This window comes from Platalea leucorodia (assembly GCF_965183815.1).
Source record: "Platalea leucorodia genome assembly, chromosome: 2".
In the NCBI taxonomy this organism is placed as follows: domain Eukaryota; kingdom Metazoa; phylum Chordata; class Aves; order Pelecaniformes; family Threskiornithidae; genus Platalea; species Platalea leucorodia.
This window is the reverse complement of record NC_138824.1, coordinates 124,183,860-124,428,087: the sequence shown is the minus strand read 5'-3', so window position 1 is coordinate 124,428,087 and position 244,228 is coordinate 124,183,860. Positions and strand designations below refer to the sequence as shown.

The window sequence follows — 244,228 nt, the reverse complement described above, 5'->3', positions numbered from 1 at the left end:
AAAAAAACCAAAAACAACAATAACAACAACAACAAAAAAAAAACCAAACACAAAGAGGAGCTGTAAAAAAGAATCACAGAACTGAAAGTTTCTAGAAGAAAATGGGAGGTCCCATAGCTCAGTTTTAGAAAACAAGTGCTTATTGCATCAGTGTATTAAGGTCAGCTGCCTAACATTCTTTGCCTAAAGCCAAAGCAGAGGAAAAGTATACCAGATGTCTAACAGCCACCACCTGTAGACAAAAAGGGAAACACCTTTGGGGTGTTTTCTTTCAGGTGTTCATTTCAACTTTTCTGTAATCTTGTTTTTCATGTAAAGTCTTTAAATGAAAGCCCTTTTAACTGACATTACAAATCATGGAAACCAAATGTTCTGTGCTGAGCAGGAGGAGGAGACAGTTAACTTACAAAAGAGAATGCAACACCTGATCCAAATTGCCTTTTTTTTTTTTTTTTTTCCCTCTCCAGAATTCAAAGTTAATTTGTGCAAGTACCAAACCCAGCCTAGGCATTCTGTGGGAGTTGCATTAAAAAGACAACTCCAAACAAGTTGTCCACTTATGAGGGAGGTTGGAATGGGCTCTTCACCAAAACTACACGTTCAAATATTCATAGAATTTGAGGAAGACTCAGTATTATTCTACATTCTGGTGCCGATTCCTGCCTTCATTACAAACTGGCTCAAAATTACCAGAAAATTTTAGCAATTATTTAAAATCCTGATTTTGCAACCTCCCTCTCCCTACGGAAAACTAAAAGCAAAGCCTGAAGGAGCACAAAGCCAAGAAATCCTTTCAACAACAACATATAGTTATCTTGAAGACTATAAGCATTTGGGAGCTAAAATACTCCAAATTAAGACTTCATTTTGCAAAACACAAATCAAATCCACAGCACTGAATCTGTCCCTGCAGCATCACTCTGAGGACAGACTTATTGAGATTAAGGTCCTATTTCTACAGCCCTTAGTGGGAAGATTCCACATGATACAGAAAAACTTTTTTCTTATACATATCTATGGGATTTGATTCAGCTCCAAGATGGCTGTTTTCATCCAGAGGCTGTCTTTCAAGGACCATGGCTCAGTTGCTACATTCATAAAGTTGCTGAAATTAACCAAAATAGATATTGCTTTAACTGGCTTGTTATAAACAAGAGAAACCTGAACACATCTCTCTTCCTGGGAGGTTTTGTGAACTGTTACCTCAAACGTGGAGGGAGGAACATAGCATCCTCAGCAGCAATTAAGTTCAAATGTTTGGGAATCTGGGTTCTAAATCACAGCTTAGAAAGAGCTCTCTACCCAATGTATTCATTAAAGACCATGTGCCAAACTAACGCTGTTCTCCAAAAATCTCCTCATAAATTTCCCTTTTGTCATTTGAGAAGAAAAATAGCAAGCTTTCCAACATGGAGCAGGCCAACAACCATACAGTGGAAAAACTTAATCAAGTGGGATTCACATGATCTATTTGAAACGTGTAACTCTCTAGGATAGCTCACCCTTGCTAACCAGGGCTGCTCTCCAGCTGACAATCGTTTACAGTCACTTCCTCTAACACATCTCATGTACACACTGAATTCAACTATTGCCATGGATAGTACAGCTGCACAGAATTGCATGGTTATACTTTCCGGTTACTTTACACACTTTTTTATTGCTAAGTTGATGCAAATCCTCACCCATTTTTAGACAGCAGTTAACATTCCTGTTGCTGCAAAGGGGATATACAAGTCTCCTCCATTATTAAAAGAAACCTGCCTGGCCAATCCAACAGAATCTCTCTGAGACGTCCAACCTGAGGAAAACAGAAAGATTTCTACATGTTAGACAGGACCAACGCTACAACACAAGTAAATGCTTGGATCAGTGGTTACGTACTTGACATCTTCGTGCAATCTAAGACTTTGGCGAATAAGTCAAGCATGATAGCGTTGGTGAAATTTATAGAGGGGAAAAATCATTAAGTGGGATAAGAGTTGAAAGCAGGAACTAAGTGCACTTTATAAAATTTGCAGATCAGTCATTTCCATATCTTATTTCTCTTAAGGCAGATATTTCAGGCAGGAAGGTCAAACATATGGTTTCTAAGACATTCATCTCTGGTTTGATGCTCTGTCATTAGAGGCATGGGGCTGATTTCTGTGTTCTGACTTAACACAAGGCAAAGCTCTCTGGAAAAGTTCATGTAAAAAGCTACTGCTCATGTAAATGCAAAGCAATCTAAAGCTAACAGTACTTTCACTCTTCTTGGAAATACCTGCTAAAGTTGGTAGCTACGGTCGAAAAAGACAACGAACTCAGGCAGGTATATATTGCAAAGCTGTATGTAACGGAAGAAAATGAAAATGTCTTATTGCAACTAAGTCTTATCAGTTGGAGTTTTTTTTTTTGCATTGAAGTCTCATTTCCCAAAACAGGACATCATAAACCAATGAAAACCATGTTTCTGGAATTTACATTGAAATATGCTTTCTTATTCACTCTATACAGATGCAAACAAGTAGGATTCCTTTTGTTGAAATGGCCTACTATAGAAGCACAATGAGACCAGCTGTAAAAAATCTTTCAACCACAACAGTAATTTCACTTTATACAGTTAATATATGCTAGAAGAAGTTACTCCTGGAAAAAAAAAAGAAATGAGAACAATAATTTTAGATTCACAGTTTATAACTTGATAGTCATTGGCTATCATTGATAATCATTGGCTATGGTCATATGGAAAGAGGCTGGCCCTCTTGATGGATCAATGACAGGAGGTATGTTAATTAATATAGCTATGAGCCATCAATACAGTATGCATTAAGTAAGCTGTTACACACAGAGCCTGGAAACAGGATGGCAGAGGGGAACAAAGGCAGGACTGTCTTCAGTCCACAGAGAAATGCATCACTGATTACTATACACTGTGGCATGAAGCTTTGACACTGAACTCATTGCTTATCTTCTTAAGAATTCTTTTGACAGTATCTTTCAACTATGAAAGACGCATTCTTGACGGGAGGAAATTATAAACCAACATCTTTTCCACTGTTCTGAGCGAAGAGGCTTTAGGAACATACCAAGAATCTCTTATCTGCATCCCTATTCCCTTCCCCCTTTTAAAATTCTCTGAATTATTTGGAACCTATTTTTCATCTCACTCAAAATACAACCCAGCAGACACCTCAACAGGGATTCTGAGATCACTATGCCTGGCACTCTGCAGAACGATTTCTCTGTCTACAAAACGAATGCAAGACCTTATCAGTCTGACAGGGTGGAGCAACACCAGACGATACTACCACCTGCACCCTCTCGCTCAATGCTCCAGCCGTTGAAGGGCATCACTGTAGCTGCACAATATTTCTTTTCAGACAGTGGCCTCAGTGCAAACTCAGCCTCTACACATAGCCTTTCTAAACGCAAAAAAAGACCCTATGATGCATTCATACGTTATAACACACTTTTGTTTTATTCAAGCACTTTCAAATTAGGCCACATAAGTTGCACATAAAATTCACTATCTGCTACAAAGGCATTCCAGATTTCCATTTCCCAGACACTGGGAGACAGGCACACAACAGTCCCACACTGAAAATGTGAGAACTCGTGGCTGAAGTCAGTGAAATCTATTCTGCTCTCAGTCACATCAGAGAAAATCAGAAAGAAAGGACTCCACAGGAGTCAGTACAGAGTTGCACTGATGTAAAAACAGGAATGAAAACAGAATTAAGACCATTCAAACTCAAATCACATGCTAGAGATCTGCCTGTTTGAAGGATCGACATATCCTTAACCCAAATTATTTGATTTATTGTACATTTTCAAGTGAAGGTTTGATGAGGTTGGTTCAGAGGGACTCTTTTACTCAGCGAGGGATATGTCAAGCTGAATTGCCAAAATACAATAAAACAGTCAATATGCCTCATTATTTATGAGATTATTAATAACATCTTAAGTCCTGAAAAGAAAACTTGCTGGAGCATTTGTACATTGGAAGATGCAACAAAAACATTAATCAACGCTCATATCACTTCCGCAAGGCGGAGAACAGTTTTATCTCTGCTTTGCTAACCAAGGAATTCATACAGGAAGTTGCAGTGACTCAGGACAGTCAACCAAAGCAGTGAAAGACATACGGTTAGAGTCCAGGACTGCCTTCCACAATGCAGCACATGTCACCCAGACCACTGAGTCCAGCGTCCAAGCCTCCTCTTGTTTGCATCAGCTATAAATTTTGTTTCTTTCAGCAGATTTTGAACTCCTGATTTACATGGATAGGAAGAGGGAATACAGCTCTCCATATACATGGCTTGAATGTTTTCCTTATCCACCTCTGACATCCAGCCCCAAACCAGTCTCAATCGCTCTGCAAGTGGGGAAAAATGACCCTTCTCTATGTTAATAAAACATTAACATTCTCTCACTATGAGTAATAGCACTCCTCTGAGCCAGCCTCACGCTAGAGGGAATCTTCATCTGTATCAATGTCACTGCTTGGTTTGTTCAATCTCTCAAATTCTTCTCCATCCTACAGGAACCAGAAACAAAAGAGAACAATGTGAGGAAAAGTTATCTTGCTATTAATTAAGAAAAAAAAAAAGTAAAGTTTATTTTGAAGGCATCACATAAAATCAAGACCCTGTAAATCTCTTACCAGTGTGTTATAATCTCGCTCTAGGATATACATGCTCATAAAAAAACATCCCCCATATCTTTAACACTTTTTAGTGACTCACTTCCTAAAACAGCTTGTAGCCCATTCCTTCATCAGGAAGCCTGCTCACATAGCGCTGTTTGTTTTTACCACAGCTGCTCAATTGTAAGTGCAAAAATAGGTAACACCTGGTATACCAAAAAAATATGACTTTGTGTTATTTACTGCTTGTTAAACAACAACCTAAGGAGGCACCATGTGGAATTTCTGGAAAACATCTCTCCCAAGTTTAATGTTTCTTAGCATTAAATGGAGACAGCACTCTCTGCTGGTTGCAACGTGTATTACAGAACACATCTGTACAGGCAGACTAAAAGTACACAGACTTTAACTCTTCCCCCTTCGATGGACTGCTCAGCTCAATCGCACGACGTACCTAAGAGCAAGCCCTCCCTGCCATGTTCTAGTTAAGCAGATTAATACTATTCGCATTAGGACAAAAAACACTAACAGGCCTGGAGGAAACGTTTCGTAAGAAAAAAACGTGTTAAAACTCTATATTTGAACATTACCTTTTTATCTTCAGGTACCTTTGACTGTCAAGGTAGAAAGAATCTTAACGTCAAATATAATAACTGCTTCATGATGTGGGCTCAGCTACGCAGATTTATCAGTTCTACTTAAGTACAATTATTTCCCAGGCATCAATTCCAATTTCTGGATGCCCAGGGCCAGTAAAATACTTCGGTTACAAAGGTTTCAAGAGTGGATTTGTACAAAGCTAAAGTTGCTCACAGGACTGTCTATAGTCACAGCAGGAAAGCAATGCTTACCTAGGCTTCATGAATTGAAAAAGTGGAATATGCAAAGCAACGCCCAATCAGTTGAAAAGATTTTAAGAGATGCTGAGGAGTTGTGGTGTTTGAGTTGAGGGATGAGTCCGGTCACATGCAAAATGAATCTTCCAAACATTCCATAGCATAAAGGGAGGTAAAACAAAAGAGAAACCAGAGGAGACAAGTACTGAAAAGCCTTACCCCACTTGACCTCTCCCATGCATCTCCTTTGCCCCTTTCCCGCAGAGTGGCGTATTCCAGGCCTCTTGGTTTACTGGCATTATAGATGAATATGGAGAGAAGCACTACAGGAGCTTCCAAAAAGAACTCTACAGAAGGCCTGAAGTCAAAGATGACGAAAGAGACAGCGGTGATGATGACAGTGGTGATCTGAGCAGTCATAACATGGAACATATTGTCCCGGAACTTCAAGATGAAGGCTACAGACAGCCCCAGAAAAGCTGTGACAAATATGAGAGCGACCGAGAAGACATTGTGCCCATAAAAGAAGCCACAATTCCCTATTTGCCTCCGGTCCTTAGCCCGCAGCCCCAGCATAAGCCCATTGAACAGCACCCCAAAGGCATAGAGTTTGCTGTTCTGCATGAAAATACTTTCAGCAAGCTGATCCCCATCTTTCAAGATCTTTTCATTGTAGATGTTAGCCAGGGCAGAAATGAAACACTGTACTAGAATAAGCAGATGGCCCAGGCTGAGGCGGAGAGGTTTCAGTGCTCCTGCCATGGTACTGGTGACATTCCACTGGAAGCTGGGAAGGAAACTTGGTGCTACGCAGTTGCCCTTTTCCAGGCATGCTTCCTCCGGTCCGGCATAGAGAAGGCAGTGGTTAGACGGACTAAAAAACATATTGTGATGGAATCCGTGTGCAGCCAAGCTTTGCTGGTGGCCTCCAGTTCCTAGAGTCAGGGCAACGATGGACAGGAATAAAATCACCAGAGATGCCCATTGTACCCAAGAGAGCTTTCGCCTAGGAGTAGACAAAAAAAGCCACCAACTTTAGAAACACAGTGGCACAAATTAAATGACAGGAGAACAAGCTCTATAAAACACATAAAAGACATCATGCCACAAAGAAGGAGACAGGTGCAAAGAAAAATCTTGGCTTTTCAGAATTGACAGTAAAATGCCAAAATGCAGCATGCTTTTCTGTGGCAAGGGGGCCCAGCCTGGCAATCACAGAAATACAAAATGGAGTATTCTGAAGAGGTAAGTTAAGGGAAGCCTTTCAAGATCATGTTAGTTCTAGATACTGACTGCCTGACAACTTAAAAGCAACTGTTGTCTCCATGGGAACACAGGTTTGATGGATAAAAAGAAATGACAGACATTCAAATAATTCCCCTCTTTCTTTGGTAAACTTTCACTACATTTCACTTTTCCCCCATGATTTTGTGCCCTTTTCTAGTATTTTATGATGGTAAATCATATAAATCTAGGAACGTAATTTATAAGACTGTTAGAACTATTTGTACTATTTTTTCACTCAAGCAAAGCCTGTTTATCTTGGGGAAAATCAGAAACTTGGAAGATTAAGTGTGACATCACAAGAGACATAAAACTAAACAACTGAGAAAAAGCATTTCAAGTCAGACTATCAGACACTGTTTTGGTATATTAACACCTGTAGAAAAGACATCTTTGCTCCACATTCAACGTAAGTGACTTTTTGAGTAGAGTGTAAAGTTAATATCCATTTCCCTGTCAGTCTTTTCTGAATCTAAATCACACCATAAAGAGCCCATACCAGGTGAAGTGGAACACATAGGACAGAGAGCCTAGCTTTTGTCACATGAATAATGAAGAAGGGACATATAATTACTTTTTAAAACATACTGTGAAGTTGACCTCAAACACATCAGGGCTGGCACAATATTACCAAAGACACCTCTATCTATCACTCTTACATATCTCATCCCCTCTTGTTACATTACATTTACATTCAATTTAGAATTACAGCAGACTGGAAAGAAGTATTGCTAATCATGAAATATGAGATTTAATGTAGAAATGAAAGTACACAAACCTTAGTTCTGACCATCCAACAACTATATAATCATGATTTCAGTTGTTTTCTGTTACAGTTGACCAAATGTGCAGAGATATGTAGGGACCCCTAATAAGCTATTATTTCCTACACCTTCAGATGTAGGAAACAAAGCCATCTCTCCTAGTTGGTACAGCCACAAGAAAACAGAATTACTGTTCCCATCAGACAAGGAGAAAGAATGTAGCTTAACTTCTTCATCAAGGCTAGGAAGATACAAAATTTCATTTACTTTAGTAAATACTACTTACTTTAGCACTATCCTGAAGAGGAGAGCTGTTGTTATAATGACAAAATTTGAGAAGAGTACAGCCATTGCCTAGAAAGAGAAGAAGGGGAGCAAAGTTATTCTCCAGACATAGTGTGGACATCAAAAGCCCACCAACTTCAAGTGCTCATCTTTCTGCAAGGTGCCAGAGTGAAAAGCATCATCCTGGCACTGAACTTTCTTCTTTACCCAAGTGGTATAATAACATACCCCTAAAATGACATTCAAGTCCCAAGCAAACCACAGAGACTAAGTTCCACTGTAGTGGGGAAAGCTGTACTGAAAGAAAGATGGGAAGAAACGAATCCAGTGGAAAACTTACTTAAAAAAGAAAATGGTTTAGTTTTCTGTCAGATCAGTTCCCCAATCAAGCTGACCAGCCAGCTGCAAAAGCAGCTGTGTCAGCACAAAGAAAAAGTTGCTCCAAAATGAAAATCAGAAAAGAACAGGGGAAGGCAAGGCTGCTTCTGGCTGCAGTGCCAGCTTGCAGCGTTCGTGACATCCCAGACTTGGACAAGGCACTTGCAGAAAATAAACTGCTTGCATGTCAAGTGCATTTGCTCTATTATTTAGTAAAGGTAAGGAGGTGCTTGGCTTGAATTTTCAAAACTGCAACTGTACTAAAAAGATTACCTATTTCAAAGTACAACTGAAGGCAACTCTAAAGCTCCTGTCTAATTTGGGAATAGCTGTATAATAATGACAGTGCCCAAATCCATGGCCATGATCCCAAGCTGCAAACTCCTTGTGGCAAGGATTGCCTTTTTGGTCTCTGTATTAGATGCTCCATACTGGGATGCTGGACCAAGGAGGAGCTCTTTTAGGCACTGCAGTTACCATTAAAGATCAGAATTTACCAGCACCAGTGGGGGGAAAAAAGGTTCTTTTGAGGGGTGGGGGTGTTTTGTTCAAGACTGCCTTGTGTAGTCAGTAAATGTACAAAAATCTAGGCATCTGAACTCTTTCCTCCAATTCAGCCTTAGAGTGAGATCACTTTTTTAGACAATTTTACACAAAAACATATATGGATTCAGAAGTGCAAAACACAGACTTTATATTGAACTTTCTCATCTGCATTTCCACATTCCTAATTCTGCAATAGCAGAGTCGTCTTCATTTACCAGAGGAAAAGCACAAGCCCTTTTCCCATTACCTTAGTTCCACTCTATTCCAACATACTATCTGCTGAATAATAAATCTCATGAAAGAGCACAACACAGGGTCTCAAGTAAGCTGAAGACTGACACATGAGACAGCTCTGCCTAAGAAACCACAGCTTAATTTTCCGCTTTGTAAGATTACAACTCAATAAATATTCATGTTAGGTGAACACCATGGAAGGAGAAAAATATTGAATAAACAAGTGAATCTGGAACTAGCAGAAACTGCTCCAGAAAAAAGAGACTTGATGCAAAATGTACAAGCGTTCCATGTATACTCTGGTTTTGCTTCACATCAAAGCCCCCCATCCAGCATCTCTGGTAACATAATATGATCAAAATCTATAGCAGAATAGTTAAAAGGAATTAATTTGCAGTTGCTTTGTTCTCTGAGGCCTCAAGGCACCTCCGCCCTAGATGAGAAAGAATAAGAAAAAAAATTTACCAAAGATCACCATGCCACTAACTTATATGTCACAAACAAAGTCTCTAAAAAATAAGTCTTATCGCTAGGAAATGTTAGCCACTAAAGAGTACCCATAGTTATAGCTGAAGCTTCAAGCAAAAAAAAAATCTCACCAAAGCAACTCTATACCGCAGGCAATGGCTCACCCAGGTACTACTTAGTCCCAAACCTACTTAGTTTTTTAAAGTCACGTGAAACCAAGTTCAGTCAGGCATGGCCACCTTTTTTCAAGCATCTTGCCTCCACCTTTTCACTTTCACAGTCTTGTACGCTGTCAAGGTATTTTATCTTACAGGTATTTAGTCATACCTTTTAATACTGGTTTACCATGATAATGTTATAATTTCAGCTAACCCTCATAAAATATATCCAGTTAAAAGGTATAAGGCACTAAGATTTCTAAAAAAGAGGACTCTTAGAGCACATTTTCTGTGGGGAGAAAGACACAGGGCGGGGTATAAAATATAAAAGCTGTGCATTTTACAGAAGATGACCTTAACTGAGCCAAATCAAATTGCTTAAGAAAGCAACAGTGTTTATGCAACCTTCTAAACATCAGGCTTTGCTACTGCAAACATTATAGCTGAATTTCCTTCCTGAAACAAAAAGAAAAAACCCACACAACAATGAAAAAAACCCCACACAACAAACCACAGAACCAAACACCTGTGCATGTTATTTTAAGATATCCGACTCTTGATTTTAATTAGATTTTTCTAGCCAGGTCCTATTCTAGACTCTGATCTGTCCCTGACAGAAATGTACACCTAAAAGGACAATATTTTAAAGGGAAAGTCTGAACGAGAAGGAACAGAAACATTTATACTTATTTTTAATGTCAAACAGGCAGCCACAGTATTTTATAGCAAGCACTAACCATCTGTTTCCATCTAACTTCAAACATAGATTCTGAACCAAAAAGCATCCTAGAATGAAAATAAAAGAAAGCACAAAACCTGTACGGTTTCCTAAGCATACATAGATTCATCCAAAAGGCTGAATATAGCTAGAAGAAAGTACCAATTAAATTTTGTGCTTAAACGTAAAGAATAAACAAATGCAAAAATTAAGAGTCAAACAGTTTTCTTCCTTGTCTCCTCAGTTCCTATTACACTTACTCCCTTTGTGTACACACACTCCCTTGTGTGACTACATTTACTCACTTTTCTTTGGAGTCAGTGAGGAAAGAAAAGAAGTCATCACATGAAGTCACATACATAAAGTGGTAGAAGCTGCACAGAAAAATGCGGCTCAAATACTAGCAAGATGAGCAAATGCATTGAAAGAGAAATACAGAATTGAAGAAACCAAAGGAGGGAAAGCACTGAAAACCTGCCTAGTACTTAAGCAATTCAGCCTACTTCTAAATCACTTCGGATGGAGAAAATACACAGAGAGTCTCCTCTGCTGAGAGCTGTACAACACTGACCAGTGAGCAAGAGAATGGGAAGGTCTGGCTGGCCAGGTAACGGATCAGTCTTTTACCTGCAAATCCTGCCTTGCCAGTGTTACAACTGTAGATGGCCTAAGGACAATGTTACCTATCACCAACACATTGGAAGATATGTTATTCAGTGTATGTATACTTACTGGCTGGAGGTAGGACAGTACGTAGAAGACAATCAAGTTATCCAAAAAGTAAAGAAAGGCAGGAATGGACCATTTCATGGAATTACAAAAATTCTTCCAGGAAAGACATTCAAAAGGATAATCCAAACAACCCTCTGAAAGGAAAAGATATCAGTAAGAAGGATATCTTATTATCAAAAGCCCATTCCCTTTCAACAGAATAGGTGCCACCGTTCTGTTTTCAGGAACACCGTTGGACTGAAAAAACTAAGGTACCACAGCCCTCTGGCAACATAGAGGACAGATCCAGGGCAGAAACCACAGCTAGAGCAGCAATCTCGTGTCAATGGGCGTTCATCTGCTTGCTTCAGCACAGAAAACATCAAGGAACCTTTTACCCACATCAGAGTTTTTGTTCACTGGGAGCAAAAATTCAATTATCAACCATTCTTTGAGGGCCAAAAAGCACCCCGAAGTCTCCACACAACAGCGACATCATTACTGGGTATGATTTTCAGATGATTATCAATTAAATCTAGAAATGAAACAATGACACAGACAGTGGATCTGTTCATACAGCACCCAAAGGGCAGCCAGTAATGTCAGAAACACAAAATAAACCAGAATTCAGTATCTGTAGCACACAGCACGTGATCTGGGTAAAAAGAGAACATATAGGAAGAAGGAAGAAAGAAAGGACAAGGCACAAAGAATGACATTTACTTAGGTATTCGGAACACACACTTTAGGAGGAAGACTCTGATAAACCTTAGACTGCTCTAGAGCTGGTGACAGAAGCACTTGGTTAGCACAGATTTAAGACTACACAATGTTATCTAATCCTCTTCTGAAGCACCGACACATTGTGTTCAGCAAAACTCAGACATCTGGAAGAAAAAGAAAAAAAGACAGAAAGAAAGAAAGAAAGAAAACCAAAAAAATGCATAATCAGCAGTAGCCAAAGATGGCAAATATTGACTGAATATATTTACTTTCTTAGGTATATCTGTACGAAATGGTGGAGGTAAAAATTTCATCAGCTTGCCAGAGCATGACTGTCACGTGAAGTGGACAAAACCAGCAGTTCAACTTAACATGAGTCTCCAGTGCCTGACACCCTCTTCCAATTTAAATGTCTGTTCTCTGCCATTTTGAAATGCTACGAAGTTAACCTCTCATCCATTTTACATCAGGACAGAAAAAGCCAAGGAAGAAAACTAGTCTGCAATGCAAAACCAGTAGGTAGTGAAGCCTGACACCGCTTTTTCTGAACAGCAGCCCCAAGATTTGTCTTCACAAAAAAGCTACCTTGAATTATAACACTGATATGTTGCTTTGGACTCAAAAACCACTACATGCACACAAAGCCTCTTCAGTGAAAAGTGGTGGTGCTTTTAAACAGAAGTGGTCAAAACAACAGAACACAAAGGCCAGTCCTTGAGTTAGTGCAATTTATAAGCTTCTGTTCAGTCATGACTTCGGAGTGAGGTGACTCCTGTTATCCCAGCACGATGCTGTGTTAAAATTCTGAAAACATTAGACCGTGTCTTCATTACACTTTCTCATTCAACTTACCTGTCCCCACTTCAGCTACCATACACACAACTCAAGAACACCTGAATTGACAGCACGAAGTAGACTTAAAAAAGTAAAGCTTAGTTATAATTGTGCATGGAAGACACAATTCCAGTGGATTTTACTAGCGGGACCTATTCCATACTATTACATGTGAATCTACCATTAAAAAAAAAAAAAAAAAAAACAAAACACCACACCGAAACAACAACAAAAAAGGGATTTGAAGTACAGCAATTCTTAGAAAGTCAACACATTTTATTTATTTTAAACATAGGTACTTACCTTTTTTCTTAACCCATAGTGCCAATACCACGCACAGGACCAGTTTTACTACTTCAGAACATATGTTCACTGTTGTAGGGAGGTAATCATACTTGTTATCTGTGGGATTCAGCAAATCATAGAGAGAACACAGTCAAATTCTGTCTCCTGCTTTCATAATTATAGCAAGAAACTATTTTAACCCCTCCAGTCAGAATTTTAGCCACTTTCCATAAACGCAGAAGGCTATGTCAGTACTTTCATTATAAATATTCCAATTTTTATGATATACAACTTCCTGAACAGCCTCCTTTCTGGGTTGAAATCTTTCCTCATTTGGTCCCAGCGTACAGTAGAACTTTTTGGAAGAACTCAATAACATCGTTTTAAAAAAAATTAAAAATGGGCATGTTTTCCCCGAACAACAATATGCTATTTTTTCCTCTCATAAAAAAATGGCTTCCAGGGTGACACAACCTTCCTCTAGGACTTTATCTTTTCTTTGTTAGCGTATTTTGCTAAGACTTGGCAAAAGGAGAAGCAGTAATACTAGCCAGTTATAGCACGCCCACTATGATACCACTTTTCTCCTAAACCTGTTGCAAGACAAATATTTCAGTCAAGACACGTACCATTGATAGTGCTTACAGAACAAATTAGTCTTTGAAAATCAGATATAAAATAATTCACCGCCTCATCTTTTAAGGGTGAATCTCCACATGGATCATAAACCTTGCAACCCAAGTTATCACTTTATGTTAGGCCAGTGACTACACAAAGATTTTCTAGTACAGAAATACATGTCACTATTTAGAAAATAGAATGTTTACACTAAGAACTCTGCAGCTGGAGAACTAGGCTTTTGGGTACCTGTTTTACCCCAAACATTAACTCTTTCTTATTTGAGGTACATTTTTTTTATTGCCCAACAGCACCTTCATTGGCAGAATACTTCATCAGGAGGATTCGACTTGAGCCCAACGCAATAAACACTCCTCCAAGCAGAAAGGTATAGACGGTTGTCTTGGAGCAGAACACAAATCGACTACAGCACCTGGTCTTCATTCTGCTGTCTTGCTGTCAATGCCCTTTGGACGACAAAATGAAAATACACTCTAAAGAGTACTTCCAGGTTAAACAAGGTGAAATGCGTGTACTTTACTGCTTTGTGTTATTTCATACAAAGACCGTGACATCACAAGCCACGATCTCATTCCACAGTTAGCTTTTTTTTTATTAAAAAAAAAATTTAGAGAAAAAAATAAGGAGAAGGATATGCTATGAAGACCAGCAAACAGGGACAAACAACGTATATACAGTGATTCAGAAGGTGGCACAAAGAGGCCAGTTTGTCAGAAGAGCGCATCTATGCAAGAGCGATTAGCTAAAGCAACTAAATAAATTACACGCTTATTTTTCTTTAATATTTTTAAAAGTGTTCTTGCTCCTAATTCCAGCAAGGAAAAGTTTTAGAGCTGTGGAGCGAGAGCAACATCGCAGAGGTGACCTGGGGCTTGCTCAGCACCGGTTTGTGCCCAGGAGGCAGGGGAGGAAGGCGGGCTGCGGCAGGCAGCGCCTCAGCTGCACCCCTGCTCTCCGTCCCCAGCGCTGCCGTTACTCGGCCAACCCGTTAACGGGGCCCCAGGTCTGAAAAACCGGCTAGCAGGCGGCCAGCACCGGCCCCTGCGCCGGGGGAGGAGGGGGAGCCCCTTCAGGCCGGCTGCGGGCGGGACAGCCGTTAACGGCCGCCGCGGCTCGCGCCGTTCCGCCTCAGCGGGGCCGGCCGGAGCGCGGCGCCCCGAACGGGCCCGGGGCGGCCGGGAGAGCGGCTTCGAACCGGGCCCCGAGTACCGGCTCCGCGGGCCCCGGGGCGAGCACCCACCTCGCAGCGGTGGCGGCAGCGCGGCCGGCAAGGGCCACCGAGCGCTCCCCCGCACTGAAGCGACGCTCGCCCGGCTCCGCTGACCGCCGCCTGCCACGTCGCTACCTCAGGTCGACCCGCGGCTGCGGCCAGGAACGGAGCCGCGGCCGCGCGGGGTGAGCGGGACACCGAGGCGGCCGGTGCTCAGGCGCCGCGGCCGAGCGCACCGGGCAGACGAGCTCCTGTCAGGCCGCGGCACCGCGCTCCCCCTCACCCCCGCTGCACGCCGCCAGCGCCCATCGCCAGGCTCCCCGGCCTCCCCCCTCAGCGACACGCACAAACCTCCCCGCTCCCGGGGGCGCTGCCCGGCTCCCGCCCCGCCACATCCCGCCTCACCTGGCGGGGCGGGGCCCTCCCGCCCGGCAGCGCGCGCGCCCCCTGGCTGCCCGCCCCGCGCCGCCGCGCGCACCCTCATGCTCTGTGCCAACCGGCCCCGCCCCTCCCGGCCGCTCCGGCCACGTGACCGCGGGTAACCGGGCTCCACCTCAGCTCTCGCCCGCCCCCGCTCCCGCCCCTTCCCCTGGGCGGCGGAGCGCGCATGCGCCCCCAGAGCCACCGGCTTCCCGCCCCGCCCTTCCGCTCCCTCAGCTGGGCGCCGGTCGCCGGTGTGTCGTCACGTGTGCGCGACGCGGGGTGGGCGGGAAAGCTCGGGGAACGGGGGGGAGGCCGTCACGTGACCGGCGGGGAGAGGCGGTGCTGGCGGGGCGGCCGCCGCCGCGGAGCTCGTTGGCCGAGGGAGGCGGCTGTCCTCCCGGCGGGGCCCGCCGGCGGCATGCAGAACGTCATCAACACGGTGAAGGGGAAGGCCCTGGAGGTGGCCGAGTACCTCACCCCCGTCCTCAAGGTGCCGGGGCGGGGCGGGGCGGGCTGAAGTGAGGGGAGACGCGCGCTCCCGGTGGCAGTTGGAGCCGTTAAGGGTTGGGGGGGAGGGGGACGCCCCCGGCCTCTTGCGGCGGGGCGGCCGCGGAGCCGTGAGCCCCCGGGGTGGCGATGGAGCGGCCCCGGCTTTTCCCCCTCTCCCCCATGGTGTCGCCCGCAGTGCGGCCGCTGCCGCCTCCTTATGGCCGCTGCCGCCTGCGCGGGCATTTCCCTGCCGCCGCCCCGGTGGGGTGTGAGGGGCGCCCGGCCGCCCCGGGAGCCGCTCCGCCTTCTCGGAAGCCGCTCGGCGGCTGCGGCGTCGCCCGGGCCCGAGGGACTCTGGCGTTGCGGCGGCTTTACGCAACCGGCGGAGGGTCTCGGAGGGCGCCGTGTTCCCTCACGCCGCGGGGGGAGGTTGCGCTGGGGCAGCCTTGCGGCGGCAAAGGCCTCCGCCCTCATCCCGCACCGCGGCGTAGGGGTGGAGGGAAGCCGAGTTGGAGCTCACGTCCTCTTCGGGGTGGGAGCGTTCCCCTGGGAGGTGCAGGCCTTCGAAGATCAGGTGTTACTGGTCCTGCTGCTCGAGCAATAACTTATTTGTTGCTGTTTTCTATTAAAGTGGCTAAGCTTTAACTGATTGTGTGACCAGGAATGGAAATCCGAAGGTGCTCGTGTACTGATAGGTTTAAGCCTGGTTTCAGGTAATGCATTGCAATGGTTATTTTGGGTAAGAGTGCAACTTCTTCAGCTGACATAAAATAAAGCCTAGTCACGTCTTCATTATGTGAGCAGGTATAAACTTTTGTAGCATGGCTGATTTCTGTGTCAGCATTACCACATTAATACAAGCCTTTGCGCGCTAAAGTAACTGCAAATAGTAGGAATGGGCTGTTTGGTTCTTGAGAGTGAGTTGTAACAGTCTGCTTGTAAAGGTGGGCAGCACATCTGTTATAATTCCTGTTATTGCTTATTTAGGGAGAAACAAATTGTAAGTGTTTTTCTGCAGTTGTTAGACTACATCCCGTCTTCTGTCTCCTATTTACAAATACTTTTTTATGTAAAACCCAACTTTGTGTGTGAATGCTTAACTTGTCAGCAGTTCTCTCCCTACTGATTTTCGCATTTTTCCTTGTTTTTGAAAAAACACTTCTACTGTCGTTGTTTATGACAGCAACCTCTCTGCCTGTGTTTTTGTGGTGTGACCTTCTATATGCCTTGTACTCTGCAGCTTAGATCTTTGGGCAGAAGGCAGTGATACTTAATTATTAATTGAACTTGTCCCTCTGTGGTATATAGTATGCTCTTGCCTGGACAGTAGACCTTTCTAGAGTTGCCCACCAATGTGACATATATGGGCTGCGGTGAAGTGCCTTGCTTACCATAGTACAGTTGCTGTTGCACAAGTGGTGTAATAGTGGAGGAGTTCTTGTGCCCAGATGTACTATAGGGAGGAGGCAGGAGCAGAACCTCCCACAAATGGGAGGTGATAATATTGTGTGTATATGTTCCCTTTACAAGGGGTTGAAATAAATACTCCAACTTGGTAACTTTGGAAAGAAACTAGACCTGTGTCTCTCACTAACTTACATACCACAGAACATACAGAGATGAAAAGGTGAACTCTTTACCCTCAGGGAACAGAGGATGGATATTTTACGTGTTTTCCTTGCATAATTCCATAAACACAAGTTCATGCATGTTGCCTACTGCTTCTAGTTCATTTTGAGGTTAAATAGGAAGTCGTCTCCACTGTGGTGTAGAATAATGTGTTATCGAAAATTCTCAGTTTTACAGCAATCCAAATTGCTAAATTAGGGTTCTTTGAGTTTCTTTGATTTCTGTTAACTAGAATGTAGTGATGTTATTGTGTTTGTACAACTGCTGTTTTGCTTATCTTAATCTTGTTCTTAAATGTCCCCTCTTTAGAAATGAGGGAGAAAGGAAGCAATCAGTATTGTATGAAGCAGGTGTGCTCATTGCCTTTTACACAGCACAGGTGATAGCATGCACCAGGGTGAAGCATCAAGAATAGCCAAGTTAAGCAGTGGCTGGTTTTCTTTAATGATTTCCTAATGATTTAATAAAGTGAAGTTGTAGCCAAAAGGGAGGTACTTTCCAGTTCCTGCTTTTAGTCTTGATAGAAAAAAAATCATGAGTTCTTTAGGGCAGGAAGTTATTCAGTAATTGATGATGCAAAAACTTGAAAAGTGAGCTGTGCTGTGGTTGAAATTGTATTGTTTTTCAAAACCCAATTTATAGGTACCTCTAATGCTGGGGAATAGTAGGTTTCCTTGGTGCTTGAGGCTTTTCTGAAGAAAAAAACAGAAACAGAAGTCTGAAACAAAATACACTTACTCTAGGTTTGAGTACACTAAAAGTGTTGTATCCTTAAACTTCATAGATGTCATCTTTAATGCAAAAGTACTGCATTTCTCCATGCAGAACTAAATCATGTTGCTGCTTGCCATCTATTCTCTCCTCCATAAAAAAAAAAAGTGACAATTTGAGAAAATCAAAACCATTTCCATGGGGCGCATAATGAAGGCACAGAAATGGGTACAAAAAAAAGTTAATAACTAAGTCGTTCTACATAACTTTTCCTACCACAGAGAAAAGTTGCTTTGGTGATTCATTTCATGACCTTTCATAACTGCAAAGCCTCATACTGATGCATTGCACTGCTGTTCAGTGCCTAGAACAGTCCCGAAGTCCTGACTGTGAGAATCACTGATTCCAACTGGTTTTCTGTCTCTTACTGGCAAATGTAATCCTGGGTGCCGGGGATCTTTTCTTCGTTATTGATATAACTGGCTGTAGCAAACCAATTACTTTGTGTATGTGACCTTTTTTCATAAAACCCCATATTCTGCCACAAGTAATTTTGTTGGGCCTTACGTTATAGGATATGGAAGTAAGCTGCATATCAGCCCTGGCAGAGGTTGCCTCCAAGCTGATTCACAGATCTCTGCAGACAGAGCTAGTTCCGAGACAAAAGCAGAGCAGATAACTTTCTTTACCAGTAAAGTGGGGTACTTTGATTTGTCAGCAGAGCTCAAAATTTCTAAACTTTCTTTATTGCAGGAGTCCAAGTTTAAAGAAACTGGAGTAATTACACCTGAAGAAGTAAGTATTTAGAAATATCGAAATATATTTTGAAAGTGATGATAGATTTTACTCAAAATGACTATGTTCATCTCAAACAGTTCATGTCTTTGCCAACTAATTATTGCTTCTTGAAACTATTTTCACAAAGTGGAAGTTCTAAATGGCCTTTTTACTCCACAGATGAAGTAGATGAACAGCAGAATTCCTCTTGACGCTTGACATCTGAATGTGGGATGCTTTTTTCCTGTATCATGTCATGAAAGGCTTGTGAGGAGGCTCACGCTGGGTCAACAGCTCTGTCCTGGGAGTTAAGGACTAAAGCAGGAATATATTGATTTCAGTAGTCTTTCCCGTAAGCAACTCAAAGGGAAACTTGTATCTTGGGAACAGTCCTTGCTTTCTTCACTTGTAGTTCCTTCCAAGGCTCTGGCTAAATCGTTACACATGCTTGTCCACACCAAGTATCCAATGATTTCTGCTCCCCCCCCCCAGCTTCTCTGTAGGCCGCTCCAGGCTGGTTTTATTTCGGATTGCTGCCAAGCAGTTGTCGTTTTTTAAGGAGTCTGCTGCAAAGAGAAACAAGCAGGATTTTTTTCTAGAATAGTAAAAACACTGATGACGCAGTGCTACCTTGACTTCCCCGTTCTGCTTTTTCTCATATTAAAGTGCTGCTGTTCTGAAAATACATTGTCTTTTCAGAAGTATAAGAAAACAATGTTAAGACTCTTAGGTACAATGAAAGAAAAATGAGACAGAATGCACAAATGTGAAGATGAGATGGAAAAAGATAGAACGAATTGTGACTGATGCAGGTAGATAATGTGGACGGAAGTATTTTTCCTGGCGTTAGTACCTAGCATTTTTCTGCTATGTTGCATGGCAAGCAAGCACTTGTGCTTTCAGTGATCCAGAAGATTACTGCTCAGAAAAACAGGCTTAGCAACATGGTGTTCTGCTGTTCTGATAACTATACATATGTGTGTGTATATATAAATGTTTATATATTATATATTACATAATAATATCTTTATAATCTGTCTTATATATAAAATAAATAACTGTTTACAGAGAATGTCTAGACAAATGTTCTACTAATGCTTAAACCCTTCTTGATCTATGGGAGAAAACTTTGCAGTAGTACTGAAAGCAAAGATACTTTCTATAGAACGTAGCAAGAACCAGACTATGTTATGTGAAACGGTTTGCAACATTTAAACACCAGTAAGAGAATGCCAATGGTACGTATTCTCTGTATAAAGTCAGATGCCGATAGGATGAATAAATTGGATCCTTCAAAGCAGTAGTCAAGGGAAGCAGTTATACAGCAAGATTAATTTTTTGTTAAATTTAGATGAGACTGGAGCATAGATCTGCTGATTGCCCCTTTGACAGTCTTTCCTTTTCCCTGATGATTTTGGTCTTTATATAGTAATGATTGCTAAAGAAGAATTGAAGTCATCTATAATGATGCTAAGATGTTATCTTTGAATAAGTTTGGATTTCCTGGGTAACGAGTCTCAATTTAACTGTATTTTAGTCTGAGACATGGACTATTTTATAGACTTTGTGGACAAATTCCTGTGGCTTGCCTCTGAAGATGAATCAGTTAGTGATAAGGCTAAAGATGATTCATTAATCAAACTCAATACCTACTCCCTCTTTTCGTACATCTGTGTACTTGATTTAATTTCAACAAATTCTTGCCTGTCATGAGTTCTTACTACTCAATACTCCAGAAAGAGAACACCTGTTTTAATTGTATATATAAGCACAGGCAAATCTTAAAAATCATTCTTTCCAGATGTAGAAATAAGATTTTGTCCTGAAATTGATCTCTTGCCACCTTTGCAATATTGATTCAGGTATGAGATAGCATTAGTGCTTGAGAAATAGAAAGTGAAACCAGCTAGGTCGTTTTGCTCCTTGAGCTGAAGAAAATGGAAGTGAAATTTCAAGTATTGTTTTAGGTTTTTGCATCTTTTAGACCCACAAAGAACGCTTTAATTTCTTTTTCATCTTTAATAGCATATTTTAACATTGGTGCCACAAACAGCGTTCCAGTTCCTTGAACAGAAAATTTTAAATAATTTTGGAGTTTCATGTGTTGTTTATTATTATGTAAAGGCTAATGAGTTTTAAAAGTTTCATGTGTATTGGGAGGGATTGTTGTTTTCTTTAAAGTGAAGATTTCATTTTTGCTAGAGACTTTTGTTGGAAAATGGGTGAAACAAAGCACTTCTGCAGAGATTAAATCTGTTAATCCATATGCAGTGCGTGTTGCGGTGTTTTCCACTACACTGATATGCCTCGCTTTGGAGGACGTGGTGAGAAAATGGCTGACACACTGCAAGGCTGTTGTGTCACTCTACAACAGCTTCTGGTCACCTCGGAAGCATGCTGTTATAAACTGGCATTTTAAGGCAAGAAAGCAACTGTAGCAATAGGTGTGCACCTCATTTTCGAAAGTACCTGGTGCAAAGACCACGCAAGTCACTGTTCTTAAGTGCAGGCTTGCCTTCCTCAATTTATGTGTACACAAAATAAGCCCGGTGCGTTAGACTTTGCTGGGTGAATTTTGAGTTCGTACACAAGTCTAGCATGAGTTTTCCAATATCGCTTTGAAATAGTGATTTTTATAAAAGCCTTTATCTGTGATACTAAAAACAAGTAGAGTGAAGACTTTTAAAAGGTATTTTTTCAGAACAAGTTATACGTAAGTTTTTTTTATTGTACTAAGTATTTGGTTATCCGTGTTTAGTTAACATCAGTGGTGAACTATCATAGTGATTGTCATTACTTAAAATGTATACTGTTTATTCCTCTGTTGCAGTTCTCTCACTGGTTCAATGAACTGATGTCAGTCTCACTTTTCTTCTTGCTGCAAAATTGTTTTGAACATGGAAAGAGAATTTTTTTTTTTTTTTTTTTTTTACATTAAGCTCTTCATGGTCTTTGTGAAACTTTGAGGAGCGGCAAATAAAACCAGTTTCTTTTTCTCACAAAGTAAACAATGTTACTGGGTCTAGGAAACTTTTTTTTGCTTGTTACAAGTCTGGTAGGTAATACCACAGCTTTTGAAGCTTTATCGGAATTTGCTATTATGCTTAGTATTCATTTTCTTCAGGTGAAGTCAATTTAGTCTTTGAGTTTTCATGGTTAGCTGAGAAATGGAATTAAAGTATTAAACTGCTATAAACAGTAATTAGTTAAATAGTTAATCTATCAAAGGAATGTGCAACTGAAATATTAATATTGACAAAAATTTGAGATTGTTTTCTTATGCTATATTTAACTTTAATTTTTTTCCTGCCTTAACAGTTTGTCGCAGCTGGAGATCACTTAGTTCACCACTGCCCTACTTGGCAATGGTAAGTAAAAATCAAAAGAATTCTAGAAAGCTAGCATCCCTATCTGTGCTTTGATGTGTTTTCATTGGATGCAACTACGCAGTTGTTTCATTTCAGAATAGTACATGGACTTTTGCAGTAGAACTTCTGCTGGTTTTATGATGAAGCAATCTTTAAGTCAGGTGGGACTCACTGTTCTGTGTAGCAGTAGTTGAGGATTTGGTTTAGGATTATGTTGTTTTGTTTTCTTAAGGCTGTAGAGGAAATAAGCTGGTACATACTGTGAATGCTTTCAGTGCTTAGCTACAGTAGCAGTTTGTCTCCCTGAGCTTGTCTTAGTATTGGTAATTGAAAAAGCAAAGGCCATGTCCAACTGGAATTGCTAAAAAGTGGTTGTAATCAGGGTATTTTAGACAAGCATTGGTTAATTACATTTGTTCAAGTTGGCCCACATCAGATCGCTTTGTGCAGTGCTTGCCCTTGGAAATCCCTTCCCTTTCATGTACAATAAGGCTGCAAATAATGTGCTCCCTTGTGTTTTACTGGCATCTAGCATTATAAAGCTAATCAGTTAGTGTTTAGATGGGCAGTTTCTGTGCAGTTGGTATCATCAAGATTCTTGGCTCTATACTGGGCCCTGAAGAGCTGAAGGAGGAATTATTATGCTTGAATCATTGTTTCTTGCCTTTTTACTGTCTTCTTCAGAGAAAACAAGATGTTGAGTCTGGTCTGTGTGCCAGCAGTTTGAAACAGGCTATTTAGAATGTTAGACTCTTACTCCAAACCAAAAACCACTGAAGGTGAAAGCAAATGCTTGAATAATGTGAGCTTGGCAAAGATTACTTGAGCTCTGGTGACTATGGGCAGTTTTTGCATATCTAGAGGTCTATTTCTTGCTTTTTCTGAAGTTGCTTTCTAGAAACATTTGGGACTGTGTTGCTGCCAATCCTAGAAAATTTCATATAGACTAGATAGTTCTGTCAACCCAACTTTGCTTGGCCATCTCAAAGTGAAAGTAGTTTTTGAAGCAGGAAATAGTTTTTATCTATAGTTTAGATATACCTCCATAGTTTAGGGGTGGTCAATCTTTTTGACCCCATACCTATATCAAAGTCTTTGTATAGGCAAAAGTAAAGTCATAGGAAACAAATTCTGCGAATAGGTCAAGAGGAGAGTATAAAATGTTCCTGATCTAAATTGAAAATAGAAGGGTTCTTTTGTTTGCGGATCATCAAATTCTCAACCTTTTATGGTGCACTTCATTTTACAGGGCTTCAGGAGAAGAACTAAAAGTCAAGGCTTATCTGCCAACAGACAAACAGTTTTTGGTAACTAAAAATGGTAAGGCTGATGTTTAAATATAAGTATTCTTAGGATTGATAGCATGGTTGACTGTGCTATCAACTCTACTCATTGTCTGGATTGACAGGGGAAGGAAATATCTTGCACTTTGGATGCTTTGGCTTTGCAATATTAAAAAAGGTTTTCCTGCGCATCTAAAATATTTTCCTTTGACCAGTCTTTAGTAGAGCTTTATACTAGTAATGCAGCTTGCCTTGCTGAAGTAGAAATGAAGCTTAAACATTATAAACCTCCTTTTCTGCCTTTACTTTCTCCTGTCCTTCAGCTCATATTCAGTGTCTAAAAGGAAAACATGTTTATTTTCCTCTTTCTTTTGGAAAACTTGGGCTACTGGAGTGTTCGCAAAGTGTCTTTCATGGTGACACTGATGCTTCTAGTTTGGATATGTGATTCATGTCACTATCTGTTTCAATAACTATATTATACAAGACAATTTTAAATCAAATTTTGGTCAGGTTCACAGTTGTGTATATATAATACTTGTGACTACCTTTTTAATGGATAAGAAAGCTAACATCTTGGAACAACCATGGGGAAATAACTTTCTCAAGAGATCTTTTATGAAAATGTGTCAAACATAATGTCATTAGACAGTGCTAAGAACAGCCTGAGGAGATTTTTACCTGCACTGGGTTGTATTTTGTGCTTTGATTTCACTTGCTGGCTTTTGGAGTCTTGCAGTGCACCATCCTGGAAAAATACTTATGGTAGTGTTGGACAGACTTTCCTAAGATGGTTTTGATGGCCACATGATCTACTTTGTTTCTCTTTCCCCCCCCACTTCCAGGATCCCACATTGCTCTGACCCTTCTAGATGGCATTTCAAGATAATGTGTTTCCTGCCGATGGTGACACATTGGCCTACCCACCTGAGTAAAAGTTGTGGGCTATGGGTGAGGCCAGGAGCCATCCTACAGACCTCATTTTGGAAGTCTTTGGAGGACTTCTCTTCACTGTGACTTTCACGCCCCTCTTCTCCCGTTCTGAAATGTCTAAGAGCAATTGACAGATTCTGCACTTCATGCAGCAGTTTTTTTCTCCACGCTAGTAGAAAAGGAGCATTTGTTACGTAGTCCTTGTTTATGGTATTAGAAAATGTCTGTTTGGCCTTAATCAGATCTGCATTCTTTCTTTGACTATTTTCTGAAAACTTTGTATAAATCTGTCCTTGAATGGCTCTGTAATGCACATGACTGAAGTTATTCTAAACAACGCATTAGTTCTAACCTCTTCTAAACTTCTAGATGTTAATTGATAATTAAACATACCTAATATGTCGCATAAATAGCTAATGCAAACTTTTAGCAGAATTCTAAAGACAAATAAGTCCAGTAAACTGGTGCTAATCCAGGCAAAGTTGTACTTAGACTAAAAGTTGTTAGCATTGTGAAGAAAACTAATAGGTTGTCTCCAGTTGTTAGCAAATGGATAGGCAGCCTGGGACATGAGAAGTTAATTATTTTCTAATCCTTAAGAGTTTGTGTGAAAATGCTCTAATGAGTAACAGAAGGATGAACTTTTAAGGCCACTGCAAGTGTTGTGCTGTAAATGAAATAAAATATCTGGTACAGCACATCAACTTTTTTTAAGTTCATGCTTTTACATTTGAAATTTAGCTCTAGGATTCCTTAAATAAGGATATATGAGAGGCTACCACATTTCAGAAGGCCTTGTAGGATAATTTTTTGCTACAGTCTGGTTTTGTATAGGAATGGCTGCATTCATTTTGTTTTGCAATTTTTTGCAGTGCCGTGCTACAAAAGATGTAAGCAGATGGAGTACTCAGATGAGCAGGAAGCAATTATAGAAGAAGATGATGGTGATGGGGGATGGGTAGACACCTTTCACAATGCAGGTATTCAAAGTCTTGCTTCAGACTTTGCGTTTGGTAATCTAAAAGATTTTAAGCTTCCACTCTTAAAAAGCAAAATCTTTCTTATGTATAGATGGCTGTGTACTAGTATCTAATCTGGAAGGAATAAGTTACGTTGCCAGCTACCCACTTGATTGGTATATGACTGCTCAGGTGTTTAACTGTATGTTATATGCCTGAAACAGGCTACTTTTTAGAAGTGTTGGCAATAAATTATTTCGGTATTCTCTTCTTAAAGTTCTAGGAAGTTATTTGAAAAAATGAGCTGCATAGTGACTCATTCCTTAGTAAGGAGATCCTGTGAAGAGAATGCTGGTTTAAATTATTTGTTAGAAGAATATGCGTATTTCTTTTTTTTTTTTTTTTTCAGTAAAATTGCATGTGAAGCATGTTGACATCTTTATCTTAATTATGACCTCATCTAACTTAATTATTTCAGTGTTTTCCATTCTGTTGAATTGTTGGATTGAGCTAAAAGGGGGAATCATTAGAAACTATTATCTTGGTATCTGAGGTCACTGCAGGGAAGGGGGAGGGGGCACTAAAAAGAAAGAAAATATTGTTATATTGTATATATTTTTAGAGATGAGTGTGGGAGATGATCCTTTTTTATACTAAGTCCTTAGATGAGCTTGTGTTTATAAAGAAGTCTAAAAATTATTGCTCACACAAATCTATTTCATTAGGTTTCCTAGCACAGCCTCTTATAAATCCTTTTGTTCTTTTTCTAAGAATTGGCAGTTTTATAAGTTTTAGTCTGTTTCTTCATGCTCTACCATGAGTTAATAAAATTCTGTCTTTCAGTGACATTTTCTCTACCATTTCCAAACCTAGAAAGTACTTCACTCAGTTTTTACTTTCCTTGGTATAAATTTTTTGCTGTAATTTGGAAGAAGTTCTCTAAATAATTCAGCCAGGCTGGGGAGAAAAAGGGTGGGAGAAGATGCCTTTTGTTTCTGTAGATGTACGTTTTTAATCACTGGCAATTCTTAAATGTATTGCAGTTCATAATTGAACACCCCACACCAAAGAAATAGTTTGACATAGCTTTGTCATATCCTTGAATTAAGGATGCATTCTCCATCACTGTTGTGGATAGACTCCTCTGCCAAGTTTTTCTTTTTAGGATTGATTGGTTTGGGCCACGTGCTGTGGTAGCACAACTGTAAGACTCTGACTAGGCCTGGCCAGGTCTCCAAACACCGTCAAAGGAGATAAAAAAAATCTGTTTCCACCCATCCGTATAGATGTCCTGTATAACACCACTTTTTATGGTAGGGGGAAAAAAATATGTAAGTGATCACACAGCCACTAGAAACGCATTGTTTCCAAGCAGCATTCAACTAGCATTCCTTTTCTTTAAACAGTTCTTTCTGCTGAACAGTTACTTGATTCCAGGTGCATTCTCCATTATGATGTCACTTACTTTCAGCTGAAGAGTTAATTAGATAAATTTACTGTGTCAAAGCAGAATCTTGTCACGTATCCCAAAGAGTACTGAGTGAGCTGCAGTAACACTAGAAAGCTAATGAGGAGGAACATTAAGAGTTGGTACTACTAAGATTTGGGATGTTTTTTACCCTTACTTTCTTTCAGCTAAAAGCATTGTGTTCTGCTACATTATTGCTTTGTCAAGAACACCTGGCTTTCAAGATACTCAGAAATATTCATAAATGCATGCCTTGCTCATGAAGTTGAGTTCCATTATTGTGATGTGAATGCCTATCCTGAACTCACTTTTATGCAAAAATTCCTTAAACTATGAATCCAAATTACTTTGCAGTGTTCCATCAACAAAACTTGTATGACGTGCAAGAGCTGTGCTGTTGTGCTCCATGTTACTGGTATGGTTTGTTTATGGATGTCCAGCACCAAGCATGCTACCAATACCAAATAAACAGCCCTTCACGTATCGAAACTGTTGAGACATAACTTGGAAAGATCATATGCTGTTTTCGGAAATCTTTGCAACCTCTTTCTATACTATTCTGTAACAAAGAAACAAGCTTTTTTAACGCAAACTTTGTGTTCAATTAACAGGTATAGTGGGTGCAACAGAAGCAGTTAAGGAGATCACACTAGACAGTAAGGTACTTGTTTCTAAATTTTCCTCTTGCTTTATTACAGGACCTAAAGGTAATAGAAGTCTTACCTGCGGCAATGTAGTACTGCCTGTGAAAGATTATAATATACTTTGTCACTAGGTGTGTTGCAGATGTACCTTCAGAGCCCGTGATATTAGCCTAAGCATGTGCATCTCCTTATTACTGTGCATTTACTGAGGCAGTGTTCTTTTTGGAATGTCTTTAGCCAGTGCTCTTGTGCCAGGCTGCTACAAACTGAAAATGAAATTCTGTTAACAGTGATACCACACCTTTGTGTCTCAAGAAACTAATGGTTGGAGAGCCAGTGTAAAGAAATTTTTGTATGGAAAAATAATGTAGGGATGTAAAGTATTTGTTCGTAATCTTTAGCTAGTGCAAGCTGAGTTTTAACAGATTTGGTCCTGTTTGACAGGCTTGTGCTCTCAGGTTTAGAAGTACTAAAACTGTTTAAATGTATACGTCTTACAAAGTCATCAGTTCTGCACGTTTCCAAAAAGTCACTCTGCAGCAGGAGCCAAATCTGAAACTTAAGTCCTCAGGAAACTGAGAACAGTTGGAAGTACTTGAAATGGAAATGTATTAGTTAACATGTTTAAGAAATGTGGAGAATGTCAGAGACACAAAATATTTTTAAAGATTAGTTGATTGTTAAAGTGGAGTTCTATCTGTGTGCTATGAGTTTGTTAAACCAACCAAGCACAAAGCTTTGGATTCTAGAAATTAGGGGGAAAGAGAATGGGCTGCCGTGTGCTACTGCATAATTGTAAACAGCTCAAAATGCTGTTGATATGATGAACTGTGAAATACATGTATTTCAAGTGAGACTGTGGTGAACATAGTAAAAATACTGCTTTTTCACCAGTCAGTAACATAAGGGTGGAGGAAACACTCTAAGGAATACCTAGAGGTGATCGCTATTTCTGTGAAACACAATACTCGCAGAATGTTGTTGTGATTCATAACTGCTGTTGTGTGTTATGAATTTGATTTCACTTCTAATATGTTGTATGTAGAAAAACCTCACTTGTTGTACAGTACTTAATTTCTTGGATCACGGGTCCAGTTCAGAATGACAACTCTTTTTCTGCTAATGTTCTGTTTGCCAAAGCACTTTACAACTTGAGTTTCTTTCTGGTTTTGGTGTTTTGTTGTGGTTTGGTTTTTTTTAATGAGGAAACCAGCCACCTGATGCTTACAATTAGAGCAGCTTCTAATTGTAATCATTATTTGGAGAGTTCTCCTAAAGTCTTCATGAAACCTGCATCAATAGAGACCTCTCTCTCCTGAATTTCACTGGGGATGCCTGTTGGGTTCAAATGCTATGCGTAGGCTCGCAATGCTCAAAAGAAAAAGTTGGCTGAGGGCTTGTGCTATGTTCATTTCTGTTGGACTGTGCTTCCTCAGACAATGATATCAAAATGTGATATCTTTTGAGACTCTCTTGTGTTTTAAAAACAATTATGGAACTGGACGATGCTCTTAGTCATATGATTTAGTTTTGGGTGGTCCTGCGAGGAGCAGGGAGTTGGACTTGATCATCCTCATGGGTCCCTTCCAGCTTACTCTATGATAACTGCTGCACAGTTGGCTGTGGGTTAGGATGTAAAAAATCTTAACCTACGTGTTCAGTCATAGCTGTTTAGTCATTGCCTTTCATTTGAGATAGGTGGGTTTTTAAAAAGAAATTATGGGCTGTTTAACACCATGTTTATTCTTCTTTGTTTAGGAATTAAATCCTTCCAGATTACAAAGTCAAAGGGGAACTTTTTGGTGGATTTTTAATGTCATACTAGGACTTCTGAAACTAAGTTAGGTTAATAAGCAAATATTTGAGTTCAGTATAGTCCTTCTCAATGTTGCAGAAATTATTTTTCTGGTTTGCTGGATGTATTGACTGGACTTATACCTTAAAGTTGCTGGGGCTGTTAGGCTGTGTAGATGCATCAGTCTTTAAAGCAGTGTTTTCAACTTAACTTCTAAAGGATAATATAAAAATACCAGAACGTTCAGCATCTTGTGAAGATGATGATGAGGAAGATGAAGGAGAAGCTGCAGACATGGAAGGTATTTCCTTAAATTGGGTTGGACATCCTTTATTTCAGGCCTTTAACTAAAGCAATACACTCTAAGAAAACACTACTCTTTCTTTTCATGGAATGCATGCTGAAAAATTCAGCAGGCATATGCTCTTTATCGTCTTCTGTATGTTCTTATTGATGCATGTTTACTCTAACTTGTGTGCTGAAACCTGCATAAAGGTTAGTGACTGGGAAATTAATTTGAGGAGCAGAACAGACCCGAGCAAGTATAAATTAGGGATTTAGCACAGCTTCCTTCCTGCTTCATACCTACACTTAAACTCAATCTGCGTACTTAAAACCACTTAAGGATTGCTCGTCATGTGTGCTTGCTGTAGTTGTGGTCAAATTTGTATTAAAAAAGGTATAGTCTGGTTTGGGGATTGGAAAGTCTACCTGAATAAAACATCTTTAGATACATGTAGATTGTTTTAAAGAAGTTGTTTATGAATGAGAAATATGATGACTAGCTAAAAGCTGAACACAGAATTTTATGGGTCTTCTTTTCAGAGTATGAAGAAAGTGGGCTATTGGAGACAGATGATGTGAGTGAACAGTTCTCTGTCTTGTCTGTTACAATGCTTATCACCAATATGAGCACAAGCAAAGTAAAAGTAACGATAACAAATGGCTGAGATAACAAGCTTGTTATGATCAGTGGGATTACTGAGCCTGGTTTCCTATGGATTTGTCTCCTGCCAACCTACTGCAGTAACCTTAACTCTTAGGTCCTCGAAGATTTTGATCACAGTAATTTTGCTTTTTTTGCTGATCCTTTTCGCTCTGCTTGCACATAGTGCTGTATTCACAAGAGATAAAAAAATGCAGTGGTTGTTCTCAGGGCTTACATGTGGAGGATGAGCGGTTCAATAGATTACACCGATGCACCAGACTGTCCTGAGAGAAAACAGAAGGCGCCGTTATTCGTGGTACTCTGCTAAGGTCTTCATGAACCTGCATAAACTGAGACCTCTGCCTTCTGAATTTCTTTGGAATTGTCTATTGGGTTCAAAAGTTACTGGTGAAAGAAGTGGGGGGAATGTGACAATGTAGTTGCGTGCTTCCTTAAGAAATCGGACCTTTTTTAAAAAATAAAAACCCCACCAAAAATAAAACCAAAACCACTTGGTGGGAGAGAAACTGATACTCCTAACTTAAAAACAAAACCCAAAAGCCTACGTTTTTTTAATGCTCACTTAAGAACAGTAATTTCAGTTTTACGGCTTTATGTAACTACTTAGGATGGGAGAGGAGGGAACCCAAACAAGACTATACTAATGTTGTCATTTTTACCTTGAACCAGGCAACGCTTGACACAAGACAGATTGTAGAAGCTAACAAAGCTAAAGTTGATGTTGGAGGGGAAGATGCTATTCTACAGACTAGAACTTATGACCTCTACATCACTTATGACAAATATTACCAAACTCCAAGGCTCTGGCTATTTGGATACGATGAGGTATAGCTATGTTGGTTTTGTTTCCCACTTCTGTGAAATCAGACTCACAGTGCCAAATAGCAAGGCTGTTTTGTTGTTTATTCACAGTAGAAATTTAAAGGAAAAAATGGTGAGAAAACCATTATACAGTCAGGGTTGCAGACAGGATTTATGGTACTTGCAGGAGGTAGGAACAATTTCACTGAAAATTGTACTTTGTAACAAAGCATATTTGGAGGGAAGGAAATCGGGCTCTGTCATTTGAGTTTCTGTTAGCTCTGTAGAGCTAGTAATAACTCCAGTAAACTTAGTCAAGTAAGCAGGTATGTGTTTTCATGATCTTCAGAGGGAGAGGATTAGATAAATCACTCTTCCCTTTAATGACTAAGTTTCTTGAGTTAAAGTTGGTTAGGGCTTATGGCTCAAATACCTAGATAGGAATCTAGGTGGTTCTCAAATATATTGGCTTTACCATTCACCTGGTATATTAAAAAGAAAAAATTGTGCAGTACTATTTCTACACCATACGGATTTTAACACACTGTTCTTTCAGTGTACCTTCAAAACTGTTGTATATTAGATGCTTATAATTTATGGTGAATACCTGTTAATGATAATAGAATTGCTGAGAAGGAGCAAAACATTTTGTTAGTAATGCTTTTGTTCTTGTGTTCTTCTTTCCCCATATAGCAACGGCAGCCTTTAACAGTAGAGCATATGTATGAAGATATTAGTCAAGATCACGTCAAGAAAACAGTGACCATTGAAAACCATCCTCATCTTCCTCCACCTCCCATGTGCTCAGTTCATCCATGCAGGTAAGTCTTTTTTTTCCTGGTCTGATTCAGCATGCAGGCACAAGGCACTTCACTAATCTTGTTAAGGATTTGGTTCAGGTTCTCTGGACGCATTTCCACAGTTGGCTGCAACAGTGGTCTGTCAGCTTCTGAGGCAGTATGAAAGGAAGACACCAGCGATCCTGAAGTCATTCCAGTGCTCACTGCCACAAGTGTATTCTGCAATTAGAGCTGTCTTTTCTCTGCTCAACTTGCTTTTCCTCCACTTTCCTATGGACTCCAGAAGATGGCAGACTACTAGAACTCTATAAAAGAAAGTTCTCCTATACTTTCATTTGCTGCTTTTTTTGGCAGGGTAAAAGTATAATGTATACTTTGGGAGCAGAAAAAGCTATTTGAACATGAAATAACTCTTTCTTATTTTGTAATACCTACCTTCCACTCCCCCAGAAGTCCTTGAAATTCTACACTGATAAATAGAGGTCCTCTAATTGCCACATAGAAATATTTGTTGAATACAAGTGCAAAACACACCTGCATTTTTAGGGTCTTTTCTGTTGCATTTTCCACATTTCTCACCCAAGACATAGGGAGTCTGTAGTTTGACTAGCTGCACAGATATTTTGTCTAGATCTTTGAAATGTGCCTTTCGTCTTAGATGTAGGCCCTAATACCCTTTTAGGTGTCTTAGTGATACAGAGCCAATATCTTAAACAGTGTAACTCCTCAGCTTCTTGATAGTAAGAAGGTCTTAGAGATATGAGTTTGGGCTTTTATCTCATTTTAAAAGAGAGACACCCTTTGTAGTCTTGCATATGTGTTTTTTTTAAAAAAAAAGGTCCGGATTGCCTCTTTGAGTCTTGTAATTTCTTTTGACTTAAAGAAACACTTGTGGGATCCATGTCACTAGCTGAGGTGTCGAATAATCAGTTAGTTGTTGACAAACTTGTGGTAGTTTTTACAGAGTCAAAACATTCATGTTTCTGGTTTAGGAATTATTTGATTGTAAGATTAGTCTTGGGAAGGGTATATACACCATTCTTCAGAGAGAGCAAGAGAGCTTTGCACCAAGCAGTTTATGGCTGCTTTTGATCCTCTTATGACAATGTATATTCACGGGGTTTGTAAATCTTTATCTCGTGTTTCTTCTAGTTCATAGTTCTTTAACTACTGCTTTACAACAGCCTTTGCTTTCACCAAGCTGTCAGGCTTATATGTGGACAATATTGAGCAGAGAAGCCATTGTACAACTGGGAAATAGCTTTTTCCCTGGTTTAGCTGTCTTGTAGACAATTTTAAAGTGGTAAAGTTTATTGTTGGTCTTTAAATCCTCAGATGTAGGTTTACACTAAAACAGTAGAGCTGAGAAAACATCAGTCTCGGTGCTCAAGAGTAGTACAGGAAGCAGAACTTAGAAAACTGTTAGGAAAAGAATAGAACTGTGCACGTTTTCACTTCTTCCTCTGAAGCCAGTGAAGTGCCAGGCCCTTTGTTATGTAATCCACATCTACACTCAAAGAAATGGTTTGCATCATGGCACTTGTTCCAATTAGTCTTTTAAGCATGAAAGAGATGATTGATACCACAGTGAGACAGGTTGGTTGGTAGTCTTAAATGTGGAGGAAACTGTCTAGTCCTTCTCAAAAAGCAATCTGGTTGACCAGCAACTGCTTAACATCAGAAAGGTTTGAAAAGATCATCTTGAGGCTAACAGAAAGAAGAAAGTGAAGAAACAGGCTAACAGTGTATCTAAAATGGAGGTTTTAAGTATGTTCTCTTACTTTCCGAGGTGAGCTATTCTATTTTCTTAAATTGGTAGGGTTAACAGCTAACAAGGTCTGGGCTTCTGAGGTGAAAAATAATAGCTGAAAATGTTGTTTTGTTCTTAATTCAGCTAGGATGTACCAGTGTTTAGCTAGTTCTGCTGCTGTTGCTTCCTTGCACGTTACAGGAATCGTGTAATGTAGGGTATTTGCTGGTCCTAAACTTATTTGGCTGTTTCTTCTGATGTATATATGCCTATGTTATGCGTCAGAGAAAGGAAAGAAATGGCAGTCGGGTGCCGCTGTCAGCTGCTTGAGATTGCTTCTATTTTGAGTAGTTAGTTGAAACTGTTCATCTTGCAGCTCTGCTGTAAGTTGTACTTCTTGTCAGCATTTTTATGGTACTGGGAGGAACATAGTCAACTTCCTCGTTAATTGCTGCAAACTGGTTTAATCACAATTCTCAACTTTTTAATGTGGGTGTTATGAAGGGACTATCAAACTAGTTAACTACTAAACACATTTACAATTAGATCAGAATTACTTGCACTAATTCCAAGGGCTTATTTTTCTCTATTTCAGAATAAATGGTGACAGGCTTCTGAACTCTTTTTCCTTCTTATGTACTCTAAATATCTGCAGGGAAGTGACTAGAGGCAACTGCAAGGATTAGTGAATTGCAGACCTTAAGGTTAACTGACTATTGCGAATTCTGAATGTTTCTTCTAATGATGACATTTGTGGATTTTTCCACACCTGTCTCATTGTGTGTGAGCAGTTACAGACAGTGAATCAAAATCATGGGTGATTTTTTTTTTTTTTTTTTTTTTTCCTTGAAAGTATACTGTCCTAAAGTCTTGCATTTTACCCTCTGTTATGGAAGCTTATAGTTGTTGTCCACTACACTGAAAGCCCTGTGGATGGCCTTTTATCTCTATGAACTGCAAGGGGCAGGGGGGAATGAATAATTTCTGGTGTTGGGCTTTTTTACCCCCATATGTCGGGGGGGGAATTTTTTACTTGTACATTCTGATGATGTGTATTTCCGTTCCAGCTGACACTCAGACAATGTCAGTATGTCAGCTGTGGTGAATTCGAATGTGAAGTTAATAAAAAGTATTTTGCCTGACATCTTTGGTCAACTGCAAAGCAGGAAAGGGATTCTTCAGCTGGAAAGTGACATTCCTGATGAGAGCATAAAGGGTCATCTAATCAATCTAAGAAATCAGCTTCTTTTAACTTATTTTTAACCCTTTAATGTATGGCCTTAACTCTGTGTATCTCAATTTATTTTCAATAGGAACAGCAGTATTTCTGACTTGGAATATGAATAGGAACTCATTTGTATTACTTGAACCACCTCAAGAGTTGGTTGATATACCAGAAAGTAAATTAGGTGATTTTAGTAGCTGTTCTAAATGTCTGATCTATTTCATAGCTCAGGTGATCTACAAACAGATCCCAGAACAAGCACTGGTGAGCATGTAGTGTATTTAGTCGTCTTGAATTAAGAGTTACTTCTTCGGGACTTTTATTCAGAAGTAAAAAAAAAAAAAAATAATTGAGATTTCTAGATAGCAGGGTGTTTTAGATGACATTTCTCCCAAAGTTATCTTATTTCTTTCCATTGAGGGGGTATACATACTTCATATTTATACCTGAAAATTTTCTTATAGGAAGAAACTGAAAACAGGAAACAAACTTTTGAAAGTTTATAAAGCACCTGCAAAGCTTTTCATGAGTAACTGTATGACAGTAAGCATGACCATTACTATGGCCATTATGGTATTCCAGATATCTAACTAGTCCTTAGAAAACAGAAAAGAACAAATGTTATTAAGATGGATGAAGTTGAGCCAGTATCCTGTTAAAGACTTCTAATAGCTGTAGGGTGACCTGTATTCTGTGCCATAGTCCGCCGTTATGGATGAGGTCAAAGCTTAAGTTTTGACAGCAGCCAGGTTCCTATATAGAAGCAACTGGCCTTGGCACTTGATACGGCATGTGTTCTGCGGGGGCATCAGGAGGATCCAGAATTGGAATCAGCTGTGAGGGTTAGCTGATTTGCAAAGACCAACACCACAGCAAATGACAAATGCTGACCTTTAGTATTTCCCCAGACTTGCATGTTCCTGTTCACAGTGTGTCTTGGTGACTTTGCAACAGCTTCCTTCCTAGTGTTTGCAGTCACTGGCAGTATGATTAACCTTGGAGGTAACTACTGAATTACTACTAAAGAGAGATCTGGACAGGCTGGATTGATGGGCTGAGGCCAACTGTCTGAGGTTTAATAAGGCAAAGTGCCGGGTCCTGCACTTGGTTTACAACAACCCCATGCAATGCTACAGGCTTGGGGAAGAGTGTCTGGAGAGCTGCCCAGCAGAAAAGAGCCTGGGGCTGTTGGTCAACAGCCAGCTGAATAAGAGCCAGCAGGGTGCCCAGGTGGCCAAGAAGGCCAAGAACATCCTGGCCTGTATCAGAAATAGTGTGGCCAGCAGGACTGGGAAGTGATCGTCCCTCTGTACTTGGCACTGGTGAGGCCCCACCTCGAGTACTGTGTTCAGTTTTGGGCCCCTCACTACAAGAAGGACTTTGAGATGCTGGAGCGTGTCCAAAGGAGGGCAGCGAAGCTGGTGAAGGGTCTAGAGCACAAGTCTTATGAGGAGTGGCCAAGGGAACTGGCGTTTAGTCTGGAGAAAAGGCGGCTGAGGGGAGACCTTATCATTCTCTACAGCTACCTGAAAGGAGGTTGTAGCAAGGTGGGGGTCGGTCTCTTCTCCCAAGTAACAAGTGATAGGACAAGAGGAAATGGCCTCAAGCTGCACCGGGAGAGGTTTAGGTTAGATATTAGGAAAAATTTCTTTACCAAAATGGTTGTCAGGCCCTGGCACAGGCTGCCCAGGGAAGTGGTTGAGTCCCCATCCCTGGAGGTATTTAAAAGCTGTTGTAGATGTGGTGCTTAGGGACATGGTTTAGTGGCGGACTTGGCAGTGCTGGGTTAATGGTTGGACTTGATGATCTTAAAGGTCTTTTCCAACCTAAATGGTTCTATGATTCTAAATGCCAGTTACTGGCCAGCTATTTAGATTTGCATAATGGTATCAAAGCATGGTCAGAAAGTTATGCAAACTCTGCTTACCACTGTTCCTTATTCTCAGTAGGCATATAGGTTGTTTCAGGACAAGTATTTTAAACTACTGTTAACTAGCTTGCAGTGTTGTGTAGGTGGTTGTCCATAGCCCTATGTGACCTCACCGATAAAGATCGCATGCAGAATCATGAATTTAAAACAAAGGTGAAGTACAGATAAAAGTAAGATGAGTTATACAACCTGGGAGTTTGTGTTAAAAATATATAAATAAAACATATATTAACCATACAGTAGTTCTCCCCTCTGATTTTGTATGTTCTTCATCCCCAGGTTGATGGGGTATAAGAACTATCCTGAACACAAGACCATTACTTCTGAATTTTAACTGGTCATGAAAAGATTTGAAGTCTTCATCACTGGAGATATTCAAAACCAGACCAGACGAGGTCCTGAGCAGTCTGTTCTGGTTTACTGCTCCTTGAGCAAGGAGGGTTGGACTAGATGATGACCAGTTTCTTCCAACCTTAGCTATTCTGTGATTCCATGTTCTATTCCCAGGATTACCTTTGTACGCAAATGTTTGTGTGGTTCATAGTAGGTCTGGTATGTCACTGATGACTTAATGTCAAAACACAGTGACCTGAAGAAATGTTTGTCCTCCCCTGTAGTGCTTTACAATAACAGAGTCACGAGAGAGAAGCAGGTAGCTTAGAAACTGTTGATCTGCCACAGAACCCAAGTTACTGCTGTAGCCAGAGGAAGGTTCCATATCCTAAGTCAGTCTGAGAGCAAGTTTTGAATTTCTGCAGGGCTGGTTTAGCTTGCCTTTCCTAGGAAACTATGAATTGTGTAAGTGTTTGATACCTCGTAAGCTCTACAAATTTAGGAGCGCAGCAGAGGCAGCTAAAAAAGTTGCAGCAATTTTTAGGCATCTTTTTCAGGGGTTGTCTGGGAACTTCTGGTGTCTTGCTGCCGGTGAGGATTACCTTCTGGTGGCTTCTGTGGCATTTAGTAATTAACAATTACACTAGTGACACACAATATGTATTGACTCTCATTATAGCACTCAGTCTACACTGTAGCACAGAACATCTTTCTCTTTCCTTGTGAATGTAGGGAGCTGGCAAATAATATTACATTCATCACTTAATATTAATTTTCTGTTATTGTTGAGATTTTTTTCCGTAGCAAACTGAAAGCTTCCTCTTGCTGCTTCTGAAGCTAACGGTCCAAAACTATTTAATTTGCACAAAACCTAATATTATTGAGATGAAGGAGTTATTTTTTCCTTAAAATATTTTCACTGTTTCTGATCTGTTTTTCAGGCATGCAGAAGTGATGAAGAAAATAATCGAGACTGTTGCAGAAGGTGGGGGAGAACTTGGAGTTCACATGTATCCTTTTTTCATTACTACGTGGTATTCTTACAGATTTCTTGCAGCGTAAGGAGCTCTTACCTCAAGGTTCCTAAACTGGAATGCAGTTGTGTGTGAAAGCAGTAAATAACTGTGGTAGCGCTTACTAGAGTTCTGGGATGAGCTCCTTTGTGCAAACAAACTCTGTTCGTCAGTTGTTGGGGGGGTGGGGAGGGTGGCAGGAGCAATGGGGAAAGTAGGTAGGATTGAAGGGACGGGATTGAGCCTTTGTTTGTAGGTGTGTGAAGGAGGTAGCTGTGAGTATGAAACGGAGATCCCAGTGTATGAGGATGAGGCTGGAGGTTCATAGACTCTGGCTGGAGTGTAGTCACTCCTCTTGTTACAGCAGTTTCTGTATTAGATCTGAATCTAAGATTCATTTCTGAAAGGTGTAGAGGTCCCATTATTCTCTACTCTGCATGTGACCAGTATCTTGGTAAAACATTCAGCTGACAAAAAAGCAATGAAAAGTACTGAAACAGTTCTGAACATCAATATCAAATGCCTCACAATTAGAATCTTCTTTTAGCAAGGTAACTGATCTTACTTATGCTTTGTCATAATTCATGCTGTGCTTTCTGACTGAAGTAACCTCCATGTTAGAAGCAAGTGTATCCTTTCAAAATAGTGTTCTAACTGCTTTTGCTGCTGTAAGGCAAGCAAGGGGGGATTACTGAGCAGCTATAGGTCCTGAATCAGTCACATTCTCGTTCACTGTATGAGTTGACTTGCTCAGTTTGTGCAGCAAGCAACTGAAACTGAACTGGAAAATAACTTTTCTGGCAAGGTAGTTCAAGTCTTCTACTCTTCAATAGTTAGCTATCGCTAAACAAATTGAGGGGTTCCCTCATTATCATATAGGTTGTGTTTGTCAAGAAATGGTCCATGAGCGTGACATGCCAAAACAGTAGGTTTTACTTATATCCACTACCAATGTAACTTAATTATCAGTTGAAAGTAGTGATTTATTTTAATTTCTCAGATTGCTGTCTGCCTCAGTCCCAGGTGGACAGACACTTTAGTTTATAATTATCCAATATACTCCAGGCTGCAGATTCAGGCCCAACGTGCATTTGAAGTTGATATACACAAGGGAGACAAGGAGGGTCTTCTCTACAAAGGCAGACTTCTTAGCTTAGCAAAGCTAATCTCTCTACTTTCCCTCATCAACAGGAAGGAGCTCTTTCAAAGGATCATTCAGAACATTTCTTTTTCTGAGCCACTGAAACGCTGAGGGAGGAACCTACTTTCCCTGCAACTACAGGAAGGTAGCTAGGGATTAGCCTTGCTAGGTCCAATTCACTTTGGCATTTGTTAATAACAAATATTAAATATGTAAATGGGATTGTAAATGTTTATGTGGTGCTCATAATATTTATTGAAAATAACTCCTGGTTCCCTGTTTTAGCTTAAAACAGGAAGGTCTGTATGTTTGGGCAAGCATCAGATGTCATTACCAGAGTTCTGCTGTATTAATTTCCCAGTCTCTAACTGGATAATTACTAGGTGTTATTTTCCTATTAGCAAGAAATGCTGTCGAGCAGACCATTGAATGTGACTTCTGCTTTGTTTTACAGGATTTCTAGCTATTGTGTGTTTTCCTTAACAAGAAACTCAGGTACCTTCTTATTTTCTTGAAATTTGTACAGGCGGTCATTCCAACGATAGAATATGACTACACAAGGCACTTTACAATGTAACTAAAATAAGAGATGTCCTCCTCTAATTATCAAATCTTTTTTTAAATAACCCATCCACGTGACTTATACAACATCATACACAATTTCTGTAACTAACCTTTTATCAGGTTGATGCATTAAAATAAAATGTTCCATTACCAGCCTTTTTAATAAAAATCTTTGTGTGTAATATAAATAAATCACTTTCATTCCTATACAGACGCTGCACTAAGAGGTGGGATTTTTTTCTCCGTAATTACTTCAATTTCCTTTCAACAGAAGACTGTTTTTGTCTATATTGGAAGCTAAAATCTGCTTTCCTACTAGAAGCCTAATGCTTTTGGCTTCATTGCTGATTCCTGAAAATGTAATTTTCCCCACCCCACCCCCCGCCATTTAAATTCACTTGAAAGCTATGTGGTTTTTTCCTAGTTATGAATGGTTGTATTTCCTCTAGCTGGAGGAGGATTTTGAAAGCTGAAAGAAAATAAGTGATCATCTTGTTAGGAAAGTTTGACTGCATCTTAAACTATCATAGCTGTAACTAACCAATCTTTGAAAGGTGATTTAGGTTTAGACTTGAGCAAGACTAGTGTTTTGAGATGGAATTTTTTGGGAGACAAAGGAGGAGTATTAGTGTGTAGTCTGCTCATCTTGTAATAAAGGCAAGAACAGTCTTATTGACAAAATTCCAGCTTTGGGGTAAAGGGAGAAGATTGCTACGGTAGAGGAAGGTTCAATCTTGATTACTTGTCTCCCTCAGCTACACTAACTGGTAGTGTAATAGCACGGTTTCCTTTTGGGGCTAAATATACATGGGGTTGTTTATGAATTCAAATATTGCAGACACATCCAGGCTTTAGCAGCCACTTTCTGCCCTGTAAAATGTTAAGTTTTTCCTTAATGAAAATGGGAGGAAAGGACCATCATATATAAATGTATTTTTATATATGTGTGTGTGTATATATATATATATATAAAAAAAATACATATATTAGGTTCACTTAAACTCTGTTTAGCTTTCGGAACAGCATCTTTGTCTCCCAAACATCCAGTGTGTATTCTGCAAAGTAATCTGAAATCGGGCATCTGCAACGGACTGAATTTACTGTTGGGTAGAAAGGTTGGTCCCTGTCTTGGCCCAACTGGTCCCAGTCTTGGCTGTCCTCTGTACCGTGCTGTTACTTACATAAGAGCCTGTAATCAAGTTCTGTGTACTATGCTTAAATTGGCTTTCCTCTTTTGATATCCATCTTCACTTCCTCTTTCTTGGACAATATGTTAAGCAATGTCTGCATAAGTGAAGAGTAATGCTAGCCAAAACCTGTTAAAACTTAACCACACCCACTGAGTCATGCCATGGGATTTTCCCTATCAGAATAATTTCAAAGATGTTTTGGGTTTTTTGGTAACAAAGGAAGTAGCTGTCCTCCACCCAACAAATTAGGGGGTTTTGGAGGGGTGCAAAGAGGGAGTATGACTTAAAACCACCAGTGATGTATATTTTTTTCCTTTGCTCTGTCAGAATCTTTCGAAACATCTTTCTCCCTAGAAGGTGTCTATTCTCCTCCTTTAGGAAGGTGAATTAGTCTTTCACTGGTTTCCAGTGTGTTGAGTTAACAAATAACACATTCTTCTTTGTCAGACTGTTGACAGAACTAAGTGGCATGATTTTTTTTTTTTTTAGTATAAACTGATGAAGGCCTTTTTCTCTGACCATAGCAGAAAAACAGAGGAGCAGCAGAACTGAAGAGAACTCGCCAATGGCTTCCATCAGCACCATGATATTTAATGTCTTGGGGCATTCATAGCACAGAAATCCCTAGTATCACAAACCCTGGTGCTTGGTGACTAATATGTCACCATATGTCACTGCTTGGCTGGATATCAAAGTGGCTGTACCTGAGCAAACAAATTTGATCTGGGTACACTTGCAGCAGCTGTACGTTAATCCTTTTCTTCTATTTGGGACCAGTATTAAAAATTCCTGTTAGAAGTTGAGACTGCTGCTGTAGGAACTGCTATAAACATACGCAAACATAGTAGCCTCAGTTATAGCTTCTGGCAAATCCTATAAGGTCGCTAGTTGTCTGAATTTTCCTTCTACATCAGAATAGCTCCTGAGAAGTTCTGCTCTGCCAGAGTCCCTTTCCTGCAGCACATCTTACAGTTTTTGTGGCTCTTTACTTGCCTTCCACATCTATCTCTTGATCTTGGACTTTGAGTACATTCTAGTTTGCAGGTGCTGCATGCAATGAAGATGTGGGTGATATTTCGATTCCACTGAATCTGAACCAAAGTTAGGCACAGGCATTGGGTTATGATGCAGAGGGAATAACCTTACGGAGATTTAAAATAATGACCATCGTAAGCTCTGTTGTCAAACTTAAGACACCTAGTCCTCAATTTACATGAAATACTTTTAAAGTACAAAAAAGACTTGCTTCCAAAAAAAAAATAAGCATAGAAGAAAAAATCAAAACAGTAACTTCCAAGCAATACATGGGAAGTGCACTTCTGTATTTAGTCTTCTAAAAGTCTAATCAAAGTCTAAAATATAAATAACGAAGGGTGGAAATAGTGTTAAAGAATGAGGACAATTTCAGCTTTGTCCTTCTGTGGCTGCATTTTTAGGTGTGGGAAGGTGGAGCTTGTTTAACCAGCTTGCTAACAAACAGCCTGATCGATTGCTAGAGAACGAGAATGCCTTGAATTTGTCTGGGTGTTGCAAAGCCCATAGGGACAGAAGTAATCTGGTGTCGTCTTATGCTAAAAGCTTACTGATTTCATGTTTCTTCCTAAAACATATCTATCTGCTTTCCTAGTGGAAAATAACCTTCTCTGCTAGTAACTTGTGAGAATTGTTCTAAGTCTACTTTTTTTTTTTAAATACCTGGATGTAGAAAATGCAACCATATAAAAGAAGAAATAGTTAATTCATTCAAAGTGTCATACCTGTTGTTGGAAGTAGGTATGTATACAACTTGATAAGAGGCTCTCTTTTTTTGTAATCCACTTTCAGTTCCAACAAGGATTTATGATAAAAAGATGCAACCTAGTTGCAAACCCTTGCAATCTTATACCACCTGGTGAACATCACGTTGTGGCCACTGCTATACTTAGTACTTCTTCACAGAAAGAAAGCCAAGTTGAATATGCTGCTAGACTGCCTTAGCATGAGGGCAACTGGTCTGATTCAGCATCAGTTGTAACCCTGGGCAAATAAAGAAATCTCTTGGTAAAGAAGACAAGCTAGAACATGCTCTAAACAAACATGGTTTAGAGTAGGAGCCAAATTCTTTGTGGAGCCAAACTGAAAATTTTCTGGCAAAAATTAAACGCACGGGGGGGGGGGGGGGGGGAAAGGCTTCTTTTGGGTCAGTCCAAAATTTCGAGTTGGACGTTATTAATGTAGTTTTTGAAGAGAGGAAGCTAGTGTGTAGTGCTTTCTTTTTGTTCCTTAAAATGAATTTTTTTCAGACCAAAAGCCAGTGGTCTTAGACAAAGTTGTTAAAGCACTGAAATTAGATTTTACAATATTTAGAAAATTCACATATTTGTTTTTCTCTGAAACTGTTTGTTGAATTCAGCATTTCTGTGCAAATAGTTTTGCGTCCTGCTAAATAATTGGTTTTGGCAAACCTATTGACTGGAGAGAAACACACAATTCTAATCAAGGACACTTGCTTTTCTCCTAAGGAGAAACACAGGTTTAGAACGTATTTAGGTTTAAATCAATATGATTATGTATCTTCTCAAGCCTCTAGCACCAGACCAGTCTGAAATGCTGTTCTACATTCTTACTGCCTTGTATTGTGTGTATGACCACACAAGTTACATGGCCTGTTTTCCTTTAACAGTTACGCAGAATGTGCTCTTATATGAGCTGCCATCAAATGCAAAATGCATATACGTATTCCTTTTGAATAAGCTGTTGTCTGAAAGAAAGCCTAAGTTTCTCTGCCATCTTTTCTTTTTGCCCGCTTATGTGGTTTTCGACATAGTACATCTACTTTAAACTTCTAAAATCAGCTGTTTCACAGATTAACCTTTCTTGGCTTTAGTGCCTTCTTCCAGAAGTGAAGATATTTATCTGATGGCTTCTGTTCCGAGTTGTGCCTGGCAGATTTGGTAAGTGCCCTTTCTTTTTACCTACATTCAGAACCATGGGTTCACTGCTGATCAATAATTAACTCCTTGTTTGCCCATGAAATCCTTTCACCCTCCACTAAACAAAGTATGCTTGCTGGACCGTTGTGCATTGATTTGTGTGTTTGAATGAGAGAGAGAGAGAGAGGGAGGGATCTATGTTAGGACATTATTAGCAAGCAATTCAATAATTGTTTTACAACTTTTTCTTCTCTATACTAGCTCCCTCTTGGTCACTATAATACAATTGTTAAAACTGATGGCAGCCGCCAGGATATGGCCACCTGCTAGCATGTAGGATAGCATTTGTGAGATGTAGAACCAAGTTGATGGTGGGTCCTAATCTATAATTTGCAGGAAGTTGCAAATCACCACTTTACAGCTCTTTTAAAGAGTTATCTGTTCTTGATTGCTCAGACTCAGCCTAGGCTATTCTGGGTGAAAAACTGGCAATCCTAGCTAGTTTTAAAGGTCAGCCTTAGAGCAGTACTGTGAGTATACTCTTTTAGTATGTTTTCATATGTAGCATAACAAGATTCAGGACCATAATTACTGGGCATCAGAACAGACAATAATCTTCCCCAGTTAGAAGATGCAGACCTGCTTTTAGTGTTAAAAAGTATTTCTTATGCTTCTCTTCCCATGCTTTCTTTTCATTTGGCATTTCACTATCCGTACATCCCAAAGGTACTGCTTAGTTTGGGGAATAACGTTGTTCCTTGTGCTGCAGAGATTGTTTTGCCAGTGTGGACTAGACATGTGCTCCTCTGTGCTTGGCTTTTGCCCACGAGATCTTTTGATGTTGCTGGTGACCAAATGTAAATTACATTTGAGCATGTGGGTAAGCAATGAGGATAAAATAGGAGGTTTGCTGTGTGTGCAGTGTTGCGAAGTGGAAGAAGTTAAGATTATGGCTATATATATGAATAAACAATAAATTGCATTGTCTTGGAAAACTTCAGCCTGAAGAATGTATTCTGTAGTTACTTGTCGTGTGACCAATAGTAATAGCTTGCAGGCAACCAATGCTAACTAAAAAAATTATATGTATGTATTAGACTTTCACCATGTCAGACACAGGATATAATTGCAGATATTAGAAATTAATGCTCAGGTGAAAGGGAACAAGGACTTTGAGTTATTAATAATGATTTTCAGAACACTGTGAAACTTCCCAAAGCCTAGAGGAGACAATGTGATACAATAGCTTAAAGAAAAGAAAAAAAAAAAACAAACAGGCTGACCTGGATAATTTCAGGCGGCTCAATCTTACATTGATCCTAAGAGGTGCAGGAAGAGGAGAAAATAAGGGGGTAGTCAATATTCGACTTTTTGTTCTTAAAGGATTAAAGAAGGGTAATACGTGCAAATCAGTGTAGCTTCATGGAAAGTATATCTGGTCTAATTTGATACTCTTCTTTAAAACTATCAGTATTATCAGCCACCCTTGTAAAAGTAATTTCACTAATGTAATGCATTTTTAATACCTTTTACCATGTGATTGGTACAGCACGATGCATTGGCTAATAAATTTAAAAAACACAACCCCCAAATTCATCAAAATGGATAAAAAAGAAGTAGCTAATTGATGTCCACTTTTATTCCCAGCTCGCAGTCACAAAGTAAGGGATTTTAAGTAGGTATTCTGAGTACTAATTTTTAGCCTGCAATATTTTAGCTTTTATTACAGGGAAGAATTAAGTATTAGAAACCTGTAATGGAAAATTCAAATTCAAACACTTAGTTCATTAAACAGAATTACAGGAGGACTTGTTTAAAGTGTATTTCAGTTTCATCTCCTCAGCCAGTCCCATAAGAATACAAGGTCTTCAAAGCCCTGTATGGGAAGCAGCTTTAGGAACAGCGTTGTAAAGCCCAATGGGTGGAGACTGGACCCAAATATGAATCAGTTTCTGTTCTGATAAAGATACATGATATTTTCTGTGTGCTTCTGTATGAATGTTGAAGACCTGGAGATGAGACAAGCTAACTTAAAAGTGAAGATGTTTTAGCTTTAACAGAATGTGCCAGCTGCTTCCCATCAGTTCCGGATCGAAGGAAGGAATTGTCCATCTGCCCAGAGATTTCTTTCATAAAATCTAAATTATAGGCATTTTCACACCAACTATCAAACTCTTAAGCACCAGCATTGAAATAGATGCTGAGCCAGAGATGATTGGGACCCTAGTAGAAATAAGACAAATATTATAACTTAAAAATTATTGAAGTAGTTTACCAAGGATTATGGTCAGTTCTTTAATCAAAACAATAATTAATTAGTAATGAAATACTATTGAACTGTGTTTAGCTAAGATTTTCTCTTCAATATCAGTGCATGCATTCTAGTCCAATGTAATTGTTGCTGGATTCTGGGTTTTGAATCCTGTTCATACATAATGTATGTGTCAAAGCGGCTCATGGGAAGAAGTGATTAACTCCATGCAGATGCAGTAGGAGGTAATTTAAGTTCAGTTTGCTGCCTTGAAACTGTTCCACGATGTCTGTAGTCTTACGCTGTCCAAGTGATCACGATTGTTTTCAGGTTTAGGCACCAAACTATCCTGAAGTTTGGTAGGGAGCATTTAGCTATTGATCTTCATCAGTTTTTTTCCAGCCGTCTTCCCTATCTCCTCTAAGGCCATATGGTACCATATAGTTTGGATAGAATTAAGCAAGCTGCCAGTTAGACCATTCTGCTGTTGAACAACATATCAAACCTAGAATTGATCAGGTTTTCTTTTGGAGTAGTCTGAGGAAATGTCCTTATTTTTGTCTGGATCTGGGATGGAATTATTTTGATTTGGGATTTTAAGTAATTTTTTCATTAAAACATTAGCAAAACATTATTGAAAAAGCTGTTGTGATCTTCTGTCCATGAAAAAAATAAGTACAGATTTGTCTTTTTCCAGTAATCCCAGCGTACAGGAAACACACTCAACAATTTTCTTGTTGTTCTGACAAACTTCTCAGCACTGGCAAAAGCAGGGAAACATTTTTGGTGATATAGTTGTCACTGATAATTAGCTTATCAAAAGGTATTTTCCTAATCATTTCTCTTTAGATAAATGTCAACAGATCTGAATCAAGACTAGATTAGAAGGATTCTGACTACGGACGAATCTTCAGGCTGACCTGTTAGCTGCCACTGAGAAGCCTGTTTGTTATCCAGTACCTGAGATACTCGAGAGTGTAATGGGAACCAAACTGAAGCTGACAACGTGTTTGGAAAGGTTATTAACTTACTATTATGAATATGCAGCATATGGTGATCTGAACTAGATTTGAACTAGATTTAGCTCTGCATCCACTTCTAGTCCCCACACCTAATCCCTCAGCATTTTGCTTTCTAATGGAGAATGATTTCTTGGGAGATGTAGCATCTAACTGGGAAGTTTCCATCAGTGCCAGCCATGTGCTGGGTTTCTGTTTTCTGGGAAGATCAAAAATATGCCCCCCTTTTTCCTAACCATGCAAGTCAAACATCCTGTAATTGTAAGTAATCTAAGTAATTGTTTTCTGCCTTTGATATCCTGCTGCTTCGGTAGACAATGACCCACCGACAGCCTGTAGTGGGGCTGAAGCTGCGTCTCCTTGGTGCTTGTCTCTTGCTGAAGATGGTGTGGAGGAGGGGGAGGAAGGTAGTTTAAACAGTTTTTTATCTCTATTGGATCCCTGTCAGTAAGGGGAGGAGGAGGTGAAGAGCAATGACCTGAGCATAGCAAATGCTGTTGCCCTCTTGCATCACAATTATTTCATTTCTGAGGGGAAGTTAGAAGCAGCAGCAGCAATAAAAGCAGCAGTTTGTGCCTCGTCTTGCAGAGCAGCATCAGCAGGCATCTGTACCATGACACTCCACTGCATGCGTCTTTTTCTCTTGCTTCTGCTTGGTTCATGGTGGCCAGACTCGGAGAAGCATGTGGTGGGAGCTGTGAAGGTCAGGGAGCACTATATAGCTGCTCAGATCACTAGCTGGACCTACAAACCGGAATCTGAGGAAAAGTCCAGGTAACAAAGTACAGGATAAGAAGGATGAAACTAGTCCTCTCTTGTGACTGAAAGTGTTTTATGTCTCCTGTGGAATTTTAGAGCCCAGGAGGACTTTAGAGCCTGATCTGTTGACTTCGGAGGAACTTGTGTGACTTTAAACAGCCTGATCTGAGCTGGAGCCACGGAAGTATTAAAAGCTCCTTTTTATTTACTTCGTTAGTGGATAGAATTATTTTTATGTTTTCAGAGGACTTTTGTTAAATATGTTCCAGGGCTTGCTTTTGTCATCTTCTGTGAGGGTTGATGGTTGTTGTTTGTTTGTTTGAATGCAATTATTTTAGGTATATGGATTTTGAGCAATGTTAAGTTGAGCCATGGTTTGGTAAGATTTCAAAAACTTCCAGACTTTAGACTTTGCTGAGGGAATAAATGTGTTCCAATTTGGATACTATCACTTTCGCTTAAATCAGAGCCTGGTGAACTTTGGAACTAGCTATGTTGTTTCTGAGTTGTTCAGTAGTTTTTGTGAAATGTCCATCCTGAGTTCTGCTGTGTAAAGGTTGTAGGATCAAGCATTGCTATACTTTATTAAGTGAAAATACTAATTTCCATTTTTTTTCAGATAGCATTGCAGAATGGCCAGCCTACACGCATACACCAATCAAGCATATAAAATATCTTCTTTGTATTACCACTGTTATCCTTAGGATTGTAAACACTGCAAGTGCAATGCTACAGATGACAAAACTTGGATGTAATTTAGAATTCTTATGCTATGTTCGCTATAGTCACCGTACACAGCTTTTATTTGGTCATGAAATGGTACAAACTACTCCTACGTTCAAGGGTATATTTGGATACTACTGCATTTTTTTTATATTGGTGGATCGCTTGTTTTCTTTATTTTTCTTTAGCTTGTGATTATTTTTTTTTTTTTTATGGGTATTGCATTTCTGGATCCTATGGAAAGGACATTTCCAGTTAAGATTTAGATTTTTTAACTATTCTTTTTTTTAAGACTAATTAAAGCAAAGTTTCTATGATTTCTAAAACTCCCCTTGGAAGTTTAATAGAACTGGTATAAGCATAATGTCAAACTGGCAAGACAGAAGAAAGGATTTAAATGTAGGAATATGAAGCCAAATGCAATTTAAGTATTGATCCAGGCATGTGAATTTAGTAGTTAGAATTTCATTCTCATCTGCACTGGATGCATCAATATAAGCATAAACTGCTGTTTCATTAAATGTCCCATTGTTGGTAGATGGTTTTCATGCAGTAGGGACCCACAGGCTGCCTCAAACCTCCGCTGAAATACTCTGTGATTAGCCAGGAGTTTTTCATACACAGTGTCTCTTGAGTATTTAGAGCAAGTCACATCCTGAATGGGTCTGGTTAACTTTGTAGAGCTTGTAGAAATTTAACTCAAAAAAAAAAAAAAAAAATCAAAATAAACCCCAAACAAACAAAACCCCAACAGCCACAAAGATACTCACTAAGGAAGAGCTAATGGCTTGGATCCAAAAGGAGTTTGGGTATGTAACTTGCTGTGTCTAATATGTCTAAGTACAGTGTAAGAATCTGATACTTTTCTGCTTTTGGTTCTCAAAAACTGAAGAGAGGCTGAAAAGAAAATGGGTTCTTCCTGAACTATTTCCTTAATTTTCCAATCATACAGGCTAGAAAAGGACACTTCTCTGAGTGTCAGTCATCTCATCATTGCAGAGATTTATTTGTTGCCATGTGCAAGTGATGTTTACAAGACACTTCAGAGCAAAGTGGAAATCTCTTATCTGTGTGCGCAGCCTTGCCGCTGCCATTCCTGACAGTTATCTAACTAGACCTGCTTGTGTAGTCTGAGATTTCTGAAGGCTTCGTGAGCTACGGATTTTGTTCCTTCTAGCTATACAAGTGGTGCTGATAAATTTCCTCTTCCACCGCGTAGTCTGATGTGCGTATTCTGTTGAACGTTGCCACGTTGAACATTCTGTTGAACATTGCCACGTTAGGGCAGCGCTTGTCGATGAAGGTTATGGAGCGGGCCCTTCTCCTTTAAAGAGTGAAACAAAATTTTATCAGTGACTTTGAAGCAAGGAGAGTGAATTGAAACATGAACTGCTTCTGCCTGCCTCTTCTGTTGCGAGTGTGTGTCGCAGAGGGATTTACAAAAGATCTCTACAAAAAGACATCTCCCCCTTATGGGCCCTGGATGTCACTGAAGCGAGCTCACTGTTATCTCTGCCCAGCCTCTCTGGGCTTGAGCAGCCCATCAGCTGCCCGCTATCAAATGTGCCTGAAAGGGCATTACAAAAAAAGCAAGTGGAATTACTGTTGGATCCAGTCATCATACATACTGTAAGAAATCAACCAATAAATGTGAAACTAAATACAGGCTATTATCCCTCCAGCCCTCTTCTCATCATTATTTCCAATCCAGAAGTGTTATGTGCTGGTTTCCTTCTGCTTGCCCGAATATTTTCTAAGAAAACATTGTGTGGTCTGCTGGATGCCTGATTCATTTACATAACAAGACTAAGGGCACTTGCAGTGTTTCTCAGACAGCAATTTTGTGACTTGCTGCGAGATCCTTTGTTGTCAGGGAACAGTTTTGTGCTTGCCTCCAAGGTCATTGCTGCTACAGGAGCTTGCTGTTAATGCTGTTGTAGAATCATTGTGGTGAGTCTTAAAGTTCAAGCATGGGGCTGAGTAAAGAGAAATTCAGGTTTCTTTCACTGTGTTTTGTCAGACGCTTTCTAGGTTAAGCATGGTCAAGACATCTTCATCTGTGTCCTAAATGGACAAAACAAAGACATCTTCATTGCAGAATCAAAAGGACCTATAGAAATCACCAGCAAAATCAAGGGTAAACTGTGCTAGGTACTGTAATTGAATGTCTAATATGAAATGGCCTAGCTCAGGAACATCGTAGATTCACTAGAGTAAGAGCGAGAGGGGAAGGCACTACAAAGAGTTGGACTCTGTGCCTTGCCTTCAGCAAAATGTGCAAGGGATGAATTGTAATTCCAGGATTCGTTTTCTGAGATATCTGTTAAACAGCAATGGCATCTCTGGGAATCTTTGTCCTTTTAACTTTTTTTGTAACTCTTTTGGTTTCAGATTGGAACGTTCAGATCCTGTGTTTAAGAAAATCTCTTACAGAGAATATGAAGTGGATTTTAAAAAAGAAAAGACAGCAAATATATTTGCAGGTAAGCAGGAAAGAAATGTTCTGCTTGTTTTTGTTTGTTGCTTGATAAAGCCAGTAACAAGCTAAGCAAGCCTGTATTTTTGTGTCGATTTTTTTGCACATAAACCAAATAGGCACAGGGGATGAGGTCTCTGCAGTGCGCTAGGCTTTCAAAGGCCATAGAGAGGTTGGATTTTCAGAGGCTGGGGCTCAGTGCTATCTGCAAATTAATTGCACGGTACAAAGTAGTTGCCTTTGTTTTCAGCATCTGATGAGACTTCCCATGCACATTTAGACTTGTACGGCACAGTCACGGTGGTGACACTATAAATTCACATGGAAGGAGCCTAAGGCCTGAGGCTAAATATGTTTCTGATAGATCAGTGGAAAGGAAAAGAAAAACTGAGATTGGGTGTGAAAGATGTCCCCTTGCCTTTGCGTCTGTTACTGCTTGAAGACACTTTAAATGGATGGAGGCAAGTTCTTGTACTTATGCCATGCATAAGTATGGTACTTGGGTTCTGATACTTATGCAGAGTACTTACATAGTCTGTCTGCGCTTCATATTAATAGATAAAATAACTTCAGACGTTAGATGTTCAGATTTAGATTTCAAAGTACATGTGCGTGAGGTTGGTGATATGAAGTTGTTCCAAGTTTCCCTGAAAGGTCTAGCCTGTGATCTCATTCCTTCCAGTTTTGTTTGTGTTTTCTGAAACTGCTTCTTTCTTTTCAGAGAAAGAAATTTACAAAATAGTTTAGGAGGAAAAAGAATAACAAGCCAAAGGTTGTCTTAGCAGGTTTCTTCCATTGCTGCTTTTTGCCACGTGGGGAGTAGGGCTACAAGCCCCTCTTGACACCTTTTGCAGGCTATGCCTCAAGAAATTTGCAACATGGAACGGATTATTTCTTTAGGTAACATTTTGGGATTGAAAGAGCTTTTTGTTCTGTGACTTCTGGCATTTGAGAGTGCTACTCAAAGAAATGTTCTTGAATGCCTTTCTCTAAACTCTTAAACTATAAAATGTCTGCCTTCCTAAACCTGTTTAATTAAATTGAAGGATTCCTGGAAATTCCCAATGAACCTCAACATGACCCTTTAGATAAATTTTCTGTATCTGGAAATAACTTTTTTTTTTCCCCCAAATCTACCATTTTCCTGTGAGTTTTTTAAGTGCTAGTTGCCAGATGTACGATTTATAACATTCCTGACTATGAGCTGCAGATTTTAAATCCCCACGTGCCTTTTTACGGGTAAATCTTCATTGCAGTAGTATTACATTCTCTGACTGTATTAGTTTTGCAACTTGTACTTTGACAGCTCACATTCCCTAATGGGGGGAGAGAACTCTTCGTTTCACTAAAGATATTGTTTTGCTCACATTTTCCTCTCTCTATCTTGAATAACTACAGGACTTCTGGGACCAACTCTGCGTGCTGAAGTGGGAGATACTTTAGTAGTTCACCTTAAGAATATGGCTGACAAGCCAGTCAGTATACATCCCCAAGGCATAGTTTACCAAAAAAGTGCAGAAGGTAAATACTATAAAAACTCCATGTTTTGTTCATTTCCTTGTAGAATACTGCATGAGATATTGAGAGGGGCCCAGACCAATGTTTGAGGATACATGGAACACGTGTATCTGTTGATCCTGGATTAAAACTTCACACCCATTGTTAGCTCCTTTCTTGTTCATCAGTGTAACACTAGGAATACGAGTGTCATCTGACGTGCACAGCTTCCTGACCAGCTGCCTGTGTGCTAATACTGTTTCACAGAATCACAGAGTGGTTGAGGTTGGAAGGCACCTCTGGAGGTCATCTGGTCCAACCCCCGTGTAATTGCAAAATATTCTATTTCAGGACATGTAAACTCTTAAATACAGGTCTTAAAAAAAACTTTTCCGAATCCCTTGCAATAGCATACATAAAGGCATTATTGGTAAAGGCAGTTGACAGCGCTGATTATGTTGTTCTGATACTCAGCATTTCATGCTCAGCTTTGTGGTGTTTTGCTCCTGGAACCCTCATGAGACTAGCAAAAAGAGATCATAAACTTGTGACCAAATTGAGAGTTAAATGTCTGCACTAGCACAGAGTGAGCACCCTGCCCTGGCTGCTGAGCCAGAGCTCTGACCTGCAGTTTACAAATTTATTCAAGGCTTTGTTTGTTGTGTCAGTACAGAAAGAGTTTTGCAACCCCATCTCATGGAGTTGAACAGAACATGTTATTGGAAGTGATAGGCAGTTCAGTTTGACTATCTTATTAATGTGCCTTTTGCACCTAGGATTTTGATTTTCTGGCTCCCCTTTGTCATATTGCAGATTTGTTGGATATGGTAGGCATAGATATGAGCCATTACTGCCATCTGGATATGCAGTGCACAAAAGGTCTAAGGCAGCAAGGCAGTGCTAGCCTGTGCAACGGCTTTGTGAGAGGCAATTAGGAAGTCGACAAAGTGGGCAGTATTCCTCCACAGAGTATCAGTGAGCAGAGGCTGAAGCTTCATGCCATCCTAACCCTAGTCAGACCGATGAAGAGCCCCACCTTTTGGCAGTGATGACAGTTCTAGGAAATCTGTAATCTGTAAGGAACAGGATGGTAGACTAGCTACTCTCCACAATGTGAGTGGAATCATGAGTTATAAGCTAAAGTATCATATAGGCAAGAAACAAACCAAGCTTTTGGAATTGATTGTAGGAGGACATTCCACGTGCTTTAATTGCTCTTTGTCTTCATGCCACCCTACTGACTCTTTTCTTGGCAGGCTCCCTGTATGATGACAGAACAACAATTGCAGAAAAACAAGATGATGCTGTACTTCCAGGCCAGATCTACACATATGTGTGGGATATAACAGAAGAAGTTGGTCCAAGAGAAGCTGACCTTCCATGTCTTACTTATGCATATTATTCTCATGAGAACATGACAATGGATTTTAACTCTGGTCTGATTGGAGCACTGCTTATCTGTAAAAAAGGTAACGAAATGCTTTAAGACTACTATAAGGTAATATAGTTTAATTTCTTAACGTAGTTTAATTTCTTAATAAAGTTAGGGTTGTATGATAATGAGGGAAGATAGATTATTTTCCTTTTCACATCTTTACATGCAGTGTAAAGTAAATGGTTTTCAACATCTTTCTTTTAGCTGTTAAAGTTTTTAAATGCCAGCTTTCATGCAGATCCATCCTATAATTATAGGATGGACAGAGACTGCTATAAATAGATACATTTGCCTGTACTGGTTGCATTTGCAGTTGCTTAATTGCTAAATATAAGACCTCAAATTTCCTGCCTTAGAATAAATATTTTTAAAGCTTCATTCAAAATGGTTCAGCCATTCCAGAGAATAAGGCAGGAAATAATTGGTTTACCCATACCTTTTAAAGGCTGTCTGATAAAGACGCTGTAGCGCACTCTCTTCTGTAACAAGGGTTTGAAATCACAGAGCAGTCTGTCTTTTGCTAGTCATTTGAAAATATGGCCAAATTTGAACAAATTACAAGTCTCTGAAAATTGCTTTGCATGCAATCAGGGACTTGAGATTTTAGCAGTTTGAGTCATTGAATTCCATCTCCACTAATATGCACTGGTGTCTTGTAGGATTTGTAAATAACTACTAGGACCATGCCACTGATTTGAGGGAAGTTTGAAACAGCATACCGCTGTGTAAGCTACTTAAACTACTTGCTGGTCCCTTAAATCCTAAATTTTTACAAGTTCTATATCCTTCTTTTAGTGAAAGCTCTGTGAGTTATTTAGCTTTATTCTCTTTCCCTGCAGTTTGAGTCAGACATTTTGTATAGACTGCAGACTGCGTGGACTTGGACCTTGAAGCTTTCCTGAAAGTGAACATAAAACTGGTTCAGTGTGGGTTGTACAAGGGCACTCTTCTCGCTGATAGATATCCATTTAATTGCAGAACACACCTACTCATATCACCTCAAAGGAATGGCATTAGTATTAATTATGTTCTCCTGAAGTTTTTTGAGAATTAGTGCTTTTAGTATTATCTAGGACTCGTTATTTTCCTGTTTCTTGGGTTTTCTTTCTTTGTGTTCATGTGTATGTGTGCGTTTTATGGCATACTGTTGGAGTTAGTCTAGACAAATGCTTTGGAATTACTTGCTTTCCTTCTCAGGCTTCTCAAATTCATGCATATATTGTGGGCTTGAGTTGGATATGAGTTTGAGATGGATTGGTTTGACCACTACCTTCAAGACAATTTGAGCATATGTTTCTGGCAGAGCAAAGACAAATGGCTAACTACTTAAATTTTTAAGATTTCCGAACAGGGTTTCTTTGACTGGGCACTGCATGGGGTAGGTGTGCAACGTGCCTGTATATTTGGTCTGGCTGGTATGGAGTTAAGTTTCTTTGCAGTAGCTCATACAGTGCTGTGTTTTAGATTTGTGGCTAAATGGTGTTGATAGTACACCCCTGTCTTAGCTATTGCTGAAGAGTACTGGCACAGTGTCAAGGCTTTCTCTTTTTCCTGCTCAGACCTACCCAGCTAGTAGGCCAGGGGTGGGCAAGAGGCTGGGAGGGGACACAGCTGGACAGATGAACCAAATTGGCCAAAGGGATATTTCCTACCATGTAACGTCATTCTCGGCAATAAAAACTGGAGGCAGAGGAAGAAGCAGTAGTGCAGGGGGAATGAGGAGTGTTGACTACCAAGGTGGCTGTTCCTGAGAGACTGGCTGGGCATCAGTCTGCTTGTGGGAGATGAGTGATTTCCTTTGTGTTGCTTCGTTTTTTTCCCCTCTTCCCTTCATCTGTTGAACCATCTTTATCAACCCACAAGTTTTCTCACTTTTTTTTTTTTTCTTCCTGTTCTCTCCCCTGTCCTACTGGGGGCAGGGAAGCGTTGAAGTCGCTGTGTGGGTGCTTGGCTGCTGGCTGGGGTCGACCCACCACATTAACAGCAGCATAGGTGGTATAACCTGGGAAGGTTATAAAAAGTGGACTTTTGAGTTAAAGCACTGACTGAATGTTCTTTGCATGACAAGCAGATAAATTCCTCTGTTGATCTGAGACTTCTTTTGTGCAGAAAAACAGGACTTTGTAGCCTCTCATAAATAAAAAGGATTACATTAAAGATGACTGCTTCCACTGCCAGCGTCTCTTCCTAAGTAGAATAATCAGCAAGCTCCCAAATTTTTAGTTCCTGCAGTCCAGAGGGGCATCTATTTTAGTCCTGGATTACGCATTGAAAGTAGCAAATGGAAGTTTTGGATGTGAGCAATCTACAGAAAGAATCAGTAAAATCACACCAGTTCTGTGTGGCATGTCCGGAATGAATTTTACTTGTTGATAGAAATCACACCTGTATCACAAACTCAACTAGATGGTTTTTTATAACCGATCCAATTCAGCAATATTTGTCAAAGTCTTTTGTATGTAAAGGTGGTTTGCTGAGTGGTTGGTTTTATTTCCATCATTCTTCTCCTCACCTCACAGACTCAAAGGAGAGGCCAGTGTCTGATTGTGGACAGAAGGCTGTTTGGCACTCCCATTCATTAAGGCAATCCCTACAACACATTGCCAGAATTGTCTAAGACAATTCATTGCATGCTGTTTAATCTCCCGTGGGATATTAGACTTTTGATTTCATGGTTACCCAACCCAAAAGTACTTTCAGAAATAAAATCACTTTATGAGCATTCTTAAGGTCTTGTTTTGGTCAGGCTCAGCCAGTACATGCTAACAGGTGAAGCAAGCTCATTAAATATACATTAATGCCACTACATTGATGTGAAAACTGCTTTGCGTGTGCTTCACATTAAGACCTCTTGTTTCTTCTTCATAGGAAGCCTAAATGAAGATGGGTCACAGAAACTTTTCGACAAGGAGTATGTACTGATGTTTGGTGTGTTTGATGAAAACAAGAGTTGGCAAAGATCAGCGTCACTCAAGTACACAATTAATGGCTATGCTGATGGAACATTACCAGGTATTGTTCAGGCTTACGTGGAATTAAATTAACATTGCTGAAGACTGAATATTACCTTTGGTTTTTATGCAAGAGAACAGGAATGTGGAGGAATGGGATACAGCCTTTCTTAGAACATGTCTGTGAGCATCTAACATCTAGAAAGAGGAACTGTTCTGCTGGAAGGAAGTCATGCCATATTGCTGATAAGAACAACAAGATTACTTCTAAGAGTTCTGCTCTAAGAACAGGATTACTAACTTTGAAAAATAAGAAATCCTTTTTTTTTTTTTTTTTTTTTTAACTCAGGTGATGGGGGGAGAGCGATGTGGTTAAGTGAACTACTGGTTTTGCAGCATATAGAACATACTAGGTGAAGAACTTCCTGGAAATGGAAAGTCAGTTACAATTAAATTAGACAATTAAGTGGGAAGTCAAGGAAGGTGGTAATGGGGTTATTCTGTGGCTAGTGTTTTCCCCTTGTTCTCCTAAGGAGCTACTTTCATATCTCTGTCCAGTCCAGTAAGCAAATACAAAAGACTGTCTTAGGTGGGGTTTTTTAAACAAATATTGGATAGGGTAGTTACTGTCACTAGATACAACCTCATTCTTTAGCTTATATCCTTGCCTGTTTCTTTTCTTTTCTCCCCCCGCCCCCAAACAGGGACAGATCAGCTTTCCAAAAGAGGCTACTGGTTTTCTTCCTTCTTCCCCAGCTCTCCTGCATGTAAGGTTTAAACACTTACCTTCCACTGACATACAGGATTTTGGTATCTGTTCCATTTACAAGCTTCTGAAACTTCCTTTTGTTGCAAATACTGATCACAGGAGTCAGAGATTTTTTTTTTTTTTAATGTTTTGAGCAAAGATTCACTTCAGACCTAGTGTGCATAGGGAACTTGCATGATTTGCCTGTATTCTGAACCCTAATCTCATTTCTCTTTCAGATTTAGAGGCTTGTGCGTATGACAACATTAGCTGGCATTTGATAGGAATGAGTTCCAAGCCAGAAATTTTCTCCATTCATATCAATGGCCAGTCCATGGAGCAAAGACATCACCGAATTTCTACTGTTAACCTAGTGGGAGGAGCATCAACCACAGTAAACATGACAGTGAGTGAGGAAGGAAGGTGGCTGATATCTTCTCTTGTCCAAAAGCACCTGCAAGGCAAGGAAACATCTATTTATTAGGCAACTGTAGAGTTGTCCTTCTCTTCTTTAAGTCCCAAATGGCTTCTGCTGTTTTGCAATGGTACAGTTACTGTGTTTCAGATGGTTGTCATTTCACTAAGAAACCACTGGAGAACAGGGCGTTCTGCTGGAATAAGAAGTGCACGGTAAACTAAAAGGCGTTCTTATCTGCAGCTTTACTGCTGTGTGCAGATCACAGAGCAACAGTGCATCAGTACTCCAGCGTGTAAATCTCTGTGAGCTGTTCAGATAAGCGCCGTTATAAAATGAGTAAGGAACTACCTGTTTCCTGAGAAACTGAGAACTTTCAGCTAAGGGTCACTCAATCTGATGAAAATATTTCCTGTTAATCATTTGAAAATGGCTATCTCTCAGCAGTGATCAGAATTCTGTTGTAAATAATGAGATAAATGATAATGAGATAAATGAAATAATGAGAGCTGGAAGACATGGGTTTTTTTAAAAAAAAAAAAAAAAAAAAACAAACAGGAAAAAAGCTTTCGATCTGTTCAGCTGGTATTCTCAAAGAGGGCTAGTTGAGAGAGCATCTGTATTCCATTTGATTAATATGGGCTCCTTGGAAAGTTCCCAGCCTATATATAGTCTACATGGATGCAGCCTTTTCAAGCCTGAAAAGATGGCCATGAGATGAACAAATGCTTGCTGGCAGCCTTAGCTAAAGAAATGAGAAATGCAGTTGAAGTGGTAAGGGTTCATACAATGGAAAATCACTATGGTACTGTTTCTTCTCAATCAGCTGGAATGCATGGGTACCTCACTGTAAGAGACTGTGGGGACAAAGAGGTGAAGAAGAGTCGTCTCTCCTATAAAGAACGTCTTATGGTCAAAAGCTGGGAATATTTCATTGCTGCAGAAGAGGTTACTTGGGATTATGCCCCAAGTATTCCAGACAGCCTTGATAGGTAAAATAATACTTTGTCAACATAATATGGAATGTTAACATGAAATCACAGAATAATTCAGGTTGGAGAGGACCTCTGGGGATCCAATGGCAAAGTTGGATCCAGTTACACAGGGCCTTATCCAGTTGAGTTTTCATTGTCTCCAAGGATGGGGACTCCTCAACTTCTCTGGGCACCTTTGCAACCTCACAGTGAAAAAGTTTTTCCTTGTATCTAATCAGACTTTCTCATGTTGCACCTTGTGTCCATTGTGTCTCATCTCTTCACTATACAACTCTGAGAAGAGTCTGGTTCTGTTTTCTCTATAATCTCCCATTTGATAGTTGAAGATAAAAATAAGATGCTTCCTTAGCCATATCTTTGCATGACTGAATAAACCGAGGTTTTGCCTTTATGTCACGTGTTCTAGCTCCCTGAGCACCATGGTGGGCCTCCACTGGACTCTCACCAGGAATTTCTGCTATTTTATCTTGAAAAATGTAGCTGCTTCTTCAGTTTGTTTATTTCTTGCATGTATACCCTATTAAATTAAATGTAAACTCTGATACTAATTGGTCATATGTGATGCTAAAACACAAATAATGTTCCAAGCTTCTTCTTACCTAATTTAGGTTAGAATTGGGGTGAAGAGCATTAGGTTAGTTTAGGGTTTGGATTTTTTTTCAAGCAGTGAGGTTTCTACTAGTTGCTTGAGTATTCTGTATTCTAACAGATGTCACTATTCAAGTTTTGTTGGTCATTTGTATTTTCCTTTATTTTTAAGACACTATAAAGCACAGCACTTGGACAACTTCTCAAATCTCATAGGTAAAAAGTATAAAAAGGCTATTTTTAGACAATATACCGATGCCAGCTTCACTAAACGTCTGGAAAATCCTCGTCCCAAGGAAACTGGAATCTTGGGCCCTATTATCAGAGCTCAACTCAATGACAAAGTCAAAGTAAGTAACATAAATTCAGAGATAATTTATACTACAGCATAGTTTTCTGGTGGGCAGAGATACAAAAGAACTAGTTTGATGTGGGTTTTTAGTCAAAAAATATAGCTAATGTTATAAATATTGGCCCTATTAAAAGTTATGATCACAAGTGACAGTGTCTAGCTTAAATTTTTCAGCATTCCCTCTATAGTTTCCATGATGGTGTTTTATTTTACAACATAAACACACTTCGTTCATACTTTTTGTAAAATATATTTATATGTTGACACTGGTCCAAAATGGAAAAAAGCTAGACCCAGATGGACTTCTCCAGAGATTTAGATGTGAGGCCAAACTTCATGAGTCACTCATTCCTTACGTTGTTATTTTTTCTGGCTGTTTCAGACAATAATAGAATAGTGTTTTTAGACAATAGTTTTCATAGTTAAGTGTTCTTTCATAGAGTTATGAAATGAAACTACAAAGCACTTGCATTACAAGCTTGTGCTGCTGTGACATCCACTTGTCTTTCTGTTGTCACTTAATGATGCATCACAAAGTTTCATGACCTTTAATTGCCACCATGACTCTGTCTCTGAATTTGAGTTTAGCACATTTCTTTTTTTTTTTTTCTTTCTGATTTCATCAAGAATAGGCAGGACATTTTGCCTTTTCCTCCCATATCCCCTTTGGGTCTTGGAATCTGGGACAAGATTGGTTTTTAAAGCTGTTTAAATTTTTCTCCCATATTGAAGGTTCTTACGAGCTTTAGTCAATAACTTCATATTCCCTGAGGTAGCGTGTGCCTAGTAGCTGGAAGAACAAGTGTTCTTTTTAGATTTTCCAGAGACCAGATGCAAGAAGCTGAACTTCACTCAATAGGCTCTACAAAGCCCAGCAGCAGGGTACCAGCAGCATTTAGACTGTGTGTTTATATTATCAGACAATATTTAAGACATCTCTTTGCCTTTCCAGCACCGCCTGGGCTGAAACCAAGCAAATTTCACTGTAGTTGAAACTGTTATGTATTCAGACAAGGATTTGCTGAATAATAAATTCTTTTTTTTTTTTTTTTTTTTTTTCATTTGCCTATAAATATAGATTGTATTCAAAAATAAGGCCAGTCGACCCTACAGCATTTACTTCCATGGAGTGACACTTTCAAAGAGTGCGGAAGGAGCTGATTATCCTCTGGATGCCACAGGTAAGAAATTTGTGAATTACATTTTGCATACTGCTAACTGTTGTGGAGGGTTTCATTGCTTTGAAGGCGATGCTGTGGCTGGGAGTGTGCCTGACTGGGAGACCTCAGTTCTCTACTCTGCCTCTGCTGACCTGTTGTGTTGCCTTATAGAGAAACCAAGGTATTAGCTGCAAAGCATAGACAAATACGCTTTTTTGGTGTCTTAGCTTTCTGTTCTTGTTTGTGATTTGAGAGAGAGACAAAAGTTCATGCTGAACTTGTTATCTCAGAGGTACCTTGAAACTGCACCAATTTCATTAAAAGGTGTTATATATGTTACATAGATGTTATACAAAGATCTGGCTCTAAGTTTGTATCATTACTGTTCTCCTCCTCTATTTTTCCTTAGGCAATGAAACCCAGAGTAGAGGAATTGAACCAGGAAAGACATACACTTACGAATGGAAAATTGCTAAAACGGACCAACCCACTGCACAGGATGCACAATGTATCACAAGGCTATATCATAGCGCTGTAGATATTGAGAGAGACATAGCCTCTGGACTGATTGGCCCACTTCTGATTTGTAAAAGTGAAGCATTGACGCAGAAGGGTGTGCAGGTAACATGTCTGGCAACCTCTTAGAGACAGATTTTGCTCAAATAATGTTATTTGATCTTCAGCGAAATTGGTTTTGCTCCTCTTGGAGACCTGTTGCATAGAGAGCAATTAAAACAATAGGCTCCTGAGGAAATGACTTGAAGAAACAGTCCTCTAACTGTCCACAGCGGTAGAGGAATTATATTCTCATTTTCTTAGCAAGAGCAGCATTTCAATAAAAGGTCAGCCTGACTTGAAAGTCTGTTTCTAGACTTTGATAATAAACTTTCCTGCTGCTATTATACTTTCACACTCTAAAGACATTCAGATCTGGGCTGGTCCCTTTCTGTAACAGATATAACTCGACACGATCTGACAATCTCGGGCAGCACTGAATCCAGAGCAACCCAAACAGCATGGGAGAGTTCTAGGAGAGCGGTTCTCTCTGCCATCCGTTGAAATCTTGCTTGTCAAAGATTTAAGCATCACTTGAGAGAAAAAAATGTCAAAAGCTTGTGTTCAGGTCAAACCAGGAGGCTGGCTCTTTTACAGAGAGCCCAGTCGTATACCATCTGCATATCAGCAGCGCTAGTGGCTTGTTCGGTGCTCCACCACAGATCGGTTGCAGTAGTAAGATTGTCACCCTGAAGTCTTGACCCCCTACTCCCTTTCACTTAGCCCTTGGATCACGCTTACCACAACTCTGGTGAAGCTTATATCACTTACATAGTAAGTAAGAAAGATAGTAGGAGTGAGTCCTTACTACATGTCTCTGCTCATAAAAATGTAACTGGTGTGTTGATTGTCTTTCAGAAAAAGGCAGATGGGGAGCAGCAGGCAATGTTTGCTGTGTTCGATGAAAACAAGAGCTGGTACATAGAGGATAACATCAAGGACTACTGCAGCAACCCTGCCAGTGTTAAAAGGGATGATCCCAAGTTCTATAACTCAAACATAATGCACAGTGAGTGGGATATCAAGCTGAATATTATGAAAGCTCACGTGAACCCGAGCAGTCAGTGACTGCTTGTTCTCAGATGTAGTGCAATCAGGGAATTCTCAAGAGAGTTAGTGAACTTCTAACCATGCCAGGTGGCACTGTACAGAAATACGGAATATTTTAGGGACCAGGCTGGTTCTGGACCCTGAAGCAAAGGCAAGGATTATTTAACTTTGAGTCAGCACCCCTCTGCCTTAGAGATACTATTTCCAGAGCTGGAATCTCCATCAAGGCTATTGTGGTTTCAGCCCTGTGCCAGTCTATTTCCAGGTGCAAATGTGAGTCCAGTTCAGTGGACTGACATCAAAGAACAGGAGATTTTAAAAGTCTTACTCTGAAAACACTGAGACCACTTCTATTTTCCTTTCCTTTTAGCAATAAATGGCTATGTGTCTGACAGCAGTGAAATCCTTGGATTTTGCCAAGATAGCGTGATTCAGTGGCACTTCTCCAGTGTTGGCACTCATGATGAGATTGTCTCTGTTCGCCTTTCGGGGCACTCTTTTCTGTATCAAGGGAAATACGAAGATGTGTTGAACCTTTTCCCAATGAGTGGAGAATCGGTCACAGTGGAAATGGACAATGTGGGTAAGTGGTAAAACTATAGTGTTTGACAGCTCTTCGAAGACATTTTTTTAACCTCCATTCTATAAGGACTTACCTAAGTAGGAAACAAAGATAAACACAGTGCTGGAAAATGTTGAATCATTTCCCAGTGCAACTGATGCGTATGGAGTTTTGTTGGCTACACAGACTTAACACACCGCATAATTGCGTGCTATACCGAGGTTCTTTTTGTTGGGGTTTTTTTGGTTTGTTGGGGTTTTTTTCCCACTTCACAATTAGTATTGGGGTTAGCAATGATCATTTTGAGACAATTATAAGATTGTCCTTGGAAGCTTGGAAGCAATCAAGTATCAACTCCACTGTATGACTCCCAATTTTGCCACATACTTGTTCACCCTGAGTTAGCTAAAATGGGCCAAGACTGTCAAATTAGGCTAGTCATTACTGGGCAAGGTGGCTACACCTCACCTTAGGCTTGTGGTCATTTAGCAGCAGTAGAGTCTGCCTGACTGAATTGGATCACTGGTCCATCGGTATACATCTCAATGTCTAACTAGGATTAAAACCATGTCTTGAAAAGGTGACACTAAAACCTGTGTAGTTCACACTTATGGAATTACCTGCAAAAGGACAGAGATTCTTCCTCATTGAAGGCTGTGAGTGTTTAGCGATCATTCTAAAATCCCACAAGGTTTAGGTATCCTTATCCTATTTAAAATACCAGTGGTTTTTTGTATCTTATCTATTTAAATAACAAATTCTTTATGTCCTCAAAGCTTGTTTTCAGTGATTGCAGAGCATCAAGACCTTGTAAGTTAAAAATGCGTTGTATGTTAAGTGTCTTTTATTATTCAAGACTAAGGAATCATTAAAACTCCATCAGATTTTATGGAAACATCCCCAGTAATGAAGCTGTACTTTTGCTTGATTCTGGTATATGATCTGTTTTTTCAATCTAGGGCATGTTTTCTTTTGTAAATTTGCTGTTGTTAGAAATAAGGAGAGCTATGCAGGTCACTTCAAACTCTGATAAATACAGAAAAATTGTGTATGTCCTTTTTAATAAAAAAGGCTGGTTTTCTCAAGCTCTGTTAATTCTGTCTATTCTGTCATTTCTGCTAGGTCCAAATTTTAACAAGCAAAGAACTTGATTTGATGCTGTTTAGGGAAACAGATTGTATTTTGTTCTCTGCAGATCCTAGTTTCAAATGGAGAACTTATCTTCTGACTAGGTTTTGGAGGGATTATTAAAACCTTTAAGTTAATCTAAGATGCCTCAGATTGGCAGCTTAATGTTTTGTGTCCAGATTGGAAATTCAAATTACTGTATTCCTTTAAAGATCATCCTTTATGCATTCAAAAGCTTTTAAAATACTATGTTTGTCAGATGTTTGTCAACGTTGTGTCTGAACTATTTGTTCTGTTCAGAATGCTCTATCTGTGTGGCAATGCATACAACTCTAAGGGCAGGACAAAATTAAAACTTTATCTCAAAAGATCCCCATCTTAGATCCAGATCTAAACACAGGATCCTTTATATTGTTTCTTTTTCTTTTTCGTAGCCATCTCTTTCATGGGTTATGTTTGGACTCAGGTCCTAGGTACAGCTTAATCTGTGGAGAAGAGCTCCAGCTTTTAGTATTTATGTATTGTATATGTACATTATATATACAATATATGTATATTTATGTATAATGTGTTTATTTATATGTGCTATTGTTTATTAACATTTATTAATTATTTTTCATTGTAATGAGAGCTCATGGAAATCCCAGATGAGGATTAGCACTCTGCTATAGTAGGTGCTGTAGAAACAAACCCAGCAACTTGCCCTGACCGCTTACACGATAGGCAATGTCCACTGTCATAACTACTGCACTTTAGAAAAACACTTTTATTTCAATTGCAGGTACTTGGCTTTTAGCGTCCTGGGGTACCCCAGAGATGAGTTACGGCATGAGGCTGAGATTCAGAGATGCCAGGTGTGACTATGAGGAAGATTACACGTTTGTTGTGGATTTCACTTACACCAAGACTGATAAAAAAGCTGTTTCCACCTCAGTTGAAGAAGAGGTGCAGGAAGAAGGAGGAGATAAGGAGGATTCGGATTATCAGGATTACCTGGCTTCTTTTTACTCCATCCGAAGCTCAAGGAATGCAACAGGTGATGAAGAAAAACAAAACCTTACAGCACTGGCCTGGGAACAGTATGAAGGCACTGATGCTGCAAGTTCTGAAGTGGTGGCTGACTCAGGTCTGACAGCTATAAATAGCAGTGAATCCACAAGCACCTATAAGTTCTTAGAAACTCGTATCACTCCTCTTCCCCTCATCGAGGCTGAAACATTCCAGTCAAATCACACATCAGTCACAGCAGAAGCGGACTTATTTTTAGCTAGCACAAGTGATGGAAAGGCTGACTTGGTATTTGAGAATAGAAGCCAAAGCAATTATGAAATGGATCATAGTAACATGTCTGCAGGTGAACACTTGCTGAGCAGTGGGGAAGGCCAAATGAATGTTGCAGAAGACCTTCCAGCTGATGGAAAGGACAGTGAATTTTTTTCAGAAAAGCATCAAGAGGAAAGCACCAGAAGAGGAAATTATAACATTAACAATAACAGGAAAAGGCGAAACTCACTGGCCATTAAGTTTTACTCCATCCAAAAGATGAGTGCCCTTCTAAATCATGTACGAAATAAAAACACCTCACTTTCTAACAAGACAAGTGCACCTCCTTCTGCGCATCATACAGAGAACACATCTGAGAGAGACATGGCGGGAACTGGCCAGCTTCCAAATGATTATGATGATGATGATGAACTGGAAGAGGAGGAAACCAAGATGGAAAATGCCATGCATGGAGTTAACTTGACACTTGCTTTGGACCTCATTGTAGGAGATGGGTCTAATGCATCCAGCCTCTCTGAAACCAAGCTATCCAAAGATAAAAAAGCAGACACTTCTTCTTTACATCATACGTTAGGCAATATAAGCCCTAATTCCAGCCCTGCGCTAGTGAAGAACTTACTAGAAGCATCATTGCCCAGGGCTGGGAAATATTCATCTAAAATGACAAATGAGGAATGGAATTTGGTGTCTGCAAAGGGGAGTCTGGGACTAGAGGCAAATTTAGATAAATCTGTTAATGGTAAGTTAAATCATCGTGGCAGAAATGGTACAGCATTCATAAATAAGAAACATATGACGAAGTATCAAGGGTTCTCACATCTAATGGGAAAAAAACAGAAAGGGAGGCACATGGACCCAACTCTGAAAGGAAAGGAGGGGAACAAGAATAATACTTTGAGTACATCTGAAACCTTCATCAAGATCCGAAGGAAAAAAAAGGAATATCCAAAAATGACCCACTTGCTGAGCCCAAGGAGTAAAAAGCCCCAAAAAATCACCAATTCTATGGCAGGGTTTGGCCGTACATTGTTTCCGGGTGAGGCCAACCACACGACGCTGCCATGTTGCTCTAACACCACAGGGGCACCCAGTGAGGCCAACCATACAGTGGACCTGAGTAGAGCCAGGCATGGAGAGTCGCAAAATTACACGCTCACCCCACGGCAGCTTAAGCCATCGATCACGATTGGCCTTCCCCAAGAAAATGGAGACTACGAATATGTTACGGAAGGCTATTACAGTGAGGAAACATCAGGTGGTGAATACGAATACCATTATGTGAGCTTTGATGACCCATACATGACAGACCCAAAAGTGAATATCAACGAACAACGTAACCCAGAAAACATTGCTGAACATTACCTGCGTAGCAAAGGGAATGAGAGGAGATACTATATTGCAGCTAAAGAGGTCTGCTGGAACTATGCAGGATATAAAAAAAGGTTTGGCTAAATCATTTGCTTTCATTTTGCACACCCTCCAGATACATACTAGCAGAGTGTTGATTCACGTGCTGATAAATTTAAGAGCATCTGTAATGTGATTTCCAACATTTCAGTTGCAGAACCCTAAGATTTTTCCATGGGAGGCTGGGACCCCCTAGATTGTCATAGAGAGAGGTTACTATAATCAAGAGCAACACAACTAAGAACTCTTTTTTTTTTTTTTTTTTTTTCTCCCCCCCCCCTTTTTTTTTTCCCCTTAACCCCCTTTTTTAGACTCACTAGAAACACTCTTTAAAACAGAAGTTGAAAAATCCACTGTAAGAGGTCAAGAGGGAAACTTCCAGTTAGTTTTGTTATACTTGAATGACCTGTTGTACCTCCTTCCTCCTTGAGTTTCTTGGATTCTGTAGTAGAGACAAGATAGAGACCTCCTTGTATAAAGTCTTTCCAGGACTTTAATGGACTGCCTGATCTAATACAGGCAGGATGTTCTTATAGGCAGGATGAAATCACAGCTTCTAGCACTAGCAAGAAGTGGTTCTGGTGTCTCAGTACTCTATTGTGAAATGGGATAATAGCACTTTCCAACTTCACAAGGCTGCAGTACTGAAAAATACATGAAAGATGCAGAATGATTAACCACACTGGTGACTGCCTTAAAGTAAAAATGAAGCTGCATGAATTACTGCATTGTTGTTCCTACTGTTCAGAGAAATCAGAAGGTGACTATATCACAAACCCTAACGTTGACGGGGTTTCTTACATTTTGTCATGGAAGACTGGCCACTGTGCCACAGCAAAGAGTATATGTGAGTTGAGAGACACTTTGTCCTAAAAATTCATTATCTTAATTCATACAAATTAGGATCAGTGCTCACCCTACAATGTGTAGAATTCCTGGTCACTTTTCATCAAAAAGCTGAACTTTGTGTGGCCCTCAAAATGAACAAGACCAAAACTGGCACAATTTCAGTTTTTATTCGAAAGCGGCAAAAACAGGAGGAAGAAAATTATCATTATATAAAATTCAGCTCCAAACATATATTATTTCTCAAATTGAATTTCACTTTTTTTGATAGATATTTTCACCCCCACTTTTTCAGTATTCTTCAGGTTTACTCCTGCCTCATCTCAGTCCATATAAATGGCACTTGCAAAAATGGCAGAAACCACAGACAGTTTCTTTGCGCACTTGCAAAATAAAGAAATCCTTATGCTCAGGGCTCTGTATAGATCTCCCCAGTGAGGTTCATCCTCAGCTGGTGTGAGGTGCTTAGTTCCAGTGAAATTAAGAGGCCATGGCATATGTAGTCTCAGTGTGTTGAAGAGCTGAAAGCCAGCCTTCTCTCCTCCTAGATGACTTCGGTTAACTTTCTGTTTTTTGAAGAATTGATAATGAGGCAAGGTTTATAGGGAATCATACTATGTTTTATCAGAATAATAGCGTTTTGGTGCTTCTGTTTAAGATCTGAAGAATGCTTTGAATGCCTAAAAGCTTATTTTTTTCTTACCACCTCTGTGCTGCAAAATGCAGACATAATAAAATGTAAAATGTGTTTTTGTTAGCTTTCCAGAGAAGGTACATTTGTGAGACAGTAGGGGATAGGTGGTAGGCTCACTACACTCTGAGCTAAGCTCTGATTCAGATTATTAAGGCTAATAGTAAAAAAGGAAAATAGAGCTCAGGTGGGTTTTCGGAGACTAGTTGGAGTTTTTCCAGTGATAGCTGACCAAATCTTTGAAGGATCTCGTATACAACTGTAGAACTAGAATTGCTTAAACATTGCAAGTCATGATTTTCAGAATCATCTGACATTTATTTGTGTGGTTATTCTTTATATTCTAAAATGTTCCTGCTGTATGAGTTCGCAGATTTCATCAAAGCTATTATTTCTGATTCACTGTGTGGGTTTTTAATTGGGGATTTCCTTTCAGTACAATGATGGATGACAAAACCTGTAAAGATGGCACCACATATAAGGTGATTTTCGAAAGCTATACAGACAGTACCTTTACGACTCCTCAGGATGAAGACGAATATAGAGAGCACCTTGGCATCCTGGGGCCAGTTATCCGGGCTGAAGTGGACGATGTTATCCTAGTAGGTCAATGTTTTGAATATGTGTGCAGGATAAGATTCTTATGGCAGTCTTACAGTGTGAGATAGAATGGGTCTAAAAATACCACAAATTTTTAAAAGATCATGATGGGGAAACAGTTTTCAAAGCTAGCAATTGCATTGTGGACATACAAGCACAGTGATGTGTTTCTTTGAAACACATCCGTTTTCTCTCCTATCCACAGTAAATTCACTTCTGGTTTTCGTATGTTTCCTAACATTAAATACTGCCTTATCAGTCTAATGTAAAATGAGATTTGAGTTTAACATTTAAAAAAAAAAAAAAGTTTTTCAAACCCAGACTGGTCTGAAAATATCACTTTTTATATGTAAAGGGAGCTTCTTAATTTTTTTTTTAAAGAAATTAGGAAACTTGTATTCAAGACTAATATATATATTTGTCCCAAAAGTGTATTTTCCTCTGAAAACTTTTGCTGTAAATGGGTTGATTAGTTCCAATACAAAAAACAAGGATGGGGAGGAACTGTATCCCTGGTGATACAGTGGTGTATTTGCATTAGGAAGCACATTGCTGTAGAGCTTCCCTTCTCTCATCCTTCTTCATCCAGTCTTCCAATATACAGGGATGGACTTAGATGGGGAGAGCAGATCTCACTGCTTTCTGCTTATTTCAGTACGAGTAGTGCGCAACAGGAACACGTTGAGCTACATTTAAAAACATGAGTAAGAAAAGAAAGCGGCTATTTTAGCTTGGGAGCATCAATCTCTAAGGAGAGGTAAACATGTAATCTCCCTATCCTCGTGCTTCCTTGGGACAAGCAAGAAGCACTGATTTCAGTGAGAGCAATACATACAGAGGTCTAGTGTTACTATTTTGTGCCCTTCAGTACGACTGTGTAGCAAAGCATAAGAGGTAGAAACTCCCCATCTCCCTGCTTGCTGTAACTAAGCATATGCAGGTGCAAAGGGCAGCAGTAAAAATCCTAGGAACCTAGACTCAGTGGAAGACAGAGTTAGACTCATGCTTTTTACTTTTTAATTAACTACCTGCATCAAAGAGGGTGACTGCAGGGAGCTGTCAAAAACTATCCCTGCCAGCTTTGCCACGCACAACATAGCCTGTAATCATTATGCAAATCTTGACCTGGGCTTGAGGTCATGGGAACATATTATGTGGGCACTTTGGTTTAGGCCTGAATTTGCTGAACAGAATCTGTTTCTTCTTTTTTTTTTTTTTTTTTTTTTTTTAAGGTTCATTTTAAGAATCTGGCATCCAGACCATATTCCCTCCATGCTCATGGACTCTTCTATGAAAAGTCCTCTGAGGGAAGCATTTATGATGATGAATCTACTGCTTGGTTTAAGGAAGATGACGAAGTTCAGCCAAATAACAGTTATATATACGTATGGTATGCAAACAGGCGATCGGGACCTGTGCAGGCAGGAGCAGCTTGTCGGTCCTGGATCTACTACTCCGATTTAAATCTGGTAAGGAAATCAGAATAGAAGTGGTAGTGTTGCTGGGGTTGATTACAGAATCACAGAAACGTTTATGTTGGAAGGGATCACTAGAGATCATCTTGTCCACCCCCCCCAACTCAAGCAGGGTCAGCTAGAGTAGGTTATCCAGGACCACATCCCGTCAGGTTTTTAATATCTCCAGACAATGTTACTGTATGGCTGTAGAAATGTAAACTGCAGAACATGTTTTGGATAGCCGTCCTTTACTTTGGGCCTGATGTTCCCATCTGACATCTAATCTGTTACACTTAGTTAAAAGAGGATATAAGCTGTGGAAGAATTGAAGTTGGGGAACGCCTTGGTAGACTGAGCAGGGGAAAGTAAAGATACAAGGCAACAGCAATTCTGGCCTCTGCTTTAACTTTTTAGGGCCTGATGCATTTCTATAGACTGCTATGTCTTTTTTGACATCTTTTGGGAAATCCGCTTTTATATCTAATGTGAGTTTATTACCTTCTAGGAGAAAGATATTCACTCTGGTTTGATTGGGCCAATACTGATCTGTCAAAAAGGAACCTTCAGTAAGTCAAACAACAGCAGAACATCGACACGAGACTTTTTCTTGCTTTTTATGGTCTTCGATGAAGAGAAAAGCTGGTACTTTGACAAACGTTCTAGAAGGCCTTGTACTGAGAAGACCCAGGAAATGCAGCAATGCCACAAATTCTATGGTACTTATTTCATTTTGCCAAGTATTCAGTTTATTGGGGTAGAGGGGAAGGTGTTGGGGGAAGTATCTCAGCTCACAGTGCCTTTGAACATGAGTAAATTCTACACGCTAATTATGTGAATGGGTTTTTTTGTTGTTCTCCATAGTACCTATAATAGTCATAGTTTTATATGTAAAGATTCTCATTGACTGGAAATTTGTTATTAAAATGAAGAAAGGACATATTAGACTGAAACTTTCAACAGAATCTCACACATGCATACATCTACCACCCATATTTAAAAAAGAAAAAAGAAAACAAAAAAACCCTCTTTTCACTAAGAAGCTAATACCCTGAAAACTTTTTGCAAGAAATTAAAAGATATTGTAATAACTTGACAAATCAACTAGTTCTACTGAGTAATTCGAAGCAGCTGTAGGACAGCCCTTCATACACCTCTCTGTGGACACAGAGATTTTAGTCACGTAGAGTTAAGTGGCTGACTGTTCAACGGTAACCCTTTTTTCTCTGTGAAATAATAATGGTCAGTAATGAAACTCTTATGCTTCTGTCTTTGAAAATCTGATGCTTGTATGCTGTAAGTGATCACATTTGAAAAAGGCACATTGAGAAGTGGAATCTGCCTTTTGAAAATGTGGTCTATACAATCAGTTATTAATCGAAGGTGTCAGTTGTGACTGTACAGCTGTGGAAATGTAAGCTGCAGAACACGGTTTGGATATCTGTCCTTTCTTTTGGGCCTGATGTTCTCATCTGACATTTAATTTCTTACACCTCCTTGTTCTCCTGGCTGCCATGTGTTGCAAGCAAACTGTGCTTAAATCCTCTGGTGAGGTCCCTGGATTTTCTGAATTGATGTACATGGGCTATAATGTGCGTAGCACTTTGAATTGGAAAAAGTGGTGGTTTTCCCAACTGCATTACTTCATTACATATTTTACTCATTTTAATAACTACATTCTAGCACTTTGAGATCTGTTTTGTGAGCGGTTTTCCTTACTAACAATTTTTTTTTTCAGCCATTAATGGGATTACCTACAATTTGCAAGGCTTGAAGATGTATGAAGGTGAACTGGTCCGATGGCATTTGCTGAATATGGGTGGGCCAAAAGACATTCATGTTGTTCATTTTCATGGACAGACCTTCATAGAACAAGGAGAGCCAAAGCATCAGCTTGGTACATACACGCTCCTTCCAGGTAAGTATCAGAGCAGAATAAGTTCTAAGGGGCGGCCGTTGCAGTCTGTTGTCAGCATACCAATGTAGAGGTGAACAGAGGTTGGCTTTGGGCACAGTAAGAAAGAGTTTGAAAGCACTGACCGTTCATTTGCCTATGATGGTCAGAAGGAAAATCATTACTGTGCACCTCACTTAACACTGTGGGATGGGAGGAAGTAAAGATAACATTGCTGTCCTCTAAAACTGGAAATATGAGTAAAGTTTCAGACAAAAGTTCTTGGACAAATGTCTTCCTCTCAGATGAGAAGGGATATGTATGGAAAATTAATAGCAGTATGGGCTGCAGCACTGCCTTCTGTTTTGCGCTTTCCTTGCCACTCACCAGATGTGCGAGCATGAGTGGGTTTCTCTCCTTTATTGCATCTCTCTTATCCTACCTGCGAAGTAGGTTATAGTGTTGGGCTTGGCTTTGGAAGGTGCTCAACAGTAAAGGTCAGTCTTGGAAAACGGAAGTCAGTAGGACAGTGTCAGCCACCAATTCCTTGTGAAGTGACACACGTACAGTAGCGCAGCAATCCTGTTCATGCGTCCCCAGGCTTCAATACCACTGAAGTCTCACTGATGTTTGCTGGGAAAGACTACTGGTATCTGGCTCAGTATGGGGAGGATTTATTTTTATAATGTCAAGATGAGTGAGTGTGATACAGAAGAGAAAGAACAAATGTGAGCCCTAGGAGGATGCTTATGTCCAGAGAGAAAGGAAACAGGCAAAAAAGCATTAATTAGGCCACAGGATATACTCCTTTGCCCATCACTGTCAGCAGTGTGAGTGTGCAATAACAGCACTTATGAAGCCTGTATTGGCAGCTACAACTGTTTTAAAAAAGAAAAAACCAAATCAACAGGAGAAAAAACAAAACAAAACAAAAAAAACCCCAAAACCAAACCAAACAAACAAAAAAAACCCACAAAAAAAAAAAAAAAAAAAAAAAAAAAAAAAAAACACGAAATGGGAAACAAGGAGATCAAAATAATGGGATTGGCTTGGAATAATAGGAGTTTATTTTAGTGAACATTAGGTGGTTTATTCACTATTTAAGCTTTTTAAGGTGATGTTTTTCACTATGACATTTCCATATGTTTTTGTTTAAATGGGAACCAGAATTATCATGTCTGCACTAACTAGGAATATAAGAAAAACAATGAAGCATGTCCTGTGCTTTCTAAGAAGTGCAGCAAACGGCCTAAACCATCTCTGCTTCCTGCCCAACCCTTGGCCCTCCTGGAGCGTGCAGAAAGTGAGGGGAGAGCCCATACATCTCATTCTCCCGCATCTCCTTTTGGTTTCTTTACATCCATCCTTTGTATTACAACACACTGGGGCAGCAGGAGTAAGAACTATAATCAGCATCACAGAATTAACATCCCCCCATTATGTAATAAACTTAATAGCGCTGTTCATTACGTGGCTCGGCACTGTGCAGATATCTGTTGTTACACACAGGCATCAAGGTTTTGTACTTTGCACCAGCAGCAAAGGCTAGGTTTTGATCTGGTCACTTCATTCCAATCTCAGTCTCCAGCTGGAACTTGCTTGCTAAGAAAAAATAATTGAGATGGTGGTAGTTATTGCTCTCTCTGCAATGCATAGCAGGTTATTTACTTTTTCCGGATTAAGTCATAGGATGGTCTTTGGTTTAACATCCAGCCTTGCTAACATCAACCTTATAATGCTAACATTTCTGATACGTTTCTCTTCCATTTTTTTCAAGGCTCATTTAGAACAATTGAAATGAAACCACAGAGACCTGGCTGGTGGCTAGTAGACACTGAAGTGGGGGAATATCAGCAAGCAGGAATGCAGGCGTCCTATTTGGTTATAGAGAAAGGTACTGAACTAAGGTGTTTTTTGGCTGGGGGAGTCAAGCTGTAAAGCCATCTCTACCCTTTCAGGATCACTAAAAATAAATTTGGGAGATTGTTCTGCAAAAACCCAAAGCAGATTCTCTGTGCTTTCAAGGAGATGACGTGGACTGGTTACTGTAAATTTATTCTAGAAGAAAAAATGTTTAGGCTCTAGCATACTGGTTCGAGTTACTTTTATTCCTTTAGCATACTAGCTTTGAATTTGAGGTTTCCTCACAGTGACCAGTGGATTAATCTGCTGAGAGAAATTGCAGAGATTAACTTGGCCTCCTCTGGGAAGAGACGGGTGATGTTACAGTATTACTAAGAATTGTTCTGAATTATATTGTCTTAGAAGATTCCACCAGAATATATATTGGAATAGTCCTCCTTTTCTTTAACAAACTTACTGTGCTCTCTTTAGACTGCAGGATTCCAATGGGCCTAGCAAGTGGAGTTATACTCGATTCGCAAATCAGCGCTTCAGATCACGTAGGTGAGTTCATACTTGAAAAAGTCCAGGCATGCTCTTCAATATCCCCCGCAAGGTATTGCAGTTCCGTATTCTTTTGGTGTCTCATGATGTGTCTTACAAGATCAGTTCAGCAGTGAATCACCTGTCAGGTTAAAAAGCTCTCCGGTGCTGCAAGCAGAGACTGTGAGCTGTATTAGGTAGCCCTCATCATTGTATTTTAACAGTGTAACAGGTCTACTGTCAGTATCACAAGCCTGAGAGTCGGGGAGTCCTCTGTCTGTGGCCTGCTGGATGACGTGGAACAAATCCAGCTTCATCTTCTTGTCCTTTGGGTTCCCTGCTTGAAAATCAACAGCAAGTGTTCAAAAAGCTTTTGAGATTTGCCTGCGGTATGAGATGTGAAAGGACAAAGTGTATCTGTTATGAAAGATTTGGGAACCTGGCATCCAGAGCAATGACAGAGTCTTTAATTTATGAAGTTTATTCCTGGTATAAAAGTGGGATCATTTGATAGAGAAACTGATCGAATTTTACATGGACAGTGGCAAATCAAGGTATACAGGTTACACACACATGCAGGAAAACACATCCTTTCCCGTGAAATAACAAACAAATTACTTATTTTGGAAAACTGATTTTTATGTGGATTTAATTTTTTTTCTTCATTTCCCACCACAGTGTTATGAAGGCTTGAAAGCTGTGTTGTCATATATATTTCATATTGGTTGGTAACATGGAAACCTCCTTATGCAGAGGGAAGCTGTCTGCCATGAACGTAGAGCACATTTTGTGTCTGATCCCACTGGCAGCCAAAACTTGTTTAGCAAACTCTAGACCCTGGTTCCAAATCAGTAGACAGTACATTACATAAAAGGCTATTATTTTTAAAGTCATTCTACCAACTATAAAACTTTGCAGGTAACAGCAGACTTGCAGTTGCTGACCATGTCCAAATTATCCTAGGTTATGGTTTTGGAGTCTATTGGTTGGGGTTTTTTCCCCAAGACAGATTGGAAAAGAACTGAAACACTCAACAGCAGTAGCTAGTTACAGCCTCCACTTTTTTTTTTTTTTCAGTACCTCTCTTTAAATTCTTGCTTTATTCATACTTTCTGTCTAGACTATTGGGAACCTAAGTTAGCCCGATTACACAATTCCGGAACATACAATGCTTGGAGCACTATAATGAAAAGAGAAGAACTCCCTTGGATCCAGGTATGGTTGGTATAACATGTGCTTGACCATCATTGAGCCTGGGTATGGCCATACAATCCTGTGTTGTGATTTTCCTGCAACTTGTTTTAAAAGGTCAAGCTCCTCTTGTTCTGGCTGAGAAGCCTGCTGGGGAAAACTGAAAAGATGCAGCAAGCTTGACCGGTGATGCCATAAACTGTACACCTCCCCTGGAGTAACCCAGTCTCTACTGTTATTGAGGCCCATTGACTGGAGAGTTACCCTCACAATTTAGACTGTAACTGTTTTGTAGGCAAATGGAGTCATTCTTTTCATTACTTTTTTTTTTCCCTCCATCTACCTAACAGTATATATTTACCCTTATGTATGTATGTTTGGGTGATCATTTAAAGTGTAATACTCTCAAACATTGCTTCAGATAGTTTTGTGTGTGTTTGTTTTGGATGCTTTGATGTCCAACATAGCACAGTGTGGCTTCACAGGGAAATTAAGCTTATAATTATGGCTTCAAGCACTATATCATTCAGTCACCTCACTTCTTCCATCCCAATCACTTTTTTACCAGATAGCCATTTTGCACCCAAATTTAGGGAAGATAGTTGATTTCTTACAAATCTCATTAAAATTGGCAGTTGGGAGAAACAAAAGACTCAAACTAGTGTTGCAGGGTAAGTTCAACAGGTGGCTGTTATGTTTGGCTTGCTAACATTTGACATGCTAGCAAGTTAGCGGAGGTGAAGTAGGGGGAGAAGGTTGGGGGATCTCATGTGGAACTGGAAATAATGTTGGGAAGAGAAAGAATTTGATAGGGGACATGGTAGTGAGAAGCTGAGGCTATTGCAGTAAAGCATGGAGAGATGTGGAGGGCATATCCCAAAGAATGAGTTTCACTGCTGATAGGAATATCTTCCTGATTTGATTTTATGTGCTAAGTTTTTGGATCTGATACCAGCAGGAATGGTGGCTTTTCAGCAATTCAGAATGTCATATGCCTTTTCTCAGCCTGGGTATCCAAACTAGAGGCAGCTTATGAAAATGTGAGCCTTGAATTTCTCTATACTCCTTTTGCCTATCTGTAAAATGAGGACAGCAGAGCTCTGCCTAGCACGGCAACACAGATATTTTTGAGGTGTCTTTGTGGTGCTGTGCTGAACACTGTAAAATGGCCTCTGAAATTAAATGCACCCACAAATAAATACACAAATGAAATGACAGAGACAGCATAAATTTGGACTCTGGCATCTGCTTGTATTCCTCCTGAGAGTGTTAGTGTTGTGGGTTTTAAAATGCAGGGCTCAAAGCTATTGTGTAGATGCCAAAGAATGAAACGGATTTTGCTGTGGATTATTGGCTTTATAAACACTGTTTGCTGTTCCTAGGTGGACTTTCAAAGACAAGTTCTGTTAACTGGGATACAGATGCAGGGAGCCAAGCAGTTTTTAAAGTCCTTGTACGTCCAGAAGTTCTTTATCGTTTACAGCAAAGACAAACGGAAGTGGAACACCTTCAAAGGAGACAGCTCTCCAGCACAAAAGGTCTGTACGTGCCATAGGGGTTGCGACAACCTAGGCAGCATTGTTGGATGATGCAGTGAGGTGATAGTTTTATGTTAAGAGATAGTGGAAAAAATTATGGCCTTCAGAGACTTAATACAGCTTGAGGCCCCAAAGGGCATTTAACAATCTAATCAAATCCAGGCCAGAAGACAAATTACAAGGTGAAGAACCTCCTAGACTGGGGTTTAGATTGGCCCTCTGACCTTGACCGTATAGAGTCTGGCTTTCTCACAGACATCTCTTCCTACTTTTGTTTCCTAAGCCCATGCCACCTTCTTGAAGCAAGCAGGAAGCTGAACTAAAAATCAGGCCCAACCTCATTTGGGACTAGATCATCCTCTTCTCCCTGCCTTCCTGCTGTCATACAATCATAGAACGCTCTGGGATGGAAGGGACCTTTGAAGGCCATCTGGTCCATCCCCCCTGCAATGGGCAGGGACATCTACAACCAGATCAGGTTGCTCAGAGCCCCATCCAGCCTGGCCTTGGATGTTTCCAAGGATGGGGCATCTACCCCCTCTCTGGGCAACCCGTTCCAGTGTTTCACCACCCTCATTGTAAAAAATTTCTTCCTTATATCTAGTCTGAATCTACCCTCTTTTAGTTTAAAACCATTGCCCCTTGTCCTATAGCTGTTGGCCCTGCTAAAAAGTCTGTCCCCATCTTTCTTATAAGCCCCCTTTAGGTACTGAAAGGCTGCAATAAGGTCTCCCCGCAGCCCCCTCTTCTCCAGGCTGAACAGCCCCAGCTCTTTCAGCCTTTCCTCATAGCAGAGGTGCTCCAGCCCTCTGATCATTTTTGTGGCCCTCTTCTGGACCCTCTCCAACAGGTCTATGTCCTTCTTGTACTGAGGACCCCCGAGCTGGAGTCCTGTCACAACAGTTGAATGTTAAACTGTCTGAATTGCCTGCAGAAGGCCTGTATAATGTGGCCATACCCTGCAAGAGGTTCATTTTATGTCCAGCCACTCCAGCCCTACCAATTACAGCTCCCTTCAGTTTACCCTGAGGTTTCTGCTCCCGAATGGAAAACCTGTTGTCTCTTACCTCTCCTTTTGCCTCCTTACTAATGTCTTCTTACAGACTTATAAAGTGCATAGAAATGGGTTGCTTATTTGAACTGAGGCCTTCAGGTACTTCCAAATATGCTAAGACAGGACCATGAAATATTTCAAGTTGCCCTGCAGCATAGCGTGCTCCATCACAGTGGATAGGAGCTAAGGGTGTAAAAAAAGACTACTTTCGTAAAAGAGCGGGTTTTCAGCATCCAAGCTTGTGTTTGCATTAAATTAACTCTGTATGGATTTTTTTTTTTTTATTTTTTTAATAGATTTTTGAAGGTAATTCCGATGCCTATGGGGTAAAAGAGAACATCATTGATCCCCCTGTTATTGCTAGGTACGTCAGAGTCTACCCAACCGAGGCCTACAACAGGCCTACTCTTCGCATGGAGCTCCTAGGCTGTGAAGTAGATGGTAAGAATGGGTCGTGTGCTGGTGCTTCCTTTCTGGCAAATTTTTTACTTAATACGTTACATGAAGCTAAAATTGTGGGTGTTCTCAATTCCAACATTGTTGCTTAGGCTATGGCTACTTGGATGAACTGGAGATAACATGCTGCTTCTCTTAACAGGTTGCTCTTTGCCACTTGGAATGGAAAATGGAGAGATCAAGAATACCCAGATAACAGCCTCGTCTGTTAAGACATCCTGGTTTAGCACATGGGACCCTTCACTGGCTCGTCTCAATCAGAAAGGAAAAATGAATGCCTGGCGAGCCAAGGTAACAAGTGAAAAATAGGGACGACAGCAAGACAGCTACCGCTAACAGATTTGTGCTGCCTGTGCGCTCATGCGCTTCCTTGCACGCTGTGTCCAGTGCCAAGCGTGGGAGGGTCACTTCACAGCTCTTTAGCCATCCTTTGGGAAGAAGTCCATTCAGCTCTTCCAGTAGAAAACTTGCTGAACTTCTGGCAACATCAATGAAATCATATTTTGAGAGATGGATAGTGTCCTCTGGGCCAGAGCCTGCAGCACTTCCCTGCAGAAATAGCCCTTTTAATTTCAGGAGATTAATACCAGTTGAATATTTGGCTCCAAGGGGTTAAAGAAACCCTTCCTGGGTTGCTTTATAGGCAGTGCAGCTTAATGGATAATGGGGCTGGATGACTTCCAGCAAGGCACGTGAGCTTCTGTGTCTTCAAAATGGAGCTGCATTTCTTCACAAAGCACCTTGAGATTTGCTGGAAGCTACTGTTTTGTATAAGCATTTGGTATAAGTATTATGTATTGCATTTTAATACTGGAGATAAATCTGTGTTATTCTTCATTATGTATTGGAAATTAATGTGGAAATCTTAAGACGCCAAATACACCATCTGCAGTGAAGAGGTTAATTGTATGGACCACCAAGAACACTTGTGACTTTTGCCTGAGCTTTACTCTTCTGCACTTTGATACAGTTTTGGTGCATTTTGATGCAGTTTTGACTATCTTTAAACAGGATTTTTCACTTAAGCATATAAAGACATAGACATGTTTGCTAATAGACAACCCTTTTTATCAATTGCAGTTCAACAACAACCAACAGTGGCTGCAAATTGATCTCCTCACAATTAAGAAGATAACTGCTATTGCAACCCAGGGGGTCAAGTCCATATCTGCTGAAAACTTTGTGAAAACCTATGTTATCCTATACAGCGACCAAGGCTCAGAGTGGAAATCCTATACAGATGGTTCAAGCTCAGTGGCAAAGGTATCATCCTCAGCTCAGACAATTGTATCATCGCTCGGTTTTAGATGCTGAGCAGAGTCAAGGCCCAAAGGCAGAATACCCAGCCAAAGAGATAGTCTCACAGGATTTTAAAATGCTAGGGAGCTAGGGTTACTACAGATAATGTCATAATATCCATCTGATTTTGATCATAGTAATTAACAGTAATAAAAGGAAAGAATTCTCCAAATCTGTAGAGAATGCAGTCAACACTACCATGATAAACAGAACTGATGCTATTTGCAAAGGAGGACATTTAATTTGAATGCATGAGGACATTTAATTTGAATGAACAATGGATTTCCCAGGGCCTCTTTTCAGCTCTTTTTTTCTGCCTTGGTTTTATCGTGAAATTAATGTTAGTGAGCAGTTTTGCTGTAACATAGCTGGAGAGCTCCAGCTACCCGCAGAGCAGACACAGTACTTTATATTGTTGCCCACATCACCTTACACCAATCTAACCCACAAGGGCTATTAGCAGAGGTAAAATAGGGGAAGTTTCTTTTTTTAGTCCATCCAAATTAGAATGGCAAATTTTGTGGTGTGGATGGAAACAGAGGCTGTTTAATTCATTCAGACTCAGATATTGCTGGCCTGAACTAGCTTTGACCCAGCATTTCAGGAAGAGATGGATGTGATCTTATGGAAAATCAGAAATGAGCCAGTCCATCTACGCTGGATGGCTAATGCAACAGCTTGGAACAATTTTAAAAAGAAAAAGCAAGGTTTTTTTGAAATGCTGCCTTTTAACTAATTGTGTGTTTGTGTATTTGCAGGTTTTCTTGGGTAATGAAAACAGCAATGGGCACGTCAAGCATTTCTTTAATCCACCCATCCTGTCCAGGTTTATCCGCATTGTTCCAAGAACATGGTATCATGGTATTGCCCTTCGGGTAGAACTCTATGGCTGTGATTTTGGTGGGGGTTTGGCTGTGAAAAGGACTGGCAAGTCTGGGAGCTCTTAACCTTTCAGCAGTCATCACGCAGAACAACAATGTTTTTAAAAACCCTTAAAACAGTCATACTTAGTAGTTCGGATGTGTGCTTCCTCAAAGGACCTTAACGTTTTGCCAGTAAGAATTGAGAGAGATTTCTCTGGCAGATGTTTCATTCCTACAAACACATACTTTAGAAAACAGCTTCTTTTCTCTGGGAAGAAATAGCAGTCCCTTCTGCTTTGTGTATCACTTCTTCATTCTAATCAGTACTTTGTCTTACTTTGTCGGCAATACCTTTCTTTCCCAGAAATGAGGAGGGAAGTGATTTAACCTGGCTTATGGTAGGTCATGGAATAGCAACAGTAGAACCAAAGTGAGAATCCAGAACTCCTGGCATTCAGTCCCGTACAAACTTCTAGACCATGGGGAGGGGGAGCTCCCTCGAATAGGAAGGCACTGAGAACGGTAGCTGTTGGCGAGAATACAACCTGGTGGTGGCAGAGGAGGGTTAGATGAAACTGGGTAAGAGAAACATCTGCATCTTCTTTACCATTTAGCCCTGACAGTATTTTCATTAATGGAACTACTCTTCTGCATAGAGCATACTATTCCCACAATGACTACATCTAGTAAAAATATATACACAGTCCAGGAACTCGTTATTCCAACAGACTTTTAGCTAAGCTTTCAGTGGTGTCTTTGGCTTCTATCCTGTAAACTGTTTAATTGCAGAACTTCCACTTATCACACTAGGTACCCTTCAGCAGGGTGGATTTTTCAAAGTAGTTTGTCCTTGAACCTTGTATGGTGTTATCCAAGTTATTTCAGTAGTTTTACAATTCTTGTATCTTATAGACCATGCATTTCAAAATGAAGGTATAGGAGTGGAAAAAAAAAAGTATAAAAACTAAAAAATATTTTCTTTTGATTTTTTTACTATGTCACAAACTGTTGTCATTTTTCACTGGAAAATAAAGATAATATTGTAGCATGAAAAACATCAATATTTTATTTTGTATATTTGCCTTAACAATAGTACCCCTTTGGTAATAATTAGTGAAATTTTGCATCATGAAAGTAAAATTTTCAGCTTGATGGGAATTTTCAGTGCTAATTAGAATTAATTTCAAATGGTGAAACTGTATGAATAATTGCTTCATCTTAAAAGATCAGTTTCTTAATATTTTGTAGTGGTGCTTAATTTATATTTGTTTGCTACAGCCATGAAATTGCAATACAAGCCATGTTCACTAAAAAAAAAAAGAAAAAATGTAAACTTTGGAGTCAGGTTTTGCCTTAGAAAACAGATAATAAATGCTCGCTAACTTCAGCAAAACCACGATTTTGGGCAATAAGTGCTAAATTTATGTTTAAGAAGGCCATGATCTTGAAGGTTCTACATAAGTAGTTACATAGAATCGTGTGTGTGTGTGTGTGTGTATATATATATATATATATAAAAAATAAAGTTAGACAACTGCAAAATTGATTGCAGGAGCATGACTCAATACATCTGCATCAATTTTACAAGTTGGAGATTCTGCTTTTAATGGATAGGACTTTGGTCAGCTGTCCTGGTTGTGTGCCCTCCCCAACCTCTCGTCCCCTCCCAGCCTGCTCACGGGCAGGGCAGAGTGGGAAAAAGAAAAGGCCTCGATGCTGTGCAAACACCGTTCAGTAACAGCTAAAACATCGGTGTATTGTCAATGCCCGCTTTAGTCCAAATCCAAAACACAACACCCTATGGGCTGCTACGGTGAAAATTAACTCCGTAACACTGGTGTTCCAGTATGTCCAGTACAGGCACAGCAGCAGTGCCTGGGCCCTATGCCAGCCTAGGCACGCGGCCATTGCTGTTAACAAAATGTTCCCTGGCACAGCAGAGTAAGATGATAAGTGCTGCAATCAACAGCAAAAGTCCAAAATGGCCACTAACCAGCACCAGGCTCTAATACACAGTCAGGCAAGCAAGCACAGGACCCTGCCCATTAACAGCTGTAAATTCCACCTAGCATGCTCTGATTAGATGCTGTTATCTCTTAAGTCCTCTTGCCCCATGTTGGGCACCAAAAATGACTGTGGTGGCTTGACCCCAGCTGGCAGCGGAGGCTCGCTGCTCGTCCCTCGCTTGCTCCCCCACCTAGCAGGCTGGGGGAGAGAATGGGAAGGGCAAAAGCAAGAAAAACTTGGGTTGATACAAAGGCAGTTTAATAAGTGAAGCAAAGCTGCATGTGCAAGCCAAGTAAGGAATTTATTTACCACTTCCCATCGACAGGCAGGTGTTCAGCCACATCTAGCAAGCAGGGCCTTGGCACATGTAAGAGTTACTTGGGAAGACAAACACCATAACTCTGAACATCCCCCCTTCCTCCTCCTCCTTTCCTCCAGCTTTTACCACCGAGCACAATGTTGTATGCTATGGGATATCCCTTTGGCTATCCCACCCCCAGCCTGCTCGCTGGTGGGAAAAAGAAAAGGCCTTGGTGCTGTGCAAACATTGTTCAGGAATAGCTAAAATATCGGTGTGTTATCAAGACTGTTTTAGTCACAAATTCAAAGCACAGCACTAGACAGGCTGCTTTGAAGAAAATTAACTCCGTCCCAGCCAGGCCAAGTACACAAAGTATTTCCAATTGCAAATGGAGGGTTAAATTCTTCGTCCATGTTTACAGCAAAGAAGATGTGAAAACATATCTGTACGGATCTGCCAAATGGAAGGTAAGCAATGTTTAGTGAGCCTGTAGATGACTGGAAAACGAAGACCTTTATCGATTTCATGAAGCAACCAGCTTAGATTGAATCTGCCGAGGCTTTGGGAAATTTGTAGTTAAAACAGTCAGTCTTGCACCACCTTTTACACACTATGGAATGAAATCCTGTGTATGCTGAAGTTATTTGCAAAATACACAAGGGGAGCAAGAGTTCCTGCAGTTCTCTCAAACTAAAGAAGAAAGATGCGTATCACAGCATGAAGGTTAGCAAACACAAGCTCTTCCGGGCTGAGGGAGAAGCGTGGTGCCAGAGTTCAGAGTATGCATATCTGGCCAATAATTTCTTCACTCACAAATCTGGGTGGATGCTTTCACACTGGCCTTTTGATCCAAGGGTCCAAAGTTAACTGCTTTTAGCCTCAAACAGCGTTATAATGGAGTTGCTGCCCTCTAACGCTCGTTCCAGTTTCCAGGAGGCCTCGGGGCGCCCAAAGCTGACCGTCTGCCGATGCCAATAGCATAGGGATGGCCGTGCGTGAAGCCCCATGCTTTTCTCATGAGGTGCCACTAAGTGTTTCCTTTTGCTTTCCAGAGGTGGTGGCTGTACTCCGTCAAGCAGAAGTTGTGAAACTGGTTGTGTCTGCACTTGGATTGGAAGTGAGGTGGAAGGACGTGTAAAGACAGTTGAGCAGCTCTAAAACAGCTACTGACAGCAGCACCGCAGTAGTTTCTTCAGACCCTGACGCATTAGCTCAGTATTCAGACAGGTTTGTACAGACTGCTCTGTAAAGTCTAAAGCTGATTCAGGCAGGCTTATATGAATCAGTAGGCATGCCACTTGCTTATAGAGTAGATGTAACCTCCATTTTTGCCGGTTTTTTTTCTGCTGGCAGTTCTGATCGTAATGCTTGTACTGCAGAGGTGGCTGGACTGAAGCTAAACCAGCTCACCTTCACCAGGGTTTCCAGGAGTTTGCAAACTGGGTGGTACCCTCCACACCACTAGCATAGCAATGGAGACATAAAGCTGTATATTACCCATGGATTAAAGTCAACGCAGATCATGTTTCTGTGCTCACTCTCTCAGAAACCTCCTGAGCTGTGCAGCAAAGTAGATGCAAAGGTGAATCTGGGCTTTGGGGCACTTTACATATTAGAGACATCAGTGAGCATGCATGGCAGAAGTATGTCCATGTGAAGTGCCAGGAGAACTCTACAGAAAAAGCATCAAGTAGGAATCTGGTCAGGACTCCAGACAAATACCCAGCCTTTTGAGCACCCTCCAGCACCCCCTGAAACAGCCAGGAACGCTGGTGGGCTGATCAGAATTTTAGGGCCGTGCTAAGGGGCAAAACGAGGGCTCGCAACCCCACAAGGGGTGATGCTCAGGGGGTATCTGTCAGGGCAGGAAAAGATCTTTTGGACACATACCTGAACGAGGAATGTAAAGGCTGTGCCCATGGCCACAGATGTGCTCGGGAAGACTGTTTATTAATATGTTACTATTTAGCACCATAGAAACGAGATGCAACGCTGTCCTGGGGTGACCAACTGCTGTTTTGTATGAGTCGGTCATTCCACTTAATCATCATTGACTATTCCTCTTCTTGCTCTCGCTCCTGTATTTTGTTTTGTTATGTTTATTCATGCTAGCTGTACATCATAACCAGTTTATCCACCTACACTTTCCTATCGTTGCTGTGCCCCGTTCTCCATCTGTTTGTTACACCCAGTGCTTGCATCATGCTTTAATTACGATAATCTCCTCCAGGTAGGTACTCCATCTTCTTGAATGTTTGTACAGCACTCTCCATAACAGGCGATGGAATCATTCTCAGGGTTCCTGGGCACATCTGTAACACCATTCCTAATGGAAACAATACTACGTTAAGCCCACTGTGACCTAGATACTTCTAAAAGCACCAACTAATTCAGACCAACCTATGTGCTTCTACATTTAATAAAAGTACGGGATATGTTTCTTCTAAGGCTACTTGATCCACTGCTTGCTTTTCTTTGTAACACCTGCTATTGTACGCTCTTTTAGCACTTCCCATGAAAATCTGTCCTCCGGTGTCTCCAGTTGTAGCAGACTTAAGTGACTTTTCCATTTTTTTTCCCACGTAGCTGACTGCAAAATAGTTTTTAAATGTTATGGACATAGTGGTAACGTATTGTGCTGTACAACATGATCCATTTTACACCAAGAGTTAATCTGATATCCTGTGGCAAGCGAGTCCACAAATTCAACCATAAATGCCTTATTTCCAACAACTGTATGCTTCAGCCTGCATCGTGTCAAATGTAGAGCCTGCTACGGTGTGTGGAGGATAAGGGAAGTTCTCTGCCAGAGGCTTTTGAATAGCAACCCGCCTCCTAACGACTCCTCTACTTTGGAGAGATGGCTGCTGTTTGTCCTAAGGCTTCTGCAGGTCTTGATAGCTTGGATTTTACACCAGCTTCTCTGTCAGCTGTGTTCCACTAAACTGCAGTGCCGCTTTCTTCCTCCCCTTGCACAGCTTTCAGGACATTCTTGGTTTACCAGTCTTGTTGAACGCAAGATCTAGCATGTATAGGACTAGAGGTGATGACGGCAGCACTGGAGGAGATACATGGTGGAACGTGTGGACATCAAGGCATGAACTACAGGTAAAAAGCAGTGAAGGTTCAGAAAAATGAAAAATAAGATGAATTTGTGTTGAACTACAATACCAAAATGTCTCGGACTTCCAGATTATGTATAGTAAAATAGAAGCAGCAAATACGCTCCGTCCATGCTACAGAGAAGAGCTGTTGCATTCTTTTAGCAAGGGACCTCTTCTTACAGATCAAGGGCAACTGATCAGATTATAGTACTGTATTTATGACAATGACTGCTGACGCTCCCTTCACCTCTCTAAAATACAAAGATACAACGCACCCCTGAGAGTTTTCTTGCTCTCAAAAAGCCAGAATGGCTCCAAAAAAGGTGTGGCATTCAAAGAATATCCTAGCAGAATTTATGCATATTGATTTTTTGAAGAGGGGAAGGAATGTTAAAGGAATTAAGAAGAAAGGATTAAGAAGCTGAGTCAATTCTGTTGTTTTTCTTAAGGCGTTTTTAAAAATAATAATTTACTATTTGACGTCCTGATATGGGAAAAGACTGTATTCTTCCCTCCGGTGAAATTACTTTGTTCTGTTGGTTTTGATGCCAGGGAAACACCCGCTCTGTGCTTGCAGGACGAGCCTATGTTCTTGACTTTGGGTTCATATTTACTCAACATGTGACATCTTAAAAGTCTGGAACAAACCCTAGGAGAACGGGAAGTAACAGAAATGAAGGCATACTAGCTGAATAAAGTAATTAATGCCAGAGCTTTTAAATTAACCCTTCATGGCCGCATAGTATTTGTAAGTCTCCTGTTCAGAGCCCCCAGACTATCAAAGGATCAGTCAGAGGGGGAACTAGAAGACACAGACCTTTAAGGTTGTATCCAGTCTTCTGTTCTTACAGATAGCTACAATCTATAGGCTCTCTTCTAAACTAATCATGCTTAATTTCAGAAATAATTTGGCTTTTTTTGTTCTCCCTACTTCTGTTGCATTTCAACATATATACGAGTTAATAGAGTCTACTTCCCCAAATTAATTATAACAGCCACAGTCATAAAAACAAAGAAATCAGTTGCTGCCTTTTCTCACGTTTATGTGCCTTTGTTCCTTCCACGCTCAGCAAAAGACAAGTCTGTTTTACTCCCTCCTTCTGGAGAGTTTCTGGGTATTTGTACCATCCGAGTGCTCGCGCATACCGACAGAAGAACGGCTTCACGAGAGTGCAGAAAGTTTTTAACTTACAGAAGCTTTTCTCCAAGCAGCTTGGCAAGACTTTGAGAACTTTTCTTGTGTGTATATTTTATAAATCCCTCCACAACAAACTGCAGACCAGAATTGGTTAACAATACTTCCCTCTGGCGCATTTTGGGGTGAAACCTATCAGAGTTTATGGCGTGGATAAGATGTGACCTTAACGTGTTGACTCTGAGACTGAAGCATGCGTTTAGATGAGTTGCTTGGATCTCATGCTGAATCAAGCATCCTCTAGGGGTGATTCCACCCTAGATTCACACAAAAAGGGATTCTCAGTCATTAGCACTAACGAAAGCAGCAACGGTGCCCTGCTGAAGGGCTTGGTGTGATCCTTTTCTTCCAAAGTGCCAGCAGCAATTTCTGAGATTGAGCTGAAAATCTGAAGAGTTCTGGGCAGGTACAGACAGATCTCAAGCTTCCCTTTTGCAACAGAGGAGCAGGAAAACACAGCCAGCGTGTCCCTTGGCCAGCAAGCAAGCCTTCTAGTGTACGACAGCCCCGAGTTGTACGAAGGTGAGGCTTCTGATAAAGAAACGGTTTGAGGAAACTCGTACGCTCTGAAGGCAGTTCTGAGTGGTCGAGTAACCCAGCACAGAAGGGTTTTGTCCGGTAACTACTACGTGAGCTATGTTGTTGCAGAAAATGTCACTCGCTGGGGTAGGTTCAGGAGATGCACAAGCCAGGGCTGCGTCTGTAAAGGGCAGCCGTCACACCGTGCGTCCGTGCTGCAACAGTCGCTCATTCGCTTCAGGTCACGCGCGTGCAGGTGGTGCCTCTCTGGCAGGCTTGCGCTGACTGTTACGGTCTTGGAAGATTTTATAATTATTTCCACGTAATATTATTTATGTGGAAGCGTTCAGAATATGAGCAATCACTCAAACTGGTCAAATCTTTCTGGTAAGAGACTGATTTTCTCTGGAAAAGGGTTTCATCCTGTGTGGAATGTAGTCATTTTCAAAACATTCTTCACATCGCCTGTCTGGGAAGCTAGAAATGAACAAACACGGAGCTTTGGGATGAAGCCAATCACTCTCTAACATAAATTGTAAGGTTATTTTGGTTTAGGAATTTAAAAATTTACAGTTGAAGGATAGAAATTCTTCCCCTATTCCTATTTCTTTCTTTTTAAACTTTTTTATTACTCCTTTTTTCCACTGAAAAAAGTTGTGTGCTTGTTGAGAGAGGTAGGGATCAGGTAAGATTAAGGGAAGAAAGTGTGAGAAACCCTACTTTTCACAGCTTATGTCTTTCATCTTGGAAAAAATATTGGAAGTTTTGAGGTTTTTCTTTACTATCAAACACCCTTAACCTTACCTTACTTTTTCTAGTAGAGTGGTGAGATGGAGGGAGAAAATAGGGAGGAAGGCTAGGGAAGGAAAAGTAGAAGTGAAAATTCAGGAAATAAAATTTTATGTTATTTCCAAAGGCAGAAAATATTCTGTGAAAACAAAGTAAGGTGAGTTCTTCTGAGAACAAAAGAAACCCTGAGGAAAGCTGGAGTACTTAAACATTGCAGGTTCTTTTCCTTGCGCAGTTTTTGGAGGAGAACTCTAGGTTGACTGACTGGCTGTGTATTGCTTCAAGGAAACGGGTTGAGCTGACGTAACTCCTTCTACCCCAGCCAATCCTCTGGAAACAGCAGCTCAGCTCCAGCGGCACAGCTCTAGGGATTGCTGTTTTGGAAAGGACCAAGGCCGCCCATCAGATCCTGTGAGCAGCCTGGAAGCTGTGGGAGCTGCTGCCCCTAGGGAGGGCGCGCCCTGGGAACTCCAAGGCTTTGCTCTTTCCTCCCACCTCTGCTCGGCGTGAAGCGATGACCCAGCTCGGTCAGAAGATGCACTACGCCTCATTCTAGCAGGCCGTATCCTTTTATTACCTGCTACTGAGCCACGTGCCGGCAGAACAGAGGGGCTGCTTAGAGCTCAGTGAGAGGGAACTGTGCGTTTCTGTTTGCTTCCCCGTGGCAACTTGTTTATCAGTCATTGTCTCAGCTCATTTCACTCTAACCGTGCTATTTTAAGAGATCAGCAGTTTCTTGTAAATGGTTGAGATGGATGCCAGTATTAATGGGAGCTGACTCTTTCTATTTAGAATTTTGCCTCAAGCTAAATTGTAGTGAAATGGCAATTGTCATCTTTTTTCCTTCTTTTTTTTTTTTTTTCCCTAATAAAACCTACAAACAAAAGAGAACATGGAGATGCTGAGGAGCAACAGCCTGGGAACAACTGAAAGGAAATTTTGCTGGACCGAGACGATAGCCAGAAAGCAGCAACCCCCTGATGCCAGATGATAGAGGACCAGAACGTTTAGCTGCATTTTACAAAGAGCTGAGTGATTTTATGGCCCTAAAACCTTTTGTAGCTATGCTTATTAAGCTATGATGATAGAGATAGTCATAAAATTCTGTGGTTCAGGGAATCTGTTCTGGGGCTGAGAGGAACCTGTTCTTGCCCACCCCACTGTGTATAGCCAGATGCTTTCTGAGGGCTTTGAGTTTGCTTCCTCGAGCATTGACGCCAGGTAGGAGGCAGGATATGCAGTTGTGCGGGTGGGAGGCCTGACCTCTGGTGTGAACTTTCTATGGCATCGGCCAGTTTGGAGAACAAACTGTACCTATAGAGTAGGAGGCCCTAGCAGTGGTAGCAATGTGGTGGAGAGCAAGGGAGCGGAGCACGGGGAAAAGCAAAGCAGGTAGGTAGATAGACAATCTGGGATAGATTGAGTAGCAGAACAGCAAATAGTTCAGAGAAGAATTGGCAAAGCTGTAAGAATAGTAGTCCTGGGGGAAGCTTTAGATAATTACTTTGAATGTAATAGTTTTATTTTCTCCTCTTGTCTAATATTTCTTCTGCCCGGACAACAGGGTGCAGCTTTTATTAAACCACAGAAGCGGTTCCAGCTCTTATCTTGCTAAAGGGCAGAAAGCGGCAGAGGTCAGCAGCTGAATGCATTTGTGCCAGGACAAAAAGCACCGGCACAGCAGAGCGGGTAAAGGATCTCTTCGTTGAGATGGTTTTCAGGAGAGGCTTGTACCTGCTCCTCGGGGGAGATGGGGAATTCTGGGGGCAGAGCAGCCTGCGGGGTGACCTTTGCTCTCCGCGGTCACTTTTGAACGCGTATCACAACCCGTAACACGGGCTGCGTCCGCCCCTTTGCCCAGGCGAGGAAGGCAGCGCTCACCCCAAGGGCGGCCCCCCCTTCCCAGCCGTCCCCGCCGGGCCCCCCCACGCCGCTGACCCCGCTGCAGCCCACGCCGCGCCCGCCCTCCGCGCACACGTGCTCCTCTCCCGCCACAGCCCCTCCCGCCCCCCGCTCCCCATTGGCCGGCCTCGCCGCAGTCGCCGGCCTCGCCCAATCGGAGGGCGGCGCGCAGCCCCGCCTCCCGTGCGCCGCCGAATGGGCTTTAAGGGGAGCCGGCGGCCGGCGGTGCCTGCCGGGAGCCGGCGGCGGGAGGTGACCCGGGACGGGCCCGGGACGGGCCGGCCACCGCCGCCCCCACCGGCCCCGGCGGCGCAGCCCGGCATGGCGGGGCCGCGGGGGGGCCGGCCGGCGCGGCGCTCCGCCCGGCCTGGCGGCGGCAGCGGCGGTGGGTGCTGCTGGGCGCTGCCCACGGGGCTGCTGTGCGCCTACGGCTTCTTCTGCAGCGTGCGGCCCTCGGAGCCTTTCCTCACCCGGTACCTGCTGGGGCCGCACAAAAACCTCTCCGAGACCCAGGTACTGCGGCCCGGGGCCCCTCGCACCCCCGCCCGGGTGGCTGTATTGCTCTTTTCCTTGCAGCGTGCGGGTGCTGGGGGCTACCACGGTCTTTTTGTTCCTCCCTCTAGGTATTCAACGAGATTTACCCCGTGTGGACTTACTCCTACCTGGCACTGCTGTTCCCCGTGTTCCTGGCCACGGACTACCTGCGGTACAAGCCCGTGGTCCTGCTGCAGGGCCTGAGCCTCATCATCACCTGGTTCATGCTGCTGTACGCCCAGGGGCTGCGGGCCGTCCAGTTCCTTGAGTTCTTCTACGGGATAGGGACCGCCACCGACATCGCCTATTACTCCTACATCTACAGCATCGTCGATATCAACCTGTACCAGAAGGTCACCAGCTACTGCCGGAGTGCCACCCTGGTGGGCTACACGGTGGGCTCGGTGTCTGGGCAGGTCCTTGTGTCGGTGGCAGGATGGTCCCTCTTCAGCTTGAACGTTATCTCCTTAACCAGCGTATCCATTGCCTTTGGCACAGCCTGGTTCCTGCCAATGCCGCAAAAAAGCCTTTTCTTTCACCACGTCTCGAGTCAGCAGCTCAGTTGGGAAATGAAGGTCATGGACTGTAAAAATGGATCGGCTGTCCAAGATCACCCCAACGTGCAGAGGGCACCCGGCTGGGAGGATGAGACAAAAGTTCCCTTAAACGGGGAGTGTCATTCAGCGGAGAAACAGGTGAGTTGTGCCCTGGGTTTGCCTAAGTAGAAGGTGTGATACTGATGTGGTTGTCGTGCATGCATACGTGTATATACATGTGCATGCGTATGTGCATGTATCTATACAGCAGCAGAGATGTAATATCCAACAGTGAAAAGTATCTCTTTACTTATCCCGCTTCTTTATTTATGGCACAGAAAAATTTATTCCTGGCTTCCTTTTGCTGATTGAGCACGGTAGGCTGCTCCTTAGTTTTTCTGAAGTTGTTCTGCATGTCTCACGAGGCTGTGATTAAAATGCCCCAGGCATCAAATTGCCATTCAACGGTACAAAGCAAGGGACATCTTGGGGGCACTAAAAATTGTGCATATGTCCGAATTCTGTGTGTGCTTCTGGATGCACCCTGTGACTTACAGAAAACAGACAATTCTTCCTGCACTCACGTTTTGAAAACGCTTGTTACGTCAGCCACTGTGCAAGCTGTGCAGTAATAAACTGTGCAGTAATTAGGTTTTATCTCAGGATCTTGGAAGGAAACTGCAGTAGTCCTGGAGAGCACTCACAGGCTGATGTTGATTAATTATAGACGGACAGAATACGGGTAAATCACAGGAAACACCTTTGCATAATAACAGCTTAATGCAGCCCACAAGCGCGCCAAGGTAGCGCCCCAACGTGTGGCTTTTGCGGGCTCTGTAACCTCTAACAACGTCGCTTGTATGGAAACGAGCGTGCAGGTGCCCTTGTTCGGCGGCGGGACGTGTTGGGCCCCGCGAGGTGACGAGCGGGCAGCCGCCAGTCTTGAGGCCCGGTGCGTGCGTGCAGCTGCCTGCTGTGCCGGTCTCTGCCCCGCTGCTCCCGGTGATGCACGCCTACGGAGAGGCTGTTTCCCCAGGGGGATTCAGGGGCCTGGGGAGAGGTCAGCCTTGCTCCTCGGTCATGGGGACGTTGTGCTCGTTGTGAGAACAAGCCAGAAGGTGAGCGCGGCTGTTGGTTTAGTCAGCTAATGGGTATTTCGTTTGGCAAGTGAGCCCCGGCTAGCTCGGTCAGGGGAGGCAGCATCCGGGGCCGCTTTCAGCTTCTTCCAGCTACAGCTGGGAATTAAAGGTATTAACATTCCAGGGGCCTAATCCTGCCCCATCCAGCACAGTCTTGTGTGAGCAAAAGTATTAACTATGTTGTACTTGCACGCTGAAGGGTATTTAAGACAAATTCTGTGCCAGTAATGACTAAGGCATTAATATCACTTATCCATCCCTTTTGTGTATCTTACTCCCAGCCTGTGAGAGCAAGGGTGGTTCCAAACTAATGGTGAGTATTTTAAAAAAGGAGCAAGTACACTTGCATAACTATCGTTCGGTTATACCAGGTGCTGAAACCTGAGAAGTATTGGCACGTGATGATAGTCCTTCTTACTAAGGTAACGGCAACCATATTCTTACAGCCATTCATTTATGTGCGTAAAATAATTGGACTGAAGAAGCATCGCCAGGCGGTGGAAAGGTGGATGGGCCTTTCCAGCTTATGGGGCACATCCTTGGGTTGAATGTGCCAAATCAGGTTTTGCAGCCGATGTGACAGTTCTCTTCCCTGGTTTTCCTGCACCTAAACTTGAGCTTCATGTGAAAGTTTCTGTGTGGGAGTTACGTTGCTAAAGTTGCATTGCTGCAAGCTGACCTCTTCCCAAGTTGTTCTGTTGGGCTTCGGGGGCACGGCGTCCACGCATGGAGCAAGCGTTTTGGCATTGGCGAAGCACCAACGGGACTGTGTGGTGTTTAATAAAGATGCTCAGAAATCAGTGGCACTTCGAGGGGTGGGGAAAAAGGGAGTTCAGGACAGAGTTAGGCTATGGTCTTTGGGGGTTTTAGTAGAAACACCTTAAAATGAGTTTTATTGCTCATGGAGAACAGTCTTTCCCAGGCACGTGGTGCATGATTCCCCCAGGGAAAGGGCGTACTGCCAAGAACCCAAAATTACTGCTGCTGACTGGGAACCACTCCGAAACTGGACGTGCGATGGCACAATGTGCAATAGCTCAGTCCTGTGACAGTGCTGAATGTTTCCCTGCAGGGAATCCAAGTTCACAGGGGCTTGAGATGCTGGGTGGGCCTCGGGGGCTCTGCCCAATCTCACATGAAGCAACCGCTGCTCTGGCTTACACGAGAAGGGTCTCGTCTGTCTACAAAGACTCTGTAGGTGTGTGCATGCAGCAAATGTAATCAGCAGTTCTGTCCACAAAGTAAAGACGTGCTTGTTTCCTCTGCTGCTGTTGGCATCCAGTGGTTAGGAACAGGGCTGTAACAGCCTGTGTGTAAAAAGTAATTTTCGTTTGTCGTCATCCCCTGTTGTTAGAACTGATCTATTTTCAAATTTTTTGCAAACCACTTTATGGGTCTGCCCCCTTTGGTGCTCTTTCTAGAAAGATTTGGAGGGGAAAGCTTCATTTTTATCCTACGCCATTTATCAGAGCACTTTGGATATACAGGAGCTGCCATTTGTGATGGCAGTGTCTGGTAGAAGTAGCTTCTGTTTCTCTTCAGATCCCCAGGCAACATCTCTCACCTTCTCGGAGCCTTGGTGAACATTAACAGGGGTAGAGAGCAGCGTAATGATATTGCTTCTTTGAATATTTATAATCCCTGAATGCTACTACTAAAGAAAATCGACTTAATTGTGAGGAAAGGTACTCATCTGGTGGCTTTCGTGTTCCCTGCACTACCAAATTTGGTTCAATTTGGATCAGGACTTAAAAGCATCGGTGATGCTTTTGCCTTTATGATTTCAATGACTGGCTTCTGATCCTGTTTCGTCAAAGTGGATGTCGTGTCGCGTTCTCCTGTGTCTCCTCCCTGGTCCCCTTCAGTTGCTCCCGTCATACTTCTAACATCTAGCAGTTATTGCTCTCTGCTTGAGAGCGACGGAGATCGAGAGGGTGCCTGGGACTGAGCCCTTTGCACCTGAGGGGACGGCCCTGGTTAGGGCAGAGACCAGCTGCTGGGACTGCGGCATGGGGAAGCTTTTTATTCATTACTCTGTGGAGATTTGTGTCCAAGAGTGGTACTGTCACTCACCAGCGGTCAGACCACTTGAAAGGGGCAATTTTGTGGAGCAGCATGAATACTTGTAAACAGAGACTAACATTTCTCTCCTCTTCCTTCTCCAATCTATGCAGGAGCAGAAAGTAGACATTGTAAAGGTGCTCAAAGATCTCTGGCGGGACTTTTTGCAGTGCTACTCTTCCCGGACCATGCTCTGCTGGTCTGTGTGGTGGGCGCTCTCCACCTGCGGCTACTTCCAGGTCATCAACTATGCTCAGGGCCTGTGGGAGCTAGTGCTGCCTTCTCACAGCACGGAGATCTACAACGGCGCCGTGGAGGCGGCCTCAACGCTGCTAGGTAAGCTGCTGGCGTAGCTCCTGCTCTGCTGTGAGAAATGCTTTGTGTTCCTCAAGGTAACTAGACCTCACTTTGGAAGTGTCTTGCGTTGCCCCGTGCATGCAGGAGAGGCAACCTCGGCATTCGGGGTGAGGCTTCAGTGATGTGCACGGGTACGGTACTCATGTTGAGTTCGTTGCTGCCTGCAGCCCTGATTCTTGTAATCTAGTGCGTAGGTGTTTAAAGGAGCCTCCCAAGTCCATCTTCGTTCTGAAATATTTGGCAGAAGGCTCAAGGCATGTGGCTGGCTGTGTGTTCTTGGCTGTCACTATGGCAGTGGGGTTATGCTTGTTTTAACTGCTCAAAGTCAAGCTAAAGGTCCTATGGGTTTATTGCTTTTTGTTTTTCTGGCAGCGTAGGGAACATATGAAGGCTTCCTGTACACATGCAGCATTCAGTGAGCCACCTTTAGTCATTTCAGCGCTGTTAAGCAGAAAAGCTATTAAGATGAAAGAAGTTGCTAGACTTGAAAGGGTCAGTCAGCATGAACATTTGTTTATTAAGTTGGTTAATGCTGTTCCATTACCAGAACTAGGACAATAGCTTTTTAATATAGCTTACATAGCCTTGCAGAGGCTTTCTAAGTGTCACTGCAGTATGTTCCTTTTCTTTGATGGAGTCATCATTCCACCATCTGCTGTGGACATCACCTACTTGGGGGCAAAAGAAACCAAGGTGCACAAACAAGGAAGGCTTAGTACTTTCTTGGGGATGCTCAGCCCCCTCTTGGAGTTCAGTGGGAAGCTGTGGCTGTTTTGTAGTTCTAAAAGCTGTTCTACCACCCGTTGTTCGTTGGGTTTGAAACTGCAGGCAACTTGATTCTGAAGGCTTTGGCTATTAAACTGTCTTTGGTCTGCTAAACCTGCACTTTAATAGCATGCAGTCATACACTGTTCCTCCACTCTGGCACGATGCTGTGACTCTTATTTCTTGTTTGATTTGGCTTCCTTGACCATCCTGCCTTGGTCCCAGGAAGGAGAAGAATCAATATCAAGGGAAAGAAGACCCATAGCGTGGCTACGTGTAGGCAGATTTAAAAAAAAAAAAGAAAAAAAAAAAGGAGGAGTATTCTTCAAACCTTATTATGAACATCTTTGATATCAAGGTCTTTTTTTTTTTTTTTTTTGAAGGCCTGTGAACAATGGACCTATTGGAAGAAAAGGTGGTTGGCACTAAACTCATGCAGAACTGAAGTTTTTTGTTTCCCGTTTTGATTTTTTTTTCCTCTAGTATCATTTTTATAAATGGTTGAATGATTTTGGGGGATGTTTTCTGAAAGCAAATTAGCCTTTGTCCCTGAACAAAAAACCCTTCTGGCTGACACAGATTCATTGCTTGGAACAAGTGAAGTTTAGCGAAGTAATAATCTCAACTAAAGTTTTGAAGTGTATAACAAAACTGGAAGGGACCTGTTAAGGATGAGCATCCAGTGGCCTGACTTCCTAGGCACTAGTGCAAATGCTCTAACTTCTTCCGATTTCCAGTTTGAATATATTAACGAGCAGTTTATTTATCTCTGACTTCATGCCAAGGCTGTATTTTAGCACAAAATTGGCTCATTCTGGCCTATCTATAGATACCTGTTCTTTGCTCTGGGCCAAAGAAGCCAAGCTTTTCTAGTTGTTCTTTGGTAAAGTGAAGCTCCTCATTCACTTTGTCATCTTACTGCCCCCTCTTTGTACCAAGCCTGGTTTGAGTTGCAGTCTTTTTGAAGAGGGATGACCAGAGCTGCACTCAGCTTTGTTCAGTGAGGCCTCAGACTTGTAGAAGAACGTTAACACTCTTTGCTTTTCTCCCTTTACTAGAAATGCCTCTCCTGGTGCATCTCAGATCTGATTTGCCATTTTCATGGCTCTTAGTCATTCAGTGCTCGGTTATGAGCAATGTTTGGCAACCTTCAGGTAAGATGCTGTTGCCACCCCTGCCTGTACCCGTGCTGCCCTGCAGAAGGGTTTGAGTAGAGCGTGGTGACTAACGTGGCTGTCAGCTTCCTGTCCTGGGCAAGATAAATACTATTTTTTCTAGTGAGGTCAACTGCCTGTTAAGCGGCATCCCTGCACCTGCTTGGGAATGTGGCAATCCTTTATCAGGTTGGGATGTGAAACCACTGAACCAGCTGTAGGTGTCTAATTGCAGGACACCGATTGTATATCTTGTCGTAATTAGGTGTCAGGCTGCTATAACCTTGAGACATAGGGGGAATACAACTTCATGAGTTGCCATGAGATCCCCAGAGAGTGATGTCTGTTCCCAAATTTCAGAATTGCTGAGACAGTAGGAAGAAGGCTCTAGGACTTGGCTTCTTTTTGCATCTCAGGGTTTTGCTACTGGGGGAGCCAGACTTTCAAAGAGCAAAATGTCCGTTGGGTGGTGTCACAGCAGGCATTGGAAAGAACAGTTTAGTGGGGGGAAATAAATTCCTTTCCCTTGGCACAGCTACCTTCTTCCCTAGTCTGCAAGATGGACGTGAGGTCTGACAGGGTTGCAGGCCCGTACACGCTGATGGTACATAAGGAGTCTTCGTGTGCTTGAAAGATTTCTAAGATAGCAGGCCAGCTGAGGGCTACAAAGAGCTTAGATGCTGCACTGTAGCACTTCTGTACAGTGGTCAAATGCTGAATACAATCCTGTTTTTCAGAGATCTCCTGTAAACCTCCCTTTGTCAGTATGCTGTTTGTCTAGTTTGCTGTGTACAGCAACGTTGTTATGATGTCGGCTGCTATTTGACTTGTTTGCAGAAGTCTTTCTTTTTTGAAGTTTCCCTACTTCAAATGGGAATTTTCTTGTAATGTAATATGTATTTGGGCTTCTCGGTAGTTACAACGGTGATAGCACATAAAACACACCTTGTCTGCTTGTTGACTTGCATGAAATACCACACGCTTTCCATCTTGTGACCTGACTTCTCTCCCCATCCCCCCTTCATAAAATCCAGCAGGAGTTACAAACCTGTTCTGGCTGTAAAGGATTGTTCGTGCACAATCAACAACGCATGATTGTAGCTTGTGATTAGGTTGCATCCCAGGAGACGTGGATTTGGAGCCCTGCTCTTACTCTTACAGGCCAGCGTGAAGATGACAGTAAATGCAGGTTTTTCTGCCTCCTGGGAGAGAGCTCTAACAGCTGTGTATCAAAGCGGGTAGTGCCTTCCTCCCTCCTAACCCCCTAAAGCACCACAAAATAATTAGCTGAGTGCTTTTGAGACCCAGGGTTTGCATTTCTCTGTAGCCCAATTGACAACACTGCTACAGTCAGGCACAGAGGACTGAGTGGCAGTGGTCTGAGTGCTGGACTGTTGTGCTTCTGAAGCCGGGGAGGGGACTTCAGAGGCAGTCAGCATTGACCTGTTTGTTTTTTTTCTTTTTTCCCCCTGTTCCTGTAAAAGTGAGTGGGAGTTTACAGCTGGTTTCCAGGTGAGGGAGAGGTCAGGAAGGAGAGCTGCTAAGGTGTGCACATGAGCATCCTCTACTTCAGTCACGTTTGGCTGTTAGGGTCTGTACAGCTTCTAATACACAGTCTCCAAATTGCTCCAGTCGTAATAACTAACGGTTATGCTTTCCTTCCCCTCGTAGGAGCTGTTGCGGTGTTTGTCGTTGGTCACATAAAAACATCCTGGGCAATGTGGGGTGAGGTGGCACTTGCCCTGTTCTCCTTTCTTATTGCTGCTGCTGTATATGTCATGGATACTGTTCACAACATCTGGGTGTGCTACGCATCGTATGTTGTCTTCAGAATTATCTACATGCTGCTAATCACAATAGCAACGTGAGTATCTTTTTAATGTAAATTGCTCTCGAGGTTACAGCTGGTGTGAAAGCTGGCATATTTTCCATGGTCTTGCCTACCAGGAATTTGGAAATCTGTTGCAAGGGTTTGTGTTGTGATTCAGGTTGGAAACTGAGGCCCCGAGATATATTTGGCTGGCAGTCTGCCCAGGCTCAAAAGTCTTATGACACTGAAGTGACTATTTCTAAATACTAGATAGCGCTGCTTGGCAGGGGTGTGTTTTTCAGAAACACGGCTGGAGTGAAGTGTTAACAGATGAGGAGAGGACAATGCTTTGCCTGTGTTGAAGTGTGAACTTTCCCTAACCTGTAAGGAGGAAAACTTCTTCGACGTTATTTGTCACTTTGGGGAGGAAAACACAACTGTTGTCAAACCACACATACCTAACCCCTATAACACAGCTCAAGCACAATATGAGGGGAGATGCTGAAGCTGGTAACTGCAAAAGGAGTAGTTCTGGTCGGAAGGATGCGGGAGGTTATGGACCACACTGCAGTGGGCTGATGCTTTGAGATTGCCAACAGCTCTCTGGCGTCGGTGTGCTGTATGTTCTCTGCATGACAAGGCCCTTTGGCTGCATCAGACAGGAGCGCTGCTTCAGTAAGACTGAAACCCACAGAGCTCCCAAAGGTTTTTTTAGCCTTTTAGATGTCTCTGTGGGTCTCTTCTAGCCTCTGTGCTAATCTGTCATGATCCTATTTAGAGAATTACACTGTCAGTGTGAGATAATTTAGTCCTGGAAGGTAATGGACCAGTCTGTGTAGCTCTTCAGGTTGCATAGTCTTCTCTTCTGCAGAGATGTTCCTCCTATTCTTGCATCTCCCTGCTTTTTCCCTATCCTTATGTTTCTGGACACCCCTTTCTTTCCAGGTTCCAGATCGCTACAAATCTCAGCGTGGAGCGGTACGCCCTGGTGTTTGGGGTCAATACTTTTATTGCCTTAGTACTTCAGACTCTGCTCACTTTGATTGTTGTGGATGCCAGCGGGCTTGGGTTGGACATCTTCACCCAGGTATGATAAACTCTCTTAGCTTTACTGATGGGAGGGAGGAAGGTAAACCAGGCTGTAAAGCTTCTCAGCCACCTGTTTCTGAGCCAAAGGTTTGCTGACAGAGAAATAATCACCGATTCCTGATATTTTAGAAGAAGAAGAGAGCTCATTTATTAGCCTTCGTACAAATTTGGTAACTGCTTGGTTTAACCACGTTTTTTTTTCCCCCTCTCTCTTTCCCCTTCTCTGCAGTTCATGATTTATGCCTCTTACTTTGCGGCCATCTCGCTGGTGTTCTTGGTCAGTGGCATATACAGTATTATGAGAGCTTACAGAAGACAAGAGCAGATGCAAAGAAGACCTCCTGAAAGCCAGTAGTGCACCAAGTGAAGACTCCCAGTGGCTACGTATGAAGATATAGGTCTGGTTTTTTAATATCTGCCTTTTCTTCCCAAGGCAGTCACCTTAATGGTATTTGATCCATATTTATACTATATTAGTAGCACATTTTAGAAGGTAAATGTATTAGCTCTTACGTAAGTAAGAACAAATATCTTCTTTCTAAAATGCCTTTTGTTCTTCTGTTGCACCTATAGGATGTGCAGCAAAGAACGGTTTTCTTAAAGAATGAAAGCCTTGGGAGGTTTTAGTCTACGGCTGTGCCTCTGGAGGCTGCCATGGAAAAGGCAGCTTCATGATTGTCTACTCAACTGCTACTCTCTGTCCTTGAGGTGCTGCTGCAGGGCAGAAGTGACTAACAGGCCTCTCTGTGGAGAGCCCCAGGCCTGGGATAGGAGGTGGCCTTAGGCTTGTGCTCTGCAGCGTGTCTCTCCTGTGCCTGCCCCGTGGTGCTGGATGCTCCGTTTTGAGGACTAGTACACTTATGTTTCTGCATAGGCACACGCTGCCTTGAATTGCTTGTACTCTTTCTGCTGTTCCTGTCTGTCACCCCTCCTGCCAGAGTTTTACTGTAGCTGATTATGGTGCTTTCCCGAAAACTTAACTGCGTCCTGAGGCAACATGTGGCGCTGGTGAATTGGCTATCAGCAGCGCTGCTTGTGCCATGAAGGCCTGTGCCCAAGGGACTGTAAAGCTAGGGGGGAAGCTGAGAGAGAGTTTAACTAGACAAAATGCTCATCTGAGGGATCTTCGGACATCCTCGCCTTTGCCCCTTAGGACTGCAGATTCCTGTGATCCCAGGAGTCGCGGCCTCACAACCCTGAGGGCTGGGCTGTTTCAGTGGGATGGTGGGTGTTAGTACAGCGCTGAGGAGGAAGGTGACTTGCAGGACTGTAAGCTATTCTTTGTGACCTTGGAGAATCATGAGGTTGGTGACTAAATAGACACCTTCAGTTATGGTAGTTAGCAGGATGACTGCCTGAGGCTTTGAAAAATGCTGATTTCTGGTCTGTCAGTCTTTTCCCTTATTTTAAAATGCTTTTATGCTTCTGATGGGTCTCTGTCCACTAGTTCTACCTCTTCTTTCCACCTGAGCAGGACAATGAACGTTTGGAGTGGGCAGTTCTTTTATTTTTATTTTGTCCAGTCTAAGCAATTTGGGATTTGCCTCTTACCTGGTTTTTAAAAATAACTTATTTTTTCCAAATTGCTTCAGCACTGGGAAGGAGTTGCACAGAGTTGTCCTGGGCTTGGGCACTTGGATACTCAGGCACCACGACCAGTACAGCAACAGGTATCTGGAGGATACTGTGGAAATGACCTAGGGACTGTCCCTGTCGCTGTGCGGGTTGTGGTGAGTTTAAGTGTGCAGGAGAACTGGTGAGGGCGAAGATGCAATGCAGCGTGCTTCCCTCCATGCCTTCTCTCTGCGTGCTGGTTAAGGCTTCTTCCAGGCAGAGCCTGAAGAAGCAGCTTTAGTTCATTGCTTGCTTTTAGTGCCACGGAGACTTCACAGCATCGGGGTTGGGAAGGCTTCTCTCCCGTGTGGGACAGGTAACAGCCTTTCTCATCACTTCTGTGAACCTCAGCCTTTACCACGCAGGGTGAATGGTTTAATGTGTTTGGAATGTGCTGCCTGGGGTCTGGGGACCCCTTCCAGGCTGGCTGCTCAGGGGAACCCGCTCCCCAAAGCTTCCCTGTGTTTGCAGCCTGCCTCCTAAAACATCCCCCTAAACATAGGGGCTCAGCTGTACTGGCATTTACACGTGTCAACTTAACTGCCTTATCCTGAAATAGAAACTTGAAGCCACCTATGTATATATTCCTTTCTTTACTGTTTTTTGTTTTTAAAAAAATAAATTCTGAAGCCATGAAATGCTAGCTGACGAGCTGTCCTGGGAAGGGGACAGTAAGTGCACGTCCTGCATCTCCTGTCCTTTGGGTTCCTTGGTCTGATGGCAGTAGCAGCAAGGCACGAGGAGTGGGTGTACAGCACTTGTGTCAAGGGACCGAAAGCAGCAGCTCAATTTTAATCACGGTTTTCATACAGAGAACAAATCTTTGATGGGGAACAACCCACTTATTTAAAAGGAAGTCAGAAATTAACTAATGAATTACAGCAATAACAATGATTTTTCTACCAAAGTAATGAAAATGTGGCAACCGCAATAGAGAGGCGTGCTACGCTGCGTATGTCGTCAGGCCTGTGAATGTATGGAAGCCACACCTGGATGTTCAGGTTCCTACGCTGTGCTGTTGCTGTGGTGATGAGGTGACTGTAGAGCCTGACTGGAGCTGTATGCGGAGTTACTGACGCCGATGAAATTCTGTAAACATATTGACATTGGTGGTTTCTAACTGAATAGCTATTTTTGTTAAATAAAAATACTCCGAGATATCCTGTGTGGCCAGTGTTTGGTTTGTATTTTGATACCTTGCTGATCCACAGCACTGCTGCTGCGGTCGACTAATGCAGGTTGTTCTGAGCATCTTTGTTCCGAAGGGCGGGGGGGCGGAATACAGGACAAATCACGCAAAAAGAACCAAGTCTTAAAGCTGATAGTCGTTGATTGTTTTGTGTAGGTGTGCAGAACTCTGTGCAAGTGTCTTGGGTCTTGCACTGAGGAACCTTAATTGCTGAGCAGTTCAGAAATACCACTATAGTTCCGATGCAGACTGGTTCAGCGAGGGAGAAGATTACTCGCTGGTGCAGGGTAACCCTGGTCAGGAAGCATCAGTCTCGCTGAAGGTGACCGTAAGGGAAAGAAGGTGCAGGTTTGCCATGCAGGAGGACCTTTCTATTTGCATCAACCTAATTACAAAATTGAGGCCTTAAGGAAGAAATGCTGTAAACTCCCCATCCTGGCACGCTCACGCTTGACTGCCTTGGAACGCTCTCCCTGTCTTTTGCTTCTAGAAGAGATGGCTCGTACCTGATAGTACAGGCTGGGCTGGAGGGGAAGGTGCTCTCTGAATATCTGCTGCCCGTCTGATGTAGTTCGGTGTGGGTAGTAGCCCAACAAGCCCTCTGCACAACACCAAAAATGAGAGAAAATGGGTGGTCCGGGGGGGAAGGGAGGTCTAGGAAAAACTGCCATTTTTACAAGTGTTGCTTTGAGAGCTTTATGGCTGAGGCAGGAGTGACAGGGCTGTCAGCATTTCAGGCTTGCTCTGAATTTCATTCGTCTGCCTTCTCTGGATGAATGCAGGAGTCAGCTGTGCAGGGATGAGCTGCTTGGCAGCGTGGGGGTTTAAAAATCTCTGCTTGCATAGGGCGGGAAGGTTAACTAGTAGCTCATACAGGTATAGCATCACCCTTTAAGGTGGATTCAAGCGTTTCACGTCTCTGGTGCTGGTGAAAGGTGCTGTGACAAGAATCCTGAGGCTGCTCTTGCCTGCGAGCGAAGCGGGTCCACGTGAACCGTGGCAATCCTTGCTCCTCCCATCGCATCCTGCCACACTGTACAGCTGAGAGCGCTGGAAAGGGACGCCCAGCTTCTGTCAAGGAGCTGAATTCCTGCGTTTGCGAAACAGCGCAGAGTGCGGTTTGCTGGAGATGAGATAAATGGTACACACGGCTGGGGTGTCTCCCTGGGATGCTGTGGCTGTTTCTTTGTTCCAGTTGATGCCGGGGGCTGCTGGAGGTGAGTGTTAAAACCAAATCTGTGTATCCCGCACCGGGCTTGCTGTGATGCTGGTAAAATGTGCTGCAGTTCCTGGGCTTTAGGATTGCTGTTAGGGGGAGAGGCCAGGTGCTGGGCTTGTTCTGTCCAAAAGGGGAGGACTAGTAAGAGCTGCCAGAGGCTGCTGTTTCAGGAGCAGCACCCGCTGCTGGCCCCCTGGGCTAGCACTGGCTGCGGCAGCCCACCAAGGCATGGCGGGGTTACTCGCAACCACGCTGTGGCTGCGTGCGTGTGCCAAACAGCCAGCTGCTCTCGGGGAAAGGGAAGGGCTCTGCGTGGAAGTGATTATGTTTTCTTCTCCATTAGTGTGATCGTAGCGATGTACTGGGAAGGAAAGAGGGACTTTGGTTATGGAAAGGGAAGGAAACTGGGAGCTCTGGACCCTGTTCCCAGCAACTCTTGACAGTGTCAATTATTTCCTACACAGCGTACAAAAGGTGTTAAGGTGCTTGTTTAACGTTGCCCTGGAGGTGTTACGTAGCCTTTCTCTGTCAAACATACTCGCTCTGCGTAAATCAGTGTTCCCTAAGCACAGTGTCTGATGCATTAGTGACATAGAAAAGAGCAACCAACATGTCGGGGCCTGTCCTTGGAGCCCTGCGCTGCTTGGCTAGTGTGTCCGTTGCGTTTTTTCATGACCGTGTTCTGTAGCTCCCTCACGGATAGGAACATGTGAAAACCTAAATGTAATGACATAGGAGTTAATGAATGCATGCATGAATTTAGATTGACCTTAAGATATCATTACATTATCATTAAGCATCACAGCTCCATCTTCCAGCAATGGGGTCTAATCCTTGTCTTACAATCACATGGATTTGTAATTAGTCAAATAAAGCATCTCTTGTGACTTGTAAGATGAAGGATAGTCTTATGATAAAAGCAGAGCACAAAGCTTTGATACTGTGCCCAGTGCTCTTTGTTTGAGTCTGCTATGAACTTGTCAAAGCCACCTGTCTGTGAAATGTGGAAAATCAGAAGTTCGGCATGTTGTCTTCAAGCACAGCATAACTGCAGGGTCACTGGCTGAGGTCAGTGGTGGAATTTTTTCCAGGTACAGCGAGAACCATTGCCAAGCAGGCACCCGAGTGTTATCTCAGGTAAATATCAGGGAGCCCTTCCAACCTGCCAAAACCGTATGTCAAACCCCATTTCTCTTTCTGGCTGTATGGTGTGGGATGAGCAGAAACCCCGAGGTTGTGGAGTCCAGCCTCCTCCTGTGATGACAGCTGTCTTCAGAGACCTCCTGAACCCCACCTCGACGGGGTTTAGCTTTCTGCCCTGCGTTACTTTGAGTGAAAGGGTAACTCCACCCGCATTACTCTGAGACTTATCAACACCCTGGCTAAATTTAGTCGCGGCTGTTTTCTGCCCATATTTCCTTTCATTGACATTAACCCTTTGCAGGGGACGCGCTGCCCTCTGAGGTGTGTGGCCTTCTGGTGCATTGGTAGACTGTCACCCTTCGCTTTGCTGGGCCAGTCTCTTCAAAACGGGGGGGCCACGGCTGCGTGGGGGACGGTGTGACGGGCGCCATGTCGGTGCTGCCAGCGAGGACGACTCCCTCCACCCACCCCGGTGCGGCCATGCTGCTGTGGCCCGGGCCCCCCTGCCGGCGGGAGGGCTGGGGAGGGTCCTCCCCCAAAACGTGGTGCTGGGAAGCACCGTATGACCCTCCACCAGCCTTGGTCACCCCGGTGGCCGCTCCCTCCGCCTTTCCAGCGTCACCGGAGGTAAGTTAATGGCCTCCCTTGTATTTCATGGCATAAAGACCAGCGATGGAATCCCAAACCCCCGGCTCCGCTCCTCCAGCCCCGCGTGGCCGGGGGAGCAGCTTGGCTCCGGCACGGAGGGCTGCGCGGGGTGCTTCCCCTTGCCGTTTGGTGGCTTTTTCCAGAAGGGGATTTATTTAGAGCGGTTTTTGGTGGCGTTTTCCCCCCTCTTTTCACATGTCGGAGTTCTGGGCGCGATGCGTGATTGCTGCAGAGGAGCGCCTCTTTGGCGATGCGGCGCCATCTTTATTAACGAAAGCTCAAATTTTGACGCCGCAACCTTTCGGTCTGATCCAATTGCTCATCACCAACCCGAGCATGAATAACACAGTACAAAATCTGCCGGCGCTCAGGCTGCTCCCAAACAAGCGCATCATTCAACAGCAGTCAAAGGCCTTCAGCGGGGCGGGGAAAGCCACCTGCCCCGCTGCGGCCCCTCTCCTGGGCGCTCACGGCTGGGGGGTCCCCCCCGCTGTTGGGCTTCGCTGCAGTTTCGGAGCCTTACGTCAGGTTTTGTACCGCACGGGGAAAGGAAAGCGGCGAGGCCTGAGGGCCCCTCAGGCCTGAAAATGGGGGACAAGGCCGGGGGGGGACGGACACGGTGCGGGAGGCCCGTCTCCATGGCAACGGGGCGGTGCCGCCTCGGCGCCGGCGGCGCGGAGAGGGTGCGGGCGGGGCGGGGTTTGGCCCTCGGGGGCCACCGTCGGCGGTGGCCGGTGCTGGGCCCCCCGCCCGGGGGGGGCGCTGTTGCTATGGCAACGCCGCCGGGCGCACCGGCGGGGCGGGCCTGGCCTCGGCGGGCGGCGGTACCGGTACTTCGTCCCCCGGGCCGAGGCGGGGGTGGCAGCGGCGGGACCCGGCGGTGAGCGGGGTGTCCGAGGCAGGCGGGGCCGGCACCCGCGGGGGGCGGGTAGCGCCGGTGAGGCGAACGGCGACCGCACCTGCCGGCGGGGCGCGGGGCAGGCCCCTCGGCGGGAGGCCGCCGGCGGCCCCCCGCGGCCGGGCCGCGCTCCGTGCTGAGGGGCTGCCGCGCCCCAGGGCGGGTGTTGGTGTCACCGCGGTGAGGGACGCTCGGGGGGCCGCTCCCGGGCGGGGAGCGCCCGTCGCCGGTCTGCGGACGTTCCCCGCCGGCACGCGTGGGGTTCGCGTTTCTGGATCTCCAGATGGGTCCGTTTCGGTACAAAGGGGCGAAACCACAGGCGTCCGTCACGGTATCCCTCTTTCCGTCGTCCCTGTGCCCGACTGTGAACCCACAGAGGCGTTGTTAAGCTCCGCAGAGCAATCCAGTCACGGCGCACACACACACACGCACCCCCCAATTAGAGCAGAGGCGGGCGAAAATGAAGACTTGAGATTTTCTGAATATTTTCGGTCCCTATTAAAGCCGAAGCACTTTAACCTCTACTTCATCAAACCCTAAATGGAACAGGAGCTGATACAGGATTTTCTGAAGCAAGGTCATTAAACTGAAATGATCTCTTCAGCCACAATTACTTTATGTTACGACAGAAGAGGCTGATTTTTATGCTGTTTCCCTTTATTATGCATATCCTAAATAAACTGAGCAGTTTTCAGTATTTGTGTTGAGTGTCACGGGCTGACGTGAACGTGTTTTGTTAAAGGCACAGCTCAGCTTTGTCACTGTTGCGTCCATTTATGATGAAGCTAAATAGTTCTTTTGCGCTGAATCTGTACTAGAGCAAAGTAACCTCCATTGAGAAGCCCGGTACGTGCCACCACCCAAACCAAGGATATTTGTGAGGGAAGGGGCATTTCCAAGCAAAAAGGGTTATGTGTCGGATGAGAAGAGGTGCAGGAAAAACACGATGAAAATGGAGATGGCGTGGGAAGCCAAGGCAATAGTCTGAACAAGTTTGAAAATTTAAACTTAGAGAAATCTAGAGTGATTCTCGTGGCAAGCGATGGCTAAAAAGAAGTGAATTAGGAGAAAAAAAAATGCCTGATTTTCTTGAACAAAATACAGATCAAACAAAAAGAAGAGCTTTTATAAAGTTTGTATACAAACAAGTTTGCAACAAAAGTGCCCAGCTTTATTACCATTCTTTCCTCTTAAATAAATCTTGACTAAATTTCGAGGTCTAAAAGGGCAGCGCTCTTGTCAAGCATGAAACGCAGAGTTTTAAGAAGTGGAGCTGGTATTCGTGTGAGTAAATAACTGAGAACTCTGAGATGGTCATCAGAATTTAAAGCAAAAGCTTGAAGGAATTTAAGCAGCGTCTTCTGGACGGAAGGGTTTTTACAAACTGTACTGTATCCAGCCTGATTAACTGGCTACTGAGTATTTCCCATTGTTGTCGTCCTCGGAAATTCAAACCAGAACTGAAGCCTTCTCCCCGCAGTCTCAGCTGGTGTCTGCATGACTTTCTTTACCCCTACTGCTAGCGGAGGTGATACGGTTTGACAGCTAGCTGCTTGTGAATGTTCAGCCACTCTAGCAGAAGGTTCCTGTCAAGAGTCCAATGAATGTCTTCTCATTTTAATATGTCCTTATGGGAAGCTTTTTGATAATTTCATCTACTGTAAGCCATGGCATGGATCTTCTAGGACTCGTGCATCCCACATCTTTGCCATGTCGCTTTAAACAAGTTAAGATTTCTTTAAAGGCAAGCAGGCCAGGCAGATATAAAACAACCATGTAAAACACACCTGGGAGCAATGAAAGCTGGTAGTACTTCTAATGGACATAAACCAGCGATCTCTTTGTTAAAGGATGGGACTAACACTTCAGAGATCATGAGTTCTAGTCTTGGCTCTGTCAGAGACTCACTTCAAGACGTTAAGTCACCTTGGTTTGCTTCGGCTCAGATCTGCCCCTAGTAGTTGGAGCTGGAAATGCCCAAACCGTTCATGTTTATGAGCCATTAGCGCCCCTTAGTTCTGAGGTGCTGTGGCACTATCTAACGTGGTCGTATTGATACTGCTCGCAAGCTTGATGTGGGTGACATAAGAGATATCAGTATTCTATATGTGTGTGTCACTAGAGTTTTAAAACAATTTTTTTCCTCTCCTTTTTATAGTATTGCTCTAACACATCACCAAAATGAGTGGAAAGGAAGATCAAGGAGATCCAGCAGATATGGGCGATTTAACAGAAAGTGGAGAATACGAGGATGACTTTGAAAAAGACCTTGAATGGCTAACTAATGAAGAAGAAAAAGAAAACCTTGGTGAAAGAGAGGTATTTGTTAAATTAAATGCTAGTTGTCTTATTTAGAAGACAAAATTGAGTAATATTTGGAATCACAAGCACAAAATTCAATATGGTTTGAAATGTGCAGGTATATTCACTGAATTTTGGCAAGGAAGGTTATTTCGAATTATAGTGAAAAATAATCCAGTGAACTGGTTGTTTGGTTATAACTGCCTTAAACCAGAAAATTCCACATTCATTGAAAATAATATGTTTGTTTCAAAAGTACCTCTGGGTTCCTTCAAGTGTTTGTGTAACACATGTCGTTCTGGTTTTATGCTGTCACTGATGCTTTACGGTGCAAGCCATGGTTAGTTAAACTTTGTGCAGATGTGAACATGGAGAAACTGCAAGAGAGTTGTTAGTGCCAAAAAAAAGCTATTCGTTATGGCATGCGCTATTTGACAGCCTGCTTTAGAATTAGGGTAGTTAGTGCTGTTCTTCTCTCTCGCTATTTCTTTTCTCTTTCTCTGATACTGTTCTTTGTTGGGAGAATAGACTAGTTTATTTTAATTTTTGTAGAATCCTGCAAAAAATGAAGAGGATATTGAAGCACAAATTGTTAAAGTTGTGGACAAGTTTGAGGAAGACAATGAGGAAATGGAAGAGAATCCGGATCAGCTTTCAGAGGCAGATGTCGATGCGAAAGTGAGACCCTCCAACGAAGAGAGTTTGGCATCCCAGTCTGATGTTAAACAGAGGGACCGTGTATCTGATACTGATAGTGAAAGCTCTATCCAGGAATCCAAGCTGGAAAACCAGCAGGAACTGGATGAGGAAGAGGATGAAGAAATAAAGCGTTACATCTTGGAAAAGATTGAAGAAGCCAACAAACTGCTGGAGAATCAGGCTCCTGTGGATCAGAACAGAGAACGGAAATTAAAATTTAAGGATAAGTTGGTGGATCTTGAAGTTCCTCCTCTAGAAGACGCTGAAGTTTGTAAAACTGACTTTGCAAGAGGAGATGACGTTTCAAATAGGCTATCGCAGTTACATATTTCTAATGAAACGGGACAGGAAAGCACATCACTTTCACCACGTGCTGGCAAGGATGACGAAAAGAAGGATGGCAAAATCCTGGTGGAAAAAGATGGGAAGTTTGAACTCTTAAGTTTACGTGATATTGAAAGCCAGGGCTTTTTGCCCCCTATAAGTGTTTCTTTTACTGATATTGAAACTCAGCGTACGTCTCCAAAATCTTCACACTACGGTCCTTTTGGCACTGCCTCGGGAATGAAGGAAGTACCTCCAGTAAGACCAGGAGCAGCTTCTTTTTCTCCTGGTGGAGAAGAGTGTGTGTATTTCCCTAAGCCTCCATCTAACCCTAAGCATCGTCCAAATTCTGCTATCAATGCTGCAAGAGGTCTGGGAAGACGGAAGACTCCACAGAGAGCGCAGTCTGCAAACATGCCCGTGAGAAGCTCCACTTACTGTCTTTCTCCCAGGCAAAAAGAATTGCGGAAGCAGTTAGAACAAAGGAAAGAAAAACTGAGGAAAGAGGTAAAGATATAGAGGCAACAAGTAGATCACAGTGACCGTCCTGTTCCTGTGCTTCACAGAGACCACGTGTTCCGGGTATTTACTCCATTTTTCCATGATAAAAGAGGCAGCAATAATAACAATAATTATAATTCTCTGGAGTTTGTAGAGAATCTCTCAAAACTCCATTCCTTAAAAGAAAAAAAACGCACAGAGCGGCATAGGATCATGCCTTGCTTACAGGAGAAATGAAGTATTTATTTAATATATCCTTCATAAGCAGGCCTGCTGCTGCTGCATGGTCCTTACTGCTTTTGCTTATTGACTCTCTTTCTACCTAGGTTCCATTACAGGCCCACTGTTTACTGAACGTAACACGCGGTATCGCATCTCCACAGATTACACTGCAATGCAGGAAGCTAACGTTAACCACACTGATGCAGGTGCACGGTTGGGTGCTCGGGAAGTACGTAATAGGCAATTATTGTCTGGGAGAGTGTTCAGTCATAAAATAAGATTTATGCAGGAGGACTGTGAGACCTATGAACAACGTGGGGTGTGTTTAACATGTATGGAAGATGCAGCTGACTTCAAAAGTGGCATGCCTTGTTGCTGGCGTAAGATGCATGCAGGTGAACTCACATTGACCAATAATGTAACTGGATAATTTTTTCCTGTAAAAAAGTTTTGCATGGGTGAGGGTTGTAGTGAGTTCTCTCAATGAGTTTGTTGCAAAGTAGGGTTTTTCCCCCTTTCTCTGTTAATCAATACTACTTTTCCTTCTTATTTTGTTTTACCTGGGTGCCACACAGAGGACAAAAAGAAGAAAGTATTCCTCTACTGAGGTTATTCTTCTTGTATCTATAAAGGGCAGTAATTTAAAAGAAAAAAAAAAATTCTACTTTAGAAAATAAAATCAGTATTTTATATATTACTGGGGAAAAAATCCTTTCAATTCTTTCTCAGCTCCTTATTCAGAAAAAAGAATATTTAATAGAGAGTCAGCCTCTGACAGCTGTAACAGGAACTTCAGAAATCTTTACTAAAGATTTAAAACACGTTGATGTTTTTCTTTGCTTTGCATTATGATGATGCAATTACAAAATGTAACTTACTATGTATGTTGCTCTATAAAAAGAGCATGAAGGATCTACCATTTTTGTGTGCCTTGATGTTCTAAGCAAGCTGGCTCAGTAGCTTCAAAGGTTGCTTTCCATCCATGGATACAGGTCTAGCCTGCTTTATTTGAGAAGTTTGCTGAGGTTGCTCAGTAACGAGGGGTATGAAGTGTGAAGAGTTACTGATGTGTTTTCTTTGCACACACAAGGGTAGATCTCTTGACACCATAGTCTGCGTATTTAAAGTAAAAGGTAGTGTGGTGGAGGTAAGGAAGGTTATTTTCCTAACAGTGTGTACTAAATCCCTTCCTCTGTTGGCTGACTTACGAAAAGGTAAGAATGTACTACCTTATTTCTTCAGTCTTGAATGGAGTTCTTCCATTCTGTGATGGATCTGACAGGCGTGAAACATTTCTTGACATTACTGGAATCCGTCTGCTTCATTTTGGTGCAGTTTCTTTCATTTCAGTAAATTACAAATTGTGAATTTGGAGGATAGTCTGAAAGCTGTGTGTAGGTCCGAGGAACATCATCTATTCGCAAGCAGAACAGATTTCTCCGAGTGTTGAAATGAGTGGGGATTGTAGCTTTTGTGTCAAAGAATCAAAACCTGGTAAAATGTCCTCATCAGCTTCCTGAAGCGTCGTTTGAAAACTTTTCTCCTCCTTGTAGATACTTGTCATTAGCTAAAATGCAATTAGCAAGTACAAAAGACTTTTCTCAATTTTGTAAAAATCACCTCCTTTTGTAAACTTGAAAAAAGTGTTAAGCTAGTAATACTCCTTAAGTAAACTCTTTACAACGTCATGTCCAGAAAAAAATCCTCATTTATAAGGTAGTGCCTGCAGTCCATAGGGAGTTAAATACCCGTTAGGCTTTAGTGGCCCATCAAGCCCGAGAGTTTCATTCATTTTTAAAATGCATCAGTTGTTTAAACTGATTTTAAGCCAATCAAGCAGAGCTATTGGGCAGGCTTAATTTTAGAAGTCCTGGCCTGTTGCTATTGAATGTCTGTGCGTTGCGGTGTATCATGGAAGTGGAGGTACAGACGGGGTTAGACTGAAAGTATCTGAATGTAACATGAACCGCTGAAGTGCTCAAACTCATTCCTTCCTCCAAGTAGTGTCACCTGTGATGCGGTCACTGACTATCCCTGTTTCATCAGTATTTTTGTGTCTCCCCAGTATAACTCAAATGGCTTATTTGTTGTCTATTGTGACAGTGAAGGCCTTTGCAGATTAAAAGATGATTCTCTTAAAAACTAAGTTTATTCACACTTCATTCCATTCAAGGAAGAAGAAAGGAAAAGGGAACAAGAAGAACAGAAGAGAAGAGAGAATGAGATGGTTTTTAAAGCTTGGTTACAGAAGAAGAAGGAACAAGTGCAAGAAGAAAAGCGAATTCGTCGTGCAAAGGAGCTAGAAGACATGAACAGCAAAGTAAGGTCTCCCTAATGCAAGACTGGGCTCCGTAGTGCTCTGGTTAGACAGGAAAACCAAATTCTAGGCCTGTGTTCTTAGCTACGCATACAAAAATTTACAGTGATAGGAAATGTTTTTGTTACGTTGCTTTCTGTGCAGAGCTAGATTGACTTGCATGTTTAGGATTGTTCTGCTTGGCAGGGTGGCTTGCATCATAGAAGCTGCATATATGAACTTAACGGCTATAAAATCACAGGAGACACAGTCATGCTCCTTTTTTATCAGGGGAATGACTTGATTGAACCCTGCAGTGAACAAGCAGCCAGAAAACCCTTTGAAGTGTATTCCTTACCATCAGAACTTGTTGGCAAGCAGTTAATGCATGTGACTTGACCAAAACCTGCAGATTCAGATGCTCTGAAGTTCCTCTGCCTTGCAGCGATGGGCTTGAAAAGCTAAATTCACTATTTTTTAAAGCATACCGCTTTGAATACTTGCTCATGTATATATTCCATGCCAGATTAGCATATGCTCTAATTTGCTTATATAAAGTATGTTTCGTGGATAGGAGATGCCAGCAGAGTTAAAAAAATTATTATAACGTGATTAATATAAAGGTCATGTAATGATAAGCCTTGTGTATGTATGTCTTTTTTTCTAAAATAGGAGAGGAGCAGGAATCCAGAAGAAGCCTTCAAGTTATGGCTTAAAAAAAAGCACCAAGAACACATGAAAGAAAAACAGATAGAAATTTTGAGACGCCAAGCTGAGGGAATTGCCTTTTTTCCAAGAACAGAGGAATGCAACAGAGCCTTTAAAGAGTGAGTAGGGCCATTCCTAGGGAATCATATTGGAAAGTTTTGTAGTCCACCAGCTTCAGACTGTAGTTACTTTATGGTACATCTTTACTGCTGAAGTCCGTATTGCTTTTTGGGTTTTGGTGGGGTTTTTTGCATGAATATGCCCTCATAAAGTTACACCCTAGTAGAAATGCATCAATTCCTGGATGTTGTTTGTTCAGTGTTGTGACATCACTTGTCAGAACCTGAGCTGAAATAGTAAATTGCTTCTGCTGAAAAAGGGACATCCTTCTCCCCTACCCCTTTTTGCCTGTTCTGGAGCAGGCTGGGGTTGATTCAGTTCATTACACAAGCAGGAAGTTAATCCAATAAAATGGATTCAATTCGAGCCCGAGTTGAATCAGCTCAACAGAAGGGGGAGGTAAAGGTGAGTGCAGAAGCAGGAGAACTGGGATGGAAAAGCAGTGCTTCCCCTGCTCAGGAGTGGCGGGCTTTTAGACTGGCTCAGCCACGACACCCGAGTTTATCCTAGAGGACAATACGACTCTAGTTAAATGGGGGCAAGTCTCCTTTGAATGGATGACGTAAAACTTAAAATTGCAACTGTCAGTACTTCTAGTCCTCCTTCTCTCTCCGCAGGTGGCTAAAAAGAAAGAGAGAAGAAAAACGAGCAGAAGAACTAGCTGCTAAAGAGAGAGCAAGGCAGCTTAGGTTAGAAGCCAGAAGAGCAAAACAGATGCAGAACATCCACTGCATTAATTCAGAGCCTAAATCCTTTCGCTTCACAGACCATTACAGTTGAAAGGTTGATGTAACCACAGGGTTCTTGGTGGCAGCCCTCTTAATTTTTACAGCTTGAGCTTTTGCTCTTTACAGCTACTGTTTGTTTGTGGTGTTTTTAAAGCTTTCAAGCAAGTTGAACAATTACCTTCACTGACAATGATTTTACTATCTATTTATTTGTAATTTTGTTGAAAAGCCTGCTTTTACATATAACTCAGGGATCTTCTTGGTTTGACCAAATCCAAATGAGTGCGAGATCTATATGCGAGGGTGGCAAATACACATTCCTGTCTTTAAAAGGCACTTTATACTCACCTCTACCATGAATTCCTGGCTGCAGGCTATTATGTAAAATGTTGAATTTTCGCTGGATTAATATTGCTCTTTGCTGCTGCTTGTGATGAGGACTGTACAAGGTGTTACGTTGTTGGAAAATGCTGTTTCTGGTACCAGTTTCTATTGATCTGTTGACCAACTGTTAATTCTGGCTAGACGGGAGGACTGTTTTATTTTAGTTCAGGGAGAGTGGTCGTTGAATGCCAACGTTAATGTGAATGTGCAACAGTTTTTGAAACTTATTTCTGTGAGTCATATTCAGTAGTTTTCTATTCCGTGAAATTAAAAGGTTGTGTGAATTATGACCTTTACCACTATCAAGGAAGCTGGATTCCTTGTATACATGTCCATGTTTGCTGAATTAATGATAATAAACTACATCACCGTACCTAGCTAAATTGTGAACTCTTGTCAGAGGACATGCTGAGGTCACTCACGAAATCATTAAGTTAGTGGAAGATGAGGAGCATCCTGTCCAGCTATGTGTCCAGCAGATCTCATGATCTGGCATTGTTCTTACGTTTTTTCCACATTCAGAGTGTTTTCTGGAAGCACTGTAACAGAAGGAAGTGTAGTAGATGCAAAGGAATTTTGCCGTTAGTATTTTTCTCTTACCGTTTTGGAGATAGTTACAGGCATATTGAGAGAGTCCTGGTGTTGGACCACACGGTGCTGGCTTGCAGCTTTTACCAGCATAGATAAAGGGCATGGATGTGAAATGAAAATTAAGCTACAAAAGAAGTGCTGCTTGGTTCATTACCTCAGACCAGTAGAGTGAAGGGTTTTACAGTTCCATGTCATAGAGTTCCTTTTACGCTGCAGAGAAAACAAGGTCAGAAATACAGCTATATTAAATCCAAAACTGCAACCTGAAAGCAAGCAAGCAAAGAAAGTTTATTGTAGCTTTCTCATGCAAACCAAAGCATGGCCAGCAACAGCAAGAACTTAGAGCTTAACATATTCTGATCATGGTATCAGATTCAAAAGGAAAACTGGGTAAAAGCAACCATTTCAGAAACCCTTTCCCCAAACTGGGCAGCTGCATATGATAAATTTGGGAGTGAAACAAAAAAATTAAAATGCATATTTGCATCCTCCTACCTTTCCTCTTTACATTTGCAACTTAAATAGGCTTCTTTGGATTTAGCAGGTTATCTGCTAAAAGTTCTCTTTGAACCTACATCAAGATTATAAAACCATACAAGTAAAAAAATATATAATTTTTTTTACCAGTACCTGTGCAAACTTAGTGCTTATCTTCAGCTTCCCCTAACACCCAGGAAGACCTTGGGCAAGGACTGAGTTCTAATGCTAGGTCAGGTTTCAACACTGCGTACTAAAGGAGGTATATCAGTCTGTCTTTGCTGAGGATCAGCTAGGCAACAGCTTCACTCTAGAAGCTGAAATAGATGGAAAAGCCATTATTTTACCTTTATGGAAACCCAAGAATAATCTCACCGCACACAGCTTTCCAGAATCCATTTAAAACCAGTTACTATTTATATATTACAGCTAGAGTTCATTCAAGCTCTTTCCCCTTCTTGCCAGGAGGGCTGCAACACTGCATATGCTCTTACTTTCAGAGCTTATAGCTACGAAGAATCATTGCACATATTCCTTTTTATTACTAAATTTAAAAGGCTGAACGTAGGCTTGGGGACAGTTCAGCACCTTGGCTAAGATTAAAAAAAAAAACCAGCATGGAGCTAACCACTTTCCATGGCTTTTTTTTTTTTTTTTTTTAACATAACCTATCAGCACTTCGTTTACTTTGGTATAGTTACACTTTTGTCTCCCTCTAAAGAGAAATTCATTGATATTTGCTAATAAGACTGTAAACCTTAAATAGTCAAGGGCATCTCTATCCTCTACAAATTGGAACAGCGTAACATTTTTGGTCTTGCCTTTATAGAAGAAAACAAGTAGCTTTCCAGACTGAAAAGTAGCAGAAGTATCCCAGAGGCTAAGGAAATCCTGGCAGTCCCTAATGTCAAGGGGTTGAGAAGAGGAAACTGCATAGTTTCCAACATTAAACCCACCCATTATGGAAAGAAATAGGAAAAAGGGAAGCCTGCTGAACATCAACTCATGTAATTCTTCCGAAAGAGTGCATGGGCAGTTGCACTGGCTGTGTTATTAAAGGGCTAGCAGCTCTCCTTGACAGTGATTGCAACAATTGAAAGTCACGTCTTCGTATCTTGTGTATGGGTGAAACCTTCCAATACTCTTCTTTGTGGAAAGGAAGGATGACGGCGAAGTCTCAGAAAAAGAAACTTCTGTTGTTTCTGTACGTGCTGCTGGATCCAGTACACGTAGCACCTAAGGATGGAAAAATTGAGGCTGAAAATGTATCTGTTAAGTTTAATGGGTTTGATCCTTCTCTAACAGCTAGGGAGGATTTCTGCCTAAAAGCAATTTTTCAATTTTTTTCCAAGTTGAAAACTAAATACCCATCTACCCAGTCCCTCAATATAAAGACACTAAGTACTGTTTATAAATTAGTAATCTCCATCAGAAATCCAAGGTATGATTTTATTAAGAATAAAAAAAAAAAAGCTAATCTTTTTAGCAGAGTTGAACAAAACCAGGCAAGAACATCACAGATCACTAGGCACCGTGAGCGTCCTGCTGCTCGACTATTACTCAACTGCTTCCAGACTCAACTGTTAGTCTAGTTTGCTATTTGAACATCAAGCTTCCGCACTGGAACCTTATCTTGAAAGATAAATCATATAGCTTCCTTCTCTCTGGGTTTCCACCCACTTTCAACAGAACTGATTTTTAGGGCAACAGAAACTACTGCTGAAGTGGTGTGACTTATTCCTACCTGAACTAGGTTTCTTCTCCCACTCAATTTTTAAGCTCAACTAAGTATTTTCAGTTGGCTTCCTCCTGACACACTAGCTCTAAACAAATTTTGACCCAGTTATTTGTGGTGCTAGGGACAGAGAAGGAAACAGTATGTATCATTATATTATTTATGTTGTTCTGCTTATTCTTCCAGTTTTGTTTTTGTTTGGGTTTTTTGTTTGTTTTTTTTTGTTTTGTTTTGTGTGTGGGTTTTTTGTTTTGTTTTGCGTGGGGAGTTTTTTTGTTTGGGTTTTCTGTCCTTTTTTTTTTTTTTAATGAGGGAAACAGACAGCTCTATTCAGCAGTTTCCCCTGCATATAATTTTTTAAAAAGGCAAGATATTAAGTAGTTAACACAAAGCAAAGCATTTCTTTCCGGAAAGAAGACTCTGTGCTGACAGACTGAGATGTACGAAGAGTTCTTACCATTTCAGCCATTTTCTCAGCAGGGGTATTGCAAAACTCCACAGCTGTTGAAGTCTTTTTTGGACTGGTAGTGCCAACATTTCCAAGAAGATGCGAGCTTACAGCTTTGGCTAGCTTACAATTCACAGCTGCTAGCTCTGTTGTAGTGTAAGGTTGGGCGCTAGGATAGTACGTCTGTTGCCTCCCCCACTGAAGAGAAACCATCAGCTCCTCCAGCAGCCTGCGCAGAAAGGGAAAAAAGCACTAATAGTGGGTTTTGTACTCTTTACTGTCAGCGCACAGCATACTTCAGAGGAATTGTCTCTTCCAAAGACTTACTGCACAAGCCAAATGTTAACCAAAAAAGGAAGTTTACGTGTTCAAAACCAAGGAGGCAACAAGGGTATTCTCCAAGGCAAGGCCTCCCCAACACAGTATTGTAATACTGATAAAACTTATCTGGCAGGATAAGCATTAAAAAGCCAACGCAGGTAGAAGAATCTGTGTTTTGGAAGGAGACAGAGCAGCCTCAAAGTCAAGACAGTAAGTGACTAAATAAAGGAAGTCTGAGGATATGAGGGATGTCAGTTCCACAGTTTATGACCCCTAACACCTCAAGGGAATGATGAAGAAAGAATTAATGCTACTTTGGCTTTTTCAGCTCTGAGACTGAAAAGTAACCGTACTATCCATCAGCATAGTTGATTTCTGTTGAATATCACTGGAATAGGGGAAAGTTATTTGATTCTTCTCTGGCCTAGCATAAACAGACAGAAATGAAAAGTTTGCACAGAGGTAGTCTGGATTAGAAAAATCATACTTCTGTGTATCAATCATCTCCTGACGGAACTGATCACGTTCATTCAGCAAGTCCTGGATTGCACTTTGTGCATCCCTGGTTTGACGCTGAAGAATTGCTCTGGTATTGGTTAGCTCATCAGCCATAACCCTGCAAAAGAAATCTCCAATCAGTTGTGTAAGCGAGCAGCTTGGAAGTCACCTTTGTTCTACTACAGACCGTAATTTGTCAGCTCAAACTAAGTATTAAGCTGCCGTTCTCGCCCCCCTCCCCCATGCAGGGCCTGTATCAACCTTATTACAAAGGACATGTATTGAGAGCAATTTCTGTTCAACTACAGCCAACACAAGTGCAAGATTATGTTTTGACTTGATGAGTTTAAACAATCTTGTGTCACTTAATACAAATCTGGTAACAGACATTTTAAAACACCTTGAGTACGTGAACATGGTGGACAAGCATCCTGACAGATAAAGCTAAATACGTTTTGTTTTACTAATACGGTTCCCACAAGTATGCTGTAATCCTGTCTTTTTGTACTCATCTCTACAGATGACAGCTATGGCTACAGACTGCGTTCATTCACCTCTTTGCCTTTCCCAGGGGCAATAACTAGATGGTCTATGTGCCAGATAGGAGCATGTAAGAGCTACAGCTGTGAGACGCCTGTTGTCATGTTTTGCTACGCCACGTGACTCGGCACGGACCCCTCAAGCAGGTATTTCAGATGACTGCCATACTGCAAATGCAAAAACCAGAATGACAGTTAAACAGCAACCAGTTAGAAATCCGAGATCTCCAACGAACCGGAATGTTGCAGTATCGAAGGGTGTTACTCTGAGCACATCACCAACCACACTGTCGCTCCTAGAAGGGACTTGCATCCCTGATCTCAGAACTCCTATTAATGCTAAAGAAACAAGTTAAATTAGGATAGTAACACTTGCCTAGCTAGGACTAGGACAAGTATTACATTCACTCAATATGCTGAAACTTCTTAAGACCAGCAAATGAAAGGGAGGATGCTCTATTCTATTACCATTTCCTTCAAGCAGTAAGGCCTTTTTGTAATACGTAATACTCTCTCTTCCACACTGAGCTGCCCTTCCCAGGAGATCCCCGAATCACTGTAAGCAGAGTTCAACCAAAGCAACTTCTTCACACATTGATGACTGTATCCTACTTGGGGGGTGGGGGTGAAAATCAAGCTAATTACCTTTAAGATGAGTCAAGACAGCTTGACAAAAAGGCATTTTTAAACCCTAAACTGCACACAGTCTATCAGAAATAAGAACTTCTCTCGCTATGTTGACAAGAACTGTAGTTAAGATTTGAAGAGGTTTAGGATCCACTGTATTACCTCTGAAAAGCCGAACTATTCAGATTTACAAGGAGCTTACTTTGTACCTTTTCTGTATACTCAAACCTCATAGTAGGTGTTAGTATAGCTGTTGTGGCTGTCCTCGGCATATTTAGGCACATTCCCAGGCATTGCAATGGGCGTACGTAATAAAAGACTGAAGGAGAATGCCGTTATAACACTTCTGTAAGAGGGAATACCTGCTTGCTAGGAATTTGCTTCGCCACACATCACACTGTATAGACATGCGCTCTAACTGTTCAGACAACTGGGACATATTCCGGCCCAGGACTTCATTTTCTAGGATTAGCTGGTTTTTCTCACGAGCCATCCGTTCAAAGTGATACTCCAGATCGTCCCCAACAGAAGCGACAAGTAATTTCTTCAGCTCCCGATTCACCTAGGATTAGACCAGACTGTCTTGTAATTACCACCATAGAATGAAACACCTCCTGCTTCCAGAATGCGGTGCAAGTTATTGCAAATACTTAACAGTAAATTGCCTTTCTCTTTCCAGAATGGGACAAATCCAATGCAGAGTATATTAAGCCTCACAGTCCACTCCAGTGAGCATAAACATTTGAGACTAATGCACGTTTAACACGTTCTTGTTTAAATGCTAGCAGAGGCCAAAGAGGAAGAGTGAAAGCCGGCTACAAGAAACAAAGAATGTTTCCGTAGCATCTGAGTCCTGAATCAGTAAGATAACAAAGGATTAGACAAGACATCCACAGATTATATCACGTAGAATATTTTAGTCACCCCTTCTGTGGCATAACATTTTTCACTTAGCAGTTGAGTTGAGGGGCAAAATTTTTCCTCACGAAAGACCCATTTCCCTGCAGCCCTCCAATGTGTTTCGCCCAGCTTCAAGCCTTTGATACTTTCATCTGTTGTCAGAGAAGCAGCACTGGATTGCTCAGATGTACTTCTACTCTGTATCTTAGCTGGTAAGTTGAAAAGGGAAACTATCTGTTTCAAGGCTGGAGTGTCATAGCAGTTCTCTTCGGTCACATTCACAAACTGCTTGTATAAACCAAAGCAGCTCAGCTGCGTGAGAGAAAATACGTTTCATTTCTTACCTCTGTCTGTATACGCAGCTGATTAGAGAGACCTTCTTTATCCTGTAACAACCGCTTTTCTGAATTCTTTAGCTTTTCGATTGCATTTTTCAGCTCTATCTGTTCTTTCTTGGGATCTGCAACTCCATCTGACTGATGGAACGTGTCTCCTTTATGTCCCACTGATTTAGCTACCTTAGCATTTTTAGTTGGAACAACATGGGTGATAGCTGCTTTGGGGACTAATATACGAATAGCTTCGACCTCCACTGATTTCTCAGCAGGTACTTTCCCCAGCTGCAGAACTCCGGGACTCAGGGAAGAGACTGTCTTTTTATGTGGGCTGTGGTGGGTGTGATGGTTCGTAGTGTTGGCTCCAGTGATTACTTCCACCGATTCGGCTGTCTGCTCTGTTTCCATGCCATCTCCGGGTCCTCGGACGGGCGATGAGGCATCATCAACTAAAATTTAGAAATAGCAGAGGGAAAGTTTACCACCTTTCATTTTGTTATAGTCCCATTGTAGCTCTTCACTTAATTTCTGTACTTCACAGTTACAAATTTTCATTGCACACTGCATGTGTAAAATAGTCCTTTGCAGCAGCAATTATAAAGCACAAGTTAGAAAACTCCTCAAGTGTGTTGCTCATTAATACTAGTAGTACAAGACAGACATTGATTTGAATTGTATTAATCTCATTTTAATTTTAATTTTAAAGTGAGATTAATTGTATTAATCTCATTTTAAAAGCAGTCTCATTTTAAAAGCAAGAATTAAATGAAAAGCAGCTATTTGCTAATAGCTACTAACACCTTAAGAAGTTTAGCAGACTTTTAAGTAGTACCTACCATGTGTTTTAGTTGTCCAAGTGAAGGTTTAAGAAAAGCCAACAAGCCAGTTCTGCTTCATTTCTAATCAACAGACCCCAGTATTCCCAGCAATGCTGCATTCTGCTCTGAATTCCTCAATATGCATGATGATGTTTACTGAAACTCATTTTATTTAGGTTCACTAAGTTTTCAGCTGAATGAAGTGTCATTGTAGTAGTTTCCTCACAATGGGCAAAGGCAAGAAAGTTTCTTAGAACATAGCTACACACACTGCTTTTTTCCTCATACTGCGGGCAGTTAATGTGAGCCTGCGTTCTCTATCCAAATAACAAATTTCAAAAATGCTGTAGTAGCACCATTATATTGCCCTGCTTTCAAGCTGGCTGAATCACTACCAACAGGTTCTAAATACTAGAGGAGGACTGACAGACAAGTGTACAGACAGATGACAGTACCAGTGACAAACTTGTTTTTCAGTACAAAGCTGGATTACCAAACTACATTCAATTAACTGCTCCATCCAGGCAGCTCTGGTTTTCACCGCAGTAATGAAGTCACATAACTACTTCCCAGTAGCTACATGAAAGGAGTAAGTTTAAATGAATGGAGCCTGGCATAATTCCCGTCTTTAGAATTCAAGTTAAAGTACTTTTAATCCAGTCATGTGAACCACCTACCTTTTTCTAGAGATGTCATTTTCTCTTTAGCAGTCAGCTCTTCCTAACCACGTAAGTCTGCGGATGAAACGAGGCGGAGGGGGGGAATCTTTAGCAAGGTAACAGTGACAGTTAATCTTGGATTACCCTATTTTCCAGTACAACCTCTAAACTCCAGTTCAGCAGCACGGTGAAAAAAAAACCCACACCAAAGGAAAAAACCCAAAATGATAAAAAGCACACCAGGACCCAAAGAATTCAAAGGAAAAGGCCTATAAAACTTCTGCCACTTGTTTCTTTTTTCACTGAGATCTGGACTTCAACTCTTATTTCTTGCTCCTCATCCAGTTCCCATTCCTCAAATTTCTCTTCCCGGCCTCCCTCCTGTTTTCAGTGGGCCTTCATCTTACTCTTTAAAACTCTGGAACACTCCCAGAGTACAACTGCATGACCACGCACAGATAACCTCAGATCATCACAGACCCACAAGAAAGGGAAATCCCACACTGTGCTTAATGCAGACCAAGAGGTGAGGAGGAACCGATGGCAATTTTTTTACAACTTTTTTTAACAGAGCCAATTCCCAGCCAAAAGCAGGAATCAGTGCCCTGAGTGGCTGCACATGCTCGGTTTAAGCCAACAGTAAAACTTCACCCCCCGTTTGGCCCAAACTGCCATCCTGCCCATTTTCTCCCTTATTCACGAGCTCTGTTGACCACTGCCTCCTTTACCCACAGGATCATCCACTCCCAACGCCCCAGGCCTCCCTTTTCTAGGGTCTGCCACTAACTACAGCGGTTTGAGATTGCTATATCCTGTTGGTTTTTTTGTTTGTTTTACTTCTCCCTGTTATTCAAAGGAGATCTCCCAAAAGCCTTGCTTCCTTTCATTATACCACTAACTCAGAAGGCTTAACTACAACTTTTTTGACTTCCACTGCTACAGCTCTCTGCCCTGAAAAGATAATGGCAGCACTGAACACACTACTGCCAGCTTTCTAGGTTCACGATTTGTTTTGTGAGAGGTAGATTTATCTTTTGCAAGGACTAGAAGACAAAAGAAATTACTTTCCCTCCTCGTGTTTTCTCAAGCTACAGATGCAGGAACATCTTGCTATCTGTTGCTTCTACAGCTGGGGGTAGGTTTTTCCTCATTTAAGACCATGATGTGCTAATCGCCATTACTGTTCATTCATTTTGGATTGAGGATCTCTACTCATTTGAGGAGAACAAGGAGGAGGAAAACAAAGCTGCTCAGATAGAGGCAAGAATGCTCAATAAAAAAACTGATTATGAGAATTTGGTCTTATCCCCTTCATCTGAGCCCACCTGCTGGGGATCCTCCTCCTTCACTGTTTATGTTATAATACAGTTCTTACCGTCCTGTTACTTTTAAAGCCTCAATGTAAGCCTCTGCACCCCCCCTTTTAGGATGTATCCCTATAGGCAAAACTCCTCCACTGGTTGAATCGTTAACCACTGCACCCCTCGGCTAACGTCGTGCCCTGCAGAACCCCACACATGACAAACAAGGCAAGGAAATCCTGCACTAACACGGCTGAGTCACGATCCACGAAGGCCTCGGAAAAGCCCCCCCGCCCCAGCCCCGGCCGCCCAGCCCCCGCCGCGCCTCGGCTACCCGGGGCGAGGAGCTGCGCCCTCCCACCTCAGCGCCGCAGCCTGCCGGTAAGCGAAAGCTGGACGTTACCCACCGCTCTGGAGAAGAGGTTCCTCACCCCGCGGCAGTACCGGCCAACGCGCACCGAGGCCTCCCCCGCCCGCCTCAGGGGTTCCGGCCCTGCTGCCACCGCGCCGGCCGCGACCCGCGGCCGCCCCAACCCCGCCAGACCGGGCCACCCCGCGGGAGGGGCGGCGGGACCCCGGGGCCACTACCGGAGCGCGCACCAGCACTATCGCGACAGACCCTGTAACCGCCGCAACGGCCACCTCCACCAACTTCCGCTTCCTGCGGCGGGCGGAGCGCTCCGGGGTGACGTGTCCCCCCCCTCAGCCAATCGCTGGGCCGTGCACGGGGGCGGGGCTTCGGTTGCCAGGGCGCGGCTTCGCGTGGCGTCACGCCGCGCTCGCGGCAGCAGGGTGAGGCGGGCCGCCTGCCGCCGCCATCATCGCCATGGTGAGCGCCGCCGGGCGGGGGTCGCCTCGGGTCGGGACGAGCGGGGCCGGGGCTGGGGGTCAGCGGCGGCAGCTCCGCGCCGTCGTGCCGGCCCCGTTCCGCAGGGCGGCTGCTGAGGCGGGGCGAAACTCAGCGCCGGGGCAGGTGGTGCCGAGCTGCCGGAGTAACGGCCGCGGGGCCCGCCCAGGGCTCCCCTCAGGGGCTGCGCTCCCCGCTGCGGGCTCCTGTGAGGCGCAGGCGGTGGGTAACCGCCAGCTGCCGGGAGGGCTGTTTGCGCGTCCGAGCCGCCCCGGGTTAGGAACAGGCTGGTTTGGGAGGCGATGAGGGACCCGGTGGGAAGGCAGCTGGTGACTATTAAGAAGGGAATACGTTTCAGGTGCGACAGCCTTTATTCTTGCCCGGATCTTCTGTTTAGTAATGCAGGGAAGGCGAGAGGGTGTCGTTGCGGGGGCACGAATGTAAAAACAGTTTTCACTGATCAAACAACTGACTGAGTCGCCTTTGCCAAAGACGGTATGCAAAACCCGGTGTCGCAAAGCTGATTAAAAACCAACAACTTTGAATTTCGTACTGAAAAACATATGCAAGGTATACGCAAGAGCCTGGCCGCGGCACCTGCTGGCGTCCTCAGCTTTAAATACCTGCCTCAAGCAGCTCAGATTTGCCCCAGCTCCTCCAGCCTGTGTAGCAGCTTTGTTTGCACCTTGCTTCCAGAAGACAAACTCGAGATGAGCGTTTGCTGCTTAAGTAGGAATGCCACTGCTCGTTTTCAAGTACAGGGGTTACAGGTCTTTTTTTTTTAATCCAGGCAAAATTGTAATTTTCAATTCCTATATTGAATTTATTCACGTTGAATTTACTGCTTTGTGAGTTCGCACAGATGCCACTTAGGTAAAATGTTTACTTTATTGTAGTTGGCTGTCACTATGAGTGTGATGTGTTTCTAACCTCCCTTTATTTCTGAGGGGACACCAAATTAACTGATTCATTAAAGCAGTGTCAAATCTTACAGCAACCTGTAACAAAACGTTTCATGTTGAATTTGTTTCAAAAAGCCTTCAGTAACAGGAACTGCATGATCTGTTGATGCAATTCCATTACATCATGATTTTTATAGTTCTCTGAGGTTTTTTTCTAATATATTCTGTGCTGCAAATTGTGCCAGTGATTACTTGTTCTATCCTTGGTGGGTATAAAGATATTCCATTTTTGTCTTTTACGTGCAGAACTTGAAGGTTATAACTTCGCCCTTTCCTCTTCTCATTATTCTACACAAAAAAAAAAAAAAAGTTGTTCTCTTAGTATTTTCCTACTGATCATGTGTTTTTAAAGTTTATATTTTTTTCTACTCTGTCTGCAGTTTTCTCTCAATGTGATGTTTAATCTGTACATTGTTTGCCAACTGCTGTGTGTTTCACTGCTGCCGAACACAGCAAAATACTCGTTTCTTGTGCCTTAGATCTTCCTAGTGCCAAGTTTGCCATCCTTTTTTTTCCGACTGTATCTCATTGCACTCTCACTCTCTAACTGCAACCCACTGTAACATGCAGATTTTTTTCCTGTGTTTTTCTTGTCTGGCTAGTTTTTCCCCTTGTATTTGAATTTGTTTTCTTGCTCATCGTTGTAGTACTTTGCATCTCTCTCTACAGAATTTTCAGATCATCATTTTGAGTGGTGCTTCTGTTTACTAAGCCATTTGCAGTCTTTCCCACCTTAGTTATCAGCGCAGATTCTGAAAGTGCGCTTTATCGCTTTCATTGTCAGTTTATGAAGGAAAACATGAAATAAAGCCAGGTGCATGGCAGATCATTGTGGAACCCTATTTGACTCCCAGTTTGCAAGAGAAGTGTTCCTAATTACTTCTTCATATAGCAGTTGTAACTGCTCTTCAGTTTAGGCCATAATTCCCTACAAAGCTTGTCAGACTCTCAGGTGACTTAGATTAAAAGCCCAATCAAAGCTAAGTTTGTCACATCTGTGGCTTCTCCCTTGCTCACTGTGTCAGAAAAAGATTTGTTCTGGACAAACTCACATTATTTACTTTTTATTATCATATTGTCTTCATAGATGCTCAGTGACCGACTGCTTAATAACTCGTTCCATTATCTTCCCAAAGACTGCAGTTAGGTTGACTGTCTCTTGCCCTTCTCCAGTGCCCTGGGACCTCTCCCTTTTGGTTTTCTCTGGCCTTTCGAGCGTTGCAGAGTCCTGCTTGGTTTTTATAGTTACAAAGCCGCTGATTTTCCCACTCATGTACCCTTCTCCTGCCAGTTTCCTAAAATACAGTAAGAATAATTTGGTAGCTGGAAGACAATGGGAAAATAGATGTGTTGGGAACATGTGCTACCCAATTAGGTACGGCCACAGCATCCTGGGAAAGGGATAAGTTATGTGACTGTTGGACACCTTGGCTTTACACACCTGATCCATTTCAAACATTTTCAAAATCTCTTTTCTCAGGAGCAATGAATCAAAAACTAAAAGACTCCTTCCAGTGGATTCAAATATTGATCTACAAGCTGGATTTTAGCCTCAGGAACCTAATTATATTCTGAAAGTGAAGAATTTTCTGCTAGACAGCTCGTCTAGCCTTTAGTACTGTGTTGCTTCTCGTCAGTCATATAGATTGTATTAGTTTTAACATATATACCTACTCAGAAAAAAACAGTTACAAGTCATATCATGGCCACAGAAATAAAAATGTAATAACTTTTAGTGGAATCGGTTTGGAGTGTATTTGTGTTAGGCCCTATACTTCAGTCATATAGAAGCAGTGCACTGGAAATAGTTGTGTGTATTGTAAAACTGGGCACATAACTGTGGTGGAAGCTGAGGTAAGGGGAGAAATGTTCTGGAATATCCTGCAGTTATTTGTCTTTCTGTGATGGCACTTTGGCTTAAAGGTCTGCTAATCACTGGAAAACAGTTTTCATTGTCAGCAGATGACAGTATTTCAAATCAGCTGTAATGCATTGTGGCGTCCTGGTTGTACATGCGTGACACATGGCTGCTGTGGATGGTGAGCAGTAAATCCCAAAGGGAAACTTGCTTATCTCCGTCTGAGAGGTGCTGTCTCACTTGGCTGCTGGAATGCGATATTCTTTAATGGTGCCTTTCATGTAATCTCATGCAGAGACATATTGGACCATCATCTTAACAGTGTTAGTTTCTTTTTATTAATGAGTTTGGTGCACTCTGACACTCAAAAGTGTTCCAGATATAGAAATACAGCATTTGCCAGAGACCAATGGCCTCTGTACACAAGCAGCGTGTCACACAGGTACAGAGCCTTATTGCACTTGGAGAGGCTGTACATAGGTGCAGTTGGATAATTTCTTTTTCCTCCTCTCTTTAAAACAATTATTCTTACCCCTGCACATCTGACAACTGCAGCCTACATTACAAAGACTCTTTGAACAACAGGATAGACAAATATTATTTCCGTCTTGCCCATAAAGAAATCGAAGCACATAAAAGCCAAGTGACTTGTCTAATATGATGCCATCTGGCTTTGATTTTGTGGATGTAGAAGCACATGGTTAGTGGAATTTGAGTGTCCAACTACCTTAGTTCTTTTTGCAAAGTTGGGGGAAAATATATATGAAGTAGACTCCCCTGGGGTAGGTTGCCGGAGCTTGCAGTCTTGTAATTTTGACCACAGTCTTGAATATATCTGGAGATGAGTAGTTCAGCTCACTTCAACGGAAAATTTTACAACTCGTATGTTGTATGTTTATTGTTGTTATTATTATCATCATCAGTTCATTGGTAAAACCCCCAGTTTAGAGAATATCAGCATGGAAATCCTCAGTTTAGACAGGGAAGAAAAATGAGTAAATTTTTTTTTTTCACTGATGGATCAAAGCATTTTAAAGACTTATTTTGTGTTTTGGAAAATGGATCTTAGAAAATAGGAAGCAAATCAGCCATTTCTAGAACTTGACAACAGTGAGTCCTGGGTTCCTCATGGTCCAGCATATCGTGGTGTGATCAAATTTTCAGCTGAGGATTTTATAAAGACAATACAGCTCACGGGGCAGCTGTGGAATATACCTTGGTTTGCAGGAGTTTCATTTGGGAACCAGTAATCTCAGCGATATTGGATTAGCTGGTAAAATGGGATAACTTTGGTAAAGAGTTGTCATTCAGAGCTGATCATATGAACGGACAAAACTCTTTCCTGCTAATAAACTTTCCTGAACAAGTGCATGTTTATAAAATAACTTTTAATAATTTTCAAATTATGTACTTTTTGTTGCAAAATAGTTACCATTTAAAAAAAAGAAAAGGCATTTTTAAGTCTTCCAGGAAAAGATGCAAAATCTCCCCAAAAGACACTTTCCTAATGCTTGAGAAGATTTGCTGCTTTGGTCTTAAAACAAGCCTCAGTTTCACTGGAGTGCCAGCTGGTGATTACACTAACTTTTTTCAGCTGCAAAGTGGCCTGACCCTTTCAGTTGTAAGCGTGCATGACAGAACCAACCACAAAGACAAGTTTCAATAGCTAACTGTCATTAGAAGCATTTCATCACAGGGAAAAATAAAACATTGTGTGCAGCATGAGGAAAAAACAAGCAAAATGCTATCAGGTAGCCTTTAAACGCTTATGGCATGCTGAGTCTTCCTGTGAGCATCAAAAATCTGACATGGTTTCTTCTCGAACTAGTGTTTCCAAATATTGCTAATTTACTTTTTGAGCAGATAAGCTACGTACGTTGCAGAAGATATAGCTGATAAAATAAAAGAATCTTTGGCCCTCTGTCAGCCAAATGAAAACTGCTAAAAAAATATACCTTTCCTTTGTTCCAGGAGCTCATTTTGGGTTTGATGCTGCCATCTTCATGACATTATGTGCTATATAAAATACCACCCTACAAATACGAAGTTGACGGGTTCAGAATCCATGGGACAAATTACCTCCTACTCTAGCCACGTCTTGGCTTTGGCTTGCAGAAATTGCCATTTCTCTAAAAGTAATTTTAGCTGCATTGATGGCTCTTCTGATGGAGTGGCTCAAATAGTTGACAGTATGATAGTCAAAGTTATCTAGCATTACCTAATGATAACTTCAATGCTGATCTCCCTTTATCATCCAGAGTTCTCTCTCTGGATCCTTTGGGTTGTAGGTGCAGTTCTTAGTAACTTTGAGACATCTGTTCTAATTGTATGTTGGGCTTTGGGTTTTTTTATATTGTCAGAAACTGAAGAAATTCAGGAATTACTCAGTGAACCGTTGCCAGGAATAAGGGAAAGTTACAACCTTTCATTTCAGTTGGCAATAAAAAATAATAGGATTTGATGACAGAGCCAGCGATTATTTAGAGAATTGTTCCAGGCAGATTTGATGTGGATAAAATTTATACTTAAGAATGTTGTGTCGGAGCTCTTAATTTTTTGAAAGCACATCTAGACCGCTGTTAATGTATGAACCCCACAGATTTGTGTAGGCTCTGGAGGAGCTTGGAAGGGTGGGCATTACCTTTGGGCAAGGAGCCGCCAGGCTATAATAAGAATCATAGAACCATCATTTAGGTCGGAAGGAACCTCCAACCTGCTCAAAGCAGGTCTAACCAGGCCAGGCTGCTCCAGGCCGTGTCCAGGCGAGTCCTGAACGTCTCCAAAGATGGAGATGGCACACCTCTGGGCAGCCTGGGCCAGTGTTTGACCACCCTCTTGGGAAATTTTTTTTTCCCCTGATATGCAACTGGAATGTCCCATGTTTCAACTTGTGTCCTTCGTATTTTTAGCTATCACTGTGCACCTTCGAGAAGAGTCTAGCTCTGTCTTTTTGGTGTCTTTCAGTTAGGTAGTTGTAGAGAGCAGTAAGGTCACCCTCAGCCTTCTCCAAGCTGAGCAGGCTCGGTTCTCCCGGCCTCGTCTCGTGTGTGGTGTTCTCCAGCCCCTGACTGTCTTGGTGGCCAGTGGCTGAATGTTATAAACGGAACCTTTTATCTTTTTCTTTTCGATAGTGCCTGTTTAATTTAAGCCAAGGGACTAGTGCGCCTCCAAGAAGCATTTTTGGCTGTTCAGTTGAGCATTTTAGTGTCAGTTTCTAAAATATTATGGTGATCGAGTATATCCAGGTGGGATACTCTGTTAATCATTAACTGGCTGGTGAGAAACAGTGGTAGTAGGGAACACCTATTGCTGTGAGTCTGAAGAGGGCTTTTTCCATCAACATTGACCTTTACCTATAATTGTGGCTACCAGGAATAATCACCAAAAGTACTATTTCCTGGAAGTAAGCACCGTGCTTGGCCTAATCCTCCCAAACTATTTTGTGTTCACGTGTGTCCTTACACAGATGGAAACCGGAGGCACCGGTGCCCGAGCAACAGGCCAAGGTCACTCAGTAGTGTTTTGTGGGTGGAACCCAGGCGTTCTCTCCCAGCCAACAAAATGGAAAGAAAAAACAGCATAAGGTTTGATAAAGGGAGTAAATTTTGTGTAGCTGGGCTTTGGAACACAGTACTGCAGCTTAATACTGAGAATGAGAGCTTAGCAAGTATTTGCATGTATAACGAGAATATCCCCTGATCAGAGGAGCACATAGAAAAGGTAGAAAATATTTTTTTTCTCACACTGATGCCTAATAGAGAATTATGTTCCCAGTATGAGAGAAACTGTGAGGTGGCCCTTGCAAGTTGTCCTGGAGTGGACAGCTCTGATATTCATTTAAAACATGCGGCATGGGCATTTTTGGAGGCTGGGTATTGAAGAAGGCCACGTGCCCATGCGTCAGCAGTTTTCCTACGTGAAAGGACTTTATCACCCAGGCTGCGGTGATCTGTGCTTTATAATTTAGGCATTTCTACGTCTTCTTACAAGGTTAGTAATTTTGAGGCATAGTGCACTAAGAAGAGGTAGCAAGCAGAGACTGCTTCTTACTGATCATTTCAGAAGTTAATTCTTGAGGTTTCAATAAGGTGCTCAACCTGTCTTTGAGCACCAGAGGGTGCTCCTGTATTTGCAAAGAAGTGGCTCTCTCCGGAGACGTGTTCCAGAGAGCCTGTTGCATGTTCTTTGTTTGCATGGGATTCTTCAATAACTTTAACTACCTTAATTATTTTTTAAAAAACCCACTTTTTCTGCAGAATATTCTAACGCACTTGGAAAGAGCCACGTGTAAGGGAGGTCTACACGTGGGAAGGGGGGAGATGTGGGCCTGCATGCTTGATGCTGTATACCTGTTCTTGCACATGAACACATGCACATTTACGTATGATCTTTCACTAAACTTAGTATCCCCCTATTTTTATCCTTTCTATGTACTCTTTCTCTGATTATAGTATCTAGGAGCAGGACTGCCTTACGCTGGATGTTTTCTAGTTCCATAGTAGCAATGCTGGCCTGGCCCTGTCTGGTGCTCTCTGTTACAGTAGGCTCTTTGGTAACTGAACCATGGCCTGTAAGTCTGAACATGCCCAAATCACTGGGGAGGAGGGGCAGAACTGTGGTCTGGATCCAGTCCTTGCAGCTACTGACATTCTGGACTAGCAGTGGTTCCTGGTGGCAAACTGCAGAGGCAGCGGGCTGGGCAGCGTTAGCAGCCCTTTCTAACCTCTTCCGCAGACCTCTGGTTCCTGTGCTGCCATGAAGGGTTTGCAGAAGCAGGAGATGAGGATGAGCTGCCTCTGCCATGTGTTTGGCAAAACCAAGGGGGATTTATGATGCCTAAATAGTATGGATATTTTAGCTATTACATCTCGCTATTCTTCCGTGAAAAGAATGGTGATGATATATTCCCATTTTACAAATAGATAAAGTGGGAAATATAGCCTCTTTTTTTTAAAAAGTGCTGAACATCAAATGCACTAATGCAGGGGGCAGCTGTGAAGGTGGAACTAAGCAACTTGACCAAAACTGTGTATGGGATTGGAATCTCTCGGTCACTGTCTGCATCCAGCAGAGACCTTCACATCCCTGGGGAATAACGTAGTCTGCTCAAAACTATGATGACAAAAGTCCTGTGCTCTGGGAGAGAAATAAATCTTTGACTTGTGGAACAAATCTTCATAAGATGAACCTGTAAAAGCCCGTTAGGATTGGCAGAGTTTAAGAACATGATTATACTTACCCACTTTGCTTCCTCTGCCCCACAGAAGTTTTTAATTTTTGACAACTTTACTAATGGGAAGTTGTTGAACAGCTTTTATCATGAGAACTTGTGTTCACATGTAGCTTGTCATTAGTCTGACTTCAGAATAACGGATATATGACCACAACATCTGTACTAGCCGAAATCTAGATTTAGTCCAACTACCTTAGAATTAATATCTGACACAATCTGAGGAAAAAAATAGTATTTTAATGTCAACATTTGGTTAAACAGTAGTAGTGCAGACAAAATGCTTGCTCTAAGTCCCCACAGTAGTGAATAAGAAACGTGTCGGCAGAGCTGTTTGTCTACTTCATAGGATCGTAAATTGTTACTTGACTGTTATAAGCTCTGACTGCTCAAGGTGGATGCTGCATGTGCGGTCTTTAGAGCATTCACGCAAACTCATGGTATCGGCTGGCTGAAGGACCCTCTCTCCCTCAGCTGTGATTCCAAGGCAACCAACTGGGTTTTGTTAAAAACGCTTTTCAGAAGATTTATTATGAACTCAGATAATCTGAAGATACTGTAGGCATTATACTACTTTGAAGTGCAGTTGGCAGCTTTGGTTCAGAATTTGTAGGTGTTTCCTTTCAAACCTCTACTTCCAGCTGCTCATAACTTTCTGAAATTTTAACCATTCTGCTTGAAATTTTCCAGACAGATTCTACTGGAGGTTGAAAATTTAATGGAAGACTTGAATAAGAATGTTTGGGGGAAAAAAATTGAAAACATTTCAGAATCCTAATTAAAAAAAAAATAAATTCAGTGTTCCTCTGAAGAGCTTTGGTTCTGAAAAGATGGGGACTTGAAAGCTGAAAGTTTGCCAGAGGAATGGTCTCTATAAAAGACTACTACCTTTGAGTATTGCCATCAACTTAAATGTTGGGCCAAGTTTTGAGCCTTTCAGAAATGTTTTTCCTGTAAGTACAGTGTAGGTTGGGTCTTGTAACGGGATGTGCACAGGTAGTTCAGTGTATGTGTAGCCCTGTTTCCCTTTCTGGGATCCCATGCAGACACTAACCTCATAGTTCAAAGTCAGAGACCCAGCATTCGGCAGCTGACCATAGCAGCATTAGTTCTGCCGCTACTGAATGATTAGGTGCAGAGCACCTAAACTTTATGCTCACATGGAATTATGTGAGATGACTTGTGTTACAAATGCTGTCCTGAGTCACAGAACAGCTCTGCTTTGGCTAAAATCTCTGTCAGACTCTTCTTGAGTTAGTGGAGGCAGATAGGCACATGCTGAGCACTACTGACTCTTAGAGGAATTACCTGTGATCATGTAATTAAGAGTACAATAATATAACTTATGATCTGCAACTTTCTAAACATGCATTAAATGGGGACATATTCCCCTAAAGACAAGGTTTAGCTGGTCTTCTAAAGCTAAACCTGTCTTCACAGAGCAGTGAACGGCACTATGGCATCCTTCATGTGTTTTAGAGAAATTGTGTTCCCTAATTAGAAAAATAACATGAATCCTGTAACTAAGTACTTAACTATAACATGTAATTGCAGAGGATTGGAGTTAATGGTTAGGATTTGAATTCTTGATTCTCTTATATGAAAGACTGTGGAAAAAAAGAATAGGTTACACTAATCATGCCTACACACTTCATAGGAAGCGTACAGAATTTACATAATCTTGTAGTAAAAGAAGATTTCTCGCTTAGTAAATTGACAGAACAGCAAGATAATTTTGCTGATGTGAGATGGGATTGCAGATTCCTAAATCTGAGAAGAAAATTTGGGGCCTTCAGCCTTCTAGAGCTGTGTTCATCGTGACCCCTGAGCATATGGGGATGATGTACTGAACTGAGATCCCAGTCGAAGAGGAAGATTCACTTGGTTAGTGCTACAGAGCCAGAAGTATCCCCATGTTACTTGGCAACAGATGGTCCAGGCAGCAATAGCCGTATGAACATATATAGCCCAAGATGCGTCTGAGAAGCCTAGGTACCAGTAATACCGGGAGTCAGATAACGGTGCATCGAAAGGATGTAGCCTCTATTTGCAGGAGGGTAAATGTAAATGCAGTCGAGTGTTTGACTCAGTAGATTTCCAAAGATGATGAAGAATTTTAATAATTTAACCAATACTTCGTTAATTTGAAACAGTTGTCTAGAATTTGTGTGAAATTTTCAATAGGCAGGATTTGCTTTCTACAAGGGGAGGACAAAAAGAGATACGCTTACAAAATTCACCAGTGAGCTTCTGAATATGAGGTTTAGATGGAGAATTGTCTGCGGTCAAGACATTGTCATGGAAATTGCAGTTGCCAGATGTTTCTTCATTTGAAAAGTGATCTTTTGATTTTATTTTTTGACTAAAGAAAAGCCTGTTGAGAAAGTGGTGTGAGGTCCAACAGCAGCGAGGGGGCTGCAAAATTGGAGTTCTAAAAATTATATGAGCTCATGTGTCAGGAACATGAATAGAAGAGGAGGAGGAAAATGAGTTTTAAGAGGCAGAGCTAATTGAGTGCTCTATCTACACAGCGTTGTGGATTTGAGTTTTGCCTGGAAAATATCCTGTATTATAGGAACTGTGAAGGTAGAAGATGGGTTGAATAACACAATTTAATAAGCATGCACTGCTGAGGATTCATTTTGGGATTTAAGGTGCATTTCAATGCTGAAAATGAGAGCACTTTCTGCCACTCAGAATCTTATTTGTTAAATGCCACCCATATGTCTGAAGTCTCTTGTTTCTGTCTTGCAAAATTGTCGCTAGCATTTAATGGCTTAGCTACTTCTGCGCTTTTTTCCCTTTCCCTTTTCTTTCACAAATGGAGATTTTTTTCTTTTAACAAATTATTGATGACGGAAAGTTACTTGTAGTGTGCAAACAGAATTTTTCATACAGCTGCTTTCAGCCTGTTTGCCTCAGAAAGCCAAAGTTTGTGTGATCACAGTCTGTTGGTGTATCCGACCACTAAGTTTCCCCCCTGGGAAGTTTAAATTTACTGGCAGATTTCAGTCAGATCTAGCAGAGGGATAATGATGTTCCTCCAGGTTTCACAAGAATGGGGAGGGGGAAGAAACCCTCTAAGGCATCTTTAAAGAAAGACTTCAGTGTGAGCTCAACCCCAGTTAGACATCAGAGAATCCAGGTGGGTGTGAGCCTTTATTAAATGCCTGAGCTGAAGTGATGCTGTGGTCAAAGAGGTGAGAAACATGAGTATAGAGAACAAGGCCTCATTATTTCTTGTACTTGCAGAAGTACTTGTCATTCAGTAATGACAAGTAGTCCTAAAGAAAGGCAGAGAATAGTGGTTGGGAAGTTTATTTGCTTAAGATTATTGCCTGTTGTAGTTAAACATACTGTCCTTCTTGTTCGCTCAGCCTGAAGGGCATACAGTGCCTGGAAACTACAAAGATAGACGTGTTTGATGAAAAAGAAGTGCTTTGCACTGTGATGAAGTGACACCATCCATTTTGCTAACCATTCCTTTCCTCACTGAGACGCATCTCACTGTAGCGGTCCAGGCATAGCTTGTATAAGAGGAAGTTAAGCTGTCTGTTTTGTATAAGCTAGAATTGCCTTACAGCTTTTATAATGCAAGTATCCCTTTTATTTACTAGTGCCCGGAGTGGCAGGCCCTCCCAGAATAAGGATTTTGTTGCAGCTGGAGAAAAGGATGCACAAAAGGTTAAACTGAGTTGTCTGAGATTGCACAGAAGCCCATGAAGAGCTTGACATGTCCCATTTGATGTCTTGACTTTTTATGTAACATTTTGGTAGAGATTCCAATTGTTTTAAACGTTTTTGATTTTCCTTTTTCAGCTTTATAGATTTATCTGCAGGAGACCGTCACATTTAAAATGTCCTTACATGAAAGAGCAGCACTCCTAACCCAGTGGTTGAAACCATCTTTAAAGCTAATTGGAGTTATGGTTTTTTGTCTGGTGTTCTGAATTCCCGAGCGCTCGGTGCTACTTGGAAAGTTGGGTGTACTGCTGGGCCTGCAGTTCCCTAGACAGATGTACCTAAAAGCATTCACCTGAAAATAAAGCAAAGCTAGCCAGTCGTTAGAGTGGGAGAACAGGAAAGCTAATAAGTGAACCATTTAAAGCAACCGAAGTATTTCTGGGGCTCTTAAGAAAGCAGGTGATACTGTGACAACGCTTACATCTGTGGCCTGCTGGGGGAGTATAAGACTGTGAGTAGCTGCCTTTGAGGAAGGTGGAGATAGATCTGGCTGAAATTCGTGACTCTTGCTCTCAGACTAGGAGTTTATCTGTGACTTTCTTTTCATCTGTGCTGAAGTCCTCTTCAGGATTAGGGAGTAGAGTTAAATCTGAAGTGGTGATTGGTCTGGAAGATGAGTGATCACGGATTTACGAGCTTTGAGGAACTGTTTCAAATAATTCGTAACAGGACTTAGATAGCTGCTGTTAGAGGTTGATCATACATCTACAACAATAACTTATGGACCCAATTCTGAGAGTAATGTTCTTGATAAAGGCAGCTGGTCAGGTCCCCCACTTCAGCCTGCCGTCTGAAGAGCATGAGGCCAGCATCTGTCTAAGGAATGCACCAATACAAATGGCAATAGTTATTTTTTTGTAAAACCTACAAAGAGGAAGAACAAGGAGAAAGATACCTGTTGACTGGCCATTTCAACAAATTCTGGTTTTTGCCAAAGAGAGTGGTCGGCAAAGTCGCATACATGTGTGATTTTTTTCTCTTTTTTTTTCTAAAAGCGTAAGGTAAGTTCATGTTAATGCACAAGCAGACTACCTGACGTTGGAGTCAGTCAGCCTCATGATATCTTCACCTGAAAAGTTTTAAAATTATTTGTATCCTTGTCCCATGATACCATCTTATTTTTTATAAAAGTATTCTTGCTCTTTCAGAGTATTTTTCACAGTGCCACCAGCCTGGTTTGGTGGGGCCAGGTTGTGAAAGAAATGTTTCTCCTACAATTATTGCCAGAATTTTAGGAAGTTTCAGGGCAATCTTTCCAGAAAGTTTTTTTTTTGTGTATTAGGAGAAATGCCCGTTCAATGCGAGAACGGTTCCTGTGTGCTGGTCCATCCTCTTCCCAGTAATTTTCATAGAAACAGCTTGATTCTTAAGATCAGTGCTTGGCTGCAGGTTTTCCCTGTGACAGCACAGAGTTTTACAAAATATAGAATACCGATACCAAGATGGATCCTTTTCGCTCTGATTCAGCTTTTACTGAGGTTTGTGCAGTCATTTTATTGCTTGGTTGCGAGTTGATTCAGGTCCTTTGATTCTTTTTCTCTCTGGTCTGATTTCAGAGTCACTGAGTCACTGGGAAAATCGAAGGAGCAGCAGACACGAAGCTGCCCACTTAAAACGTAGTGATACTCTTGATGACTCCTGAACTTGTAAATACGTGGGCAGCAGGCCGTGAGTCTGTGTCAAGTTTGTCACGCATGTTGAAGTTCCTGATAGCGTGTATAAGCCTCACAGAGACCAGATTGCTAATAGCATATAAAAATGCACTTTCTAGATACCTCAGGGCTTTTCTGATTTTAAGAAATACTTTGATACTGTTTCATGTGAAGTTTTCTTGAGTGGTAAGCTGAAGGGCATATGATACATCACCGTCTGATAACTAGTTTAAGCCCAGGTAGTTGTTTCCAGTCAATTACAGATCATAGAGATTACAGCTCAAAAGCATGAAGTGACAAACTGGCATAGTTTTCATACTAACTTCAAGCTTACAAATGGGACAGAATTATCTGTATAATGGAAAAAAGAAAGTCATGTGAAAGGCAGGATCTTAGTAAAAATATGTTGCCCATAGAATAGCTAGGGGAATCATCTAAACTCCCTTCCCTTAGACTGTGATAAGTCTGAGAGTGCATATGACCAGGAGAAGAAAAAAAAATCTGTAGCTCCTGATTCCCTGTAAGAGAAACTTACCTGTTGTAAGAGAAACTCTAGGATGAAATTTCTAGTCAAAACTAGGGGAAGAGGACAGAAGTACTCACCCCAGAAGAGTAAAATAGTGTGGCAGCCAGGAGGCATCTTGAAGCTGGGAAAACCAAATCCGGATGTATGTTCCGGATGTATGTTCTGCCTAGTTTAGACCAGAGGGATAAAATTGTTTCTCCACCTTCCCATGCAAGTTCCTTAATCCCAGAGCTGCTGTTCTACCACTGTTGCTTCTCATGAAAACCTTTGGAAGATCTGCTTTTGTTTTATTGCAGAACAGAAGCCCTTTGGAAGGCTAAAAGGGTCACAGGACAAGAGATCCATTTCCTGGCCAGCTTGCTAAATGTTCTGCTTTCTGGTTATGAGCTTCCTTGGCAGCTATGTTCCAGGCAAACCGTTGCCCTCTGCAGCGGAGTTTTTTGTGAGCACAGTTCTTTCATAAATGCTTGGATTTCGCTTCTAGAACTTAGTCCCGTGCTAGCTAAGAATGACTGCTTCCCCCATCGCTTTCAGAACTAAGTACAAAATTTAATTTTTTTAATTCAGCTATACTTCAATAAATGTTTCTCGTGCACAGTCATCCTACTGCATATTCACACATACTAATATAAACAAAAAAGCATAAGCTAGCAAAACCTACACATGCATCCAAATGTTTTTCCATGCAGCTTGTAAAAGGAGGAAGAAAGAAAAAGATTATTCTTTCCATATTCACAGTAGGTGAACTCTTGACACTGATTTCAGTGGCCCTGGATTTTACCATGGAAATGGGCTGTAAAAATTGAGCTAAAGGCAGCTACTCTAAAACTATCAGTATGGAAGTATAAAGTGCACAGTCACTGCTGGGTTTTTTAATGCTGGTAATTTCTCTGCTGATATGAAAAGTTATGAAAAATTATTTCTCCCCCATTAGGTATTGCTTGGTTAATTGTGTAGTCATGAGAGCAGAGGCTATGTGTGATTTTAATGAGGGTACAGTACAGAAATGAATGGAAACTAATGCTTTAAAGCAAGAATTTTCTGAGTTATAATGTATTTATAGATTCACTTGATTTGTTGTTACTCGAGCTGCTCACAGTGATGTGATTTCACTAGTGACTAACATGTTTCAGCCATCTCCTGGGGGAATAGGTGCCAGAGCTCTCTGGTCAAGGGCTGTGAAATCTTCCCCATTCAGGACTCAGCGTTGGTCCGGAGCAGCGTGGTGCGTTGAACACTGACAGGTCGTCGCTCGTCTCTAATCACTCTACTCTGGACAATTATTTTCTCTCTGAGTTTCCTTTGTTAGGAGGATGAACGGAAGCCAAGGATGAAACTTAGCATGTCTCCCATAGTACTTTCTCATCTTTGAGACTCCTTCCCACATTGCAGCCTAGGGCACGCTAGTGAAAGGGTATGTAAGAAAGTTGTTTGCTGTACCAGTTCTGTTGATTGAGCAGTAAATTGATTGAAAGTAAAGGTTCAGGAAAGGTAATTCCAGGGCTGTGAAGACTTAAAATTTTATTGCAATCCTTACAATTTGTGATAGGAAGTAGACAGGTTTTTGTGTTTGGTTTTTGCCTTCAAAATCCTACTCCTGCATTAAACAAGTAAATAAAAGTCTCGGTTCTCATTTAAAAAGATGTATTATGAGATTAATATGTACTCACTTTTTAAAACTTATGATTTTAAATTGGTTGGTGTTTTTGATGGCTTGGAGCGGCAGTTTTACAGTGACGCCTGGCGAGCGCTCACTAGAATATGTTCACATTACTCCATGTCATGATTATATTCAGAATTGTCTTCTATCTATTTTAAGACTATTTGCATGAATCTGCAATAGTAAAATTGCAGTCCTGCTGTGTTTTACGTTACACTTGTTTGGCAAGGTTTTCAGTATGCTTTTAATATTCAATTTCTTTACACTGCAGTGCGTGCCTCTGAAACTATCTACCTGTTCACAAAGATAATCCATTTCCAATTGTTTTTACAGTGTTTCCCATAAGCTCTTAAGTTTTATTCTGATATTGTTCTCTGCATTTAGAAATATGCAGAGTGATAATTTTATGTGATAATTTTATGTGATAAGTTTATGTCCATAAAGCAGAGGAAATTCTGGTTATGGCCCAGGATAAGCTTTACAGACTTGTTTTGGTTGTTTTAGAAAACTGTTAGCTCTCCATATTTTCCAGATACAAAATAATAATTGATTCAAATTTTCCTGCTTACTGATAACATTACTGGGCATTTGGGGGGTAGCTCTGCAGTGTTTTTCAAGTCTAAGTAGCATTTATTACCTTGCCTTTGCTTACAATGCTAAAAGAAGATAATACAGAATGCTCATTTCTGCCATTCAGCTGAATAAGAAGCAGTGGCCAGCAGAGCTTGCTGAATAACAAATATGAATAGCTCAGATATTGAGTAAGATCTTACAAAATGAATTTCAAACAGATCTTAAAACCAAGGTTGCGTTAAAAGAAAAAAAAAAGCAGACCAATTCCTCAGCAGACTAGACACACAATGTAGTTTCTCGCTGTAAACATGAAGGTGCCGATGACTGATACTGGTGACTAAGTGAAAAATCTAATGGTGTTTTCTTTGCTTGTTCACATAAATACATTACTTCCCCAAGACAAGTAAGCATTTAGAAATTTTGGAAGTTTTGCTTCAATGGAAATTAGTAGCTTCTCTGGGAACTGCTACCTAGAAAATACATTTGAAAGTGGTACTATACTATGAAATAAGTAGCATGAAGTAATGCAATTATATAGGTCTTCATATTATGAGGAGGCATTGATTAAGGATGGTGCACCTTTTTTATTTCATACATTATTAGTCAGCTTCTGGAGGTAGTACTCTAGAAACAGGACTATTTTTAGACAACCTCCTTGGTAGAGAACTGCTTCTCTATACCATCCATCCTTGGCAAGATGATGGTCAAATTAATTAACCAAATGTTTTGTCTTGTCTTCCAGCAGTATGACTGTATTTAAGATCAAGGTTGAAATCAGTCATTTATTGTTGTATGCCAACTCTTATTATTGCTTATTGCCAATGACACACCTATATAGGAAAACTAAAGTGTGAGTTTTGACATAAGAAAGACACTGTTCTGGCTTACGTATCTCCAGAGCAACAGCAGTAGCATTGAAGACACAAGCAAGTCTAGCTTAAGTAAGGGCCAGAAACCAGGCTAAGTCCCGAGGGAGTTTTTGTGCTGGATGCTGCACCTAAAACATGAGTTTAAGTATTGTCAAAGGCTGCAGTGTGTAGTGTAGAGATAACGCAGAAGTTAAAGTAGCTCATGTAAATAAGGCTTTCAGTGCTGTAGAGACTTCTACAGTTAGAAATGAAAGCTTTGCACCCTTTACCGAGCACTGTGGTGCCCCACTGAGTGAGTGTTTCTGTGATATAATCATATCTCCGTTTTGCAGTGTAGGAGTACCATAAGGGCTGACAGGAGGGTGGGGCACTTGCCATGATGCTTTTAACTGAACAGGTACAAGTATTCATCACATTGTAAAATTCTGAAATTGTTCTTCATTATCTCATTCTTTCCTGCTGCTGCTTGTGTTAGGACTTGAACCTGCAAAAGCACTTGGTCCTAAGTCTGTTTTAGGGTAAAGATGCTGAAAGAAAAAATGTGCTGACAACAAAAGCAAGATCACTGTTGTTGTTTGGGTTTTTTTTGTTTGTTCGGTTGGTTTGGTTTAGGTTTTTTGTTTGGTTTGTGTTGTGGTTTGTTTTTTGTTTTTTTTTTTTAAATATCTATAGGCTTACACTCACTAGGAAAAAGATTATGATTCTTTTCCTGCTGGTGTTCCAGAACAGTCATGGAAGCCCACAGGAACACTTTCTGTCCTGTTGCTTATTGAGCAGTCTTTGAAACAACTGAAGTGCTGCTGTTTTCTAAAATCTGAAGGACTAAAAAGGCCTACATGGCTTCAACTTGAAGTCCCAGTGCTACCTAAATGTTTAAGATGTGTAAGAAGAGTACAGATACATCTAAAGAGTGGAAGCCTGTGACAAGACCGTGCTTACCCTCAGGAGCAGCAATCAGATTTAGAGGAGGTGTGGAAAATAAAAATGTAGAGCTCCATGTAACAGCTATCAAATAACAGATATTGCTGTATCAATAGCTAACGAACATACCACTAAGAGGTGTTAGAACTGCACGTCCACATGCATTGCATCGCCTTTGTGCTTACTTTCCTGTAGGAGGTTATCCTCTGAAGGATGAGGAGTGCAGAGAAGCTATGCACGTAGCTACGGTTTTAGAATTGTTGCAGTCTAGCTTTCTTTTCATGCTCCTTAGGGGGAGAAAATGAGTTGTAAATGAGAGCGGGCTATTTATGCTTTATGTAAGTTTCAGGAAGTTTAGTGAATCAAACTAATGTTGTCCTTAACTTGCATATGTTTATCTCCTCATTAACAGGAGTTCAGATATGACTGCTCAGGAAGAGGGAAGTGTTTTCTTGTAGGATATGTAGAAAATGTGTTAAGGTTCTATAATTTAATTGTGAGATTCTGTAATTTAGTTGTGAGCTAACACATTCTTTTTAACAAATGAACGTAAATCAAATATTTTCACGAAGTTAAGAAGTGTAACAACAAATTCTACAACAGTCCACATTTCATGACTGATGAAATCAGAATAAGTTTCGCGATTGCCTGGAAAACTGCCATACTGTTTCCATCGTACTTAAAAGATGATAGCTAAGAAGTGAAAAGGTGTCACCAGCTGTGTTAAGCAGAAGATGATACGCAGAGTGCGCTAGTGCATTTACTAATGATTTTTTTATTTTTCTGATAACAAATGCAAACAAAAAAAGGAAGTTTTTCATTTGTGTGTTTTTACGTATAAAACACATATGCTTTCTGTAATAGCCCTCTTCCCCCCTTTTCTTTTTCCAGAGTCAAGATGACAGATTTGCTTTCACTGCTGAATGGTATGACCCAAATGCTTCACTCTTTCGGCGTTATGAACTTCTGTATTATCCAAAAGATGGGTCAGTTGAAATGGTAAGAATAAAAGAAAAAAATCTATTGTCCTAAGTGTAATATCCGATTAAACAGTTTGTAAAATAGCAAGCCACTGCCTATGCCTATTAATTTTCCAGGTAAGGAAAATGTAGTTTAAGACGTATCTTGCTCTGCTTCTAAAACTAACAGAAAAGCAAAAATACAAGTTCACAGTGAAGCATGGTTTGTTTTTTTTTTTTCTTAAAGCTTGCTTTGGCATGGAGAGATTAATTTTCACAAATCTGTTTTCATTCAATCTCTACTTGGGTTTCAGAATTGAAACTCAGCAACACCGACCTGGTGCTTGAGAAACATAAACTGAAGCTGATTCCAAACAGGGGAATAAGCTTCAGCAGGAATTCCAGAAGTCTCTGAAGAGTAAAATGTAGAAGAGTCTTATCAAAGTAGAGGAAATGGTAAATTGCTCTTAATTTGGTTTTAATGAAAGGAAGGATGTTTCAGACAGTGGATCTAAATTTTTCTATCACTGGTGCTTGCACAGACCTTTCTGACTTGTGGTTCATATAACTAATCCCCATTGTTTATTGATAGCAGGTTAAAACAAGCATTTTGCAGTAGCAGGCATATATATAAAAATGTAGTATGTACTGTAAAGATAATCTTAATAAACCAACCAATGCTTTGTGCTTCCTTTTAGGAATCAGTGAATGGTTTGGACTAGTCTTTTCCAATTTTTAATGAAGACCTAAGGGTCTGAGAATAACCTAGATTTGGATATTCGCTTACACTTAGTAACTTCATTATCAAATTTTAGTTTTCCTGCTGTAAATATCAAATGCAGAAATAAGAAAGCTAGTGGCATCTGCCTTTTCTTACCCAAACTACTGCTCACTGAAACCATGGTACCCACCTGTGTGAGAAGATGCACTTTGCACTTTTTACTGCTAATCTCTTTAAACAAACTCTATCATGATGTTCTCCCTTTTAAGTTAGTTCTTTGTATGATGTCTGTGTGTGCACGGTTGTCAAATTGTGAGGATTTTTATTTTTTATTTCCCAGAGACAGTTTAGCTAATCAGTCAGGAGCCGTAATAATCTTCCTACACAACCATGTGTAGGCTGGCAAAGTTGTTGTTCATTTCACCTAGACGTCTCAAAACCAAGAGCTTTCAAGGTGTTCTTGAGCTTCTTAATGCATTCAGCATCAAATAGCTATGGCTTGGTAGACTTTCGCATTTTGCTGGTCTGCTCTTAGGTTAAGATAGTATGGTGTGTACACAGTCACGAGTGTATACGGACTGTGTGTGACAGGACAGGAGTTAAACAAGCAAAAATGCATGTAACACCTCTATAGAAAGAATACCTCAAAATCACTTTTGGGGGTGAGTTTGTGGTCAGAGATTAAATTTAGAATTCTCTTCTGGATTATTTTTTTTAATTTCTCTAGAATTTGGTGATTCTTTCTATATTATTGCCTAATTCTTCTGCATCTTTTGGTATCTTCCTGAGGAGATGACAGCCCGCTCTTGCCTCTGACGTATCTGAGGAGAAGGGAGGTAATGGATATGTGTCAGCTTCTCCTTGCTTATGAGAAAGATGTTTCATCCCCTTTCCTACCTCCCTGACAATAGCTCTCCTTTATCACACACCTCAGCTGAGGGTGGAGCAGAGCTGTTGAAAGCTTGTGTTATGTGAAGTCCTCAGCTTTCCTCTTTCTCAGTCCTTCATGTCTTGGTTCCTGTGAACAAAAACGGCAGTGGGAATAATGAGACAAGTTTCCAGCTTGCTTTGCAGCTGGAAGAAGGCAGTGTAGGTTTTTGTCCAAGGACAGCATCTCTTCATAGAATCATAGAATTGTCAAGTTTGGAAAAGACCCTTAAGATCATCAAGTCTAACCGTTAACCTATCACTGCCAAGTCCATCTATACCATGTCCTCGAGCACCACATCTATCCGTTCTTTAAATACCTCCAGGGATGGAGACTCAACCACTTCCCTGGGCAGCCTGTTCCAATGCTTGACCACCCTTCCGGTGAAGAAGTTTTTCCTAATATCCAATCTAAACCTCCCCTGGCGCAGCTTGAGGCCATTTCCTCTTGTCCTATCACTCATTACTAGGGAGAAGAGGCCGACCCCCACCTTGCTACAGCTTTCTTTCAGGTAGTTGTAGAGAGCAATAAGGTCTCCCCTCAGCCTCCTCTTCTCCAGGCTAAACAGTCCCAGCTCCCTCAGCCGCTCCTCATAAGACTTGTGCTCTAGACCCTTCACCAGCTTCGTTGCCCTTCTTTAGACGCACTCTAGTACCTCCATGTCCTTCTTGGAGTGAGGGGCCCAAAACTGAGCACAGTACTCGAGGTGCGGCCTCACCAGTGCCGAGTACAGGGGCAGTATCCCCTCCCTGGTCCTGCTGGCCACGCTATTCTTGATACAGGCCAGGATGCCATTGGCCCTCTTGGCCACCTGAGCACACTGCTGGCTCATGTTCAGGCGGCTGTCAACCAACACCCCCAGGTCCTTTTCTGCCAGGCAGCTCTCCAGCCACTCCTCCCCAAGCCTGTAGCATTGCATGGGGTTGTTGTGACCGAAGTGCAGGACCCGGCACTTAGCCTTGATGAACCTCATGCAGTTGGCCCCGGCCCATTGATCCAGCCTGTCCAGGTCCCTCTGCAGGGCCTTCCTACCCTCCAGCAGATCGACACTTCCACCCAACTTGGTGTCATCTGCAAACTTACTGAGGGTGCACTCGATCCCCTCATCCAGATCATCAATGAAGATGTTGAACAGGACCGGCCCCAGTACTGAGCCCTGGGGAACACCACTCGTGACCGGCCGCCAACTGGATTTGACTCCATTTACCACCACTCTCTGGGCTCGGCCGTCCAGCCAGTTTTTAACCCAGCGCAGAGTGCACCCATCCAAGCCGTGAGCAGCCAGCTTCTCCAGGAGAATGCTGTGGGAGACAGATCTTATGATCAAACTGGAGCTCTTGACAAAGAGGTGCCTCATTCTCTGAATTTTCCATAGTTAATAACTCTCATGGGGTATTCTTAAAGCCTGAACAACTTGTCTTTCTGCAGGAGATTTCCTAAAAAGAGAGAAGAAATCTTTAAAAAGGACAGATTCTTAGCAGAGAACTGTTTTGTTTTGGGTAATTTACTTCTGCATGTACATGGGCAGGAGGGGAACAGTCCAAACAGTCTTACATTTCTTCTGCTGTGGCTTTTCATTCGCTTTATAAAAAGGTCTTTTAAACAGATCCAAAATTCCACTCTAAAGAAGAATATTTTAACACAGGTAGAAGCCTCCCCCTGCATCTTTATCTTCTGCTTGAGAAGGGAGAAACAGCTTGGGATGCCTTTCTAGCAACTGTTAGTGAAATAACCAAAGAAATGTTCAGATTTTTAGTCAAGATATTGAAGAATTTGAATATGGTCAATACAGTTAACGGGCTTCCTGGCAAAGTCCGGGAAAAAACAAGTGGCTGAATTCGAGGGGTTTTTTTCAGCATGTTGTCATTTCATTCCCTATCACACTTGAATAGAGGACACTTAGTAGGAGCACGTATGAGAGGGTAAAGACATTTCAGCAGGGAAGGATTCTTCCTTATAATCCTGCCTCAGCAGAAGGAAGTATCAAAATAATGTATATTCTCTGATCTGCAAAATTTTGGCTATTCTGGAAAAATTTAGAATTCTTCTAGCCTTCTAACAGGAGAGAAATGTATTCACACATTTCAGAACATGGAGGAGTATGTAATTTTGCTCTTAATTTTTTTTTTCCCTCCAAAATTTGTGGGAATGATATTCGTTCTTTTAATGGTATTCTAGTCTATATACCATTGCAATGGAGGACAGTACATGTAATTCAAGACAGAGAAGGGGAAGTTTGGCCTGAGGAGGACAAAACCCTTCCTTTCCTCAGATTCCACTTCCTCAGGAAACTGAAGGCATCTGTAGTATCTACATGCAGGGAAGAAACTGTTCAGCAGGTTGCCTTTTGTGCTTTGCCAGCCCACCCAGAAAACTACACATTAACATCTTGCTTCTTGCTTGGAATGATGATATATAGCTGAATTGTCTTGACAGGCGTTTGAGCTTGCAGCTTTAGGCAGTGAGAACGTCTCAACCTAGTGTTGCAATCATCCATCCGTCCCTAATTCTGAGTCTTACGCAGTCAAATAAAGCGTAGTATCACTGGAGCCATGCCCTGAAGAGGAGACCTGCCACGGTGTGTATCTTGACGCTTCCTGGTGCGAGCCATTGGTCTGTGAAACAGCATAGATCTGCTACGGGGAACTCTCAGTGAGACTGGGCAGAGGTATCCACTAGGCACCTGAACCATTTATCACAGCTTGAATTAGCACAAGCAAATGATAAAATAAAAAATGCAAAGATAGCTGTCAGCCTGAGACTATTTAAATGGACTAAATTTGTAATTGTGGGTTTAGTCTTCTAAGCTTTCCTGGTACACCTGTAAGTTCAAAGGGTTAGGAATTAAATCAATTTAGTGATCAGATTCAATCCCACAGTACTATGGAAATTTCTGAAGGTAGAGTAAAAATTATGGTTAGTTTGTCCACAGCTTAAATCTCTTGCTATGGTAGATTTTAATCTTCTTTTCTCTGCAGTATGATGTGAAGAACCGTCGCACCTTTCTGAAGCGTACCAAGTATGAGAGCTTACACCTTGAGGATTTATTTGTGGGCAATAAAATTACTGTTTTTTCCCGTCATCTGTCCTTAGTGGACTATGGGGATCAATATACAGCCCGCAAGCTGGGGAGCCGCAAAGAGAGGTAAGAAAGCACGTTTTTTTTGAAATTTTCCTTTGTGGTTGGGGTTTTAAGTAGTTGTTTGCTAGAAATGAGATACATTTTCTGTACTACGGGGAGAGGAGGGGATAGCTACAAGTTTGCATGCAGTTTGAAGTGATCTGGCACACCGAAAGCTGGAGAGAAGCAAAGTGGCCCCTGCTTGTAGGCAAACCCATGACTGGCAGTGTTACCTGATAAATCTTCAAGGCCAACTTCTCCATGGTGTCAACTGCTGCTTCCGCTAGGTCTTCTGGGAGACAAGAGGGGGAGGAGGAAAACAGGGGGTCCTGTTCAGCTTTGTTACTCCCCCGGGGCAGGCAGCAGTGGAATTCTTGTGATTTGTGGATTCTCTTGGGGCAGAATGGATATGGTAACCCCGATGTGTGCTGGGCTCGAAAGGCCTGGATCTTGAGAAACTAGCAGCTGTCTCTCTGAGATCTGTGCAGAAGCCTAGGGCCTTACCAATCAGATCTACTCTGTGTTAGCAGTAGTAACTGAAAACAGTAGGAACAGGAGTGAGAGAGGCCCATTCCCATTCTCCATTGGTTTTCCCACTATGGAGGATTTTTTCTGAGAATTTTTTCAGCATCTCCTACACTCTGTGTGCATGAGGACAGGAAGTATAGAGTGCAACTGTGAGTAAAACCTATAGGCTTGCTTGTTAAGACAAATTTCATTTATAATGGATGAAGATAAGACTTATCATCTCTCTTTGGTTGAAAGACTTGCTTTGGAAAAGACTTTAAGAGCCCATCCAAGAACAAAAATATCAGAGGGACTTAATAAAATGACAATAAGATTAATTTACAAGGAATTTAAATCTGGTTTGAATGCAGTGCGGGTAATCTCTGAATTTGCGAATGAATAAATTTTGATAATTTGCTCCAGCTCTTTTTGAAAAGAACACAGAATATTTTCTTAGGTATGATGTTCCTGTGAGCCCAATTTGCCTACTTGCTTGCTCCTTCTCTCTAACTGGGCTTATTTTGAACTCTCTTTGGAGAGTTGTACATAACCAGACATGCAGGAAGAGCTGCAAGTTTTAACACACATCTTTTTATTTTCCACAGCAATGTTTTTGTGAGGTTATGACTGCCATAATAGCTTTCCAGAAGGAGTTCTCCTGGTAATTTTTCTCCAAGCTGGGGTTGGGCATGGTGGAAGCGTAGCAAAGGAGGTGGAGAACACCAGAGGATGGCTTCTGTATATGTGGCTACTCTCTCTGTTCCTCAGTGGAGCCTTGGGTAGATTACATCTGTCCTGTTTATGGTTTTTATATCAATGTAGCTTTTTATAGTTGTGTATTTCTTGCTCTGCCTAAACTAGCATAAGCCCTGGTGCTGATGCAGTTACACCAAGAAAAGGCAGCTTGTGATAAAATGACATTTTCTTCTTGTAAGGGAAGTTGCCATCTATACAGCAACACTATAGTTGTGTCTGTGAAGTGGTCCTGGGAGGGGGTGAATTTTTGTACTGCTCTACAAAAGGAAGAAGGGAATTTATGACATGTCAGCTGTTTGGAAAACATTTTAGGAATGTCGGCTGAAAGATAACATAGATATGCAAGTGGTGTTACATATTCAGAATAGCCCAAAGGAACATAGTGAAAGGTGTCTTAAACAGGCAAGGGATCCTCGAAATCCAATTGCTTCACAAAAGCTTTCACTGGGTAAACAGGGTCATATTAAAAGAGTCCTCGGGCAAAACAGTTGCATATGAGGTATTTGTCTTTTTGGCCTGTTCCTAGCAGGTTTTACAGCAGTTATTAGTTAAATAGATATAGTAAGATTTTTGCAACACATGATAATTCCTAAAATAATCTGTAGTTGGAATTCTGTGAGTAAGTTTAAGGATGTTGTATGAGACAAAATGTTTCCCCATCTTTTTCTTGCCTTTGTGCTGTACAGGACTGTCAGCGGTTTAGTTCCGCTTTGGAAATACGTTCTTTGGTCAGCGAATATGTATGCAGGCAGGCTCAGCAAGGGCCTTTGAGAGAGACTGAGGAATGCATATAAAAATCTTGAATGTTTTGAATTAGGGACCTTTGGTTTTGTCAGTAAAGCAAGTGAATGTGACTCTAGGTACATGAGGTACAAAACAGATGTGTAAAAAGAGGCTAGATTTGCACAGACCCTTTCTAGAATTAGGCTAAAATTATTAAGACTGTTCTATGGGGTTTCAATTTCTGTACCTACTTTTCTTAAGTTTTGGGTCAATTTTTAAATACAGCCATATTTGAGTGTTCTTCTTCCCTGCTCCCCTCCCAGTGCATCACAAGGAAAGTGTCACAAACAGTGACTAAAATGGGTGAGTAAGCATGTGCTTACTTACAGTGTACCACATAAGGAGTCACTGGCGTGGGACAGGGATTTCGGTTTCTGTAGTCTTTCACTTGTGATCCTGGGTGGTTGTAACTGGAGGTAAACATTTGTCTGACTAGTGTGTCCTGTCTAAGTGGACTATACTTAGAGTCAGTTAATATCACTGGTTTTGAAAATGGTGTTAGAAAGCTTGTGTCTCAACCAGAAATATTTGAATTCTTTTTTGATTGGGATATGTTATTCTTATCCTTCTAGTCATTGACATAATCAGCGTTTCTTTCCCTACGAGACATAAGCTACTGTACATGCAACAGTCCTATTATTAGAAATAAGTAGATCTCAAAAGCATAGCCACAGCATGCTTTGTGCACCGTTCCTTTGATCAGTTCCCATCTTCTGTTGTTTCGGTACTCATTGCAGTACTGTCATACAGTCCCTTTGAAAATGTAGGCAAATGAGCTTAATTTTCATTCTTTCTCCTTTGTTCCTAGACATAAAACTGTTTCAAACTGTACTTTGTCGACTGCATCATGTCAAACCACAAGAAACATATTCCTAATTAAAACTAAAAATAGGGCACATGAATCAAAATCCAATCTCAGAAAGTCTTCAGCATCCTGAATTATACTTTTCTTATCCTGCATACGTCTGAGAAGCTCACACTGAAATGTTAAAGTTTATCTATCAGTGTTAGAGAAAAAAAGAGTTGCTCATTGCAGTTTGTAGTAATGTCTTCTAGGTAAATTGCTTCATAATGCAATATTTCATTACATATTGGTAGGAATTACAGTTTTACTAGGAGGCTTGAAATTCGAAAAGTAAGGGACAATTTATTTCTAGCATGAGCAGTGTGTCTCAAATAGCCTGTGTAATAACATAGATTCCAAAAAGTATTCCTCCAGGAAATGCAAACGGCACTGGAGATCTCGTTCCAGTGGTTTGATCCTTACTGTTCATGGTAAGCGACAGAGTTGAGAGCCTCTTAGGCCAGGATGCAGGTCATGCATTGTGTGAGCAGGTGGGTACGTGCCATCACTCGGGCACGCGGCTGCTCCCCCTCACGTGCCTCGATGGACGTGGCACAGCCTGCCGTATGATAGCTAATATCACCACGTGAGGTGGAGTTGTGAAACCCTTGGGGAAGAGGGGAACAGGCTACAGGCCGTAGGCTGCATGGAGTATACTGGCAAACTGTGTGGATGTTGGCCTGGTCAGCCTTTCCTGACCTGAAGACATGGCTAAACCAACTTTAGTTTGCCCTGCAATGGGCTGAAGCATAGGCTTGGTTGACTACTCTCATGCAGTTTCTGGCTACACCCTTAGTCCATGAGTCTTTTTATGTCATATTTCCCAACAGATCTGGGCCTAAGCTGGTCTGTGTGCATGAGCTTCCTGATGCTCGAGGAAATCTCTGTTAATGAGCTCTGAAGGTCATCTATGGCTCTCCCTTAGTTTCAGATGAAATGTCACATACGTTCAAATCTTCCTCTTTACATTTCCTGGTCGTAAGACCTCCCTTCCTTTAGATTTGCCATGAAATAGATAGTCTGTCTGTTCCCAATGCATCTGTCAATCTGGTGTTGCCTAAGGTTCAAAGTAAATGTAGTGGAAGTTCATCCATCTCCTGTACCCTCAGCGTATTTGCCCTGGCTAGAATACATTGCTGCTAACCTAAAGGCTGCTTTCCATGCTCTGCTGGTATGTAAAATGAGAAACTTGCAATTATTTGCCTTTCATTTAGGAAAGTACTGCAATAAAAAAATTCTATCTTGGGTAGCCTTCATTATTGGAAACAGTGTAAAAGATGGAAAGAGCTCTTTAGGATTGTCAGAGATATGGAGTTTCTGAGATACGGGGTTGAATAAATCTGTTGATTTGTAAGCTGAGCACATTCAAAGCTGACTCACCATGAGATGAATGCAAATAGAAAATGCCGTTTTACAGACCTTCTTTTTGTGCTTGTTATTTTTGATTAATAATATGTTTAGTGCTGATGGTGTACTTGGTGCTATGCAAACTGCACTAATAAAACAGTCCTGGCCTTGGGGATGTACAGTATAAAAAGATAATTATCAAGAAGACAGGATGTACTTGGAAACAAAGATGTGGGGGAGAGTGTAGAGATTTTTGGATTGGTCTCCCTGAGAATATAGCTGTCAGTCAGTATAAGAGACGTAATACCTCCTCTGCCAACCTTCTATTGTGTCTATTAACAGTGGCAGCTATTTGGCACGCAAATTGTATACCATAAAGTGTTTGTACTGTACCAAGCACAATAGGACCTTCTTCTCACTGAGGCCTCCAAATATTTTAAAAGTCATAATAAAACAATCCTTTCACTTTGAGTTTTATAGAAGAGGCACATGTTTAAGTAGTATTTTTAACTAGGGAATTTTAACAGCTTCATTTTTATGTATATAAAGATTAACATTAGGAAAAAAGAGAGCTGAGCAAGCGTAGGGAGACATTAACAAATCAGTTGTGTTCTAACCCAGAGCTGCGAGTGAGTAGCTCTAGAGATATACGCTAGCTAAGGAAGAAGTGGTCAAATTGTTTGCTCTGAGAGTGAAGGGAGAAGCCAGAAAATAAGGACTGCTGGTGGAACACTGTGGGCTCACTTGGGTTAGAAAGCCGAGGAAATTGTAATGTGCAATGCTCGTTCTTATCAGAATAATGCCTTGCACAGGCATTCAAGAACAGCGTGGAAATTGATGAGACATTAGGACTAGGATGTTTGACTGTGGCAGAATTTCTCTCTTTGATGTGATGTTTTTTTGTCTGAATATAAACTCAACATGCACACCAAATGCTCTAAGGAAAGTAGTGTTGGCTGTATCTCTCTACTTTTTTTTTTCCCCAGAACACTGGCTTTGATTAAACCTGATGCAATGCCCAAGATTGGAGAATTAATTGATATCATTATTAATGCAGGATTTACAATAACTAAGGCCAAAATGATGGTGCTTTCAAGGTAAGGAAATTTTAAGGTTAGCTCTATTGTATCTAAATATTATTTTTGCAGTTAAGAATGTTCTCTGAAGCTATCCTGTGTTGTTCCACACATCAAATCCATTCCAGTGAGTAATAAAAGGAAGACTCATCAGTTTCATAATCATGTAGGTTTCTGAAAGCATGTAGAGAATTAAGCGAAGTATTAAAAAGTTCTGTGCAAATGAGTATGGGTGATTAAACGTGTAATGTCTCTGTATGAATCCAAGGTGACTACCATAGCTTTAGCAATTCAGCAGTGTTTACTACTGAGTGGCTGTATGTCCTCACCTCATGGCTTCCTGATACAAACCGTATTGCTGATGATAACAGCATTGTCTTTAAAGTAGTTGGTTTGTTTGCTCTCAGTAAATGTGTTGTCTTAATTTGTGCTCTCAGAACCCAAACTTGTTTGCTTTTTAATGACTGGAAGTCCCAGGCAAAGCAAGCGATTTTCTGATGTTGTTGCAGGGTTGGACAGATTTTACTTGTGCATCTTCCTAATCCCCCCCAACCTTCACTGTTCTCCGCTTATCTCATTGAGCCACAAGATTCTTTTAGCAGAGCTGAAAGAAGAAGTAGCAAGATTGAGGAGTATCAGGGAGGGCGAGAGGGAGATAGACTGGTGGAGCCACTCCCTACCATCGCTGAGACGAGCACACCAGATGGATGCATCAAGAGAAGGAGAGGCTCCCCTACCCTCTTGCCACCAGGCAGAAGGAGGGGACCTAAGAGATGGAGGGCGATGGAAACAGGTCCCTGCTTGGCGCAGCAGGCGAATCCCAGCCTACCTCGCCCTCCCAGGTGCCCTTACACAATAGGTATGAGGCTCTGGAACTTGAGGGCCAGGAGGATGAAGATGCGGACAGTGATCCATCCAAGGGGTTGACTAGGGGGAACCAGTCAGCCCCACGCATTACAACGGCCACTGGTGAGAAAAAAAGAAGGGTAATTGTCATAGGCGACTCCCTTCTGAGGGGAACAGAGGGCCCGATATGCCGACCGGACGCATCCCATAGGGAAGTCTGCTGCCTCCCTGGGGCAAGGATAAGAGACGTTACTAGGAAGCTCCCTAGGCTGGTAAAATTGTCCGATCATTATCCACTATTGTTTGTTCAGGTTGGCAGTGATGAGGTAGCTGACAGAGGCACAAAGACGATCAAAAGGGACTTTAGAGAACTGGGGTGATTACTTGAAGGATCAGGAGCGCAGGTGGTGTTTTCTTCCATCCCTTCAGTAACTGGGAGGCACACGGAAAGGAACAGAAAGACCCAGCTCATTAACACGTGGCTCAGAGGCTGGTGCCAGCGGTGGAATTTTGTTTTTTTCAGTCATGGGGCAGTTTACATGGCACCAGGCCTGCTGGAGACAGATGGGGTTCACCTGTCGCAAAGGGGGAAAAGGATTCTAGCTCAGGAGTTAGCAGGTCTCATTGAGAGAGCTTTAAACTAGATTCGAAGAGGGAAGGGGATAAAACCAGGCTTGCTAGGGATGAGCCTAGGGGTGGTATGCCTGTGTTGGAGAAGAGATCAATAGCCCAGCTGAAGTGCATTTACACCAATGCACGCAGCATGGGCAATAAACAGGAGGAGCTGGAAGCCATTGCGCGCCAGGAAAGCTATGATGTGGCTGCCATCGTGGAAACATGGTGGGATGACTCACACAACTGGAGTGCTGCAATGGATGGCTACAAGCTCTTTAGAAGGGATAGGCAAGGAAGGAGAGGTGGTGGGGTAGCCTTGTGCGTTAGAGAGCGTTTTGATTATCTGGAGCTCAACGAGGGTAATGATAAGGTTGAGTGCTTATGGGCGAAGATCAGAGGGAAAGCTAATAAGGCAGATATCATGGTGGGAGTCTGTTATAGACCACCCAACCAAGATGAGGAAACAGATGAAGTATTCTACACGCGGTTGGCTGAAGTCTCACAATCTCTAGCCCTTCTTCTCGTGGGAGACTTCAACTTACCAGATATCTGCTGGAAATACAACACAGCAGAGAGAAAGCAGTCTCGGAGGTTCCTGGAGTGTGTGGAAGATAACTTCTTGACCCAGCTGGTAAGCGAGCCACCCAGGGGAGGTGCCCCGCTGGACCTGCTGTTTACGAACAGAGAAGGCCTGGTGGGTGATGTGGTGGTCGGAGGCTGTCTTGGGCTCAGCGACCATGAAATGATAGAGTTTTCAATTCTTGGAGAAGTAAGGAAGAGGGTCAGCAAAACCGCTACCCTGAACTTTAGAAGGGCAGACTTTGGATTGTTTAGGAGTCTGGTTCGCAGAGTCCCTTGGAGGCAGTCCTGAAGGGCAAAGGAGTCCAGGAAGGCTGGATGTTATTCAAGAAGGAAGTCTCAAAGGCACAGGAGCAGGCTGTCTCCATGTGCTGTAAGTCGAGCAGGCCAGGGAGAAGACCGGCCTGGCTGAACAGAGAGCTTGGGCTGGAACTCAGGAAAAAAAGGAGAGCTTTACCGCCTTTGGAAGAAGGGACAAGTGACTCGGGAGGACTACAAGGATGTTGTGAGGTTATGCAGGGAGAAGATTAGAAAGGCGAAGGCCCAGCTAGAACTTAAACTGGCCACCAACGTTAAAGATAACAAAAAATGTTCTTACAAATATATCAGCGACAAAAGGAGGGCCAAGGAGAATCTCCATCCTTTGTTGGATGTGGAGGGAAACATTGCCACAAAGGATGAGAAGGCTGAGGTACTTAATGCCTTCTTTGCCTCAGTCTTTAATAGTCAGGCGGGTCATCCTCGGGGTTTTCAGGCCCCTGAGCTGGGAGATGGAGGTAGGGTGCAGAATGAAGCCCCAGTTGTCGAAGAGGTGGCAGTCACCAAGCTGCTCCTCCACCTGAATGCCCACAAGTCTATGGGGCCAGACGGGATCCACCCAAGGATACTGAGGGAGCTGGCAGAAGAGCTTGCCAAGCCACTTTCCATCATTTATCAGCAGTCTGGTGAACCGGGGAGGTCCCAGATGACTGGAAGTTAGCAAATGTGACGCCGATCTACAAGAAGGGTCGGAAGGAGGATCTGGGGAATTACAGGCCTGTCAGCCTGACCTCGGTGCTGGGGAAGGTCATGGAGCAGATCATCTTGAGTGCCATTACATGGCACGTGTGGGACAACTGGGGAATCAGGCTCAGCCAGCATGAGTTTATGAAAGGCAGGTCCTGCTTCACTAACCTGGTCTCCTTCTATGACAAGGTGACCGGCTTAGTGGATGAGCGGAAGGCTGTGGATGTTGTCTACTTGGACTTTAGCAAGGCCTTTGACACTGTCTCCCACAGCATTCTCCTGGAGAAGCTGGCTGCTCACGGCTTGGATGGGTGCACTCTGCACTGGGTTAAAAACTGGCTGGACGGCTGAGCCCAGAGAGTGGTGGTAAATGGAGTCAAATCCAGTTGGCAGCTGGTCACGAGTGGTGTTCCCCAGGGCTCAGTACTGGGGCCGGTCCTGTTCAACATCTTCATTGATGATCTGGATGAGGGGATCGAGTGCACCCTCAGTAAGTTTGCAGATGACACCAAGTTGGGTGGAAGTGTTGGTCTGCTGGAGGGTAGGAAGGCCCTACAGAGGGACCTGGACAGGCTGGATCGATGGGCCAGGGCCAACTGCATGAGGTTCATCAAGGCTAAGTGCCGGGTCCTGCACTTCGGTCACAACCACCCCATGCAACGCTACAGGCTGGGGGAGGAGTGGCTGGAGAGCTGCCTGGCAGAAAAGGACCTGGGGGTGTTGGTTGACAGCCGCCTGAACATGAGCCAGCAGTGTGCTCAGGTGGCCAAGAGGGCCACTGGCATCCTGGCTTGTATCAGGAATAGCGTGGCCAGCAGGACCAGGGAGGGGATACTGCCCCTGTACTCGGCACTGGTGAGGCCGCACCTCGAGTACTGTGTTCAGTTTTGGGCCCCTCACTCCAAGAAGGACATGGAGGTACTAGAGTGTGTCTAAAGAAGGGCAACGAAGCTGGTGAAGGGTCTGGAGCCCAAGTCTTATGAGGAGCGGCTGAGGGAGCTGGGGTTGTTTAGTCTGGAGAAGAGGAGGCTGAGGGGAGACCTTATTGCTCTCTACAACTACCTGAAAGAAAGCTGTAGCAAGGTGGGGGTCGGTCTCTTCTCCCTAGTAACGAGCGATAGGACGAGAGGAAACGGCCTCAAGCTGCGCCAGGGGAGGTTTAGATTGGATATTAGGAAAAACTTCTTCACCGAAAGGGTGGTCAAGCATTGGAACAGGCTGCCCAGGGAAGTGGTTGAGTCTCCATCCCTGGAGGTATTTAAAGAACGGATAGATGTGGTGCTTGAGGACATGGTTTAGTGGTGAACTTGTCAGTGATAGGTTAACGGTTGGACTCAATGATCTTAAGGGTCTTTTCCAACCTTAACTATTCTATGATTCTAAAAAAAAGGCCTGCTGCAGAGGAAAGAAAACATAATTAATTTACCCTAGAAGACTTCCCCAAAGTTACTGCACTGTTTCTCCATTTCTGCTTTGCCAAACCTGTTCATATACAATGTGTCTTTCAAAAGAAAAGCATTATGTCTTGCATAATACCATTCTCATGTATTCTTATGGTTTCTGCGTGAGGTCAGGAACAATTTTCCCCTACCTCAAAACCTTTTTGGCTTTCTGAAATACTGATAAAACCACTATGTGACTTCCTCCTTTCTGCATTCACCTGCTGCAATGTTTGATGATACTGGTCCCAGATCCTCCCTCAAACAACTCCAGTTTGTGAGTTCAATCAGGTTTCTAATGCTGATTTACAGTTCACAATGTCTTTCAAGCCAGCTTTTTTTGGCTTGCTCTCCTGCAGTCTGAAAGATTTGATCCTGAAATGTTGTGTTGGGTGGTTCTTTATTTCAGTGTCTGTCTGAGGACTTGAAGAACTGGTGAGCCAAGTCACATGCTTCAGAGTTGACTCACACTGAAGGGAAGAAACTTTGAGACTTGAACTTTTATTGCCTATTGCTGTATAAAAAAATTCTGCTTGTCTTGTATAATTGAAAATCATTATTAATAAGCACGAGATTGGGCTGTGATACTGGATATATTTAAATAATGTTTTGAATATTTGTGGTTTCTCTGCATGCTATATACTCTGTTTCTTGGGACTGTGCCATTTTAAAATGATAGAACTATGGCTTTGCCAAAGTCTTCTACCCTTAGATCTCTGTGGGCATGCTTGTTCAAACCAGATTCATCATCTACTGTTTTCTTTAGAGGGATTATGACTGATATTTGTCTGGCAATCACTGTTAAGTAGATTCATGCCTTCTGTAAAAATTGTATCCAAGATATGAAAGTGAGGGCAAGCACCTGCTTTGATAGTTCAGCTCTCTAGTCTCTTCCTTTAATCATATGTCAGTTCAGTCTATTATTCCCAGATGAACACTGTTTTCCATTCTTTAAAAGCAGAGAACTAATGAGGGAGATGAAATGAAAAAGGAATACAGCACAACTGCAGTTTTATATTTACTGCAATAGGAATTCTTAACTGAGTAGTAGAGCTCAATTTGTTTCAGAAATATATCCCTCAAATATTTCTTTGCATTCAGAAATGATAATACTTAATCTGATTGCATACCTTTTTCATATTTGCTTTCCAGAATGATTTGGTGAATTAGTTTTAGAAGAGGATTTTCTGGTGAAATAGTGAATTGTAAGCAAAAACTTCAGGCTATTTGCAGAGTGTAGGTTTAAAGCTTGAGATTGCCAGAGCTCCTGTGACTAGCATAATTTTTAAATCATGTTACTGCCTTAGTTACGAAATGGAAGGAAAGCATATTAGCTGTATGGTCAACGAAAATATTTTGAATTTTGACTGGCTCATACTTAAACTGAACAGAAAGCAACAAACCGGGAATCATTCAGTTCCAATGAGCAGGTGGTCATTTTGATAAAAAAAAATGGAGAAAGCTGTGACTGCTCAAATATTTGTCAAGGTTAGGAAAACTAAATTCTTTGTAGGTTCTTCTTAGCATTATTTCTTTCCCCTGGCAATATTGGGCTTAAGTCTAGACTGCAAATGGGAGAGAGGTGTGAAAAGTTCCATTGCAGATGACAGAACCGTGCCTTTGCTCGTACTTGGAATCTGGTATTTGAAAAACACGCAGGTAATTTCTTTCAGTAAAGAGAGCTGCTCAAAGTCAGCAAAATCATGGAGACCAGAAAAAATCAGAAGATAGTTTGTGATTTTCAGAGGGGTTTTTATATATATATGTGTGTGTGTGTGCGTGTGTGTGCGTGTGTATATATCTATATCTGTGCATCTATATCTGTGTCTTTTTACTCTTCCAGAAAAGAAGCAGCTGATTTCTACGTAGACCATCAATCAAAACCTTTTTATAAGTATGTATATCAGTTTCAGCTTGACATGTATTAAGCTTATTTATTGAATACACAGGATTCATTTACCATATTTGGTACTGCAGGACCATGGGAAAATCAGTACTTGTCTTAGTTGAGTGGAGCCCTTTGCAAAGTATGCACCCCGTTCATCTTCCTCCAGGGACAGATCCTTATTTCAGCTATTCAGTGTTTTAACTCACACTCTTTACAGCCTGATGATATCAGGGGAATGTCTTTGGTCTCTCCGAAGTGAAAATGCCCCTAGCAAGGCGAAACTTCAAAGCCAAGGGAAGGAGCATCTTCAGGATCAGGGTGGAGCTTGCAGGTAACGAGAATTACGAGGGAACACTTAGCTGTGAGAATTGATTTGGTAGCAAGTACCCCAAATCATAAGTAACTGAAAGGATAGAGCATGGGCAGTTGTTTACTGTACTGCTACCCTTGGACAAAATGTCAGACTTCCATGATGCTCCACCTAACGTGAAAAACCTTAGCTGTTCCATAACTGACCAGATAGATGCTTATGACCCAGAGGTTGTGTCATTTCTTCTTTGCCTGAAAGTGCCAACAACTTTCTTTTCCTCCCTCTGGATTTGGTGGTCTACCTCTTTTAGGAAGAGGGTGCAGCTCTGCCTTGTGTTTTTCAGCCTTATTTGAACCCGGGTTTGCGCTCACTTCGTCAAAAGACCTGGTTTCAGTACTGTCATGAAGTGCTTGAGTATTAGGATCTGCCAGCTGCTCTTCTGCAACAGCCGCTGATTTATTGTGGGTCCAAACTTCATGGAGACATGGCCCCAGGCTATGTCTGACCATTTTGGAGATCAGAGGAAGAATTGCCTTTTCTTTGCTGAGTTGAATATGTTGATAAATAAGCAAGAATTTTGCCTGTAGTGTTACTTCTCAGATGTCTATCTACACTAATGGTAATTATCTGAGGAACTGTAGCCTTTATCCACTCTGCTCTACTTGTCTCCCATCCTACATACAGTCCTTTTGGCTACATCTTTGGTATAGGATTTTTCTCTAAATTAGAAATAAATAGTTATAAAGCATTACAAATCAAATAGAACAAGAATCTTCAAGGCAGTGAAATGTAAAATCTCTGACTCATATTTAGCGTTGTTTTGCTTGTCTTTACATTCAGATTTAGTTTGCAAGTTCACTAGTCAATGTAAGTCTAGTGAATAGTAGGGAAAATAGCAGTTCTACTTCTTTGGAAAAGAATGTTTTTCATATTAAAGAATTTAATTTTTTAAATTTATTTAATATTCAGGATTAGTCTGCACAGTAAGCAATGTTGTAAAAATTGCTTTTTTTCTCTAGTGTATGTATTTGTAAGCCATTTAACTGTATGCTAAACAAGTAGTCTCTGACCAGCAGAACCTGAGTTCCAATGCTTTTCCCTGTGTAGTTTCTTTATGTTTATGTAACTTTTCCTAGTTTTAATATTGATCCTTTAGCAAAGAACTAGTAGGATTTCTCTTCTCTTGTTGCCCACTGATCATTGCATAAATGATCATTAGGAAGAAGATGGTTGGAGAAGCATACATATCCACAATTGTAATTTGTAAAGCTCTTTTTCTGTGTAAAGCTCTTTCTTAAAAAAGAGCTTTACAAAAAAAAAAGTAGTACGAAAAGCATTGAGTCAACTTTATCCTTTGTTGATTCTGTCCAGACTACACAGTGAAAAGGCAAGCTTGTTGGTATGCATGTTTTGTAAAGATATAGAATTATAGTTATGGTGATTTGTTTAGTTTTTAAATAGAACATTTGTGTTTCCAATTTTGGGTGACAATCTCTTCTTACTCAGATTCATCCCATTAAAATCAGTTGATTTCTGCTTATGCCAGGATGTGGTAACTCACTTTGTGGCTAAGTCCCCTCTCCCCTGCAAACTTTCCAAATCGTGCTTCTCCCTTCTCTCCCACTTTGGATTTTGGCTGGGCAAAATCCACGGGAGAGATCCATGGGGCAGTGGAGCAATCCATCCTGACAGTACTGAAGTTGTGTCGGTGGGGAACATGCATGGGTCATGTTTGAGAATCCTGAAATCCTGCTGTCCAGAAGAGACATGCTTAGGAATCATTCCTGTCAGACAAATGGTTAGCAGGGTCTCTTTCACTGTTGCCAGTACTGATCTTTTAAAAATTCTTTTGAAATCTAACATACTACACGGTAGCTTGAATGAGTTTCTATTATCTGGTTCTTTTTCTACAGCCGTAATAAGGAGGGAATGTCTGCACATGACCTAGTCCAACCTCCTCCTTCAAAGCAGAGCCAACTTCAAAGTTAAATCAGGTTGCTCAAGGCCTTGCCGAGTTGAGTTCTGAGCATCTCCACTGGATCGTGGTTTTGTTGGTTTTAATTTGTAGCGTGGATCACCATGTGCTGTTTCCATTTTGCAGTGAGCTTCTCCAGTTTATAACGAGTGGTCCCATTGTTGCTATGGAAATCTTAGGAGATGATGCAGTTTGTAAATGGAAAACATTACTGGGGCCAGCAAACTCTGCGGTGGCTCAGACTGATGCACCAGACAGCATTAGAGCGAACTTCGGACATGATGGCCTAAGAAATGCAGCTCATGGCCCAGATTCGGTTGCTTCAGCTGCTCAAGTAAGTTTTTGACTGTTTGTTGACTGAGGTTTATTTTTACTTTATCTGGTAACAGCTGGGTCAGGAATTCCTCATTTTTTTCCCCACTTGAGTTCAGAACTAGTTTAGATATTCTTCATGGATCCTTTTTAGCATGGAAAAATAAGCTGTCTGAAAACAGAAATCTTGTTTATCTCTGTCACAAATGAGAACCTTGGGCACTTTGATCAGGAGAGCATGCCTGCTCATTTTTAATGTCTTCTGTACATCACAAACATTGAGTTAATTGCATAGGCTGCATAATCTACCTATAGCCTACCAACGCTGGTCATAAAAAGAAAGGGATTAAACAATTAAATCCTTTTGTGCCCTCCTGTGTTTCGCTTATCTGTTCTCCTCCACAGTTCTCACCAGTCCTCTGCCTGCAGCCTATTTTCCTCTGCTGTTATTGTTCAGAATGAATAATTATGAAAACAGGCCACTTTCTAGCGCTTCGTGTTTTGAGAGGTAATACAGTGGGCTTGGAGGAATTTGGTTCTCTTTTGCTTTGTTTGCACTGTGTCTTTCCTTAGCGCTAAGAAAAAGCCCTGGGACTGAGTGATAGATATTACCAGCATTGAGGTGACTGTTTCTGTGCGTTGTGGGGAAGATATGCTGATAAATGATGGCAAGAATAAAGTTTACCTCATGATTGATGGGTATTGTGATGTGATATCTTAGCTCTAGACCAGCAGGGAAAAGATAACAGTTGTTGCTTCCTTGATCCCAGTCTTTCCTCTAAATTGGAACAGCTGCAATAGCACAGCTGGAGAGAGACCTGCCCCGGAATACCTAATAAGCTGCCAAGTACCATATACTAGAAAATATACGTAGAGATTATATCCTGGTGATGAGGGCAGAGTTGGTCAGCCTCTTCTTCTGGCGGGCTGTTAGGCTGAGTGGCATAGCAAGCCAACTGCGAAGCGTGGGCGGTTTTCTGCCGGTCAAGCACTCGTCTCGCTTACCTGCACCGTGCCTGGGCTGCCGGATCCTCTCCGCGTGCCTCTGGTTGTGACAAGAAATCATATGCTGGCCCTGAAGTACTTTTTCTGCTGGCAAGCTTGATGAAGATGGTACAGTCAGAAAGAGTCTGGATGAAATGGATCTTTTCTGATGAAGGAGAATTGTAGTCAGAAAAGTCTTTGTAGTTCTGGTTAAATAGCTAGATGTCTTCATATATAAGGGGGAAAGTTTCTCTCTGTTCCTGTGTACTGCCGTGACAACTGTGCCAGCTTTTGAACCGAGAGTGTAGGAAAGAGTATTTATTAGCATAAAATTTTGATGAGAAGCATAAGTATGTGCTTTGGCTTAAGTTTGTTGTTCTTTTTGCGTTTCATTATTTTTGAAATGCTGTTTGAAGGCCCCATTCATCTGCAGCATTATTATATCCCATGATTATTTTGCTGAGCTTTTGCAGGTGTGTGCATCTTTGTAGTGTTACTGATACCAATCTTCAATAAATCAATAAAAATTGTGAATTCAATACCCCTGTGCCTATTTTAATTTAGTAGGCCCAGTATTATATAGCAGTTGCCATGGAAACTAGTTGGCTATGCCTTGGCAGAAGCTTTGCTGAAAAGAAAGAAATAGAAGATAAAGGGACCTAAACAAACTCTTCTGAAGGAAATCTGAAGTCTCAACCGCATTGAATGAATGTATTGTAAACTGAACCATTAGAATGGAAGACTGCATTGCTCTTTTGGGAGCTAAATGACAAGTGAAAGTATGCCTCTGGTATACTCTAAGCTCATGCCTCTCTGCAGGCCAAATTTTGGAATTTCTTTAGATCAGGAATAAAGGGAAAGGAAAAGAATTTTCTTTTTAAGGCTCCACTTGGTTATAGTTCGGCATTTCATTACCCTAGTCCTTCAACATTATTTAGTTACTTTCCTTTTATGACTTAATGGATAAAACAAAGCGTTAAATATTGTAACTATTTTGCTGCCTTTTCCTGGCTGCTTCTTTTAGAGTAAACATTAGTTAACAGAGTGGGACAAGGTCTTTGAAGCATGTGGCATTTTATCAGTAGAAGGATGTAGGAAATGAACCCTTTTGTCTCGGATATGCCCACTTAAAATGTGGATTATTTGCTAGGAGAAAAACAAAAACCATTTTCCCTTCTATTGAAAGGTCCATTAGTTTGAATTGTATAATTGTTGAAGTAAGGATTACAGGAATCGTCGGAGTGCCGCAAGCTAAAGACTGGGAGATAGCTTAAGTCTATTCCATCTGAATTGAGCTACTAAATTAAATGAGACAATTTCAGGAAATGGCCTTTAGCACTGCTACTGTTATACAGGAAAAAATCAGATAAATTCAGTAGTAGTATTTCCAGGATATTATTATTTCCCTTAAATAGAAATTTATCAATTCTCTTACTGAATTTGACCAATAGGTCTGAAATGGAATCTGTGTTTTGAGCATCTGACTAATGTTAATTGGCAGATTGGGTAACATATGTGAATAAATGGTATGGAAAAAGTGTGAAGCTGGCAGTGAACAGTGAAAAAATATCACTGAGGAAAGAAACCTGGCTGTCAGGCTCACCCCAGTATAGTCTAAGACCCCTGCTCTATGATACCTGAATAGTGATGGTGGAAAGAAAGGAAGTCATCAGAGGCAAAGAGGTTCTTTTGATTCATCCCAAAAATCAGAGCAATTGAGTTCATCAGCTTCAATTCAGTAAGATATAAAAAAAAAATATAGGGTCGATAAGGCATGAAGAGTGAGTCAACAATTTTAGACAAAGTTTAGTTGTTTAAGACAAATAGAAAAAAATTGCAAACAAACGGGATGGAGGTCAGTTTTGTATATGGAAAGAAAACGTACTGATAAGTGGATAGGAGTTGCACTTTTGCTCATATAGTGGAAAAGATGATGTGAAAAAGGGAAGATAAAATATGTGTATATGAGAGTGGATTTGGGAAAGATACCAAGGAAAGAGAGTGAATTAGAAAACTGGGAACACCTCTAACAAATGATTGTGGCAGCAGCATTTTGAATGCTCTGAATGGAAATGGATTGCATTGCAGAAGTGAAAAGAAAGACATTGCAATAAATATTCAAATCATGTTTTTATGATTGTAGCAATGGTGCGAGAGAGGGAAAGATATATTTGAGAGAATATTATAGGGAAAAAGTGTTTGTAGCACAAAAATCTACAATTAAGTTTTATCTTCTGTGATTATGGATATTTCAGATATTCTTACTTATGATAAAAGCTGATGTATGCAGCTAGATGAATCTAAAATGTATTCAATTACAATTGTTTTCAGGAGCTGGAGTTGTTCTTTCCCTCCAGTGGAGGTCGTGGACCAGTCAACAGTGCAAAATTCACAAACTGTACTTGTTGCATTATTAAGCCTCATGCAGTTAACGAAGGTAAGCAATGCAGATAGTGGAGGTGAAAGCAATGTGTGCTTCATTGTATCCGTGATCATTTCTGTGCCCTTTTTGGGGAGAACGAGACTGCAAGAGCACGGGGTATATTTCATAGTACGCGCAAAAGCACGCAGATACGTTGTCTTTCATACACCTTTAGTATTTCTGCAGTTCGGTTCCATGAAGAGTGGGTCGTGTGCTTTCCATGTGGATACTTGTTAATTTCAGAATAAGAAGGGAGAGGTGAAAAAAAGAGGGATAAAAATATACATGGGATTTGATGAATCTTACTGTGACAGCTTACCATGTCCTTGCTCCTGTCTGCCCACCACGCCCACCTGCTGGAGGTTAGCATCCTCACAGCTGAGTGAAAGCAGGACACTGGCCATGTTGCAGGGCCTTCCGCTCACACAATAACACATTACGTTAAAACTACTCACAAAGGGAGATTTGTGCTGATATGAATCCTATTCTGGTGAATGCAGTGGGGATGGAAAGTAGAAAAGGCTTGTTTACTCTGTGAAAGTGAGCCAAAGACCTAAAGCATTTGTTGGACTCCATGATGCTTTCTGTGCTAGAGAATGCCCCATGAGCTCACTGTATGAGTATTGGAAATGTTTAATGCCCAACTGTTAACCATGCAAAAATAATCTCACTTTTGTGTCCTGTACTTAGATACTGGAGCATGTGTAGGAGCAGTGAGTGCAGGCAAATATTTTGGCTCTGGCAGTGCAGCAGTATTTTTGAGCGCAGAATAAATATTGCCATGTGAGAGCATTGAGATTTTTCTTAATAAGATGCAGAGCACACTGTAACATTTTAATCACTTCTCTGTGGATAGCTGAAATGGAAACAGCAGAAGTGGCCGTAGCACTTTCCAGACCTTTCACACCTCAAGTGGGATGTCTGGAGAGCTTGCTGAAAAAAAAAAAAAAGGCTTTCACAAGAAAGAGTTGCACTCACTGCTGATAATATGCCTGTTATCTCTTTGAGGCCTTGCATGGTATCTGCTACTGATAAGTCTGCCATCCAGCAAAGACAGAGTGATGTTCCTTTTACAGAAATATGGGCAACAGCTGGGTCTAGGATCTTACCTAGCTAAATGTTTGCAGAGGACAAACTTTTCTGTGGCAGGATTGTTCGGGTCCTTAATTTGATTGTGAAAATAGCAAAGCGGATGGCTTGGGCTGTGCTTTCTTATAATTAAGATATAATTTCTATTAAATATGGGGGCTCAGACTCTCTCTTAGTCAGCTCAGGTTGTCCCTTCCTACTTTTAATCTTCTTCATTTCTGTAGATTTCATAGTGCCCTGTCTGTTACTTTCTTTTTTCTTGAACTTCTCAGAATTTTTCTGAATCACCAAAGGACAAATTCTGGCTCTGTTTGCACTCCCCTTTGGGAGCATGGGTGTCTGGAGGAGGTGGGGGTGGTGAGAGAGAGAGGTACGGGTACAGATAAGCAGAAAATGTAAGTGCACACCCAGCTTTGCAATGTGAGCGCTAGAGAGACTGGACTAGAACTGAGTTTAATGTCCACTGTATAGTCCTTTTCTCACACCACAGAGGGCTGGAAAGGCAGACCACAGATGCCAAACAGCAACTAAAATTTGAAAGACAACGTGTACCTTGTGTGAGCGTTCTCTGTCCATGCAGCTTTGATTACTACCCTCAACAGAATGAAGAAATCAAAACTGAATTTTCTTCTCTAAGTCAGCAAAGCATTTTATCAATTTTAAATTAATATCAAGAATGATGGGATTCAGGGACTGGCTATGCTTTTACATCACCAAGCTCTGTTCTTCCTGCCTGTTTTCTCCAGTGTTACTTTGAATGCTTCAAAAGCCACAGGTGCTGCATCTCTTAAAGAGATTATGAGACTGCGGAGGTCTTGTAAAACTTTCCAGAAGTCTGGCTTCTGACAGGGAGTTGGGCTTAGGGAAGGGAAGAGTCATGGTGGCTGAGCAGTGGCCTCCTCCTTTGGCTGAGAGCACTGGTGTGGCTTCATATTGCAACTGGACTGGTTCCAGTTTGCAGTTTAAGGTGAGATGAATCCTTTTTCACAAGGGCTGCAGGAACTCTCCAACATCAGCCCAATGGGCCAGGAATGTCTCAGGGGAGAGGATTTGGCTTTCTTAGCCTGTCCTCCTTCTGTCTTCCTTAGTCTTTCTCGTATTCTTCTTCAGCCAACTTTTGTGAGTAACAACAAAAATATCACGGAGTGGCGTCTCTTCTGGTACACTTGGTCTTCTTACAAAGCACTTTGCATCATCACAGTTGGAAGAATCATGCACAACAGAGTAGAGAACTGTGTGCTAGCTCTGCAACAGTTTTTGGAAGTCTTAATTCCAAATTTACTCTCTTATGATTAAACTGCCTGTTGTAAAGTTGAAGGAATGTAGCCTTTGCCTCCTATAGATTTTAAAGCTTTTAAAGTTTTTGAGCGTGCTGTGTGGCAGTGGCAGGCTGTCTCTACAGAAATGCCACCATTCCTCTTTCCCTGTGGGGACTGTTTTGGAGTCAGGGAATAGCACGCTGAAAGGGTTTGGGGGGACTAAACAATCTGCTCGGAAGAACTCCCAGCTGCCTGCCTGAAACAGGCAGACAAGAAGGGGGAAGCCCGGCTGTAGGGATTAGAGAGCAGAGACATGGCAGTGGAGCAGGTTGGCCCCATGGACTGTGGATCTGTAGGCAGAAAGTTTGCAAAAGGAAGGGCTGACCTATTTGGGCTCAGCGATCTGTGACAGAGCGGGACGCCCTGCTCATCTCATCTCCCTTTTAATGGCTGTTAGCAACTGTGTTCAGTGATACCGGAGACATTCTGGTTATACCAGCAACATCTCCTGTGTCTCAGTTGAAGAAGGTGCTATAGCAACTAGTAAGCTGCCCTTTTGGCAAAATGGCATGTAGTAGACTGCGTGGTCTTAGAAATAAGCAACTTGCTTACTCCCAGCAACAGTGCTTCTGGCTGTGGCTGTCCACCCTGCTATTTCTGGTGGGGAGAATGTAAGTGGGAACACAGCAGCTGGAGAGGAAAGGAAATCCTGTATGGCCATTAGTGTAGAAAGGTGGTTTGGCAGAGGCAGAATTTATGTGGGTCAAAGCAGCAGAGCCTCTTACGCATTGCAGATTTGCTCCACAAATTTTCACTATTGAGTATCTAAAAATAAACCTTTTTGCCATTTCCTACGTGCTGCTGAGGCTTTGAACTTGATTATCTAATTACCATGAATATAATCTGCTCATCACACATCTACAATTACATGAAGTTTCACTTACATGCTTGAGCTTATACGGAGCTTTAGTCTTTATTTCTGCAGAAACATTTGACCGAATTAAAGATTTGAATTTTCCCTTCCAGTCCTTTTTCCCAGTGTTCCTTTTTCGTCCAGAGTCTGTTGCATAACTGATTCTTAGAAGGAAAAAATCTTCTATTTTTCCATCCTGGAAGATGGTTTGCTTTAACCACAGCTGTAAGCTAGGAGGCTTTTCAGTGAGCTTACCTTGCTGTCAAAAGGCTGGATCTCACCTCTAGGTTATGCTGATTAATTCTCGGACAGAGTCCTTTCTTAGAAACTGACTTTGATTACCATAGAGGGTTCCTAGGGTTCCTATCCAGCGACAAAGCAGTGGAAAATCACTGTTGGTTTTATCTCTGGCCTTGCTGCCCCTCATCTGTTGCTAGGCAGCTGCAGCAGCGCAGCCCAACTACCTGCAGCAGGACCTGGCACAGCGCTCACGCACACGATAAGTCCTGTGAGCGAGAGTACCGCAAGCGTCTGCCGGGCTGCAGGGGAACCCTGGGGCCTGATAACGGGTGTCAGGGGAGTTACGTGACATTTAACTTCAGCGGTCAAGGGTGCTGGTAATGCTGGAGGGGTGGTATCGCCGGCTCTCTAGGAACATGCATCATACGTGCCTCTTAAAGAAGTAAGGCAATAGCTATTTTCTCAGTCCGGTGTCAGCGTAACGTCTTCTGTGGAGGATCAGAGACGGGAAAACAGCTGGGAAGGCCGTTGAAGGCAGTGTAGCCTGGTGCTCCGGACTAGACAGCTTTAGCTCATTCTCTGGCGGCTCCTCTCGGTGGAGATGAAGCACTTCCCTGGCTGGCTGGGAGGTTGGCAGTGGTGAGGTGGTTGTATTTTAACTCTGAAAAGGGTTTGCAAGAGCAGTCCAATTCCTCTCTATTGGGAGCTGAAAAAATGCAAAAGCAACCCGATGCTACTCCTTGCAGACTTGCTCTGACCAGAGGCATGTTGGGGAGGCACGATGTGGTTTGACCCCTCTAGAATCTGCCAAGCTTTTGAGTGTCTTTTAGCCGTCTCCTTCTCTTCTCCTGAGACCAGTTTTCAGTCGAGGAGGATGGTAACTGGTAAGCACAGCTCCTCAGTGTGTTGATTACGATTGTAGGGCTTAATATATTAATAATCGAAGAGTTTTAGTGTGGATTCATGTTCTGTAACCCACTTGCTTCTTGTGCTTGGAGCTTCTGATTCTTCAGATACAAGGTCACAGTTGCAATCATTTAGACATTCTCTTTTTGTAATTCCCCTCATTTTAGTAGATCTGGAGGTGTTGGCAGTAGTGCTCAGAAGCCAAAATTGTAAATGCACCAAAATGGATGAACTTCAGTTTAATGCCCTGAGAACAGTTATGACTCGACTGTTTTGTCAGTAGATCACTGGGTGGGATTAACTTTAATGTATTTATGTGTAACAGTTTAGTCATGTTTGCTGTAGGAATTAGAATTTGGCATTTCATGACTGGTTTAAAGTTTCTTTGATGTGGCTTTTACTTTATTCCTTTGAAAAATGAGCAGGGAAAAAAAGATGAAAGTAGTGATGATCAGGCTATAAAGACTGAGGTCAGAAGTTTGTAACATTTCACGTTTTGTACTTAGGTTACAGCGCAGAGCTTGAGAGGTGAAATCCTGCCCTCCTTTTCTGCACTCCCAAGCTGAGACATGGGTTCTCCTAAAGTCAGAGTTTTGTCAAGAACAAATTTGGGGCTAGAACTGTGCCACGAACTTGAAAAGCAAAACTGCTAGTCAGGAATTCATTGGACCTGATGCAAACTGAAAGGCCTGCCTAGAGGCAAGGAAGCCTCTACAGTCTTGAGGGCTCCTAGATGTGAGACTGGCTACCCAGACAGGTTTGTTCTCCTAGCATGTGTTAAGCTTGAGATTTTGCTTTAACATTGCTGGTAAGTTAAACCCCTGTCCCTCTTTTGTAATTAAAAAAAAAAAAAAAAAAATTACAGTGCTGTGTTCCACATTATTCCTCAACTAAAATTTAACTTTCATAGAAAACAAAAGGAGCAGGAGTGGGTTCTTCCCAAGTGGAAAAGGTATTCTGTGGAAATATGGTCTTAGACCTGTTCTGAGTGGATGATACATCTTAGAGAGCACTCCTATCTTAACTTAATACTTACTGGACTGCTTTAGAAATTCATGGACCTTTATATTGATCAACAAAATGCTTCATGACAGATAACCATAAGAATCATATTTCCTTATTTATGCAAAGACTTAGAAAAGATTTTAATTGAGAGAGTAGTTCCTTGCTGCAGAGACAAACCTAACTTTGACAAAAATAATACCAAGGACAGTAGTTCAGTTTCAAGCGGGTACAGAAACAGCATTTATTTATGTAAGATCTCAAATGAAGTTACTTTACAAGAGACAATGGGGAGAGAAGGACTAAAATCCAGCGTTTTAGTAGATTGTATGTCTGACTGCAAACAACTGAAAAGCTGTTGCTGACACGCAATATACTTATTGCTCTTTGAAAGAGAGAAGGCATCACTGTGAAAATGTCCAGTTGACCTCTGTAGTGTGCTAAGGTGCAAATCTGTCATCATTCTCAGGACTAGGTATCTATGTCATTGGTTTTTGTCATGATGATTTGTATTCATTAGATAAGAATTTTAAAATTTGTAAACAAACTGGAAATTGTTGGTTTTTTTTTCACCCTGGGTTTTTAGACATAAGTTTGAGTAACTCATTATTTTGCTTTTCAGGAAACTTAGAAGTAGAACAAGGTTTTCAGAAAGCTGTTTTCTCATACTTGAGAAAAAATGAGGAAAGCAATTTTCTCATAAGTAATCTGAAAATATATCTTCTGTCTGTGATAAGTATTCACAATAGAAAGGTGAAGTGCAGATGCTGTGGACTTGACCTCATCATAGGCAGAACTTTTCTTTGTATTTTGTCTACAAGGTTGAGTATAAAGGGGCATCAGTGATAGCCTTGATACCACTTGACAGTTAGAAGTCTGGAAGGAACTATTTGAAGATAGAACCTGGAAATGGAAAAAAAAGTGGGATGAACACAAATCTTTGCAGATGCTTCAAGGTAGTACAGCAGATTGTTTGAGCTGTGACCTCTGGATATTCTCACATGCAATATGGCAATCTGTTGCTGTAATCATGTGAAAAATACCTAGTAAAGCACTACGCTTTCAGATGCAGGTGTGTTTTTGCAGACAGATTTGCCCAGGCAGAAGACGTATTTATGCACAATTAAATGCACTTTGTTTCTTATGTTTTCCTTGACTACATTATATATAGGGTGCTAAAGTGTTTGGTGGTGTCTGGTGGTGCTGGGTTTTTGGTTTGTTTGGTTTTGTTCTCTTTAGAGAACCTAGGAAAAAGTGATTCAAATAAAAGCAACCTACTTTACCACTTTATCACCATTTTTTAGAAAAAAATTTAGCTTCCATGAGAACAGTAGTCCATCCACTTCCACCTGTGTTTTAAATTCTTTGCTGTAGTCGTAATGATGGATACTCCTTGCTTGGGATGTTTGTTTTTGAAACCAAAAACTTGATTCGTGGTTTGAATTCTTCTTGATTACTTCCTGCATAAAGTTTTAGCAGCTTGGCATTGGGTTCCCAACAGACTGACTTTGGATTTCAGTGACTAGTGGGGAAGTGGCATTTATTTTTTCAAAGTATGAAAAATACATTTTATATTTGAATTGATTAAGGTAGAGGGAGACTGGAAGTGAATCTGGAAATCCTTTCTGGTAGTTTGAGACTGGAAGGAAGAGGAGGAGGTGTACTTCAGAGAAAAAAACCAGATCAAATGGCACAGCCAATCCTTACTGAAGCTTATAAGTATCCTCCTACTACTGGAAAGAGAGTGTTTCCCAATAGTGTTCAGTAGAATTATATTAGTGGTGCTCCTGTTGCTGAAAATCATCTCTGTGCAGGGATGATGGTGTTAATATAAAAAAAAAAAAAAAAAAAAGAGATTAGGAATGAGTGTTTTATTACTGCATTGTGGGATTTTCATTCTTAAAGGGTTAGAGAAAAGTTAATTCTAAGAGCGGTCTGGGGAATTTCAGGCTAATGAAACTTCTTTCATACCAAGGAAACTGATGAATCAAGAGTCTATTATTTCATTTAAACCACTTAGATAGTGGTGATATGATGGACATTTACCAGCATGTCTTTTTTGAAGGATTTTGCTGCTTTGCTGATCTCTGAATTCTTTAAGTATGCTTTCCATAAAGGAAGGTAAAACAGAGCCAGGTAGTCTAATTCACTTGAATATCAGTGCCTTCGTCAAAGTCCCTTGCTGTTAGGAAACCAAAATTTTCCTTTAATGAAGTAATTCGTACATTTAGATCGGTGCAGCGTAGGCATCTGCATAGCTTTAATGTTTTCCTGAACATTGGACTGGACCTGAGCACGTCCGATTAAAAGGGCTTTACAAGTGAAATCTTACCACCCATCCTTGGGCCAGTTCTTGTCAATATTGTCATTAATGACTGGGATGGGGAAGGACAAAGCATGCTTGCAGATGGTACCAAGTCCCTACGACAGTTTTGGAGGATGTGATTAGAATTCAGAACATTCCTAATGAACTGCAGAAATGAAGCAATGTGAAGAAGATGAAACTGAATATAAACAACTGCATAGCACTACCATGGAGGAGGGAAAATAAATGCACAAATATAAAATAGAGAAGAAGTGGCAGGGTATCAGTGAAAGGTCTGTAGAGAAGTGGTTGGAATAGTGATATATCATAAGCACAATCGGTGCTCACAATGTTGCACACACTTTGTTTATGTTTTTTTTCAGTAACTAGTGCTGCTCAGTGCTGGTGAGAACCCAGCTTGTGTACCATGTCCAGTTTCTGGGCACTCTGTTTCAAAACTAACATCATCAACCGTGAGCAAAAAGAATAAGAGATTTAGCCAACGAAAACTTGATGAAAACTTGAAGAGGCAGAGAAGAATGGGATATACAGCTTTCAATGTGTAAATTTGGAAAATACGTGCATATTTACTAGTTCAGGTGAAAGAAGATTTAATCTAATCATTAAGGAAAACTTCAAAGTATATCACTGGCCTGATATCTGAGGATGTAATGGAACCTTTGTTCCCAGAAGTTTTTGAGAACATTTTAGAAAAATTTAAAAAATGAAGCCATGCATAGGCTAACTTTACTGTACCTTGGAGCAAAAGATAAATATTTTGAAGTCTCTTCTCTTACTGTCCTCGTAAGGAGAAAGGCAAGGTATTGGATCTGAAAAGAGCCAACACACAGAATGTAGGAATATGTGATAGTCTTTTGCCAAGTGAAAAATAAATGATAGAGCTTACAGTATAATTACTATTGATCTAGGACAGTGAGTTGGCAAACCTTCCACAGGAAGTGGAATATAAAATTAGTAAAGGCTGGAGCAGGTTATAGGGGATCTCCTGAGGGTTTTAACCTCCAGAGTTAAGTTAATTGACAGTGCAATAGTAGATTAAAATTATTGTTTATAATTATGGGCTAATGCACACTACAAGGCATAATTTTAACCATTTCCTCTCTGTAACTGTAACCATTCATGAACAGTCCCAGGCACAGTGTTCAGTAGGGATAACCAGAAAAAACAAAGAAATATTAGTAAGTATACGAACGGTTTGAATTGTAAGATTGAATACCATCATATAATCCAGTGGTACAGCCCCAACTAAAATATCATGTTTAGTTTTGTTCACACTCAAGAAATAAGCAAAAGTAAATGAAAATCGTTATAGCCATAGAAACATTCTCCTGGCCAGAGTGATTGAGCATATTCTTTTCAAGTGAATAAAAAGCAGAGTGGATGTGCTAAAGGAGTACGAGATAATGAACAACCTGAAAGAAAGAAGTAAAAAGAAAAACAAACCGGATATTTCTTTTTAAGCTTTCTTTTAGCACAAGAACAATGAAAGCCAGAAACCTAAGCCTTTCTGGTTTTTTGTAAACATACAGCTGTCAGTTTGAGTTCAGCATAACTGTTGCAGAGGTATTGATCTTCTCTTTTTAAGCTTGCTTTCTTCCTCAAATTCCCTTCTCAAATGGCACACACTGCACAGCCAAATTGCTGGATACTTTCTATAGCCTGGCTGTGATCTTTGACTTGAATTTCTATATGGGGTTTTGTATCTGAATTTTAAGTGGGACTCTTCCCATCTGTTCCCATGCAAGAACCCCCAGAACAGGTTTTTTTTGCTACAGGTTTTCATCGTTTTGTGTCTTAATGCCCTGTCTGGCATTCACAAGTGTGGTCCTGCCTTGTTCATAGCGGTTCAGAAAGTTGCAGCTGGGATTAAGCCTTTGAACCTTCCATCCCCTTTGAATCCTTCTATTGGTTCCTGTTCTCAGTCGCATCAAACCCTCAGCCATTTTGGTTTCAAGGTCCCCTAAGATTTACTGGCTGTATGCGTAATTTTTCTTGTGCTAGCAAAATGCCAACTTCTGTTCTCCACTAAAGCAGTGGTGATGCTTTTTGTGTTTGCCCTTTTAGTATTTTCAAATTAATATTGTTTGTAAAGATTTTCACCAGTGCTGCAGTGTTGATAGAGTTCTCCAAAAATATCTGTAAAGCTGCCCTTCAAACTTCTTAAGGTTCTTCTTTAATACAATGCCTAGAGAGAAATGAGGAATGATGGAAAGCCTTGGAGTCTATCACTATGAACAATATTCTCTCGTAATTTCTTCATGTGTTCCTCTCTGTGTTCTGTCCTTCCCCCCGCCCCGAATGACTGGATATCCTTTTTTCCTACAGTGCACAGCGAGGCTGGGAGATCAATAGCTGCAGATTATCACTATGGCCAAACTTTTGGGGAGTCTAGAAACGGTGTATTTATGTTGCATAGTAAGAATGCCTAGAGTTGCGTTATTTCTAAGCAGAAAAAACTCTCTTCTCTAAGAGAAAAGATAGATAAACCTTGCTCTTCAGAGGATAGGTTGATCAACTGATGGGAAGAAGGGCACTTTTTGAGAAGGACATGTGTCAGCTTCCTACTGCACAGTGTTTTGCAACACCGTGAAACAGAGAGTAGTGAGAACTTCAACTGAAATACATTGCAGGAGAGCCCAGCTCTGAGTCCCACTTCTTCCTCTTTTGGAATTCAATAAGGACTTTGCTCAGAGTCAAGCCTGATCGTGATTCTCTGGAGTTTTGGGACAGGACCTTAGCACTTGGCAATAAGGAATTAGATAATTTCATTATACTATGAAGCAAAATTGCATTTTAAAATGTCAAAAACAGACATGAAATGAAATTGCTACTTATAGTTAGTGCTACTTTAAGCATCTGGTACCGGTTACTTCTAGAAGTATGTTATTGGATTAGGTGCGTCGTTGATCTGATCAGTCACAGCAGTTTGTGTATTCCTGTCAGAAAACGGTTGTTGTTCCAGAGGAATTATTTTTAATTATTGGAAAAGAATTTTAAAAAATGACATATAGAGGTTGAGATGAGGAAGCTAGTTCTTGACTTGCTTTGAAGGCAGTCTGCTGCCTTGCCTAATAAGCTTTTAAGGGTGGAATGGTTAAATTGGGAAACAGGCCAAGAACAAAGGGAAGAGAATGTAACATCCCTAGTCCTAGGGCTGGTGGTTCATACTGCACTGAGACTGGCAGGTCCCGGTAACACAGCTGTTACATCCCATTAATTGAAGTGCTGTTAGGTTAAAAGTGACTTTCATGAACTGTTTTATTTTATTCTAATCCATAATTCTGCAAACAGTTGTAATATTTTTCAGTCTGATGTCTTCCCTGCTGCTTTCTGCTTCTTAATGAAGTACAATTTTCAAATATTGTGTGTTGTAAAGCAACAAATTGTAGAAGATCAATGTAACTGATGAAGTCTTGGTGCCTTATCATTTTATCTGATTAAAATATGTTGGAAGATTATATGTCCTGATTAGATGCGTAGTAACATAATGCTGCCTAGGAGACATAAAGCATGTGCAGACTCACTCTCTCTCTCACTCTCGTATTTGTTAGGATTAGTACTAAATTCTCCCAGTTGTATTTAGTAATTCTTGTGATTCTTTTGTGCTTTGTGACTGAAAATTCATCATAACTGGTGCCTAACCTGCAGCTTTGATTTGGGTTCTTACTGTAATCACATTTTAAACATGCACTGCCCCTGCTCGAAGGGTCCTTAAAAAGTTGTTTTTTCACTACAGATCTGGATTTTAAAGTTGAAAACAAATTGTTGAAAGCTGCTGAAATGTCACTCTATCTAATTAGTTGTTGTTCTTATCCTCAGCCTTATCTGCTCACAAAGGAGAAGACATGTCCCAATTCAGTCATGCAAGTGGCTGAAAGCCTGAAACACATCCCAAGCCGAGCCTCGAGCTTCCACTCTTCTGTTGCTTGGGGATTGCCTCTATGGCTTTTTGTTTCTATTTCGGTTCAGGTTGAATCTGAAAGGGAAGCGTCCCTAGGAGAAGTGATACCTGTGTTGCCTAAACTGGGACACGGGAGGCCAAGTCACTGGATTTGTAGATCTGTGCTGCAACTGGCAACTCGCTTATCCTCCTGTGCCTCAATTCCCACGTCTGGGAAGTGGAGCTAACATCCTGCTTTGCAAACATAAATGAAATCTCATGCCTCTTCCTCAAGGCAATTTGAATTTTTTTGGCAAGGCATCTATCTGTGTACAATGGTGACAGTAATTCCTTTGGTTAAGCCTTCTGGGTGTTGCAGTCGTGGGCAATCTGTTTGGAGCAACAAGGTGCTCTGTTGCTCTGATGAGTGAGAGTGAACTCAGCAATACAATGTAGAGGAAAATCTTGATAGGTTTATCACAGTTAATTATTAAATGAACGTTGTATTAAAGACCTTTATGTGAAATACATTCCTACTTTGATTTCTATCATTAAAGGAGCATGTCTCCTCTCTACAGAGAAGAAAAATCTTAATGACTTCAGTAGAGAAACAGCCCAGAAAGCTGAATGTTTGAGTCCCCCTTTGTTTCTCTAAAACATGGATTTTGCTTGCAGCTCATAAAACTGCCAAGGACAAAAGTTCTGTAAAAAGCAGATCTCCATCGTACCCCAGAACCTGATACCTGATGAGTATTTTAATTAGATTCTTGCCAGCTGTGAAGGCCTATGCGAGCGGCCCATTCTTGACTGATGAAGTGTAAAATGGAGATCTGTCACGCAGAGCAGCTTTCTCATACCGAGAGAGCCTTGTCCCTGCCAGTGGCGGTTGCCATTTGTCTGCCACTGCCCTTTCTTCCCTCTTTATTGGTTTCTTGTGAAGCAGTTGGCTGGAGTATTGGCTCTGAAAATTGAGAATGAAGAAATGTTTATGCGCTGTCACAGATTATTTATTCATTTAGTTATTTCCTGAATGATCCCCAGCCAGTCACTTAAGTGACTTTATAAAACTGGCCATTCGTCTCTGAAGTCATGCCTGTAGGCTGGCTGCCTCCCTGGAACCTGTGTGGGGAAGCCTCTGAGCTGCTCAGCCTTTCCAGCAGCATGGACAAAAAGAAATTAGAGGTCTGGTTTCTCTCTCGGACGTGGTCTTGCATTTCCTGGGCAAACCTGTCCAAGTCCCTTCATTTTGCTGCTGCAATTACTTTTTTTTTTTTTTTTTTTTAAACCTTGGAAAAAGGGGAAATCTATTTTCCTGGTTTCACAGGAGTGTTACAAAGGAACTTTTAGCAGTGCTAGTGAGCCATGGTGTAACAGTATAGTGGGATGGCAGGAGCTGCACACCTGCCTCTGCTTGCTTCCGCATTTTGCAAGCTCCAGGAGCTGCGTGGACTGAGCGCGTACCAAAATCTCAGGTTTTCCCTTTAGTAGTTTGAAGATTTTTTTTGAAGAAATACGCACTGTTTTAGATGCGGAAGGTTTTTCTACCTAAACCTTAATGTGAAAATACAGTGGGGGATACTTCAGGGACAGCTTTTTTTCATATTAATTTGTAAATACAATTTTTGAAAGACCTCCAACCATCTGTCTCATTTACTCAGAGCTTCCACTGACTTTTTAATGTGGTAGGAAGCTCACCAATCCTATGCCACAGGTATTAGCAGACTGTACAATTTAGGTCTTGAGCATGCTAGAACCTAGATACCAGATGTGTTTTATTCTCATCTACTAAATTCATGGAGTGCTAAAAAATCCTGCAATTTAAAGACTAGTTAATAAAAGGATTTAATGACCAAGAGTCGAATCCTGCTGTTGTCATTCATTACAGGGTATTCTTCTATGATTAATTCTGCTCTGAATAAATGTCCAGAAATGCATAGTTTCTCACAAATTGTACTAGAGGATAGGCATTTATATTCTGTAAAAACGGTGATTCTATGAAATTCACTCACAGAGAGTACTGTGCTTGGCTGACATAATCTTTCAAATGGCCTGATCTTGTAAGCATAGGCAAATCTAAAAGACACATTCAGTGGAAAATCAGTGGTTCTTGTTCTCCGAAGTTTAGTGTTTTGTTTTACAATGTCATTCAGTCTTTGAGGATGCATTCTGGAGAGAATAAAGCAAGCAATATGGTCAGCCATAACATATTTGTGAGTTATAACCTTAGAAGCAGTAGGTTATTTTGCACTATTGTGTTTTTCCCATAAAAGACATGAACTTTTGTGCTGGTTTATTTGGAATATTTATTATCATCCTGCATTGTTTCTAGCTTAAATTAGGACCCCCACTCTGGTGAACGCTGTGTAAAACCAGCAAGATAGGCAGCCTGTGACCTGAACTTAATTAAAAATATAAATCTTGATCTTGAAGCAACTGATTGGTTTGCAGTTGATCTGAGAAAAGCAAAGGCTTCACTAATTGCCTTTTTTTGGTAGAAGTTCTTTTCAACAGCTGCATGGAATTTAGTTGTTTGAAATCATCAACATATCGTTTCAGATAGAACACAGAGTATGTGAACTCAGCTCTGCTCTCTGCTTCCTCTCACAGCATTACGCAAACACTGCTTTTTTGGTTTGAAAATAAGTGGTGTATTGGCATAAATACCTTCCAGTTGTAAATTCTGCTTTTTAAAATTGAATACTGTCTTTTGTGTGTTTCTTCAGGGCTAGCTGGAAAGATTATAAAAGCCATCATCAATGAAGGATTTCAGATCTCAGCTTTGCAGATGGTAGGTTTCCTTTTGTGGATGTTTTTCTGATAAACAGAAGTTGGAGAAGTCCTGTGTATGCTTCACAGCCATGCACAGGTGTTTTCCTGCAATACAAAACCCTTGTGCAGACTGTGTAGCAATATTTTGGGTTCAGCACTGTCCTTGTGACATTTGTGTTTTATTATTTGATTGATCAGCTGATCTGTTTCTTGTTGCTTGGTGACCTTGAGCCAAGACACTTTACCTCCTGTATCTCAGTTTCCCTATAGTTAGAAGGGGAATAATATCTGTCTCTTCTGGAGCAATTTGAGATATCTTTACAAAAAGTACTAGCTAAGATTAGAGAAATGGTTGTTAATATCCTTCTTCAATTTTTTTTTTTAAATAGATACTTAGTATGAATTTAGGGGAAGGTTTTTAAAGATACTTAAAGGATTTTGACACCCTGATCACCCTCAGCAGTTAAAGGAAGTTGGCACAGAGATTGTTCCCAAGAGTAGTCCTGTAAGTCCTGCCCTTTGATTTTTGTGAGAGTCTGGAGATCTGAAATCCCCCAATGACTCAACCCCCCACCACAAATGAAGAATAGCCCCTTTTCTTTACTATGCACCAAACAGATCCTCTTGCATATCTTAGCGGCATCAACCAACACTACGTTGTCTACTTATATTTAAGGTGGAAGAAGATGCTGTGTGCTATGTTGCCTGTGGCGTCATTGTCTAAGTTGTTGACAAACATCATGTTGCAGCTGTAAAGCCATTCCTTTTACCTAGTAAAGCTTAAAAGAGTATTCTGAATGTTTGCTGGTTAAGAAAGGGTGTCTGTCTATTTTTTTGTTGATGTTTAAGGCAGACTGGCTAACATTTTTGTTTTCTTAGTTCAACATGGAGCGTGCAAATGTGGAAGAATTTTATGAGATTTACAAAGGTGTCGTCGCTGAATATGTGGTAAGTATAAGTTTGAGAAGAATTTGTTTAAAAATAAAATATGATTAAACAAGGAAGCGGTCACATCTTTCCTTTTTTGGGATTGTGATAGGATTTCTTTTAGGAACCTGGTATTGACCAGTTCTACCTTGTTCTCAGATGAACTAACTCATCTTGAAAATTGTGCTATGTTGTAAGAAAGGAGACTCTTTTGTGAAAATTGTTCAGCCAAGGAATTTGTAAAATACAACAACTTGAACACCCTCCACCTCCCCTCAAATTTTATTTTATTGCAGTAGAGCTATGAGAATGTGTCACATCTGTATCTTTGTTTGATTTGATATTGCTGTAGTGGCTTGGACCAGAAAATGTATTTTTTTATTTTGTTTACAATGGGGCTGCTGTATTTGAATGCTTTCCTAATGATATTTTGAGCTATTCTTAAGTTTATTGATCTGACTTTTGTGGATCTTCAGAAAATATAAGAAGTTTAAGATATGCTGTAATTCTAGTGGACATCTGAGACTCTGTATATTATTATGCCTTGTTGTACTGTCACATAAAACTTCCTGACTGCAGACAGAACAATGGGAATACAAGACGACGAGCTTGCATTTCTGTATCACCTTCTGTCAGAGGATTTTGGTTCATTTTACAAATAGTAACGAATTTAGTTTCACTGCCATGCTGTATACTATGCAAATTATCCTTAATTTTTAGATGGTTAAATTATTAAAAGTTTTCTACACAGTTACTAATATTACTCCAGACAGTTACTAATATTACTCTGATAATGACATTTTTATTTTCTTCCCGCCCCCTTATGATTGTTTAGTCTAACTTACTTCAACAGGGTCTGTAGATTTGTCTTTAAATCGGTTGGGAGTACTGTTTAGTTCGCTCCCAGATTGGGGAATACTCTTAAAGTCTCCTCTGATAACACCATTTTTGACAAGGACCAAAGGAAGATTGGACAGGCAGACTTGTAGGTATGTGGCAGAATTCAAATATGGTAATATATGACCAGTATTTCAGGGCCCAAAGAATTCCGTGGGACTGCAAAAGTCTTTGCTTTGAATCAAATTGGAAATTCTCTACCATCTTCTGCAGCTCTTTTGTACAATCTCTGACCCCCTAATAAGTTGCAAATTTTAGTTATATGATTTAATTGGAGTTACTCAGAAGGGCAAGTGGCATTTAAACAGAGTAAGTCAATAAATAAGATACGTTTTAGATGGGATTTGAAGAAAAGTGAGAATCTAGAGCTCTGTCCTGCAAGCCATATGTGCTGGATGCACTCAGTTGAAATGAAATTAATATCTCTGTGCACTCAGGATATCTGTGAAACAGGAAAACGTGGGAAAGCTAATCATGGTGGTAAAGAGATCCAGGGACAGCACATATGGGAACAGCAATAGATATTGTCAGTGCAGGCCAAATAGGAGGAAGTATGTTGCGAAATAGGATAGTGAAGAAAGAATATGACCTCTTATATCTGTGACTCAGAACCGTCTGTTTTGATCTGAATTTTATTTATCATTCCAAAATAACCTAGCACAGAAGATACTTGGCATCCAGAAATCCTTTTCAAAAACTGTACTCCTGTTTCTTCTGGTTACCGCTTATCAGTCAGATAAAGGCTTGACATTGTATATAAAGGACTTTTCTCTGAAAAGAGAAAGCTGAACAATTGCCCAAAATTTTAGCTTTGTTGGTATCTCCTGCATGGGATTTTGCATGCTATTGATTAGTTTTTGTGCTGTTTTGCTTTGTATTTCCTACTGTAGCCAGAACAGAAAATGGGGAAAAAAAGGAGGGATATTATTTTGGGTCAGCTCAGAATCCACTTTGTTAATCAAAAATGCTTGAGCTTGATCCAGCTCCAGGAATAGTTTTGGTTGACCACAAGCCATATTATTTGATGAATAAACTGTTTGCTAAAGAAAATTTGATTTAGCTGTAACTGGGAGTCCTACCAGAGAAATGGTGTCTGCTATTTAAATTCAACTCTGGGCTTGATGAGGCTGTCTAAGGTGGACCAAGCTTGTCTCACGTAGTACCACGTGCCTCTGTGCTGTAGTTGACGGCAGCTGGCCTTCAGTCCTCAGCTTTGTGTTGTAATGAAGGAGTGAGGAGTAGCTTTGCTCGCGCTGTTTGCTGTTGCTGGTGGGATGTCAGTGCTGACACAGAAACAATAGAAAAGGCAGAAACAAGAAAAACCATGGTTTGCAGGGAGGAGTTCAGTTGATTTGACTAAAGTTAAAAGCCTGTTTTTTCTCCACTTTCCTGTTAACAGTTATTTAGATGACAGAATTCAGTGAAATTGTACAGAGTAGTGGCTTTGTGGCAATTTACTGTTTCTTAACAGAATGAAATATCTTGCCCTTGGACCTGTTCTTAACAGAGGATCCGTTGGCGATAAGACAGTTCTTGAAATTAAAATATTTATTCGTGTTGTAGAGCAGGAAACTAGTCTACACTCTTCTCATGTCCTCTCAGGAATACTTCTACCTGTGTTTCCTGAGGATCAGGTTGATGATAGAGGCACATGGCTAAAATTCTGTCCTGTTGACTTCAGAGTGGGGAGATTGAGCACATGCTCTCGGTGTGGAATCCGTTATGAAGACACCAACTCTTTGGAACAATGCTGCTTGACTTGGAGTCTTTGTGGATTTAGTTTCCATCACAATTCATAAAGGGCAGAGAAGGACTTAATCCTTCCTTTCCTACTGCTTTTTTGCCCACTCTGTATGCTCTTGTTCTTTGCCGTGGCTCATCCTTGACCTGCCCGTGGCTGGTGGGTGTGATTGGAGTACCTTGCTTGTCCTTCCCTGTCCTCCCTTATTTCCTGTGAATGTTTTCTCCTTTCCCCTTTCCTCATTGGTTTTGATTCTTTTAATTGTTCTGATTTGTTTAAAACTTGTCTGCCCAAATTTCTAGACAAGTATGCAATTATAAGGGCATGTTTTAAAAAAGGAAGTCAGATTAGAACATCAAAATAGGTCCTTTCTGCTTGTGAAACCTATACCTCTAATTAACAAACTCCAAATTGGCACTAATGCCCAGAGTTAATTTAAGCTTATGAAAACCAAGACCCATCTTCATCACCCACTCGGAACGCATGATTTCTCTTTACTCTCTGGGAGGCTGCAGGGAAACAGATTATTTTGGTGTAACAGAGATTCTGGTAACAGTACACCACAAGAATGTCGCCAGATCAAGGACCCTTTCCCTAACAGGTTGTGCCACAGGCCCCTTTCAGTTCTGTTCTGTTGGCTTGTGTGTTTCAGCTTCTGTAGTAATATGTGAGGAAAAGACAGTGAGAACGAAAAGCCCAAGAGACATTTTTAATGACTTAAAGCCATCAAACGACTGTATATTTGGAAACAAATATAGGCTGTGTACCATGCTCCCTGTAGGGAACACTGCAAAGTACATTGCTGCCTGTGGAACTGGCTGAACATAGTGTGATTTTTTTCAGGCTTATACCCAGAAAAGTGTGTTCCCTTGATTCAGTCTAGTTTGACAAGTTATGGGATAATTCTGTGAAATCCAGGTCCAGATCAATAAGGATGCACCCGCAAAAGAATTTCAAGTATTGCAGATGCTGTTGCATGCTATTCAGTATCTTGTTGAAGCTGAATATCCAATTTACCTCAATCTCCACCTTCTAAACCGAGTAGCAAAATGGAGAACGTTTCTTTTGTTGTGAATACTAATGTCATCTTTGTTTCATGTCTTTGCTTTCCTAAATGCACCAATATTTCTTAATTGTTCCTGTCCTGTAAGTTTGAGTCTAGTTCCGGGGAGGAATGCAACCCTTGCTAATGCCCAAAGAAGCTCAGGTTTGTTTGTCTTTTTTCTCTTCCAGGAGATGGTTACAGAGTTGTGTTCAGGCCCTTGCATAGCAATGGAGATTATACAAACCGAGCCTCCAAAAGTGTTCAGAGACTTCTGTGGCCCTGCTGACCCTGTAAGTACTTGCTTGAGTAATAAGAAATGCTCAAAAAGTTGATGTGCTGTCTATGTGAATTAAAATACTGCAGTGTGGTATGGCTGCCACGTACCTGCTGCATTCCTTGGAAACATGTAAGCATTACCTTATTATGGAAGTCAAATGCTAGTCTTAGTGGACCAATTTGCAAATCCTCTAGCAACTCTTCTGGTCTTACCTAAACTAGATGATAAAATACTGTGATGATATTTAAGTGAAAGGAAAGCTATCCCGGCAAAAAATCTCTGTTAAAGATTCATAAATATTCTAACACAAGGCTTCAGAGCCCTGGAACAAATAGTTATTGCTTGTGCATGCCAGTGTAAATCAAATGTTAGTCCACTGCAGTCTGGCATTCTCCTAGGATGAAACTGTAAAAGGAGAACTGGCTCCTTTGGTTTTTAGAAGGAAGCAAAAAAAAAAGGGGTGTAAAAGTTCTCGTACCTGTTTGCTATGCTAATGCTTCTGGCTTTTATTTTTCATTTCTTGAGGTGACTAATTGCATATGCATGATACTGTGTGCAATATGGAGACAAGCATAAGTGCTGTCTCAAAAAGTTCACAGTTTTTTGTTAATTGACGAAGGCTGCTATACCACACAGGAGCCATGAGGTGAAATATCAAGATAGAGGCAATGAGGTTAGGGTTTGTATGGTTTTCTTGGTTATGATTTGATGTTTTAGTTGCAGATTGAGTGGGTTTACCAGTTTCCATGGAAAAAATTCACACAGATTAATATTTGAAGGGGAGAACAAGTTGTTCAGGATATATCTTTCTTCAGATCCAGAGTTTCCATTACAGAAAGCACAAGTTAAAGGCATTATCCAAACCCTTTTTTCCCCCCTTCTGTTTGGTAACATTCAAATGTTTCTCTGCTGGGTGAGCATCTTGTAAGCAGAGCATAACCTGTTTATCTGACTTAGTTTTAACTGCAGGATGATATATCAGTAGTAATGGACACAATATGGTGGTTTCAGTTTTGTTTCAAATTCCATGTTTAAGGTTTCTGGTCTTTAAAACTTTCAAAGATGCAGTTGTTTTATTTGGGCCTACTACATCCTCTTCATGTTTCTGCTTGTTTAATGCCTGATACATTGAAATTAAAATATGCTTGCAAACATCACAGCTGCTTTAGGTTATTAAAGACAAGTGTACCTATACAAGGGGAATTTCTCTATTTTCCCTTACTACATCACATGAAAAGCTCTGTCATAGCCATACAACATGTGTGACCGAAGGAACTGTTGATGAGCTGAGGAACTGAGGGATGTATAAACTGATGGCTTCTCTGGGTAGCATGAGAAAACAGCAAAGAAGGGAACTGAATTCCTGTCTCTCAGATCTCTTGCTAGTGACCTACCTATGCTGTTGGCGTTTCCCTTTTAATGGTTAACTGTGTGACTTGTGAAGTGAAAATAAGTACCTGCCTGCTTCTAGTGGAAGCAGGGGGCTGTGGAGTTTTGGACACTGACTTCACAGCAGTTACACTAATGGTATGTTTGGAAGACAGGCAGCTGTGTTATATATTTCTGTCTACTGTTTACTATAAGAACTGCAAATTAATTCATTCTTCAGGCACATAAAGCATATGTACAGTAACTACAGCTGCTCTGAAGAGTGATCTTTGCCTGAAACGTATCTGTCTCTTCAGATAGCATTTGTAGCTTGTCCTTGAGGAAGAAGGAACTAAGGTATCTCAGTGGTCTTTTGTCATTCCCAACTGGAATCATCAGAGAAGCTCACAACTGAACTTTGTGGTTACAATATCTACCCCAAATAGGGGTAGCAGAAACCATAACGGCAGTTTCATTATCTAGCAAGGTTGTATACAGACCACGAAGATACTATGGACTTGATATTCTAGTGCTTAAAGTAAATCTAAGTGTCATGCAAATAGTGCATTATCATTGAGAGATCTGGCTCTCTCTGTAACTTGTTTGTTTGTTTATTTATATGCTAGATCCTGATGTGTGTACAGCTTGTTTATAAACACGAGTGAAGAGCAAGTTTACTACAAAATGTACCTGATGGGGTCACTTTGGCTCTTGTGAAATAGTACCCTATTTGGCAAGTAGTGCCATTGAAATACCTGTGATTGCTCTCAAAGCAAGGTGCTGTTGGAAGTGAGTAAAGGTGTTGGAATTTGACTTATATAATGAATCTCTCCCAATCACGTGTGCTGTTAATTATATCTTAGATACATAGCAAATGTAATAATTACTCTGTGGCAAGTCAGATATCTAAACTGGGTATGAATGTTAACAGCCCTTTCAGTCTCTTCTTGGTTTTGCAGGGAGGCAGTTGGGGTACACTTCAATAAAAGGCATCCAAAAAGAGGTGATACAAAATTTCCCAAATCAAAGCGAGATGTCATTTGGAAATAGGTCTGGTTTTGTCCAAGTCCCTTGATGTTTAGAGCTGAAGAAAGAATTAGAGTTGTTCCACTTTGAGGATTATACTTTAATAAGCTAGCAATTTATACCAAGTGTACAATGCTAAAAATGAAATGGAACTTTGTGCTATTTTCTATAACAGGGTAATATTTTGTTAGCACTGCAGGTCAGTAAAGCTCTCTACTAAAAATACCCTTCATTATAAACCAGCTTATAAATACTTCATTAAAACCTCTCATGTGGTAGTAGGGAAGACTACTAACCAAAAACCTGTTTTGAGCCTCTTTGCAGTAGTGTACGAACAGCCTATCAAATCTGGAAAGCAGGCAGTGGGATAAAGATACTTGTCTGTAAGGAGCTGTGCTGGACATGCTCACTCTCAAAATTACTGTGACTTGATGGAAGGGCTCAGTGTCAGAGGTTGCAGGCTAGCAGAATATTTGTCTCCGGTGGATAGTATATGCACTAGGAGAAATGCTTTTCTGCAGATCTTGCTGCTGCTTGCATTCTCATTGTACACTGGCACTTCTCTCGTCAGTGGCTGGCTGGGTCATTGCACTCTTGATGAACTGTCAGCATCTTTAATTCCACTAGGCTTAAGCTCCTGGAGTGCAGCTGGATTTTTCTTGTGTCTGTGGTGGTCTCATCTGAGGCCCTTCTGTAATCTTTCAGATCAGCCATGATGCTTGTTTTTCTTGTCTTCTGATTGCAGCCGATAGCTTAGCTGTTCCTCACAGCCAGGTCCCAGGCTACTCGTGTGACTTGCTCTTGGTGTCGCCCTGCGCCTCACTCTGTCGCACATTGCCTCTGTGGCTAACAGGTAGAGCTTAGAAATGGAAAGCTCTCTCCACATCTACTATAATAAACAGGTATTTACGCTTTACTTATTGTTGCAGCACCCCTATAAAAGGCCAGCAGGCCATTCTGATGCCCATCTTGAAAATACTGTTTCTTTACAATGTTAATAAGGACTGTTTAAAAAGATCCCCGAATTCCACACAAGACTGTAGCTTTTTCTAGCCTCTGCTGTGCACCCAAAGCTAGGAAGTTTGAGATATTGAGATCCTATGAGCAGCTGAGCACTTTTATTTGGATATTCAAATTTCAAATAGGAATGGGATTTCTGACATGACTTTGAGTTCCACTGATTTTCCATGGTGTGTCTGAATCATTTAAGCACTTTTTCAAAATGTACTATCAAGTCTTGTTATGGAGGTTGTTAAATTGTGGGATTTTTTTGTGCTGGGTGCTATTTCACTCTGTTTCTACTGGTGCAGTTCTGACATCAAGAGAAAAAAAAAATTACACCTATGGCAAAGAGGTAACTGCTCTAGAAAGCTAGGAAGAGGAGTTAGAAGTTAATTAAATCAGTAATAGAGAACACAAACCTTTTGAACTTTTGATACACACTGTCACTTAGAAATAAGATTTGCTAACTGCAACCAAAGTTGAACAGAAAGGAAGCTATATTTCTTCATTGTAAAGAAATTAAAATGCTTGGAGGGGTATAGGGAATGCAGCAGAGTGTGCACTATCAAGAAAGCTGTTTTGTTTAAGTGTGGTAAGAAAAAAACCAAAAAACCACAAACTGTTCTGCATTGATTAGACATTGTTTCACATGGATCAGGAAGCAAAGGCTATCATGGAAAACCTGAGCTTCAGAACAGGGAGATGATGGCCAGGGAATCCCATCTCCGCTTGAGCTTGCTGGCATCGATGTTTCATTTGATTGGTGGCTGTGTATTTTTGGCCTTTGGCGCACTTGGAGGCCTTTTGTTATTACTTAGGTCTGAAGCTACAGCTTCAGTATTCACATCTTCTTCATGCAGCTTCTATGTTGAAGTAGCTGCGAGTAACATTTTGTCATGGAATTGTTGAGGTGATTATTTAGTATTTGTAAGACACTTGTAAAATGCTGTAGAAATTAGATATATTGCCTTTATTTTTTTTATTTTTACCTTTCTTTTGAACTGTCTTCATACACAAGTGAAAAGGTTGGTTATAACATGTGACTCCAGGAGTCTACATCAGCTACATGTTCCTGCTGATTGTGTAACTTTTAGTAGTCTTAAGAGCTTTTTGTTAGGATTGGCAGTACGCTAAAAGTGACTCAAGTACCTTCTGCTGTGAGATATTATTAAAGTGATGGGACGTGCTGCAATATTTCTGCATCCAGTCGGCTGAAAAGGGATTTTCATATCCTTGCTTTAGATCCTAACCTACATTCTTTTTACATTGGGGATTTGCAGTTTTAAGGGTAACAGTGTATTAACAGTCTTTTGTACTTTTGCATCAACGCCAGAGAGCTCAAAGGGAGATTAGATGGTTTAAAACAAAGCAGTGAACTGAAAGAGCTGGAGTCTGCTTTAGGTCCATTCCTGACCTCACTGTGTGACCTTGGACAAAAAGTTCAATACGTTTCTGCCTCAGTTATCACATCAGTTAAATAGGGGTGACGGTATGAGCCAAAGAGCACTGTTGCTGTAAGATTTTTGTTTGCATAGACCTCCTGTGAATCTCTAGCACTGAAAAATATCTACATGTGAGGCCGAAAATGTTCATGTTCATTCCTTAGAACTACAATTAGCAGCACGACATTTTCATATTATATCACATAAAAAATAGTTCAGTGGAAGATATAAAACGATATCAAGACTGTTTTTGAGCTCCCAAGTATTCATTTTCTGGTAATACCTTCATAGCTGTTTCAGTGTGGATTCTCCCCGTAGCCTAGTGAGCCTTGGTCAGAGTATTGACAGTGAAGTACATAATGTGTTTCAAGAGAAATAAGATTTATTAATCTAATTCTTTGATTAAGAAGAAGTTCATATAATTGATTATCTGCTCACATAGCCTGAGTCATGTAATAATAACAAAAATTTTCATTCAGCGCCAGACCGTTATCAGCTAGAGTAGCAAACAGATCGATCGATACCAGTTACGATACCCTGCTGTGTAAGCCTGCAATGGGAAAGACATGATTGAATTGCTTAGGTGTTATTTAGGGTCAGTCATCTGACTCTGTCCTTTCAGTTTTTAATTTCCACATCAGGCTCTGCAGGTTTAATGAAAATGTGTTCTAGACAGTGCTAAGGCCTCTTAGTTGGGAGACGTGGTAATTTTTGACTGAGTAAGCGTCTGTGGAGGAAGATTCTTCCTTCTAGTGCAGCCCTGTTTTGCTGAGCTGACACTGCTGGTTCATAAAGCCCAAAGTCTCGGTGGGTTCAGGACTTCTCCTGCCTTGTTCTCTGTCACCCCTCTGTGCCTGGGCAAGGGGCTTATTAAGGCTGGATATATATTAGAAAGGAAGTGTTAAGACAGCTGTGACCCACAGCTGTAACGTGACTGTAACCACGAGTTGCCACCACTGCTTCAGACTGTCAATATATTGGTGTATGGTTTGAAATTTACCTCCGCAAGTGGTATAGCTTGTTGTCGGAGACAAGCCTGTGTCTGTGTGGATGCCAGACACCACCAGTGAGTTGCTTTCCCTGGTTTAAAACTGATAGAGTCTGCACTGGCTGCACCAGAAACAAGACTGATACATAAATGTCATATTTGTTCTTGCTATCAAAGCTGTGTGTAGCCCCAGGAGCAGCTGAGAGTCAAGAATCCAATAAATAATTTTTACAGGCATGAATTCAGTGTTCATAGTAAGTTCTCCCCATGTGTTTTTCTTGCTTCTGAATGGGTATGGCAGAGGTCTGCCAGCCCCTGAAACCCTCCCCCTGCCGCCCGGTTTGCTTTCATCGTGTGCATGTATGTGCTTTGTAGTGGCATGTATGCATGATCTGGTTACAATTTCGAGGTTACGTGCTTAGAGCTCTGTTTCTTGCATACTGTCTTCTCCACGCCACCCTTTGCAGGCAACGAGAAGCCCTTCGATAGGGAGAGGGACTTCACCCTCACTGAAATATGTCTTTGTGGGGCAATGAGAACAAAAATGAGAGCACTAGTAGCGGTGGAGGAGCGTTTTGCTTGCAAGTGGCTTGCTTTAAGTGTGGCTTGTTACTGCCTGAAGGTTGCTGTCATACAATGGCTGTTCAGTGTCACCCAGAACTGAAGTTTGTAGGCTCGCTTTGATTCTTGATGGGTAGGTGCATATGTGTTGAAAATTGCTGTTATTAGTGGTGACTGGCAGTCTCCATCAGGAGACTAAATACTGACAGAGCCCTCAAGACCGAACTCTGCTTTAAATCCAATGTGATTGAGGCATGTTGGCAAGGTAACAGGGTTTTTTTCATATTTCTATCTGCCTCTCGTTGTCTGAGGCTCCAGAGCTACCAGACTTGAATATGTCAGCAGTGCTACATTCCCTGCCTAAATAAATCCTAGATGGGAAGTAATTGGACTTGGTGGTCACAAATTCCAGTCATTTGGTTAAGTAGATAATAAAAGACATTGCATTGTCTGATATCAAGCCCACTACCACCACAGAGGCATGAAGCTGGAGGAGTCTGCCATTTTCATCCTCTAGAGAGAAGCTGCTGGGGACCTCTGGGAGAGGACTGAAACCGGAGTATGTTTGCATCTTGTTTCCTATCTAGGGTTTTTTGTAGTTTCCTCTGCTGCCTGTCGCCGTGGTATTTTAGTATCCTTTGATGACAAGGCACCTGCTTAACTGCAATTTCTGGACATTTTCAGGAAGTTATCAACATTTTGCTGAAAATCCTGTATGCTCTCCTGGAAAGTAGCATTAACTTCAGAAGCCTCAGGGTTCCCACCTGTGTTCCCATCTTTCCCTTATGTCAGGCTGTCTCTGGCTTTGAACAACTTCTTCCTGGGCTCCTCATGCCTGGTTCCAGGCTGGAATAGCTTGCCCTATTTTAGCAAGAGGAGAGAAGCTAAACGTGAGCCCAGAGACTGAAGGAAAGCAGGGATGTGCCACAAGGCATTAACAGCACTGGTTACTGATCTTCCTTGGCTTGCTGTGCTGCCAGAGAGACCTCCTAGCTGCTCCCCAGAATGGATAACGTGCCGGGGTATCCTGGAGCTAGGATTTTAGGCCTTTCCCTGCAAAGCATCGTAGGGCTAGCCATTTTTGTAAGGGTTTAAGCCACACTTAGAACATTTGCTTTTTAAGAAAACTCAGTTTCTATGTTAAGGACTTTGTACCATTCAGCTCTGCAGACATACGAAGACATTTAGCCTAATCTGAAATCAGAAAGACTAATTGTATCTATAGGTAGGTGTGGAAGAAGCCTGAAAGACTGGCTTAGGGATCATAAAGGCTCCCTTTGCACTCAGACGGAGTGCATCCCAAAGTAGTAGGTGGGTGTTATTAAAAAAGTGGTATTTTAAGCATCTATGATGAACACAAGATTCTTATAAATGCTGTGAGTTACATAAATTTGTCTGTTCAGCCTTGAGGAGGTGGGGGTTTTTTTCAGATTGCGCGGGGTTTTGGTAACTGTCCATCTGCAGGTCTTGTTTTGCAAAATGAATGCTTCCATATCCTGTTTGGATTGCATCTTCCTGTGTAGGTTCTCTCCAAGCTTTGAATACATGCCATGCTTTACAGACTGGTGTTACAGATTTAGTATCTCATATATATGGCTCATATTTTATTTAAAACCTTTGACCTTGTGACCACACAAAATGTAAAAAACACTTGCTTGCCTAGTTTCTTTTAGCATTTGCTTGTTTGGTTTTTTTTTAAATAATGCTAGCTAATACATTTCAAAATACCATATCTTTATTGTAACTCTGCTTACATATCTTAGGTGGATTGAGGAGAAAAGTTTTGTTCCTCACTACTGTAGAAAAAGAGGTAGGCTTCTAACATACCAGGTGGCCGTATGATACCAGCCTGGTATAGACAAATACACAATGTGATTTTACACCGGTAGGCTGATCAAAGGTAATCCACACAGTTGTCTCTAGGGCTTGTTTCTCCCAGCTACACTGAATTAAAATGCAATTTACCTTGCCTATGGGAGGGTTTTAGCACATTTTAAAAATAAAAGTGTTCTTCCCCCTTGTGAAAATACAGTCTTTATCAGTAGGACACAGAGCTGGTCATCAGAATTCCTAGGTTGTACTCTCCTCTTGCGATCACAGGAGGTCTACCTTTCTTGGTGCTTCCTTTTTTTTTTTATTTTGGTGGTTTTTTTTCTCCCCCCCCCCCCCACTTTCTCCTTTGGACTGTTCTATTACAGTTCTGCTGTAGCTGCTGAGGTTTCTGAGAATAGATTCAATAATATATTCAGTCCATAAAGGCACAAGGTAAGAGCCTTTTCGAGAACATGATGGGTCTGGGTTAATTTCAGTCTATGTGGTTGTTTTCTCTGCTTCCCTTGTGTTCTGTTTGGTTACAGCAGACAGCAAATCACTCTTTTACATTGGACAGTGATGTTTTTGAATGTATAAAAGTTAATCCCTGAAAAGAAGCATTCAAGCAAAATCCAAATTCTTTATAACCTCAGTCCTTCCTTGGAAAAAGGGAGCAGTGTTTCCAGAAGATAGGGGAAGTGCTGAGGTCACTCTGGGAAAGAAAATGATACTGTTACTGCACTAACCAACCTTTTCTCCTTCTCCAGTCTCTTAGCATCCTGGTCACAGTGACCTTGTGTGTTTGCCAGATCTTTGGTTTGAATAGATTAAAAGCATTTGCTTACATGCCTGACTCAGGCTTTTGTTGACTATAGATAGCCTTGTCCTTCACTTGAATTCTTCCTGACTTCTGGTTGGAACATAGTAGTTTTGTAGTGCTGTTACGTATACGTCAAGTTACTGAAGTAATATGAACGATATCTCCAGTAAAAAACTGTTAAGAAAATAATAAGCCAAGGTAGAACTTGCTAGAACAGACTGCAAGGGCTTTTTCTAGAGCACTATAGAAGGCAGTTAGCAAGATTCAGCACACAAAGGTGCTGGTTGAAAATGTGCAATAGAGGAAGTTATAAATGTGTAGAAAAAGGGCAGTAGAGCACTTACCTTTTCCATATAACCATGATGATGTTGTGATCTTGAGTATCCTGGAGTTGACTGTAGCTGTCCCAAAAGGTTTCATGTCTTTCAGTCAGCAGCTTATGAGTAGTCAATTCTTGGATACGTGTGACTTTTTTCTTTTTTTGAGATCCCTTGGAATAAACAGGTGAAGAGGATGATCAGACCTATGAAACTCTTATCCCAGAGGACTGCTTATTCAGGCTCTGCTTGGTGAATAACTTGGTGGCAGACCTAATAATAACCAAACAGAAAAGGAGCTGCAGATCACAGTGTATCTTATGTACTCTTGATGATAAATTGGTACACACAAGAGACTGATCTGAGGGGAACTGATCACTGCTGGAAGGAGAGCTATCAGTTTCTCAAACGGGTTTCCCCTAAGAGGGATCAGTTGGCTTTCTGGGTGGTATCCTTGTACTGTACATTGCAACAGGGTGTGTATGGACTGAAATTCCCTAGGTGCTTTGCATGCCATTGTAGTAATGCAAGAAGTACCTGCTGTGGCCAGAGCGTATCTGCAGTTATTTTCTGCTTGAGCTACATTATTGAAGGCTTCAAAGTGGGTGAAAACAAATACCGTAGCCTAGGCCTTCCCTTCTGTAACAAAAAGAAGTAAGTAGTCTGGTTTTGCATTTCTGATGATGATGGGTATTATTGTTGTTATTATAATAATAATTATTATTATTATTAATTTTAAATCCTCCTCTCTGCAATTACTGACAACCATAAGAACAGCTGCAGTAATAGTTTTCATTCTGTACCACTGGCCTCATTGCCTGTGGACACTATTAACTCAACAACGGCATTTTAAAAACTGGATATTAAATGATTAATTCAACTGCTGCAAACCTGCTGAATAATTTGGAGTGCTGCTTGCTGGTCTGTTTGGTTTAGGCTGACATTCTCTGTTCTACTGCAGGGCCACCTGAGCAGAATTTTTAGCAGCTTCTTTCGCTTACAGTATGATAGACTGCTTCCGATGTGCACATGGGACTTCCCTTGGATACTCCTACTGAGAAGTTTTCCCTTTCTCTGTGTCCGTTGACTTCCCAGATCAAGGGACTAGAACAAGGTCAGGGTTGGAAGATGGGTGAGCAGCAGTTCTTCATGTTCCCATGGCAGCTCTCATAAGTTCCCATGGGCGACCTGACATGGCCTGAGTTTTGCAGACTGTAGCTTATCATCAGAGTGCTACACAGGAATTAAAGCAGCATTAAATCAGGGAGAGAGAACAGTTGAGGAACTGGTCTGGGATTCAAAAGATCTGAGCTAAAAGTTAGACATTGAACTTGTGATCCTTGTGAAACGTGTATTTCTTTGTGCCCCTGGGAAACGACCGTCTCCTTGTCTTGGTTTCCCACTCCAAAAAATGGGGTCCATTCTGCTCCTATTTTCTGTTCTTTGTGTCTCTTCATGTAAGTTTTCCAGGCCAGGAACCGTCTATTAGTATGTATAGGAACGCTGACTAGTACAGCTAGTTCTGAACGCAGCAGGGGCTTCTAAAAAACAGTTGTAACACAAATAATGAGTGATTGGTTCCGTCAGAACAGGGCTGTTCACAACTGTGTGGGAAGAGATGGCAGCACGGCTGCCTCCAAGGAAAAGCTTGCTGTTGGATTGGAGAGGCTTGAGGGCACGGAGTGGAAGGGAAAGCTCTCTCCCATGCTAAGCCCCGAATGAGAAGGATCTCTGGGGTTTGCAGCAGGCTTGTGAGTTTTGTCTTTCAGTCCATCTGTTGAAGTGGATGGTCCGAAATTGGTTCAGCTAGGAAAGTCTCGGTAGAATTTTGAAGCAGTTTTTTCTGCTTTGCAAAAAGTGTAAAGCTCAGATATCTCGACTGCTTTTGCAAATGTAAAATTCCGTCTCAAAAATTTCAGAGGAAAAGATAATTTATGATTATTGTTGTTCTTACAGGGGAAAACTCAGCCAAGATATCTGCAGACTAAAAATAATGGCTTGCAACTTCATAGTGACTTTCACTGGAGGCTCTCCAGATATTTTACTAACATGAATTAATGAAATCCTAAAATATCCCTTGCAGCCTAGTATTTTTTTATCCCTGTTTTACAGGTGAATTAATAAATGGATGAAATTGTGGATGCCTTGAAGGCACTGGAAAAGCATCAGTAGGACCAGTATTTCACCTTTAAAGCTTCAAGTAAAGCAACTAATAATCAAATTTAGAGTTATACTGTGTTTTCTGATGTCTTGTGGCATTTTCAGTTGTTAAATGCTTCCTTTTTCCAACTTGTCAAGTAATGTAAATATCTCTTATTGCACCCAGATAATACAAGATAGGTAGATATTTTATCTTTATTCCTATTTTGTGACCAGCTTACATTTGGGATGTCAGTTATCCTCAAGACTTCACCATCCAATGTAGTTTACACTTAACTCAGAAGCATGGCTGCTTGCTCTTACCTAAATTCATCCCATTGGCAATGGCAAATAGGCACACAAATACGACAGTAAGTTAAGTTTCTGAGCAGGGCAGTTATCATTAGAATTGCTTAAGCATCAACCAGAAGCGCCAAGACCAGTGAAAATGCTATCTCAGGCTGGCAAATGTGCCACGTTTGCTGCCCACAGCAGAGAATCTGCGGAGAGTTGGTGCAGCACCTTTGGGCTGCCAGAGAGGAGGAGTGGTGGGGAACGTGGGAGTGAAGCAGAGAGAATCAAAGTGCCTCAGGGGATGGAGGGTGAGAAGGAGAGAGTGTAACAACTTCTACAGACTTGTGAGCTTCCGAAAAACTGCCAACACTGGAGTATGGAAGATAATTTTAGGTCCGTTAACAAAACTTCCAAAAGATACGGGGCTTCAGACTGGTAGTTCAGAGGTAGGCTGACTTTAAAATAAACAGAAAAGCAGACAGATTTTTTTTTTTTTTTTTTTTTTAAACTCGACCAGCGTAGGCTTTTGTAACAGAATAAACTATGGTTTGATTACTTGCTGCCACTGTTGCAAAACTATTTGATTTTGGAAGGAGGTAAGCCTCAGATGCACTTTTTACAGCCTTGCAATTGAAAATTTGGCTGCTGTTGCCTGGATCAGATCATTTAATTTGCTGAACGAAACTTTACAGCCACACTATTTCAAGTACATAACTATATGCACACAGACTTGGCTCTGTTAGAGATATGAGAAACTTGTCAGGATGGCCAGTAAGTGGTAGGAGGCATAAATATTTTGCCATGAGGCAGGAGAAGACAACCTGGATGTCTAGGTGAAATACATAGTGCTCAGGGGACAGAGGATTAGGCTAAATATTATAAAGACTTTTGATGCAGCCTCTCCAGATTCTTGAGAACCTGTGTATCAGTTTGTTTTGCGATAAAGATTAAAAGATGAGGAGTGTTCAGTTTGTGTGTGTGTTTGGAGGAGGTTGTTTTGGTTTGATTATTTTTTTTTGCGATATGTGGAAAGGACAAAAGACTTTCTGGTAAGGCTGACTCCCTTGGAAGTGTGTGTAAGGCCGCTGATACTGACTCCATATTTGTACATGATGTTGCTGCAGCTCATGTGGAATGCAAAGAAGGAGAAAATGGGTCACTCTGTCAACAAGAGACTTCTGTTCTGGATTGGTTTGTGAAATGTAAAGGAAACCTATTGCATTCTCTTTAACATTGCCCTGGTTTTGTATTTAGAAACTTTCTGAAGTACCTTTCAACAGGCAGGCCCCAGGTTTCAGGGCAAAATGCGCGCTTCCCCAGTTAAAGACTTTACAGTGGCAACAGCACGATCCTGTGTAGATTTTTCTCTCTGTAATATAGACAGAAGGCTTAGCACTGCCTTTAGGGATGATTAAATGGACCTTGAATTGATGCAGGAGTAGAAAATCGTTGTGTTCTGCAGCAGCTGATGTTGAGTACAAGGGGGCTCACCACATGAAACTGGGGAACATAAACCAGGCCAGAGCTGAGGTAACCCGTGGGGAAGCGCACCCATCAGCATTGGCTGGCCAGAGTGCGAAAGGAGGATGGGCTGCAAAGAAAGCATGCGAAGCAAGCTGAGGCAAGCTAGCCCTTGTGGTGTCATGCACAAGATCATCTGTGACCACAGATTTCATTTGAACAGTTAAGCCTTTGTCTTTGGATGGGAACTTCTGTGAAGGATATATCAGGCTGATCAGCCGAGGTTGTTCCCACAGTAACAATAATGTTAAGGTGTTTCTTCGCTTGAATAAGCATTACAGGAGATACTTGTCTAGTGGTGTATTCTGCATGACAGAGCCTGTGCTGCTTTTATCATTTTACCTCTTGCTGATGGTTTGTGTAGGAATGAGTATTTTGTACAGCTCCCTGCTGCAACCAGCAGTGTGTGATATGACTGGTGCTAAAACCCCCTGAAAATAAAAGCCAACTGAAGAACTGTGATGATGGGAAGAGAAGAGAGAGGCACTTATCCTACCTACCTTACATAGCTGTTGTACTGCAAAAGAGTCTTGGTTTTTTTTTTTCCTGAAAGGGTTTATCAGCCTCTGCTCACTACAGAGGAAGCTCAGGTGCCTCGCTTGGACGAGGCACTCACCTTTCCGATGGCTAAAGTTCAGCCAGACAAATTCCATGGTGAATGGTGGTTATTTTGTTTGTTCGCAGTTAATGTGTGTTCTGTTCTCTTGACAAGGGCGTAGCTGGTCCTTAAAAGGAGAAAGGCACTTGCTTGTTTGCCTGAGGCTGGCTACTGCCTTCTGGATCAGTTGGCACCCTGAAGGGGAAAGAGGGACCATCTCTTTCATGACAGCAGCGGAGCATGAAGAACTGCAGAAGAAAAAAGCTTCATGAGTGCAGGGTGAGGAAAGCAGAGGCGAGGAGACCAAGTCAACAGAAAGCCTTCAGAAAGAGTGAGAATGAGGAATGCCAAGAAGAGCAAGGAGCAGACACTCAGTCAGGGCTTGGATAGAGAAGGAAAACAAGGTGTTTTAATGGGGGCTTGGAGGGGACTGTGCAGTTTGTTGCAGCCCAAGAAGTCCTCTGAATGCTGCTGGCCTGAAAGCAAACCTAAAAGAATGAGCCTGCCTTGGGAGCACACTGTGGGTAGGAGAGGGTTTGATCACAAACTCTTATTTTTATTCTGCTTCACTCAAGAGGACCAGTAACAAATTTTCAAGGTTCCCTTGTTCTAGTTCATGTTCAAGTAGAACAAAGGTTTAGGCTGTAAAAGTTCCTTTGTGTGTTTTTGGTCCCTTCAGAGTTTGCGCTGTTTCCCACTGAGGAGGGAGGGAATGGCTGCTGCGCAGAGTCAGTGGTTGCCTCTTTGGCTTTTCCTTGAATGTCATTTAAAAAACAACAAAGCATGCAGAAATGTTTAAGAGCAGTGGCCTTTCAGCCTTTCTAGATACCCAATTAAGTATTCAGGGCAGATGCTTTAAAAAACCTGGCCAAATTTTCTTGAAATCTGTAGTTTTGGCTGGAGTACGTGTTACTGTTCTATACAACTTCCCATCCAGCTCATGAAAAACCAGCCATTTGAAGGAAAAGCAGTTAATGAGCTTTGCTCATGAGTATGTTTATGACTTTTCAGTCTGATTTTGACATATTACTGGCATTGGTGACATTTTTGTTTCCCTTCACTTTTACAGAAATAGAAAGATTTTACAATGTGCTAAGTACTTCATACAGGCAGTGTTGCACTGGGCACAGTTATATGATAGAGAGAAACATGAAATATATGCATCTGTATCTTGTGTAGGACAAGGATCTTCAAAGGGTTAGCTGTAGATCAAAGCCCAGCCTGTAAGGTGCGATCAAATAGCCTGCTGAATAAGACCAAAGAGGATGAAGCCTTTTGCTGCAGCAACCCTGGTTTGTTTTGCCGCAGACAGTGCATTCCTTATGTCAGGTGCAAGTTCGTGGCATCCCCATTTACACACGCACGTGACGTTCCAGTGCACACGTTACTCTGCTCTCATGCATATGGTAGAGCTGTAGCTGCTCTTAACTCCTCCATCATCCCACTCTCAACTCATTTCAAAAAGTTTTTGAAAACAAGTATACAAAACACATACTCCGGAAACTAGACTCAGCAGAAAGCTTAGGAAAAAGAGGTTTAAAAGGGGATGGAGGGGCGTGGGGGAACCAACCCAATCCCCACTGCTGTATTTGTATCTCCCTGTTGTTGCAGATGTGGCCCTATAAATAAAATGCTTGGCAAGCTTCCTGTTGTGGAGCAGAAGAGTGTACGTTAATATGTGCTATGAGGAATAAGTTCTGTAAGGAGCTCTCTTCCTCCTTCCCTGTGGGCTGGTTTGGGCTGGGATAGAGTTAATTTCTTCATAGCAGCTAGTATGGGGCTATGTTTTGGATTTGTGCTGGAAGCAGCATTGATACCACAGGGACGGTTTCGTTACTGCTGAGCAGGGCTTACACAGAGTCAAGGCCTTTTCTGCCTCTCACCCCACCCCACCAGCGAGGAGGCTGGGGGTGCACAAGGAGCTGAGAGGGGGCACAGCCGGGACAGCTGACCCCAGCTGACCACAGGGATGTCCCACACCGTATGACATCGTGCTCAGCATAAAAAGCTGGGGGAAGAATAAGGAATGGAGGGACATTCGGAGTGATGGCGTTGACCTTCCCAAGTTACAATTATGTGTGATGGAGCTCTGCTTTCCTGCGGAAGGCTGAACACCTGCCTGCCATGGGAAGCAGTGAATGAATTCCTTGCTTTGCTCTGTTTGTGTACACAGCTTTTGCTTTACCTATTAAACTGTCTTTATCTCAACCCTCGAGTTTCTCACTTTTACTCTTCCGATTCTCTCCCCCATCCCAGCGGGGAGGAGTGAGCGGCCGTGCGGTGCTTAGTTGCCAGCTGGGGTTAAACCACGACACCCTGAAACGTTCCCAAGATTTCCAGCCATACATACACAAGGACACCTATATATGATCCGTACAGCTCTTTGTGTCTCCAGCATCTACAGAGGCCTTGTTCCCTGAGAGTTCCTCAATGGTGTAGTAAGAAAGCAACGGAATAGTAAAACTTTGAAGTTGACAATTATTGTCCTTTTTGGCTATGTAAATATAAGCAAAGACTGCTTTACCTCTCCTCCTGTTTGTTAACTGATGGCAAGAAAGGCTTATTTAGATTCTTATTAATCATGCTAACAATGTAAAGCGCTGGAGGACCTACCTTTGTGTCCTTCTGATGTAACGCAATCCCAGGCAGAACAGACTGAGTCCCTTTTTGCACAAGATGGCTGATGAGTTTCAGGAGGGCAGGAGAATGCGTAGCAACCTGCGCTGAAAAACTGAAGGAAGAACAGGAGATTGTGTACTGCAGCAGTAGGAGCTTTTGCCAATGTTAGTGCGAGAGAGTGAGTCCAAGAGAAGAAACATGAGGTCTTCTGTTATAAGGGAAACTTGGAAAAGTTTCATAAGCAGCAGCATTTTTGGACCTGTTGGAGGACGGAACAGTTTGAGCAAAAGAGTTTGATGGATAGGAAATAAACGGAACATGAAATACCAAGCTTTAGCTTTTTAGATCTGAGCTGTTTCTTGCTCAAGTGTTTCCAAAGCTTTCATAGCCACAATAATTTTTTTTTTTTTAATATGCCCAAACTTTCCTTAAAATGATTGAGAGCCTAGTGCTATTGCTGGCTTCTTGAAGCTAGTTGTTACTGGACTCAACAGTTGTTTCAAGGAAGGCTTGATTAAAGTGTCACATAGCTATAGTTACCTGGTATGTGACTTGTTTCTCCAGCAGACTTTCTTATCACAAGCCTTTAATGAGGACCATGTAGGGGAGGGTTTTTTTTTTTCTCCTTGGGGCTTTTTTTTTTTTTTTTTTAAGTGAAACACTAGAACTTTCCTCTGAAGCAAAATTTGTTTGATGTCGAGTGTATCTTACTGAAATATCCTTGACAGCCATATCCAAAGATCCTGTATAACCTGTGACGTACACACACAGTAACCATGGGGAACTGAAACTTCTCCTCGTGGCGTGTTTGGGGTTAGACACACTCTAAGCATTAAAGCAGTTTAATTGTCTTCCAGGTGGGTAACAGATCACTCTAATTGTTAATTGTGATTACAGGAAAATATCTAGGACTCGCTGGGCTAAGGAGACAATCTTGCCCTTAAAGTCCAATTGTCTTAGTTTAGTAATGATACACGACAAGTGGGTGAAGCTGGAAAGTGGCTAAAGGGTGGTGTTGTCAGATACCCTGTGAGGCCTTTTGGGACTAGCTTAAAACGTTCCCTGCCATCCCAGAAGAGAGCGCGCATTGTGCAAGTGGTTCTCATCTGTACCTGTGCAAAGTTTTCCAGGTCAGCCAAGAGCCACTCCTGAAGTCCCTTTGAACCCATTTGACACTGAAAGTTAAGAAATGCTCGGACGATCCAGTCTGGTGACTCGGCCGTGGGGGCAGTAACCTCCAGCTGTGACACCGAAACACACGCCTGGGAGTGGCACGGTGAAACTGCGCTGGCCGCTTTCAAAGTGATTACACCCTCACGTAGCCGGTGCCTTTTCAGAAGGGGGCCGTGTAGGCTCTGTTGGCAAGGAAGGATGCTTTTGGGTTTTTTTTTGTCCAGTAGCCGTAGTGTGAGCTTGTCATCAGCTTGTCCCCTCATAGGCAGCAGTGCTCTGGAGGCACTCATGGAAGAATGTCCAAAGGGCTTTAAGGAGGGAAAATGGGGTTAATGCTATCACCACTGAATTTTAAAAGGAGGCACACTGTGCATGAGGTAGGCTTGGAGAAGAGCTCCAGGGTGGTGGGAAGAGAGGCCAGCAAGGTGTAGCACAGTTGGCATAGGAAAGGGGTTAAAAGACAGCACTGCAAGGTGATAGGGCAGAGAAGTACAGCAGGACTGCATTATGCCTTGAAAGAAAGAACATGGTGGAGGGGAAAGCCAGTGAAGGCTGTCCTCCGCGGTATATGATGGAAGATATACCATAGTAAAGAGGCGGGGGAGGAATGTTGTCTCAGGACCTGAGGGGTAGCTGCTGTAGTAAGAGAAACACTCTGAGAGGCCAAGGAGGCATGTGGCATTGTAGATGAAGAAGAATATTGAAATGTCAACTTCAAAGAACAGAGAAAGATGTAGAGAGAGTCTGGACTGATCCTCAGAGGGGATCAGATGTCGGCATTAGTCACGGTGTCAGAGAAGCGCCGCAGAGGAGAAGACCGAGAGGCTGTTCAGTAGCTGGGCTTCACAAATGTCAGGTTCTGAGGCAAATAGTTCAGTGTTAGGGGAGGCAGTCTGCAAGGTAGTGTGCTTGTGTCTGCTCACTAAGGACAGCACAATCTGTGCTGGAGAGCTGCAAAGGTGTTAACGTGAGCTAATTGTATTAATACAAGTGCCAGGAAGGTGTATCTGTAATATGAAGGGTCCTGCGTTTCACCCAAGGTGGCCTGATGGGCCCAATTTCAAGCAGTTAGTTTTCAGTCTTGGTCATGGTTTTTCAGCAGTTGTGTATGTGTGTAGTGCAAGCTGGAATTTCCCTCTTTGTTTTCTTTTAGAGTGCACAACACGTATATTAATAGCACAATAATGTTTTACTTTATCAGATTCTATTGCGTCCACGCTATAAAGGAACAGTGTGGTTTACAAACGTCTTCTGTTTTTTCCTGTGTTCAATAGGAAATAGCCCGTCATCTCCGACCTGGAACTCTGCGTGCTGTCTTTGGGAAGAACAAGATTCAGAATGCTGTCCACTGCACAGACCTACCTGAAGATGGACTTTTGGAGGTAAGACCTGCTAGACAAACATGTGCTTTTATATCACAGGAAGTTTTAAAGTGAAAAGCTATTCTTCGACACTGTTTTAAGCTGTTGAAGTGTTTTATATGCGGAGTAGCTGTGTTGGAGACTAGTGATCAATTAGAAACAAAAGCAAAGAGTTTATTAAGGGTATTTAACTCAGTTAATTCTGATACTGTAAAAAATTCATTCATGCAGTTTTCTTGAGTGAATATAGTACAATGAAGTATTTAATGAAATGAAAGTCAAGAGTCTTCTCTTTGGCTGAATGTGTCCTTGGGACTGGATATCAGCACCTAACAGTGCTTCTGCAAGGATGCTTTCTGAGCCCTTTCTTGGATGACCACCACAACTCCTGATCTGGATTGTCTCTACAGTGAGCTCGTGTGTGGCTTGGAATATTACGGGCACTAGGGATTAAAATTCTCCAGATAGGGTCCAGGTTTATTTGTAGGCAGTCGTAATTATGCACGTCAGTTGGTATTTCCTGTGTTGTATAGTAACTTACTAATTATTATCTGATTTTGTCTTCGTATGCTTTCATTAAAGACCAATAAAATGGGAAAATGTTAAATTAAGGGAGTTTATAAAGACAGAAGTACTCACTATGAAAACCAGAACAAGCTCACTCACTTAATTCCATGCCTCAAAACTAAGGTCTGTACGAGGGGGTTGAAGCAGTGTGCAAGGGTATCTTGGATGGATAACCCCATTTTGCTGGTTGTTAAATTGAGTTTACAGCTACTATAAGTGAGATAGGTGGGACAAAGCAGTTGAATTGCTTCTCCAAAACAAAAATTGAGGCTGGAATTCTTTCTCAAGACACAACATGTGTTTGTCCTTTGAGTCCTACAGCTGAATCATAAGCTAAGTTCTTGATCTAGTATTGCTCTGACTACACACTTTGCAGTTCCCATTGCAGACCAGTCATTTTAACAGTCATTTATTGATTGTCTTTTTTGGGGAGAGGGGTCTAAAACCTTTTTTTACCGTAGGCATAATTGTACACAGAATGTGGCTCTTCATCTGTCTGTAGTTTCTTCTATAACAGTCCAGGTTAAGCCAGCAGTTGTAAAGGACATCAGTCAATGTTCTTTAATGAGTAAGTAAAGCAGTGAAGGTTTCATTCTGATTGTTTGGCAAATAAGCATTATAATGTAAACTACAGAAACCTTTTTACTGCTAACACTTTGATTCTGGGAGTATCTTTAGATCTGTATTCTGTAAGAAATGTAGTTGCCTGAAAACTTAGGCAAGCAAAATAAAAAATAACCTCTGGATTTGCTTAAGTGCAAGGGCTTGTCACAACTGATGAAAAAGAAATAATACAGTATATGCAGAGATCATCCTTGGGAAGGACTTTTTCCTCAGTGGGCTTTTCTGTGAGAGGAGCTTGAATCCAGTCTCATTTGCTGGTAAGCAGAAACCAGACTTTGTCCCCCCTCAGCCCCAATCACTGTAACAGTGCTGTACGTGCTGGGCTAGAGCAGAGTGACTGTGTGGGGCATGCAGGACAACCATAGAAGGAAACTGAGCCAGACTGACATTTTTAAGGAGTATGCTGTTCAGTAAATGGTAGTGAATGTTTTCATTCTTCAATGGAAAACCGAGTATTTTAATATACTGAGTTTAACAGAGCAATTATTCTCAGCCTCGGAGGAGGTGAATTCAGAGGTGGGTAAGGCACTTGTCATTGAGGAGAATGGCCTTGGCTATGTTGGCGCAGTGGAACTTGCTTGTTTCAATATGGCGTTAGTGTGTGTTCGTTATGTCCATGTTCTGGTAGGAGATGTTGCTGTTGCTGAGATGTTAAGCTGCTGTTGCTATAAAAGCTTTACAGTATTGTTGTAGGACAACTGGTTAGTAGAGGAGGAGCCTGGAATAAATTTCAGAGAGAAATCTGACCTACTAGATTTATACTACAAAGATGAAGGATCCTTTTGAAAACTCCAAAGAAAATGAAATCATCCCTAGCAGTCTTTTTCCTTTCTTCAGGTAGCATTGTTTTTTTGTACAGTGTTAATACTCTGCTACAGTTACTACCCAGTATAGCTCCAAAAAACAGTCTATATTTAAATTCTTGCACTCCTGTTTTGCTGATGAAAGGTAAATTTGGCAATCTGAATTCAGGCACAAGAGCTAGCAACTCCAGAGTTTCATTTCTAACTCTGGTGCTGATTTTATCTGAGCTTGGCTAAGCCACTTTCCAGATTTCGGCATGAAAGTATTTGGCTCTGAAATTCTGTATGAAGATGTTCTGATTTATATTTCTCTTCTCCAAAATAAAAATACTGCTGTCTGATTGTCCACAAATGGAGACTTCTTAGAGGAGATGAGATAGGTAATTGAGGGCTAGATCAAATGCTTGCTGAAGTTAATAGCCAAGCTGTAGGTGACTTTGGTGGTTCATGCTTAGTTGGCAGTCACTAGGAAGGCCAAAGTAGTGACCTTTCTCCCAAAAATCATGACCAAGGGGTACTCGGGGAAAGGAGAGAGAACAACGGTGTCTTGGAAACAGCAAGGACTAATTAACTAAGTAAAGGCCAGCTTGTGCATCTAGTTTTAGAACACTATATTTTAATTAATGTAGTACAGCAGTTTTTCAATGTTTTTTGTTAGATCTCTTTTCCATGGACCTGCAAAAAAGGAAAGTTCACTTTTAATCTTAAAAAAAAAAACACAACAAACAAACAAACCCCAAAAGCAAATACCAGCACTTGCTCCCACCAGTTTGACACTTAACTCCTGTCTTTGTTCTACAAACTACTTCACGTTTTAGGCAGTTACTAAAGCATACCAGAATTAATGAACAACTCACTTTGGCTCAAGAGAGGAGGGGAGATGCAGTTGAGCTTAAAACACAACTGGCCACAATGGAAATATCAGTGTATTTTCAGTTGTAAAGCTGTAACTGCTTCTTTTATTCCTAGTTTAGTGATACAGGAGAAGGGTGAATATTGCCCTGAAGCCTCTTGGATGATCTCTTTGACTTACTGGGTCAGGCACTTAGTTATTCACTTCATAGACTTGCATGTCGTCGTTTCAGTACAAAACGTATTTTCACAAGTGACAACGGATAGACACGAATAGCTCAGAACAGTCCGTTTTCTCAGCCTTGTCATCAATTTCCCATTTTAATGGGGAGAGGAAAAAAAAGGAGGAAGTAGAGAAGGGAATCCGATAGCGATGGAGTATTTATGAGATGATGGGGTTTCATGAGTGAAGGCTAAACCAGCTTGTTCTTAATTTTTCTGATCAACTGATGTCGTGTAGGGCATTCATTCAGAGCAGGGTTTTGCATTTGTTTCCCACATCCAAAGCAGGTACTGCTCTATCTCTTGTCAGTTTTTTTTCTATTTTATATAAAGCAGGTACTATTTGGAGCAAGTAAACAATTACAGTACTCACCTGCATTCACATCCTCCTGAGTCAGGTAGAGCAAGGAGTGGAACATGCATGTTTTATATGCCAAGTAAGTGCTCTGTTGAACAGACTAGAGACGGGTTTGCGTTTGTGTCTTTCATGTACACGTGGTGAAAGGTGATTCTGTTTCTCAACTCACCGTCTTTGACCTGAGGAGCATTTCTGATAAATATCTTTTTGAAATAGGAGCTTGCAAACCATTGGATCTGATGAATCATCATTCTCTAGACAAAATAATTTTTCTTGAAATTAGTCATTCCTGGACTAGTTTTAATTGAAGTATTCAATACAAGGTGTTGTGGCTACCAGAGTTTGTGGTTTATGTGCCTCCTTAAAGAACTGAAGGCAAATTAAAAATCAGTCCGTGAAGGCCTTATTCACATCCCTGGAACTACAGTGAGTAAAACTTTCCACAGGAGGTGGTGCTGTACACACGCCTCAGTTCGTTGGGTCTCAAGTGGCTGAGTACCTTTCAGATTATGCAGGAATCCACATAATCTGCAACCATTAAAAAACCGGTGGTCTAGACCTGCAGTTATAACAAAACCGGTATTTCTGGGTTTTGGCACACTCTGCCTGTAAATTGTTGCTCATACTGTGCAGTTCAAGGTGTTGGTGGTTTTGGTTTTTTTGTGAGCAGTTCCATAAGGGCATTTGTCCTGCAGCAAAACACCCTGGAGATGATAGACTGCACACGCCTGGGGTAACCTGAAAGGTCTCTCCATTGAGGTGCAGCCTGCTGTGTCTGAGCCATCCATGCTAGCATGTTCCTATGCCACGAGGTCTGGGCAATCAGTCAGTCCCATGGGGTTTCTTTGCATAATTAAAAAGCTTTGCATAATTAAAAAATACTTCATAGTCATACATGTATATGTGTGTGCATACTTACACATAGAGGGAGAGGATGCTGCCTTCAGTAAGATATTCCTGAAAAAGGATTTTCTGTGGGATGGGTAAAATTTGAGTTCTGGGTGAAATAACCTTCTCCCCGTTGCCGCGGAAGATGCTGTTATTAGGTGACTAATTCTTCTAGTGAACAATAACGTGGCAATTGCTGCGGGAGTGTGCTTACATGTGCCTCGGCGTGTCTGGTAGGCTATGTGTGAAACTGCGGAGGGGGGTGGGCTGCTAAGGCAGCTTTCACGGGAGCGGAGGATGTGCCAGCTGCCTTCTCAGTCTTGCGTCCCCACGGGCGCTCTTTCCACTGACTCCTCGGGGTGCTGCGTGCGTGCCTCCGCATGGCTGCCGGGGGCCGTCAGGCTCCGCCTTGGGCATTGGGACCGTGGAGGGAAATGTGTCGGTTTTCACTGCCGCAGCCAGCTTTCCAGCCAGGCAGTACCAAGGACCTCCTCGAGTATCGTTTGCTGGCCTTCTCCCTTGCCTCAGGTCTATTTGTGGCATCCACAGACATGAAAATAACCTATCGAAGGGGGATGATTTTGCTGTTATCAAAGAAGAGTGGGTTTTGTTTGTCTTCTGAGAGAGCTGTCATGATGGTGGTTGTTTTCCCTAGCACTTCTTTGAGTTTCAGCTGTGCAGTGGTGCTCGAGAGCGAGGCTGGGGACTGGCAGACTGTGCAACGTACTGCTGGAAGCTCTTCTTTCCCTTGCTCAGCCTCGCACCAGTGAGACTGGCTCACTGCTGCTAAGGCAAACGAGTAATACCATCTAGCTGTACGGATCAGCTGTGGCGGTCTGACGGACGGAGACTCACACAAGTTCTGGCGCTGGAAGTTCAGCTGGCTGGATCCAGCCTTGGGGAGACGGGAGATGATGTCGTACGATAAGCGGTGACAGGACGAGCCAGTTCAGCAGATGTGTTTTGTCCAGACAAGTGCTGTGGGCGATGAAAACCAGCAGCGTTTTCCTCAGACTTGGTATTAGCTAAATGCTCTGACGAGTGTTACGGGCTGTGCTGCTGCTGGGCTTTTCGTGCAGCGTGTCTTCCACCTGCTCGAAGCCAGCTGTCCTTGGTCTGGCATTCCAAGTAGTGCCAGGAGAAGCACGCCTTATGCCTCCTTTCCCTTTGCCTTTGTTCAGGGAGGCTGGGGGGAGGGTGGTGTTTTAGCAAGCTGTTCGGAGTGGACGGGGGGGGCACTCGCCTTGCAGGGGACACACACAACAAATGCTTCCCATAACCATTCCCATAAGAACAGAGTCTTGCTACAGGAGCTCTCTGCTGGCTGCCGGCTTGCGTTTTTCTGTTTGCTGCTTCCTTGCCTGCCCGCTGCCATTCTCTTGACACGTGGGCGTGCTGCAAGGTGCCTTGCTATCATCCACCCTGGAAATGCCTTCATGCCAGCAGTGAGCTGATCCGTGGGTTGAGGTTATAGTGCAACACTTTAGGATGGAAGGCATCAGAGGGATGCAGCTCTGTTAAACTAATCTTTTTGGTGCATCAAGGTATAGTCCAAGCAATTTAATAAAGCATGTCAATGAGTAACTCTCAGAAGCGTCAATGTGCTTAGTGTGGAATTTGTGTATGTCACACTCGGAACAAAGGTCTCCTGCATTGCTTGTTACCGATTAACTTGTCTGGTATTATGCAAGCTGCCTCTACCAGCTGAGAACTAACTCTCCCCATTCACAGGGCAGCGCAGCTTGTAAAACATTACACAGCAGAAGTGCATAGCATGGCAATGAACCTTTCACTGAGGGCATTTCAGCTGTACAGCATTTCCCTCAGGAGTCTTTAAAATATTAATAAAGAAGCCATTGTTTCACTCAGTCATACGGCAATTTTGCAATGAAGTCTTTTATTAGGGGCCCATACTGAGCTGCATAATCCAGGGTAAGATGCTTTTAATCATCTCCAGTGAAAAGAAATGAAAAATTGGAGGGTTTGGGTGAGGTTGGTTTTTGGCGGGGTTTTTTTGCAAGTTTTCATCAAAGCAGTAGCTATTTTTGTAAGTCGGTTGGACATTTCAGTCTCTCCTGGTACAAACTGATCTGTCAGATAATGGTTATTATGATTCAAGTGCTTCTCCGTTTTAACTTTCTGAGACTTTTTATCCAACAGCTGTGAGAACAGGTTGGAAAGAATCTGGAGCGTAGGAAAACTTCATCTCATTTGGTGGTGTTTTTGCATATCAGAGGATGTTAGCCAGCACTGTCTCACAACGTTTCCTGATGCTGTATATATACTTGTACAGGGAATTAAGTCATCTTTTTGCCTAGGCCTATCTGAAGAGAAATTAAAAATAAAAATAGCAATAATAGAGGGATGGATTTTGAGCACATGTTGGTGATTTCTCTTTAAAAAAAAAAAAAGGTATTATTAGGTCACTTGCAGCCTAATTTTGAACATAGGTTGTATAATTATTATACTTGTGGGCCAGACAGGCAAACTAAACTAGAAACATGTTTAAACAGAGTTGGGAAATAGTTCAGCTCTTGTGCTTCCACTTCTGGGTAAGATCCCAGGTCCAACTGCCCCTTGTTCTGCCAAGTCTGAGGTTTATAAGTGCCAGAGAGAAGTAGTTAACGAGTGTGAACCAAGCAGCTCCTAAAGCTCTTTAAGTTTCACCTGATCCTGAAGGTAACCTGCGTGATAAACAGGGCTTGGCTTTTGGCACGTGTTCGCGTTGCGCTGAGCAAGGTAATTTTGCGGAGGGGAGGTCAAGGCAGAGGGAAGGCGTGACACTTCTTGATAACTCATCTGAGGCCCAGTTTGTGTCTTTGAGGCTGCTGCCTTCTTTCTTTCCCTCGGCACGTTCTCATTTTGAACCAAAAAGCCCACGTCCTCTTTCAGTTACCCCTCTTCCTCCAGCTGAAGCATAGCAACAGTTTAGCTGCAACTCAGCTGCACGATGGGCAGACTACGGCAAAGAAGAGAAAAAACCCAAGGGAAGAGCTTATATAGCAAAAGCAGTAAGGGGACACTGGAGTTACACAGTTACGTAGAGGCTTAGAATCTCCTTTCGTTTCTTGAGCAAGGGGTCCTGCACCTTTTTTTTGGGGTAAGAGAAGCACTGTTGTCCTGTAGCACACACTGCTGTGTGATGCAAATCCGTTTTTACGTGGATTCCTATTATTGACCTCAGCCAGTTGCACCTCCCACCTCTCTCTCAGAGGTCAAATAGGCAAATGATTAGCTGTATCGGTGCTTTCGGTGTAGGGTTTACCCCTTCCCTCATCAGTGCAACCTCTGCGACTGACTACTGTAAACTAGCCTTAATTAAGAGGAGAATTTAAGTCAGCTATCTGCATACATGTGTTGAAATATACGTGGAACGTGGGAGGAAAAAAACAAAGCCAAATGTGTTAATATGACTAGAAGACTGTGAACAAGATTTCTTTTCTCTCATAGATGCGAACACCATGGGATATCTTCAGTTAAGTGTTTATCAAGCTCTAGAAACCACTTCTTCTTTCATAAGTAATAATAACTAATTATTCAAAGTGTAGCGTCATACCAGTATTGGTTTTGTGTTGTGGTAATACTGAGGGCTGTGATGATCTTGTGCTAGCAGCTGTGCAAACACAGAACGAGATGGCAGTGGTCACCTGAAAGGGTGTTGGCTGTAGTCTAGAGCTCCTTGAAGTCACCGGGCATCTTTTGGTTTCAGAAAGAGCTGGATTCTCCCTCTTCAACCCTCCATGCATTGGCATATAGGCAAGAATGATATATCTACAAATAGATCTGAGATACACTGAGATATGTAGGCAAGTCTCTGAGCAAGAGGCAGTTCTCTTAAGTGGCCAGAGCTGCTAAGTGGGCAAGTTTCCTTCCGCGTGGGTGTCGGTGGTGGTGACTGCTGTTCTGCTGGGGAGAGACAGTGTGCCGAGACTATCCAGCCGCAAACCAGGACCTCTGGGCTTTCTCTGGTAGCCGCCTTAACCGAGTCCAGCTGCTGAACAGGAACTTGGTCGCTCAGGTGTCAAGAGTCTAGTTCTGTCATGATGGTACGTGGTTTAGCACACAGCAGAAGTGTGGAGATCACAGAGGGCTGCTGAGACTTGAAATGAGCTCTTGGCCTCTTAATACTGACCCGTTCCACAGGGGAATGGAGCTTTCTAGATTCAGTGGCATTGCTCAGAAGGAATTTTGAGCACTATGCTGGGGGAATTTATGCCGTTAGTTTGGTGGGATGTTTCCTGTCAGCTCAGGGAGCCACAGTCTACACAGGGGCTTGTGGCGGTGCTTGCAAGGCCGCTACTTGTGGACCAGGTGGTGCTTTTGGTTGGTTGTTTTTTTCAGGATCTCTTGTCACTGTCTTATCTGTCATAACTTTTACCCTGCTGCCAGGTGTGGCCTGTTGGGTCCCCTGGCCAAATACTACCCTGCAGAACATCTTGGTTGCTCAGGAAGAGTTTTAACTGCTGGCTGCCTTCTACTTCATTTATTTGCTTGTTGCTTCCATCCTTGCTTGAATCCGTGATGTGGGTGGAAACACATTTTTGTTCTCTCTCTGTGACCGCTTCCTCCTCTGTTGGCCATAGTCTGGTAGCTCATGAGGACCTTGACTTTCAGTGCTCTCTGAGTAGGCTGGAGAGCCTTAGCACAGCATTGGCAAGGAGCCCCCACAATGCCTGTGGCTTGTATGAACACATCCAAACCAAGCTTTACTTAGATAGTTCAGGGGCTAGCAGCAGGGGCCCTTTTCAGTGTTTTTATCCAGTGTTCAGGACATGTTTGCAGCTTGCATCAACATCTGTGGTGGTGCGCCTTGCCTCTTGGCTGTACCTAAGCTGACCGGTTCAAGGGCACCATACAAGAGCTCCACAGGACCTCCTAATTTTGAGTGTCCCTCAAGATAAGGGTGATGTGCAGCGGCAGTGATCCTGGTGACTCGGTGAGCTGCTTGGCATCCTCGGGAAAGCAGTACTCACTGTCGTGTTGTAGTTTGTCATGTCTGATGGGAGCCAGGACCTTTTACTTTATTCCCTTCCAGTGGCTCTGCCAGGCCAGTGATCTCCTCTGATGGCGACCAAAGATGTTGCTAAAGGAGGAGCAGAGCTCCTGGTAGGAGAGTCCCGGCCTAATACATTCAGCTTCAGCTACTGAGCAGTTGGCTTATGCCGTGGAGTGGGGAGATGCAGTGAACCTGTACCTTCTTATTAAATCTGCCAGTAGGTACACTTCAGAAATCAGTGGTCTGAGTCAGCGCAGTAGTTATGTACGATGTAAAAACAACACTTTGTTATTTTAAATAAGTTATTGGGTTCACTTATTTTTCTTGTACTGTGAAAGAGTAAATAGCGTAAAACTCGCTTTCTTGGTGTTTTGATTGTAGTATAACGAATTATTGTCTTGTCCTCTCATTTCAGAGATTCTCAGATTTCTCTAATCTTTTATTTTATGGTACAATTTCCCAATAGCTTCCCTTGCCCTTCTCTTCCACTGTATTTTCAGAGTTGATGATAACCATATGCAGTGTTTGAGGTGACTGTTTTAACAGCACATAGCGTAAAAGCAGAACGCGCTCTGTGTTATCCTGTAGTGTTTCTTTAATAAAACCTTCCACTGCAAAGTTTTATTTTTTGGTGCACAGGGGTTTTTTGTCCCAGTTGTACTTAAGAAATTAACTTGGACGGTTGAAGTGCATGTGTACAAATTGTTCTGCCTTGGGCAGCCTGACCGGCTTTATTTCTTACAGTGCGTGATGCTTGAGAGAGGCAGGAGTGACTAACTTTCCTTTTCCTTTGAACAAGCTTCCTGGGACTAAACCCTCTTCAGGTTCGTGTGGGAAAGTAATTCTTTATTTTCAGAACAAATAATACAGTGAATAAGTAGGCCCTCTTCTCTGACAGTCATTTTTATTTCTGGACTGCTTGTGGCTGGAAGGATGGTATGAATCCATGGGTTTTTGGTGTGTTAATCTAATGATTTAGTCGTGTGAGTCAGCTGAGTGAACTGTAGCTGAAATGCAGTTTAGGTGTTAGCAAGTGCTAACAGTCAGCAGGTTCATGCTGAGGCACAAACCAAGATCCTGGGCAAAGAGAAATTTTTGGTTCCTACTAGTGACCTCAAACTGAGATAACCTGTAAAAAATTATAAGACCTGAGTGTTTAGGGAGAGTGTACTGATGCTGAAACTTTAGGTCGGCAAAGACTCTCCGGATCATGTGCCCGGATAAGACACAGTTTTGCAGTGGTTTTGGGGAGGGGGTACTGGTGAGTGTCTGTCCAGCTGCGTGAAAGGCACCGAGATGACTGACAGGCTCTAAATGAATACAGGGATGAAAAAGCCTTCCATCTCCCGGCCGGCAATTTTGGTTCAGCAGAGGTGAGGAAGGACTGAAATTGCCGTCATCTTTCTGGTGATGGATGAGAAATGAACCTGTGATCGTGGCGTATTTCCTACCAGTATGTCTCCCCGTCAGTGCCCTTGCTTCTGCCACAAATGATGCTAACAGGGTCTCGTATCGAAAACTGCCAGCCCAAGGGAACCAGGGGAATGGACCGTGAACGTTGAGGTACCCTTTCAGTGCCGGGGTTTTCTTTGAGGCGAGATGTAATGCTGCCTGTACGATATGCTGGTACCGTGCAAGGTGTACCTTGGTCTGTCCGTCTGTAGACAAAAGCTCTGACTCCAAAGCTGCTCAGCTGGCACCTCTCATCGGCACTGCTTTTTGCTTTGTTTTCTGGGCACTAGGAGAATTAAATTCTAGGTGTCTGTAATTCTTACGCTTTTAATCTTCAGGCCACTTTGTGCCTGCGGTGGGTCCTGCGTTATTACCAAGATCTTTTGCTCTCTCCCTTGGAAGGCTGACTGCCTCACTCGATTTGCTTCCCTCCTTTTTTAACTTTGCCTGGCCTCTCCATGCTCTTAAGGCACACATTGTTCAGATGATAATCGTTTGTGCTCAGCCAGGGCATTAGGCTGGATTTCGTTATCGCCTGCTGTATTAACTCCTGAAACCTTGCGGTAACGCCTGGAAGCGCCCAGAGGGAGCAGCCAACTTCATTAACAGGAGTTTTGCAGAGAGCGCGTGTGACTGAAGCAAAACTTCATGGAACTGAAGCAGCTCAGCTCCTCCCCGGTGAAGCATTTGTAGGGTCAGAGCCAGGAGGTCACAGTTACTCGCCCGCTATTGCTTCCTGAGCGTTGTTGTTGTTTGTCCCTGAAGAGGAGCTAGAGCCGGCTCTTCATAGCAGCTGCGTGCTCTAAAGCAGGTGGATGGTTCCTGGGATCTGTAAGGAGAGTACTGATGTTAAATTTAATCCTGTTTCATCCCTGGGAAGGAGTGACCACACCTGAATGTTAGCATCATTTGAAGGGCATTTGGGTGGCATCGGTGAAACACGTTTGGTTGGTTTGAGATCAGTTCCCGGTGTGGGTTTGTCCTCTGCCACCTTTGAGTCCCGTAAAGAGACCAGAGGTGTGCTTGGATCAGCGAAGCTGAGGCTTGTCCAGATGTTTTGTACAGGCCCAGCTCCCTTTTCTGTGGTTTATACTGTACTTGGACCCTGGGAAAGAGAATAACTGTATTTCCTAAAATACAGAGTGCTTTGGAATACCGAACCCCTGTCTGGATGCTCAGTGGAAGTACTTCCAAGTCCTGGATCCCCTTGGAAAAGGACCTGGTGCTTTTAGAATGGGGTTCTTCAAGCTGTCTCCAGCTGGGGCCTCGTAAGATGGGGGCACCCCAAATCTCTTGGTAGTGCTGGAATCCTTGGTCTTGGTTCTTCTGCAAAACGCCGCGTGTGTTGTCGTGTGAGTGGGTAACAGATGGCCCCTGTTTCTGGCGTTCCTTGTCCAGCACTGCCGTGCTCCCGAGGGTGAGGTTCTGTGTACCACAGACATGCCAGCTCTGAACTGGTTTTACTGGGAGCTGGGTGGCAGCTGACCCACATAAAGATGATTATATATAAAGAGAGCATACCAGCACCTACTTTTGCACATTATACAACACGTAGTGTGCTTGTGCGGATGTCCGAGCCTTGCCGGTACAGTCTGCGTGGGTCTTAAAAAGCTAATATGAGGTCCATAAAAGCTAATTGAGGAGGAAGAGGTTTTCCGTAGGCTGTAGTAAGCAAGCTGAGATTCTTCAGCCCGGCCTGGGAAAATTGGTTGCACAAAACCAGGGGCTTTTCAGGACTGAAATAGCGCAATGCCTTTTGTTGCTAATAGCGAGTGAGCAGGAGTCGGGCAAGGACAGCATTGGCCTCCATCAGCGGGTGCTGCAGGGGCAGATCGTGGCCCAAGCCCGGGGAGGCCACCCCGCTCCGGCCAAGGTAGGGCCGGGAGCGGGCGCAGCTCCGTTAAACCTGCCCCGTCCCAGGGGCGCGGGGCCTGCGGTGGCAGCAGGCGCCTGCACGCCCCAGGCTGGGGCTGGGCCCGCGGTTGGTACCCGCGGAGGAGCAGGCTCCACGGCGCTGGGCCTTTTCCTTTGCTCTTGGCAGAGCTCCGCGCGCACGCCGAGGGTCGTGCCGGGCCCGTGCTGGCTGGCCGCCCTCGGCCAAACCGAAGCCCCGAAGAGCCAGCGCTCGGAGCTGTAAAGCTGGCAGCTGGGGTGTGGTAGTGCGAGCGTTTGTGCAGGCACAGCCTTCGAGGTTCTTGTCCTTAAACGCGTGTGCGCGTCTCTCTCTCTGCTTTTTATTTTATTAGTATTTTTGTCTCTCTCTCTAGCTTTGAAATGCAGGTGTCCCTCCCAAGAAGGGAGATAAAATTCACTTTAATGGCTACAATTATACTTTACTATGTTGAGCCAATCTAGCAGAAAGAACAGCATGTTCAAACTGGCAGTTTATAATGTAACGTCCTATTAGGCAGTAAGGAAAGCGATGCCTTCCTGAGGAGAATAGATTTTTACATAGGCACTACAGCACAGATTTAAAAAAAATAAAATAAAACCCCAAAAAACTAACATCTTGCAAGCAATGCAAATTTTAAATTGGGTTGATGAGCTGTCGCATCTTGCCCTCCTCCCCTGCTGGGCCGTCGGCACAGCCCGGCTGTGGCACCAGCAGTTTGTGACGGGGCGTTTTGGTGCCAAGCCTGTTGTGTCCCAAAGTCCGGGTGCCTTGGGGCGAGCTGGCTGCCCAGCCAAGCGTCTACACCTGCTTGTCCTCTGGGGCGTTTTGGGGCTGGGGGGGGGGGTGTTGGTTGCTTTGGTTGGTTGTGGTTCTATTTCTTTTAACCATCCTGCAGCTGTTTAATGCTGAATCTCTGCGAGGGCTGACACATCACAGCGGCATTTCTAATGGGGGGGACGGGAGGTGGCTGGCTGGGTGGGGGTTTTTTTTGGGGGTGCGGCCCCTTGGTAGCAGAGTTGCGGTGCGGCCTGGGAGCAGCTGGGGCTTGGCAGCGGGCGGCTGCAGGGTGTGTGGCTGGGCCGGCGGCTGCCGTTACCGCCTGGTTAATTAGTGAGCGGAGCGGGCCAGCCGGCTTTCACTGATTTGGTCCTAGAAAGTGCTTGAGGGGTAAAGGCTTGGTTTGCTTTATTTCATATGCTACTGTTAAGAGGACATCCTACCAGCGCCTTTTGACACCCGCTCGCTGACGCCAACGCAGCCACCATAAGCTTTCTTCACTGTTTGTCCCAACCCCTGGCATAAGCCGTTATCTTTACGACTAGTTTACGCTTGGACTTTGCACTCATATGGTACATTAAAAGGAGATAAAGTAACTCTGAGTTTTATTTTATAAATAAAGCAGTTTGGGGTTTGGTTTCTTTTGTTGTGGTTTTTTTTTCAAACTGTCACAGGCCCTGCCCCAAGAATGGAATGGTGGGGGCAGCTGATGCCGCCAAACCTTGAACCACGCACCCCCGCCACGGTGGCAGCCGTGCACCCACCACCTGCTGGGAGCCAAGCGGGCTCAGCTCTCCTGCGGTGGAGCTTCCTTCAGGGAGCATTTTAGCGCTTTAATCACAGCGTCTTTGTTAAAGCCTTGCCTCGCTAGAAACATACAGCAGCAAATTACACAGCTGAAGGTGAGATTTCCGCTAGCTCCTGTTCCCGAGCGTGGAACAGCCCAACGTGTACGCCAACCGCCACAGCGTACCGTAACTATGCTTCTCCTTCTAGCAGATGGCAGTAAGTTTAGCAGCTTGCTTTTCCAGTATCGTGCGTTCCGATTAGGAAGGCTTTATCAAGCAGCTTGCTCTAGGATAGTCATGTTTTGTCACTTTACACGGAGAAATTCTCCCTGGCAGTCTGCGTCACGCAGCATAAAGCGCTCCTGGCTGCTGCAGGAAGCCAGCTGCTGCGTTTTGTCACGCCTGAGCAGCGCTGTCAGGCATCGCCCGGGGTCAGCGCTCAGCTCCTGGCCCAGCGGCAACACAGACCCCCTTGCTGCTGTGGAACTCCGTTTCTTCTGCTTGCGGCTTCAGCGTGCGCCCTCCCCTCTGGACCCGCCGCACAGGGGGCTGGTGGATGCTTGAACCCACGCCAAGGATAAAGCATTTTTACCTGTAGGTACTACTAGAATGTGCAGCTGGTGCCTCCAGACGTGGAGAACTTGCAGTAACAGTGAACACATTGAAGGCTTTTTGGGTTCCTGACTGGTGCGATCGTGGGCACGTGCGCCGCAGCGGCCTCCACGGCAGCTCAGGGAGGGGGGGGAAACAAGTAGCTAACCCCAAACCCCGCTGTCCTAGGCGGGAGCAGCAATTGAAGGCAATCCCAGGCCTGTTTCAGCCACCTCCAGCCGGGACGCTCTGGGAAGGATAGCGAGGTATGTTCTGTTTGGAACAGGTGCAGTACTTCTTCAAGATCCTGGACAACTAACAGCCTCCAGCCTCGCCCCACGCAAGAGACGCGCACACAGCAAGGTGTGTTCATTCATTTATTTGTCCAATGTTTCAACCTGACCGAAATACAAGATCAACAAGAGCACTGTACTCCTGGCTATTGTTACATGTTAGAACATAGAGTTTTGCACTTTAGACAACATTTAACACCATTCTATGGGGTACTGCATTGCTTTTATAAAGTTTAAAATAAAGATTTATTTTCAAACATGTGACTTTGGTTTATTTCATACATTACACTTTCTTGCAGAAAAAATAAAATTGTACAACTGCATAAATATAAAATTCTTCCACCATGAAAATGGTTAAAACATTCAATAAAGACATTAGCACCACAGTGTGCGATGCCTCCAGCAGGAAAAAAGAAAAAAAGAAAAAAAGAAAACATACAAAGCAAAGAGTGATGCCTATCACCGAGGAGAGTGATAGTCTGACCCGGTCTCTCACACAGCGTACTGGAGGATGAGGGAGAAGGTGGAGAGAGAGACAGCATTCGCTACAAAGCACAGTACACAATCATCTATTCTCCTGAACGTCACTTAAGTTTCCCCTGCCACCCCTCCAAATAAAATACCCTAACACCACAGAAGAGTCAGAAGCCGTATGGAGTGCTGTTAAATATAGTCTCACAGGTGGGCCTTTCTTTGAAAAGGAACAAAATAATGAGAAGTATCATGCCAGTTCTAGTCCCATTGAGTATTTACACCTTGGACAGCAAAAGTCTTTGCTCACAAGAAGTAGAAAACAGATACAATAACATGGCTTGAAAAATGACCAGAGTATGCACCTATAGTACTGTACACTAAATAAAATACACAAGGCAGCAATACTTAGGGGCCAGAAACACTGCTTACTACAAGTCAGTCATGGAATCATAATTTACAGTAAAAATGGGCATGTCCCAAGGCTCAATTTTGTTTTCTTTTGTCATTTACAGTAGAATAAATATTTGTCGCTATTGCTACACTTTGTTTACATTCTAACCTAGTAAATGCAGAAAGCTAGTGTAAAGCATATAGATTACGTGTAGGTCCCATACGTATGACAGTTTGTTCAAGACTAGTAGGTTTTCTTTTTTGTTCTTTTTTTTTTTTTTTTTTAACCTTTTTAAATGGCTAGGAGGAGGAGGGGGGGAAGAGAGTTGTGCTTACAATCAGCTGCTTTTTATGTCAAATTTAATATCAAAGCGTCCCTGGAAGCGGTCTTTGTCGCTGTACTGGATGTTCTGCCCGTAGGCCCTGCACTCCACGCGCACCTCCATGTCGTAGGTCAGGTTGGTGAACTGCACCGCCACCAGCGGCTGCAGGTACCGCGGCTGCAGGAGCTTGCCGTAGTAGGGGTAGTACTGCAGGGCAAAGCCAGGGTAGCCACCCATCCCATAGTACTCCACCGTGCCTATTTTGTCTATATCGTCCTCTCTCTAGGGAGGCAAGGAAAGGAAGAACAAACGATGACAATCGCCCGAACGCGACCTTGTGCAGCCCTTTTCCCTAGCGGCATCCCTTTTTCACCAAGACCGCGCCCTCGCTGTGGTCACTCGGAGCGCACGCTGCAGCAGGAGGGGGCCGGGTGGGGAAGGACGCTGAGGCGCTGGCTGACCAGCAGCCAGGCAGCAAGCACCTCCCAGCACACATACGCCAGGAAAAGGGCTTTTCTTTATTTAAAAACTCAACCGCTTCTTTATGCGTTCAGAAGTCACCACAGCTTCCTGTCATGCCTATGCACTATCTTTGGCTAAAAAAAAAATTTGCTGTTTCTCAGCTGCTTTACAATGCCAAGTAAATACCTCCTCCCTGGAGTCCTTTTTCCAGCCATCCCTGCTAGGAGCTCCAGTGCAGCACTGGGAAGCAAATAGCTGCTTCTGAGGACACCCTTTGCTCTGCGGCCCTGCTTCTACCCCTCCCTATGAAGGCAGCGCTAACTGCCATTTGTCACCAGCGGGGGTTTGAGAAACTCCTGTTCCGAAGGGGGAGACAGCCCACGTAAGAACCACCCCCGGCGTCTGCGGAAAGGCAGGGAGGTCACTACACTTGGACAAAGACTTCGACAGTCTTCCCCTGCAGCTTCCCGCCCCCGCCCTACGCTGTTTCAACTTACCTTGGCGGCGCAGTGGACAGGGATGAGATACGGGTTGTATTTTGCCATAACCTCTGGAGGGAGGCTGTCATTTACCGGAGCCTAGAAGAAACCCAAAACAAGGGGATGTTACAGCCCGGACGCTTCTCTGCAGACCGCAGCACCTTTGCAGCAGCAAAGCTCAGCGGTACCAAACACGTGCCATTAACTGGAAGCCCTTCTAGCTCGGTTTCAGAGGCAACAGCTCTTGGTGGGGGTTCTTGGGACAGACACTCAGCGTAGAAGCCGGAGAGCTTAACCCCAGCAGAGCTGTTGTCTGTTCTTACAGCTTTACTGCTGTGGGTACCAAAGCAAGCGGATGTGGCTGTTTTCCATTTCGCGGTGTCAGTGGGGAGAGCGTCTCACGACAGAGCGCTAGCTCGCGGGGCGCGTTCGTGCGAAGCCCAGGCAGCGGCAGGAAGAGGATTTGCCGCCTGCCTGCCAGGAGAGCGCAGCTGGGACTGGAAATGCACAGGGAAGAACCAAGAGCGGCAGTCATGCCCTGACGTGGCTGAACTTGGACAGCACCTACAGGGCAGGACAAAGGCTCCGAGGATGGCAGGGAAGGGCGGGAGCGCCAGCTCTGGTGCTGGTCTTTGGTCTCTTAACAAGTGCAGCAGTTTTGCTTCACAACCTTGCAGGTCTTGGCTCCGCTGTACAGACACCTTGCCCAACACGGGAGCTATAGGGTCTCTGCTGGAGCGTGGAATGAAGAAAACAAATATTGCCTTGGATACACACATCATTTCTAAATGAAACCTGTGAAGTCATTCCTTGACTAGACCCTGCTGTCTAAGGCGGTCTGGAGCTCTTCAGAGCTCTGTGGCAAAGAGAAGAGGAACACACCAAACCCTTCTCTTCCCCAGTCATCAAACAGGCACATCTTATGTCAGCCCACAACCACCGCATACTGGGCACAGCACGTTCTCGCTAACACACACCCACTGTTTCCAACCTGGACCAGAGGAGCCAAAATTCAACTCACTTCTTTGAGCACAGGGCAGGCTCCCTTCGAAGAAAAACGTTCCTCAAAACACGTTAAGCTACCCCGCGCCATTCCCCGTCCTCGCCTGCGCTGACGGATGGCGGCGAAGCTGGCTTAGCCACCATTTGCACTGCTTTCCATCCAGAAGATGGAGCGGCAGGTTTTGCGCACCACCTTATTCAATAACATGTGCTCTGCCACTGAATTCTTAAAAAATTTTTCAGCATTTAAATGTGCTGGGGGAAAAAACTAGAAGTAAAAGCCATCCCTGTCCAGACCAACATCCTCCAGCATTACTGCAAACATGCCTTCAGGTGCAGCACAGAGCAAGCGGGTGACAGGGACACCCTACAGCGTCTGGGAAACTGCATTAAGTAATGGCCTAAAGCTCTCCTCACCTTCCTTGCAGTAAGAGCTGTGCCTGGCTCTCAGATGTGGCTTACACTTTATAGACTATGTATCAGTCCGATAGTGAACATTAGCTGAACATTAGCACAACTTCATTTAATTCAGTGGTTTTAGCAAGGCAGGCAACTCTACACTGCCTGAGGAAAGAATGGAGTAGATCGGGGCATGACACAATGACTGATCTTACTACAGCTGGAGTCGGTCTGGGACGGTCCCGTGGAAGCACAAAGGAACTTAAAATGGGTTTTATCATTTGAAGAAAAGACGCCATTAGAGCAGTTCAGTTAGCAGGCTCAGAAGCTACCAGATAAATAACCAGGAGTTTGCGCTGTGAGGGTCATCGCTACTTTTTTACTGGATGATCTTTAAGGTCCCTTCCAACCCAAACCATTCTATGATATTTACCAACTTGTGGTGTGCAGATCTCATTGCTTTTTAATGAAAAGTATTTTTAAAGCCAGTTACTCAAATCGTGTCACAATTTCTCCTCTGCAGAAGGGGTTTAATACTGATGCCTCTCCAGAGACAGAAAAGCAGGCACAGCAAATCTGCAGCCAGCTCCTCCTGATCAGTAGCTTCTGCTAGAAAGGGATGAGATACTTGCCTTAGGTTTGAAGCCGATAATTCTGTTGAGCTTGACGAGGATGCATGGCTTCCCATCCCTGTACCCAAAGGTGGGATCGTTTATTCCAGAACAGTTTTCCAGCCATTCACGTTTGAATTTGCAGACCTTCTTCTGACCCTGGGCATCGTTATATGGTCCTCTCTCTTTGTAGTCGGTAGGTATGTCTGTCATGGCGGGGGAACGAAAAGACAACCGTATGCAAGGTGACCTTTTGCTCGTCGGGAACAGCAACACTTACGCTTCCATGCGTAGTTAGGATTTGCCCCTCGTCCAAGCGGGTGACACCACAGACCCGCACCCAGCCACCCCCGCCTGTGGGCTGGTCCCAGACCAGCAAGTTTGCAGCGGTTTTGGTTTTTAACTGGGGATTCTTCCAGACAACAAGAGAACAAATGCATTTGTAATCCACTGGCTCAAAGCGGGGTTTTTGGCAGCTTTTACAAGGGGGTTCCCCTCAGATTTTATATACATGTATTACGAGGTGACAGTCTCACTCTACATTATTACACATCATCTATTAAAGGTTAATACCTCCCAGATGTTTTGCTGCATTGCGTCAAGAGGACCGACGCTGGCCTTAGCAAAGTCATCAGTAAAACCCCCCAGGGCTTTCAGAGAGGGTAAGGTCAGCGCCACGAGCTTTTTGGAGTCGGCTGCAACTTTCTCCACGTGAAATCTAGGAGTTCCCAACCACATAACCTCTACAGTAAGCTTCTAGGTACATCCCTGGCCAAATCTGGTCTGTCCAAACTCATCATTTAACGAGCAGCCATACGACTGACACCAGAGCCTGCCAGTTCACCCACACGCCGCTGGTTGCACTAAAAGGAACAGCCAAAGTCAGAGACCACCACTGCTCACCCTCAGCTTCTGGTGGGCCTGACGCAGAGGCACTGGTCAGAGCCCTCAGCTGCACGAAGCGACGGCAACTTACCCCCGCAGTCCTGAAATACTATGCTTTCAGTCTGTTGATCAGCGCTGTAGTCCTTTAAGAACTTCTCAAGGTTCTTCACGTACGGCTCAAAACTTTTGGGATCGGAGGCAGTAAAGGAAATTTCTGTCTTTTGTACCTGGGGGATTTGAGTCAGTCCTAAGAAAAGCAAAATCAGGAAGAAAACATTAAGTACACCTCGGAGTTGCCCAGCCTCCGGGCAATGCGACGCACACCAAGAACGTAACTCATTCTAACGATCTCTACTTTTCAGACTTCAGGACTTGCACAAAACAGCTTAAGCTCACTAGAGGGGAGGCTCTGACGGGCTCTTATCTCCTCCTTCCAACAACAGTCTGGAATATTCGTCATGAAGTTTGCATCACTAAGCAGATAAAAATCACAGAATCCAGAAGGGAGGCTATAAGTCAAGGTTTTCCTCAAGAAAAACAGTCAACCACGGGTCCCCTGCCCACTTCTGCCTCCTCCCCAAGGACAGAAGGGAAGCTGCCCGCGCCTGAGACCAACCACGCACATTGAAGTCCCACAGAAGCCTACTCTTGTGTATGCATCCCTAGCAGGTTGACTTGGAAGTCTGCAAAACATGCTCCGTGTTTAGGATAAAAATCAGAGCTGCCCACTCACGAACCCTTGCAATAAAACACGAGAGGCTCCCCAAGTCAGGCGTGGTCTCTGCTGGCTGTGACCCACGTTGCCTTCGTGTAGCCGCCCTCGCAGGATGCGGGGCAGGAGACGTTCTCCCAGTCAGTAAACTGATCAGCCTGATGGCTTCCTCTGGTCTTTTCACTCCGTAAGCAGGTATTTCTGATTGCAGAAATAGCCTTCGGAGCTCTCCGATCAGAAGCTCATCACCAGCTAGGTGAGTAGGAAATGCTGCCACACGGGAGAGATGTTTAAAAGACTGTCCTAGGTTCTGGGCCGTGTAACCAGCTCTGCTTTTGACTTTAGGAGGATGAATAAAAAAAGGAATGCATGGAGAAGAGACTAGATAGAAGTAACACCTACAGATGATGAGAAGTGCCACCCCCTTTGCTTTTCATTATGGGACTCGGAAATAGTTGCTCCTGCGAGATGTTTAGGTCACATTTTAATCGAACGCATTGATGCGTGGCTAACGCGTTGAACTTAAGTAATGGGAACTGGCGTTCATGCTGCTTTTGCGGCGGCCGCTGTAATTATTGAGGTCTTGACTTCTGTTCAGTTTGTCATCTTCATTTTAGCAAGAACAAGAAAAAGGAGCAGGGCAACAGCATTTGCTTTGACGGCTTTCAGAACAAGCCGGTTGCCAACGAGCTCCCCCGGTGCAAAACCCGGGCAGCTCAGCTGGCTGGCCCCAACCCACAGGAGCTTGTGACTCCAGCAATTTTTCCAAAGCCACTTGAGTGCTTCTACTTAGTCCCTCCTCAAGCCAGCTCACCACCACCGCCCCCCCACCCCCGAGCTGGAATTTGTAACCTAGGACAAAGATTAGCTTTGTTCCCCTAAACGCAGCTCCTAGTAGCCAAAGATAGCGAGACACCCAGTGAGTAGCTCGGGGTTTCAAGTTTTATTCCAGGAAACAGCTTTTAACGGCTCAAAACTCCCTCTGGTACAAATTGACCAGGCTGAGTGTTAAAAGTTTAGAAGCAACTTACTACTCCACTAGCAGAATTGTGTCCTACCCTCCAAAGTCAGTGGCTTTCAACCCCTTTTCAAGCAATTACTTGCATTCTTGCTTCACAAACAGTTATAAATAAGTATATATAAAATAAATAAGCTGGGTTCAATTTTAGTAAGGGACTTCAATCCCATCCTGCCAATCCCTCCTCATGTTACCACTCAGCTGGGAAGCAACAGGCTCAGAGTCACTCGAAGTGGCTATCTGGAATTGCAGCGAAGGCAGGTCTTGGTTCCTCTCCTGCGGCTGCCTTCTCCAGAGTTCAAGTTACAGGTGTCTCATTCAAATGTATAAATATAAAATTCAAGCAAGCTTGGCCAGGCTTGTTAAGCTTCAGTCAGGCTGTTAAACCATTAATTTTGCTCAGGACCTCCCCACCTCCGGTTCTTTGCCTTGTCCAAGGTAATGAATAAAGACACCCACGCAGAGGTGGCAGAGGCGAAGGGAAGGTCAGCAATACACACGCTGTGGTGTGAAAAAGCCCCCCTAGCAGAATATCCCTGTTCTCTGGTTAGGAGAGCCTGCCCACCGATACGTGCAGTCCGAAGCCAACCCTCTGCCCGTGAGACAAGCGACGTGGCTGGAAGAACAGACCCCCAGCCAAAGCATCCCCGTCTCGCAAATCTTTGCAGAACGGCACCGAAGCCCAAGCAGTGCCTCCGTACAGCTGCTCCAGCAGCCAGCACAAGAGAACAAGCGTTCCTGCCAGGCGGACTCAGCCTGTGGCCGTAGCTGGGCTGCTCTCCGCTGAACCGTGGGCATTTACAGGGACTTGTATGAACCAGACTGAGCTTTGGTACAGCAGGTACTTTCTTTGGTTACAACAAGAGCAAAGTAGGGATCGATCTTCCTGCTTATGAAGCGAGGAAGTACATCTTTGTGAAGATGAAAAGCTTGTTATGAAAATAGCTTTATTCTGATTAAAAATGTATTACTCACCACAACCTCCCTTCTCACATGCCTGCAACTGACTGGACACAGAGTCCTAAGCACAGATCTATCACTTCCTTCCTTGTTTTCCATCTGTACCTCCCATAGCTAGAATAAAAGCTTCAATGCTGTTATCAGAGCAGCACTATCACTGAACCCTTCTTAAGCAATCTTGTTTAAAAAAAAGTGTTGATTTGATCTGCCAAGAGGAGGTAACCTCTCCAGACCACGTCCATTACCTTTCTGAAACCTCATCTCATCCCTGTTACGGGAACAGAAGCAAGTAGGGACAGAAAAAAAAAAAATCACAAAGCTGAGCCACTCCAGTGCTACCTACCATGGGCTGCCAGACACGTAAGGAAGTCTGTGGCTCCCATAAAGTACAGGGATGAATAAGCCTCTTAGGGGCTTCATGCACATGAGGAAGCCATTCATAAGCAAGTCCTATGGGGGAAAAGAAACAAAGCCTCAAGTGCTTTCACAGCCAGGAGTCTGAACAACCCTCTCCCCATCTTCCGTTTGCCGCAGTTCTGCATCTCACGCTGTTACCACAGAGATGCACCATGGTGTCATGTGTGGTGATGCTGTGCTTCACAGGTGGAAGAATCAAGTAACTTATTGTAAAATACTGACAAACTACTTGAGAAAACATCTGCAGTTGGCTCTTAGTGTGCATTGCTAGGAAATACAATTCCTATCTTCATTTGACTGACACTGTCCACATAAATGATGAGTGATGCCTTGACTTGGTAACAGACACCACCTTCTGTTGGCTTCCTAACTCTGTAGATGTACAAAGATACCAAATGACAAAAAAAGCATGTAAAATAATTGATCTTTTTTTCAGCTACAGTTCCACTTCTAAAACACCATTGCAGGTTAAAAAAAAAATCACATTTATTCAGCTCCATTTAAAACCAGATTTTCCACATAGACTTTATCATTCTAAGCTGCAGGAGCAAGACTTCAACCTCAGGACACCGTTTTTCCTGAAGGGGAAGAAACTAGAAGTGAGAAGTCAGGCTTATTATTAGGAATGGTTGTGCAAGTCCATAGTAACCACTCTTGCTTCATCATGCAATGCTCATTTCCAAGTACCATGTAATCTTGGTTCAGAATGAGTCTGAACACTCCTGGGATGACACAGATGACAAATGGAGTGACACCATTTCTATTTCCCATCCCCCCAGCTCACTAAATGAGGATAGACTTTAAAAGCCCCCATACCAAGCAATGTCCTTCCAAGCTTCCAGGCTGCCCAGGGCAGTGGTTGAGTCCCCATCCCCGGAGGTATTTAAAAGACGGGTGGACATGGTGCTTGAGGACATGGTTTAGTGGTGAGCTTGGCAGCACTAGGTTAACGGCTGGACTCGATCTTACAGGTCTTTTCTAACCTAAATGATTCTATGATTCCACCTCATCCCCAAAGTGCAAAAAGCAGGTGCAAGTTTTCTACAAACGCAGCAAAATCTGCTTGGCAGATAACATCCCTGGAGCTTGAGATTCAGAGATTATTTTTTTTCCCCCCAAACATAGGTACCAAGACAAGAGACAGAAACAGAGAAAGTGCTGCTTCCCAGGAGGTGGCATACACTGCTTGGGGCTAAACAAGCTAAACAAGAGCAGCCGTGTCCACGACACGCTCACTGCCCAGGCACATGGTGGCCAGGCAGCCCTGGAAGCAGGGACACCTGAAACGCCCTGGCTCGAGCAGGGGTTCCTCCAGCTGCCACTTAAAAAGAGCCTCCGGCAGCAGCGAGCTCTCTCGCCCCTACACCAGCGCTGGTGACGGGACGCTGTGTTTCGCAGGATGCGCGCCACAAGATGGCAGGATACGCAGCCCAATTTATATTGGGGTGGGGAAGGGGAGGAGGAGAATGAAGTATTATTTTTTTAAACACTCAGTACACTGTGTTTAAGAGGCAATATCCTCATCCTTCCCTATTAGCACGGTAAGTCCTCTGCGCTTAAAGCGGAGTCCGAGCCTGCAGCACACGTGGAACTGGGAGCTGGGGCTGTCGCAACGGCAAGGCTGGACAAGAAGGTGAACTGCACGGTCCCTTCCCCCACCCCAAGACAAAAGAGGAAGAAAAAAAGAACCATGGAAAGGTACAAAACTCAGCTTGCCCTGAAGCCCTGTATAACATTCCTGTTGTGTTCAATGCAGGAACCAATTAGCATAGTAATGACACTTGGCTACAAAAATAGCACTTTATGGCTTTCAATGTTATACCCATGTCAATAACTCGATAAAACATCCTGCAGGTTCTGCTGCTGTTACAAAATCTGTTGTATTTCAGAACAAGAATATTATAGCAGCCCCTGCAGCATTTTCTCCTGCAAATCCTGAAGGGAAGTGTGGCTTCCCCTTTCCCAGCCACTTCAGACTTGCCCAAGAAGGACAGAGCACTGTAGTAAGGCTAAAACCAGGTTTCCTAGCTTCCTAGAAAATCCAGGGCTCTATCATGCTGCCAATATACTTACTTGGCTTGCAAATCTTCCCATAAGAACTAGGAATTAGAACTGCAGCACACCCTGGTTTATGTAGTTGATAGTCTGCAGGGGTCCCAGATCACAGAAAAATCAAGTCAGATGCTCACCAAGTGCAGGAGCGAACGTGCCCGCACACGTGCTCGTTGCCAGAAGAGCAGTTGCGCTCGCAGCACAGGGGCGAGCCCTGCACAGGGGCACGCAGGGATTGCCAGCCTCCCAGACACAGCAGTGCAGCAACTCACTCCGGTGTCCATCTCTGAAAGCCCACGTGAAAAGGCTTATTTCTCACTCGCTGTGGTCTAATGGCTGCTGTGCTACAGGACGGGGAACAGACTTGATGCTAACAGCCAGCCTCCACCACCCCCTACCCCTATCTTGTCCGCAGCTGTAGGAAGATTTGCCACATGATGCCCTGCAAAGGACCTGTGCTATTAACTGATAAATAGCTCCTTGAAGTCGTACACATGTGCTATTACAGCTTGGTTCAAAACCCTTGCTTATTGGGCTGCCTACTGTCATACATTCAAGGAGCTGGATTTTGTTCCCCCTGATTTCAGTACATGACCTGAAAGCCCATTACAAAGATCCCTGATGACCTTTTCATTCTTCCTCCATTTTGATTTCTGTAATACGCACTACAAGAGCATCTCAAAATTCAGTTCCTTTTTTTTTTTTAACCAAAAAAGGGTAATCCCCAGAAAAACGGGTGCAGTATGCAATTAAGAGATGAATAAAAATCCTCTGCAGGCTGAAATCTTACACAGAAATTTTACCACAGAGTTGCTTTGAAATTAGAACTGCAAACTGCTATTACACAGAAAGCGAACAGTTTACCTAGAATGAGTAATTATGTGACATCAGGCTAAACAACCGGTCTATCTGGATGTGACTCAAGATCCATGGGCTTCTTCGCTAATTATTTCATGTCTGGTGAGACCACTGGGCTTTGGCCGGGCGAAAAACACATTATTAAAACAACTACTCCACCATTAGCCATGTTGGCTTTTCAGATGGAGCTAGGGGCTCTGGGCAGCATCGGCGACAGTTTAGCGTTTCCTGCAAATGTCAGAGCCGGTCGCAGAGATGGGAACAGCCACTTTCAGTGCTGAAGACAGCATTTACCCCAGCCATGCTGGCATGTTACGAAGTGCCACACTAACACAGCAGTTCCAGTCGCTGTTCCGTCTTTAAAAAGTGCTGGTGGAAAAGCAATTATCTAAAAAAGGTGATTCTTTGCTGAGATGTGACACCGTTTGGTGATGGCAACGTTCCCTGTGTTGTTAGAGCTGGGAATAATCACAGCATAGCACTGCAGACAGTGGGGCTGTAAGACACCATGTGACACCAGAGCCAACTTCTGTAGCTACGAGCCATCAGCCTCACAATTGTCACTTAAATACCACCGTTATTAAAAGCTTCTGAACTGTTTTACAGAGCAACTGGAGACAGATCGTTACCATCCCCAGTGCCAAGCAGCCTCAAGGTCATTTGTAATGTGGGAAAGCAGCAGTTGCGCAGCTCCCCTGCCACGCTCTGAAGCGGCCGCTGGCTGCAGCCGGAATCAGATAGCGCAGCGGAGCCCGGAGAGGCAGAGCAGGGAACCTGCGGCAAGGGCTGGTTACTCCATTCCCCCTACCTGAGGAAGGCTGTCCACAGACACCGCTCAAGTGATCCTTTTAATTTTGATCAGAGACTTTTTTGTCTAGCAAAGACAGGTCATGCATCAGCAACTGCGAGACCCACCTTGAACTTCCCACGACACATTCAAATGAAACGCCCATTAGTAAATGCTACCACCACCATCCCCTCTAGAGCACACAGCGTAGTTCAGTGTTGGCTAATACAACTCGGAAAGCACACTCAGAATTTGCTACAGTCCCCTTTCTCCTTGTGCACCTCAGTTTCACAGGTAAAGCTGACATTTTATCTTTGTCCCTTCACTTACCCATGGGAACACAGGGGCTATGAAGAAAGAAAAACTGAACCCAGCTTCTTCATACAGCTCATTCTCAAGGGAAGCCTCTTAGCCTCACTCCATTGCTTCAGTTTAAGGGAAGAGCAGCAATCCAGGTTCAAGTTCCTCTCAGACAGGAGGCATATTTCATGTGCTGCAACCCTTCATTCTAGCAGGATTGCCTTCAAGCCCCAGTACTGTTAACGCAGAAGGCTGAGAACATACCCACCCCCTACAAATATGTGTTGCAGCAACAGCATGCTTATTTCATCCTCCTTCTCGAGGTGAGTAACCAACCCGCCTCCCCCAAACAGCCTGCACCGAGTTAAGCACGGGCCTCCTATTTAGTTACCTGGAGGTGCCACTCGATCCTGGTATTTGGGCTCAAATTCACTGACAGTGAGCAACATCACTTGGATGGTCCCAATGAATATACCTGCCAGGCAACCGTAGAAGATGACATAGAAGAGGAGGATTTTAACTGCAAGAGAAAACAAACAGAAAGAGGAATCAAATCAAGCCCTTACGGCAGTCACATTTCAGGACAAAGTTCCTTTGCCACTTGCAAGGAAGAGCCCAGCACACTGAACTCAGATGGCAAGGCCTCTCGCAGAGGCACCTCTTTAATGGTGAGATTATGCCCCGATGCAGACAGAAAATACAAGTCACTCCAGTTGTTTGGGGGGCTGGAAGCACAAACCCCTGAAAACCTAGAAATCCCTGAATCAGGATCTAGGATTGTAAAACATGAAGATTAAACCACGTTTAACCCTATTTTAAATGATCCCTTAGCTGACCCATTGCTACCATCAAACCGTCACAGGGGACAAACTTTCAGTGAAGCAAGTGCCCAACAGCAAGAAGCCACACAAGGGGTGTGCTCTGAATGACACCCATCCCACAAAGCTCTGGGCCTCAAAGCTATTCCCAGGAGAAGCTACAGTAAATGTTACGTTTAGGTTTGCAAGCAGTCATAAAGCCTGATCTCCCCCAGTAACTCAGGCTATCGCCTCCATTAAAGACAACGGGAGCAGAATTTGGGCCCAAAGTAGCTCCAATACTCCATCTCAAATGTAGGAAAGTACTCAGACATGTCACAGTACCGCAGGTTTACCAGCCTTGTATGTCTACAAAGGCGCTCCAGCACTGCTCATACCAATTAGAAAGTGAATTACATAATAATGAAAGACTGAATTTAGCTTCGGTCTAAAGGGAGATGCCCAGAATAATCTGGGGGGGCGGAGGGGGGCAGTGTGGAGATGAGCCTGGAGACACAGCGTGGCTCAGACTCTGGGTATCAGTTACCAGTTTACAAGGATTATCTCAACTGATTAACTGCACAGTAACATGCTGTACTAGGCATCAGCAGGCCACCTACGGGAAGGATAAGCCAGCCCATGCCAAGCAACTATATGCTAAGCAGGCTGCAGGAACAAGGAGGCCAGCACAAGAGGCCGAAGAGTACGTGAAAGAGAGCCTGCTTGATCTTGGACTGTCCTCATCTAATTGCGAATGAAAAAGAGGTGGTTTATTTGAAGGACTTGAAGTGCTGAGCTACAAGGGAAGGGGAGGAAGCAGTAGGTGGGAGTATTCCTCTTCCCTCCCCAGCCCCTTTGTGAAAAAAGGCTCCATCAGTGGAGAAGCCTCCCAACGAAAGCACGCAGTTCTGGTTGTTTTCTTTTCAAGTCTATGAAAGACAGGCGAGCAGGAAGGACAGCCAGCAACACGGAGGCTGAGGGACACTGTCAGAAAGGCACTCCATCCTCTCATCTTCCTCATGTGCACCGGAGACAGGGGAGGTAGCCAGGGCTGGTGGGCAGAGCTGGGTGTGGTAGCGTGGTGCTCCAGGAGTTAAAAGCACTCTTTGGTATCCAGGCAGCGTAAAGCAAATGGCTGTGACGTCAGGGACGTGTGGAAATTTTTTCCAGAGCACGGTCATAGGAGGTGCTGTTGTAACAAACCAAACACTAATGCTGTTGTCTGCAGCGTAACGCCTTGAGTTTTGTAACATCAAAAGGCAAACGCTGGGAGGTAGCTTATTTAATCAGGTTCCCAGCCAGGATGCTCTTAACGCCAAAGACACCTTAAAGGTCAAAACCACTCCTAGGTCTCAGAGAATACGCAGCGGGTCTAGTGACCGAGCACGAACGAGAAAGCTTCCCGCAACAGGTAGGTTTATAAGAGAGGAATCGGATCATCAGCCTGCAGATCGACTCCACAAATGGAAATCAGTCCTAGGCGGATAGGTACAGGCACTCTGGGAGAAGGACCTGGTTCAGCCTCCGCATTTGAAGCACTGCGCAGTTGCCTGGTGCCTCAGGAGCAGAAAATACCTATCCATGAGCACCCACAACCCAATTCTGCTCACGTAAAGATACGGCAGAAGCCTGCTCTAGTCCACCCGCCTGCCAGAGCTAAAGCTGGCAGCTCCGGATGTGGCACCTCCGGCTGATCCATTACAACAGGAGCCGAATTCAACATCGCAAGGGTGGCTGTGGTTGGCAACAACTGGAAGACTGTCTATTTGTGTAAAGAAAATGTTAAAAGCCTCTTAGGTGCTGCACAAATAGCACTTAGACTAATAAATACATCATGAGCATTTAATCACAAATGCACATATAGCCATTTCCTTCTTGCAGAGGCATTAAAAGCCAATTGTTCTCTCTCGACGTGGTAAAATTAGCTCAGTTTCCTTTATCCAGAGAAAAGGGGGGAAAAAAAGAAAAGCCCCCCTGAAGTCCGAGGCAGATGACGGCTGGGAGGGCAGGCTCCCCACGGCGATGCTCCCGGGCCGGGCCGGGCCAGCCGCCGGGGAAGGAGACCCAAGGACGAGGCGCCCTCGCCAAGGTCGGCCCGCCCCGGGCTCCATCCCGCGGCCGGGGACCGACCCCGCCTCACCCCCGGCCCCACCTGAAGTCACACCCGGGCGGGCAGCGCCCCCCGGCCCCCAGGGCACCGGTGGGGGGGAAGGAGGGCCCCCCGCCCGCTCCGCCCCGGGCCGCCCTCAGCGGGGGCCGCAGCCCCGCCGCAGCCGGCGGAGGCGGGGCGCCGCGGGCCGTTGCTGCAGTGCCCGCCGCATCGCCGCCGCCCCCCGACCCGGCCCCGCCGCCCCCGGCCCCGCACTCACACCAGCTGCCCCCGGTGCGGCCCAGCAGCTCCTTCTTCTCCGAGTTCCAGATGAATTTCTTCCAGTTGCCGTCGCCGTCCTTGGCCTTCCCGCGGGCCATGGCGGGCGAACGGGCGGGCGAGCGGCGGCGGGGAAAAGCCTAGCCCTCGGCGGGCGGCGCGGGCAGGCTCCGGCCGGGCTCCGCGGCACCGGGAAGGTCTGGGTGGGCGCCCCCCCGCCCGCTCTGCGGGGCGGCCGGCGGCGCTGGCCCGGCGGGGCGTGAGGAGAGAGGGGGGAGGGAAGGAAGCAACCGTGCGGGAGCGGCGGCGGGCGCTGAGGTGAGCGCAGCCCACGGGGCAGGGAGCAGCCGCGCTCCCCGCCTGCCGCTCCCCTTCATATACGCCGCCGGCTCCGCCCCCGCCGCCGCCGCAGCCAATGAACGCCGGCAGAAGGGGTCCGGGGGGGCGGGGACCGGAGGCGTGGCCAAGCGGCGGGCGGGACCGGCGGTGGGCGCGTGGCCCTGCGCGGCCGGAGCTGCAGGGGCGGCTGCGTGCGCATGCACGCGCGGGCCCGGGCGTGCAGGTGCGCGGGCGCGTGCGTACGCACGCGCCCGCGCACCTGCACGCCCGGGCCCGCGCTTCCACCCCCGCCGCGGTTCCCTGGGCATCGCCTGCCTCCCCTCCTCCTCCTCCTCCCCCTCCTCCTCCTCCCCCTCCTCCTCCTCCTCCTACTTCCCCCCCTCCTCCTCCTCCCCCCCTTGCTGCCTGTACCCTGCGGGAAACCGGGGGGGGGGGGGGGGGGAAAGGGGAAAAAGGGCGTTTTAACGCACCGTTAGAACCGTCGTTTCGATCCCCTCTGCGATCACAGGTAACCAAGGTGCCGTGATCCCACGGTGCCGTTATTAAACTAACTCTGAATGGCCTGTTCCGTTGCGATATTGCATCCCGCGTATTTTCTTGCCCTTGAGCTACTGACGCGTTCTCTCGGCTTCATCCTCCGTTCTCTTTTCGGCCTGGGCATCGGGATGCACGCACGTAGGCTGGGATCTCCTAGCAGGTGCATGTTCTTCTGGAAGTTACCTGCAAGAATGACCCAGCCTGAAATTGGGGACCAACCCCACCAGCCAGCCCCCGCGTGCTCCTCTGGGACCTCGAGGAGAAGCGGTCCAGCCACCATCATCTCCCACCCTCCCTAAGCCATCAAGCTGGCGGTCAGGGGACAAGTCGTACCGTGGCACCCTTCTCCAGCTGATCCACGGCTACAACCCAGCACCAGCCCCTGAAGCAACCGACCCAGAGATCTGCTTTTTTAGGCCCTCCTTTAGGCTTTAGCCTACCGGAGCCGCACAGGGTCCACAGACACCCTCACGGTCATGCCACCATCCACGGCAGTGGCGGAGCACGGCCTCCTTAGCCGTAGGCATACGGCCAGACTTCCCAAAGCCGTGTGGGTTAGAAAGAGGACAGGTATCACGCAGGAGGTGCGGAGAGGTCATGTGCCTAGAAGGCTCTGTGTGCTTAATTGGGAGTGTTCGGTTTGCCCAACGCTCCGCGATACGTTACGCGCGATCAAAGGGAGCCACGTGTGCCACATGGATTTCCATCCCAGGTTAGGAGAATCGGCTCTCGGTGGCATTTCTGTGATCGAAAAGGGCTGGTCAGCCAGAGGGAAGAGGATAAACGGCATCTTTCTTTTCTCCTTGGTGTCTGGTCCGAGCTGGTCTTTTAAAGAGAGCTGCTGATGGTGGGTGATAACAAAAGCAAACACAGACAGCAGGATCTGATACCCCGGCGAACACATCCACGCTGCGGGGAGGACAGTATCAGTTACACGGTAAGGCAGCTGTGATTACAATCAAGCCAGCAAGTAGACGAGCACTGCTGGAGATAAAACCACTCATTTTTAACTCCCAGGCCTCGGCGCAGTTGCCGCTGTAGCCAAATAGGCTGTTTCTCTTGGCTGCCGGGCCACCAGGTCCACGCTGGCCACTGGGGAACTGAACCAACTCTCCTTCCAGTGCCCTGGGCACAATATATGGCCTAGGTATGCTACCCTACAAAGGGCAGCAGTTCGGGAATGATGTGTGGGTGCGTGGTGGCGTCACCCAAGCATGAAGTCTGCTCATCAGACAGCCTACCGGTGCAGCCCTCCCCTCCTTGCCTTCTGCCCGAGCAATGGGGTCATCCAAAATAAAACAGGCATGGGATATTCAGGCAGGTTCACGGCGATATTCAAATCGGGGAAGATTTGAACGGGAGCGCACTCTCCCGCAGCATTGTTTCCCAAGACCATGGAGAATGAGTTTGGAGAAAGCAGCTAGAGAATATCTGAATAATCGTATCACGATTACAGGGTAAATGGCCACCCAGAAACACGATCTTCCTCTGAGCGCATTCTCACCGGCGCTACAAGCTCTAGTGGTGCTGGTGGAAGCTGAGCTGCGGGAGCTCCTGGCTTCATCAGTGTTTGTTTAAGGATCACCGGGAAACTCTCTCCTCTTCCTGCAAGCGTCTGTATTTCTGTATAAATACACAGAGAAGTCCTGTTGGGTTGGCAGTGGCCAGCGATACCAAATCCTCGTGACTGCACAGGCTGGGGAGTGGAGGATCTGGAACAGGCAAAAGGCCCTTCACGAGGGCTGCACGCCGTTCCTGCAGACTCTTGCACACCCGAAGCCTCAGTCCTGTGCACGCTCAGGACATGCACTTGGTGTCGGTGAATTATCCTCAGAATCGGCAGAATAGGCAACGGGGTGCCAAATTTTATTCAAATTTACTGTTTGTTTGGCTGCTCAGATATCAATCAGGCCGTCTCTAAGGCTACCACTATATGATCTGATTTTTTAAGGCGATAAGGGCCTGAGGCAACGTTTGAAACTGCCAAGAACAAAATGTGCAAAGCGATCCATGTCCAGAAGATTAGCTGCAGGAGGAAGGACGGGGCTGGGGAAAGCTGTGCACCGGCACCTAGGAAGGAACAACCTGCAGGATGGAAGTTGGTAAGGGTTTATCTCGCTGCCCTGAGGAGTTAGCATGTGAAGAGCGCACGGATTTCCTCCGGTGGGTTTGGGCACAGCCACCAATGAGATCCCTGTTTCCTTTGGGTCTCCTGCCTTGCAGGACTGGGAGAAAGCACCTCGGGCAAGGAGAGGTGTCTCACTACAGGGCAGGAGGGTGGACAATTTCTTTTGATGTAGCAGCGAAAGAGAAGGGCCCAGCGCAGAGCAAAGCAAAGTGAGGATTTGTCCAGCTTGGTGACTATTCTGTGGTTGCGCACAGGAACTTACGGTAACACGTGATCTAGAAACATCTCTGAAGGCGGCTGTGGTTGATGCTGCGATATACAGCAGAGGAAGGAGAGAGGCACGCCGGCGGGGGAAGGACTCTCACAGACTGCAGGACCAAGTGCTAATTATAAGATGACAGAAGTGTGCAAAATGGCCTCAAGTAGTTACTATTCGTGGGCTGCCACTGCAAACAAACGGGGCTGGGCCTCCTCGGGCTGGCATGCCCGGGAGCCGGAAAAGGGCAGCTGCTCAAGAGCTTGGCACCAAGCCTGCATCACACACAACAGGTGAGAGAGGGCGAGGAACAAAACGGGCGCCGAGAGCTGCCGCGGCCCTGCAGACTGCGAGCGCGAGGCCGGGTGGCACAGGGGCGTTTTACACCCCTCTGGGAGCTGCAAGGGGCCTTGAAGGGGAGAGGAGCGACCCTCAAGAACTGCCCTTAGTGTCCCAGCAAGGCGAGTGCCGGTGTGTGGTCCCCGCACCAGCTTCCCGGTCCTGCAGGGCACTGCCTTAGGACCGTCCTCCGATTTTCTGTCTGCGAGGTTCAGGAGAAACAGAGCCCGCTCAGGGGCTGCAGCACATTATACTGGCTCAGGCAGGGTCTGTAGTCTCGCAGAACACAGTATGACAAAAACAGCTTTCAAGTCTTCCTCCTTCCCCTCCTTGTTCCCCCCACAGATGTGGGGTCACTAGGGTTAGGCTTATAGACATACGTGGTTGGTCCTCTGAGCACAATGACTGCATTTGAACAGATTAATTGCAGATAGCTATGCAAACTGAGGTAGGTAAGCTCAAAAAATCGTGAACTGGTAGGCACTGAGAAATTAAATATATATAGGAATAACCTCCCCCCAAACCCAGGCATGGGGCTGGTATTCTTTTCTTTAATATCAGTTTGATAGTTGTGTAATACAACCTGTGGGGGTGCCTGCACAGCTCACCCGTGGCAAAACGATGTGGAAAACAACAACTGTTAAGATAGATGAGTGTAAACAGCACGTGTGGATGGAAAACCCTGAAGTCTCTGAGAGAGCATTTGCCCAAAACTGATCTTGCTGAAGAGGGAAACAACCATCAGTCCTCAACTGATCACGCTAAAGAGGATGGCAGCCATCAGCTGGATTAAACGGTAACCAGGGAATGTCAAAGAGAATTTTGAAACAAAGAACGAGTTCATTTGAAAAGCTGTATAAAAGAAGCATAAAAATTTGTAACGGAGCAGACCGGGAACAGAGCAGCAGTCAAAACCCAGTCCGGCACATCACAACCTCTGCCGAGACCAGACGCAGCAGCTTCCCCATCCACGAGACACCGTCAGCAGCCGGCCCCCAGCGCGTGGGCTGACCCTGCGGGGTACAGCGTGTAGGCACCCACGCTTTGGGTGTGTGGGGGTGACCTGCCGGGGTGCCTTCCCACCAGCGGGTGCATTAGCTGATTGTAGGGAGTAGCGTGGGCACCCCTAGAGCTGGAGCGGCCACAACCCCAGCGGGAGCGGGGCGTAAGCGGGGGGACCCGCGCTCCCAGAAGTGACCCCCCCCACCAGTGAGAGAGGGGTGGGTGCCTGCGTGTGTGGGATGAGAACTTCTGGGGATTCGTTACAGAAGTGTGTTTAGGAACTTGCAGGAATTTATTAATGTTTTCTAAGTGTCTAATGTTGTGGTTAAACTGCTGTATTGCTGACATAGATCCTGAATGTACAGTTCACTGATTGCCAGTTAATTACATGTCCTTAATAAATCAACAAATCATTTCAATCCTGATTTGGTTTAACGTACGTGAGCTGAGCCATTTTTCCCTGCAACAATTAACAATTGATATAAGTTTTTGACCAATCCTGACAGGAGAAGGCCTACGTGGTCAGAGATCGAGAAAAGATTCACTTCATATTGAACTGGAGACTAGGTGCAGGACAAGGGATGGTTTCTGGGGTGGACTGGCTGGCAGGTGGAGACAGAAAAGGGGGATGCGATAGGGACAACATGCTGTGTGCCTGGTGTTTGATAACTCGGATAGATACTTCTGGTGGACGGTATAGAGTTCCTCTGGCTGAGCACAGCCACCAGTAGTGAAACCTGCCAGCTATCAACAGTGTTCTGATGGAGGCAAAGGCAACTTGTGAAGGCAGCAGAAGTCAAACCATATTGCCAGAATTTCTCTTTTTGGCTGATGCAGGAAAAATGACGCTCATCTCACTGGAAATAATAAGAAAATACTTTCTTGCATAAAATCCACCCTGTTTTCCTCGGCACATCTGGAAGTGACCGCCACACAGGGAAGAAGCAGGAACTACCTATGAAGCTGGCAAGAACAGCACAGGTTTTGTGACAATGGGCACCCGGGGCCCTTATGGAGCGGCAGCCAGCCTCCCGGTACGCAGCCACTGAGCTCGGGCAGCTACGGGAGCTCCCGAGGCAGCCAGCAGCTGCAAGTCTGGGGAACTGATTTGGCTTCACCCCTGCTGGTCCAAACAAAATGGTCCCCATTCAGCTCCTACTGGATATAGCAGCACTATGCACCATTAAAACAGGTTGTCATTAGGTTTCTGTCTTGGCAGCAAGATCGCAAGGCTTCACTCTCCACTCGCTCCTAACCATGGTTCGTAAGGGGTTTCTGATGGCAGGTTGTATTTGGGCACCAGCCCGCTCGGCTGCCCCAGTTAGAGCTCTGCCGTCTCCAGGGCCAGCCAGTCTGGGACATCCAGCACGAAACCAAGTCGAAGAACAAGAACTAAATAAACTCCAAAACTATTTTGAGGCCTGCTCTAATAGTGTTTAAAAAGAAAAACAAAATCAGAGTGGAAAAACATTTCTATCTTTAGCCATCAGGAGCAAGACTTATCTAAGCAGCACCACACAGGAGCTGGCAATGGGAATGGTAAGTTAGGGTTCGACTTGTTCCTAAACATCTTCTTTTAATTGTTCGGTCAGGGCCACAGTGGGATGCTACACGATTTACAGTGCCTGCCAGAAGCCTTTCTCCTTCTCCTCATGGGAGGTCCTTTCCCTAAAACAACTCACAGATGTCTGTGATAATTTTAAAGATTACTCCAGCATCGTCCACACTAAAAGTTCTTACCGACTGAAGGTAGATGACTCTGCAAACTGGGAAGCCTGCTGTCCGCTGTGGGCTTCTTCCTGGTTTTTGCTTTGGTTTGGGTTGTCTGGTTCCACTGCAATGACCTGCGATGACCAACACTGCACCCTCCCCTGCAACACAGTAACACAATACATGTAAAAAACAAACATATTTTGACTGGAGAATCTCTCTCCAGTCCTCAACATCCAGTTATCGTGACAAAAGACATCATGCAGCCGTGATGGGAACTGTCTGTCTTCATTCCCCTGATGTAAATTCGGTGCTGTGGTAACCACGCTGGAGTCTGAAATTCCCTTTTCTCTTTTAATCAGTCCTGCATGGACCACACCACATCACGCAGCCTGAGAGGCATTCGCATACGGGCCAAAGGAGGCAGACACACATCTAATAGGAGTTTAAAAAGCACTGAAGTCTTTCTCATTATAATCAGTTGGAGTTAATGAGCTGTCCTCTGTGGATGATTTGAAAAGCTGGATGGGCCTCAGTTTGTATTTTTAGATGCTTGTGTACCTTGGAAGATTTGCTTTGACTTTCCACAGCTCAGCCTTTCTGCTCAGATACATTTGATGTGGACGTTTATACCAGACCCGCATCAAAGCGGGTTCTGCAAAGGCGTGACAGGAGCTGGGCACTTGTGTCACTGGTGTCCGCAGATCCATCAGGCGTTTCTCAGAAACTGTCAGTTCTGGCTGAGTAAGACATCACAAGTTACGGGCAGAGCGAAGTGAACACCATAAGCAAACCACTCCATCATGTCTGGTCCAACAATGGGACAGGTAGAGGAGGACAGCGCATGCGGTGATGCTGCTGTTGTTTACATAAGGCGATACCTTTGTTTTTCTGTTATTTAAACTCTATTTATCAGCAGATTAACACAAACCCTTGGAGGATATAATGGTGACAAGACCCCCAAGTCAGCTAGAGTTTTGAGTTGCATTTTTTTTCTCATAGGAAACATCCCCAAAATACCAACATGCAAATCTGTTCTTCTGCATTTTAAAAGTATTCCCCAGGCAACCAGGATCGGGAACTGAACAGAAATTCCCTTTTCTCCCCACCCATATTTCCTTTTGCACAAGCAGTCACTACTAGTAATCAAAGATCAGCTACTATCACCTGATGTTCAAAGCATTTCACAAATGAGCACTCAATACCAAAATGGCCTTAGCTAACCGGTTTCATTACAAGCTAGTTCTGTCCCTTTTAAGAACATAAGACTGGCCACACCTGGAACGCACCAACGGTCCATTTAATCCAGTATGTCTTCTCCAGCTGTGGCCAGTAGCAAATATTTAGAAAAAGAGCCTAAGAACAGGGCAAGTACAGAGTGACCAACGTGACCTCCCAGGTGGCCAGCAGCCTGCCGCCTTGGGATTTCCCAAGCCAGGGAGTACACTGACAGCTAAGTAAACTGGGCGCAGCCCCAAACCTAATCTGTGTCTCACTTTGCAGAACCAGTTTCTATCCGGCACGTTGCACCTCACCCTCCAGCTCGGCGGCGTGACTGCAGCCTCTGCAAGTTCACCTGAGTGAGATTTAGAGGCCAGCAACTGTGCAGAGGTGCGGGCAGGTCTTGTAGCCACACACATGAACAGCTATAGCCTGCACTGGGCTTTGCACTGATACTTTCCATCATGGTTCAGCAAGATGGTTTAAAGCTGTCTCTGGTCTTGCTGTGTAAGTCACCATCGGCCTCAGGGGGCCCACAGATCAGCCTTCCCATGGGGCGTGCAGTAACAAGCGGACCATAGACTTCAGCGGACGCATGCTGGTGTATCTGACGAGTGAGGTACCTAGCTACGTGTTCATCTCACTGTCATGGTGGTATTTGAGCAGTCACCCACATGGCAACACCACCAAACAACATACTAGCCTATGAGTATATAAAGACCTCTGCATCTTCAACTCTGAGCTGCTTCTTGGGACGCAGCCTCCTAGCACATGGGAATTGCCTCTCATTTTTCAGTCGAGATGACCGACG

The 244,228-nt window shown here is 42.9% G+C and overlaps 7 protein-coding genes across 27 annotated transcripts; 4 read left to right on the top strand and 3 right to left on the bottom strand.

The window, feature by feature from the left end:
* Window positions 1-4,220: 4,220 nt before the first annotated feature.
* Window positions 4,221-15,168, bottom strand: SLC35A5 (solute carrier family 35 member A5). Of its 3 annotated transcripts, none has more exons than XM_082337337.1 (7): window positions 15,103-15,168; window positions 13,781-13,933; window positions 12,867-12,965; window positions 11,028-11,161; window positions 7,795-7,862; window positions 5,680-6,466; window positions 4,221-4,516 (listed from the first exon to the last, which is right to left on the bottom strand). In XM_082337337.1, exons 2-7 carry the CDS (start codon window positions 13,908-13,910, stop codon window positions 4,448-4,450), a joined length of 1,287 nt encoding a protein of 428 aa, XP_082193463.1. In that variant the 5' UTR covers window positions 13,911-13,933; window positions 15,103-15,168; the 3' UTR covers window positions 4,221-4,447. The 3 variants fall into 3 exon arrangements, 2 of the variants coding, with proteins under 2 accessions (XP_082193463.1, XP_082193462.1); XR_014230767.1 differs by having other exon boundaries at window positions 4,438-4,516; window positions 5,476-6,466; XM_082337336.1 differs by lacking the exon at window positions 4,221-4,516 and having other exon boundaries at window positions 5,196-6,466.
* Window positions 15,169-15,430: 262 nt separating this feature from the next.
* On the top strand, window positions 15,431-50,989 carry ATG3 (autophagy related 3). 8 transcript variants are annotated; one of them, XM_082304584.1, is made up of 14 exons: window positions 15,431-15,610; window positions 18,703-18,744; window positions 22,045-22,094; window positions 23,344-23,414; window positions 25,183-25,290; window positions 27,349-27,398; window positions 29,396-29,477; window positions 30,002-30,036; window positions 30,795-30,950; window positions 31,620-31,747; window positions 37,906-37,974; window positions 39,614-39,691; window positions 43,739-43,805; window positions 50,928-50,989. In XM_082304584.1, the coding sequence occupies exons 1-13, from the start codon at window positions 15,539-15,541 to the stop codon at window positions 43,755-43,757; spliced, it is 960 nt and encodes a 319-aa protein (XP_082160710.1). In that variant the 5' UTR covers window positions 15,431-15,538; the 3' UTR covers window positions 43,758-43,805; window positions 50,928-50,989. The 8 variants fall into 8 exon arrangements, with proteins under 8 accessions (XP_082160710.1, XP_082160709.1, XP_082160708.1 ...); XM_082304583.1 differs by lacking the exon at window positions 50,928-50,989 and adding an exon at window positions 46,885-46,980; XM_082304582.1 differs by lacking the exon at window positions 50,928-50,989 and adding an exon at window positions 40,694-40,797.
* LOC309586911 (thiamine transporter 1-like) lies at window positions 46,912-103,437 on the top strand (the record flags this gene model as incomplete). 2 transcript variants are annotated; one of them, XM_082304579.1, is made up of 32 exons in its annotated part: window positions 46,912-47,053; window positions 50,928-51,019; window positions 52,411-52,533; window positions 53,766-53,978; window positions 56,813-56,956; window positions 57,883-58,104; window positions 58,885-59,050; window positions 59,814-59,991; window positions 61,072-61,174; window positions 61,563-61,774; window positions 62,567-62,717; window positions 63,129-63,341; window positions 65,230-67,174; window positions 69,113-69,278; window positions 70,509-70,745; window positions 71,239-71,449; window positions 72,469-72,648; window positions 74,402-74,518; window positions 74,959-75,030; window positions 76,130-76,224; window positions 77,583-77,738; window positions 79,089-79,233; window positions 79,391-79,539; window positions 80,329-80,511; window positions 81,306-81,408; window positions 84,771-84,945; window positions 86,697-86,826; window positions 87,893-88,539; window positions 89,561-89,887; window positions 90,213-90,352; window positions 90,890-91,014; window positions 91,851-91,946. In XM_082304579.1, the coding sequence occupies 26 exons, from the start codon at window positions 47,016-47,018 to the stop codon at window positions 84,854-84,856; spliced, it is 5,700 nt and encodes a 1,899-aa protein (XP_082160705.1). In that variant the 3' UTR covers window positions 84,857-84,945; window positions 86,697-86,826; window positions 87,893-88,539; window positions 89,561-89,887; window positions 90,213-90,352; window positions 90,890-91,014; window positions 91,851-91,946. The 2 variants fall into 2 exon arrangements, with proteins under 2 accessions (XP_082160705.1, XP_082160706.1); XM_082304580.1 differs by lacking the exons at window positions 46,912-47,053; window positions 50,928-51,019; window positions 52,411-52,533; ... (26 more) ...; window positions 90,213-90,352; window positions 90,890-91,014 and adding exons at window positions 91,549-91,740; window positions 95,611-95,833; window positions 99,445-99,637; window positions 100,529-100,670; window positions 100,902-103,437 and having other exon boundaries at window positions 91,851-92,456.
* A 1,239-nt stretch (window positions 103,438-104,676) lies between these two features.
* CCDC181 (coiled-coil domain containing 181) lies at window positions 104,677-115,334 on the top strand (the record flags this gene model as incomplete). The annotated part of the gene is made up of 6 exons (XM_082304649.1): window positions 104,677-104,692; window positions 109,542-109,702; window positions 110,237-111,214; window positions 113,604-113,750; window positions 114,399-114,553; window positions 115,172-115,334. Exons 2-6 carry the CDS (start codon window positions 109,565-109,567, stop codon window positions 115,332-115,334), a joined length of 1,581 nt encoding a protein of 526 aa, XP_082160775.1. The 5' UTR covers window positions 104,677-104,692; window positions 109,542-109,564.
* BLZF1 (basic leucine zipper nuclear factor 1) lies at window positions 112,947-125,580 on the bottom strand. Of its 10 annotated transcripts, XR_014227469.1 has the most exons (10): window positions 125,323-125,502; window positions 123,633-123,689; window positions 122,147-122,586; window positions 121,265-121,464; window positions 119,726-119,854; window positions 118,927-119,146; window positions 116,888-117,970; window positions 116,412-116,467; window positions 116,041-116,205; window positions 112,947-112,997 (listed from the first exon to the last, which is right to left on the bottom strand). XR_014227469.1 is itself a non-coding variant. In XM_082304652.1 (7 exons), exons 2-7 carry the CDS (start codon window positions 123,649-123,651, stop codon window positions 117,788-117,790), a joined length of 1,191 nt encoding a protein of 396 aa, XP_082160778.1. In that variant the 5' UTR covers window positions 123,652-123,689; window positions 125,516-125,580; the 3' UTR covers window positions 116,560-117,787. The 10 variants fall into 10 exon arrangements, 5 of the variants coding, with proteins under 5 accessions (XP_082160778.1, XP_082160779.1, XP_082160780.1 ...); XR_014227470.1 differs by lacking the exon at window positions 112,947-112,997 and having other exon boundaries at window positions 115,595-116,205; XR_014227472.1 differs by lacking the exon at window positions 112,947-112,997 and having other exon boundaries at window positions 115,595-116,205; window positions 117,691-117,970.
* A 108-nt stretch (window positions 125,581-125,688) lies between these two features.
* Window positions 125,689-220,711, top strand: NME7 (NME/NM23 family member 7). Of its 2 annotated transcripts, XM_082305102.1 has the most exons (12): window positions 125,689-125,744; window positions 144,649-144,756; window positions 149,344-149,510; window positions 154,710-154,820; window positions 161,127-161,177; window positions 163,583-163,790; window positions 167,084-167,189; window positions 181,513-181,577; window positions 182,438-182,506; window positions 186,357-186,458; window positions 205,400-205,507; window positions 220,585-220,711. In XM_082305102.1, exons 1-12 carry the CDS (start codon window positions 125,742-125,744, stop codon window positions 220,615-220,617), a joined length of 1,131 nt encoding a protein of 376 aa, XP_082161228.1. In that variant the 5' UTR covers window positions 125,689-125,741; the 3' UTR covers window positions 220,618-220,711. The 2 variants fall into 2 exon arrangements, with proteins under 2 accessions (XP_082161228.1, XP_082161227.1); XM_082305101.1 differs by lacking the exon at window positions 220,585-220,711 and having other exon boundaries at window positions 205,400-205,637.
* ATP1B1 (ATPase Na+/K+ transporting subunit beta 1) lies at window positions 220,662-236,221 on the bottom strand. Its single transcript, XM_082305103.1, has 6 exons — window positions 235,887-236,221; window positions 233,112-233,240; window positions 225,708-225,863; window positions 224,753-224,937; window positions 222,738-222,818; window positions 220,662-222,060 (listed from the first exon to the last, which is right to left on the bottom strand). The coding sequence occupies exons 1-6, from the start codon at window positions 235,984-235,986 to the stop codon at window positions 221,794-221,796; spliced, it is 918 nt and encodes a 305-aa protein (XP_082161229.1). The 5' UTR covers window positions 235,987-236,221; the 3' UTR covers window positions 220,662-221,793.
* Between the last annotated feature and the right edge of the window lie 8,007 nt (window positions 236,222-244,228).

Excerpts from the sequence above, each read along its gene's own strand:
- NME7 (XM_082305101.1), top strand. Across the intron at positions 163,791-167,083 it reads CGGTTGCTTCAGCTGCTCAA|GAGCTGGAGTTGTTCTTTCC; the intron begins GTAAGTTTTTGA and ends AATTGTTTTCAG. Across the intron at positions 167,190-181,512 it reads GCCTCATGCAGTTAACGAAG|GGCTAGCTGGAAAGATTATA; the intron begins GTAAGCAATGCA and ends GTGTTTCTTCAG.
- BLZF1 (XM_082304652.1), bottom strand. Across the intron at positions 121,465-122,146 it reads AGCTGCGTATACAGACAGAG|GTGAATCGGGAGCTGAAGAA; the intron begins GTAAGAAATGAA and ends GTCTAATCCTAG. Across the intron at positions 117,971-118,926 it reads CTGAGAAAATGGCTGAAATG|GTGCTACGTGTACTGGATCC; the intron begins GTAAGAACTCTT and ends TTCCATCCTTAG.
- ATP1B1 (XM_082305103.1), bottom strand. The coding sequence starts at position 235,986 with ATGGCCCGCGGGAAGGCCAAGGACGGCGACGGCAACTGGAAGAAATTC. Across the intron at positions 222,819-224,752 it reads TTATCGGCTTCAAACCTAAG|GCTCCGGTAAATGACAGCCT; the intron begins GCAAGTATCTCA and ends GGTTTCTTCTAG. Across the intron at positions 222,061-222,737 it reads CTGTCCACTGCGCCGCCAAG|AGAGAGGACGATATAGACAA; the intron begins GTAAGTTGAAAC and ends TTGCCTCCCTAG.
- SLC35A5 (XM_082337336.1), bottom strand. The coding sequence starts at position 13,910 with ATGAAGACCAGGTGCTGTAGTCGATTTGTGTTCTGCTCCAAGACAACC. Across the intron at positions 11,162-12,866 it reads ACTATGGGTTAAGAAAAAAG|AGGGTTGTTTGGATTATCCT; the intron begins GTAAGTACCTAT and ends TTTTCCTTTCAG. Across the intron at positions 7,863-11,027 it reads TACTGTCCTACCTCCAGCCA|GCAATGGCTGTACTCTTCTC; the intron begins GTAAGTATACAT and ends TTCTCTTTCTAG.
- ATG3 (XM_082304582.1), top strand. The coding sequence starts at position 15,539 with ATGCAGAACGTCATCAACACGGTGAAGGGGAAGGCCCTGGAGGTGGCC. Across the intron at positions 25,291-27,348 it reads AGACACCTTTCACAATGCAG|GTATAGTGGGTGCAACAGAA; the intron begins GTATTCAAAGTC and ends TTCAATTAACAG. Across the intron at positions 29,478-30,001 it reads AGAAGCTGCAGACATGGAAG|AGTATGAAGAAAGTGGGCTA; the intron begins GTATTTCCTTAA and ends TCTTCTTTTCAG.